Source organism: Centroberyx gerrardi, chromosome 7 (assembly GCF_048128805.1).
Source record: "Centroberyx gerrardi isolate f3 chromosome 7, fCenGer3.hap1.cur.20231027, whole genome shotgun sequence".
NCBI classification, from domain to species: Eukaryota; Metazoa; Chordata; class Actinopteri; order Beryciformes; family Berycidae; genus Centroberyx; species Centroberyx gerrardi.
The window spans coordinates 28,114,464-28,402,821 of NC_136003.1; the positions used below are offsets into that span (position 1 = coordinate 28,114,464).

The window sequence follows — 288,358 nt, forward strand, 5'->3', positions numbered from 1 at the left end:
CGACACAGCCGGACCAGCTGAAGGAGGCATATCACCTGGGCCATATATTGTATAATATCGTGATGATATCGTGATATGAGGCTAGATATTGTCTGGGATTTTGATTATCGTAATATGGTGAAATAACTTAAAGGCGTTACAGTAAAGTGATACAATTCTCTGAACTTATGAGCCTGTTCTGACTGAGTAAAATGAACAATGATTGGCTATACCTGCTCATCATATCCACATTACTTATTACTGATTACATATGATCATTACTTATTTTCAAAATTTTATTGTGTTTAAATATCTTATGAAAGCACGAATACTCATCCCCTAATTATCATCACATTATCGATATCAAGGTATATTGTGATATTTGATTTTGCCAATACGGCCCAGCCCCACTTGCCCTCCCTATGGGTTTCAGGTGCAGTATAGTGAGCATGTTTAAGTATCTGTCCAAGTAACCGAAAGTAGATTAGAGAAGCCTGTTTTGTGCTCGCCGGCTCCCTAACACCCACAAAAGATTGTTTCAGCGCATATTCATGAATAAAGAGCGAGTTTAAGGAGATTTGGCATCAGGGCGCTTATTGACCTGCCTTCTGTATATGCTTTTTGCGGGGCTATCTGGGAGCCCAGGGGAAGGATTTAGCCTGCCCAGGAAAAATCTAATATTTCTCCACATAAAAGTCAAATAAAAGCCACCTGGCGACCCCTGTGTGTCTGCGGTGGGGAGATGATACAGTGCTGACCTACAGCCATTCAATGGGTCCGGAGTTAAACACTCTGGATCGGCCTCCCGCTATCTGCTCCGGGTGGCACAAGAGGTGACACATTCTCATAAGCAGGCGGGAGGCCACACTGTCTGTTGATATGTCGTCGATTGATGTGTGTGTGTGTGTGTGTGTGTGTGTGTGCCTCACAGGCGTCTCTAAGTGTACTGGCTGTGTGTGTGTGGGGAGGCTAGGTGAGGTGTTCCTGCGGTTACATGTAATATTCAGGACACACATTCTGCTCATCTATAAAAAAAAATAAAACACATATCTTAGAGAGTGTTTTCCTCCTCATGTTGGTTTTTCATCATGTCTTGGAAGTAAGGAAATAGTAAAAGCATACAAGTAAATAATATAATTATGTCATTTTGTTTTATGTGTATTTCAAGCGATGTTCTATTTGCACATCTGCATTTAGTTTCTGGAGCATGTCCCCTAAGTCTTTTGATGAGTTGCTTAATTTTAAGGGTTTTATCTACCAACTGTTACGTAAACCAAACTTCTAGCCAGTGAAATGTAAAGGGAACCATTAGGCCCGATCGAAAAAAACCATAAAGAGGACTCTAAGTGTGTTTAAGAATGAGGTGGAGGAATTAAGTGTATGATCTTGTCTGATAGTGGTAGGGTTAATAAAATGGACTGTATTGTGTTAGAATGATGTATTTATTAGGTATTTAGATTATTTAAGTTATGATTTAGCAGTATCAGTCTTCTTTAGCTGCTTTATGTATGTCATGCATGTCAGTGTCAGGATATTTCATCATGTCCTATGTGGCTGCTCATTTGGGAAAATACAGCAAGTTGTCACAGAAAATAAACAAAAAAATATGTAAATGATCCACCACCCTGGCCCCCTTTTTAGAAAAACAAAAGTTGACACTCTAGGGTTGATAACTGAGATTTTGCAGCCACATTTTGGGCGGTGGATTCATCTCAGAAATGGCTGGGTCTTTATCTCGGCGTGCGATGCCACGCGCGGCGCGTTTTGTTTCGCGTCTCTGTGTAACGCTTCTCCTGCACGCCTCTGTCTGCCGTCACATGTCCCTCTGAAGCCCCTGTACTGTATGTTCCCCGCCGCCCGCGGCCATGCTGGATGAAAGCAGTGTCGGTAGTGCGTGAGGCTCAGATGCAGGCAGCCCGCGGTGAATCGGTGAGCGGCGGCTTGTCTTTGCAGGGGCCAGGTCACCGGGAGGTCTGCTTTCATGAAGGTGACAGATGTACAGGGAGATGCACATCGCTGTAAGTGTGTGTGTGTGTGTGTGTGTGTGTGTGTGTGTGTGTGTGTGGGGGTGGTGGGGGCGGGGGCAATCTGCGTTTTACATTGATCAAATTAGACCTTCCCATAGATGAGAATGTTCATTTAAATGTCAACACTCATATCGGCAGGCCCCCCGTGAAATATGGAGGATTCTGCGGAATCATTTAGATGTCAGGCTTCGTTTTTATATCTTCACTTTTGTGATGAATGGCGCCAGTCTGTATCTAGTGAGCGGATTCGGGAGGTAGGTCTCATCGTGTCGAGTCAATATTCAAATCGGGAGATACTGTAGACGCCGTTCTGCTCCGGGAAGGAAGTACGGTTGGACCGATACGCGATTTTGAAGAATCAACCGATGTCGATGTGTTGATGTTCAAATGTAACTATTTTCATGCCAAAACAATAAATCAATAAATAGAAAATGACAAGTATTCAGTGTTTATCCTCAGGATTTGATTCTTGTCAGGTGGAAAAGTCTTTGAAACAGCATTTAGACCATCATGTGACACTAAAGCTCTCCACTGAAACCCAGACTAATTCAATCTTTTATTTGTTAGCAGCTCTTTAAGGCAGAGTGACACATCACACCTATTCAATGGCAACAGAAACTCTGGGATACATTAAGCCTTTAAATGAATGAATTGATATGAATAAATTAAACGTTCAAAGAAAATGTAATTTCACTGCAGGTTTTCCAGATAGTTTTCTCTCTGTAGCTCCATCATATTGGCAGCGGATGACGTAACCGGGCCAATATCTCATATTTAATGAATCAGCAAAGCGATCGGTCTCGCCCCGGCAGGACGGGGTACACGTGAGAACGATGTACAAAGCGTTTTTGTGTTGAGCCGCTTCCACACTCCCTTTGTCCGAATCTCCACCTACAGATGAAGCTGTACCAAGCCCTAAAGCCAATGTACAGCACGTTGCTGATATTACAGCTGCATTCCAGCGAGAGCTAACACAGTGAATAATTCACTATGCTCTATCAACTCGTTCTGAAAAAAGAGAGAGAGAGAGAGAATCAAGCATAGAGTCCTTGCTGTCTCTCTCACTCTTCCTTTCTCTTTTTGTTTCATTATGAATCACATCACTTTTTTTTCTTCTTTTTTTTGCGCCGGGGTTTGATGTGCAGAGCCGCATTCAGAGCCGTGTGAGCCTAACAAAGCTACTGTAGCCGGAATATACCGGTGGCGTTTCACGCCGAGCACCTCAGAGAGACAGTCAGCCAGACAGGCACCTGTGTGCTTGTCAGCCTCCTTTTGTGTCACCCACCTAATTGGGAACAATTAGCCCAAAGGTTGTTTTACATGGCAGTACATGATAGACTTCAATTATTCCATTGTTCCTGTTTTCTGAATGGCGCTATCTGAATGAAGCCCTGATTGGAATTGTCTTTCACGAGGCACAGCGCGGCGTCGGCCTGTCAAAACGAGACTTCCCGAAAGCCCGCTGAAAACAGGCGGCGAAGTCGGGGAGGTCGTCGACGTCGAACGAGCGGGCGTGCGGTCTCTCCCGCGCGCGTCTCACGATGGGGCCGAGGTTGGGGGTCGGGGGGGTTGGGGGTGGGACGGCGCCCCTCATCTCCGTCAGCGTTTGCGCCGAGGAAATGAGAGGCTGTCATCCTCCGCGCGGGATCAGCAGAACTCCATGTGTGTGTGTGATCAGTCGTGGCGATAATAAGTCATGATGGATCTGGTAACGACTCCACTGGCTTCGCCGCCGTGCACACATCATCACCTTTTTCCTTCCGCGCTCATTTGTGAACGCGGCGAGTCCAGCTAAGCCCGCCGGTTGCCAAATGGAGCTAACCCGTAGCCAGCCAGCGCTGAGTCTCCTGTCTCCTGTGGCTCTGGAGGGGAAGCCATCTTCTAAGGCCAAGGCAACGTCTCCCCGACAGATCCCTCTCCTCTGTCACTCCGCAGGCGCGTGTGTGTGTGTGTGTGTGTGTGAGAGAGAGAGAGAGTGTGTGTGTGGGTGAGTCAGAGTGTGTGTGTGTGTGTCTACCTCTGTGTGGGCATGTCGATATATTGGGCCGATGTTGGCCTTTTACTAAAAATCGGATACGGTCCATTCACTGTTGTCCACCTCTGCTGTGATGGATATGATGCAGTTTGATTATATATTTATTGTAGAATTGATCGATGGGACACTGCTTGTCTGTGAGAAGCCTTTAACCTGAACTGGTTGTAATGCAACGTTTTGAGCTGATTCCACACAAGTATGCATGAATAGGTATTATTATTTTTTACTATTAATATTATTATTATACTTATCCTTGGTTTCAATAAAGACTTTTAGTGTCCCATGGTCGAAATGCTGTTTCAGAGGCTTTTCGAATAAAACTCACTGGGTGAAACACTGAATTCTTGTATTTTGTTATCAAATTTAAAGATATTGAATATCATCAGAAAATGTCAGTTATTCCAAAAATATCAGCTCAGTATCGGCCTTCAAAAGCCAATATCGGTCGAACCCTAGTGCATGCATGCATTCCTGTATCTGCATCGTCTTTCTCCCTGTATCTCCGTTTATGGACTTTTATTTTTACTTTTTCCTCTGTGCTGCATTAATATGAGTGGAATATTTGTCATGTATGGGAGTCCACTCGATTTTAGGACAACTGCCACAGTCTTCCCACATCCTTTTGTGCTCTGCTGCTGGAGCTGAGTGGGTTTATGCGAGGGGCAGTATGGTCCTGGAGGGTGGGGGTGGTGGTGGTGTGTGTTGGCAGGCAGGCAGGCCTGATCCCTGGCTCCACTCTTCCTCTAGAGCTGGGGGCTGCGGGGCCTTGGCTGTCGTTACCGGAAGTAGCAGCAGGAGTATGGCAGTATGCTGTAATACCCAACAGTGTGTCGGTGCTGTATTTGTGATATAAATACACAAAATACATACCCGTGCAGCAACACCTGGGCCCCTTATTTTATTTTCAGACTTGAGTGCTTTGCTCAAGTCTACAGTCGTATTTTGTTTGTTTGCATACAGCCTTTTTTCTGAATATGATTTGTGTGTGTGCGCACGTCCGAGCGAGCCTTCGTCCGCGTGTGCGTGCGCGCCGGTGTGTGTTTGTCCTGACTCCGCGAGTGTGTATGTGCCAGCAGGTGCAGCTTGCGGCTCAGTGTGTTTGTATATTCCTGCTCTCAGTGTGTGTCCGGGCACTGCGGCACCGCGCCCGCTTTCACCTGAGGCCAAGGAATGTCCTCTGCTCCTCCTCCCAGCGTCCCTCACACTCCTCGCCCACGCCCTCGACGGGGCAGCGGGCGCCTCCACGCAGCCCAGGCCAAGCGGACCGCCGGGCGTCTGGGGCGGCCGAACCACGGCCACATTCACCTGGACAAGGTCAGGAAGTTAGCGAAGAATACATAACCGCAAGATGCTCAGCCCCGGGGCAAGGTAGAGTACAGGCAGAGTGAACCTAGCGGACCTTCTGTTCCTCTCACAACGATCTGAAAAGGGATTCGACAATGCAGTTAGAGTGGGTTGAGAAAAGTCTGTACTTTTTCCAATAATTCAATGATCAGGAGGTTACGGCGGAAAACAAAACGAAAGCAAAAAAAAAAAAAAAAAAAAAAGAAACGGGGAGACGACTCAGCCAAGGTCAGAAAAGTGAGATGAGCTACGTGTTCCAATACGTGTTTCCTTCGCCTAAAACATGGCGAGTCTTCCCGCCGTTCAGGCTGCTGTGGGAATGAGCGAACCGGGGGGTTATTCGGGGGGATTTTCATGCCGCGCTGCACACCAAATAGGCAGAACCCGCAGTCAGTCAGAGCAGGCAGAGAAATTCAGAACTAACCCCGGGATCACTCGGTGTCTATAGCGAAAGCCCGATCTCTCCTCCGCCGCCCCGTGTTCTCACGCAGCAGACGGCGTAGCTTTTGTCTCCTCAATCCCACTCTCCCAGAATTCAAACTAATACGAGCCCGGCCCACGAGGCGTCTGACTCCTGCAGGATGCGAGCTACAAGAGATTTGCTTCACTTCAGTGCCTCTGAAACAGGTTTTTCCCTCATCGCCATTGTCTGTTTGACTTTTAAAGACTATACTCCCGAGGAATATGGGCACGGCGTATTCCGGAGCTTTGCCGGTAGAGGAAGGAGCGGAGGATCGTGGGTACACAGTAGACCCCGGCCCTCCGACTGGGAGCCATTCAGCTAGTCTAATGCCAATAGAGTTTACGCTCGCCGGTGAAATCCGAGACGGGCATGAACTACTTTCATGCAGCGTTATTCCCTGGATGGTTTTTTTTTTTTTTTTTTTTTTTTGCGCCGAGGCCTCGATTCCTTTTCGCGAGCCTATTCTCTTACTGTCACCGCTTCCCCCCCCCCCCCCCCCCCCCCCCGACTCCGTCTCCCCCTCCCCTCCCTCTTACCCTCATTTTTATCACCGTCGTTAAACTGGACCTCCTCGCCCCCCGACAGCGGTTTTTATAGTCCTTGAAGTTATTAAACATGTATAATTACTTTTAGTCAGTTCTGCCGTGGGGAGATGAAGAGAGAGTGCAGAGGGAAAGGATGGTGGGGGTTTAGGGGGAGTGGGGGGGGGGGGGGGGGTGGTAGAGACAAATAGAGTTGGATTTTGTGTGCCTGTATATCCTCATTTCTCAGAGAGAGAGGGAGTAGTGTGTGTGTGTGTGTGTGTGTGTGTGGCGTGTGTGTGTTTGCCCTCCCGCTACATCCTGCTCATATTTCTTTTATTGGCTGTGTGGCGTTGCTGTCGGAGGGCCCAGGGCAGCGAGGGGGACAGCAGGTGCGGCCTGTGTGTGTGTTACTGTATTAGAGGGTATAAAGGCACAGACTGCCCAGGAGTGAACTGCATGCTGGGAGCCATCGGAACAGCTGCAGAATGGCCACCGGGGCCCCTATTGTTTAGAACGGTGTTCATCTCCTATTCATTATTCACTGGCCGGCTGTGTTTGCGAGCGGTCTAATTTAATCTTTTTTTTTTTTTTTTTTTTTTTGTGCCGGGGCCTTTTGAACAGGAGGCAGAGTGTTAAGGTCAAGCTCCAGTAGGGGGCACTCACCCCGTTGTGTGGGCTGACAATTGATTTAGGTCATCCGGTGAAGGACATAGGAGCTAGTGTGGGTTTGTGTGACATTTTGGACATGGCTTCTCACTGAGTCCGCCTCGGTGTCTGCCGGGCGCCGGGCTATATATAAACCAGGAGACGGTTTGCTGTGGGTCTCAGCCGGAAAATTCCTCCCAGCAAAGACGTAACTTCTGGTTCCACTCGCCGACAAGCTGCAGGTTGTGGCTGAATCCGCTTTCCTCGGCAGGGTTTAGCGAGGTGACACGTTGACTTTGAGCGTTTCTCCATTGAGAGCGGCGGGGCTGGTGGGTATAGGCAGGCGGGGGGGGGGGGGGGGGGGGGGTGGGATGGGGGGGGGTAGGTGGGTTTCGGGTGGAGGGGTTGGTGGAGGGGGGGCACGCTGGGTATTGCTGCAGCTTTGCCTGGGGTCGGCTGAGGACAGAGGAACGGAGCGGGGCCGCAGCATTTCTGTCTACATAGAGACATCTGGTGGACAAATGCTGGATTGCAGCGTGTGTGTGTGTGTGTGTGTGTGTGTTGAGACAAATACCATGAGTTCTGCTGTCTGAGAGCATCCAATTAGCAGCAAATGTTCAAGGCAACAGGATTAGTCTGAAGAGTCATAAACTCTCCGAGAGATAGATAATATCGATCGGCTATATGCTCCGGTGAATAACACATTCGAATACGGGGCTGCTTTGTGAAACAGTTCAGCATATTTGATAAGCAGGTCTCAGCAATCCGGCGGTGAGATGTCGGCTAATGCGGCTCTGGAGGTGGATCATATAAATTTGCCTGGCGGTCCCATGCTGCTGTGTGACAGTATGTTGGTCTGACTAACCGTCCTTCCCCACACCATGCTGTTATATTGTCCACACAGGCCAGTAGATGGCAGCAGTGCTCTGGATTTGCTTGGCATGGATTAAAACAACAAATCCCATGCATGCCTTTGTATGTGAGAGAATGCAGTAGGCTTATGTATTCATCTGATTTAGTTATTTATATATGTATGAAAACGCATGTGTTTGATTTTTTTCATTTTTATTGAGAATAATATACTCTTTTGTGTAATTTCATATGGCAAATGATAAATGCGCCTAATGAGATGAACCACATTGTCTCATATTCTCCCTCATTTATCCGAATGGGAAACAATAAGCTATAATGGAAGATGGTCGCCGTCCGTTCAAGACATCACTCAGACTGATAGGTTTCGTGAGAATACGCCGTGTTAATGTTGGGTCAGCTGCAACATCAGTATTCTTTCAGAAGATAATTTTATCCGGTGCACAGAAATTGCCTTCATAATGGCATACTGGCCTTCATTTAACCCAGAATAATTGCCGGGCTACTGAATGCGTTGAAACGGCTGATGTACATTATACACAACACAATAGATTCTGCTTTATCTGCGTTATTATCAATGGTTTGCTGATCTCAGGTGCACCGTCCTGCCATGCGGCCGGGACTTCGGGCCGCGGCAAACCGCAGATTGAGAATGAACTGTGAGCGGCTTCCCATGAATGTATCAGCAACACTCAGCCGCCTGTCTGGAATAAACAAACAGAGGCTTATTTGTTGCAGGGCGGAAATAGGCAGAATCAAACTCTATGCTGCTTATTAAAAAGCTCTCCTAATCTTTAGAAGAGCACACATTGCTCTGAGATAAAGACCGCCAAATTAATTACCGGTTAATTATCACTTCTCACACTGCTCGTTGGAAAGAGGACAATGGAGTCTTTTTCCCTCCTTTTTTTGTCCCGCTCCTCCCCCTTACATAAGTTCCCTCTCTTCCGTGCACTGATAAAGTGTTTATTTATTCCTACAGTATATTTGGCACACAACCTTTTTCCCAGCTACCTCTGGAGCATCTGCACTTCAACATGCTGGGAGAGAAGGCGGCAAAGGAGGAAATATGATTTGAATGCAAATCAGTGATGTAAACACAGACGAGCAGCAACATGTTGTGTTGATTACGGAATAATATTCAGATGGAGGAAAAAAAACAAATCCTCAACAGTGGTGAATAATAACTTCAATGAAACTGTTTCCGTGCAAGTCGGTGACTCGAGAGAGAGGCGGGACATTTTTACAGTAAGTTATTAGCGGCGTACAGCAACGGGATTACTGCGCTTATGCCTTTGTCCTTTCACAAGATGAGATGGCGTTTATGTCATGACTTCAACACTGAGCTGTTTTCACTGATAAATTACCAATGGAAATCATTGATCATGCATTGTACATTTGTTTTCTGGCCTGTGACTACAAACGGCTGGTTTGAATCCTTGGGAAAAATCTGGGCAGGGAATACGAGTGAATGAGTAACGCTCCTCCCCTCCCTCGATAGCTACTGCTGAGATGCTTTTGAGCAAGGCACCGACCACAACAAAGGCCAGTGGATTTTGGGGCTGTAAGAGAAAGCCAACAAGCCATCAGTTGAAGGGGGTAAATGCTAGTTACAACTGCTCTTTCCTCACAGGATTTTACACACACTCTGGTTTGTACAGAGTGTTGTTCTTGGGAAAAATCATGAAGGGACATTTTGAAAAGCTGAGATATTCGATGATGGCACTTGGCCTTTCTAGTGCTAAATTCCAGCTGCTCACTTGCCAGCTGCAGAAGACTGTGGTTGTGTTGAGAAGCTGCTAGTGGCCATCAGTAGACGACTGTAGGGTTGTACTGGGCGGCTCCAGCGTGGACCTGCATGAGTGTGAAGGCGGGTGTTGCTGAAAAACAGCATATGTGCTCAGCAGTGCTTTCCCTGGATAAATAAAAAAGAAAACAAAAAAAAAAAGAAAATCTAGGACCCACTGCTTTTGTGTGCTGGTTGCTCTCCGCGGTGAGGAGGCGGTATGTAGAGGTAGAGGTAGAGGTAGAGGTCGAGGCGGCGGAGGTGTTTTGGGGCCGCTCAGTGCAGCGCAGGTACAGGCCTGCGATGATCAGAGCGGGGACGCCGAGGAGACCCGGCACAAATGAAAGGCTAAGTAACGGAGGCAGGCGAGCTTGTCATCACATTAGCCTGGCCTCATTGTAATTGTGAGGCGGCTGCTGTCAGCCCTGTTGCAGCGCAGAGCTCCGAGTCAGAGCCGGAGCCAGCGCCCCGGATAAAGTGCTCCGCCGACTGGAGATAATTGAAAATCCAAAAAGACTTGGGCTAATTTGATTACGCCAGGCAATCGCTGAATTGTTCCCATTATTAAAGGGATTTGATTATGACATGAAGTCAAGTAATTATTGGTGCCGAAACTGCAGGAGCTGTCCCTTCTGATGAGGGCCACTGCTAGAGGGAACGAATGGTCCCTGTGTGCGTGCAAGGGGTTTGTGACGAGCGCGCGTGTGTGTTTCAGCGGGTGTGTGTTTGTGCGTGTGCAGACACATCAACACGTGTGCAGAGAAACGGAGAGGCCGAGACGGAAAAAAAATCACCAAATGTCAGCTGAAATAGTTCTTTCGTTCTATAATCAGTAATAATCCAGTTGTTTTTTTACCAAAGTGATCGGTCTCGGATTATGATGACGGCAAATATTTTTGATCCACCGAGTGTTAATGTGTAAATTCAGTGTTAGCAGCTTCACACATTGGTGGCTCCAAATGGCAGTGAGAGGCAGCCGTTTTTTGAAAAATATGAACTCCGATACCCAGAAATCCTGCGAGGCGACATCAGTAAACCGCACACCGCTCGCTCATGTTTACCAACCCGGCCGGTCCGTGACGCTTTATACCAAAGACACCAAAGACGAGAGAGGAAAAGATCTAATGTTCGCTCTCGTTTTCGATTCATCAGAAGAGACCAGACCTGACACCAGAATTTCATTTGGACAAATAGAACAAAACTATGATGTCTCAGTTAGTGGGAATGGGACGCTCCTCTGTGTTGCAGCTCCACTTTGTGATTTAGCCTGGTAAGACTGGTATGTTTTGATATAAGAACCTTGTCTAGTGCAGCTTTAAGCTCGACGGGAACTCATCTGCTGTTCGTTTACTCGCAGAAGCCCTCGACGTCTCTACCCAGAGAGAGGTGAATAAGGACAGTTCAACAGTTCGACGCGCTCATCATTCACGTCGTTTCCTCCCCTCTGCCTGCTGATTTAAATATCAGCTGAATTCACTGAACACTCCCATTAAGGCCAGATACGAGTCATGTGTAATATATGCCCCCTCATGCAGCTCTCTCATATCCGCCACACACACACCCCGCGTCTCCTCTGCCTTTGGGCGCCAAATTCATATGAGGGATTAAGAATCCTTCGTCACTGGACCCCATTGACATTTGAGTGAGCATTAGTGAAATTATAACTGCATCTGGACAATATCCAGCCGCACTCGCTGTCGATGTGACGAGCGTCGAGGAGGCAATGTAGCCGCACGGTGCGACCAGAAGGGAGCAGTCTTGTGCCTGTAAGTGTGTGTGGTGTGTGTGTGTGTGTGTGTGTGCGTGCGTGTGTTATCTCTCTGTCTGTACTGTACTGTACGCTCATGCATACGTACAGGCTATGCAGAGATGGGAGTGTGGAAGTGTGAAAGAGTGATTTTGTCCCTTTTGTATCTTGGTGAGCAGCACCCTTAGTTCTGCTTGGATGGAGGTATGAAGAGTCACGGTGGGAGAAAAAGGCGCCGCTCTCTTTAAGGCAGGCTTTACCCACTGGAGTGTCCCCATTTGAGACAGGGCACCCGGCTTATCCCCCCCAAAGCACCTTTGACTAGGCCAGCTCCGCTCCGCTCCCCCCCCCCCCCCCCCCGCCACCCCCCCCCCCCCCCCCAGCCTCCCGCCCACCCCCCCCCCCCACCCTGTCCTGTTGGCCCCAGCACAAGGAGTGGGCATCCAGACCGGCAGAGATGACTCATCCGCAGCCTCCGTTCCCTCGCCTCTTCTTCTTCTTCTTCTTCCTCTTCCTCAGTCTCTCTGTGTCTCACTCTCTCTCCTTTAACCAAATTGTAAAGTGACTGTGTTTGTAATTCGCCTCCGCGCTTGGATAGAGCCGCGCCTCTATCTGAGATGAGCTTTATGTACTGTAGATGTGTGATGGGTGTTTGTGCTCCCCATCCTTAGTGGCAGCAATAAAATACAAGTGGTTTGAGGTTTATTTATTTATGCCTTTCAGGCTCCGTTTTCCTCTTCATTTTGGGGCTAAGAAATGGCAAGCAAGTGCCGCTGAGGCTGGAGAGATTAGGTTAGCATTGATTGCTTTATTGGTGTGGTTGGATTGTTTCGTATCTGGGAACATTTGATGTAAGCACAGACATTTGTCTTGTCTCGTCCTGTCTCTATTTTGTCGAAAGATCATTCATTTCTCCTGGTGCGTGGGATTTATTGGTAATACAAAAAAGAGAGCAAATGCTTTTGTTATGTACCTTCTACTTTTTAAAGTAATGGATGTAGATATAAGTGCAATCATTGGCCGAGCTATTATCACTCTCATTGGAGCTGTTGCAAGTAATGTTCCAATTTTAATCAACACCTAATTACATCCAATAATGCACATGTAGCTAATCGGCAATTGTAATTACTATGTAGTCCAGCCCAAGAAGTATGGATTTGACTTGCTTATTGGGAACGGGGGGGCTGCATACTTTTGGATCTAGCATTGATCATAAAAGTCAATCATGACACACATTACAGTAACTTTTTTATGAGTGCTCTGCAACATTATGCAATTTCTCCTTTTCAGTTTGATGCCCCTTCCTTTATTTATTGTGCTGAGCTGGTGCTATCCCCTCTAGACCTCATTGTGGATGCGTTTGAGCACGTCAATACCATACTCTTTTGGCATCAACCATCAATAGTCCGCCCATTAAAATGTGGAATTGCTTAACGCAACACAGTAAGATGCATTTCGCTGTATGGAGACGGGTATTTGCAAATAGCCCCTCAGATCAATGGCCTTTTACTGCCTTCTGAAACCATTGTCTGCAAAACAATTGGAAATCTTTGGAAGAGTATAGTGGGGGCAGCGCAAGAAACGCTGGAAGAGCCAAAGCACCCCAGCACAGCGGCGAATTAATTACCCTTGTGAAGAATGAAGGTCTGTGAGATTTGCTTTTTGGGCCATTATCAAGTGACACTGCGAACGATTGTTTGTCCCTCTCTGGGTAATGTAGCCCAAACAATGGCTGGCCCGGGCCATCATATGGATCATTAGCAGCTCGCCACGGGACCCGGTCCTGTGAAGCTGCCCTCCTGGGGGGGGGGGGCGGGGGCGGGGGTAGGGGGGGCTGCTGGGTGCCCTCCCTCCTTTAGTCTACCGGGGGACAGACAGCTGACAGCCCTGCAGAAAACATGGGCGCTGGCTGCCGCTCATTAGGAATGGACGCACTGGAGTTGGGTCATCAGAGCAACCCCCAACGGGCAGAAACACAGCTATTACTGTAACTGCTGTACTGCCGAGGGACACCAAAGCTCATGAAGACGCAAGAGAGACGAGACGGTGCCCAACAGTCCAAATAATAAATGCCGACAGTATGTTTATGTGGACTGACTCCTGTGCTGTCGGGGTTATACTGTAGAGTTTAGAGTAATGAGTTAGTTTTAAAGGGAAACTCCACTCTCTGATACACAGTTACATATCATCTATCATTCCAGGAGTTATTTTGTGAGGAAGCCTTGTAATTTAGTTTTTTGTTGTCTCATCTAACTTCTCATTCAGTTGGTGATGTCCTACATTTCCCAGAATGCCTTGTAACAAGCCTTAGAGAAGGGGCGTGAACTTGTTGCTTTCAATCAAAGGGGGTGTATGGGTATATACGTTTCGCTGGATAGCCAACTATGTCATGAACATTTGGACAAGTCTATGATCACTCCCACACCCCTACTTCCCAGAATGCAACATGTCTTGTGGCTGCATTGCATTCTGGTCTATTGAGGCTACTGTCGCCGGAGAAATTGGTCTCTCTGCCTCTTCTACGATGGATTTCTCCTTGTTTGATTGTTGAACGTCGGTGTAAATTGTTGAGTCTAGAAAGAAGCCCTTAGCTCTTTGATTCTGAAGGACTGATGTTTACTGTCAGGTTTCTGCTATCAAACTCCATTGTAACAGTGCTGGAAATGTCATGTCGTCTTCGTTTGGCCTGTCATCCACCGGAATAAGAAACATGCACCACCAAACAACAAAATGGACCCAGAACTGCAAGGTTAGGTGTTTAAGGATGGATTTTCCCTTTAATATCCCTACTGTTAGTGTCTAAAATGTAATCTTATTTTGACTTCTTTTTTGCGAGGTAAATGATCTGAGCGCAGTATTTTTTTACCTGCACCAGTCCAAAAACAAGCAGAGATAACAAATGTCACAATTTAAGGCTTTCTACCTATGAGGTTATATCAACAGTAAAACAAACAAGCAAACAAAATAAATAAATAAACAAGTAAAATGGTTTACCTTGAACCCGTGGTCCAATTTGTTTGTCCAAACAGACATATAATTTAATTCCAGTGCATGTTTTGAATGTAGTATGCATTGCAAGAGAAACACATTTCCCCAGTGAAATGGGAAAAGCACAAACAAAATTGGCAAGGTGCTGATGGATTTTATGTACAGAGGATGCATAATGCCCCGTGTCAAAAAAGCAAAGTGAAATTTCCTGTTAAATATGCAAAATCCCGGCTGTCTATTGAATGATAATGGCTCGGCACCTTGTCGCTGGGTTGCTGACTCCGTTGGCTGGGCTTCAAAGGCCTGTTGACTAACTTTGAAAAGACCTTGTGTTTCCTGACTCTGGGCTTTCTAAGATTGGACAAATGCAGCAGAAAGAGGGCTGTGCGAGCGCCAGTCACGGCTTCCCCGAGCCGCCGTAGGGATGTCAGCCTTTGAAGTGATAAAGACCCGCTGTTTTCGCAAGACAGCCGTCTCAGTGCGGCCTGGCCCTGTGATGCGCTCATGTTTTTAAAAAAAAAAAATGACCATGTTGTTTTTGCGCACCACGCCTTTCCTCGGGGGTCGCGCCGCACGCCGCGTTTAAACTCTTTAAAGTTTCCGTGAAGTCTGAACATCCGGATGCTAGCGCGCGCGCGGCGTTTCCGTCTCGCTGCGCGCGGCGCCGCGGAGCAACTCGGTGTCATTCGTCATCCTCATCATCATCCTCGGTCCCCCAGGGCCTCACCGCTGCATCCTGATTCCGCCGCGCGGCGCGTAATGTGTCAGACAGCTGTTATGTCACATGTGTAAAGGCTTAATAAATGGTGTGTGGAGCTCCACTTCGTGAAAAATGGGCTGCTCTTTGTAATCAATGCGGGAGCAATGTGAATCCGGCTGGCCATTATTCCGTTGGCCTAATCATTTGAAGAACCAGAGACAAACTACCACCTGTACCCTGAGCATTGATCATGTGTAGGTATTCTATTAAATCTAATAATACACTTTCTTTTGGCTAAATCACCCTGCACATTTCAATACCAAATGACTTCTGTTCATTCTATTAAAGTGGAACTACTCTCAATTATGTTTCATAGTCCTATTGTCTGATACTAATGAAGATGAAACACTTTCATTTTTCCACTTAATTAGTTCATATTTAACAAAGGTGCTGTGCCATCAGACTCCCAGGAAGGAGCTCTCTCTCTATTTTTTTTTTTCTCTCTCTCTCTCTCCCCCTCCCTCTCTTTCTCCCTTGCCTTCCTCGCCTCCTATGGCATTGAAAGTAATCCTTTTGCTTTCATCCTGCGATAGAAATTGTGCAGGGTTTTTTTAAAAAAAAATTTTTATGTCGACAGTTTTAATTGAATTCCTCAAAAGAATCCACCTGATCCTCGGCACAGTTTTTGTTGAATGAGTTTATGCGTTGTGAATGTACTGATACTCCAGGTCCCGTTGGCAGGCGGTGCCAAGGACAGCTAATTGAAGGTGAATTGATAATGCCCCAGCTGTCTGTGTGTTGCAGCCTTATAGCCTGTCTGCTATGCGTGTCTTTGATAAGTAATTCATCTGTTTGGCCTGGCAGCACTGCCTTGTTGCTTTCATGTCACTCTCTCTCTCTCTCTCTCTCTCTCTCGGTGTGTGTGTGTGTGTGTGTGTGCGCGTTCATATGTGAGGCCTTGGATGCTCCCTCCCCCAGGCTATGTGTCTGTAGTCATGGTCAACAGGGGGTGGATCCTCTGCTCTCTCTGCTCTCTCTCTCTCTCTCTCTCTCTGCTCTCTCTCTCTCTCACTCTCTCTCTCTCTCTCTCTCTCTCTGGGTCTGGGTGTCGTTACTGTACTTCATCTCTCTCTCCCTGGCTTCATTCTAATTGGATCCACTCCTAACTTGCGAAAAAAAAAATCTCAGCGAGTCAGCCACCTATCCCCAGCAAAACTTCAGCGTCGAAAAGGAAAAAAAAAAATACAATCCACAGCTGGTACAGAAACCTCTTCTACTGAAATGACACCCAGAGGTCCGGCTTACCGGGGGTGCCACTAGGGCTGGGCGATATATCGTATAATATCGATATCGTGAAATGAGACTAGATATCGTCCGGGATATTGGTTATCGTAATATTAATAATAACTTAAATGTTACTTCTTCGTGGTCTTAAAGGCTGCGTTACAGTAAAGTGACACAATTCTCTGAACTTATGAGCCTGTTCTGGCTGAGTAAAATGAACAATGATTGGCTTTACCTGCTCATCATATCCATATTACTTATTACTGATTACACATTACTGATTACTAATGATCATTATGAATTGTGTGTAAATATCTTATGAAAGCATGAATACTCATCCCCAAAATATCGTCACATTATCAATATCGAGGTATTCGGTGTAAAATATTGTGATAGTTGATTTTGTCAATATCGCCCAGCCCTAGGCGCCGCTGAACTGTACCCGACCCCCACCCCCCCACCCCCCAACTCCCTCCTGTTGCTTTGAACCCACCTCTCTCCCCTCTCATGACCCCCCAGCACCCCCCTCCCCCCGCCCCCCCCCCTCCCCACCCCAGCCCTGTTTTTGCGGTGCGATTCATTAACATGTCCGAGGCGGACATGGCGGGCCACGGAGCGGCATCTGAATCAATGCCCCTCGCCTCCCAATCTGCCCTTTATCATGTTAATATGATTTCCATTGATGGAACGCTTTTTCAAAATGGCATCCCTCTATGGTTTTACATATTGACTTTTTAATTCATGGCCCTCAGTGCCGCATCACTCTTGTTGTGCCGCCGCTGCAAGAACGCTCCCAGATCAGAGACGGATGTTGCTTGAGTGTGGAATTGACTTCAGGGCAGTGTTTTTTTTTTTTTTTTTTTTTTCTGTGTGTGTGTGTGTGTGTGTGTGCCCCACCCCATTCTCTCTCTGAACCGCTGTCTCTCTGATGGTGTGTGTGTGTATTCTCTCGTTAGGCCTGAGTCAAAAAAAACAAAAAACAAAACAGAGCTCCGCTTCAGCTTCATATCGCTGGGGCAATGAGTAAGATGCCTCTCTCACTTTGCTAATGTTCTCACCAAAATACCGCCCGGCCTCAACAGTAATAATGTTTACAACTCCTCCCGATAGCCGGTGGAGAACTGCTTGAACTTGTAACATGGCTATAATAGGAAATAGAGAATTTAATGCCTTGTAGATTTATGACGCAGTAACAGTAAAACATAGGTTTTATTGTATATCTCGAAGACTGAAGGGTGTCTTTCTTACCCTCGCTCTTTTCCGAAGTTCACTCGAGTTCACGGACCTGTTTATGAGAGGATGAGAGGCTATTCCTGCATGTTTGAGTCAAACATATCCAGGGTTCCCATTGGTCATTGCATTTATGGAATATCACGGAATTTAGAGAGGTGTATTCCAGACAGGGGAAGTCAGGGAATATCAGGGCGTTTTTGCAAATGGGAATATAACAGAATGTATTTTCCAACTTGTTTCACACATTCTTTGCATTAGATTGTTTTCAACCCAACTGTATTTGAAGCTAGACTTTTCACTCCTTTAAAAAAAAACAACATTAACAAACCAAGAAGGAACAACATGCTGGCACCTGGACTTAGTTATGGAAAGTCATGGAAAATTTTGAAATTTCACATCAGCTGCATGTAAAATCAGTATTGTTCCATAGATTGTATTGGCCTGAATGCACATTATAGCTAGGGAAAGAGAGTGTGATTTCTCTCTGTCTCATTATGCGGATGTTGTTTGGATTACTGCTACAGTTTTAGGTAAAAACAGAACTGCAGCTGAATTGAACGGCGGCCACATCATCATCAGCAGCAGCAGCATGTGCCAGTCTTGCGCGGCCTCAGACAGACATGGAATACCATATGAAAGCCGCTGTGAAGTTCATCGCCACCAACTGTGTTCAACAGTTGCGCGCTCACACGTTATCGGCGAGACGAGAAATCCCTTAATCGGCGTGCCACCGCTTGGCGCGCGTGGATTCAATCATCCAATCACATGCATCCGTAGCTTCATAAAAGGTTGCAATTACAGCAGCCAGCCAATCACTTTGTCTTTGCTTTGGCTGTTGACACTGAGCTTCCTCCATGTACGTCTGGGGTTCCTTGGTGGAGAGCCTCGCAGATCTATGTTGAGCTCACTGATTAAGCAATGGCTCTTCTCTCCGTTTCAAACGACAAGCTGCCAGGGACTTTGGTTTTAAATTGTGCAATTAGTGATCTGGCATGCTTTGCTTGGCTTCAGTCAGACTCAAATCCCAGTCCAGGGCCTCGCCGAAGCGCAGTCGACAACACATACTCCAGGAGCATTTGTCAGACAAATTCATCCGAGCCTCCACTTCCCACTTTGCTCTCTGAGCACACTAACCTCGCTCAAATGTCAGCCAGAGTATTTACCGTTTTACAGTTGGGTAAACAGCGGCGATCCAGGTTAGGCGTTAGGTGCCGCCGGATTGCAATGATTCTTCAAAATCAAAGCAACAGGATTCAGTGTTTTAGTTTTAGAGGTGAGAGAAATCTTTATGTTGACTGTGCAGCAGCCTCTGCCAGGGATTGAACCACTCCTTACATTCTGTGTATTGAAAATGATATATTTCACTCCAGTTATAAATGATAGATATACCAGTCATTTACAATATCCAGTAAAATTAAGAAATACTATAATAACTCTACATAATCTTGTTGGGTTTACTGCAGCAAATATATGGATTTGGTTACTCGTTTTCGGTTGCAAAACTACAAACCGGCTACCTCTTGATCATTATATTGGTGCGAAAAATGAAATGGGGTTACATAACATAATTATAACTGTACTATATAAATAACCTAAGCTTGGATAATATTGGGAGCAGCTTAGATAATAGCCTTAATATTTAATTTTCTCTTTGAAGTCACAGCCGGGTACATTGGAAGTTCAAGAAGAATTTGGTAAAACTTGTCGTCACCACCAAGATTCATCCGAACATGTATTTTTAATAACTTCTTGTAAAAGTGGAATATCCGCAGCCCTCTGAACTGCTTTCATTTCAGCAGTGGTTTGTTTCATGTCTAAAGCTGAGCATCAGGAGTCTAGCATCTGACCAGCTGGGATTTAATGTGCCTTGCTGATAGATGAAAAACTTGCTAAGTTGCAGAAAAAAAATATTCAGAATTCCAAGTACCTTTTTCCCTCTTGTATCCAGAAGTACAGCTGGATACTAAATATCATTTTTCTGGTTGGCGGCAGCGACAGTATAGTCTGCAGAAACGGTGTTATCTAGTGTTTACCAGTGCCGTATTTGCGGTGGTAATTAACATTTTTATGCCTGAAATTTTGATAACTATTACAAATTAGCAGTAGTTTGTGTGCCTCTCATTAGGGACACAACAAATACTAGACATTTTACACATCAGAATGCAATTTTCCCTCCACTTGTTTTCTTCTGCAATCTTTATACGATAACTGTCGGATTGTGACAGCATTCATTCGTTAACGGTGAAAAAAAAATGAAATGTAAAAATCATGACCTGTATCTTGAGAATGATTTTATTAAGTAGTAGTAGTAGTAAATCTCACCAACATAGGGAGGTGTTAAGGATCATTTGTTCCACAATGTCAATTACTGTTATTGGTACTGTTTTTCACTGCTGCATGATGCAAACCGTGTGAATATCAGTTAAACACTACCAGTCAAAAGTTTGGACACACCTGTTTTTCATTCTCTTAAAGCCATTTTGATCTAAAAGCTTCTGCTTAAATGCTTGAAATTTGTTTCTTAGACAAATATAAATAGTGAAGTTGATCCTATGTATGAATTTCTTTCCAAAGCCTTTTGTCTTTCCATCAAGGCAAAGGGCGGCTACTTTAAAGAATTTAAAATATAAGATGGTTTTGATTTGTTTATTACTTTTTTAGTCACTGCATAATTCTGTTTGTGTTATTTCATAGTTTTGATGTCTTTACTGTTATTCTAAAATGTGTGAAAATATTACAAATAAAGAAAATTGCATGTGTCCAAACTTTTGACTGGTAGTATCTTGTGTTTGGTACCTTGGGTATTGGAATTGGTACTTTTAGTGAATTCTTTCCTAGGGCCCTAAGCCCATCCTTTAATCATAAAGGATAGCTGACAACATCTAGGCAGTGTATAATGCCTTGACCCCCAACCACCGTGCACTATATGATGTAACGTCCAGGGTCGGACTCCTGGGTGTTTTAGCTCAGTATCGTATTGAGAAAATCCTGCATGTTTGAACCGGACGGCCTTACCGTGTCCGTCTGCTCTACTCCCAAAGCAAACATAGCAATTACAGGCGCTGTCAGTCATTGTCAGACATGGCATCGGTGATCAATCCTGACCATTGGACTCGGGATATTAGACGTGTACCTACATGCAGGAGAGGTAAATCCTCCCCCAACTCCCCAGCCTGCTGTTCATTCAGCTTCTCCCACCGCCGGGATCGAAGGGGAATCCATTTTGTGTTGTGAGCTGCTGTTTCCCGAGCAGCTTCTCAGGCGAGATCTGGCCATTTCGCCGCGTAAAAGAGCAGTAATGGAAAAAAATCCACCTTAAAAACACTTTAGCACAGTTAAAAACAGCTATTAGTGATGCACATTGCATTTCAGGGCCCATTTTCTTGTTTGGTGGTGCATTTTCCTCATTCCTGGCCAAACGCAGACGTCACGTCCAGATATTTCCAGCAGCTACAATGGAGTTTGATAGTGGAAACATTTTCAGCGATCTACAACATCAATGATAAACAGGTTTTGGCGTCAGTCCCTCAGAATCAAAGAGCGAGGGCTTCTTTCTAGACTCACCGTTTTACACCAAAGTTTCAACAATCATACGGGGAGAAATCCACTGCAGAAGATGCAGAGACACCAATTCCTCCACCCACAGCAGCCTCAATAGACCAGAATGCACTGCGGCCGCAAGACATATTGCGTTTTGAGGCTAGCTAGCTATATTTATATGACCATACCCCCCACCTTTGATTGAGAGCAGCCCCCTTCTCTGGGGGTTGTTGAACGGCATTCTGGGAAATGCAGGAAATCGCTAACTGAAGTAGAAGTAGACGAGGCAGGTTGAGGGAAAGTGGGTGCAACAAAAAAGTAAATTACAACACTTCATCACAAAATTACTCCAGACTGATGTGAGAAAGAGAATCCGAGGGTGGATTTTTCCTTTAACTGTATAGTTTCCATGGTGTAAAAACCTCTGAGGAAAACCACATAATAGCTCCACGTTCTTAGCTTTATTCCCCTATACCTTCTGTACAAATATATTATTCTAATCCACTCTAGCGTGCCCCTGTCACCCTTGCACTGCACAGCAGATAGAGATCTATAACTACTATTGCCAGTCTGCAGGGAGCCCGGGAGGAAAGGGCTTTGTTAGGCTGCGGTCCCTGCCTGTATGGCTGTGCCGCTACACTCCTGCCTGGGTAAGGAAACAGCCATACACACTGACCTCAGAGCTGTTGTTTAATCACCAGGGCATTTTAATGGCTTGTCAGAGTAATGAAATATGGTTGGAGGCTACCTGGTGCAAACATTACTATAAATCCCTCTCACACAAGCCTACGCGGGGCTTAATGGTTATAAATCATCACTTTGGGGAGAGAAAAATGACAGCTATTAAAATAATGAATGGGATGATTAATTTTTCACATTAAAGATTAAAAGCTATGAGAGGTATCATCAGATATTTGAGCCGCCGTAAACGTTTGAAAGTGAGAGCTTATTTTCCGCACTTTACGACGCCCTCCGTTTCTTCACTGTCATCCAAGTTTCTGCCCTTTCTCGGCGCGGCGGGCCGGCCCGGGCCCGCGCCGACACGGGCGTTCCTCACACCTAATTTGTGCTCTTGTAAAAGTGCTCAGAGGAAAAAGCCTTGAAGAACACTCGTGGCTTGAGGCGGTACAGGACCCTCTCAGCCTCTCTGCAGGGGCTCCTCAAGGCTCTCGCCGACATTATTTCACACCTCTAAAGCTGTCACACCTATAGCCTTTCATAAGAAGAACGGGAGGAACCGGCGTGGGGTAGTTTGCTTTTTTGGGGTTTTTTGTTGTTTTTTTTGGTGTGTGTTCTTGTCAGCATCCCAGGAACAATCAGCTACATCTGCTCGGTAGCTATTTTGTCAGCGGTGATGTTTTTTTTTTTCTCCACCGGCCGATTAGTCAACTTTCCGCATGAAACGCACGTCATACAAAGACAGTATATTTCAACACGCGTGCTCCGTGAGCTCCCATAAATCCCCCTGTATAGACAAACTATGACAAGCTCTCTCTCTCCGTCAGATGGCTCCCAGGAGAAGGTGTGTTATTGCACATAGATTCCTAATTCAGCTTTCACTTCCAGGGGACTCGCCGCGTTGTACAGACATATATCACCCAAATTGCAAGGCAAAAGATTAGAGGGAGAAGCATAATTAGAACATTAATAACCATACATGTTAGGGAACATAAGTAATTGAGTTTTTCATGATGAATGGGAATGTAAACAAAAGGCAGGAGAGTGAGAGGTTCAATTAGATATTCCAAGCAGGGCTCTGTCTCAGTAGAGCCGTGAATATAAGACTCTTCCCACTGTTGCCCAATTATTTCTGTGTTCCCAGGCAATGATAGTATTGCTTGTCCATCTGCAGTCTTCAAAGGGATATTCAAATCGTCTCATTGAAGCAACGGCTCCATTTGTTGGCAGTGGGGGAAAAAAAACAAAAAAATGTTGGCTGGAAATTTGATCCGCTCAGAGCAAAGCCAGGTATTTGTGCAGCTAAAGTTATTTACAAAGCGGTGGGAAATTTAAACGACTCCTCTGGCGTTCTGCGTGGCTCTTTTTTTTTTTCTTTGATTTATTTTTTTTTGAGTGTTTTTTTTTTTCCCCACTGTTTTCATTTCACATGCTGTCACCGGAGACGCGCGTGATGGTTGCCCACACCTCCTTCATGTTCTTCCAGCTCTCCTCCGCTGTCTGCTAATGATCCAGAGACACCAAATAAAGGGGGCCGCTGAAACAAAATGGCCACCTTAGCTGCCCGCTTATATCTCAACCCTCCCCTCTCAAATCAATTCTGACATTTCATTCTGCCCTTATAGAAGGTAATGGTGCATTCAGAGGTTGTTACCGATAATGTTGAAATGGTATTGCTCGGTTTCATTGGATAGACGTACTATAACCTCTGCTGTTGGATGGCTTTTGGTGTTCAACTCTCCTCCCTGCCTCCCTCACTGTACCTGCTCTCTTCTTGTTTTTCTCTCAGACTGAGATGTTGCTATTTACCGGCTCAAATATCTCTTTTGGCACAAGTGGGAAACGTTTTCTGTTAACAAGTAACCAACGGTATTTGTATTTTCCACCCACTCTTGTTTTCACGCAATATGAAGTGAAAACACCCTTTTAAGTCAGCTAGTCAATATGCTGTTTCTAATATATTATTTACTGCCTATGGGCGGTATATCAGAATGCACTAAACAACTGTTTCGGTTTTGCAGTCATAATCATGTAGAGAGAAATCACAGAGCCAGATGTCTGGCCCCTCGTTTTACAGCATTTATGTTTTCCTCCGAGTTTATGTAAAATTCATCCTTCCCTGTTTTATTTATTCCCCGTTTTCACAGTCTCAACAATTAGTCAATTCCCAATCAACAAGAGAAAAGAAATTGCTTTTAATTACTTTTGATAAATGACAAATTGTGTTGGCATGGCTCCCCGCAAATGCTTAATCAGGAGCGGGGCGGGGTAGGGAGGCGGGTTCTGGGAGAAGGGATTTCTGTGGGGATGAAATCAATGCGCTCTCGCCGTGGTTCACCGGCTGGGCTTCTGGGCTACAGCCAACCTGAGGCCCGCGAAGACACTCCAGTCAGCAGAAAACCACTTGCAGTATGAGAATACTCACACACTAAGGCATAAACATACTGTATATATGCAGGCTGTAACACTCACCCACAAACATACATATATATATATATATATATATACAGGTTGGAACACTCACACACAAACATATACAGGTTGTAATATTCACATTCAAACATGTATGCAGGTTGTAACACGCACACTCAAGCACACATGCAAATACAAACATGCATCTATGCACTCACTCACTCATTCACACACTCGCTCAGTCATTCACTCGCTCACTAACACACACTCACACTCATTCTCTCCCTCAGATAACATAACTGTCAGACAACGTAATAACTTGTCAAAATGTAATAAAATGTCTCTCTAAATGGGTCGAAAGTGTATTAAAACCTATTTATGTAATAAATTGCCAAATACTGAAATGTACTAGGATCCTCAGACTGATATTGTGAAACTTGAAAAAAGTTTCACAGCTTATAACATCATAATTGCCGGCTAATGTCTTACATTATCAGGAAAAGTTATTACACTATCAGGTTTTATTACATTTTTGATTATTAAATTTAGAGGGACTCTTTATTATGTTTTGACAAATTATGTCATTATCTGGCAGTTATTACATTATCAGCTGCTGCACTCACTCATTCACACACTTACACACACACACACACACACACACACACACACACACACACACACACACTGTTCCCATTCATATCAGGAGACTCTTCTTCTCTTGCCACTGCAGTCGGTGTGTTTTAACAAAAGCTCTGTTTCATTCCTGCAGGGTTCATCAGCACCTGTGGCAGCAGTGAGTTGAGTGATCCAGCTTCAGCCCGACCGGCTTTACCTGTACATGGAGACCCCCAGCTGGGCAGGTCAGTCCCTCAAAAAAAAACAAAAAAAAAAAAACCTCTGCATATCCTGAACGATGTGATACCTTCTGCATGTGTCTTACACTACGATCACACCCACACTTGGTTTTCTTTGATCCGAACCATTGTGAAAAAGCTTCCTTTGTTAAGTGTTTGTATTTGGCTCTTTATTAGGTCAACACTACTCAATTACAAGCCAACCAGGGCTTGTAAACAAAAGTCACATTGACTCACAAGTAGCGCTTTTATTGGACAGTTTGGTTAATCTGTCCCATCCCACCAGGTCAGAGATCTGGGCAGTGGGGGAGTCTGAACAAATCTGATTGCAGTCCATGGTGGACTTGTCTTACCTTCTCTTGTGTTCATACCAGAGAAGAACACATGAAGAAGTAGCTGAATATGAGCATCAGTCACATGTCGGCATCCGTCTCCTTGTACCCATAAACCTTTGTGTTTTGGGGTTGTTTCTTGTGGTTGGTTCAGATTGCGTTCTCACTCCAACAAACCGCACCCATGATTCTCTTTTTCAAGCGTCCTGGTTTGGTTTTTTTGTGTCACCCGAGTTCGAATGGCATCGTCCTCACCTGGCCAAACAAACCAAACTAAAGTTCTAAATGCTCCAGAGTCTGAATAAAGCTCTCCGAACATGCTCGGTGTGAACGTGGCCCTTACTGTAATAAAGGCTATGTATGCGGTCCTTACTCTCCCCTATCCAGCCATATTGCGCTAATGTGAGGTGGTCAAGTAGCGGAAGACTAGAGCGAGGCTCTTATCCATATGCCTGAGAGCCCAGGAGCCGGTGTGATCTCTCCCCAGATGGAGCCCTCTGTCTCCCTGCCCGTCCTCTGAGGAGCCATATAGCAGGTGGCAGCGAGGATCAATGGGCCTCCGCCATTACCTCCTCTCCACTTCACAACTCCAGCCTGGTCTCCGGTGGGGGGGGGGGGGGCCCACGGGGCGCGCGGCGTGTCTCGCCGCGGCATACCGGGAGAAATAGGGACGTTTTCCATTAGTCTAATTGCTTGGTTATAGTTCTATATTATTGCCGTGATCACCACTGTGGTTTGGTAATGATGGACCTCCCGTGCCCCCACGTATAGCTGGTGGGTGTTATGTCTCCCCCGTCACCCCCCATTGAAAGCCAACTCCGCTGACAGCGGGTGTAGGAGGCGAGAGTGAACTTAACGCTCGTAAGGAAAAAGGAGGATAAACAGCTCCCCCCAAAAAAACAGATCTTCAAATGTTTTGATGTAAGAGTTTAATCAAATAGCCTCATCTATTTACATTCTCAACAGGTGCAACATTTGGTTGATTTATGGAATAAACAGTGGAGTTCTAGTGCTTGTTCATTTGCCTCTGCTAAAAACTGGCAATATGGGGCTAATTTGCAATAATTTGCTGCCGCTGTGGCCACTGGTTAAGAATGTTTATATAATCATGATATAATAAGAAAAATGAAAATGAGTTTTTCATGCAGTTCAGGCCCTGTCGAACGCAGCTCATGGACTCACTAAATGATAATTACATTCCTCAAGCACAATATTACATTCTCACCCTCTCGCGTGGACCTTGTGCACGGCGAGTGGGGGGGGGGGGGGGGGGGGACGGGACGTTATTTTCCGACATTTATGACCCGGTATTATTCCCCACATCTGAGCTCTCTCAGTACAGTAGAAGGTTCTCCCCCTATCAGCGATTACACAAGATGTCTTCCATCAGTCAGCAGATGAGATGAGGATTATAATGAGTTCATTTACCCTCAAAGACTCTGCCTTTTTTTCTTTGTATTTAGAATATCTCATTTGCATAGTCTCACATGATCTAGACAATGGGAGGCTTAGCGAGGCCTCTTTTAAGCTGGTGGTGGGCTAACCGGTGCTGAATATTTCACTCCGGCTGACCTGTAGGACTCCCTCGCAAATAAGCCTGTTTCCTGCTCCGGCTTCCCTCACATAGGATTGTTACGGCCATGCTGATTATCTCAGCTCGCATTCCTCTATAGAAGGGAGAAAATCCTTGGCCGTGATTTTTTTCTTTTCTTTTCTTTTCTTTTTTTTACACAGGTGTGGGTATTGATCTTTGCCTTTGCTGCAGGGGAGTCCGTTCACTTAAAAGGCCCACTGATGTAGCAGAGCTTATTAAACAAATAGGCCAAAAGAACAAGGCCACAATCGCTTTGAATCATAGAGGAGGTTGCCCGTCTCAAAGCACCACCGTATCAAATATGAAACGCTCTGCTAACAAGGTGTGTAATCTATTTTAATCAGATCATATTTTATGAAACAAGGAGAAGGTTGAACTTAAGTAAGAGAGAAAGATGGGGATTCTGGGGTGCATTGTATTTTGAAATTGAATGTGACGGCCGGGGACCATGACTTGATTTTACATGCATGGCTTTATAATGAAGCCATGCCAAATGGTCAGTTATGGTTAACTTTAGGGGAGCTGGAGACCGGCTGTAATGGGAGGCTAATTCAGGGCCCATAATGCCTCGAGAGCCTATAGAGCGGAGCTGGAATATGTCGAGAGATCTGCATTACAGGCTTTGGGGCTGAAGTAAAGGTCTGTATTTGTCTACAAATTGCTGGGTTACCTGAGGATATTATAGGGTCAATAGCAGCGCACCGTATATTCACAGTGTACACAGACGCTGTCACAGACATAAATACAATACGGGACCTTACACACACACACACACACACACACGAAGACATGCTAACACGCGCAAATCAAGTGTCGTGACGGTCGGCAGGAGTGGGAAGGGAATGACTTCATGTTGTCATCGCAATTCAGGCCATGATCCTTTTTATATATCTTACACTGGCTGGGCTCATAGGCTAGTGTTTTCAATCACTGTTTTTTTTTTTTTTTTTTTTTTTTTTTTTGTTCCGCTCGAGCCATAAATTGTTTCTGATCCTGTGACACTAGACTTGGTTATGAATATATGAATATATATACACTCCGAAGACCCCAGGAAGCTCCACTAGTCAGACAAGGTAATGGATAGAGAGAGATTATATACTACTGTAGGAGTTGCCACTTAGAACTGCTGGGTAGAGACTAGCAGAAAAAGCCTCCTATTGACACGGCCGTGAGGGTAGCAAACAAAGTAATTCCCCTGATTTCAGCCGTCGTAATGAAACAAAAAAAAGACATCTATCACCAAATGTCTGTCAGCGGCACTACAAGTCCGTTAAGGGCTGTATTTCAAAACCGAAATGACAGCATTATATCTTTCCCTCCTCTTCTTTTTCCTCTTTTCTCTGCAGCCTTTCCCTCCCTCTGCTCAAAAAAAAAAAAAAAAGAAAAAGAAAAGCCTCTTGTGTTATGGTAACTACTCCAGATTTTTACATTTTTGCAGCCGTTCGGGGGCCCCTGTGTGTTGCCAGGGACACTTCGGCTCCTCCACCTCCACCTCCACCTCCACCTCAGTGGGGAACGGGAGGCAGGAGGAGGAGGAGGAGGAGCAGAAGGAGGAAGAGGAGGGGGTGCCTGCGTCTTTAAAAGCTAGATGGAGTGAGGGAGCGGGGCGGACGGGTGGCTGGCAGGATTGTGCTGACGGCAGGGCTTTGGTTCAGAGCATGCCCATTAGAGGGAGCCATAAATCCTGGGCTCTCCGGGCCGGGCTGTGTCAGCAGTCCACTGAATGAATTGATTTTAAACGCCACCGGAAAAAAAAAAGAGAAAGTGCAGGAGAGAGAGAGGGAAAGAGAGAGAGAGAGAGAGAGAGAGACTATTTAATTCACCCTCCGCCTCCCCCCCCCCCACCCACACACACACCCCCACCCACCACCCCTCTCTCAATTCAAGACTGTCGTTGAAAAGGGGAGGAGTGAAGTCTAGAAACACTGAAGCTGTCACCGGCAACGAGCCCGGGGCTACGCGGCCCCCACGCGTTTGATTTAAACGGGGAGGGGGGGGAAAACACACAAACCAAATACATAATCTCAAATTCCATACAGCATTTGTTCTCTCCCACCCCTCTAATTTTTCCTCTCAGCCTTCGCCTTTTATATCTCTCCGCAAGAGAAATGAGACATATCGTAAAAAAAAAAAAAAAAAAAAAAAAAAAAAACGCCGCCGCATTTGAAATTCAAATGTGTTGGATTTTGAAATTGATGTATGTGTTTATTCATTTACGAGCAGCATCCATGTGTGCATGCATTTATATATTATCAGCAGCAATGAAACGCTGCATAGAAGGCTGGGAGCCCGTCTCTGTTCCTGCCTTCTGCTGCGGGGGGCCATGGCATGTTCAGCATCACATAAAATATGTCCTCAAACAGACACGCGCTAAATTGTGCATGAGGACCAGTTTGATACCGTCATACTTTCTCATGTATAGACATATTTGCACTTACTTTCTGCTACACGCGCTTCTTTTTACACATGTACACATATTCCTGCATATTGTGAATTCACACTTGCCCACACAAATTCCTCCCCGCCATGCTCTTTGTTGCTGTGTGTCACTTTTCCAAGGGAGGTCATCCCCCTGCTGTGATGACCTGGGCGCCCCGCTGCGTGGTTACCTGTTGTCTTTTCTGTAGCTGTGGTGGTAGAGCGTGGGTGTGCTGCCCCCCCCCCCCCCCCCGCATGGCAGAGCGCTCCATGGAGAGCAGGCCAGCACCGACCCCCCACCCCATGTGAAACCCAACCGGCCAACTGGAATGGAAGGAGAGAGGTTCTGTTGGGGGAGGAAAAAGGAAAATGGGGGGGTGGGGGTGGGGGGTGGCGCTAGGCAGCGTCCTCTCTGGCTCATTACGCTGTTTAAAGAGCCGGCGCCTCCGAATCACCTGCCCAGCTCCACGCTTCAAATAAGCCCAGCCACGAGGGATCATACATCAACTTCTCCATCAGTCCCCCGGCTTCACTTTTTCACTATTCCCCTCCCGGACGCACCGCTCTCGCACACGCAACCCACATAGCGAGCGCGGAAAATGGACGGCGTCGCTTGTTGAATACCGATATCAACGCTTGGTACAAAAAGAATAATAAATGAGTTACAAAAGGCCCTTACGTTGTTACGTATGCGACCATGGATTTAATCGAATGCTTCCTATGGACTCGCAGCATCCGCGGCCCAGTTTTATGGCTTCATCCTTAACGCACGGCTTTTTCCTCATGTAAAAAGTACACTTTCTCATGCCTAATTACCCACGGGCCAAGGCATGAGGAGGACTCGCTACGTATTACTATACAGATTGCTAGGATATTTCACTTTGAAAAATGTCAAAGCACACAGGAGTAAGGGCTTGATTACAAGGAGTGGGGCACACAGCCTCTACATCTTCCTCCCCTCGTTTCAATTATGGCTGACTGGAGGCACGGCGCTGCCACCGTCCTCAAATAAAACTAAAATATGATAAAGCTGGAATATCAGGCCCGGGACTGATTGAAGCCTCGAGCCATGTAAGGCGCAGATACTTGGCACGTAATTACAACATTTGCCAATATTTTTTGACGGGGGGTTCAACGTGGATACGAGCGAGGGGGGGGGGAGGGAACAGTGGCATGAAGGCATGAACAGTGTTCATGACACATGATAAAAAGCACATTTCATTCTGCCTTCCCTGCGGATAACAGGAGACATGCCTGCACAGAGCCGCCGCAGCCCTCCTCTCTGTGAAAGTGTAGGATAGCAGTGTTATTTTTAAGTTGCAAGATCATTACTCATGTGTAAGATGCATGAGCTAAGAGGGGATCTGCTGTCATAACAGAGGACGGTGAGCACAGAGAGAGCAGAACAGAGCACGTCGTTTCCAGTTATATGTATCCTGAAAAAAAGCCATTCCTGTGTTTGAAATAAAGCCCCATGTTACGGCATCTCAACAATCCAGGCAGCCTTAAGCGAAATCCTAGGGACTTTTTTTTTTAAAATGGAGGACAGAGAGCTGTGCAATATGCCATATTCTTTATTCAGTGCATGTTTGCCCTTTTAAGCGTTGCCCTCCCCGACCCCCTACAGATGGAGGTGGTGTGTGATGCGGCCGCCTTCTCGCCATGACGCCCGGACAAGGTGGATCTCCTCTGGTGCCCGTGTCCCTCGGTGGCCTCCCCGCCCCGGGCGGCCGCGGCCCTGCCTCCTTTATGTCAGTGTTAATAACAGTCCAGCATGCTCACCACACTGTCAGTGCCATGCGGGGTCAACGCTCCGCAGATCTGGGCTTTCCAAGGAAATCCCAGCCAGCATGGTGCATGGTACACTGGGAGCATGGTAATGAATTTGAATTGGCAGAGGATTTCCTTAGCATGTTTTGATATTAGCCAATAATAGTCTGTGACTGGTCCAAGTGTTAAAGGCTTGACAAGCTACAGCTTATCAGAGAAGCAATTAAAAAACACATGTTTATGAGATATCCTTGTATTCATGTCAACTCTCATGTCAACAGAATCTCTTTATATTTCCTTTCATTATACAGTATAGCTGTGGGCTGCTACAAATTATTAAGTACTGGCTTGGCCATTGAAACAAAAATATTGTTAGTGTTCAGTGGTTTAAAAAAAAAAGAGATAATCTTCTACAAGAGTGCTGGGAAATATCTATTTAAAAAAACTTTGGAAGCTGTATCCTAACATTTTAGATTTTAGGTTAGGCAGCATTCAAAGAAGCATAGCTGCCTCATTTTTCCTGAAGTATATAATGCATTATTGAAGTACACGATACATTATTTTGTGGATTGAAGAACATAACACATCATTTTGTAGATCTGCTCTTGCTCATTATATGTGAAAAACCACTAAAACCTTCTACAGTTCACATGAGGCATGATACACTGGACACAGTCACTTGTGCTCTTCAGAGAACAACCTCCCGGTCCTTGATGCGTTTTATTATTATTATTTTTTTTTTCTCGGGACAGTTAAGGCAGCTCCAGTGCCTTCCTTTTGTGAAAGTGAAGGAGGAAATGTTTTGCAGAGGGGAGGGAAGAGCCTCCACAGCAGAATCAAGCTGGAAAAATGCCGCCCCCCCCCCCTTCGCTCGTCACACTGTGGGGGATTCAATCAAAAGTCTGCCCCTGTGACCTGTTCTCCGAGAAACAAACAGCCAGCGTAGTCTCCCAAGACCAAAGCCATCAGAGGAGGGCGGCTTGTGTACGAGCTAAACCGTGGCACCTTTCTGAAAGCCTCCATCATAGAAAAATTGCGAGTTGTCGCAGTGGAGAGTGACTAGCATGGCGGTACATTGATACATTGATGCGGTGAACGCCTCGGACAGTGCAGTGAAAGTGCTGAGGTCGAAATTAAGCTGTTATCTCTGGCATGTATCACTAGGGAGGCAAGAACCAGTGGTGCAAAGGCAGCAGCCTGTTTGCTTTACTGTTATTGCCTCTGCATGTCCGTCCCCCTTCGAACACCCCTTCATGTTAGAGCGGTTTTTTAAACGCAACACTCACTTAGTTCGTCTTTGTTTTGTTCGATATTTTCCCAATGTTTTGATAGGCAGACATCCCCTTTTTGTACGTTTTCTTAAAGGTGCTACATGCAGTATTTTAAGAAAAGATCGTTACCATGTAAATTTTAAAGAGGGGGTATCCTAGGATGTGGCAGTTCTTAGTATTTCTGGTGATTTTGGTACTTGGAGGTGTGAAGTAATCACAGTAAAAAAATTGAATCATGTTACTATGCCGTTTCCCCACAGTCACTAACTATAAAACACGCCCCCTTGTACAAGCCAGTCAGATTCTGCTCCAGTGTCTATGTAGACACTGGACTGTCTGAAATCGACCAATCAGCGCTAAGAGGAGGGTGGGCCTTCCAGAATGGCCAGCCAATCAGAGCAGGTGCTTATTAGCATAAGAAGCTGCTTATGTAAAACAACCTATTGTCTTGTAGGTGGGAAACAAGCACTGGGAAGTTGGATTGGGAACGATTTTTACTGAAAAAAACTTAACAGATGTATTTTGGTAATTATATAAAATTGCTGAAAAAGCAAATGATACCCCTCCTTTAAGACATTAGTATAATTACTGTAAATACATAACACCTTCACCGAGAAGATTGGCAGCCTCTACCGGCCTCTCTACTACATTTTAAATCGTGTGCCACCAGGCCGGATTTGGCAGGAAATCTGCTGGATCGCTTTACGGCACAAAACAGGAAGAGGGCGCTGTTCTTCCAGAGCAAACGGAGCTAAAGCTTTCAGAGTTTCTCACAACGGCAGACGGTGGAAGCAGTGAAAGGTAGATGGAAAAATCACTTCCAGCATGTTTATCCTCTTCAGTAAAGCGGAAAAGAAAACCTTTGACCAAAGAAGCAAAGAGCCTCTTTGCATCAGGAAGCAACAGGTTTTATGGAAAATGTGGTCGTAATTTAGAGGAACAGTTCCACTAACACTACAACTGGCTGCCATGGTCTCATTTGTTTACAGTAATTATACCAGGATCTCACAATTAATTTGACAATGATACATTGATGTTGCAAATGCTAGACTTGGCACCTTTAAAAAAACAATTCAAAGCATATTATTATAGTAATACAGGCAGTGAATAATATCCCAAAGACATGATATGATAATGCATGATAATGACAAAAATCAACAGATCAGCCTTTAAAGACGGAACATGGAAACCATTCTTCAAACTCGACTTCACTCGTATTTCCGAATGTTCTCAGTCTCCCTCGAAACATGAAGGGCATTATGTTTCCCTGATCCCGAGATAAGTTTGCTCATTAGAAGTTCAGGACGCTCATACGTCATTTTTGTCTTCCTCCGGAGCGGTGAGCGAGGGGAACATGGGTGGAGATGCTAGCTCTGTCACGGAGTGTTGACACCCCATGAGTAATCTGGCGCATGATAAACAGAGGGTCGAGGTGTCACAGGAACACCTCAGCGACTGGCACAAGGGTAATTACTCTTCCTTCGTGGGTGCAACTCAAAATTTTTGAACCTTTTCTTTCTCCAATCATAGTTGATGGATTGAGTGGAAGAGGGCGATCATCTGGTTCTTAGCAGGCTCACTGAGCGTGGTAGGCCTCCGTTGATTAATGGTATCTGCTGCAAGTCACCAAAAGCGGAAATTAAGTATTTCTGTTTAAATGTAACATTTGTCTCCTTTGCTGGTGTTGAGAAAGGCATTTGTCAAAATCCCCCGGCTTTGGCGAAAGGTGGATTTCCTCTGGGAGCACGCCGGGAATTACTCCCTACTTTCACATTAATGGCATTCAGTGTTCCTTTTTTATATCTTGAATCTACTTTCACCCTTTCACCTTTACAATGTATTTTGAATATTGAATCGTTATTTGACACGGGGTTCACGTTTAAAACCCTTACCCCTGTTCTCTGTGACAGTTTGGGATTAAGCACGTTGTGGATTTTTTCCGGAAAGAGAGGAGGAATGACCTTGGCCGTTTGAATGGAAGTGATTCCTGATGGCATCTCTCCCTGGCAGGCACAGGGGAGGGGTTCTGGTGGTTACCCTGGTTGAGTTGGGTTACCGTTTGTGCCGATGGTGAGCCTGCCATGCCGGAACAGAACAGACTCCAGCTCCTGAGGAGACTAATGGTTACAGGGCCTGGCCATCGTCCAGTGCTGCCCCAGCCATTGCCTCTCCCGTCGCTGGGATATCATTACCTCCAATGTGTTACATCAGACTCGCTTGGTCAGGCTCTGAAACAGTCAATACTCCACAATTTAGAAAATCAGCCAAGTTTGCAGAAACAAAGAGGCAATATCGGAAATAAAGACGGATATATAATCTGACGCCAGGCATTTTTTCATGCTGGGTGAATTATTTGTTGTCCGGAAGGAGGGGACGTGGAGGGGGTGGAGGAGGGGGAGGGGGGGGGGGGGGGGGGGAGCCAGAGATCCGTCAGGGGTTAGAGGAGGTGGTCAAACGGCTTGAATAAACGTGCAAATCACAGCGCCCAACTACTGACCCTCCCCGTCTCATACAAGCAGCCTCTACTTTTTCCATCAATGGAAATCTAATTGCTTGAAAAGCGATCAATGGAAACTAAATTGGTTTTGTGTGGAAGCGCGCATGGAATAAGCTCTGAGCTGTTTTAATGTGTGTTGGTTTTGCATCCTAAATCATGGTAATTTTTGGAGCGGGGCCCCGCTCTCTGGAGGGGGTAAACTTCGGTAGTGTCGAGAGACCCGGGGAGGAGGCACTCAATCAAGCCCCTAATAAAAATCGCAGGCGTAATTGTTTCTCCCAACTCATAGATCGCGTAACTGCACGGGTTAATATTTAGACCGGGTCGCTCGCTTCGGAGGGGCCCGGGAACTCCTCCCTCGCGGAGCTGTGACCACTGATAACCCTCTAGTGATCTGATATGACTAATCCCCTCTAATCCTTAATACACTCCTTAACATGCTCCTAACTGACAGCAGTCGATATGGGTGCACTTCTCTGTCTTATCGCTGATCTCTTTGTCTTTGTACACTCTCTGCAGCGAAATTCGCTCTCCCGCTCTTCCCTCTGACCACGGATCACTGGCACATCTGCATCAATGTCACACATTTTAGTCCTCGCTCTCAGTGGCTCTTGATAAGCTAAGGCTTGATCAGAGTTTTGAAATTGCACCGGCTAATAGGGTTACCGCAGGTCTTGAAGGGCCCCGCAGAATGTCAAGTGCTCCGAGACAATAAGGGGGGGGGAAACGGCTTAAAAGCGAGGGGCCTTCTCTACCGCAGTATCCGAAACCGTTACTACTTTTTACCACTTGTCTCTCCCTGCGGACGGCTGGATGGACTGCGAGGGAGGTCGGGATGCGGCCGGTGCCCGCCGATCGTGTAGCCTTACCCGGGAAAGAACGGTCCCAACAGAGTAATTTATTGACAGCATTGAGATGCGTTTCTGGCCAGGTGCTTCTCTCAGCCATCCCTCAGGTGCTTATCTATCAGTTATCAGTGCAGACAGAGCATCGGCTCAGGTTGTATTTCTGTCTGCTATTGTAATTACATTGTAATTGATCCGAGGGCTTGCAGGGCAGAGCGCGTGCCGCAACTTCGCAAGGGCTTTCCTTTCTTTTGTTATCTGTAGCGCCGCTATCATTGTAAACAAACTGTTTGTGCCTCGCGATGCCTGTCACAGGTCTCAACCTGCTGCTGTTGGACCAACATGTTCACATAGAAATAATAAGGGAAAAAAAGTGAAAAATGAAATGCATGGCAATCAGATTCTGGCAAAATGAAATGTAAAAAGATATTTAGCCAGGCACGCATTTTTATAGAAGGTCATAACGCGTTGGCTCGCGAAAACATACAAAAACAAATGCTGATTCGCTTCTATATGCACATAGTCATTTGTAATCATTTAAAAAAAACCTCAGACAGACAGAAATGCCTACATGTCAATAACCGTTGTATTGGAATTAATGTTGATCTTGTGAAGCCGAGAGCTCGTCTTCTCAGTATGTGCGCCGGCCCTCTCCTCGCAACAAACAGCGCCGTTTGTATCATTCCAATCACGCATATTAACCAGCCCTCGCCACCCATCAATCTTCCCGCCGCCATTTTATAACTGATGCCGAAATGATGTTATAAATGATGTTTGAAAATATCCCACGCCGCCCTGCATCAGCAGTCTGAAGGCCTATCAGATGTTCTCCGCGCACATCTGTGAGCCGTATTCACCTCCGGGAAATTAGCAATCAACCTTTCACCAGCGAACACCTGTACAAGGAACACAACATTTCCCCTATCTAGCCGCTTGTAATGTCAGGTCACACGTCCTGTACGCCGCTCTGTCGAAAATGTTATTGTTGTGTTGATCGTAATTTCACGCGGCTAATCACCGGCGTGCCATGTAATGTGCGCGTTAGCTCCTGCTGTATTGTACAACAGCCTTAAAGCGGTGCTGGAGCCGAGCCTCCGAAAGCAGCATTTGTCCACGGCGTTGCAGCTCTTGAAGCTCTTGTGCAGTCTAATGTAAGTATGCACGCTCTCCCTCATGATCCCTCATTTATCATTTTGACACTGGCTACTTTTTTGAAGTGGAGAAAAATGTTGCAGTCAGCTCTTCCTTTGGTCTCGGAAAATATGTGCGAATGAGTGTGTGTGTGTGTGTGTTGCTGTATGTGTGTGTGTGTGTGAGCGAGCGCACACGCCGGGGTGTGTTTTTGCGTGCATGTGTGCAACTGTGAAAGATAGAGAAGAGGAGTGTGTGTGTGTGTGTATGTGTGTGTGTGTGCGTGGTACATTACTGTTTCTGTGTGTACATGCATCAGTATGATTAAGGAGCATGGGAACATGGCACTGGCTATTTACTGCTGATAAACCAGTGTGCATATATTGTTGTGAGCACCACTATTTCTTGGTTGCTTGTTATTCCGATTCTGATGCTCCATCTATCCTGCTTTTAGCAAGACAGATTGCATCCTATTTTAAGACGCTCGTTGACCTGATACAGAATAAAACTGTTTCAAAACCGTTTGATTTTTTTGAACATATAGCAGCATTTTAACACGTTTAAGTTAACTTTATCGAACTGTCAATGTCATTTAGACACCTTTCAGTCCAGATGTGACCTAGAAACACTGTTTAGCAGAACTCCTGACATTTACTTGAGCTCGGACTAATGTCCCTGTTAAATTGCATCAATAGATATCTGAATAGGTATCTATATTGATTGCCATGGAATCGATTGCTGACAATATGATCCTTCTTACAGTGTGCTGGTGGAGAGCCTCTGATAAACAGTCTGATCCATCTAGCTGCTCACAGGGATAATGTTACTTGGCTTTTCTGGTGTGTGTGTGTGTGTGTGTGTGTGTGTGTGAGAGAGAGAGAGAGAGAGAGCGAGTGTGTGTGTGTGTGTTGGAGTGTGTCATGGCAGGTTACAAATGAGTTTGTTTGTGTTCTGGCCGCAGAAACCTTTTATGCCCCGGGCTGTGTGTGTTGTGTGGGTGGGTCTTGGTGAATGTGATAGAGAGTAAGGATCTGTGTTTGTGTGTGTGTGTGTGTGTGTGTGTGTATGTTTGTGTGTGCGCGCCCAAATGGATAGCTTTATATGAGTGGGATGGTTATGAGTTTGAGAAGCCTTTTTAGTATTTTGCCTGTTGTTACCACCCTAAGCCATATAGTTTCCTGTCCACTTGGTTTCGATCCCCATGCTTGCGCCGAGGTCAAGCAGGTGACCTATTGGTAAAAGTGCCTTGCGTGCCAATAAATGCCTAGCAGTATTAATCACATTGGAGCCCTCACTCTCCGAAGAGGTCAATGCTTTAAAGGGCACCCAGAGAGCTGCCTAAGACTGAAATACAGCCTGGGCATCTTTCCGGTTGAATGTACCAAAAGTTTTATTAGTTCCCCCAATGAGGTCAGTCTGCCCTGCATAAATGAAATCTGTCGATATCCCATTATAGGCTTTTGGAACTTGATTGTGGGGCATCTGTCAGATGCATATTTCATTCTAAATTTAGTTAGCTGGCTGTAAGTAATGCATACATTACCACCAGCTTATTTCCCAGTGTACACGGCTGCAGAACATCTGTTTTTCTATTAAGTGAGAGATGAAATATTAATCTGATAGCAGATCTGGTGTAAGTCAATCATTCCCAGACAGCAGTGACAGCTGCTGTGAAAGTAATACCAGCATGTCAGGTGTCTGCCTTGATACATCTGATCACCACATCAACACACACTGTAGCTTAGAGCCAAAACAAGCGCAGGATCACAGGATCAAATGGACTGACTTTATTAACTAGGGCAATCTGAACTGGAAATTGGAGAGCAGTTACAATTAGAGCAAAATGCAGTGTTGAACCTTAGTTAAGAGTAAGAGATGTGCATTCATACAGTACATTCTGAAATACTCTCTTCAGTCTACAGTCTATCAGTTACAAGTATAAACTGGAAAACGGGCCGTGATTTGCTGGTAAAAATTTTTGCTGCATTGTAGATGGGCAACATTGGTTTCAGAAAAAAATGGGACCAAAATCAACATGGATTACACGGTTGGGTCTAAGGAATAAATGGGAATGGAAAAAAAACCCCACTGATGGCCATAATTTTCAGCAAAATTGCCCATCTGCATTGGCTCAAAATCATTCCCATGTATCATTGCCTTAACAGATGTGCACAATCAATATGATGTATCCTCGACATTTTTTTCTCATTCTGCCCGTTGAGTAGGCTGGTTGGTTTGGAAATCAGAGATTTGGATAATGGGGCTTCTAATGAACTGTACGTAATCTCTTGTTGCAATAGAAAGAAAAATAGTAAACGTATGAGCAGATGCCCCATTAAATGAAACCAAAGCATATTTTTAGTTCTCTAAATGGGCGGGGATGGTTCAGTGCTCACTGCAAAAAAAAAAAGGATTTTGCATTAATCAGTAATTATACCATACATCTATCTAATGCATCAGTCCACTCAACAAATTCATTGAACAAACAGAGATCCATACTATGCAATTATTGCTCTCTAAATAGCCCCTGTGAATACTTGAAAAGCTAACTGTATGTCAATACTGCTCAAAGGTGGATTCCATTGATGCACAGCATTTGAAGAATTTAGTGTTTGCCATGGTTGCCAGGTGACGAGAACTAGACCTTGGCTGGAGGCGGCTATATTGTGTATTACTCATCTGTGAGGCCGTCAAGACTAGAACAATGCATGGAGATTTCAGCATTGTCTTGTCTATTTTAAGATGATGTAAAGTAGTGTGATCTTAGTTTGCTTTCAAATGAATTGCAAAACAGATATCCACATGAACAGCATGCGTGCAGCACATTTTAAAGGTGCTTTATGTATTTGTACATCAATAAATCATTACCACATTCATTTTGAAACATTAGTATGAGACCATCACAGAGAAGATTGCACTGTATTTTACTTTAGGTGACACTGGGGGTCACATTTTGCAGGAAATCTGCTGGATTACTTTACAGCACAACAGGAAATTGCTTTACAGCACAAAACAGTAAATTTCAAGTAATGCAAAACTTCCAGTTCCACTATTCTAACTGCATAAATTCATCCTCACTTGGCTTACCTGGTCTGAATGCATATTGGCTGTTATCAAGGGCTGTCGTCAGCTCTCTTCTTCTTGCTCTTCAAAACAAGTAGAGTGACGCCAGGCGGGGGGGAGGCAATCCTCTTTCTGACAGAAAGCAACGGAGTTTATGGGAAATGTGGTCTTAATTTTGAGAAACATAAAATGCTACACACAGCAGCTTTAATTTCCACCACACATCCAGTTCTTTCATCTCACTTGTGATCTAGCGAGTGATTACACATGTAAATATGTAAAAACCAAGAGCAGAAGTGACGTTTGGTAATGCGACATGCGTTAGCTGTGTGACCCGTATGCTGCATCGGGTCCCTCCGTTGTTAACGGGCAGATAGCTCGGCTGCACTGTATGTCCCTGCAGAGTTCCCTTCAGGCCTGACTGTGCCGACACCAGCAGAACCGTCCCCCCGTTTGAGCTAAAGATGCTTGGACATTAGCATACACAGGTTGTCACTGGTAAATGAATGACAAGACTTTCATCTCCCAATGTGTCAGCCTCGCTTAGCGGTGACACGGTTCAATGTGCCCGCAAAGTGCCACTTTGGTAGCTTATGGAACCGGCATGCGATTGAAATCCTGCCTTGCAAAGATTACTTAATAAATAGAATAATTTCGCCATCAATATTATCCCAGCACTGTGACAATGTCAAAAGAGAGCAAGAAAACAACCAATCTACGTTTGTTATGAAACTTTGCCTTCCTCCCAGTGTTGTGCACAGCCATTTTACCATAATGAAAAATGGAGGTATGCTTTGTATACACAAAGGAGGAGCAGCTGCAGATTTCACATGCTTCCATTGCTTGCCCTTCTACTGTATTTTGCAGTAAACCTCCTTTCCCCTGTATTTCACCCACATTTGACTTATGATGGTGAGGTTAAGGTGAGCTTTTATGTTTATTTAGCACACAGATGCATTTATACAGGTTTCTACTGACTCAAGACCGACATGATTAGTGAACTCAATTACTGAACATGATCTTAACCGTGTTAGTTAAAGGGGTGTCAGTTCGTTTTTGTTGGGGATATTTAATGCTCATTAAAGATTAAATGAGTGGAGGCTCACTTTGCAGAAAGAAAATTTAAAACATGAATATTTTATGAGACCTGTCTTGTCTATGATGACTGTGACTAGTTCTGCTAGCAGCTGCTCCAAAATTGCAAAGCCACCCGTGATCCAGACCCAAAAGTTCTGACGTCCTGTCCCCAAAATGGATGACATCTTGATTCCCCGGTAATGAAATCATCACTGGGATATTGCAGACGGTTTTAATTCTGATTAAAAGTCATTTTTTAAAGAGATGACCTCAAACATCTCACTTCTCTCATCTCCGCTCTAATTCTTCATTTCCCATTGCTCGGAGCCGAAGTCCTGAGTAGGCAAGATTCAGCTGCGAATAGGGGACGTTTATCAAATTTCTCCATTAATCTGATGTGCGGGCCTTGATTAAAACGCTACCCCAGACAGACAACGCAGATGCTCAAAGTGCAGACTTATAGAAATACACAGATTGATACAGATGTGCTGCACACTTCTACCTTGTTTGGCCCCAGAGGGGGGGTTGGGGTGGGAATCGATACCGCTGAATGCTTGGGGATCGTGGGGGTTTGGCTTTTGTCTTGATGTGTTTGTCCTGACTCAGCACAAAGTCAAAAAGGCAGCATGTGACTGAAGGGAAGACTGATGTGCTGAACGCCCCCCCCCCCTCCTCTTCGTATCTGACCGTCAGGGATTCCATAGAGCGAGCAGAGATTGATTCTCTCCCCACCCAGAGATAGGGCTTGTTTTTCACATAGGGTGATATGAGAGTTTCATAGAGGGTCTGCGGGGTGGGGTGGGGCGGGGTGGGGTGGTATTGGTATTGGTAGAGATGACAGGGAGGCGATGTGGGGATAGCCAGGACAGATTGGAGTTGAGAAAGAAGTGAAAGACGGAGACAGAGATGGAAAAGCGGCGGCCTCTTCCATCAGGCTGGAGGGATTGGCTCGGTGCCCCATTTCAGCCGTCCTGAGCGGAGAGACTCCACTCTGGCCAATGTTGCTGCTGGACAAGTTGTCCTCCTGCTTATAGATCCACTGTCTTCTAATGCTGATTGATATTAATCAAATTGTGTCTGACTGACACAGCAGCCCAGAGGCACGGTTTTTAACCCAAAAAGCAATTTTCTGAAATGGGCCATAGTTGAAGACTGCAGGCGCTCTCTCCGCCTGGCCCTGCCAGGGCCACTGACCCCTGGATAGCACATGTAATGGATGAGTACATATGCCTTGTGCTGTCTCCCTCTCTCTGAGCGGAGGAGACATGAACTAATTAATTACGGGGGATGTTGGCCAGGCTGGACGCTGACACGATCGTTGTGGCTGTGTGGTTATTGACTACTCCGCAGAGGAAAGTTGCTCATTTAGCACTGTGTTGCAAGCCTGGGAGGTCACTGATCATTGTGGAAGGAGCATATGCTCTGTGTTTGTCTGTCTCTTGGCTTGTGTTTGTGTCTGTCACGCACACGTGTGTGCACGTGTGTGTGTGTGTGCGCGCACGTGTGTATATGCTTTTGTGCAAGCGTGTATGTTTTTCTCTCACAAGTGAGAGCGATTAATTGCATGAACTGGCTGACATATTAGCACCTGTGTCACGTTTGTGTTCGCCTATTTTGGTGTCTATTTTGAATTCTACCGCATTTCGATTATTTCCCTGATATGCCGTCAAGCGTTGAAGTAAATTGAAGCCAGTTATAATGGGCAGCATTTATTTCTTCAAGCTCAGAGTGGTTGTGGACATTCCAAGTACATGGCAAGTAGAGTAGATTAGAGGGTTATGCCCTTGAACATCTCTGGTTCTCTGTATTATTCTGAAAATATAGATTACAGACTCGGGGTCAGGGAGAGCGCCACAGGAGACTATAGAAAACCACTGCAATCATCTCAGCCAGTCTCCGGCCCTGATTCACAGATGCTTTTGAAATTCTAATGCGCGCCAAGATGGATGTGGAAAACTACTCAAGTGCAGCTTAAAAACACATATATTATGATCGCCATCCTTTTACAAAACAGATTGCCTTAATGGCACGGCCCTAATTGTGTCAGAGCTTATGGTGTTTCAGCTTTAAATGGCGCACCTCAGGGACCCGCCGGGGTGCTCCAGCACAACCTTGCTCTTTAGGAGTCAGCGGACGGGGATGAGATGCTTTTCTAATTGCTTTGGCTTTTGCTCCTCAGGCATGCAAACCAGGGGCCAATGAGAGGCTGAGGCAGTAAGGCCCTCTGGGAGATGAGGTGGGGAAGTGTTACTAATATTGTCGCTGGGAGAGGCTGAGGAAGAGTCTCTGATTGTGCCGTTGTTTTATTTATGGGGGTTAAAACTAGGCTGAGATTCACGGTGGGAATATTGTATGTGCTCACAGTCGACGAGCTTTATTTCAACTTTTGCTGATAGGAAACCGTATCGACATATGAAGAGTCTCCGATACATCAGTCAGATTGATTCTCTCTCCCATCATTTTAAAGGTCTGTAGCGTTTGTTTCCGTTAGTTGAGATCCCCATCAGAATGGCTCTCCTTGCCTCTCAACAGAGATAAGAAACCTCCAGGAGGAGGCGGCTATACAACTCAATTAAAAAAAAAAAAAAAAAACAACTGTTAATAAATTATACCTTTAGTATCTTTTCTCTGTGCTGTCATAAATCCAATAAAGCTAAGGTCCTGTGGGTCTCTTCATAATAGATGAAGACAAAACTCCCCCTGGGACCAATTAGACCATCAGGAAATTACTATCTATTGGATTGTGTACCATTAGAAAAATCATATTGAAGATCTATTCAACAAACACTTGTCTGGAACATGATCTAGGTGAGAAACATGAGGCCAAGAGACTTTACTTGTGGATATCATCTTCATTTCTTTGTGTGTCCTTCGTTAAAATGGTTGTTAGTCATCCGCGGTCTTTGCTGTGAACATTGGCGTCGCCGTAGCGACCCGGCAGTGTCGGGACGCAACAGCCGGTGGTGAAGGAGTGACAATAGGCTTGTTTCATTCCCTGCTGATGGAGGTGACAGTGATGCGGCCCAGACAGGTGACAGGACTGAATTGGCAGGTGTATCGTGTCGGGGGGGGGGGCAGGAGCTCCTGTAGTGGGTGGCGGGATGATACTCCGTCTGGCCAGAGGGAGATGGCAACTCGTACATTTTTAATGGGTGTCCGGGGGTGCTTACGCAGCTCCTCGTTACTGCCCATCCAACCTGTCATGGCACGGGGCCCACCAGCCCGAGCAACAGGCCCTCCTTTAGACACCTCAATAATTTAGTGCATGTGTTTACAGAACGTTGACAAAGTCAAGTGCACTGGCCCCTGTATACATCCCGGGATGAATAATACATGTGGCCGGCTCAGAATGTGCCTAGCGGTATGGAAGTTCAGATCTACCACACATAAGCAGAGTAAATGTCCTGACATTTCAAATATCCACTGTGCTGAAATGTGCTGAACGCACAGAACTGCTCAGACTCCCCGTGAAGAGGGAGAGTTGGTTAGGAGTGGGTGGGGGGTGGGGGGGGTGGGGGTGGTGATGGGGGCGATCGGAGGGGGGATGGAGGGTGGGGTGTGTGTGTGTGTGTGTGGGGGGGGGGTATCTTACTCCAGAAATAAAGAGTTCCTGAAACAAACCCTGCATGGCCACAGGCTCTTGATGGGATGTTACTTGTTTGATGCCTCTGTGCTTTTTATCTGTTGTTTGAGATGCTTAGGAGAATTACACAGAGGGAGAACATGTGGGTGTTATGTTAAGCCAGAATGACTTTTTTTTTTTCCCCCTCTATTGAAGACTGGGACTCTCAGTCCAAACTATTGTCCAAGGGGGGGAAAAAAAAGAGGAGCTCTGGGGATGGGAGGCAGGAATCCACATCGCTTCTGTTTTTATTCCACTTTTTTTATTTTTTTTCATCAAGTGAAGTGCTGGAATCTCATCAGGACTAAAACGATGACTAATCAATTTTTTACAATCCCCCTGGTGCAACAGTCTAGGACAAGGAAAAGCCTCTAATTTTTAGTTGTACATAACAAATGCATGAGTTTGTGTGCTGTTGAAAGTGGCACAAATAAATCACTGTTACGAGCGATGCTTTTGTAAATAATGCAGCGTTATGCAGGGAGCGTTGAATCAATGGAAACTTAGTGAGCAGTGTCATCCTGTTGCTGTTCATCTCTCTTCTCTTAAAAAAAGAGAAAACAAAAGAAGAAGTTGTGGGCCATTGCACCATCCTACAGTGGACAGAGCCTGATCTAAAATACCTCACTTGGAACACTCCAAATCAGTGTAATTTTTTATGCCCGGCGGGACATGTGTACCGCAGTATATCACATTTCAAATGGAGTTATTTGCAAGGAAAGCATTATGCAATATTGTGTTAGACCTGTGTACAGTACATGAGCAAATACAAACAGACATTGCTTGCATTGTGTTTTCCCCAGGCAGCATCGGCGTCTTTGGAATGAAGGAGCCTGCAAACACTTCCTGTTTGTTACACTGTAGGTATGATGTCGTCTCTACTGCAAATTGAAGGTTTTGAAGTAGATAGCTGAACGACTGTTTAAGGCTGCGCTCACACTGCAGCCGAAAGTGTCCCGATTCTCATTTTGTGAGACGGATCTGATGTTTTCTAATCAGTGTAAACAGCAAAGAGTCCCGTTTTTTTTCAATTCCGATCCGGTCAACATGGAGATGTGCCACAAAATCGGAATCCCGAGGCATGCGACCTACATGTGACTTTTATTTAAACGCTCAAATCGGAATTTGTCCGCATTGGCATGGAAATAAGTAAACCTTAGATCATTCACCACAGATGGAGGTGGCAGCAAGTAGAGCGGATAATAAAAGGGCTATTTCTTTTGCCATTTTTCTCTTTCTTGCTTGCACCATCGTCTGCTGATAAAGCTGTCATTGATTTTGCTCAAAAATTTAGCAGCATCCAAAGAGCAAAAGGCCCATATTGGAGTCCCTTCCATATTAGCTAGAAAACTCGAAGCGTAGGTCCAAAAACAGATGTGATGTCTTCTGTTATTGTTACTCTGCCCACACATGTCTTTTCAACTGTCAGTTTATACTGGTATCAGATATGGCTTACATCCTAGGATAAACATGAACATTCATCCCAAAAAAAAAAAAAAATCAGATATGAGCTGCAATTCAGAACTGAGCGTGAAGGCCTGTGGTGTGAACGTAGCCTTAAAGCCTGAATTTAAAAGGAATGATGGGTCATATCAACAAACTACCAACACACACGTTTCCTCAGCAAAGTGGATCACAGTGGATCAACCTGCCGGGGCTAGTGATTGAGGGGTAATACTTGGAGGGGGTGGGGGGGGGTGGGGGTGGGGGGGTATTATGGAGGCACATACTCGCAGCGTTCACTCGGGGCGACGTGTTGACGGGAGTTGAATCTTGATTGAGGGGCCGTCCCTCTCTCCCCTTGCAGATTTATGACGGAGAGGATTTGTGTCCAGTTGGGGTACAGGCAGCTCAAACTTATCTTGCTGATAGACAGCCTTGTAGATTTCCTCAGAGTGGATTTATGCGCTCTCGTCTGCGCCGGGGAAGCTCTCCGCGCCTCAAATCCCCGTTTTACACTGGATTTGAACTTTACATTTCCACACGGCCGTATCGCCTCGCTCCGAGTGGCCCCCCGCCACCAGTCATTTACTGGAAATGTAATTATTTATGCTCCAGTGTAGAGAAAAGATTTTATAAGGAGTCTCACATTTTATCTAATTTTCCCTCGTCTCTGAAGATGGGTGATAATGGCGTTGAGTTGCCAGCGACGCCATATATGGAATATTATTTTACTACATTATTTTAAAGTCAGTGTGATTTATGAGGCCCGGCCTCGAGACGTGATGATCATAATTAATCTGAACCGTCATGAGTGGAAAAGGCCAACTACTGATCTATACACGGCATATGGCTGTGGGATCTTATTCTCCCTGCACCAAATCTCACTTCTTTCACCTGAATCAGCACATTCGGCTTCCCGGGACATGCTGTGTAAGGGTGCTCTGCCGGATCCCGCTCACCCCGCTATCACTCTTTACCATATACATGCCCTTTCATCCATTTGTTGCAGAGTGGCGCCCCTCCTCTCACCCTCGCCCCCCCCCCCCCCCCCCCACCCTCCACCCTCCAAACACCCCGCTACCCATTCCCTCTCTCTGTTGCAGTAGATCAGCAGCCAAACGAGAAGGAAGTGCGCGTGTTTAGGGAGGGAGTGGATCAAATTTGAAAGAGGAACACAAAGCGCTCCTCCCCCAGGACTTGCTCGGTGACGGTGTTGCCCCCGCGGCTCCAAACAAGCGCATCAGGTTGAAAGCCTTGGTGGCGTTTGCCTATGTTTGCGTGGGAGAGCGATTCGCTGCGGCAGGGAGCGAGAAAAGAACTTTTCTTTTTTTTCTTTTTTTTCCAAACATCTGTTTCATTTTATCTGCTTATTGACTGGATGGGGTGAGTTTCGTCACCGCAGTTCGGATTTAATGTGGGCATGCCGCGGAGGAAAATGAGCAGGGCCGTATTCGGAGCCCGGGGGGGGGCCAGAGGGAGGGCCCGGCTCGTCTGTTGACCTCCTCAGACAGAGCACATTCACAGAAATGAAATTCATCTGCGCCTCAGACAGGGAGGCAAAGGAGACACTAGAAGCCAGAGAGCTGGAGAGACAGAGAGAAATTTCAGAGTAATATTGATCTTAGTTAATTAGATTCCTATCTAGTCTCTAGGGACTGGTGTTCCGGCAACACATTTTAGAGTGAAGAAAGTGGCTGAGAGATATACCAGTATATGAACTAAGTTAATTTAATTTCAAAGCCCCGAGTACAAAATGTGATTTGATTATTGGGAATATTTTTCATGTCTAATTACAATTTCTCTTTTCTCCCCTAAAGTTTATTTAAACTTTTTTTTTTTCTGTGAATCCTAATGAATCTCGGTCCTTGTTTAGAACTAATGACCAAGTGTTTATCCCCCCCTCCTCCCCCTCCCCCCTCCCCCCTCTGCAGTTCAGTAACTCAATGTGCAGCGCAGCAAAATTAGATTTGAAATTGAACACTGATATTGTTAGTTTCTCCACTCATTGAAACTAAATTAATTTGCACGTTGAATCACTAATTAGAAGGTATTTCATTTCACTTTACCTCACTCTCACGCCTGTGCAATTACGATGATATTATTAAAGGAACTCCAATTATCACCCATTTATTTATTTTTTGTAATTGCATACAGTAGTATACAAACAGGCTCTGTCTAAATAAGAAAATCATCAGACAGTATTTCAACTTTACTCGTCAGCTATTTTGTGACTACATCGCAGTGTGGTTGGTTTCTCTGGGAGTTCCTGGCTGTTATAGGGAGTGTGAGGGAGGGTGTGTGTGTGTGTGTGTGTGTGTGTGTTATGGGTAGGGCGGGTCACGTTGGGAAGGCAGTGGCCTGACGTCCCGGGGCCACACACCGGGTCACTGGCTTTCATGGCTGATCTGTTTGTCATAATGGGTTTTAAAAGGTCACATGTGTTGATTAAAATGACTGATCGTTAAAAGCGTCCGTGGTAAGTCAGCACACACACACACACACACACACGCGCATGGACGCTCGCTTGTGCGTGCACACACGCAATCTCACGCACACACACACACACACACAAACATCTCCTCGGGTCATGTCCAACGGTGTGTAGTGCCATTTGTTATGGGCGGATGCAGAGAGGGCCACGGATACATGGATTAGTGGAGTAGGTCAGGCAAATGTACGAATAGATTTGCGCTCAGTTCAAATATCGGTAGATTGTTCTTGTGTCTCTTCACCATGGTACAGTGTGTGTGTGCATGAGAGGGAAGAGCAGCTTACAGTATTTGACTCTTAATATGGACAAAACCAGAGATACAGAGAGAGAGAGAGAGAGAGAGAGAGAGAGAGAGAGAGAAGGCTAGTATTAGCAGCGCTGAATAGGATTATCCATGTATTCTCCTCACACTTGTCATCGTTTATCTCTTACACGTTTTTTTTTTTTTTTTTTTGCACCGCTCCGGCCCTCTCTACCGGATCCCTCCCCGGCTTTTGCTGCAAGGCAATTGCTCTCTGGCATCGCTGGGGAATTCATCGCGCTGCTCTGCTCGAGATCCAAATGTATTACTATGAAGCTGTGGCTGTGTGAGCGGCTGGCTCTGTAGGGACGTACCTGTGTCTCACTCCAGCCTTCCACCCTCCACCCCCCCCCCCACCACCACCACCACCTTCCTGCAGCAGCTCCCCGCCCCCAGGCATCTCGCTGTATGGGGGGCTATAATTGTTGCTGTAAATTCTGCCGCTCCCCTACGCCCCTGTCTTAACCGCCCATTACGCATGGTTCACTACGGCCCTTGTTGATTGCAACTGTCAGGAAGGGTAGATTTATGCACTCTGGCTGGGAGATGGAGGGACGGAAGGGAGGGGGGGGGAGAGAGAAGGGTGATCAGGGGTGGGCGGGTTTATTGGGTGAGCCCCACGCTTGACCCCCTCCTCCGTCCCGCTTTACCCTCCCCGGCGTAGGTGGAGACGAGCGAGGTCGATCAGCCGCCGGCGGCCCGGCGCGGGGCGGCTCGGCCCTGGAAGACGGGGAGGGAGGAGCGAGCGCTCCGATGTGGGCCGGCGATGAGATCTGGGCCTTATCCGTTGAGCTTTGGTGTATGTGTGTGTTCTTTTTTCTGCTGTTCACACACACACACACACACACACACACACACACACACTCTCTCTCTCCTCGCTGCCAGCCTCTCAGACGCCCCCTCCCCTCTCTTAGAAAGCACCACTCGCGACAAGAAGTGTGTAACAAAGGCCACTAATCTGTTGAGTACAGCAGTGAGCCCAGTGTGAGGGAAAGCACTTCCTCAGCCCATCACAGAGTCCGCTGTGGTCGCACTCTAATCCACTGAGCCATCACAGCACTAAAATAAACCATTATGCTCTGCTCTGCTCTGTTCTGCTCTGCTCTGTTCTGCTGCGCTCTGTTCTGCTCTGCTCTGTTCTGCTCTGTTCTGCTCTGCTCTGTTCTGCTGCGCTCTGCTCTGTTCTGTTCGGTTCTGCTCTGTTCTTTATGTTTATGTTCTGTTCTGCTCTGCTCTCTCCTGTTCTGTGCTGCTCTGTGCTGCTCTGTTCTGTTCTTTATATATGTTCTGTTCTGTTCTGCTCTGTTCTTTATGTTTGTTATGTTCGGTTCTGCTCTCTCCTGTTCTGTCCGGTTCTGCTCTGTTCTTTATGTTTGTTATGTTCGGTTCTGCTCTCTCCTGTTCTGTCCGGTTCTGCTCTGTTCTTTATGTTTGTTATGTTCTGTTCTGCTCTCTCCTGTTCTGTGCTGCTCTGTTCTGTTCTGTTCTGTTCTTTATAGTATATGTTCTGTTCTGTTCTTTATGTATGTTCTGTTCTGTTCTTTATAGTATATGTTCTGTTCTGTTCTTTATAGTATATGTTCTGTTCTGTTCTTTATGTATGTTCTGTTCTGTTCTTTATAGTATATGTTCTGTTCTGTTCTTTATAGTATATGTTCTGTTCTGTTCTTTATGTATGTTCTGTTCTTTATAGTATATGTTCTGTTCTGTTCTTTATAGTATATGTTCTGTTCTGTTCTTTATAGTATATGTTCTGTTCTGTTCTTTATGTATGTTCTGTTCTTTATAGTATATGTTCTGTTCTGTTCTTTATAGTATATGTTCTGTTCTGTTCTTTATGTATGTTCTGTTCTTTATAGTATATGTTCTGTTCTGTTCTTTATAGTATATGTTCTGTTCTGTTCTGTTCTTTATATATGTTCTGTTCTGTTCTTTATGTTTGTTATGTTCTGTTCTGCTCTTCTCTGTTCTGTTCTGCTCTTCTCTGTTCTGTTCTGCTCTTCTCTGTTCTGTTCTGCTCTTCTCTGTTCTGTTCTGCTCTGTTCTTTATGTATGTTCTGTTTTGTTCTGCTCTGTTCTTTATGTATGTTCTGTTTTGTTCTGTTCTGCTCTTTATATATGTTCTGTTCTGTTCTTTATGTTTGTTATGTTCTGTTCTGTTCTGCTCTGTTCTGTTCTGTTCTTTATATATGTTCTGTTCTGTTCTGTTCTGTTCTGCTCTGTTCTGTTCTGTTCTTTATATATGTTCTGTTCTGTTCTGTTCTGTTCTGCTCTGTTCTGTTCTGTTCTTTATATATGTTCTGTTCTGCTCTGTTGTTTATGTATGTTCTGTTTTGTTCTGTTCTGTTCTGTTTTGCTCTGTTCTTTATGTATGTTCTGTTATGTTCTGTTCTGCTCTGTTCTGCTCTGTTCTTTATATATGTTCTGCTCTGCTCTATTCTGTTCTGCTGTGTTCTTTATGTATGTTCTGTTCTGTTCTGTTCTGTTTTGCTCTGTTCTGCTCTGCTCTGCTCTTTATGTATGTTCTGTTTTTTAGAATTTTACATTCTTTGCTATGTCATGTTATGTGTCGTAATGTTATGCTATGTTATATTGTTATGTGTCATTATGTTACGTTATATGCCATTGTATTGTCATTATGTGTCATTGTGTTATGTTATGTGTCATGTTATGTCGTTATATGTCATCATGTCATGTTATGTTGTCATGTTATGTTGTTACGTGTCACAATGCTACGTCGTGTTATGTGTCAGTAAGTGTCATTATATTACATGTCATGTGTCATTATGTTTTGTGTTGTTATGTGTCATTATGTTATGTGTCATTATGTGCCATTATGTTCTTTGTCATTATGTGTCATTGTTATGTTATTTGTCATTATGTATCATTATATAATGTGTCATGTGTCATTATGCTGTGTCATTATGTGTCATTATGTTAGGTGTCATTATTTGTCATTATGTTTTTGTGTCATTATGTGTCAATGTGTTATATCACTATGTTGTGTTGTGTGTCATTCTGTCCTGGGCTGTTCCTTTCTGCTCAGTTCTTTTCTATTCTATTCTATTCTATTCTATTCTATTCTGTTCTGTTCTGTATTATTCTATTCTGTCCCATTGGTGTCTTCCTAACTGAACCATCCCCACACTGTCCGGAGCCGCTGTTTGTTAGATAGTGATAGATAGTGTTTGTTGCCCAGTTGGCAGCATTACTGTAACGCAGCTAAACGTGCACAAGTGTCTAAGTGGTCCCTAAGTTCTCCTGCGGGATGATGGGATGCCATAGTAGCAGCCGTAATGGAATTACAGGAAAGACCCTGCCCTGGTCATACTGGGGAAAGGCACAAATGGAGGATGAGATGGAGCGAGGAGGAGAGGGAGAACGAGAGCTAACAGACCAATCTACACTATGGCACTTATGGAATTACCCAGTTCACCTTCTTTAGGCCAAACAATCAATGGCGCTCATTAATAATTCACACAGTCATAGGAGGGAACCATAACTGTCATAAATGGTAATTTTGTTTGATCATTACAGTCATTTTCATTGGGATAAACAGACAACATTATTCATCAGCAAAAAGTATAAATATTCATGGCACACACACATTCTGTATGCACAATAAGAAAGGACCTGCAATCCAGGCAGAAAAATATATATATATATATCTAGGTTATATTGATGTGATTTTCCGTGAATGATGAAATAATTTACAGAATTGATTAAGATGAAGGCTAATCTTTACGAGGCATATATGGCTGAATATGAATGCGCGTGAGGCCCTGCTCTGTCATTTGGCAGACGGATGATATGTCGGTGTTCGCGTTTTGTCTCCCAGCATGGAATCACGGAAACATCAGAGGAAGTCGGGAATGCCGGAGCGCTGTCCATGAATGCCGTTCCCTCTCATGCAGTTCACAATGTGTCACCTTCATTTCATTAGCGGCCGCGAGTATAAACCCCGAAACACTTTGAATTTTTATTTATAGCCCCATTGCCTTCCTTAGAATCATGGAAAATACAATCACAGTTACTGCTGCAATCCATATCTATCCGTCGTGTCTAAAATAACTGCTATGATATTAGATTGCGACGACGGCGGTTTGCTTATGAGTGGGAAGAAACAGATGGGCTATTACAGATACAGAGACTGAAGCAAATTGAGGTCACCGAGCAGGTCTTGTGAATCGCGCGCTCGTCGGGCTTCGGCGTGAAGCGGGAAGGAAGGAGGAAGTTTTGTTTAAAGAGGTGTCTTCGGCGCAAATGTATTCAGCGCATATGGGAGAGGACGGGCCTCTGGGCACAGACAGCCGTCAATGGGCAGGGATAATTTGATGAATGCGTTTGCTCCCGCTCCCCCCCCCCCCCCCCCCATAACCAGATTTCTTGTTCTCTGGCTTTATTTTTGTCTCTCAGATGAAGTGAGCGCGGTGGAATTTGCCGCATTTTGTATTCACGCTGGCAAGTCTGTGTGACCGCAGGGCCGAGTGACTACGGAAAACCGGAATCTCTCTCCTCAACCGCCCTCCAGCGCCGTTCCTCCTCCCTGAGCCTCTGTTGCTCTCCATGTGAGGGTGTTCAGCAGGGGGAAGAGGGGAGAGTGTGTGTAATGTATGTGCATATGTGTGTGTGTGTGTGTGTGGCTGTGTCTAAAATGTAAATGATGAGCCGTCATTACAGGACGCAGCATATAGATGAGGCAGCTTTTTATGCATTCCTTGTCCTTTTTAACTGTTTGTAGCCTCAGCCGGAGGATCTGCTCTGAGTCTGTGCGCGCTTTGCTGTGTTCTTTTCCTCACAAGTGTGTCGGTGCGTGTACAGTACGTGTGGGAACAGCAGTCGAATGCAAGCTAGTCACCACCGGGGAGCGATTTAAGGGCCTTTTATAGAGATGGATCCGTCCGGTTTACTGGACTGGAGCTGGCTACTGAGAATTGTGACAGACATGTGCCTGCTAGGCCTCATACATAAACCACTGGGGTGTGTGTATGCGTGTGTGTGTGTGTGTGTGTGTGTGTGTGTGTGTGGGGGGGGGTGTTTGCATGTGTGTGTGTGTTTTGGGAGATAGCGATAGCTGTTGTATCTCCGCTCACGTGCCTTGCTTTCAATTGCCCAATCAGTCAGTGGAACCCTTCAGACAGTCTCCTCTTAATAAGGAAGCTTCCAGCCCAATTCCCACAGATAGCCTAAGTAAATCAAACCGGTGAGGAGGAGAGGAGAGCCTCTTCAATCAGGCTCTAGAGAATGGAGCCCGGGCAACTCTGGCACTCCAGACAATAAGAGAGAGAGAGGAGGAGGAGGAGGAGGAGGAGGAGGAGGAGGAGGAGGAGGAGGAGGAGGAGGAGGAGGAGGAGATACAGTGAAAGAGGGAGAGATATTCCCGTATGGTGATGACTACTCTCAGAGTGAGGTATACCATTCATCTGGCCCCAGCCGTCTTCTCAGAGCTGCATCTCCACACCCTCAGGTCCTCTAGACGCCGCATCCCGCCATAAAAACATCCCCCATTGTAATTCATGTTATGCCGCGAGAGCCCGGGCTTCTTCCGTACAGGTTGGCGAGTCCCCCCCCCCCGCCCCCCCGCCCTTCTCGCAGCCTTATAATACGGTCCTCATGGCGACCCGAGTGAGCCGTAATACCGCGTTTTGTATTCAATCCCGGTAGCGGCCATTTCAGCGAGGCCTCCGCGCACCCGGGGCCCCCCAGCTTGTGCGCCGCGCGGTCAGGGCTCAGGTCGGCAATTTGGGCCGAGAGCGCCTCCAGGCCACATGCGCCCTGTCCGTCCATCAGAGGTGAAGGGGAGGAGGGGGTCGGGGCAGGCCGAGGTTGAGGGGCGAGGCCCTGGCATCTGCGGCGGGGGGCCAGGCCAGCAGATGTGGCGATCCTGGTCTATTTGAGCTAAAGTGATGATTAAGGGATCATGGCCCTTAAATAGACAATCCTGTTTACCCAGTTTAGGGCTGCAATCAATCCGCCACTCGCCAGATTAATTGAGACGCTTCCGATTGATTTTCTTTTTCTTTTTTTTTTTTTTCCCTCCTCTTCTTCTCCTGCCCTGCCTTCCTCTCAATGACTTCTCAAACTGCAAGGCCATAATTCATGAGATAGGGCTGCAGGGGCGGGGTGAGGGCTGGGCTGAGAACAAATGCATAGGTAATATGTGGAAATGCATGACATCACGCTGCTATTGTCCGTCTGTGTGTGACTTAACATCGATGTTGACATTCAATTGTTGATATTCAGACTGGAAGACATGATAATCATCCTTTGCTTCCCTGGGTTAAAGGGAAGACTGGATACATTCCTGGAAAGACATTCAAGCAACCCTTTACGCATATCTCACATTGACATTCGAAGATAATTTGCTGTAAATTGTACATCGGGCCTATTTCAAGTAAGTATTTGGCTCTTTGTGTGTTTATAATGTTTCCTTTCATTCCCTAATAGATATTTCTTATTGCCTCTTCCATTCCAATGCCGGAATGTCTGTTGGAAAAGGAAATGTCATGCTGCATGTCAGGGTTAAGAAAGCTCTCTATTGTCTTACCTGTAAAGATCCTCATTAGTGGCCATGCTGCTGCAGGCTGACAGAGGAGGCATCAGTTAATTAGGCCAAGAGGATGAACTTTACGCACACATCCCTGGCACCGGATGATAAGCACATCAAGATGTGAGAGTTCCCCCTCTTGTGGAAAAAGGATCAACCCAAGCAGAGAGGAGAAAGGCCATTTAAAGCCCCCCCCCAACCCCATCCCCCATCTTTCCCGCCTCCGCAGCCACAGCTACTGTGTTCATTTATATGGGAAATACTGTGCATTGAAACCCACGAGTGGATATGTGTGCTTGTGTGCTGTTGATTGGCTGAGAATGAACATTTTTTTTTTTTTTTGTTTTGTCTTTTTTTCTGTGTTGGAGAACGCTGGAGAGGAAGGTGATCAGGAGTGAAGTCATCTCCAACAGATCTCCTTCATGTGAATGAGACAGTGTCTGTCAGCCGTCACTAGCATCTGTCAGCTCGGTGAATCTTTAAAGCCCCTTCTCCGCACTTTGCCTTCAGGGCAAACACATTTCTCATGTTGCCCCCCCCCCCCCCCCCCCCCCTCCGCCTCCACACCCCCCCCTCCACCAACCCCCAACTTCCAATAAGCAAAAGAAAAAACAAAAGCTGGAAAACAAGGCAATGAGGGTATCACTTTTGGCAGCGCCTTCTGAGTGCTCACTCTCATGGAGGCAGATTTGTCAGGCTTTGCGAGGCTGCTCCTTGACAGCTTAAGCACAGCTACCTCGCCGTGAATTTCCTACAATGGTGTGTGTAAAATAGCCATATATCATCATGGAATCCTTTCCTTTGGTCAACGCCATGAAGCAACATAGATGATTGTATGAGTATATTATGTTAATCGAGCCGGTAATGCAGTTTGCCTGTGGGTGATACTGTATTAAATCTGACAGTGTATATCCACAGGGACGAGATGACACGTAGTTAGCCACACACAGCCTGGGAAAACAAAGGAAACGTAAATGTGAGAGCCAAAGAAACTTCCGTCAATTCCTCTTTGCTCATGTTGCTAGAACAATGACAAATTGGTCATATGGAGCCAGCTTGGTCCGGGCTCTGCAGTGCAACCCATTTTTCAGTGGCAGGTTGGCTAAAGCACATGTTTGCACTGTGGCTGGCGGACAGGGAAGGGTGCGCTTACCAGATTGTGGCTCTTACGCTCCACGGTGTCAGAGTTTATGCATACATGTTTCATGATGGTGCATGCTACATATGTATAAAACGCATATAGATTTCTCAGATGAGACCTGCAGGTGCGCAAGCAAGGTGCTTTGTGGAAGTGCGGCACTTCCTCCTTCTGTCTTGTGCTCTAATTTGATTACAGACTGATTAAACCCTCCCTAATGCAGTCAGAGCTACGGCATGCTAATGTAATAAAATCACTTACAGCTAAAACGGGTTAGCTTAATTGGCAGGAGGCACGATGCTGGGATTTGCATTAAATTATTTATTTGCTTAGCAGACGCCCTTATGCAGGGCAACTCTCAATTCCATTATACACATTAGCCATTTGCGCAGCCAATTTAGCTTGAGCACCTCGTTCAAGGATAGAACAACAACAAGTGTCGACCCCCCCCCACACACACACACACACACACACACACAAACACCGACCACCCCACCTTCCCTCCATTTTGTGCGGTTCTACTTCCTGAGGAACCCCGGGGGAACAGGAAGTGCTCCCTGCAGCGGAGGCCGCCGAGTCGCTCCGGGTCAGCGCCCCTTTCACTTGACCGGAGGCGACGATGATCGCTGCGTGTTTTTACCTCCCGGCCGTCCAGCGTGTCCACTCGGTGGCTGGAGTTAAGCGTAAACAGCACACGCCAACATTAGTGCGCCGTCCCGGTCAGTCCGCTGAAAGTCAAAGCGTAATTGAGCTGCTCCATTAGCACAGGGATCAACCAGATGGTGCCCCCGCGTTCCTTTATTCACCCATTTATGTGGGCATGTCAGTCTTCCAAGAAAAAAAAAATGCAATGTGTGTTTGTGTGTGTGTGAGTGCGTGCATGTGTGTTGAGAGGGGTGTGTGTGTGCGTTGGGGGATCGGGGGGGCTTCATGGATAACTGTGTTGGCCACTAGTCTCCCACCTGTTAACTAATCCAGCGGCTCGGTCTGTGAGCACGATCATCTCTTACTCCGGCAGCCTAATGGCTAACCTAGTTATCAGGATGGAATGACACATCGTGCACAGCGCTGACGGCTGTCTGTCAGCCTACACTTAAATGAATGAATTTCATGGGCGTCAATTGGGTATTGGGCAAGGTGTGGCCCTCACCACACCTTAGCCTAAGTGAGGCCAAATTAGATGCTGTATTAGATGCTGCTGTTTTTAACATGATAATGGGGAGCAAAGATCAAGCAAAAATCCCACAAAAATCAGAACCAATGTTCCCCTAAAGCTTGCTGACATGCATCTAATAATTGATCATATTGACCGAATAATAATATATTGTCAGACATCAATCATTGCTCCACTTTGTCTCAAAAATTAGTCTTTTTTTTATATAAGTAAGTTTGGAGGTTTTGGTGGCAAATAATATTATATGCAGGGACTTTTCCAACGCTTTGATTTTTTTTTAATCGGCACTTCCCAGCTAAGGCCATTGTCAGAGACGCAGAGTGATTTGTATTTAAAAAACATTTCAGAGGTGTGATTGATAATATAAACAAAACATTGTATCTATATCATCTCTTTTTGTTACGACTTATCCCACTTAGTAACCGTGTTGATAAGAATCCATTTCTGATTAAGCAACGCTTGCCAAGGTTTATATTTGGCTTTGCGCATTCAATTTGCTTTACATTTAATACAGTGTCTTTCACCCAGTAACAGAACTGGCTGCCTGCCACAGAGGCTTTTGATTAGAATTGAATCCACAGTCATTTTCTCTAATATAAATCAATACTCTCCAAAACTGCCACAACACATTTTTGATACTCACTATTGCTCAAGTGAGGTTTGGAGCACTAGTGAAACGGTCAAATATTGACACATTTGGTACAGCAAGATTAGTCCGTTTGTGAAATCTTGGACAACAAATCACTTAAGAACCACTCAGACTTAATCGTATTACCTTGCTAAGTAAGAAGTTTTAGATACCCCCCCCACCCACCCACCCACCCACACACCCACCCACACACACACACACACACACAACTTTGTCTCCCCCAGTTGAATGCATACAGGCTTATGGGTATTGATGGCACCGGCTTTCCTACTGTTACCATTGTTCAGTGTCATTATGCGGCTCTTTCCATTCTCTAAATTCAAAGGCCTATTTGGAATTTGGTGAGGGTTAAATGGCTGTATTGGTTTAAAGATTTTGAAAAAGAGTGGATTACGGAGTGAAACAGTTGACCAAATTATCACATATTGGATCCCTAGCCACTCCACGTGTTTTTCTCTCCATTTTTTTCCTCTCGTTTTTTCTTTCTTTTTTTTCCCCGCTGCAACAACAGTATTGTTTGCATTAAGGGCCCGGCTGGAGTAAATGGAGCTGTTTTCAATTAGTTTTCAAAGTGCTTATCCCATTAAAGGTAATGACTTATTGATTTAACGACAGTGGCGCTTTTGGTGTGAAACGTGGTGCTATTATGACTCTCTCCTCTGTTGTTTGAGAGGGGCCGGCGACGCCGAGCGCCGGGTGAAAACCTCCAGCCTCAGCCTTCCCGCGGCCGCGGCGCTTGTTGTTTTTGCGGCAGTCTCCGGGTCATTATTGACTGGCATAAGTAACTCTGCGCTTGTGGGGCGGAGCAGGTGATTTTTTTCTCCTGCTGGCCTTTTGCCAGCGGTGTCAGCTGGGATCCGGGAGCCATCGCGGAGGTGGGAGCGCCTGATGTCATTGTCAATGTTCCTGTGCGTCCCACAAACCGCAGTGCAGAGGAAGCGATGGAGGGCCCCATGCAAGCTAATGTGCCCGCTGCCTCCCCGTGGGTTCCACTTTGCCATGCAGCCATATGGCCACGCTCCTCCCCTCAGTAATCCCTCACCGGTGTCAGCATCCAACCCAGGAGGGCCGCACTTTTGTGTTTTTTCCTTCTCACTCTCTGACTCGGTCTGTCTTGCTCTCTCATCTCTCTCTTCCTCTCCCTCTGATTTTTTATTTTTTATTTTTTTATTCCCACATTTTTTCCCCCCCTTCTTTGGCATTCTGCGCGCGTCTCCCTATTGAACTCCTTTTGTTTTCTATCTCACTCTTTCAGCATGCTAAAGGTTGAAACATTGTTTTTTAACCTTGACAGAACTTTCAGAGGCCGAATAGCTCATCGGTACAGTAATATGCTCCCCACTGAGATAATTGGCTCTCACTTATAACTCATCATTGCCGCTTGCTACTCGCTAATGTAGTGCATGTCCTCAATATCATCAACAACACGGCGTTAAGAGTTAGAGGCTGACAACACAGCTTCATAGCTATTATGAGACCTGTAAAAGTTCTCTGCCACCCCCCTGTGCTTACACTGCGTAGATCGGGTCGTCCAGAAGAAGCTTCTCCCCGGAACGAATCCTCAATTCTTATCGCTAATTGAGCTCAACAGAAGACAAATCACAGCAGTCCTGAAACGCAGTAGCAAGAAATAACCAGGAGCTGTCTTGAGTTCTGCCTGTTCCACTGAGTTCCTCTCTGCTGGTGGGGATATGGATATATACTGGACCAAGAGGTAGAAGCTCAGTCGCTGGCTGTTGCTGTTTCAAGTAATGAGACAATGTGATAAGTCAGCCAGCAACCTATTCTAGTCTTTTTTCCCCCTTTTTTTCCTCTTCCACACTCTGTCATTACCAGTCAAAACCACATTTTTCTTTATTTTTTACTATTTTCCACATTTTGGAATAATAGTAAAGACATCAAAACTATGAAACAACACAAATTGAATAATGCAGTGACCAAAAAAGTGTGAAACAAATCCAAACTATCTTTAGATTCTTTAAAGTAGCCGCCCTTTGCCTTGATGGAAAGGAAAAGGCTTTGGAAAGAAATTCATACATAGGATCAACTTCACTATTTATATTTGTCTAAAAAACTAATTTCAAGCATTTAAGCAGAAGCCTTTAGATCAAAATGGCTTTAAGAGAATGAAAAACATAGTACATTCAATCAGGTGTGTCCAAACTTTTGACTGGTACTGTACTTGTAGCATGTGCACAACTGGATTGGAGGGAGCCCCAAGTCTGTGGAAACATGCATCACTTATGTTTAGACTCCTCTCTTTATCTTCACCTACAGCAGAGTACGCTCTACCAACCTGTAGGCTGCCTTGATATGAAAATGAGATCCATAGAAATATTTCTAATCAAACTAAAATCCTACTATAAAATGAGGAAAACTCTGTCCTTCTCTCTGTCTGTCTGCATCCATTTTGCTCCTCAACGGGTTTGCCAATCAATCTGAAACTGCACATGGACATTGAGCATTGAAATAGGCAGGGACTGACGAAGCTGATTTTTCCATTTTCCCAATGATTTTGCTAATTTTTGGCAAGTCTGCACGTAGTTGTGGCGCGCGCATCCCCGGGTATGGACTAGTGACTATTAAAGTAATAATCCCTCAAAATTTTCATATAAATAATTTGCTGATTTAACACAGTAGTGATTCAACCTATATCCAATTCATGAAAGTTTTTACATCTGCTGTTCTAAACAGCCGGTGCCTGGTAGCTTTCTTTCCTGGGAAAAAAAACTTTGGAGCACAGGAATTGATGTGCTTTACGTTTCTGGCAACAGCGGTTTGTTTGCAATAAATAGAAGAAGAACCGGGTAGTTAGCATGAGCAGCAGTAGCCACCATGGCTGAAAAGTGAAACTCCCACTTCAACAGAAAATCCAAGGAAAAAGACGTCACAGTGCTGGACACACTGTTTGATTGACAAGTGATCTCTTATACCAAAACATAAAAGGTAGCCAAAGCAAAATAAAGGCTTTTTTTTTTTACACTTTTTCACACAAAAGAAGAGCACCAGCGGCTCCTTGACTCCACAGAAGTCACTGTGAAAGCCGTGCAGCTTGCCGAGCCTGTACGCAGTTATTGAACAGCTTGAGTCACTGCTCACTGTCAGCGAGCAACTTGATTTCTGTTTCCCAGAGGAATTAAAATTAAATTATTTCCGCGCTCAGTAGGATGCGTGATTGACACGATGTGAGCGCTCGACTTTTCATGTTTTCGAGCTTTAAAATAACCAAAAGAAGCCATAGCTAATGCTCATTCCTCCTCGTCTTGTTGGTAGGAGGAGAATGCCCACACATGAAGTTCACACTTTGCCCTGTATGTGAAATAAAATATAGATATACGTGAACAATGGGGTGCTGTAGAAATTAATGCCTGCACAATTGATAAAATCGCAACCTATTCTTTAGCATCAGTGTTAAAGTCCCCATGAAATGAACTCCCATTACTTTTACCTCCTGGAAAACAGAGTATCTTTCATGGTGACCTCATGCTGCACCAGTAGGCATAAATATACATTTCTAACCAATGAAACCATCAGATTTTTGAACAGCCCCGCCCCTCCACACCCCTCCCATCAAATAAAATTGCCTTTCTCTCTCTGACTCATATTCCATTGATTTAGACTCTTGAATGATCCCTCACTGCATTATGCCCCGCCCCCACATCCTGTTTTAACGGTAAATGCATCTAATCCAGGAAGTAAAAATGCCATCATGGGGTCTTTAATAATAGTAATAATAAGAAGAAGATGATCCAATTTTGTCATATTGTTCAAGGCAGCACTCAGGCCTACAGTAGGTAATAAACAGAGTGGAGGGGGGGATTGAAGAGATTTTGACAACAGCCACAGTGCTCAGTGTGTGTGTGTGTGTGTGTGTGTGTGTGTGGGTTGGGGGGGGGGGGGGGGGGGGGGGGGGATTACACAAACACGTTGGCATTGTGTATTCTGCTGCAGAGCGTGCATGCACGGTAGACTGAAGCTGTTTTTTTTTTTTTTCGGAGAGGAGACATCTCATCTGTTTCAGCGCCTCACATCCTTCAGCACAAAGCCCGGTCCCGGTCGCTCGGGCCAGAGGCCGGGAGAGGAGGGAAGACGCTCTCATGTGTGCGAGCGGTGGGCTTCCTGTATCCACGCCGCCCCGAGCCGCCCGTGTGAGAGGTCGGTGGACCCGCAGACCGCCGAGCTCGATCAGCAACAGGGCAGAAGAGCTGTACGGTGTAGCTGAAGATCACGAGGTCATCTGAGAGGAGGTTACGGGCTCCGCGCCATCCTCCCCCGTATGACTCCTATGAATAGGCAGTAGCTGGGTTTCCATCCACGTGTTTTTATGCAAATGATGACAGGTTGAATTAGAAAAGCTGAATGGAAATGTCAAAGTTCTTTTTTCTCAATACCAAATTTTCTCAACACGGCAAAAACAAGTTTCTGCGCTCATTTGAGGTGATTTTTGGGGGTAATAAAGGAGTTATGTGCTACATTGTTATGGAAATGCATTTGTTGAATAAATAACAGGCTTGGCATGATCGACCCATAAATGATTCAATCTCACTGCAGTTAAAAAAGTGGCTTTGGACTTCTGTCTGCCACAACCTCCAAAAAAATGTGACTCACACTGTTGTATACTCCAATATAAAAACCCAGTCGTGGTTGTATGGCAATTTGTTGGTTAATATTGCATAAGTGCATTTCTTTGTTTTCGTTTATGGACAGCATGAAAGAACAGTAACAATTTGCAGAATAATATTCAATTCTTTAAAGACTTGTTCTGTTTTTCTCATTGATGTTTCTTCTAATGTGGAGGAAGCCTGTTTATTCGCTTCATCTCAGCTGATGGAAACGCACCTAATTTGCATTTTATGTTTTGCGACATTTCAAACATTTGCTTAAAATTCTCTTCACAGTTGGATGGAAAAACATAGATACTGATTATGATCAGGGTGGGAAATCAAGGCCAAATTCTAGTTAATTTTTACTATGGCTGGTAAGTTTGTCTACTCTACCAGCCACTTTGGCAGGTACTCAACTGTCATTTGGCGGTCTTGTTCGGTCCTAAATGTTTAGTGGAATAATGCATTTTACATACTAGCCACTGGGGCTAAAGACAACAAAAGAAAAAAGTAGTTTCCTGCCCCGATTATGAAGACGACTCCCCCAGGCTGGAGAACAACAGGGCCGAAGTAACTAACTCAATCACCAAACTAATACACTACACATGACCTTTACTTTTAATCCTATTAGAGGACAATCTTCGAAGAAGTTTTGATGGATAGATCAAGTTGCTCGCGAGAGTCTAAATTAGTCTTACCTCTGCTGAATTTAATGAAGGTGGTCAAATGCAAATGTGGGACTGTGGGCTGTGTGAGGGTGTGCTCTGTTGTCTGTCTGGCTTGGCGCGATGATGGATAGGGCTGCCAGTAGACTGGGGTTTCACTAATACTGGGGCCTCTGTAGAAATAAGGGGAGGGATGCATTAATGGATGTGTGTGTTAGTGTGTGTGTGTGTGTGTGTACTTGTGCGTGTTCAAGTTGGATGTGTGTGTACGTGCACTAGCATTTCAACAGGAGTGTGTACCGTGCGCTCGGCCGTATGTGTGTGTATTTACAAGTGTAAACAGAGCACCTTTACTATCCTCTGCAGCCTCCTGGTTGCTGGTTGGACGGGGGCTCCGCTGTTTAATATCACTTGAGTGGCAGCAGGCAAGAGGAGGGGAGAGAGCGAATCGATGGAGTTAATGAAAGTGCTTAATCAGTTCTGAATTTTAACTACGCGCTAACTAGGGTTAGACGGATATATTGGTCCGATACGGTCCAGTCAGTGTGGTTTACCTCCGATATGATGGATAAGATGCAGTTTGGTTGATTACATACTTATTGTAGAATTGATCAATACTACACCGGTTGTCTATGGGAAGACTTGAACCTGAACTGATTCTAATGCAATATTTTGACTGTATTCCACACAAGTATCAATACAATACGGGTCAATACAACACACACAATGGGTGTAGATGTGATCGACAAAACTGTGGGGGGGGAAAGGGGGACAATCCACTGACATAGAATCACTGGACTGGTGAGAACTTTTTGTTCGCTGGACGACATGCAGACGGTTCGGTGCCCGTATTAAACTTCTGTCGGGTGTTACTCTAACCTGGCCTGGCATGAGAGATGTGCGCAAAAAGCTAGCCACTGTCAAATGCAAGTGGCCTCTTTTTTCGAGATAAAAGGTACTATTGTACTGGCCCTTGCCTCCGCTGCTGGGCTGTTGGTCAGGTGTTGCTCCAGTGATGCTATGCCAGCGGAGGGGTCATGTTAAAACGGGACACGTAGACCCTCAGGACTAAAAGGTTGGCCCAACCTTCACTCCTGGCTGATCACACTTCTAATTGTATTTTTGACGGGATGGCTTTTCCATCCCATCAAAAATACAATTCTGGATAGTAGATATTGAATATTTGCACAAAATATTGCCTTGAAAATCCCATTGCCTGCAGTCTCCAACATATGCAGTTTTGTTACGGATACACTTTGGTTAAATCCACTACAAAACAGATCCAGCTTCATATTCTGAAACGGCGAGAACATATTAGCCAACCAAAGCAGGCGATGCTAATGGGAGTACATTAACAGGCACACATGTAGGATAAAGCTTTGATCGGCATCTTTAAAACAAAAACCTCGGTATCGGCCTTCAAAAAAAATGAATGTCAGTCAAACCTCGGTGCAAACAAATTGCAGCAACCCGACCGCCACCCTTTCCTTCTCCGGCGATGTCTCTCTCGTACGGTCAAAGTCGTAAAACTTTGATTTTACTAACTGAAAATTGCCTAACAATGTAAGTACGCAGCGTCCCGGGCTCGAGATGGCCAATCTGGACAGCTGCTGCCGCGTTAGGAGGAGTTGTTGCTTTACGACTCTGCGGAGTGTAAACAGCGATATATGTGTGTGTGCGCGCGTGTGTGATTGAAAGCTTCAGCGGCGCACCTGCTCGGCTTGGACCGCCGGTGTCTCCGGACCTCATATCCCATTCAGTCGAGCTCCTGCGCGGAACAGGAGCATATGGTCCAAAAAAAAAAAGAGCTCCTCCTTCCTTTGTGCCGCTGTTTTACAGAAGGCCCATATACCTTCGCCGCTCCCAGGAAAGCTGTTCCTTCCTCTTTCCCTCAGCACTTTGCCCGTGTCTATCTCCGCCGCCTCGTCCGTAATGGGCTCGGCGATGTACATCATCTGACACATGAATATGGACACTGTGGGAGGCGAGCAGAACGGGATGAACGCTCTTCACTCAGCTAAAATATCCGTGTGCTTAGACTTTCCCTGCCTTGAATATATAATTTATTGTTAACACGGGTGCGCTCCGGCGTTGATGCTGTCTTTTCTTTTTTTTTTCTGTGAGATTATTCTCAAAAACGAGGAGGGAAGAAACATAATGTGGCTGAATTAGATGATATCATATTCCCATTTAGACGGAAAGAGCATCTCTCTCCGTATTATTTCAGTAGGAGTGCGTGTTTAAGATGATGCAGCGGAGGGATTATCTCCGCCTATGAGATTTTAGGATTGTTGAACTCCTCTGTGCTTTTCGCTATTGATGTGTTTCCTCATCGATGCGGAGATTTGGGTTGAGGGAGCGCCTCCACTCTGGAGGAACACCTGTTTCACCCTGCCTCCAGATGGTTAGCAAATCTAAATGCATTTTATATGATGTCACACTAATCTGAATATAGCATGGGGTGCACATCAAACCCCGTGCCTCAGGTGGAGACGGTGGGATCCATATGCCATCATGCATAGAACATGTTTACAGTAATGTCGTTTCATTGCATTAGTCGGCCGGTACAGCTCACGTCACTGAAAGGAGGAAAAGTTTAATATGCAACAAAATTCACTTTGACACAGTGTCCTTCATCGCTGGAGACACGCTTGGCATTCTGTTATGATTAACATTTAAAAAAAAAAGAGATTTGCCTTTCATTCAAAATCAAATTTAATATAGAATTGATCAACACTACACTGGTCGTCTATGGGAAGCCCTTAACCTGATTTGATTCTAATGATCGGATTCCATACAAATATGTATGAATATATTTTTTATCAATATTACTATTATTTCACTGGAGAGTTTGTGCCCCATGATTTAAATGCTGAGGCTTCCAGAGGTTTTTCCTCCCTGACGAGAACAAACACTGCATACCTGGGAAATACTGAATCATTTTTGGAATATCTTGACATGAACATGGTCAAATTTCTAAAGATATAATTTTTGTATTCTTGCCATGCATTAGCCACATTATTAAAGGCTTTTTGATTTTTGTACGTAAGGGAGTGTGCCTTGGATTTTTTTCTTTCGGGATAATCCTGCATGTGTACCTCGTTTTCTAACGAGCGCCTCTCCATTGTTACGTCTACAAGTCAAAGCGGCGTTCCTCTCTTTTTAGATTCTGTAGCTTGACATGAGCATGGTCAAATGTAAAGAATGTAAAACATCGGCCTTCAAAAGCTAATTTCCATCGAACCCTATAGCCTCCGGTCTCTGACAGATGCACTTTTCGTTGCAGCACAACGGCAATCCACTTCAAAACAGATCTTGCCTCATATTCTAAAATTGCTAGAACATGCTAGCCGACCAACAAAGCAGGCGATGCTAATGGGAGTACATTAACATGCGTACATATAGGCTGCAGCTTTGATCAGTGTGCCTCCCTCCTTGTCTGCAGCCTTGCGTGACATCCCCCGTGTGATATCTTACTAAGAGGCTGATGCCCCGGCTCCGTGGGTTCACATGTATATTTAACAGCCTCCCTGGTGCATTAGAGAAGGAGCATAATATAGCTGAGCCACCGCGTTCTCAACGGTTCACGAATGTCCGTGTGTGTTAGCAAAGATTTCTGTGCATTAGCTTGTGAACAGCTACATGGTACATCCACGTGACTATGGCCGCGCATTTGCCTATCAATATTTAAAGACGTGTAACATATTCTATAAAGCATGTTTATTTTTAGGTCTTCGTTCTCTGCTTTTCCGTGTTTGGTCATGCTTGTGTGTGTGTCTGTCGATGTGTCTGCTTGTGTTTCTCTGTGTGTGTGTGTGTGTGTGTGTGTGTGTGTGTGTGTGTGTGTGTGTGTGTGTGTGTGTGTGTGTGTGTGTGTATATATGCGTAGCCCCAGCCCCTGTGATCCATCCTCCTCTGCACTGGGGTTAAAGCCGCACACTCAGGGCACAGGGGCTGCAGGAGGGAAAGCGCGGGTGGGCGGCTCATTAGATTGCGCTCCCCGCGGAGTGTGAAGGAGAAAAACACCCATTAGCAAAACAAACGACGTGCCCATCGCTCACACAAACACGCCGATTGTTTACCGAGAGCCGGGCGGACAAGCCCGTCGGCAGCCGCTGCCTGCTGAGGGCTTCCTGTCAAAGCACTTCCGGGGTCACGGATCAGGGAAGGGGAGCAGGCGGTTATCCGGGTTTATATTAACCGTTTGTGTGTGTGTGTGTGTGTGTGTGCAGGGGTGGAAATATTGCTTATGTAGAGGTACATTTTCTACCTATGTAAAAGTAAAAATAAGCTCCTTTAAAATGTATCCAGAGAAAAAGTTACTTGTAAAGCAATGTAAATGTGATCTTTTCCATGCAATGCAAAAATTAAGAGTCCAAATTAGGTTCTTTAATTAAAAATACTTAGCAAAATAAGCATGAAGCAACACAACAGTTTCTGGATGTTAGTGGTGGTTTCTGTGCAGACCATTCATATTTTCTTCTAGCTGGAAGGATTGCCTTTTGGTTAACAGTAACCAAGCTACTATCATGGATAAATTTAAAGCTGCACTAGGCAATTTCACATGTTGGCACTGCCAAATGGCCGCGAGAGGATTGAAGTGAAATTTGAAGACTTCAATACACAGAAATGAAATCTTTTGCAGCAGCTCCAGCCGTCGCTGCTGAGTGCAGACTATTGCCTGCTCCCTGCTTTTTAGGAGACAGTTTTGTATGTTGGTGTTAAGTTTTGATTCGCCACTTCATTGTGCGCAGAGAAGATTCCCCACCAGCGGCCGTACCCAAAACCAAAATCTCATTCGGACAAATAGGTTGGATCTCAGTCAGTGGGGACGGGACGCTCTTCTCTGCTGCGGCCCCACTTTGTGACTCAGGCTGGTAAGACAGGTGTACTTTTATATAAAAACCTTGCCTGGTGCAGCTTTAATGTTACAGTTAGTTAACTTAATGTTTCCACATGCTTGCACAGGCTTGATGCAGATACAATTTACGACTGGCCAGTTTCTGATGTAACGCTTATGGAGAGCCTACTAAATCTGTACTCTTTAATGGATGCGATTTTAAAATGTAGCAAAACATACTTAAAAGTAAAAGTACAATCACTGGCTTCAAAAAATAGACCAAAAAGCTACTCGGTCACAGCAGGGACAGTAAAGGTAGTATGTTGCTTCCACCCTTGCGGACGTGTGTGTGTCATGTGTGCAGCGGAGCTCATCCCCGTTGTGTGAGCAGCAGGCAGGGCGTAGCCTCCTGGGTAATTAGTGGATCTGAGGCAGGTCCGTCTTCCTGACCTCTGACCTCGCCGGTTGTCCCCCAACACTCCTCTCCTGCCCCTCCTCCCCCCCCCCCCCCCCCCCACGTCAACGCTGACATCTCCTCACGAGTCTCTGCCAAACAAAAGACCGAACAGCATTTGATCCCTGGGAGTAGCACCAGTGGCTAATTTGACCATTACGCACGTTCCTCCAGTCATTTGTTTGGCTGAGTGGCTACACAGTGTGTGTTACGGTCTGCTGGCTCTGACTGCCGGGTTCTCCCACTGTCAGGTGAATGATGGAAATAATTCTCATCAGATAAACACCGGCCCGATCATCGCACTGGCTGCTGCTGCCGCTTGAGTCTTCCGGAGTCTGCATTCGGCCTCATTTAGCTCCGTCTCTCTGTAGGAGTCCACTTCTGATCTTAAGTGGAAGCAGCCAACCTGATCTCCATCCTCACTGTGGTCTCTATCGTCCTGCAGATGACCAGCTTGTGAGAGGTGGTGGGAGATTATTGTTTTTCTCCCCCCCCCCTCCCCTCTCTCTCTCTCTCACACACACTCACTCCCTCTCTCTCTCTCTCTCGCTCGCTACAGCCGGATAATTAGCTGCCGACTGTCAGATAATTAGCCAGGCTGCATCTAATTTTGGTCACAACCTCGGACGATAATGGTCAAATGAAATCAATGGCGTACAGAAATGTGTGGGATTAGCTAAGCAGCATGTGCTCAATTGGCTCATTCCAAATGGTCTGTCCCGATTAATGGGTTAGTTGCTTTGTGCTAATGGCTGTAGGAATGTCGCGCAACCTCATCAGAGCGGTCACATGTTTTTATCTCGTTTATAACCCGGGTAGGAATATGTGCGTTTCGATGCATCGTCTCTCTGTTTCAAGAAGATGCCATCCCCTGGAAGAAGCCATTTAACATGGCCTAGTTATTATTATATATTTCAAATTGTGTCACCTACTGCCACTAGCTGAGGCGCTGAGTGAGAGGAAATAGATAATAATGAGAACCATTGTGTAGACTCCTTTTGCTCTCACCAGTTTCTCAACCAAACATACACGGGTTTTCGGAAAATATTGCAGAATAGCTTCCCGAGTTGAGCATTTTGTCAAGAAAATGATCCTCGCCAAGACGTTCTCGATGCCTGCGAGTGCCATTGAGTTGAGTAGCAGGCGTAATAGGCAGGTGTGACTGAGGAAATACCCCACCTTCAGCCCCCCGATGACACCTCCCAGTGCCAGCCGGGGATTTGGCTTAATGCAGAGTTATAAAGACATTCAGTGGAAACGGAGGATTGGAGGCATAGATCATATTGATGCACCTCCATGTGATGACAGCCATATATGACAGTAAATCCTTGATACTTATGCATCATTTCCTATTTCCCGCTCGCTGACGACTGAGGGAGAAGTCTCTCTGCAGTAATACAACAATTTCTGCCGGGGCATCACTCTCTATGATAGCTAAAACGCTGCCGCTCTTCGGTGTTTAGCTGCGGATACGGCCGGCTGCACGGCACGCTACCTCCGCCATTGATTTTGGTCGCGACGAGGCCGCAGCGGGAGCGGTGTTTGCATCATGTCAACTAAGTTGTGGTCACTGGCTCGGGGCGAGGCGCTTTTAAAGAGCGATTATAGAGTGTGTTTGGCTAAACTGGATGGAACTGGACCGGGCCTCTCATCCAAATTCCTGTCATCTTGAAGGTGCCCAAAGGGGCTCATTTGGTGGACATCTTCCCCTTTGGGCTTCCTGAGGTTTTGCTGTTTTCTCTGCGTGTAGCCGATGTGTTTGGGGAGGGGATGGCGTGTGTGTGTGTGCGTGTGTGTGTGTGTCTGTGCACGGTGTGTGTGTGTGTGTGCGCGCATGTGTGTTTTTCTACCACACTCCCATATGCACTTTGTTCCTTCATATCTTTCGCCGGGGAACTTTGTGTGACATTAGTATTCTGGCAACATCGCAGGGGTCATGCGATCTACGCCCTGCTCCCTCCCAGCAGTACGTCTCGTTGCGCCCCCCCTACCCCCACCCACCCTCCTCCACCCTCCCCTCCCCTCCCCTCCCCTCTCTCCATTTTGTGGGCTGCAGCACTGCTTTAACTAGAAGCACGGGGAACAAATAAAAATAGATGGGCAAAGTTGTGGGATGTGAGACCTGAGGGACACACTGTACGGATATACATTTTCTGTGCGCATTTGGAGCGGCCCTTCTCGTCAAAGAATATTATCCCCCCCTCCACCCACCCACCCCCCCACCTCCACCCCCTCCTCAGATCACGGCGGTAATTCAATTGGGGATAGACAAGAGCAGGATTTCCTTGATGCTTTTTTTCCTTTCCCTATAAACGGGTTGTCTGCCTGTCAGCATTGATAACACTAGCTGGTGCACACTGCGGCTAACTCTCCCCAACCCGGGCTGCCATTCTCCATAGTGCTCCAGCATTGAGTAGCTTCTCCATGATTTACTCTATGCCTGTCTGCCCATCTGCCTTTTTTCATTGGCTCTCTCCGGAGGACCGGCTGCCCGTCTCTCATTCTCTCCCGCTGATCTGTTTTTCTGTTTGACAATCTAAGCATTGTCCATCTGATATGTCTGTGTGTCTACAGCTATCTTTCCATCTGTGGAGATGGGGATGAAATGTGAGCTGACAGGAGGTTGGATTTACTGTATGCTACCTTACAACTTGCTCTCTCTCTGTTTCTCTCTCTCTCTCTCTCTCTCTGAGACACTCACTCACTCACTCACTCCTGATCTCTGTGCTCAGCTTGAGTATTTGAGTTGATCCGTCTAACAGCGAGGCCCTGATGTGTGGTCAGTGAGGCTGGGTGAAGTTATGGTCAGAAATATGCCGGAAACCGCCACCCTGTCCAGAGCAGCAGGCAGTCCGAAGCTATTCAGATCATCAGTCGACTAACAAGGAACCATATAGGTTACTGATGTATAGGCTGACAGGTTTGATCGACCAAAAACCTCAACGCCAAGTGCAGTCTGTTTCCCTCGGAGAACCTCATCTTTGAGATTTTTGCACTGACAGTTTCCTGACAGTGTTCACTCCTACCACTGTGAGAAACGCTGCTAGCATTTTCAGCAATGTTCAGCATCACATTCACGGGCGTCGATTGGGTATGGCAAGGCGTGGTACTCGCCATGCCTTAGCTGAAGTGAGTCCAGCTTGTAGTTTTTTTATCATTGTAATGGCAAATATTAAGCACAAATCCCCCAGAAATGCATTTGGAAGCTAAAACAATCACATCAGGGCAGCACTCAGGACCAAAGTTCCCTCTCAGCTGATCGTTCGGTGACTTGTGTCTAATAGTTTATCACATTGACCAAATAACAATATATTCTCAGTCATCAGTCGCTGTTCCACTTTGTCCCCAGAAATGTACAGTAGTACATGCCTGTAGTCTATAAGCAGGTTTGGAAGTTTTGGCTGCAAAGGATATCAGATAGGATACTTCGCCATAGCTTAGGGTTTAATGAGTTGATACCTGTGATCAGGCTTTTAACCCTGTTAAAGTCAACGTTTCCTTGGTTTCAAGCATTCAAATATGTTTAAAATCATTACATCATTTATCTAAGAGTTTCTGTAACCGATGCTCATCTGTGAAGCCATTTTAAATCATTGCTTTGCACTGCTACATTGCTTTCAAACTTTTGCATCTAAGGTTGGACACCAAGAACAGTTGCTGCTTAAAGCTTGTAAATGTCAGAGGGATAACTGTGATTGCACAGCCTGTATGAAGGTATGTTGTTGAATGAGATGACCATCGGTTGGGGAACTAGTGACAATGCTACTCAATGCAGCAAACCAGAACATTTGTTGCACCAGCCTGATTTTGACCATCTCCTTTTGGCTGTCAAGGGCCTTTTAAAGACTCGGCAACACTCATCCTCCCAGATAGACGGAGGGAAGGAAAATACAGAGGTAGAGACTGATCAATGTGAAGCGGCTATTCAGGATATTTCCACCATTCGTGAATGGCATGAAATCATATTTTGGAGTATTATTTTATTCATGTTTAAATGATGAGTGATAAAGAAACTGTAGAAAGCAAAAGTACTGACATTGAAACTGAAATAGTGGCTGTTCTGACAATCGCACACCCAGAGAACAATAGTGTTATATCCCCATAAGCACAATTAGCCAACTTGAGTAAAGTTATACAATCTGATGTTTATGCTTTTGTGATGCTGATGGTTTTTTATATTCAGCTATTCAGATCATACTTGCCAGACTGTAATTTAAAACTGAAGGACAAGCCAAATCCCAACTCATTTTATTATTATTATTATGTATCATTATTTGATACAAATTTAACAAAATAAACAGCATGGGGCAATTCAACTTGTGTAGCAGTATTAACGGCTAACATTTTTCTTATACAGTAGTTTCTGCAGTTCTTAATGCATATTTACCACAGAACTACATCAAGGGGGTCTGAAAAAACTTGCAAAACTTTGTCACAGCATAGCAACATTCAACAAACAATTGTGCCCGCATATTATCGCTCCAATCAATGCACAATTTTGTGGATCTGATCATATCCAAACAAACGTGCCTCCCTGAAAACTTCAAACCCATCGTGCCCTCTGAAAGCGGTTGGCTGATAATACCACATGACAAAAAAAAAAAAAAAAAATCAACTGGACATCATCTGGTAGAGTGAAGGAGTAAGAGACGAACCAAAAACAACATGGTTAAATGGAGAACAAGATGGAGAGAGAGCAGGAAAGAGAGAGAGAGAGAGAGAGAGAGGGAGAGAGAGAGAGAGAGGGAGAGAGAGAGAGAGAGAGCGATAGCCTGCATCAGCGTGGCGAGGAAGCTAATGCCTCATGAGAGTGTTGGTAAGTAAGGGGTGTCTTTGGATTGCGAGCCGACTTCAGTGTGTGCATTACTCAGCCACATAAATCTGGGAGCCCCCGCCTTGCCTGCCTGCTTTGGTTTGGCTTTAATTACCTGAGCTATCCCGCACTCACCACCAGCACTTCCCTAATGGGGCTGCCTCACTCGGGCATCACTCACACTCAGTCCGGCCAGCTGGCAGGATGGCCTGGGGGGGGTAGCCTGGCCCTCCTATTATAACTCCAAGTCTCTGCCCTAACTCACACCTGAGTGTGCTTGTGTATGGGTTTGTCTGTTTGTGTGTGTGTGTGTGTGTGTGTGTGTGTGGCTGTCCATCTGCTTAGCCATCACACAGACTTAAGGTTTGCGAGACAATTTGAGATTCTGTTCTACAAAATATATTGCGTGTAAACAGTCCTAAGATATTAACTGGTGTTTTCAGAAGTGTTTTGTTATGCTCACGCTGGCCAGTGATCCGCCCGCCCATTACACCATTAACTGCAGGGTTAGCTGTGGCGTCCTTGGGGAGGTTTTGCTGTCAGCGAATGACACTGCATGACAGCTTCACCCGTTGTCAGGTTTGTGCGCTTCCCTTCTCCTTGTGCACGGCCCGCCTAACAATGTGCCAAAGAGCATCCGCCGCTCGCTAAAATGCATCGGACCCTTTTTGTTTTCGGCGTGGCAGCGCGGCGCGGAGACTTCCTACGAGCTCCCGGCGTCCCGACCGTCTTGAATGACTCACGGTGACCTTGGAGATTATTGCTACACTAGACAGAAAAAAAATGCTATATGTTTGTCAAGAGCTGTCTGTCATCAATGAGCTTTTGTGTTGGCTATCGATCGGCTCCTGGGCAGGACACAGGGGTTGATGGATGCACAACAAACAGACTCTGCATCGCCAGCAAGCCGCCCAGCCAGCGGGCCCTCATGATGGGATGTCAAGGCGGGGGAAGGCTACCGCCTGCCCCTCAAACTCGCACATCCCCGCCTCGGATCTGAATTTACCCCAGCCTCGGCCCGATGCGGCATCAAGCCGGGTCTCTAAATGGCCATTCATTAGTAAACATGGAGTGGATTACTGTAGTTTAGCACCACTACCCTTGCGTCGATAACAGGCCCTGATTGCTTTGTAAAATGTTGGGAGCTGCTAACAAGAGCTCTGCCACTGTATCTGCAGCATGCACATATAAAGATAACAACACAATTCCCCTATCAGTTGACCTGGTTTCTCTTCAGTTAGCAAGCTCCAGCCTCCAGGGTGCAATTGAGAGTGCCTCGGTCCGATACTGGATACAACACAAACGCCAAGCGCGATGCAACAATCATCATCCCCTGCGATTTTGGTGATTTTTCAGGAAGTGAGCTACCACCGCAACATAATTCAGCGTCTGTCTCTCACGCAAGAGGGAATGGCATTAAAGTTAATTTCGGCACGACGCCAGCTGGTACTGTTGCACGCACAAAGAGGCCACGTTGTTATGTATTTTACTGTTGGGGGCAAAAAAGAAGCCAAATGCGCCCTGTCTAAAATCAGCAAAATGCCATTGTGAAGTGTTTGTTTTCCTCTTGTGACTGGTTTTAAGCCCGCACGCCCCCCTCTCTCTCCCCCCCCCCTCCCCTCCCGGCTGCTGAGCGTGGATACGGTATGAGGTCAGGCTGATCGATCTGCTTTGATATTTTATAGACCCCACTCAGCCCTCCCCAGTATGAGGCCCAGTATTTCCCCAGTGCAGGATTACTAATGCAATCCACCTGTGGGAACCAGAGCTCTTAAACAGACACTTGTCATCAGCCCCCATCCAAGGACACAAATAGGCACAAACACACACGCATTAACACACTCACTCACACGCACACACATATGCCACTAACACAAACAGATCAGGAAGCAGCAATTGACCCGCACAGTTAAATACCTTACAAAATAGAAAACATCGCAAAATATAAACTGTGAAATTTTTACTGCCTTTAACCATCTTTCTTTGTAGTTTTACTGTCGCATTATTCCGAACATCTGGGCTAAGAGTGTATGGCACTAAAGCTTGTGTAATTCAACAAAAAAATAAAAAATAAAAATAAAAAAGGGCCATACTGTGCATTTCAGAGGTGCTGGGCTGGATCCAAATTGATAACAATTTTTCAGCATTTGCAGACTCAATAGCAGTTAGAAGGATATAGGAAAACAACAGCGCCGGACATGGAAGAAAGGTCTGGCAGATTACAGGAGATTTGCCGGCCCCTGGGAGTTCTCACTCAACTGATGTTGACAAAGCAGAGCCGATGTAGGTTAGTGGGAAAAAAAAAAAAAAAAAAAAAAACCTCCTGGAAGAGAAACCATTCAAGTATGCAGGCGTGTATATGATAGCATTTGAAATGTCTTTTAGCGTTTCCCTTTTCACACCCCCGCCCGCCCCCTCCTCCCCTCTCCGTTCTCGTGCCAAGGGTAGCGCACCCATGAATAATTCATCAGTCAAATCCAAAAATCTATGAAATAAAATCATTTGTTGCCCTATAGTGTACTTGACAGAGAGATTGTTTATAAGGGTGGTAAAGCAGGACTCGAGTGTTGGTAACAATCAATAGTCTGATGGGATCCTGAGGCCCTCGGTGCGCCTGGTGCAGACCGACATCCAGACTGAGACATCTAAGCAGCTTTTGGTTTCTATCCCTTTGGTGGGCCTGTTGTTCCCTGGAACGTATCAGAAAATGAGACGCTTGGAGAGAAGAAGAACAAGAAGAAGAAGAAGAAAGAGAGAGAGAGAGAGTGAGAGAGTTCAGACAGATTCCATCGGTCATTTTTGTTTTCGAATCGCTTTCTTCCACAACCTCTTGATATCGTCATTACATGGCTAAGAAGACATAATGATGATGATGGTGGTGGTGGTGGTGGTGGTGATGATGATGATGGTGAGAACAATTATAATGGTAACGCCGCTACCGATCGCGATGAGGATAATGACGAAGATAACGATGAGAAGGAATGAAAATGACTGGAGCAAATAGAAGGGTTGCTGTTTGTGTAATCGCATCCGTTTCCACGGCAGCAACAACATGCCTCCCTACACCAGTCATAATAATAATAATAATAACAATAATGATAATAATAACGAGTCCTCCCAGCTCCAGAATCTGCCCCCCGCTCCCCCCCTTCCCATCATCCTCCCTTTCCCTTCATCCTCACTTCTCCTCATCAGACAGGAGGGGTCTCAGCGGCACCAGATTCAGTCTTGTTCCCAGTCCCAGTCCCAGTACACCCCCCCCCGCACCCCACCTCTTCCCACCCCCGCCCCTCCCTCCCTCCTGCAGCCGGAGCCAGGGCCTGGTGAATGGTGCCCAGTGCCAGCGCCTTATTAATTTCTATACTGTAAGTGAACAGGCCTCTGCACTAATGGGGGATGATTAAAGGGAGCTTGAAGAGACTGAGAGTCAAATGAAGGGAGAGGCGGATGGGATGGGATGGGATGGAGTGGGGTGGGGGGGGTGGAGGGTGAGAGAGACAGAGAGAGAGAGGGAGAGAGAGAGAGGGAGAAAAGCCACAACTGAAGGGCTGTATTCATAATGCAGTGGAAGAGGATGAATGGCAGAATAACCAAAGATCAAAGTTCATCGCTGCTATCGGACAACGCTCGTCTATTTGCTTTTTTTCTCCCTTTCCTTTCTTTCTCTGCCCTCCCTCCCCCCCCCTTTTCTTTCTTTAATATTGTTACAGCATAGAAATGTATATCATTTTCACTTTAAAATTCAACGACTAATCTATTAAAGCGGGGTCGTGTTATGAGAAAGAGGAAAAGCTGCGAGAATCCCCCCCCCCCGAGGGAGTAATGCAGCCCACCGCTCCTACTGTATGTAGGTGTTTATATATTCTGTAGATCGAAATCGGCCCTGTGGCACCACACCGAAAAAAAAAAGAAGAAGAATCCACTTAGCAACGTGGCTAATTTGCATAGCTTTGAAGAAAATGGGGGTCTGTGTTTAGTCAGCTTAGATGGCAGGAGCAGGGAGAGCTTACAGCCCGACGCTAACCGACCGGCTGACTGGCTTGTTGTCTGACGTTGAGGCCGGCTGGATGACTGTCTGGCCGCTCCGCCGGCTGCACTGATATCGCTTTGATTTACAAGCCCCCCCCCCCCATCAAGCTCTGCCTCTACCAGGGTTTCGAGCGATGTGAGACTTTGAAGGCCGATATCGATATTTTTTTGGACCGAAACTTGCCGATAGCTGATATTTTTCGTGCCGGGGCGTCTTAGAAATTGACCAATTTAATGCCAGAATTCAGTATTCAGTGTATTCTCGTCAGGGTTGGAGAAGCCTCCGAAACGGCGTTGTAGATCATCGTCGCTCTCCACCGAAACCCAGGACGATAATAATAAAGGTAGTAAAGTATAATAATGCTGCTACTCGTAACGAGCGTTATCATGTTGTGTGGAAAGCGATCCAAATGTTGCATTAGAATCAATTCAGGTTAACAACCGGTGTAGTGTTGATCAAATTCCACAATAAATATGTAATCAAACAAACTGCATCACATCCATTATATCAGAGGTGGACGACACTGACTGGACCAGATCCCGTTTTTAATTAAAGGCCAATATATCAGTCCTGCCATAAGCTTCCTGACTCCAACGATCTTCTCCTCACTCCTGACCTCCTGTGTTCTGCCTCAGTATCTGTTGCTCTGTTATAGCACAGTGCGTTTTGATTTAAGACCTCTGCAGCACTTTATGTTGTGTATATCCTAAATGGACATTTTAATAGGCTTTTACTTTTTTTTTCATTGTATTGTGCAATGTAAGCAGTAATTATAAAGCAACAATTCATCGTTGTCGGGTGAAAACCTCGCACTGTATCTCCAAAACGTCAAGCACAAACTATTCCGGTTTCAGATTGACCACCGCTGCGTTTTTGAGGGTTTCATAAGCCCAAAGGGTGCAGAATTTTCCCCCAAAATGTTCACATGGCAACAGCAAAATTTGTCGTTAATCTTAAATTTAAAGCCATTTTGGGCAGGAAGGAAACAAGAGGGCGGCGATGCAGGCTAGACTGACCTGCTGTGTGCGATGATTTCAACACCTTGTCTTGTTCTTTCCCATATTATAACAGAAAACAAGCACATGCACATTTTAGCAGGTTCGTATTTTTTTTCTGCCTTTGTTTTATTTATCGGTATTAGCTCCCTTTGCCCTGGAAACGGCCATCAGGCTCAGAGGCAATTTACGGTACCTTTGAACACGTCCTTAACAGTACCATCATACGTCCGTCAGTGCCACAGTGAACACGGTTTTATTACTCAATTTGATTCCGTGCAAGGTTCATTCCCCACATTTTTTATGCATCGCGGGCTTATAGCTCAGGCAGAAAATAATCTGGACGGCGAAAGGCTCCGTATTACGGTTCAAACGGGATAAAGCGCTGACAAATTTTGGACCGGAGGACTAGCGAGCGGTGGGGGGGGGGGGGGGACAGGGAGAAAGAGAGATTAAGAGCTACACCATTGTTTACCTCCTCTAAGGTGCAGGATACTTTGTCGTTTATAAATGTTGGTAGCTGTTATTGGTTACCTCGCAGGCTTTTGGGGGAAAGAGGAAGGGAAAATGGAAGGAGAGAAAAAAAAACAAAAAACTTTGGGAAAGACCCAGGAGGGGGGTTCGATACAACTTTAATAATGCGTGGCAGGAGCTAAATGAGCCATTCTGCGGTACTTTAAGACGTCTTCCCTCCACCATCCACCCACCCCCCCCCCCCCCCACACACACACACACACACCCCGCTCCTCCCCCCCTCCCCCTCTCCCCCGCCCCCCCTCACGGTCTCAGGGCCTGAATTATTAAAAGTGTTGTTTTCCCTTATTGCATTGCAGCAATGTGCCTCGTTGCTAGAAATGAGCTGCACACTCTGGAGTTCTAATGCTAAAGCGACCCACCTCCATCGGCAGAGTCAGGGGAGGAGGCTGGAGAGCGGTCGGCCGGGGCACACACACACACACACACACACACACACGCGCACACAGCCAAATAGCATCACCTATATTGTCAAGAAATGCTCAGATCTTTTTCTTTTCTTAGATATTGACCAGGTTCTGTGCACAATGCTTTGTGTCCTGCAATCATTTCCAGTTTTGTGAACCTTGTATTGTACTATAACTGTGTATTATAACACAAACCATGGCTCATTTATATTGCTTTATGTGTGCTGTATCACTCATGTAGATTGTTTTTGTTTGTAGACTGACACCAACTTAATTGGCTCTTTAAAAAAAACAGCTCCTGATCCCTCAGTGTTTTGCATTAGTTAGACTGAAATATCAATTTGCCGATATATCAGGCCGATATTGGCCTTTTATTAAAAATCAGATACATTAGCGGTCAGTGTCATCCAACTCTGATATATAACGCTATATGATGCAGTATGTTTGATTACATAGTTATTGTAGAATTGATCAATACTACACTAATTGTCCATGAGAAGCTGTTAACCAGAGCTGATTCAAATGTGACAATTTTGTCAGATTCCACACAAGTATTGATGGATTTGATTATAATTAGTAGCAGCAGTAATATCCTGGCTTTCAATAGAGAGTTTTAGTTTCCCATGATGGTCTAAATGCAGTTTCAGAGGCTTTTCCACCCTGAATGAATTTCTGAAACACTGAATACTAGTAATTTGTTGGTATGGAAAAAGTCAAAATTTAAAGATATTGAAAATCGGAGCAAAACATCGTCTATCAGCAGATTCAATCAGAAAGTATCGGTATCAGTATCAGCCTTTAAAAACCACCCACATCCGTCAGACCTCACCGCTGCATGTATGTCTGTACTGAGATAAAAGAACGGCTCTGACTCACAGCCAAAGGAAGATTGAGCCAGACTCCGCCGGAGAGATGGCATCACTCACTTAATAAAACAATACCTCCCCCCTTCACTGTTGCAGGTACATGCCTGGTGATTTGGCTACTAAATAATTTTGATGCCTCCCGTTAAATGCCCTGTTTTAAAATGCAAGATAAAAAAAAAAAAAGATCTCAATGAAGCAATAAGTTCTGGGTAATGCTGTTTTTTTTGTGCAGCAGATTGTCAGACAGAGCATATAGAGAATGCAGCCTGCATCCGCCCGCTCCTCCCTGCACCCCCAGCCTCCTCTAAACCCCCCCCCCCCCCCCGCCTCCCCCTTCCTCTACATTTTAATCGCACAATTAATAATTAATCAGAGGTTGGGCTCAATGCTGTTGAGTCTGCAGATGAGAGAGCACCCAACTGCTGAGAAGGGGCCCTAAAAAACATAGGATTAACAGCCAAAAAAAGGAATATCAACAGTTCATCATCAACCAATAAGCAAAATGTCACCAGTTTAGGGTATGCTTAAATTTTATTAAATGGAAGAAATGCACAGATGCTCCAGTGGTCCAAAAATGCAGAGTTGAATCCATTTTTTTTTTTTTTTTTTTGTAGTGGGGGGAAAAAAACATTGGCTCTACAGTACATCAGAGTTTGTGATGGGGAAAATTGAGCTGCCTCTTCTATGTGACATTTTCTTACATACAAATATAGAAAATTTGATTATGTGCTCTATTCACAATACGCAGCCACCGTTAATAATGCCATAGCTGTCTGCAGTGTTGTAACAGATCGGTTATAGACGAACAGAGCAGTGTGTTATCTAACTTTAAAAAAAAATAAACGCTCTAGGTCTGCTGATTTCAATTTACTACACTGCTCTGAAATTAGTTGTGATCATACTTGTCATAACAAACAGTCGCTCCGGCGATCTGCTTTTTTTCTTCTTCTTCTCTTTTTTTTTTTTTTCACTATCATTTGGTCCAATTTCAGCAGGATTTATTCCTTGTGATGTATGAAATCCCTTCCAGTGGACTGGTACCAAGCATATCAAAAGCAACGGGGAGAGAAAATAATGAAATGGTCCAGCAGAAGGCAGCTCACAAGGGTTATATGAGGCTCCAGCGATGATTCCTTTGACAATAACATACAGTAGATATATATATATATATATATCAGCGAATCCGACACGTGTTTCCTTTAAGTTACGCCATCGGTTTATTTCCCCCTTTTCCTCCTTTTAAATCATGCATCACGTCTCTGTGTTTCCAGCACTGAGCCATGCTTTAGGAGAGTGTTCACCGTGCTGTAATTACAACATGCACAATGACCTCATTCTGCTGTGTCAGTAGCTGGTAATGTATAGCCCCTTGATCTTAAACTGCAAAGAAAAAACGGTGTGCACTTATTTTCAATATGCTGACTACATTCCCGGCATTTTTTAGACATGGCCGTGACGGCGGATCAGAATTTGATATAAGCACCGGTGCTCCTATTCGTCTGACAAAGTCCCTCTCTCTCTTAATATGCATTCAATAATGTGAAATGATATTAGCTGTAGGAGCTCATTGACTGTGCACTCGGGGTCTTGCGGTGTCTCTCCGTCTCTGTCTGTATCATGCTCTTTATCTGTTCCTCTTCCTCTTATGCACACACACACACACACGCGCGGGCACGCACACACACACACACAGAGGAAACGAGGGAAAAAAAAAATAGAAATAAAGAGGAGGCTTGAACCGCGGATAGCAACAGCAGCAGAGCAATCACACCGTAGCAATGCCCCCCACGCCTGGCCCATTAATAACAGTAATACGCACACCGCGCCCAAGCCAGCACTGCCGAAAGCACCACTGACACTTTAATGGGCATTTTTTACTTTTGTTTTTAAATAATGCATGTGCTGCTTGTCAGCACTGCTTCACTCCACCCCTGGTGTGCCTTTGCGGCGTTCCTTTGTGCAGAAATTACAATGGGGACCTGTGTTTTCAGTGCTGCCTGCTCCATAAGCTGCATTCATCACATACATGGGGACGTCAGTGTGCAGTACATCACACTCTTGGGGACATCTGTGTGTGTGTGTGTGTGTGTGTGCGCATCTGTGTGTGTGTATGTGTGTGTTTTTGTTTGTAAAGGCCCCTCATTGGCACCGAGCTAATTAAGAGTGTCTTTTGGAGGGTGTGCTGCGTGCTGAGGCGCAGTGGCAGTGGCCAGCACTTGGCATGGAGCGGGAGCTAGAAGACGGCTGATGCTACATGTTTCATACAGCCTTGACAACGTGCCAATGTTGTGGTCTGGCCGTCGAGCGCGCCGCTGCCCGACGCGGCGGTGTCACCCTCCAGGGCTAGACGGGAACTGTGTTTAAGTGCTGCGATGATTCGGAGGTGACGGCGAAGCGTTTGCGGGGTCGGGACTTTGGGGTTTGCCACGCTGGCGGGGTCAAGCGACGGACTGAAGATCCCTGCCTCTTTGCAGGTTGCAGGTTTTTTGCACTCTGTGTTTTCTCTGACACTTGCCATGTTCATACTGTAACTAAGAATCTCATTTGGTTGCACAGACGGCCTATCATGTGGAGTTAGAGCGGTTGGGCAACCTTATTGATTTTAGAGGAGCTACCTATCTCTATTCGTCATTACCTGTAAGGTCAATAAACCTCTGAGATCGATATTTATAACAATCAATGCCGCATTCTCTATTATTTCTCCTTCCTGTGCAATGATTTCCTTTGATTTAATTTGCCTTTTTTTTTTCATAACAAAGAGTCTTGCTGCCGCTGGACTGCATGGACTCGCCCCTCGCCGGTTCCTGTCCGTTTCAATGACGACTGCTTGTGTTTCTCTTGTGTCCCCGCAGGAAACACGTTGTGTAAGTCAGGAAGCATTGCTGTCTTCGGGAACGTGGTGTACAGCGGACTGCTGAACGATCACCTCTGGCATTTAGGAGTGCCCCTCTTCACAAGACTGGTAAGAGCAGCAGGCCCCCTCTGCGCACACTTACCTCCATTTTGTAGTGAGAGTTTCATGCGGCTCTGTTGGACCCAAAGAGGCTTCAGGTGCATAATTCCCACAAGTCTCTAATGGGCTGGTTTTGATGCCCCCTCTGTTGACACGTGTTATTTGAAGTTGTACTCAGCATTCATGATATGACAGTCCTCTGCTGCGGGTTTAAGACTAGGGAACCCCGCCACTTCTTAGCATCTTGTTTCATTTCAGCCTTTTAAAAAAAAAAAGATCTTTGCTCTCTCTGAAGGCTTGAGCTCCAGGTAAGAAACTCCCATGTGAGGCACAACAAAGATGTCAGGCAGACTCCTCCAGTGTCTTCTCTGGCCCTAGATTCAGAGGTGAAGGCATGTGTGGGTCTCTTCTTCCCTTCCCATTTGAGGCTGGTAGAGTAAGTCTAGTCTGCTACTGAAGAAAAGGACCCCAACTAAATAATTCATGGAATTTAGTTTTATGGCGACAGCCTAAGCAAAAATTACAAGGTTATAATTAAGGGCTGGAGTAGTTGAAGCCCGTGTTAAGAATTAATGATAAGTCTATCCATCCCTACTTGTCAGAGGGAAATTGAATGTTTGTTTTACACTTAACTCTCACTGGTGCCGGCGAATGTGAGCCGCTGTACAAAAGAGATTCTTGTGCATGCGCGTCAGCCGTGAGGATCACAGAGTAATTTACCAAAGAAAAAAAGAAATTCAGAAGAGCACTATTTCTTCCTGTTAATTACCCTCCTTCTAAGCGGTTCGCAAGTTTTCATCAATGTTTATTATTGATTAAATCTGTCGTCGTAGCTGTCATTTATGAGTTGGGAATTGCCGTTGATTGGTGCACAAGGGTTGCATATAATTGGGTTACATTAAATAGATAATTCAGCTGATCTCATAAATGTCTAATGTGAAGGCTTGTTTGATTATCAATTAATGTCAAACGGAGATGCAAGAGGCAGTTAGGCTTCCAGTTGGGTTTGCCTGCTTCCCAGACCAAGTGGCAAAGCTGTTGCTCCAGTTGGATCCTTCTCTGCACGGCTCTACAAGCCTCACTCATTGCAATGCTGTGGATATAAATGATCAATTACCCATAGTTTGTTTCTGCCATGAGATAAGTTGTTTAAGTTGTTTATGCCCTATGAGAAATGTCACTCATATTCATTAATACACCTGATAAGCACGATTCATGCCTGAGGTCTCCCAAATATCTCACCAAAAGCTTCATTGATTAAAGCTGTGGGTTTCTTTTTTTTATTTGCCACTTATATATATATAACAAGGAGGAAAACAAAATATCTGAACACAAACTCAAACACACACACACACACACAAGCATACACACACTGACACATACACACCCAAGCTAATAAACGATTCAAAGAAGTCTTTGAAAGATGTGAAAAATGATAAAGACATCAAACAACATAGCTGTCAGGTATTTGGCTTTCAATTAAATAGAAAGGCTTATTATTCTCCAAAAATGTGCCTGTTGTTCTTGGCCATGAAAAGGATGAAGGGGAAAACAGAAAATTTGGGATATTTTCATGGTTCACAAGTCAGACAGGCTTTTTTTTTTTTTTTTTTATAGAATAGAATGATCTCAAGAGTTACAAGCATTTGAATAGTTTCTGCAACAAATACTTTTGAATGTGAACACACACACACACACACTGCTCATACGCACACACACACACACACACACAGAGCTAATGAAGACAGCTAATGACTGCTTTCGTGGCGCTGACATCCTCCCTGTCCCTTCCCTCCCCTTCTTGGAGCTAAAGCCGAGCTCAAAGGCTGCAGGAACACTTGTTCGAGCGAAAGGTGCGAGTTCCCGCTGCGACGGCGAGGCGCGGCCGCGTACGGCACTCGGCGCGCCTGCCGCCGACACACCGGGCCCGCCCGGCAGTGGTATCAGCATGGCATGCAGCAAGCCTCCCCCCATCCCCGGCACACAGCCCCTAATTACTGCACAACACTGCCAGTTTGCAGCCCTGGGCCAGTACTGCCTGCTCTATGCCAAGATGTAAACACTGCATTATTAACACTACATACAGTCTGCGCACACGGCTATGTTTGATGTGCTCGACGTATGTGTACACAGAGGCGTTAGTTTAGCGGGGATTCTTTACGTGAAGCCGTACAATAGATTTATTGTTTCCTAGAGAGTGAGCTCAGAAATCAGCAGATGGGCGATTTGCCGTGTATACTGTGATGTATGCTCACAAATTATGTTTAATGATATCTTCCAGGGCTAGGAAACAAAGCCGTCCCTTTTCCAAGGCTAAATATACAGGGTGTGTGAGAAGGGCTGGAGTCACAGGGATAAATGACGCCATATTGTTGCACTTGTTTTCCCCACACACACACACTCACTAGTTGTCAGGGTGGCTAATGTCTGAGGTGTTTAGGGTTTCTGATGTAGGTGTGGGTTCAAATCCCACTTTTGACAGGCAGTTTTTGCAGTCGTTTAATTGGCAGCTTCCCTATGATTCCAGACTTTTCGAACACCCTGTAGTCAAGTTAAGTCAAAGTAAAGGTACATTTATTTATAGAGCACATTTCATGCAGTGAAGCAGCTCAAAGTGCTCTAATAACATGCTACAAAAATAAAAACAAATACATCAAGAGACATAAAAAAAACAGCAGATGTGAGTCCAGGGTCTGGTGGATGCTAATGTTTTTAGCCGAGTGGCTACCTGGCTAGCAGCTAGCTAGCAGCAGCAAGTAGCAACTGTCACTAAAAACAACTGGAATACAGAACTCAAGACACCGCATATATAAAAACGGGTTATGAGCTTGATTATTGCATGTAAAAACTAGTTCAAAAATGGTCAAACTTCACCACAGCAAACACGCAGCAATCTTGGTGCGCAGGAAGGACCGAAAAAGCTCACAACACCCGTCATATCGCTCTCGTTGCAGTTTAGTATTTCACAACACCGAAACCCTCTCAGAATCCCTCCGCTCAGCCTTACCTTAGCGACGAGCCATATTTTCTATTGAAATGTCAATACCTACCTGTGGTGCTGATGAAGACGCATAAAAAACGAGCGTAGCCGCGGCTCAGCGAGTTATAAAAAGTGCCACTCCATAAAGCGAAGTGTGCGATTATGAGAAAACTAGTCTCGCAGACTCAGGATGGGAGTTGCGCGTCTCTTCCCGTCTTCGGGGCCAACCGGGGGCTCAGGCCGTTACAGGAACCAGCTGAGACCGGACAGCGCAGGGTCAGGTATTTGACGAATGGGGACGATTGGGCCGAGCGAGCCGTACACATGGGGAGCCTTCGGGTTGAGAGCGAGGACTCCGGGGACCGCGGCTCATCGTCTCCTCTAGAGTCTTCCTAATGAGACGATGACAAGATCCGAGCGCGGTCCGACAGAAGACGCTCCGCAAGCAGCGTGCTGCAGAGCGGAGGCGAGATCGGCATAAAATATTAAGACGAAAAGAACTCTTGAGTCGGCGAGGGTCGGAGTCAGACGGACATTTTAGGGCGGTGTGCGCTCCGTGTGAGGCCTTCCACTTCCTCTTCCCTTTGAAAGCCCTCTCTTATCTTTATAATGGATGGCAGAGTCTCTGGGGAGTGTCTAGACTACGGTGGGAAATCTAAATGGTCGGGAAAGCCACTCGCATCCTTGGTAAGCACTGTAGAGCGTGTAAAAAATAAAAAAAATAAAAGAGGAAAAAATGGAGGTTGGGAGAGAGACAGGAAGGAGAGGGGAGGACCAGGCCTGAGCCCACAACAACACCATCTTCTCCCGAATTCCATTTTCATCGGTAATTGAAGGCTGGAGATCCCTAGAAAGGAGACATGGGGATTATATGATGCTAAAATGCCTTGAGATTCTCAACTTATTTTCTCCATTCTACCTTTTTTTTTCTAATCCCACAAACCCCAAGTGCCCCGCACATTAGCTTCAGACCATGATGCTTTCTCTCTGCCCCCCCCCCCTCCACCCTCCACCCCCACCTCTGCCCCCCCCAACCCCTCCACCCACCCCGACTGTTTCTCTCTCTCTCTTTCGCCCCCACCCTTTTTCTGTTCTCCCTCTCTCTCCCCTCAGTTATTTATGAGGAGGACTTGAAATAGACTTCAGTATTTGATAAAAGCGTGATCCTTAATCCGAGTTGCCTGAGAAGTGCATTTCATTTTTATTTCCCATCAGAGATTGATGGAAGAGTGGGGCGGTTACCCACTCTGTGATTGCTAATGTAAATCCATTGGGTCTGGTGGACATGTAAAAAGATATGGACGAGTTGTATGTGCATGGTAATGCCAGCAATAAGAGATTGTGTGTGTGCAAAGTAATGAGAAGTCTGGCCTGCGATGTGATGGAGAGGTAACAAAAGAGGAGAGGCCAAAGAAATATATGATTTATGTCTTGATTTATCACATGTGCATAACACAATTCATACACCGTACACACATCCATCTAAAACAAACCATTCTTCTAAAACGCCACGCGTCGTAAAGACACACACGTTTTGCACGATATTTGCAAAATCACCAATTGAGATTCCTGGAATACCGGTCTGGTGTTTCATATTTCAACGTTCACTTGTGCTTTCTTGGAGGAGGGGAAAAAATAAAATGGGTGATAAATTTAAGATGACAGTTACGCCATATGAATGAGGCCCCTTGTGTATCAATTCGCTCAAAGCCAGCTGCAAATTTAACTCAGCCTCCTTATGTGGCAATTACTGATGGGTAACATAACCTGAATATATCTTGCTCTGTTCATTACGGCAGTGTTCTCTATGGCTGGCAAATGTTCTTTAGGATCCTACAACAAATTAGCTCATCCCCCAGGACATCTTTTATTGGATGATCCAGCACTAGAGGATGCCGCAAAACCACTCGAGCTCTCCGCAGCCTGCCCCGGTTGCCACAGGGTTAATATTTAAAAGCGTGAGCTCCCAGTCGTGTATTGATGATATGTTTTGAAAATTGCTGAGGCAGGCTCATTGTTACAATGCTGTCTAAAAGATAGCCAAGCCCCCTCCCTTTTTTTTTCCCCCTTTACAGCCGCCAGATGGAAAACACACTAAAGCATGTAATGTAATATAGCTTGGCACACAAAGGCGTTTCACACCCTAACCAAATTCATCTGGCCTCTGATCTGCCGTATAACGCCACCTACTACTTCCCTCACACCAAAAGGGGTTTTTTACCTAACACACTCCTGGTCACCAACCAGGGAAAAAAACCCAAAACAAAACAGGAAATGCATGTTATACATCGCACACGCAGGCGAACCACAGGCATACACGCATTCAAGACAGTCAACCTCAGCAGCTGAAAGTAGAAAAAAGTGGAAATTAGGCTGTGCCTCCCAATTGCCTGTGGCATACTTTCAGGTTTTCTCTGAGATCCCCTATTTTTTTTTTTTTTTTTTTTTTTTTTTTTTTTTTCCCTTTTCCTTCAGCATTGTCTCTTCTCCTCATTGAACTGAAACTGCCACAACTTCTGTGCGACGTCTCAGTCACAGACAGTGAAAAGAAGAGAGACAGAGAGAGAGAGACAGAGAGAGAGAGAGAGAGAGAGAGAGAGAGAGACAGAGAGAGAGAGAGAGAGACAGAGAGAGAGAGAGAGAGAGAGAGAGAGAGACAGAGAGAGAGAGAGAGAGAGAGAGAGTGATGCGTTAGTCCTCCACTATCAACAGCATCATCATCAACAGAAGCCTCTTCCCTCCCTCCCTCCCTCCCTCCCTCCCCCCCCCCCCTGCAGAGCTCTCCAGTCCCCCCACCACCACCACCGCCAACACTAACCACCACCACCCTCCTCCTCCTCCTCCTCCTCCTGCATTCACCCCCCCCCCCCCCCCCCCCCCCCACCCCCGAGCTCACCCCCCTCCACCCCGGGACGCTGAATTTTACAGTACCGTCTGCAGGATCCCGGTTTGTTCGGCGCACTCCTCTATGCAGAGCAACACGGCTCCAGTGGAGGAACGCTGGAGGCAGCTGTCAAGCGCAGGCTGCTGCTGCTCTAGTTGAGCCTCGGCGCCGTACCGACTGATTTCACATTCACCAATAAGAGACAGCACAAAAGCCAAGACAAGAGTGAGAGAAACCGAGTGGGAGAGAGAGAGAGGGAGAGAGAGAGAGAGAGAGGGGGAAGCAGATAGAGAGCAGAGAGAGAGAGAGAGAGAGAGAGAGAGAGTCTCGAAGTGAGTGGTGTGGAGAGGCAAGTGGAGTCGAAGAGTGTCAAAAGAAAAAAGAGGTTACAACACCTCCCCAGCTCTCTTTCCTTTCTCCCGGCTGCTTTTTTCCCCCCCCCTCCTTGTGTTGGCTTAGAAGAAGAAGAAGAAGAAGGAGAGAGAGAGAGAGAGAGAGGAAAAAAAAGGAGGCTTTTAAAAAATTAAGGAGGAGGAGAGAAGAGAAGGGGAAAACCTCAAGTCAAGCCCCATTGAACAATTGAGAGGGAGGGCTGCCTCAGCGGAAGAGGGGACCAGTAAAGCCGCTCTTTCCAAACGGTCGGACTCGCTTCCTCCTGACGCCCACACGCTGGACTGGACTGGTCCCAGTGCTCAGCCCCGCTCTCCTCCGCTCGCTCGCTCGCTCGCCCGCCCTCACCTGTCCCGCTTCCGAAATGATGATGTACTTTTGGGTGAGTACCGGACCACAAACAGTGGAATCTCTTTTGTTTTGTTTGAGGGTTTTTTTTTTTTTCCCATAGAGCTGAGTCTTAACACTGCTCCGGCACCGAGAGCAGAGAGAGTTGATGTGTGTATCGTATGCGTCAGAGTGTATTTGTACACAGTCGTACCATGCGCCTATAGTATGTCGGTGTGTGTGTGTGTGTGTGTGTGCGTGTGTGTGTGTGTGTGGCGTAGCGCCCTCCCACATGCATGAACAGAGCTGATGGTTATTCCACTTCCATGTGTTGTTTTATTGATGCTGGAGCGCCGGATCCTGTAGCCGTATGCTATAGAGGCCTGCGTCTACATGTCGTATTTATTCAGCCTTTAAACGAACTATTGTTATTCACACTTATTTTACAGTCGGTCTGCCCCGGCATACAGTACGCCTGCCATTTGAAACCATATCTGCCCATTTCAACGGCTGGCTCCTCATAACGCCTGCTCAGGGTCTTTTGGGGACACATTTTGAATTCCCCCCCCCCCCCCCCCCCCCCGCCTGTAGCCGCGAACGCATTTCAAACGGCTTTTTACAGTGTTGTTTTGGGTTGTATCGAAGTCGTTTTCACCCAGAATTCCTCTTATTTTTTTTGTCTTTTCCTAAATTAAGCAGCATTAAGGGTAGAATGGGGATGATTACAGATCGTTAACCAGAGCTGCTGATTAATTCTGTATGAGATCATGTGTGATTAGTCAGATTGGTTTTGTCTCCTCTGTGGTTTGTATTCACACCACAACAATACCCGCCCAATGCTCACTGCTTTGCCTTTACACTCATTATTCTCACTAATGCAGATCGCAGGCCGTTTTAATCCACCACATTTGTCGCAACTTGCCTTCACAGAAATACGAAGTAAATGAAATTATTCTGTGATGCGGCACATATTTCTAGTATCGCCACTGTAAACTGTTCGAACTGTAATGAAATCACAGATGTGCCTGCTGCATTGAGGAAAAGCAGGTTGCGCGTGTGCTGTACTGTAGCTATTGATTTTGAGTTCAGATTTCTGGGGAGAGAGGATCTTTTCTGGGGGAAAGTTACTCTACGTGGACGACTCCATTATAAATGACCTCATATTCGAACCACAAGAAAAGTTTTGGGTTTTTTCCACGTGGAATGAAAGTGACAGCAAGGTATGTGAATAACAAAAGCATGTTATGAATGAAATACAAGTAGCTATTGATTCGGAGCTCAGATTTCTGCAGAGAGAGAATCTTTTAGGGCGAAAGTTACTCTAACTGGCCAACTCCATTAAATGACCTCATATTTGAACCACAGGGAAAGTTTGGGGGGTTTTGTTCCAAGTGGAAGTGAAGTGATAGAAAAGTGTAGCAAAGTATATGAAAAACAAAAGCATGCTACTGTATGAATGAAACAGAAGTAGTTATTGATTTTGAGTTCAGATTTCTGTGGAGAGAGGATCCTTTCTGGCAAAAGTTGCTCTACCTGGACGATTCCATTAAATGAGCTCATATGTGAACCACGAGAAAAGTTTCCACGTGAAAGTGAAGTGTCACTGGGAAAAAACAGGATGTGAAGTGTAGCCCATTTTTCCAGGCCTCCCTCTGATTAAGCAGAGCGGTGCTGGACCAGCGCAGGCCTCCTCGATAGTCAAACCAGTTAAGTTTTGTAGAGAGGTGCTGCTTGCTAACAGGGTGTTGATGCTAATTGAAAGAGGCACCTCCCTGTCTTTCGCCTCTTTGAAGGTGTGCTGTGGGGTTGCAGCTCACCTCACACCCCCGCTTTCATCATCATGCACCCCGCCGGCCGGCCGGCGCGCCGACCACACACAGATGTAAACTCAAATGAAAGTGGCTGCGATGCCGGCGGTTTGGTAGTCCAGGCTCCCCGGCGGTACAGTGGGGCTCTGGCACTGTAATGGTCTTGATCTGGCCCAGCTAATGTGGTTGAGCAGCTACTGGTGGCTGCACACGTGTGTGTGTTTGTGTATGTGCATGTGTGGATCTATCAGTGTTGGGCTCATTATGCAAAAAACTTTTTTGTTACATCTCCAAAATGGCAAGTGCATCCATTCTTACTTCAAAAATCAAGATAACTCAGATAGATGTGAATGATCAGAGAAACGTAGAGGTGTTGATGTCCAATGTTGTTGTCATCTTTTTGCTTGATAAAACCAAAGTCGTAGGAAAACTTCCACACAAAGAAAGTCAACTTTTTGTAACCATTTTGTATCCAGTGTAGCTACAGCGGACTAATTATGAGGAAAACAAATCAGAGGATGGGGATAATCATAGTTTTTAGATAACAAAACTTCAATCTGATATTTAGAGGGGGTGATAACAAAAGTAATGGCTTATCTTTTTGATTGGTAACTGCAATATACCCGGCAAGCATTTAACGAATGGGACAAGCAGGAGGTGGCCAAGTTCAACGTCAATCCCAACAAGCACAAAATGTTCGCAATATGAGTACAATTTACCTTTAAACGGCTTTAGAAACTGTTTTGATCCGACATCAGAGATATTTAAGTCCTGATTTCACAAAACCATGCAGGTAGCAGCTATGGACGACTACGGACGTCGTCTCAACTTTGATTTTCTCGCTATATTTACACAGGTTTTCAACAGCGGTGCAGGCCGTCGTATCAACATCTATCCAAAGCCAAAATGTTTGTTAATTTCTGAAATGGAAAGGGTAATGCATTACACTCCTCGCTCCTGAGAAGAGTAACCTCACTGCAACACGTTACCGAGCAATGCATTAACCACCCAACACTGATATCTATACGTGCCATGTCTGTGTGTGTGTGTGTGTGTGTGTGCGTCGGTTGGCCAGCGTTTAGCTATGAGAGGAGGGTGGGACCGCCTCCTGTTTGAGCTGCAGGTGGTGAGCATTACCTGCGGTCCCTCCGGAGGCCTGTCAGCCGTGCATCAGTCTGGGGAACCTGCAAGCTCCCCTCATTAGAATATTTATTCACCAAGCAGATGTTCTTATCCGGGGCAATTACCTTTGGCTTACATTTCCCTGTTGCCCACTGATATAGATGAATGTGTATACAAAGACGTCCCGCGTTATGCATGGTGCCCCTGGGTGCCACCCACCTTATCCCCCATATGCATGGCGGGCGAGCCAGCGGCCGTCTGGTCCGCCGCAGCGTGCAACCCAAACCCAACCTCAACTCCGCCGTGGTAATTGGAGGAAGTGGAGGCGACATTTCCTGCGATGGCCGCGGAGTGATGGAGAGCCGGCCTGTGTATCATTCTCTCCACCCGGCTGTTCCTTTGCATTAGAGAGAGAGGGAGAGAGGGAGAGAGAGAGTGGCATGGAGTGGAGAAACCATGCATGTTTCTGTCCTCCCCTCAATGTGATGAATAATTTAGCAGTGCAGGGCCCTCGCTGTCGAGTAGAGATGGTGGTAATGGGGAGAGTGGATATATATGGCATGGCAAGGAGCAATGGTTTACGTTAGAGTTCCCCGACCAACGCACTCAAGTATGCCGGGGGCTGCTCACTTGGTATGTTTGGCCCGTATTAATGCTTTGTGTTTATCTCTCAAAAACAACTGAGACGTCCATAAGCTGTGGCTTAAAGAATCGGGAAGGAGCCGGTGTGAGTCATTGGAGCAAGTGGTCATTAGCAGGAGTGGCTTCCCTTTAGGGAGATGCTCCCTCAGATGTTTGTTGATATGGGACATTATGGCAAATTATTATCAGTAGGTTACATTTCCTGAGAAGACATTTTTTTTAAGATGAAATGGAATAGCTTGAGGCGCCGCCTTATATGCCCCTTTGAAATTGCTTTACTTACATACCGCATATACGTACGTGCAGCTTTCACATGTTGTCGAGATGCGCTGTGGTTAAAACGCATGCGTACGGCCCGCAGCCTCTGGTGAGACATTAAAAATCAACATGGAGGGTTTATCAGCCTAACCGGCAGAGGCTGTTGAAATTCACGGTGGATGGCCGAGAGGCTGAGCTGATCAGCCATTCTGGGCGGGAGGGCAGCGAGTCCAGGCCGCCGGTTTCATATTGCAAGATGAAGTGCTTGCGATCGTTTGTTAATGTATTAATTGATCTGTGTCCTCAGACAGGCGAATCAGGAGTAGTGTCACGTAGACTCTTTAGTACTCCCCGAGACGCTTTCATTAGCTGCTGCTAGCCGGCTCTCCACCCCCATTACAGGAGCGCGTTGCCACACACTTTACCTGACTGCTGTAATAACTTTAGACATTTCTATCTCGCCGGCAAGTCCTCCGACAGCCGGGACAGTTTGGGGCTTAGCATCAAATGAGAGGCGTTTCTTTGAAAGCTTATACCGCAGGTGATTCACTCCACGGCGTCACGTGGCATTGTTTTGTCTGCGAGTTGTTATGACTCTCGTTTTCTTGTAAGATTCAGTAATGGCTGTCGCAATCAGTCATTAACTTTCAACTTAATGTTTTATAATCTGCAAGGCGCACACGCTCGGTCTGATGTAACAGCTCTGCTACAAAGCCTTCTTAAAGAAGCAGTGTAGTGTGTGTATCCGGGAAACGTGTTATCTATGTTTAACACATGGTCAGCCTATGTTGAACGATGCGATAGCCGCACGGTACATTTTATGCGTTAATGCAGCAGTCATTTCCGAGAGTTCAGCATCATGGAAAACCGCTGAACAAAGAAAAAGAGGAGGAGTACAATTTAGGTTTTTTTGGGGGGGGAAATCCAAAATCAGACCCCACCCTTTGTGCTCCATGGGATCATTAGCAATCAGTAGCTTTAACAATAATTCTGTGTGCTTTTGCTCTCTTCCCCTTGGGGCTAATGGGTCTAGAGCCCAGCTAATTGTGATTAGACTCCGACAGCGGGTTTTACTTGCAGGATTTTCACACCACAGTCCTCTTTGATATTAGCTGCACAGCTGATAAAGAGATTAGATACAGGAGAAGGGGAAGGAGAGGGAGAGGGAGAGAGTGAGAGGAGAGGAGAGGAGAGGAGAGGAGAGGAGGGGGGGGGGGGGTGTTCTCCTTAAACTACAGAAAGACACCTACACGGGGGAAATCACTGGCGAGTTTAGCTGAGGAAAATAGATCCAGACGCAGTAAAAGCCTTGCGCTCGCTTATTGCACCTGCTATCATTAGCGCTTTTGTACACATGGTCAGCCTCCCAGGGAAAAGTCATTATCCAGCTGTGCCGTTATTTTTCTGCTGTTTTCTCCTAGTGGAGTGTGACTTCAGGGCTATAGCCAGCGCACCGTTTAATGCCTTCCAACACAATAAAGGACTCTAGCCTTAATGATGTGGGATTGGATGGCCATGCCTCAGGTTGTCCGGGGGCTTGTGAGCCGTTACTGCGAGCGGCCATTTTGCCTCGGCGGCGTAGAGGCTCCGCGTCGATTCAAACTCCAGCCATTCCAGAGGAGGCGCAAATAAAATCTGTTTCAATGATTAACGGCCGCGTTGTTCACCGGGTCTCTTCTGCTCAGGAGAACGAGAGAGTAAAGGACCGCAGCTCGAGCAACTGTCTGCAAAACAATGAGGAGCCGGCGGAGTAGTGGGATGGAAACTCGCCAGCGCAACGTGTTAGACACTCTTCCATGTTAAATCGCCAGGTGATATTGTGTGATATTGAGTCAGTCAACACACCCGGACGAGCGAATCACGAGCAGAGGGGGACGTGTTAGACTCCACATCTTAATTTCTAATGCAGAATAATGCATTAAAGCTCTGCCGCCTTTTCACCAGCAGCACAGGCCACCCGGCTCCCACTGTGCCTCGTCCAGGAGAATGAAATATTAAGTTTAAGGCTTATGGCACCACCGAGAAAAAAATGATCCATAAAGAAATTGGAGCAAAAGTTCAAAGATGCTGCCCCCCATTTTATGATGTCTTATAAGATTCACTTATAGGTAAAACGCTAATCAATAAGATAAGACATCACTGGAGATTGAACACTGATTGGAAGGATAACATATAAGCCCCAGGATCATAGCGTGTGTCATTTAGGCCTAGCAGAGGCAGAGAAATCTATTCCTGGCCAATTTAGACTAAAAAATGTCCCCCAACAGCTGATCCAGAAAAAAAAAAAAAAAAAAGAAAGAAAAAGAAAAGGCTTCTCTCAGCACAGGTTCATTTGTAAAAACCGCCTTTCCTCTACCTTTTCTCACAAAATGCGGTTGAGCTGTAATATTTTAAGTGAGCTTTTCCAAACCCATGTAGCGGTTATTCTGGGTTGGTTTTTTTTTTGCGGTCGGCCTGTTGCACCGCCAGTAATTCCAAAAGTCTCACATGGCAATCCTTCATTCTCTTCAGCAGTGTTGGAGCAGAAGGCGTGTGCATCGCTAACACGTCTGTGCCATAGATATGCCCTAAAGTGTCAGTTCTCACACACGGAAAAGATTGGAGGAGAGGCCCCAGTGAGAATGGCAGAAACATATCCACTGGCAACTCGCCACGCATGATAAGGAATCCACTTCTGCCCCTCTCCCAGCAACAAATGTAATTTGTGCGCTTTCCACTATTTTATACACAATTATTCAAATAGAATTATCAAGTCGTATACTCTTTAAATTTCAGAAAAAAAGGAAGAAGAAACAGTTGGCAGTAGCTTTCGTGGTTATCATCGTACCTCCCTGACAAACAGTTGACAATTTCCTGAGCACTGAAGCTCAAGGGAGTAAAGCGGGATATTAAATTTGGCAAATTACGACGACGACGCAATTTTCAACCGGCATTCTCCATATATGTTTTTTTATCTTTATAGTTGCAAAGGCTCTATTTAAAGCTTGTTATATACTCTTCTCAATCAATCCCAGGGAGTATAAAATCCCCTGTCACGTAAAAGGGGTTAAGAAACAGTGTGTCACACAGGCTGTAAAATTAATGGCAAGAGAGTGACATTAGTGTTATAGGTTATTGAGCGATTTCGGGGAATTTATGACCCTAATCGAGAAGCGGTGTCAAAGGGAATGAAGCAAATAAGAGTGGCTCTGACAGCAGGGCCGCGCCGTGGCCACCGGACACTACAATTTTAGCCTTCCCAGTAAATTGTGGCGGGGACTTTATACGTCTCCGCGGAGGCCCCCCTTCACTCCGGCTGCCTCGGTCCTCGGGCCGTGCCCCGGGCCTACCTCCCCCCCCTCCGGGTCAGACAGAGCCGGGCGCACCGGATGATGAGAAACGCTACTTCATCTCACCTCATGTCAGACTCGGCCTCTCTCTGTGTCACCGTGTGTGTGTGTTCATGCCTGTCATTGTGATTTTCTGTGTGTGTGTGTGTGTGTGTCTTTAGAGGTGGCGTTCATTCTCATGTTCTTTTCATGATCATTATATAACCCGCTGTATACGCGCCGTGGCCACCGGTGTGTGTGTGTGTTTCCATGCCCGGTGCGCGCCGGTCAAAGCTCCTGTTTAAGGTTGGACTAGAAACAGAAATATTCAGCAGTGGTCGAGGTGGCGCTCTTCATCTGTGCAAAGAGGCAGACCATAAAGATGACTGAACTCCTGCTGATAAATAATTCCCACTGAAATGCTGTATAATGTGACACGGGTTGACAGTGGCATTTTTACCCCCAAAATATATACACAAGTGCACACAGGTGAGGGAACGACACGATTGTGGCCTTATAGTCATTTTTCTGTTTTATTGTCCATCTGATAATCACAGAATCATCATTTAAATCACTTTTCCTGATTCTTTCGTTGCTTTCAGAGACGCTAGAAACGATGAATTACCCAGCGCTAAAGAGAGGCAGGGATTTCATATTTAAAACAGGCTTATTTCGCCCCGATAACCCTTCGATTCGTCCAAACGTAGGAGCGGACATCGCCTTGTTGTCACCGACTTGGCTCAGTCGGAGCTGCTTGTCTCCTCAGGTTGTGTGAGGACGGTTGAGGTTGTTGTAGTAGTAGTAGAGTAGTAGTGGCGCCAGTGCCTCCGCCGTTCTGCCCACGATGCTTTGTGGCTTTGTGCGGCGGCTTTGTGCGGCGCCCTAACCCGGTTTAAAAGCCCTTTAGTGCGGTTCTGACATGCTGTGCTATCGCGTCGCGGCCTCCGCAGAACGTATAGAGCCATTCAGACGTTCTGCAGAGCGAAATGAGTTTTATCCAGCGGTTGACGATTGAATGTAATGGCACTCTCTCCGGGGAGCGGAGTTTTCTACCCATTGATGTTCACACTGATACGATGTAGCGCTCGCTCTATACCGCAGAGGAACAGCTCGGTCTCGGCTCTTTTAAATTATGCATTTTCATGACTGGAATATGGGAAGAGAGCGTGGCACTTCTGGACGTTTACAGTAAACAAAACGGAAACTGTGTGTCGCATGTTGCATAATCCGCGGGCATATTGGTGCATTAGCGTCGCCTTTGTTGTCGCGTGTTTTTTCCGAGGATAACGTCTCGATGAAAGTCGCTCGGAATTATGCATTTCAGAAGAAGAAACATTCAGAAGGAAAATGATGGCGTGCGAGTTGCGAGCTGTTTGGAAATCGCTATAGATAATTTGAATAACTCATCGCCTCCCCACCTAGATCCTTGTAGAGCTGATAAATGATGTGTAAATATAGAATTAATATCTATATTGAAGGCCGCTGTTTGGGGTTTGAGGAGTTGCATGACAGCTTAGTCTCCAGAGATGATGGGGGGAAAAAAAAAACAGAGAGTAAATTTCATTGCTGCACTGATTGATAATGTGCTGACACATTGCCCAGTGTTTTTCATGTAGTGATGAACATATAACCAAGGACAGCCTCCTCCTCTTCCGAATCCATCATCAGTGATGCTGTGGTATTTGACAGAGAGCGCAGTAGTATGCTTTTTAATTAAAAAGAAAATTCAATAACCTTATCAAGACTTGCCATTTTAGTTTGAGACTTATCGATTGGCCGCTCAGTTATGCAGATCCGCCGCTTTCATCTTGTGGGCAATTTTGTGTGGCGGCCTCTGGTTACTGAAAAGATCTCATTTCAGAAAATCTATTTCATATATTATTCAAGTTTTGTTTAGTTTGGCTTACAATACAATGTACAAGTATGTTGTCATGTAATGTGCAATGCCTTTTAATATCAAGGGTGACGCGTTAAGGCTTAAAAACAGGCAGTCCATATGATGCAGCAGTTTCCCTTTATAGGAAATCATATTTAATCACAAAGAGGAGATATGAGTTTTAGTGCCAATGTGACTTTACTGCAACTCTCTGCATTGCCATGTTATTCTCTGTGTGCAAGGTGAGCGCTGTCACCAGAGAGTCAGGACAAGATGGACAAACTCCCGCTAGTGAGAGAAGGGAAACTGTGCCACTGATGATCTGTCGCAGCAGTAGGCTAATTGCCCACACACCTCTGTGTATCTCTCTCGCTCTCTTTTTTTTTTTTTTTTTTTTTTTTTTTTTTTTTTCAATATGTCGGCTAATGGAATTAAAAACATGTTGCCAGAGGTCTTTGCAATTTGGAAAATAAGTCCATTAAGTTCATTAATTTAATAATGGGCAATAATAATGAATAAAAAGTATTGCTCAATTAGAGGGGAGCGTACGGTTGGCTGTTTCACATTCATTTGAAATCACCTCGGTGTGCAATAGCTTAATGAGATTATAATGGAATTGATATCGCATAGGTAGTGAATTAAACCGTTACCAGAGAACCCATTAGGAATGAAATTCTAATCCTGAAACACTTGTCACAGCTAAAATAGGCTTCTACTTTTGTTATTAGCCTTCAGTAGAAGTGGTATTAGTTGGGAATCAGTCTCAACCAGAATGCTGACTAGAATACTGAAGGTGAAACTCTTACGAATATAATTAAACAAAGTCATATTTCCGGATATGTGTTAATAGCTGTAAATGTCAGTCGGCCCCTCAGTATTTGTTTTGTATTGTATCGTCGCTGTATTGGTGGCGTCATCCATTGATTCTATCAGCGGCGGCCTGCTCAGGTTTCATAGCCAGTGTTTCCAGACCTGCAAAGCTGCTGAGGACTTCAGTTAAAATTACACAGACAGCACATTCATAGTAATCTAAAAAGGTCAGTATAAATTACACTGCTTATTTCAGTGAAAAAGGCAGGTAATCTGATCTCCCGTGAGTAGTTTTTCATGCTGGCCCAGTACATTCCCACTGGGTTATGGCGCAGCTTTGACTCTTTGACTTTTACACACTGACACTTGATGTCAATTTACTGTCTCTTTTAAGACCGGCAGAACTGGAGATGAACTTTTAATTCACATCAAGAATGTTACAATAATTTGATGTGTTTTATATTCATAATGGCTTCTTTACAAGAACACTTAAAATAATGTGTGGATGGAGGATGTTGTTAAAATCAGGAAGAGATTGGTTCATAATTTAACTTTGCTGCGCTAATGCAGGCGCAGTAATACACCTTGCAAATCCACGTTATCAGCAGTTTGTTCAGCTTAGGTAAGGCAAAGAGTGTGTCAGAATGTATTATTGATGTCAGTCTTAATGTACAATATGATTATAGAAGAGTTTCATCCCAAAATGAGATGTCTACTGTTTGAAAAATGTAACATCGACACTTACAAAATGATTCAGAGCAGAAAATTCAAACAATCTGTGGGTTTTACTGTTTGAAAGAACACTGGCAAAGACCTTGGTTGAGAAAATGAAAACATTTTTACAGACTGGATTCTCTGTATGTTAGAGATAGAGATTTTTTTTTTTCTCCAACATGGAAATAGTGTTTTGGAATAGAACTCACATATAAATATTGTCGTTATCTAGTTGGGATGCTGCATTTAACATGCTGTCACAAATGCAATCTGTGCTGTAATTTCAATTTTGAACAGGGGGGAAAAAATCACATGAACAAGCCACAGACTACATCACACACACTGCCCCACACACACACTGTATAGGGTTTTATTTATTTTTTTCATTTTTTCATAGCCTAGCCATACGTTTTGCTGCAAACGCCTGTGACATTTCTAACACAGCATACTGTACTACTGTGTAACTTCCTCATCCAGAGAAGACTCAGTCTCCAAGTGAGGAATTCTGGGATGTGAGGAGAGAGAGAGGGGGGGGATGATGGTGGTGAGCATCCTAAAAAAGAATGAAAGGAATTAATCAGTAAGATATGGTTGTCTGCAATATGAAAATAGGCTTGTGTGTGTGTGTGTGTGTGTGTGTGTGTGTGTGTGTGTGTGTGTGTGTGTGTGTGTGTGTGAAGCTTTCTGGGTATGTATTTGTGACTAAGACAGAAGGTGGCTTAAAGAGAAAGGGGGGGGGGGCAGAGTTGCTAGAGAAAAAGGAGAAAGAGAGAGAACAAATGAGAGAGAGAAGTCCCTGATACACAAACTTAGTGTCTGAGCAAAGCAAGTATCTACTGTGCTGAGTGTGTGTGTGTGTGTGTGTGTGTGCGTGTGCATATGGGCGAACATGTGTGTGTGTGTGCTTAATTAATATTTAAGCCACCTTCAGCATACCCTGGAAAAGCAGTAAAGGGGATTGTGTTCTCATGGATCCTTTAATCCTCTGAATTAGCAGTTTAATAACAAGAAGCCATTTGTAGATTAGTAAGATCAAGCTTCCAAGACGTGCTTGTGTACAATCTACTTAAATGCTTTGATTTTTGATGTTGTAGGACTCCTGTTGCCCCCCCTCCAACCCCCGCCCTCTCCTCTATTATCTTTTAATGTATATTTTTTACACACCCTGCATATACTCTGCGATAGTGCAGCTGTGTGTGTGTGTGTTAGGATTTTGCCCGATATGGGGCTGATATTGTGTTTTTTTTTTTATTCAATATTGGATATCGACTAGTCAGTGTCGTCCACAGCCAATATGCTGGAGGTTTCTGGAAAAGAGTCTAGAAAACGTGACATGAAATGTGTTTTCTTTGCACATTTTATTTTTTCATTTCATTGTTCAGGTGTGGTTTTTTTTTATAGATGAATTCTTCATTTAAAGGCAGTAATGTATCCCAGAGTTTCCCTATACCATTGAACAGGTGTGGTGAGGAACCGCTAATCCTGAAAGAGCTTCATCAGTCTGGGTTTCAGTGGAGAGTTTTAGTGTCCCATGATGATCTAACTGCTGTTTCAGAGGCTTTTCCACCCTGATGAGAAGAAAATGACGGGGGGGAAACACTGAAACTTAGAAAAATAGCTGCGAAAAATGCAAAGGTATTAAATATCGGCACAAAATAGCAGCAGCTTCAGTGCGAAAATAGGAGAGGAAAACCAAAATCCAAGGCATTCTTCATAGAAAAAGGTTAATTAAAAAGCCTTTATTCCATTGGCTTATTCAAAGAACAGGTTAAAATAACATCAAACAACTCCGTGTTCTAAGAGCGGTGACATTTTGTTTTCCTTCTTTGATGCTGTTACCCCGCACCAAAGAACACCTTCTACTGCAGATTTTGACTTTACACACCCAAATTTAGCACTCTCTACTCTGTTTTTTCTGTTTCTTTTCTTTTTTGTTTACATAAAGATGGGTATCGGCCTTCAAAAAACCCAGTTGAACCCTAATGACTGTGTGCACTTACACGCACGCATTTGTTTTTGTGTGTGTGTGTGCAGACGTGCTTGTCTGCTTGATATAGTGTGTGTGGACTTGCAGAACTGGACGTGCGCCTGTACGCGTGAGTGCGTGTGCGTGTGTGTGTGTGTGTGTGTGTGTACAAAGCGCCGTCGCGTTTCAGCATCGACGCAGCCTCGCGACGAGCACCTCTGATCCGCACACCTAGATCCCATCTCCCCTATCGGCGCGCGGCGTCGTCGTTTGCCAGACGGTGACAGCCGCCTCTGTTTAACCGCCGCGGATCAGCGTGTCACGCCAGCCGCCGTGCTTTCTAATCACCCGCGCGCAGAAATCCCTCGTCTTTGTTGCCGTTCGCTGATAGCGTCGGTGTGTTATCCCCGCGATTCTCCCGCCCGGCGAATATCAGAGATTGATTGCTTTTGTCTCGTTATCGGGGCGGTTCAGGTGAGATCGACACGTGCTCGCGGGATAAAGAGCCTACGGGAGGATGCAAGCAGAGTTTGGGGGGGGCGGGGGGGCCAGGGGGAGGGGGGAGGGGGGGGTTTCCTCACTACAGTACACCGGCATGTCTTTAAACATGCATGGATGACCTGCATGAAATGTTGATGATGAATAATCAGCAGCATTAAGGAGGCTGTAAATGGGTCAAAGTGGCTTTTCTTTCTGGGAGACGTGCATATGGGAAAATTCATTTATTGGGCCTAAGTAAAAGAAATTCTAATATTTGGGGGGGGGAACTTGCTCAGACTTGTTTTTATGTCGGCATGGATGACATATAGGACGATATCCAGTATATATTCCTGGGTGTGCGCGCCGTATCTTCAGCCTCGGCGTCCCGGTCTCTCCCAGCCTGATGCCGAAGGAGGAGGAATAAAGATCTCAGACAGGCGAGCGCCGCGCGGCGAATTCTCTCGGCCACTTCTGCCTGCCGGTGCTGGGCGGGGTGGCTTTATGCTCTGCACACTAGCCACACATCCTAAATAATTCACACTCTACTTGAGAATTCTCCGACGGACTCACCGCCGCCATTAGACACTCTCTGGCTGCCAGTTTTTCTTTTCTTTTTGGGCTTGTTTTTCACATTCTGAGTCTGAACGCAAACATTACAGCCTCTCCGCCAAAAAATGGAAGGGAGGACGGCGGGTGGGGAGAGGGGGGGGGGGGTAGAAATGAAAAACGAGTAATATCTCGGGTCGATGAGAGTTCATGGGCAATCCAATATATAAAAGTGAGTTTACATGCATAACACTTCAACATTAAGATTTTTCACAGAGTTCAGCATATTTTCTGGAACTCTCCCTCCGCCCGATTTTTTTTTTTTTCTTTTTTTTTTTTTAATCTGAGATGCCTCTTTGACAATGTCTCCCTCATGCAAAATGCATGAGCGCTTGTGGATCGATACGGGCCCTTTAATCTCTCTACATAGACAGCTCCCGCGCTCAGCCGCTGAACCCACACCCACGGCTGCCGCTGCTGCTGCAGCCCGGATCAGAGGCGAGAGAGGGAGAGGGGAGATCAGGCCCCGGTGACAACGGTCGCCGACACGGGGGGTGTCCCGGGCACCGAGGAAGGGAGACGCCCCCCCTCCCATACCGCCAAAAAAACCCCCGCCAAACTGCACCAAACTCCGCCGAAATTCTTTTAAACGATGCTTTTGTTGAGAGGGGGATCCCAGAGTGCTTCGTGCTTCTCCAAACCATTAAAGTCTGTTTTGCAGGAAATAAAATAGAACTCTGTGTCCTTTCCCCTGGATATCATAGTGGAGTATTCAGTAAAGGATCTTCATGTGATGTCCTGAGCATATGAAGAAGAAGCCATGAGTGCATTTATGACTTCCACATGACGTAGAAGTTCAGCCCTCAGACTAGTGTTCGTTGTTAGAGACGATCATGAATAGACTTTATGTTAGCGTGTATTGTAGAACTGGTTTGGGCTAGTTTGAAGCGTGCATATTACATTAGCCATATTGATTTCTTAAGGATGAACAAAGCGACTATACATACTGAAGTGTATAAAGAAACTGACATTTCTACCCTTTGTCAGAGAATATCCCGCAGCCCACCTGAGTGTGTGTGCGTAAGGTTTTCTCTCCTTGCATGTTTGAATAAAGAATCCACGGAAGACTCTGCGAAACGCTCGTTCGAGTCAAGGCGTAAAAAAAAACCCACTCGGATAAAGTAAGTGAGTGCAGAAGTTTAAAAAAAAAAAGCCTTTATTTTTCTGTAACTACCCGACATGTTTCAGCGTCAGCGGTGTCTCAATTAAAGTGGCAATCTGCAAGATCCTTGTTGTTCTGTTTTGCTTTTTTTCTTGTTTTGTTTTGTTCTAAAACTCTAAAAGTCTTTGGTGCGAAGCGCTCATTTGCTGTGGTGTCTTTGCACTGCACTTCCCTTCCCACTTCCCACCTGTCAATCAAACAGTGTGGCTAGTGCTGTGGTGTCTTTTTCCTTGGATTTTCTGTTGATGGTGTTTTATCTGCTGGAAACAGGAAACGCATCACTTCCGGTTCACCAGAGGATTTTTCCCAGGAAAGAGTTGCATTGGCTGTTTGGAAAGCAAATGTAAAAGCTTTCATGCACTGGGTAGAGACTGAATCACTATTGTGTTATATCGATCATCAATACTAGTAATAGTAGTAGTAGTAGTAGTATAGTGTAGCAAAATGGACATTTTATTTATATGAAAATGTCATAAAACTTTAAAATGGAAAGACAGACAGTAAACAGTACGTAGTATACAATTAGAGACAGTTGGCTACAGGTGGAACTGGTGTTTTTTGAGTTCCACCTGTAGCTAATTGTATATTATGTATGTTATCTGTCTTTCCATTTGAATTGAGATACTCTTGATGAAGGCAACAATGTTGAAACATGTAGGGCGGCCATAGAAAAATAAAGGCTTTTTTTTAACTTTTGCACACAAAAGGAGAGTGCCTCGGCTTCCCTTTCTCAACACTTTTGTTTACTCAGGAAGTGGCGGATACAGGATTTAGTGTCATATTTGTCACATTTGAGTGTCTGGCACTTTCACTGAGGTTTCACTCTTATTATCAGCTATTTTGAAGCCGTTACTCATTTTGCCAGTCATTTAGTTATTTTTGAGGCGTCGTCGTCATTTTCATGTCGAGGTACGCTCTGTCTACGTTAAGCTTTGATCATGTTTTGTACAAACAGGTTTAGGGGGAAAAAAAAGAAGCACTGAAGGTTTCTTTAGAACCTCACTGTTTATAAAGATTAAACGGGAAAAGAAACATTACATTTTGTACTTAACAAAAGTAGATGTTCTTGCAGGAGAAAGGAAAAAAAAAAAAAAAGGCCAAACAGAATAAAACATGATCGTTGAAATCGCTGTTTCCGAGCCGGCGTAAACCGTCGGCAGCCTCTTTTGATTCGGCAAAGTTGTCCGGAAGTTGCTCAGCCCGGCTGCCGTTTTAATCTTCGACTTTAAACCTCGAATGGAAAGACGCAGTAAATTTTGACCCAAAAAAAAAAATAAAAACGTAAATAATGAACAGTAAGTTGCAAAAGTCTTTAGCGTGGAGACAGAGCGCGATCACTTAAGTGGAGTATATCGGGGGGCCACCTCGGTTTAGAAATGATCCACTGTGGCTCGTGCCTCGGCTCTGCCTCCCCATTGTCTTCCACTCTCTCCCCTCCCTCCTTCCCCCCCATAATGCAATGCAGCTTTTGTTCACTCATTCTTTTAACCGTTTCTTTGGCTGGGAGTTGTCACGGCAGGACAAATTAGGGAAGCGGTAATAGGGTTATGTCAAGTAGACGAAGGTGTTGGCTCTGTGCGGATGCCTCCCTCCCTCTGTCTCCATGAAAGGTTACTGCGCTCGGTGGGTTTTGTCTCCCCCGCTGTAATGAGAAAGGCAACAGACAAGCCTCCATCAGTCCCGCAACACCTACTGACAGATAGCATTTAGAGACTCGAGAAAAAGAAGCATTAGGAAAAGAGTGAATACGCGTCACCGTAAGTAATACGGCGACACGAGCGTGACTGATCGCGACGGACGCGCGTGACCGGGGAGAGCAATCCCTCTCGCCGAAGGGTGCCGTGTTTTAACGTTCACCTGTACGAGGCGTTCACGTGTGTGTGTCGTTTTCTTCCCCCCGCAGCTCTCCGCCTCCCAGAGTTTGACACTTTAACATTCTCCTTTGGAACTATTGATATTACGCCCTCAACGGGGCGGCGCGGAAACCAGACATCTTTTAAAATATTGAACAGGGATCGCAGCATTTGGGTCGAGTGGGAGAGAAGCGTGATATTACATTCATGACACCGACTCCCACACAGAGATATTACGCTCACATTTCTTCCACCTCCTTTGGGCAGAATTTTCTGAAGCCCGTCGCCCTTTCTCTTCGCCGCGCCGTCGGTCCTGGGGGCGGATGTCCGTGGAAAATCCGTGTCTGTGCGAACGTCCCCAAAAGGTACGTTTCGATGGCGGTGAAGTGGAAAGAATGCGAGAGGTGGCCGGGCCGGTGTTGTGCGCTGCCGGTAATGCGGGCGCAGGGCAAGGGTGGATCTGAGCTAACAACAGCAGATGCTCTGGGCACTTCCAGATAGACAGAAGGGCTTATAGCCCGGCAGGTACGCTGTATCTACACACTGAAATACTCAGACACACAGGCAAAGACACGGTAGACAGAGAAGACACACACTCATACACTTACAGACACACACACACACACACACAGGGACAGGCAGCTTAGAAACACACATACACAACTTACACCCACACAGGTAGACACACGGGGACTGGAACAGATGCAACAGACAGAGATATAGACACACACACACACACACACACACACACGCTAAGCTTTACATTTATAATCACTTCTCAAAACAGAAGTTACAAAGTGCTTACCAAACAGGCAATAAAAAGAATCATAACAGGTTTAAGGTAAACATAAAAAATACAGTATAAAACATGCCAAATAAAACATGATACAGATTTCTGAAAAGGCGTTTTGGGGATTTTGAGAAGAGATTTAAATATGACACTGATTTCTCCTCCTCTGATGGAAAACCCCAGTAGCCTTTAGTCTGGTGGACAGTCATTGCTTCCAAAAAAACAAAAAATGCTCCAGCTCAGAAGGGGTTAAAAGGTCAGAGAAGCAGCTAGAGGCAAAGCCTCGACGAGCCTTGAAAGTTATCAATAAAATCTTGAAATCAACCCTAAAACTGACAGGCAACCAATGTAAGGATGCCAAAACAGGCGGAATGCGGTTCCTTCTTTGAGTCCTGGTCCAAGCGAGCGTCTGTAGGATTTCGCCCCATCTGGAGCTGTGCCGTGGCTTGATGGTTAAAGGTGCGATGTGTAGCATTTTAACATCAATAAATCATCACCACATTCATTCTGAGACATTAGTATAGTGGCCGTGAACGAACACGACCATCACCGAGATGACGGGCAGCCTCTACCGGACTCTCTCTCTCTGTGCCGCCGGATCGGATCCCGCGTGGAAATCTGCCGGATCGCTTTACGGCACGAAGCAGGAAGAGGGCGCCGTTCTTCCAGAGCGAACGCGGCTAAAGCTTTCGGAGCTTCTTGGCGACGGGGAAATGGTGGAAGGAGCGAAAGCCTGATGGAAAAATCCCCTCCGACGTGTTCATCCTCCTCCTCACATCGTCTTTGTGACAGGAAGCAACAGGGTTTATGGAAATGCGGTCTTAATTTTGATTAACAGTAGCACAATACCACCGCCATGAGATCGAGGCGACCAATCGTCTCCACCGTCCTCTCATTTGTTTATAATTATACCAAAGGTGTCACAATTAATTTGACAGTGATATATCGGCGTAAAATCGCTAAGTAAGTAAGTTGCACCTTTAAGGCGAGTAAATAAGGCGTTACAGTTAGAGTTGCATTGCAGTTCCTGAAGACACACACACACACACACACACACACACATACAGTATTCACTCAACCACACATCTCCTCACACCTCTGGCCTGGCTGCGGTTTCCTGCGATACGTTCTGATATGATATGTGTGTGTTTGAGGCCGCTGCGTCCCTGTGCGGCTGGCGGTATCGATGTACCATTTCTCACCCGCAGCTCCTAAATATGAGAACATGGCAGCCGCGGCGTGAACCCCTGACCCCTCCGGGAGACACACCGGCACTCAGAGATGAGGGAAATAGGTCTCCGGTTCCCCAACCGCCTGTTTAGAGTAATGGTTAAAGGTATGCCTGCTGGAAGGGAACATTACTGGGCATGACCAATCTGCTCCCAAATGGAATACACTTTATGTCACCGCACCAATCTATGTAATTGACTTCGCTTTGGACCTCGGCCATTATGGTTAAGGTTGCTTGTGTTTTTTTGGGGGTTTTTTTTTTCTTTAAATTCACTAGGATGGTAGATTTTGAGAATGATTGCTTTGAATAGTTGTGTAGTACATTTCCTCCGAGATTTATACAGAATAACTGATATGTATGCTTGGCAAGTAGCGTGGCGTAGCTCAGTGGTCCTCAAATCCTGGTCCTGGGGGGGTCCAGGGTACTGCCCGTTTTCCTTTCTGCCGGGTCGTTTTCATTCTAGCTGTCTAATCAGGGGCTGATTTAGGCCCGGGACGACAGGTGACTGCAATTAACTACCTGACAGAATAGAAAACCACAGTACTCTGCACCCCGAGGACCGGATTTGAGGACCATTGGCCTAGCTTATTGATCGACACTAAACTTGGCAATAGCATGATTACGATGATGTGTGTGTGTGTGTGTGTTCTTGCACTTCAGAAGAAAGAAAAAAATCCTCCAAAGTGAGGCCATTTTGCCAGTCCTCAGTTAGGATCTGGGTTTAGGTTTAGGGTTAGGGTTAGAATTGGGATTAGGTTTAAATTAGGGTAACGAGTCAATGTAGTTTATCTTAGCTTAGTTTAGTGTCATTTAGTGTAGTGTAGTTTAGTTTTATTGGACAATTTTAAAATATGAGTCCTAGAACACGCATTGAAAATTGTCATGGATAGCACAATAAAGTCTTCCACTTGTTTCCATCGTGGACCTTGATGTTAAAAAACGATCAATGGCAAGATGGTGGCAGTCATCAATGTAGCGTTGCAGTGATAAATTATAATATAAAGTGCTACCGCAAGATGATGAAATGATGAATTGATACACAAAGCAGTAAACATTTCAATAACCCAAACAAAACTGTAGACTTGGCTGCAGAGTCTCCTACCAGCTGCTAACTCAGAGACTTTGTTCAGCCTGGGTTTGGTGCCAGATCAAATCAGTTGGGTTAGGCATGTAGTGGTGAGAGTTAAAGGAATACAGATTGGCCCATTGCTCAACTTATCTGTTAAGTGTTGAGAACATAAAGACACCAAATTCATCCATGTGTTTGCAGGAGATCCTTTGGTCTGGTGCTCCATGCTAACACTTTAGCATAAACCATGTTGAGTGATAGTAGGCCACTAGCATTATAAATTGCAGGACTGTTAGACATGTTGACCAAAGGGCCAATCTCCCAAAACTTGATCTGTTCCTTTTAAAGTTAGCGTTAGGGCTTGTAGTCAATTGTAGTCAAATTCCTCTGATGGATTTTAATACAAATACTGTATGTGTTTTTATCTGGCGCTGTGTATTCATTGCCTATCTATAAGCTCATATCTAAATCAATACTCCACCAACCCTGGAAGACAAAATGGGGGAAATGCATATTTGCTACCCAACATATCAGCCTCTACATGTATTTACAGTAGTCACACGCTTACATGTGCTATGTGACAACATCCCCAAGAGCGGCTCTTGCTGCCAATACATTTTTCATCATCGATCTGATGTGATTTCCATGCTTGGCCGTCCCTCTGCCCTGTCAGCTCTCTCTCTCTCTCTCTCTCTCTCTCTCTCCCTCCTGGACTCTATAGGCCTGTAGGGCTAACGGGGCGTGACCCCTCATCCCCGTTTTGCCGTCTCCTACCGTGCCTCAACAGAACCCTCCCCCGTGTTCCGCCCACCTCCCGTCCGGCCGTCACCCTCTTGGCTATAGGACTATATCGCCCGCTCTGAGCCGTGCCGCTCCGTAGCCGCAGGCAAGCCGGAGCTTAGAACGAGAGAATGGTAAAGCGCTCAAGGTATTGACGTTGACTGTCCACCGCCGTAAAAGCTCCATCTCCCCTTCCTTCCTTCCTTCCTTGTCAGAGCAGCAGGAGGAGGAGTAGCTGTGGGCGGTGGAGGGGTGGGGGGAGAGGGGGGGGGGGGGGTTGATATATGGCATAGTGTGGGAGGCATGGTCAGTACCCCTAGGCTTCTGCTCTGCCTCCTCGGATAGAAGGCTTGAAATGTCCTAATATCTGGCCTGTGCTCGGTGAGCGATGGCCGGAGCCGACCTGCTGATCTTAGCACCGGGTGCATTAGTTTGCCATAAAGAAGCAGTGATTGTGAGACGCGGCAGGCGAAAACATATGAGGATGAATGACACCACATAAAAGCCAAGCTCTGTTTCAAAATCCATTAGAGGAGCGAGCGGTCCGAGCTCCGAGCGCGGCAAAGTCGAGGGCCCCACAGCATATCCTAGTGTCCGAGCGCGGCGCGGGTCGCGGATCACTCTTCCGATTCCTCCGGTAACCGTCCTTTTAATCAAATCTTTTAATCAGTGTATTTGTGCGTGACAGCTTTGAGGGGAGAAAAGGCATACTTCACCTGGTGCCAGATATTGGCATTCAAAGCTAGGTGGGAGATAAATGCAGCTCATTTGGTGCTGAGAGAGAACAAGTGCTGCCCCTTTGTGTGTGTGTGTGTGTGTACAGGCGCACTTTCCTCTGGTAATGCAAGCATGTGTGTGTGTGCAGATGCGTATGTCTGTGTCTGTGCGTGCGTCCATGATGGCACCAGCCCCCCCTGTGGCACTGCCTCCTAATTACTCAGATCTGCGCTCAAAGTGAAGAAATAATGAACGGGAGCTTTAATTACGCCTCCAGACAAAGGATCCCTGATGCCTCCGCAACGCCGCTGGCACGCCGAGATGGGTGAGGGCAGGTTAAACAGGAACCCTGTCCTCCGGGTGCAGAAAGCTGGACAGCCCTCGCATACAGACCGAGCCTGGGATCTGACGTGGCGCTGGAGAACACAGAGATCGGTGGGGGGGGGGGGGGGGGGAGGGGGGAGAAGGGAAGTCTGTAAAATGGAGTCCCTGATCTGAAGAGAAAAAAAAAAAGGGCTGCACTCTTCTGGAGGAAAAAAAAAAAAGGAAAAAAGACGAGCTGCATAAGTTTGTTATCTGTAGCAGATATGACACAACCTTTAATTAGTGGGGATCCCTGAAGCTCTGGGCCCGAGATATAATCAGTGGACCTTTAGCGAGAGCACAACCCTCCCCTCTCCGGCTGCCCCCGGGGCGGGCTGATCGAGGCGTCCTCGTGCCCCCTCTTCTGCAGCGGGGTTGGCTGGCACTCTGGAGATGCCAGATAATGAGGAAGCCTGTCAGAGGGGCACTTCAAGGGTGCCCCTCCGAAGGCCCCGCTGCTTCTTAACGAAATCTGCCAGCGCAAAACACTGCTGCTTTGTTTTCATTTGAGTACATCTCCAGAGGTCTCTGCTGCGGGCGGGTGGGGCGGGTGGGGGGATGGGGGGGATGGGGGGTGTAGTCGGGGAGGGACTGGACTGCTCCACTTGCTCGGACTCCACCAGCTCTCTATCACGGTCTGATCTCTCCCGCAACTCGACTGCGGTCACATCAGCGGCTCGGACGGGCTAATTACACTCCGGCGCGGTGACTAATGGAGAGTACGACAGAGCGGAAGTTTGTGCGCTCGTGCCGCACAGCTCCATATTTACATTCATACATATTTACAGAGTTATGACCGGGGTGACGCGCGTAACGTTACATAATGCCTATGTCTTCACGCTCGCGTTACGCAAACTCTGATGCCGCCCGTCCTCCTGATGGGGGAGCTGTGTCCACGCAGAGTGACAGGAGCAAAAGGATATAAACAGTCATCGCTTATGATGATTAGTGCTAGTGCAGCGTATTGATCAGCGGGTCATACGGTAAACAGAGGAAAACAGGAATGTGCCGCGAATCGTTTGGGCCCCATTAGCCGCCGCCTGTATTGCCTTTGATTATTGCTGACTGTGCTCCCAGCGCATGTGATGGCTTTTTACTGCTGGAACTGCTGCTTTCACCTCTTTTTTTTTTTTTTTTTTTTTTTTTTTTTAAGGAGCGCATTAAAATAACACCGGCTCAAAAGACAACCACTCCATATCTTCTGTCGCGCCGGCGCTGTGTCTCGTACACGAAGATGGATGTGTCACTGGATGTTTTTGAGAGGAGATTAAAACCGGCTTTAAAGCCTGTAATGTCTCAAATCAGTTGACTGAATCTCAGAGTGGGGAGCGAACGCACACACACACACACACACACACACACACACACACAGAAACATGTACAAACACCACATGTATCCATGCATTCGCGCAGACTGACAAATATGCACTCAAACACACACGATTCCACATATATGCATGCATGCGAGCTCATTGGCATCCAGACTCACACACACACACACACACACACACACACACACGATTCCACATATATGCATGCACGCGAGCTCATTGGCATCCAGACTCACACACACACACACACACACACACACACACACACGATTCCACATATATGCATGCACGCGAGCTCATTGGCATCCAGACTCACACACACACACACACACACACACACACACACACGATTCCACATATATGCATGCACGCGAGCTCATTGGCAACCAGACTCTCTCACACACACACACACACACACACACACACACACACGATTGTACACTCATTCATTTAGGTCCTGCCTCAGTTGGTGAATCCCATTCTGTAGCCGGCCGGCAACGCAGGGCGCAGAAGACAGACGTGACAGAGTCGACAGTGACAGTGATGATGATGGTGATTGTGGTAATAATGATTATGCTGATTATTACAGGGCTGCCACAGTGATGTGGTGATTACGCCGCAAGGAGGAAATAGAGGAAGACAAAGGGTGACAGCGATAAAAGTGACGATGAGGATGAGGAGGAGGATGATGATGACGATGATGATGATTATTATTAAGATCACTGTTGGATGGGGGGGGGGGTTGTTGGATGTCTCTCAGCCATCCACAGCAGTTGTTGATCTTTTTTTAATTGGCAGAATAGCAGTGTGCATCAAGCGGGGAGTTAACTGAGGATATCTCCGCCACATTTGAGAGCTTTGATTTCACATGACAAAAAGAAAGGCACCGTTGAGAACGTTCCAGCAACTCCCTTTGAAGGGAGTGATCTGGCAGAGCTCATTTGAATTATTAACTGGGAGAGAGAGAGAGGACGGGGGAAAAAAAGAGAGAGAGAGAGAGCGGTAGAGCGAGAGACAGAAAGATACACAGAGAGAGGTAGAGATGGAGAGAGTGAGAGAGAGAGACGGTTTCCCATCTTTAGCAGCAATGCCAAATCATTCTACCCAAACCATATAAGCCATATATGATGACCGATCTGGAACAATTAGGCCGCTCATATAGTGACCAACCATGACATGAGAGTCTACACTGAAAATACAGAAGGCTATCAGTGGAAGCGAGCTCTTTATGTGCATTGATTTTGATTTTTTGACTATTTTGTAATATCCAGTTGTAGTAGTAGTATTTTGTGTTGTACAGTTCATGAATTCCAAGTTGGGATGTGGAGTAATTACTGGTCAGTTTCCCCCCCCTGCTGTCTGCTTGGCGTTGTTTAATCTGTGAAGAGAGCGTCCCAGAGAGAGTTAATTCCTCTCTCTGGTCGTGTTGTGTCTCCCACAGCAGGAGCCCGTTATGACTGTCAGTATGGCCAACGCACCAAAAACTAAAACGTGAGACTCCACGTTCTGCAGCTGCAGAAAGAGTCTGTTTGAAGGTATGCTAGGGAAAAAATACATAAAAAACCCACTTATATGGACTAATTCGGCGACTAGAGGAGCAATGGCTGATGACATGATGACATGATACAGTGTTGTTGTTGTTTGGTCGCTGTGATAAATTAGGTTGTTAAACTATCAGCTTAGAGGAAATATCAGTCGTGATATTGTATATATATATTGTATATATATATATTGTATATGTGGCTTCCAAATAGATTTCTGGCAATGTTTCCTTTATTTTTGTTGTCTATTATAATAATATAAACTACTAAATCTAATTTTGACTCACATAGGCTAACGTACAGTAAGTGCCACACCTTGCTATATCCAATTGACACCCATGTTCTCGGTCCCAGGTGCCAAATTGTGGGAAAGGACACTGTGTTTTTTGGTTTGTTTACTTACTCCCAAATAGATTTCCGGTGATTTCCCCTTGACTTTACTCATCGTTATAACGATAAAAAGTACAAAATCAAATTCGGATTCGCTTAACGTTAAGTCAGTGGAGTTTCCGTACCCAGCTGACGCCCATCGTGTGAAGAATCCAGTATAGTGCATTCCCTTTTTTGTGTCTTTAAAAGTCATATCAAACAGAATAAAAAATAAAAAAATAAAAAACATTAAAAGGAAGCTCAGCTCGGAGTTGTTTTGCATCTACAGTTTAGCGTGCGCCACACTACATGCTTGGCTAGATGCATATTTACAGCTCAGCAAACGCAGCCGCGGATGAAGAGCGATGTCACGACCGGCCTAATAACAGCCTCTTTTTTTTTTTTTTTTTTTCCTTTCTTTTTGAATACATTTTCCCTTTATTGATATGTGCTATACATGTTGTATGTGTCCTTGAGCACATGCATATACAGACAGAGGAGGGGGAGGCGGCATCGGGCACCGAGGGGTGTGGTGGGGGTGGGGGTGGGGGTGTGGGTGGGCAGTTTTGGGTGGGGGGGGGGGTGGGGGGGCTGCAATTAAAAGGCAGCATGCAGTGTCCCGCGAGGTGCTAATGCCCAGGATCAGCTGTTCTAATGTCATTCGCATCCCCTCTGTTATTCAGCCAGCCCCGTTTGATGTATGAATTCACCGGGGACTTCATCAGCAACCCCCCCCCCCCCCCCAATGCTACCCCCACCTCTCTTATACCCCCCACCCTAACCTACCCAACCCAAACCCAACCCCCTGTCGACTCTACAACCCCCCACTCCCACTCTCACTAGCCCTCCTCACTCCTCCTCCTCCTCCTCCTCCTCCTCCTCCTCCTCGGCTTGCACAGAACCTCCCCTTCTGTGTCTGAATGCTTATGTTGGCTTTTATCGCGCTCAAAGTAAACAGAGTCGCGCCAGGGACAGTGAGAGAGAGGGAGAAAGACATAGACAGAGAGAGAGACATTGAAAGAGAGAGAGAGAGAGAGGGAGGCACAGAGAGAGAGAGAGAGAGAGAGAGAGAGAGAGCAGTAGTGATAAAGGTGGAACATGCACATTGTCTGCGTGCTGCTTGCTGCCGTGCTACATCTACTTCAATAGAGACACAAAAGCCAGCAATAGGGAAATTCTAATTTAAAAGGCAAGAGGAGGAGGACCGAGAGACAATAACAACAACAAGAGAGAGAGAGAGAGAGAGAGAGAGAGAGAGAGAGAGGGACGGACCAGGGCTGGAGAGAGAAAGAGAGAATAAAGGAAGTGATACGCTGTGCCAGAAGGAGGAAGAGAGAGAGAGAGAGAGCGAGAGAGTGAGTGAGTGAGTGAGTGGGAGTGAGCGAGCCAGAGCCAGAGAGAGAGAGAAAGAGTGAGAGAGAAAGAGAGAGAGAGGAAGAAAGAGAGTAGAGCGAAAGGATCTCCCTGCTAAATGCGCAAAGCATCCCGTTACCCCACGCTGAGCTCCATGGCCAACTCAGGCTGCCTGCTGCTCTCCGGCTCTGGGATGCTACCTCACTCCCTCCAGTGTCCCCCTGCCTTCCTCTACCTACCCGAGGTAAGACTGAAGCTCGCTTTGTCACCCTCTCTCTCTCTCTCTCTCTCTCTCTCATGCTCTCTCTCGCTCGCTCGCTCTCCATCCTTACCCCCGTTTCATTCCTCCGTACGCTCGGCAGCACGTGATAGCATTGCGCTCGCATTGTGCCGTTTTCCCTGAGTACTTTCACCCCTCGTAACCCCTGACCCTCACCCATCCTCCGGGTCGCCTCTTTTCTCTTAACCCCCCCGCCCCCCACCCCCCACCCCCCCCTCTCCACCGTCACCCCTTCCCTTTATTCCCTCTTTCCTCCCCGCCTGCAGACTTGAGTGAAATGAAAGCGGTGAATTAGCGGTGAGAGTGACGTAGGGCCACGCAGTGTTTATCTCCATCGCTCGCTTCATGACTCACTGTGCCGGGAAATGTTCTCTCCATAGTTTTGTTGTGTTCATACCTGCTGCTTTTTCCACTGGATGTGAGGATACCCCTGCTGGAAAAAAAAAAAAAGTACAATTTGGGGTGTTGTGTTTAAAAAAAATCTGACATTTTCTTCCTCGTCTTGACGTTTGTTTAACGGAGGAGGAAGATGATCACATTTCAACTTTTCCCTCAGTCGTTCTTGCATGGGATACAATGCAATTGTCCAGAAAATGCCTGCTGTATCTATCCATGATTTTTGCACAAATGTGACGTCTTAATTCTCTGCTGCATCATATTCAAATGCGTTACCTAATCTGACCTTAACCTGGATCTGAACGACGCACTGTAAACACCAAATTTCAACCCCTAAATTACGGAAGGGAGAGCTGTGAGGCCCCCCCTGGAAAAACACTTAAGTAGTCATTACATAGGATTACATTACTGCACATTAAATTACGTGGAAGAAAGCTATCTGAGGCCATACTCTAATTTGAGTGCATTTTAACTTGGTGAGGTGAAAGCAAATACGTGTGCGACTGTGCCTGTGAAATATGGAGTGAATCCGAACGATGATAATTTCGACGTCTTATAGTTTTTAGCTGCTGTGTGTTTTTCATGCTCCTCACTCTCGTGACGTTCCTTTGATTTTCAGCGGGGCTTTTTTTCACTTTTATTTTATTACAGACGAATGGAAAAAAAAAAAAGATTCAAGTTATCTATTCCTTGAAATGCATAATTCCTTCACACTTTGAAATTACGCTAACTGAGAAGTTTTTAATTTATTGTGGAAATAGCCAACTGCACCTTTCTCACAGAAGTGGACTTTTACTAAATGGATCAACTTCCACTGATATTCAGCAACTCTTCACTCATGCAACTTCATTTCTCTAATGGTGATCACCGCCGCTGACAACACATTCTAATTATATGTACACTGTAAATTAACATTGATTTTCCTTTTTTTTTTTTGGTCTTTTTTTTTTGTATATTGATTCTGTCACTGATCCCCTTGCTTTGTGAAACCTGAAGACTGCAATTTTCTGAAGGGGGGGGAGGGGAGGGGAGGGGGGGGGGGGGGCAACAACAAGGTGACTCTTAAGAGCTCATGTCCCATCTATCCCCTGAATTATTTACACGTTTTAATTCGGCGAGTTGGTGTGTGTGTGTGTGTGTGTGTGTGTGTAGGGGGGGGAGTCGACTCTCCAATTCTGTTTTTTTTACTACTGTTAGCATGTGTTGCAGTAAACAGTGTGTTACCGCAGTGATTGAGGTGAAATAACGGTGAGGTTCGGGATGAAGCCTCCTGCTTCTTCCTTTTAAATCCTGCTAACCAACATCCCACCCACCACCCCCCCCACCCACCACCATCACGGTAATGGCTCTCTCCCCTCCCACCCATCTGTCCAGAGTGGGCCCACTCCGCCGGCCGGCCCCACCGCGGGGCTGGGGGGGGGGGGAATGAGGTGTTGTGTGTGTGTGTGTGTGTGTGTGTGGGGGGGGGGGGGGGGTGGATGGGGGGGCGACATGTGGACGGCCAGGTGCCACAAACACACACCGACTGTGGAGGAGCCATGGCTAGCTTCCCAAAGGAACCACTGCTTTTATTCATGACCTCAGGAATGTGTGTGTGTGTGTGTGTGTGTGTGTGTGTGTGATTGTTCCCTCTCCCTCATACGCACACGTTCTAAAAGTGTATTTTATGTGTATGTATGCTACTGTAAAAACATTTCAGCATATTCTGTAGTATAAAGTATGCTACATTTTATTCATTTTAAAGCAAGTTTTAACTTTAGCTTCTGTGCAGAAAGGAGGGTCGAGCTCCTGTTGGCCATCATCATAAAGCAAACACACACAAATGTATATTTTCATAAAAGCATTCATTTATGCTTTTTTTTTCCCATTAAAAGACCCAACCTTTATATAACTTACAACAGTTTCACACTACTTACATCGATGTATACTGTGAATTTCATGTCATAAAGATTCATGTCAGCCTAAAAAAAGCCGAGTAAACTCTTTCCCACAAATAAAAATGTGGGTGAACGGAGTTTAGGTGGGTTTACCCTCCACTACATCCCTGGTTACATCCAAATCTTCAGGGTGCACAGTAAGCCTCATGTTGTGTGTGTGTGTGTGTGTGTGTGTAGGTGTGTGTGTGTGTGTGTGTGGATGTGTATGTCCAAAGCAAATTTCTTTTTTAAGTCCAAGACGGACCGAAACAGACCTGAATTGGAAACTTCTAATATGCTGCTTTCTTTTCTGCCTTATGTCTTCTTTTCTTCTTTATTGTATCTGGAGCTTTTTTTTTTTTCTTTTTTTTTTTCTCTCTCTGGCAGATCCTCGCCCTGCAGCGTTGTAAAGGGAAACAATCCACTGAATCACACTTTGGCCGCTTTTCTTTTTCTCTCTTTCTCTCCTCTCCTTTTTTTCCCCTCCCGGATCCCCCCGTCTTTTGTAGCTTGTCCGTGTTCCCCGCATCCCCCCGCACCTCTGCTCGCCCCCCGTCCCACCCCCCCCCACCCCCTCCTCGCCACAGTGCGGGGATGCAGCGCCGGCCTGTGTGAGATGACAGCCAGAGAACAGAAGGGGAATAGATTGAGGTGATAGCCTCTGCCTCGCAGTTTGTTTGCATTTCAAATAAGACACTGTATTAAGTTGGGCTCTGAACAGCTTTGCTTATTATGTGTGAACATGGCGCCGCATGATATCACAGGAAGACAGGAGTTTATTACATAAAAGATTACCGAAGCATACCTTGCCTTTATTTGTGTGCAGCAGTGTTTGGGTGTGCGTTCCCAGGCAGTTTGCTTTGATGCTCTTTGTAGTTGGCTGCGGCGTGGATAAATCCCGGCTAAATGTTTGTTTTCATTAACACAAGGAGAGACTCCCTGTGGTGTGGTGGAAGAACTGTGGGCTTCTGATTACAAAAAAAAATGGCAGTATCATACCAGCGCTGCCTTTTTTTTTGTCAGGCTGAAGGGCTGCTCCTCTCCCCGACAGGGAGAGTTTCGGGGGGCCTCTCTCTCTCTCTCCCCGTACCACATGGGGTGCCGGCTTCATCCGCAGGATGATGTCACTTTTCTTCTACCGTCAATTTGTATTGTAGTGCCTCATTTCATGAGTTATGGCGCTGGATATTGAGAGAGTTATGAATTACAGTATGGTGAGGCTTTTACAGGATGCAATGCTCACTGCTGTAGGCCGGTATTAAGGTATAAATATATTTATGGTACCAGCTGACGGGGTAGCTCAGGTTTGCTCATGGTAGTTAGTAGCTGTCTTTATAGCCATAAAAGCATGGCATCTCATGGATTTTCTATTTACCAGGCACTGGGTGGGCATATGGCAATGCTCGTAAATGTAACTCTATTATCTAAGACGATGCTGTTCAGTGAAAAGCAGGGCATTACTTATGTCTAAAGAGGAAAAGCAGCGGTGGTTATTGTCTTCATGTCTCACATCTCGCTCTCCCTCTCTCTCCCTCTTTTTGCCTCGGACTTATCTCGAGATCTCTCGTTTTCTAAAATTGCTTCCTTTGATTTGTAATTGGATTTTCTATCACGACATTCCGCCGCGCTGATGTCTATTGTTATTGTTATATCTATTGATTTCTTTTTTGTGGCTTCTTCGGTCGGGGCTGTTTTGAATTTCCCCCCTCCACTGTACACGGTTTGGATATCGTCCCGGACGGTCTGTCCACCTATAAAAGGCGATCCCTTTATGCCGGTGAGTCCTGTGAGGAGCCTGGGAGGAATTGCCCGGGCTCTCTGGTTTCAGCGGCCTCCTCCTCCTCCTCCTCCTCCTCCTCCTCCTCACACTGATCTCTTTTCTTTTGACTGTACTGGAACCGACTCCTATGTGTGTCGTCGGTGCGACCCCCCCACCCCCCACCCCCACCCCCCTCCGTTCCCTCTGTGCGCACATCTGGGCAAAGGGGAGGGATGCGGGGAGGACTGGGAATATTCGCGACACACTTCCCCCCTCGCTTCGGGCCTTGATCCCGCCTCCCCAGAGCGCCCGCTATTCGCGGGGACTTTAGATATCGAAGGATTCAGGTTGGCGGTCTCCCGGGGACGAGCTAATGCTAACCATGCAGAGACGGCTCCTTCCTAGGGGATAATTATTGTAGGCCAAGCTGTACTATTGACAGCTGTAAATGGAGATGCTGTCTGTAACTGGGGAGGCCTAATAGGTTTTTGTCCCTACATGGGCTCTCGTTAGGCCTGTGTGGGTGCATTGGAGATGAGTTTGAGAAATGAGCCGCGGCCTCCCTGGGCTTCAAATGGGACTCAAAAGGGAGCGAGACCCCCCCCCCCCCCCGACCCCTCCACCCTCCCACACACACACACTCCTCCCACTCCTCTGCTGACCTCCAGGGAAAAAGGTTAACATCCAATAGTTGGCTCAGTTTCTCTGTGGCTCAGTGAGACGCTTGCTGTACATATGTTGTCGTCATCTTCAACCGTTTGCAAGTGAAACCCAAAATCCTCCACGGTTTTGTACGACAGAAAGCCTGCGTTTGTGTTTGGCTGTTGTTGTATCTGTTAGATCCATTTACACAAGTTATCAGATTTTTCTCCGTTGTGTTATTTTATCTAAATGCTGTATTTGAAATATTTGCATCGTATTGCAAAGCAAACGCCGGGCTTTGTTCTTTTCCTTTTGTTGCGGCCAATTTAGTCGAGCGCAATTCACTCAGATTCAATCAAGCACAAATCAAAAACTTCAAACCCAATTTCATGGGCTCTGGAATATACCTTTCAATATGTTCTATGTTTTGGTGTGAAATCATTCCGAGTCTCTCTCTCTCTCGCTGCTGTTCAGCTGTTTTGTCCCTTAAACAGCTGATTCATAGCAGCATAACAAAGGCGGAGGGACTGATTGAAATGTTTTCTCACTTTTCTCTGCCCCGGAGGAGAATTGTAAATCACAGCTCAGTCGTTTATTTTGAAATTTCATTTGGTGTGTGAGCGAGTGCTGCCTTGTTCTTCAGAGAGACTTCACAGTCAGGCTGACTTGTGTTTTTTCTTAAGGCTACCCACCGTCTTACTCTGCTAGACCTTTGTAAATGGAACGAAATTAAATTTGTTCCCTGTATAGAAGAATAGCACAAACGGTGCAATAGATTTACTCTCGAACAAAGGTTTTCCGTTGGGGTTTGAGTGGTTTTTTTTATTATAAAAATATACATATTTGAGTTTATATATGTATACTTTTAGTTTGGTCTGTGAGGAACTCTTGTCATTTGCAAGAGGTTGCACGCAGGGCTTTGCATGTGGAATGCTGTGCAGTGCATCAATAAATGTGTATTTACATTTTGCCAATAATGCTAAATATCCTCCACTCATTAATGGTGAGCGTTAGCCTGGAGTGCCCCTGACTATATGCAAGACCTATAGTGTCAGTGAATTAGCATTCATAGTGCTCCTGATGCTAATATACTCCACTTCTGGAAAACAAAGCGCCAGTTGTAGATGTCTTCACCTCACCATAATTACCAACCGTTTTTATAAGCTGCCAAATTTCTAATCAAGCTTTTAATTAACATTCATGTAAAATATTTACTGCTGCACATCACGCATCTGCATCCATACTGGGAACGTAAAAAAAGACAGAAAATATCCAGACTCCATTCCAGACATTATCTGTGTTGTCTGCCTAACTGTGATATGGTGGATTAATGCAGAAATAGGCAGAGGTTCAGAAAGGGTGCAGAGAATCACAGAGGTTCTGGGGAAGTTGAGCGTTGTCATTTCTGCATTGCAGTGGCCTTATTTTCCCATACAGGGATTTTAATACAGCTCAAGAATGTCCGCTTGGTTTTGCAATCACCGCTGCTATGTTCGCTTGAGCGCTCCTTTGGGCCGAATGGAGACCGCGAGCGAGTTGAGGGGCCGGCGAGGGGGGAGAGAGAGAGACAAGAGACACGACACAACACCTCCCTGTCTTTACACTGCGGGAGCGCTCGCTACATCACACACTCTCTCTCTCTCTCTCTCTCTCTCGCACACACACACACACACACACGCACGTACAGTTACGGGAGGAAAAAAGAAAGGAAGGATAACCTCACAGTAGAAGCCGTTTGTATTCTCCTTTTTTTTTCCCTCCTTTTCCCCGAGAACATAATCTGTCCTGAGGTTTTCTATTTCTGCAAATGGCACGCTAAAATGCTTAAGCAGCCAGACCAGCTTGAGTCCAATTATTTCTTTACTGCAGTATCTTAGCCAGCTGTGATTATTATGTTTATAATGTAGTGTCACTCTCATACTGTCCTTCAAGCATTCTCCTCTCGGCGGGATCCTCTCAAATGAGACGTATTACCCTGTGTGCTGAGTTAACAGAGTGGCCGTACAAGTAAGAAAAAAAAAAAAAAAAACCTATCACAAGCCATTAAAAGCACTGCACCTTTTTATCACCAGCGGCTTAATGGCAGTGGTGAACAGCAAAGCATTATTACCGCTTCTCCTTGTGCTCCTGCGAGGCTGTTTTCCCCCACCGCCACGAGACAGGCTGCTGCTGCTGCTGCTGCTGAGGAATAGATCTCCAGGCAAACACTGAAATTTTGTTTTTCAAAAGGTCATTATCTGTCTTCGGTGGCGCACCAGGCGTGTTCTGTGGGAACCAGGCTGGAGGAAATCATTTCTCATATCGAGGCCACTTACTCAGCTACTCTAAGTTCTTAATTTTCTTTTTCTTTTTTTCTTCTTTAGTTCCATTTTACCGTTGTTCTTCTTCTTCACGATTCCATTTTAAAGTATGCAACTATACGTCTGACTATTAAGCGGCTCCCCGGGTCATCCGCTAAAGAAGATCAATATTTGAACTACACTGTTGTGGGTCAGCATGTACTGGTGTATAAAATTAAATGGGGCTTGAAATTGATTTTAAGTTCTCCTTGAAAAAGTCCACAGGTATTTTGAAATGAAACCAAGAGGAGAAGTGCTGCCCGGCGCTTAACAGCAGGTACATGACCTCTACCAAGGCAGATTCATAATTGTTTTTGTTTCTCCAAATTAAATGAGCCCTTTTATTATTATTATTTCTATATTGCGGAGGTGGGGGTCTGAATTGCCAGTTACGGCACGTTCATTTTTAGAGACCTAAAGTAATATAAAGTAATGACTGTGATTCCCAGCACATCTCCGCCGCCCGCTCCCGTCACCGCTATGGGACAAATGGCTATGGGATGGACTTCCGAATAACAAATGGGGCCTTCATCTTAGATATAGTTAATCTCAGCTGTGTGTTGCACGAGCAGCAGGGGGAAAAATAGAATAAAAAGCAGCAAAAAAGCTCAGAGTTTATTTTTCCTTTTTCCTTGCGGGCAACCAAACAGGTATCCCATTGATTACTCTGCTTCTCGTCGGGTAATCGCTAAGAAAGGAGAGAAGCTCGTGTAATTTAGCCCAAATCAGAGCCTCCCCCCCCTTCCTCCTCCTCCTCCTCCTCCTCCTCCTCCTCCTCCTCCCGCTCCTCTTCCTCCGTTTTCCTCTCCGCAGACAGCGAGTCTAAATATCAGCGCTTTCTCTCGCAGCACTTTGTTAGTGGAGCACGCCTCTGTGTTTCTCTAAAATCATCTATCAAGGTGAGATCTGTGGGAAAGAGCAGCGCCTCGGGCTTCCTCTCCGTGTGCTTATGAGGTTTTATTAGGTCCCACAGGACCGCTGCTTTGGTGTGTGTTAAAAACAAATGGAACTTACAAATTACAGCCTCCACGGGCTCGCGTGTGTGTGTGTGTTGGTGTGTGTGCAGACAGACGCTAGTGTGGCCAGTTGATATATGCAGAAATGTGAATGTGTTCGAGAGCAAGAGAGACGGTGCAAGCATCCGGTATTGTTGTTGTTGTTTTTTTTTACTTCTGTGTTTATACCTGCCACTACTACTACTACTACTACTACTACTACTGCTGTGTGTGTGTGTGTGTGAGTGCTGTATTAGTGCAGCGTGTCCTTGTGGAAGTGTAGAAGTGATGATGGGGGGGATCCGGGAGGAGGGGTCAGCAGCAGCTGTCAGCCCCCTCAAGGCTTCTCTCCAGTTGACGCCATTCAACGCCAGGGACCGCAACACACTGTAGAGGCTCAACAGGGGCGAGGATTTTCCATTTTTCACTCCTATTCATCCCCTTTCCTTCTAATTTAATGACTCGGAATTGTAACTCCAACATTGTTATCATTCAGCAATAGCGAGTAATGAATAGCAATTAACGTTTTCAAAGGAGGGAGTAAAGCTTGAGAGACGTCGCTTTTCACCCAGAAATGTTGAAACAGCGCAGTCGGGGGAGATACTGTCATGTAGAGAAAGGGCCTAATTTATCCGTCCAGCTGTTTTGGTAAATAACTTTTTTTTTTTTTTCTTTCTTCTCGTCACACAGACCGCTATCAGCGCGAACACGAGTAATCATTCTAATATCCAGCGCATTCTGGCTTCCTCAATGAACTGTAATAAACTGTAATAAATTACTCCGCACATTTTGTCCAATGATTGCTCTTTCTGGTGCTGGGCGAGGAAGCGCTAATTAACTGGATGTGAATGAAATTCTGGGGCAGCGCGGTATCAATGCGAGGGAGACAAATGCGATTTAGCTCTGTCGCGAGCGAGTGGAAAATTGCTGTGTAAATTGGAGGTTGTTGCTGCCGAGCGTTTTCCTGTGTGCTTACATTTCACGGGTGAGAATCCAATCTCACAGGGCAGCATGTGCGGACTGCCCTCTCTGATACACTCCACCGTCCTCCACCTACTCTATGATAGCGCTCTAAAAGCTCCCCAAATCTCTTCACACACACTCTCTCTCTCTCTCACACACACACACACTGACACAGAGAAACACAAACACATATTTCAAAGGTAAAAAAAAAAAGCTATTGTCGAGCCGAGGAGGCGCGCCGGCGGAGGTAAAGATGTAAGCAGCATACGCCGAGCAATTTGACTCATCTTCCAATTCACCAAATTCACCGACACTTGATTTCACGCAAAATAAACAGAGCAAACTCCACTTCTCTCACTTGTCCTCTTGTTAACTCCTGCTTTTTTTTTTTTTTTTTTTTGGGCATATTTCCCGCCGTTTTTTTTTTTTTTTTTTTACCCCGGACACAGCGGGTACTTCAGACCACTACCTCCCTCGTCCAAACTCACTTATTTCACTTACTCTCTCTCTCTTTTTTCCCCCTCTCTCTCTCTCACTCTCTCTTTTTCATCTTTAACTGCAGTGGCCATTTTTATCTATGGGTTTGGGCAGTTTTGGAGAGAATTACGGCGACAGTGCCATGGAAATGATAGGCCAGCGGTGAGATATCTCTGCCTCATAAATTCCACATCGCTCAAGATAATTTACGAGGGGGGTTTGTGTGCGTAAGACAGACAGCGTGCCGTGGTATCCATCTCTACCGGCCCCCGCCACTCCAACAGCCTCCGTTCACGTTAACGCCGCGGCTACCGTCGATTTATGGCGGCCCGCGCTCATTTAAGAATTTATTTTCACATCCATTTCTTTCATTCCCGAAAACATCACTTTGACTGATTCTGATGACTTTTTTTTTTTTCCGGAATATGCCTCGGTATTATTTGTTCAGTCAGGATTATTACGGATAAAGAGCGAACTAATAGATCTCGTCTGATACTTTACGGCTGAGAGGCCTCGCGGTGAGGTCATCGGTTCCTCAGATCGCGCCGTACGGTGTGAGGACGGGGCCAAAAGGCTTGCCTTCTCCGGCATCGGTAATCATTCTTCATTTATATTTCTGTTTGAGGGAGGTTTTCCCCCCCCTTAAGCGCTCTGCATGTACTAACCGCAGGAAATTCACAACGGCACTTAAGAAATGAAGAAAACCGCCTTTGGTCCAGGTGTTGAGGTCAATTTCTCACACGCGTTATTCTGCGCCTAAAGTTTTTTTGGAGTTCTTTCTCAGAGAGAGTTTCAAAGGCATTGATATTGCTCCTGAGAGGAGAATCGGATTTTCGTACTTATTTTTCTTATTTAGTTTGCGCTGTCGGTGTTCCCCTTCTGTATGCCTCTCTGTTTTTTTTTTATTTTTTTTGTTTTCTTGACAAGGTCTGAATTCACTTCCCTACGTTACGGGCTGATTCGATGAGCGGAGTATGACTGCGGCCCTGGGGCAATAGAACTTCCCAACTCAGTTAGCGCCGGACTCCGTTCCTCTATTCGGTTAAGTTTCAGGGCCTTTATTTGGGTTGCGGTCGCGCCTCTACTCGGCTCCGTCGCGAGACCCTCTTCAATAACGCCTTCACACTATCTTCTCGCCAGTCTGTTTATAAAGCGGACGTCTTTGCTGGGGGGGAAAAACGCGCCTTAAGGGGCCGAGTGCGCACACTTGATCTTCATGTAAGGCTGTTGCTCCGGCGGGGGGGAGGGGGGGCCCGCGAGAAAAGCCGCGCGTCAGCAGTGTTTGCGTTTGAAGAATACTCTATAGGTTTTCCAATCAGCGCCGGTATTCCCAACACGACTCTGATGTCAGCACACCTGCTTATTGCCGCGGCGTACCTGTGTCTTTTTAACTAGACAGGATGCACGATGGAAGCAGACAAGGCTCTTTCACAGGGGAGTTAATCTAATCTACTCCCGCTCAACTTGGACATTCGCTGTCACCGACACGCCGGCGTCATCTCCAATAAAAGCGCTGAAGGCAGAACGCGTCGACTCCGGCTCTCCGGGTAACCGGCGCTGGCACTCTGTTGGGCTTTCATGTTAGCCCTCCCCGGCTCTTTCTGCGTGTTCGTCCCCTCGTGATTAGACGCCGGCGTTCGCTCTCGATTTGGCCCCGCTCTCTCCGATTGGGTTTTCATTTCTGTCGGCTTCCTCCTCCTCTCTCCTCTCCCCTCTCTCCTCTCTGTCTCTCAGTGAGTTCATCACGCTGCTGATGCTGTCAGGGTTAAGGGTTTGATTCCTGCTGGGGGCGCCCATGCTAAAAAAATATGTATACACTCATAGTATAGCATGGTAAAAAAAAAACATCCACCACATGACAGTTAACTTACCTTCCCTTCCTTCTTCTTTCACTTTCTCTCTTTGTGTAGGTGTGTTTATATATATATTTATACGTGTGTGTGTGTGTGTGTGTGTGTGTGTGTGTGTGTGTGTTCATGCGTTGTGTGTGCACAGGTGACGAGTCGGTGATTCAAGTGCTCACCAGCAGGTTATTTCCTGTGAACCGGGGCCCCTTATTTAATGCTAATTGTAGCAATTAGCATGTGAATGAGGTAGAAATTAGATAATAGAACTAAGATAAATATTGATGTTAATTCACATTTGAGGAGTAAAGGAGGGTGTGGGGGGTGAGGGGGGGGCAGTGTACAGGTTCCTGTAAATTTATCCTGAACTGTCATTTGCATACATTAACGTGGGGGCAATTAGAACGGAAAAACATTGCTGTTGAGGTTAGAAATAAATCAGTTACTCTTCAAAGGCGACCATGTCATATCAGGAGAAAATGGATCTGGGCCTGGAGGGTTATTTTCCAACTTTCCTCCCTCGGCCTTATTTACTTTGGTGTCTAAACCAGTAACCAGCTGCTGGGAAGGTTAAATGACATCCATCAACTGTCAGACAGCTGACCTGGGGATGAGCCTTTTCATTTTGACTTTGTAATAACTGCGGCTCCACTCACAAAATGAGACGGATGACCTTGCGTGGTCCCGTTTCGTAGGGTCTCCCGAAGCTCTCATCGAAGGTATATAACAGGTGACGCGCCTATGTCATTTTCCTCGCCGAGATATGGCAGCGGCTCTCCGTCTGGAGGGGTAGGGGAGGAAGAGTATAGCGCGGGGAGGAGGAGGAGGAGGGCGGTACGGGACGAGGGCGCGGAGGGAGACGACGGCCTGTTTTTTTTTGACGACCGGTGGCTCGGCGAGGGCAGTGACCCGGGACAGCTCGATGCCCGGGGGGGTAGCCGGGGTCTCTGTAGGCTGCCGTGACTGAGCGGTTGTCGGGGTGGAAGTAAAAACCCTCCCTCGGAAGGCGCCCGCCATCTGGACATCGGCCCACGTCTGCAAATCAGCAATGTGCAGCCGATGGGCCATCTCTCTCCCCCCTCATACACACTCTCGCTCCCGTACAAAACACCGCGCTCGTACGCCCACTCGGAAATATACGCCGACATTCACATCAGCCGCCCCCCCGCCCCCATCGCCATCCCCCCCCCCACATCCCCCTGTCTGCTGTTTTTTGAAAGAAAAATGCGAGAGAAGAAAAAAGCGAGGGAAAGAGTGCAGTGCCAGGGGCGGGCGGTGGAGAAAACCTCATTTCTTCCGGCGTGCTGCAGCGAGTGGGTTATTGAGGTGGCTGTAATTTGATAAGGAGAGGAAACTCAATGGACTGTGAGCAAGTCAGCAGTTTGAGGCCAGTCACATTTCTGATGTGATGTGGAGGTGGCGGCGGTGATAGTGGAAGGAGGGAGGGACGGAGGGGGGAGGTAGAGAGGAAGTGAGGGAGACGGCTGGAGGGGTGGGGGGGCAGAACAGAAAAGGGGGAGTCGGAGATTGGGGAAGAGAGAGGAGCGGGGTTCCCTGACTCCATGGGAACAGAGAGGAGGGGAGGAGCAGCGCTGATCCTCTCCGGGTCCGGTTGTCTGTCGGACGGAGCCGGAGGCACATTCCCAGGCGGACCGGCCCGTATACATCGGCCTGATCACTTCTAATCCGGGGATCTCCCCACAGAGCCCCCCGTTTCAAACCCTCACGCCTTTATCCCCTACCTTTCTCGGCGCGCTCTGTATTCCGCCCTCCTCGCAAAGTCACTTTTTGTTGTTGTGGCTGTTTCTCGCTCGCTAGATAAGAGACACAAGTGTGATCAACGGAGCCTTTGAAGTTCCCATAAATAATCGGGCGGCGTGGCCCACTCCGGAGCCCTCAGCTTCCAGTTCAGATCAAAGATTAGCCTCACGTCGGCCCCGGCCCTGGAATAAAGCACTTTATTGGATTCCAAGAGCCGGGGCGAGCGGGCCCTCCCTCTCACCGCGGTCCCTCGTCAGACACAAGGCCCGAAGACTTTCACACGCAGCCTATCGAGCTGTTTGTACTCCCAGGATCCACAAGAAAGAGAAAACAAGAAAGCCTGAACAATGCTGACTTTTTAATCAACACCACGTTCAGAGGCAATCAGCAACCGTAGCCAGACGTTTGAGAAATCTCTTTGTGGAAAAAAACAAAAAAATGGGACGGGGGGGGGGGATTTTTGAAGTTACTGTTAAACAGGCTGTAAAATGCTCCCTCGGACCTGCGGGGCATTTGGATCTGGCGAGCCGATGCGGGAAGTAAGGGTTGTTCACACATGAGCAGGCACTCTTATCTGGCTGAGGGCGTATTCAATCTGGGGCCTGGTGTTTCAGAATGGCAGCCCACCATTCAAAAGGTCGGCGCCGGGCATCTCTGGCTCATGGTCACACATCTAACCGGGCGCGCTTGTGTTGCTGGACTAGACTCGGGTTAGAAAATTGGCCCATAGCTCTGTCTGATTCTCCGGTGCCCTGACTAAAAGCGACACCGCCAGCATTTAGATGTGTGGAGAACTAAAGGGTAGGCCGGTCTATTGTTAGCTGGTTAAAGACAGCACTCACTGAGCCTTTTGTGAGGGATAAAAAAAAACCCGCTGTCCCTCTCCATGCTAGACCGCTCCGAGTAAGAAATGGCGGGGGGGAGGGAGGGATGGATGGTGGAGAAGGAGAGAGAGTGGCAGCTCCTCCAAACCCTACGATGAATAGAATTATCTTGCTTTATGTAACCCACACACACCCCCCACCGCACCCCTTTTCCCATCCGTCTACTGTACCGCTCAACGCCGGCACGCCATGCACAAGTTATTGTCAAGAGTTTACAGGTAGGGAGCATCAACAACACTGTGTAAAACATTAATAGGCCCGCTTAATATCCCCCATCCTCCGCCGCTGCAGCTCTCCTAACATTGCACATTTTTGACAATAGGTCTCATACTCAAATCTCTCTTCCAGAACCTAAATCCCCATAAAAACACATCTCATCATGGCAGTTGTATTCTCTGGGGATTTGATGTTCGTGTCATGAATAGCCATACTGTGCAAGCGCACTGTAGCGCCCACGCACAGATTAGGCCGGTCATACCAGCTCTCCCTCTCAATTTTTTACTTTTTTTTTTTTTTTTCTTTTGAATTATACTTGGTAAACAGCTGAGGATTGTACCAAGAGGGGGGGATTTTCTGAGCAGGAGAAAACGTAATAAAAGAAAAAAAAACAAAAAAGAAACATCATCACTGCGAGATGAAAATTGTTTCAACCCGAGAGCCGTTGTTAAAGGTGTGTTAGAGGGAGGACAACCGAGCCGAAGACGTGATGAAAAATAATTCTGTCGGCACACACTTTCCCCTACATCACCCCACTGCACTCCTAATTGATAAATGATATCCATTCATTTCGTCAAGGTCAGGGTACAATTAAAACATTCATGATTTATCAACCATTGAACAGAAACCAAAATCAGCAGGGATTGCAGGCAACAAACCTTGATGTTTGATGACTTGCACACTCTCACACACACACACACACACACACTGTAAGGGAGTGTGACCCGAGCAGCTCAGTGGGGATATCAAATACTCTCGGTCCAGAGTGACACTCCAGCTCCTGCTGCTCCCGAGTGTGTGTACTCCATTTTCTGGAGGTGATGAGGGATTAGACACACAGAGGATACATCTCTATCTTGCATCTCTGACAGCCAATCTATACTTCGATATATGCTAATGTTTGTGTTTGCACTATTGAAATACGCTACTGTTTATTTCTCTAATCAGCAAGAGGACAAGTGAAACTAGTGCCTGTACAATATGCAAACTAAATATGCAATTTGTTAATTGACTTTTTTTTTTTCTTACTTCATAATCCAGAGCTGTTTATGCTCTTGAGCAAATGTAACTTTCGAATTTCCGCAGCAAGAAAACATAATTTTCAAACGTGTCTGTATTGAATTACATTAGCATAGCAAGAAAGTGGTTTTTTTTTTGTTTTGCACATTAAGGAACAATTTCAGTTCAAACTTTTATCAACATGTTACCAAACCTTCCCACATTAGTTCTTCTTCCTATCCATCAAATCTCTCACTCTGTAGCTGCATTTTTAGAGGAATTGATAGAGGCGTCTGTGTTTCATGGTAGTCTATGAGTTAAGGCACTACTATATCCAGTGTGATATTGAATTAAACATACAACTAGCTGCAAAATGGAGGACTGTGCCATGGCAGGTCTCATGTACAGTACTGTAATGCTGCTCTGCTATACTTTTGGGTGGATTTGCAGTTTCTGAATCTGCATTACCTTTGCATATGAATTAAAAAAAAGGTCATTACAAAGTCTCCTTTTTGATGTCTGAGTGATAAATAATATATATAAGCTTTTGCAAGATATGCTCTTTCAAGTCCTATCTGCGGATCTTTTCTTAATATATGCGCTACATTACTGTGCATGCACACCCTTTGGTGCACATCCCCCCATGCATACTCTAGATATATGTTAATGACTTTAATGGGCTGTTCTGTTTCCATTTAATCAGAATCTAAGTTCTGGGATACAGCTGCGTGCTCGGTGGTGTCGAGGCGTCGTGTTCAGGCCCAGCTGAACGCCACTGCCTCCCATCAAACCCGTGCTGCCGGCTTCCCCCCCCCCCCGATCGGCCGAGACGCCTCCTTGATTGCGGCGGGTGAGGGTGGGGGGTAGGGGGGTAGGGGGGTGGCAGGTGAAGTTTAATATTCTTAAGAGAGAAAGCTCAGTGTGAGAGAATGAAATATGAGAAGCATGCTTGATGTGCGGCGGCTGCAGTCTTGCAGTGCTCACCTCAGATGCGGCGGTTCCTCACTGGTTTTAGTGAAGACTAGCTAATGGAGCTTGCAGGGCCTCTCCAACCCTCTGCAACACTATCGCTTTATAGGCTGAAAAAGACAAAGGAGAAGCAGGAACGCATTTGGTCGATTTCCTTATCAACTATAATGAGCGGCCTCGCGTTTCAGCGTTTACTTCTTTCTCTCTCTCTCTCTCTCTCTCTCTCTCTCTGCATCCCTCCCTTCCTCCTCCTCCTCCTCTCTCTCCTCCCTGTGGTGTTTCTCCGGCATTCCCTCCCCACTCCAGAGGAGCCCATCTAACCGAACCTGATCCTGAGATTTGTGCAGCTAATTCCCTGCACTCACACGGCTCAGTGTGGTGTCATAATTGGCACACCATTGATTTATGTCTCCTCTTACAGTGCCCTGAATGGCTGATGAGTGGAGCTTCCTGTCATAATAGGCCTTGTCCAGGCCTCTTGCCGCTCCGCTGCTCACCACACTCCTTCCTGTCCTCCGCCATTTGTTGTGGCTGAAAACCAACTGAGACTATGTTAATTTCCCTTTTACACGAGGGCGACACGGAGCAGGCGGTCATATTTTACCTTGCAGCTAATGACATCTGCACTTTTCAAATCATTAATGCCTCGGAAACCGCACTTAACATGTCTCCTCGACGTCCAGATGTTGGTAGCCGGGTTATCACGTTGCAGTTGTCCAGTAATGCGATTCAAGACTATGGCAGGGGTTAATGGCTCGAGCGTATCGCTGTGTTCCTTTAAAAGCGCGACACACTCTTTATCAGAGTGGCCCATGCTTGGACCGGAGAGGGATTTTGAAGTGCGCTCTCATAGAGGCGAACAGCAGGGGACCCCGACGCCTGCCGGGAGCCGGGCTCTCCCCGGGGGCTGCTGTAATCTCGTTGTCCCACAGTAGGGAGGGGAGAGAGGGGGTGGAGATGAGGGCTGCAGCCCCGGGGAGTCCCAGGCTCCGTGGAGAGCACTTGCTCCATCTCCCCACCTTACTCTGCTCAGTCAGAATGCTAAAAGTAAGCAGTAAAGATGCCCTAGTCATCACAACCATTCCCTCACGAGCTCTTCCCTCGAATTGATTTGTTGTTTATTAGTGTGGATGAGGGTGTAGGCTTGTACAGGCTTGTGCTTGATGAAAAGGGGAAGAGGGAGAACGGGGGGTTGTATACATGATTTCAGTAGGTATTGGGACCTATTGATAGAGTTTGAACATGTTTATACTGCCTCATTTGCTAGTGCTGCCTCTTTCTCCTTTCCCAGCAAGACCTCTTTATAACTTGCACGCACAAGCACATAATATATCAGGCACACATGCACACACCCACAAACACACAATCCATATTAAGTGTCTGCGAATTGACAGTTCTATGAAAAATGTATTGAAATCTGTAAGCTACGTGTATTGTAAGAATAGCACAATACTATATTCTGCCTTGATGTTATGGGGTTTCTTTTTTTTTTCTCCATGCTTGCATTTCATTAAAGTTTCAGTTGGCTGGCTTTGAGAAATCAGATACCATCACAAAGGCAGTAGATGCGTCGAGATCAGACTGAGGGAGACAGGGCATCGCTAGTGATGGAGCCGAGTAGAGGGTCGGGCTGGGTTAGAAGTGGTGAGCCGGAGAGCGAGCGAGAGCCAAGATCAGTGGAAGGCTGCAGCCCCGGGCGCGGCCCTGCCTCTTCAAGCTCCCTGCATCCAAGGAGCCGCCGATCGGACAGGCGGGGCTCAGCCCGGACGAGCTGTCAGGGAAGAGCCGGGGCATCCGTGGGAGGCTGTGTGCGAGCGGCAGCACGTGGCTAGGAAGGGGAGAAAAACGGCAAGGAAGGAGAGGAGGTAAGGGAGGAGTGGCAGGCAAGCAGGCAGAGAAAAACCCCAGACCTTGTGTTTCTAAAGCCCAGCTCATACATTGCTAATGCCCGGAGTAATATGGGTCTCATTCATAATGGATAAACCCTTGGCCCCCGCTTGCAAAGTATATCATGCGCACTGTAAAGAGGTTAAAGATTGGGTTGTGTTTGCCGGGAATGTGGCGACCACTCCTGGCCCAAGCATTAGCGTATGCTATTGTTGAGAATGTGGGAGGCAGGGAGGGGCCGCCGCATTACAGCGAAGGACCGGGGGCCGGGGGGGGGGGGGGGGGGGGGGTCCGACCAGAAATTACCCAGTCAAAGTGCATGTCACCTCAACCACCGTCTCCTGTGGAATGCCTTGGGAACCGAGTCAGCTCTAGCCAGTCTTCTGCCATGGTCCGATTCCAGCTTGGGTTTGTCTTGCGACATTTAGCCCACGACATTAGCATTTTTTTTTTTTTCGTTACTTACGGCTATCACTAGAACGTTGGTGTAAATGAGCCAGACGTTATTTTAGTTTAATTAGTTTAATACCCATTATTTGCGTGGGTGGCGAAAATGCAAATGCTTTAATTTCACATGACTGTGTTAGGAGTATCAGTGGGTTTTCATTGTGTTGTGCAGCAGACAGGGAGACCGCTTGGCTCTTTTTGGCTGTCAGCGGCACACGCCACAGATCAGTCAACGCTACTGGGTGGTACTCTGTGACTCACCATCTGCTGCTGCTTCACCAAAAAAGAGGAGTCCCAGAAGTGGCTTTTAACTTAGACTTAATCGACAGTTGAGAACACGCGTAATGAAAAATTTAGCAAAAGGATTTAGCGAAAGTTTAAGCGAGGCATCGCCGGGCTCCGCAGCATCTCGTCAAGTCAGGCTTCACCGGCGGACATCGATAGCCAGGACGCGGGTAGCGCGGCGCAGAGGAGGTGAACTGGTTCGAAGGTAGAGCACTGGTGACACACTTCCCCTTTCCTTCTCTGTCCCTCTTTTTCCTGCGACTACGTGACTGTGCGCATAAATCAACACTCCTGTTTGGCCCCATTACGGAGCACTTCCTCCGCCACCATCCGGCCTCCTTCTCCTCCTCCTCCTCCTCTGCTCTAAGGCCTAAACAATGCATGAACCTCTCAAAGGGCAAAATGCTGTACCACTTAGCAAATGAATATTTTATAGTGTGTAAAACTATGCACAGCCCGGCTTTTGACTGGCCCCCTTTTTTTCCTCCTCCTCCCCTTCCTGCCGGATGCGTCGATACCGATTGGCTCCCCTGCGCGGTTTCCAGCGGGGTCAGAGATCACCCCAAGTCTTCCGCTGCATAACATCTGCCGCTTCCTTAAATAGCGTTCCAATTGGTCCTTTCGATAAGGGAGAGTGCCTTGGCACGTCCGACGCGTGGTAATTCCATTTCGTGTATCCTCGTCAAATTGAAGCCCCTTGTCAAATTACATACAGTATAGTGGAGTCCAAATAGGGGCCAAGACTGTAAAGAGTCCAATAAAAGCTGAGGGAACTTAAAAGAGTAATGTATCATAGAGTTGCGGCCCTGGATTCATTTACGCCCACAGGCCCGGCTGCCCATGTTCTGTGGTCCCATAATTCTGAAGCAATCATCCAGAAGCCTCCTTAATGCTCCGCGTTTCAGTGCGGGATCAGTGAGCATTCTCCCTAGGTCAATGGTCTTTGGGTTAATGATCTGATTACAGCGCCGTGGCTTTCGGTATCAAGTGTCTGTTGCAAGGGATTGAGACACAGCATGGTCTCTCGGTCTTTCTCGCCCTCTTTATTTTTTCGCTTTCTTCTGCGGCGCCCTCCCCGCCCTAACCGTGTTTGCAGCCGCTCGTTCACTCGCGTCACACGGTTGCGTGTGTGCGGAATACACGAAAAAACTCCTGCCTCTCTGCAACTTACCCACATATCTCACCTCTTTGGCCTCCATTTCCGCCTCTCCTCCCTCTCCCTATACTCTCGCTCTCTCTCTCTAATTCCCTCTCTCTCTCTCTCTCTCTCTCTCTCTGCATTTCTCTCCTCATCTCTCTCTTTCAATTTCTCTCTCTCTCTCTCTCTCCCTCTCTCCGCTGGTCGATATTTGGGGCTGAATTGGCTGAAAGGGGAAAAGAGGCCTGTAAAATTGAGGAGACAGGCTGTTGGAGGGCAGCCAGCCTATCTCCCTGGCTTGTTTATGCTTCAGGAATGATTCCCAATACCAGATAACCTGCAGAAACGTCAGCATGTGTCTGTCCTGAGGGATGGCCATGGATCCGCCAATTTCTAATTATCAGCCCGCTGACCACTTATCAGAACACTATTTATTGTTATTAAAAATCTTAATTGGATTCCGAATTGCAGTCTTTTCATGTGTATCTTACGCAATACTGAGAGACAAATAGGTTGGTCGCTTTTCTTCTCAGGTTTTAGACTAAAAGTAAGATGAAGGCGGCTGTTCGGGTCAGTTGCTGGAATGTTCTGTCCAGTCTTTCCACTGTGTGTGTGTGTGTGCGTGTGTGTGTGTGCGTGCGCGAGGAGCCCCTCGGGGAGTTTGCCTTTCTCTATTTGTGTTTGTCAGGGGATTTTTTGAGGCAAACACGCACTTCATCACTTTGACATTGATTAAAAATACATGGCCCTATTCTCAGGGACAGTCAGTGCACAAATCAGCACAGTGTTCAGTTCAGCACTTCGCCGTCCGAAGCTCTCCTGCCCCAGTCCGGTCTCCGGTCCTCGGGATCCGGGCCTTCTCTCATTAAATCGCAGCGCCGCTCTGGGCGGCGTGGCGGCGGCTCGAAGGGCTGCGGGCGCAGACCCATCCGTCACCGCGCTCCGCCACGGTCCACCGCTCACACCGCTCACGCCGCGCTCCATGTAATCAACTGTAAGGCAACGCTCAATGTGATCGTCATCTTAAGAGGAGACGGAGAAACCTGCCGGGCCGCGCGCATCATCCCCCTTCGCTTCTTCTCACCTTCCTCCACCTGCCGTTTCACCTCAAGCCCGACAACACCGCCACCCGCACGCTCCTTTGTCTCCCTGCCGCTTTGTTGCTTTGTCGCTTTGCCGCTTTGTCTCTCTCCCTTCCCTACCTATTCTTTGTCCCCTCCTGTATCTCCACTCCTCTCTGCGTTCAATCCCTGAGTGGCTCTCTTGTTTCCTTTGGCTCATCTGTTAAGTGGGAGATAAACCTCAGTTAGCTCGTGTGGAAGTCACTTCAGTGGGGACAATGTTATCTGAGATGACGGCGGGACTCTGAGAAGCAGGGAGAGGTATATGCTTGGGTGTGTCTGTGTGTATTTGTGTCTATGTACGTCTGCGTGCGTGCATACGAGCAGGCGTACGCTCTCAGGTGTGCGTTAAACTCCGGTGCCCTGGTGGTTTGTTCGGTGTTGCGGTTACGGGACCGAGCGCGCCCGCTTCCTCCCTCGGCTAACGCGGCCCTTCCCAGCCGTACCGCCCTCCGCTCTCTGATGGCCCGGTGTGGTCATCCGTGCCTAATGGGTTTAAATCAGGGCCCATTTTCAAGCTATGCCGGCAGAATTGTTGCTCCGTCAATTGGTGTGGGGGCCATTTTTGCTGGGACAGCTTGGGGGGTGGTAGCCAAGGCAGGGCAATTAGAGGGTATACGGAGGGGTATCACATCCACCTCTCCCCCCTGCACCTCATCACGGCGCTGGGGTGGCAGCGCTGCCGATCGATTGCTGGACCTGGAGGGGGAGTGGGATTGCTGATTAGGGAGGGATCGGTTAGAGAGCCCTAGAGAAGCCACAGCCACTTCTCCCTGTTCCTTTTCCTCTTTCGTTCTCACTTCACTATCTCCACTGTGGACACTCTTGCCCCCCTTTGAATGCGTGTGTGTGTGTGTGTGTGTGTGTGTGTGTGTGTGTGTGTGCGCGTGCTACCTTTACCCTGACATCAATGTGACATGGCACTTAATGGACTCTGCCATGTGAAACAAGCACCCTCGGTTAATTACCTTGCCAAGGCCCTGGCCTTTCTGGAGCAGTTCATTCCCACTTGGGCAAGGACTGCTCCTGTGTGTGTGTGTGTCTGTGTGTGTGTGTAAGGTAGAGTGTGTCTGAATGCACGTGTGAGTGCACGAGATCCCCATTGTTACTCTAATCCCCTCTGAAGTTGAATCAGATTCAGGCTCTTCCCCCCCAAAAAACAAGTGTTTTGTTGTCGCTTTTGCAAAAATACAGCAGGCTAAGGCTAGAGGCGAAGCACTGACAAAGAGCCAAAGATAAAGCTGGGGGCTATTCTGGGAGTCGAGGGCTGCAGAAAGAGTGGTACACTTCCTGAATAAGCTTGCCTCCCTGGCTTCATTCACACGTCGATTAGCACCGACTTCGCTCTGTTAATCTTACGTTTGAATGGAACTGATAAGCACTTTGTCAGAACAATTGCACAAATGTCCTTCTGTTTAATCTAGCCGTGTACTCGGGTGAGTTTTTGGTGAGGTGTTCAGCAAAATGACAGTCGAGATGCTCCGGCGTGGATGCATGCGTTTGATTCAGTTCTGTTTAAATATGTAAGGTATAGAAGGGCTCTGCAAGTTTGTTATAGAACAAATCCTTTCTCTATCTTCTCTTCCTTCCTTCCATAGACAAAACACCATCTTTTTTATGATAGTAATTAAGTGTATATGCATGTAGATTGTAGAGTACAGTAGCACTTGAGGATAGGAATTCAGCTTTTTGCAACTTTCTCATTCCTTCATACCTATATTTTATTCCACTGTTGGCCCTACTGACAATGCAAACAAACCTATCTTAAACATCTATATTCAAAATACGGATTTATAAGTCCAGAGTGACCAGCGCTCACATACTGTCACACCTTGTAGTTCTGGTTTTTGTCACCAAGATCTTTGACATTCAGCCTCAGAATGATAGCCCTCTGTCCCGTGATTTAGATTTTGGTGAGGCTACCCTTTGTTTATCTTTGAATTACAGGTTGGGCCTGTAAATACAGTTTATATGTTGTTGTCATCTGCTTGCTGAGATTTCACAGAAGTGGCAATTTTCAGCTGAAATCAAAGAGAAGTATTGATTCCACCAGCAAAGAGTTCAACTCCCAGACTGAAGTATGGATGTGATTTGAAGGCTTGGAAGTGAACTAAGGCACTTTGATCAGGAAATCTGAGGAGGCAACAATTGTGACATGGTTGTCTTCACTGTAGATGAAAGGGGAGTAGAGGTAGTTTTTTTTTTTTTTTTCTCTCTCTCCATTGTGCATTTTACAGTAAACAGCCTCTCACAGAGCCTCCATCTCTCTTTGAGATGCAAGTTATCCGGGATTCAATCAAACCTGAATTTGGAAAAGGCGTCTTTTAATTAGTTTATTGTTCTTCACTCTTCACTTGAGATTACAGTTGATGAATAAACAGCCGCTTTTATGTTCAGCCCCAGTTGTGATGGTATTATCTTTGAATGTGCATTCTCTATTACTCATGAACTTTACACTGGAGTCCACTGTGTGCCAGCCCAAAGTTAGCAGGCGTCTCCATCTCCCGAGTTCTTCTATTCGTCATGGCTGATTATACAGCATGGACAGCCAAAGCAGAGGGAGGCCTGGCTTCACCTCCGTCATTACCATACTGTGGATATACAGTACATCAGCTCTCTTGCAAACTTCCAGGCTGGTGGCAGGCAGGAGAGACTTTGGCTGCCGGGCACTGCTGTACGGGGCGTCAACCGCCTTCATTAATGATTCAGCAGACACTACCTTTCCTCTTGCCAAGACAGAGAGAGAGAGGAGAAGGGCCCCTGAACTGAACAGCCCCATGGGTTAGCCTCTAACAATGCCCCCCCCCCCCCCCCCCCCCCCCCCCCCCTCCCCTCACCCCGACTCCCCGCCTCCCGCCTGCCTGCAGACTCAGTCCAACTCCCCCTCTCTCTACTCCATCCTGTCCCTCTCAGACCGCAGCCAGGTTGTAACTGAGCCGGTCCCACAGCAGCGAAGGGGAGGCGAGGGGGGGGGGGGGGGGGGGGGAGGGAGGAGGCAGAGCGACAGATAGCGGTTAAGGATGCTGACCGGAGCCTCAACCGCACTTTACCAATGAGAGAGATAAGCGACATCCTGCTGGATTGGCGCTCGAGAGAGAGAGAGAGAGAGAGAGAGAGGAATCGGCCTTAGCTCTCCTTTTCTACACGGCCATTCAGCTCTTTTTTTTTCCACGCATCATAGCTCTACTTCTGCAGCATGGACTTGTGCATGTGTCGTTGTTTTACCTGCCTGTAGGATAACGCAGCATGTCCACCAGCTTGACTCAAGGTGCAAAGAAAAAAACTACAACAGCTTAATCCAGGGAAAAGGTGCAACTTTTGATCAAAGCACAAAAAATTGTTAGTTGTTTTTTTGTGATAACAGTTGCCATGACTGCCCTCTGGCCTTGTTTTATCAAAGGCAGTTGAATGTACCAATTTGTAGCTCTGTAATGATTAGATAACAGCGTGATGGTTTAGCTGTTATTCAGAGGATGCAATAGTCTTATGCAACCATGCGTAACCCAGTACCCAACTGTGAATACCTGTAAGGGTTCTGTCTGCTTTAACTACATGTTGGAACTCCTCAAACAGTTTTCATGTTCCCTCTGAAACACGTAGTGCGGTCAGTTTTTTTTTTTTCTGTTTGCAGGAAATCGAGCTGCAGTCCCAATTGAACCAGCAAGTCTTTCAAATTGATCTAATATGTCCATGCCAGGCGCTTTTAAAGGACTGTGGTTTGTGAAAATGTAAGCAGAGACCATTTAAATTTTCAGCAGCAGCGAGGCAGCTATGCGACTGTGGGGGATGTAAGAGAAGAGGCGTGGTGTGTGCCATCCAGAGGCTGGAGAACAAGATCCCAGCCACATCACCATAATTATTTGGACAGGCTGAAAACGATAACCCACTTTAGCTGAGTTTTGTTGCACTCAGCACAAAGACTATAATGGCTTGTAAGATACATGCGGACATGATTGAAAGGTGTACCGTCCTTATGAGATGGTGTCTTGCCATGCAAACTATTCCTCACGCGCTCCTCTTCATCTCCTCCCCACCCACTCCAAGCAAAGTGGCATTTCCATTTTAAGATTGCCTCCCCGGCCCCTTTGTGAATAGAATCGAATTACGCTGAAAAGCACTGATTGATTCTTTCTGAGCACAATAGTTTTCATCATTTAAGCCAATCCCGGCAGGTTTCCTTTTCTCGAAGTACCTATTGAATCCAGTCCAAGAAGTCATTGTGGCCATTATATTGTTTCAAAATGGGTGAATGGCTCTGGGATGAGGACATGCAGCTCTGAGGAACCGTGTCAGAGGGGGCCAATGTAAGATGTAGATGGGATGGGGGTCAAGAGTTCAGACGGTGCACGCTTGAGATCTGGAGTATGCATTTCATCGCTTTTACTCACACACACACACACACACACACACACACACACACACACACACACACGCAGTCTTATGGTCCTCCTGTCACATAGTCCACCCAGGACCCAAGGGCCCTTTTTAATGGTGGTGTTGAGGAGTGGATTCCAGCTCATTACGTGCGCTAATTTGCCACGAGTACGGTGCACCAGAACCCGCTGGTTCAGGCTCAAAGAGGGTGCCGGTTAGGAGGCAGGAGAAGTTCTTCATGCACGGCAGCTTTTAGATGGGAGAGAGAGAGAGAGAGAGAGAGAGGGGGGGGGGGGGGGGGGGGTTTATCCTGGAGGGGTTTGATAAATGAGAACCCACCAACCAGCTCTTTCCAGCCACCCACACCCAGCCCACCCTATCCCCACCCACCCTGAGCTTCTGATTACCCTTTGAGGGCGCCGTAATGTAGCCTCCCATCGTCGTAATCTCGGTGCATCCACAGCAGGGCGGGAGGGCGGGGTGGGGGGGGGGTCACCCATCACCTCCTCACCCCAACAATGATGAAAGGCAGAGCAGGTGAGGGGTTCACATCTGTGCCTGGGCTTTAATCAACTTTACTGCGCGCATGCAGTAATGTAAAACAGAGGATGAGAGGCCGATCCGGTCGCTGACACCATCACAATGCTGCTTTTCCCCCGCGGCCGCCGCCTCTCTTGCTCCCCGCTCACCTGCCGAGGGAGGATGGGGGGTGGGGAGGGGGGAAAGGGAGGATGGGGGGGGGGTGGACGTCGCTTGTCTGACCCCACTCGAAGGCCACTGGAAACAGCTGCCAAGTTTACAGCGGCGGGGGCCTCGGCGGAAAGCCTCTGGAACCGACCGAGGCCGCGTCTGTCTGCGCTTTGACTAGTTACCTGTGGTGACGGACCAAGAGAGCGGCGCCGCTCTGGGTAGTCAACAAAGGGTTCGAGTTGGATGCGATTTCACTAGCCGGCGCAAGTGATGTTCGGCCAACGCTACATGGACGGGATCCATGTGCACTGTCACACCGGCGCTGGTGCCGTATATCAGTGGGACACTCCAGTTCTCATCTGGAGGCGCGCCAGTCCGATGAGCTTTTTTTTTCTCGTTGCTGGTGTGGTAAAAAAAAACACAAAAAAAACCTGCACGCTCTTTAAGGTTTTCCTTTTAAACCAGATATGAAACAGGGACTGAGGAGGCCTTTTTTTGTCGCATTAAAAAGTGTGAAATGCGGATCGTTTGCAAATGTCACCGACAGTCACGGTCACGTCTCCCCTCCTGCTTCTGAGCACAGACCTGAATTTCATCCTCGACTAAAGGCAACTTCCTCCGGCTGCAGCGTAGGAAATTAGACTGTGACTGTTAACCAAAGGCAACAGAATAGTGAGAGTTTTGTGTGTGTGTGTGTGTGTGTGTGTGAGTGTGTTTGTGTGTGTTTGACGGCGTGAAAATGCTTGTGAGCAGCTCGGCCTATGTGTGTGTTTGCGCGGGATGTTTTATTAAAGGTGTCTGTCTATTGTGTTTTAGAAGGGAGCGTGCTTGCCCTCCACCGCACGACCTAGCGCTGCTGAAATATTTACCAGCCACAGAAATTGTCACTTTGCCCGACGTCCTCCGATCAGTCATCTGGCCCGCGTGACCCTCGATTACTTCCACCCCCTGCCTCCCTGTCAGGCCTACATGATCAGGCCCTGGTGGCTGCTTTTGTCCTTTTCCCTCTGTAATGTAGTATTTCATGCTTTCTTGCCTGATCTGCTCGATCAGCAGTATTCCCTCTGTCCCTCTGCACCTCCCCCTAGTTCGCCCTGTCCATTTCCTCCCTCCATTGGTTTGACATATACAGCGGGAGAGAGAAGAGAACTTGCTTTTTTCGTCGAGGTGGATTCGACGGAAGTTAAGATCATGATGCGCTTATTGACTTTCCTTCGCCTCCCGTCTTCGGAGCTTGTCTTAGAATAATGGGGAATAAAGAGAAATGTCAGAACGATCACAAAATGATATTAGCGCCTACATCCGATTCTCCTATTCTTATTAGATTTTTTTCGCTGATAATATCTCGGTAGTTAGTCGTCACGGCGTAGCTGCGAATGTTACAGTCGCCTCTGTCGCTGAATACTTATCTGTCACAAAGTAATTATAAAATAGTGTTATTACCCGGGAAAATGATGACTTAAAGTTTTACTAAAACAATCAAGAGTAGAAGTTAATATGTAGCGTGAGGTTCCCGAATGAGCTCAGAAATAATCCTTTTGCTCTTTCCCTCCGTCGTTGGATAAACAGAGACAATCTCCAAGCTCTCTTTATTTATATCCTTAAGACCAAACCCAAACCTTGACTGTATATTTTTCTTTTGAAGATCCCTTCCGCGGATTAAGGTGCTCCTAATTGACTCAATTATCCCGTCCAGTCAAAGTTTGAAAAGTAAAGTGTGGGTTGCGAGGATTTTTCCGGCATTAAGTCGTCATGGAGGGGGCACACAGGCCCGGTGTATTTACTGCCAGAGCCCGCGTTTATCCGACCTGATGCCTCTAATGCGGGTATCAATCTCCACAATGCATTCTCCCTCCAATATGGGTCGTGTCATCTCTGGTTAGTGGAGTCTCCTGATGAAATTGTCCAAAACTCCACCGATCAATCAAGCTTGCCGGGGGATTGATTTTCTTTCATCTTTCTCGTCTTCTCTTTCTCTTCCTGCCCCTCTTGATTCCGAGGCCTCTGATGTTTCTCAATGTAAGACGAATGTCGTGCAGAGGGTAAAAAAAATGGCTCGCTCTGACCTGTTCCGACAAACCATTTCTTTCTCTCTTACTTTCTCTCTTTCTCTTTCCTCTTCCCCCCCCCCACCTCCCCTCCAAATCCCCACTTTTTTTTTCTCGGGCTTATGTCACTTTGGTAAATGAAGAACCTTTCTCATCCAGATGCACTCCACCTATACCTACATTAGCTCTCACCACGGTCTATTGAAAAACATTTCTCTTGAACTGTAACTAAGGCCTCATATTTCATCTCGGTAAATGTAATTCCCTATCTCTGCGCTAAAATATGCATTGTAGGAGTAATGAAAAGACTACAAGGCAAGGCAAGGCAGGGGAGAGGAAGAGGCAGGCCGGCTCCCAGGTTCCCTCTCCGGCGGGGGCCCTCAGCCGCGGGACGGCAGGGCTCGGCGGATCAACGCCCCACCCCCCCACCCCCCCCCTCCCCATTTGTATGGGCCTCACGACTTTCCCCATAATGAAATATTCACAGGTCACTGGTTCCCTGAGAAATGATGGGGGTCAGTCAATTGCTTTTCAGCGAGTAATTTTCTCCCCCTTCAGACGGCCCTGCTTGTCGTGTTGACAGTCATTAGCGCAGGAGGAAGGCTGGATCGAAGCGCAAGTGTGACACTTGTCAGACAGCAGCAGTCTTTAGCTCCTCTCTGCCTCTCTTTTATTTCTCTATCTTTTCTTCCTCCATTTTATCTAGCTTTTACTCTCTCTTTTTTTTTCCGCGCCCTGCTGTTTTTCAACTTGAAGTCGGTCGGATAAATCATGCCACTGCAGGGTTTTCTGGTTTCTTCCAGTCTGTATTTCCTTTTTTTTCTTTGTGTTTTTTTTTTTTGTTTTGATTTTGTTGGCTCTGGTTGAATTCATCCACAGCACTTCCCTTCCCTTCCATGTTCCTGTGTGAAAATGAGCCGGCGACTGGTATTCTAAACGGGATGCGGCGAAACTGGGAGGAGAATGTAATCTTTTTTCAGGTAATCAATCACTTTGAAAGAAGGCCATCAAAAGCCAATCAAAAGAGACACTTCAGATTTGGTGATTGGTGATTAGACCTCTGGAAATCCCTGGGAAAGTTTAGCCAAGGCTCTTTTTTCTTTATGACTCGGCCTGACCTTTAAAGATATTACCATTTGACATGATGAATGGCACACCGAGGAGACAGAGACTTTTCCTATTAACCAGCTGTGGTGGAGGGAGATCGCACTCCTAATCCACCGCCCACCCCCACCGCCCACCCCCCACCCCCCACACCCCAGCCTTGAAGGAGGAGAGAGGGACGTCAAGGGGTGACATAGTGTTAGAAATGATGCGGAGGGGGGTTTTGGGGGTGGGGGGGTGGGGGGGTCCTCCATGGTAGAGGCACCACAGACGGCCGGCCTGACCCCGAGGAAAACTCCAATTAGCAGGCAGTAATGGTTGGGCCCTGCGCCTGGCGTCCGCGGGGCGGCTGCAGCGCTGACCCCCGGGCCTCGCTTCCCCTCTGTCTGCTACTGTGTGATGGAGACTTGGAGAGCAACCATGGCAATCTGTTTCCATCGTGTCAGTAACGCACTGTACTCACACACACACACACACACACACACACACACATGCATACTATGTGAATTAGGGTTAGACTGGTAGAGAGATGGATATTAGCCGGTCGGTGTCGTCGTCCACCTCCGATACGATGGAGCTTTGTGTCAGGACCGTCCTTTCTGACTTGTTGAAGTAAATAAAGGCCCAGATCATTATGGGATGTTTTACAGGAGTGACCCGCCTGTGGCTGCAGGCGGCGACGACTTCTGTTATTTAAACGCACGCGGAACGGAGCGGGCGCAACTGACCCGATCATAAGTTCCCACTATGAAAATGAGTCTTGTTGCTGCAGTCTCTTTGATTACATATTTATGGTGTAGTTGATCAATACTACACTGGTTGTCTCTGGGAAGCCCTTAAGCTGAAATTGATTCTAATGCGACATTTTGATCGGATTTCACACAAATATGCTTGAATATTATGTTCTTTTTTTTATGGTTTATTTTGTTATTATTTTTTTTAATTTCAGCTCACTGACTAAAGAAATCATTCCAGTGTGGTGTGGGAGTAGCCGTCTGTAAAATATGCAGTGCAATTTTATTTTCTTTGTGCGTTTTATTTATTCATTTAACTGTGTTTTTTTAATGTTGTTAATAAAACAGCGGTGAGATCAGTCGCTTCGCCGGATGAGACTTCCAGCCCACCTCAAACCTTTAATTTCTGTGGGTTTCATTAGAGAGTTTTAGTGTCACACGATGGTCTAAATGCCGCTTCAGAGGCTTTTCCACACTAACAAGAATAACATTTGGTGGAAAAAACACAATCCTGTCATTTCTTTTAAAGATATTGAATATTGGCACAAAATATCGGCTATACTGGCAGCTTCAATCTGAAAATATCACCGTTGAAAAAGCAACTAGGAGAAATCAAAGCTCGCTGTTGCTCTCAAGTGTATTAAACTTTGTCCATCCCTTCTTATAGATCCTAACAGGCTGACACAAACACGTCTATTTCATACGTGTCCATCCTCAGGTCCGTGCCAGTCAGCCTCAGCCATGCTGTAGCAGAAGAATAGACTCGGTACATGTAGGTCCGTGCCGAGAGACGGGCCCGTTGAATCCGTCTGACGAGCCTCTTCTGTAGCAGCAGGCACAAGAGGAGTGGGATCACAGCATGAGATGGAATAAGAGATCCCTCTTTTACAAGCAAATAAAACATCTGGATGTGGCTCAGAGGTGACAAATTACAAACAGCACATTTCACACTCATCACTCCGACTTGTATAGAGGCGCGCGCTGCCTCTCTCCGACCACTCAAAGAAGGCTGCATTAGCTTCTTTTAATTTCATTTTCATTGCCCTTCTCTTCGGTTGCCACGTGATGTCACTTCCCTTTTTTTATATGTGAGATGTTCACATTGTCGCGCCGCATCCTTACATCCCTTTACGCCGCTGCCGAATTGGATATAAGCCGTCTTTGTGTCTTCGACAGCATTAGTTTCATCTGGAGCTGATTCCACGAGGAACTTACGCCGGCTTTCCTGATTTTGCAGCATCTCTAAAAGTCTCAAATCCTTGATTAGGAGCCTGAATAAAGACAAATGCAGCTGCTTTTTTTTCCCCCCGTAATGTAAATCAATTCGAATCGTAATCCACTAGTTTTAGAAACAAATTCCTCATACTCAAGCCCCAACTGTAGTAATTTTCCCCTGAATAAAAACACGGCAATTGTATTTATTTGTTTGTTTGGTTGCTTGTTTATTCGTTCATATCTTTTTCTTTTTTTTTTTAATTCAAGGAGTGTTTGCTGAGTATGCAGCCTCTCTTTCAGCGATGCCCTGCAATGCACTCACTCACACATTTGTGCACATAAACCCTGTGCAATCTCACTCCTCTGCTGTTGGCCACTGAGCAACTCAATTGGGGATAGGTGTTTTGCTCAAGGGCACATGGGTTGGAGGTGTTAACTTAGGGGAAAGTTAATTTACCCCCCCCGCTCACACACACACACACACACACACACACACCCCATAAGTTCTTGGCCGGTGTGACGAATTGAGCCGGTCGGAAGCGATCTCTCTCAACCTTCAGGCTGCCGCTGCTCCAGATGACCGCAAACAAGAGAAACAAACCGAGTGAATATTAGGAATTGAGTTACATACCGTACTTTCAAGAGACGTCTTCTGCAGCGTGAGACCGTGCGGAAGAATTTTGTCTCCCCCCCCATAATAAAAAGGACGCGTTCTTTCCCTTTACCTTCCTGAGCCGCCGCCTGCTCGTTCCACATGTATTCACAACGATAACGCCGCCTGTTGCTGTGACCGCGGCCACATTCTGCACTTCGTCTCGGGCGTGTTGGACACAGGGAGAAAATGCCCTGTGATTCGTGTCCGATTGGAGATGCTCCATTATCCTCCTCTGGCCACGTAATGCACAGTTTACCCACAATGCCTCTGCTGCTGCTGGGGAAAGAGAAGCTTGAAGGCGGCGTTTGCTACTAACTTTCCACTTAAAACTGAGCGCTGATTAATTAAAAAAGATAGATCTCCACCTCTCTATTTCTATATCTCTCATTTTTTTCTGCTTGCCACCAGGGGGGCAGATGTTTATATAGAGTAGACATTGCAATGCAGCAAAAAGCAAAATGCAGCCTCCATGTTATTTCAAAGGCAGTTTGATCTTGTTTAGATGGATTTTGATAAACACGGCTGGAATCCAAGCAGTTTTTCGCTTAGCAGTATATGTTTTTTGTTGTTGTTGTTGTTGTTGTTGTTGTGTTTTTTTTTTGTGTCCTGATTATTTCACACGTAAACACGCGGCCCGCTGTGTATCACCATTACAGCTTGTGTCAACATGTGTGCATTGCGTGGCATCAATCTTGCACTCAGCACAAGCGGACAGAGCTATTATGTTAAAAGCCCATTTGCCTGACATATTCTTACCAAAGATGGCCTCTCGCAGGGGGGGGAGGAGCCCGATCCGGTGAATATTGATAGCTTCATTGATTGATTGATGGTCTCGGGTGATTTATCGATTCGACTCGGTTCCAAATGAGCTGCGAGCGGATTCCTGCCCGGAGGAAAACAACCACATTCTCACACAAGCCTGCCTTCTGTAATGAGAAATTCACTGACTTATTTTGAGCTCTACGGCGCCACGTACGTTCCCTTTCGAATTTGATCTTTTTTTTTGGGGAAGGGGGGGAGGGAGAGAGATGCGGTAGGTGTACGTGAAATTGAAAAGGAAAATTGTTGTATGGTGTTGTGCTATGAGATTTAGAGAAAGATGCACTCAGGCAAGCACTTTACCCCATCACTGTACAAAGTCAATCTCTTCCTCCTGAGGTTTTAGGAAGAGTTTCGGGGCGTCCTTAGGTAGTTAAAAGTGCATCGACTGTGGATGGGCTAGTGGGATGTGTAGATTAATGCAGTGGAAAGCCATCCCTCAAAGTGCTTAGAATAATTAGAGTCAGGCTTCCAACAGAATGGGCATGTCACTGGAGGAAATTGTATTTTTATTTACTGTGTCGGGTCTCCCTTGGCCTCTCTCCCTCCCTCCCTTTCCCTCTCCCTCTCTCTCTCCCTCCCTCTCTCCCTCTCTTTCTCTGCCTCTCTCCATTTGTATGGTTGTAGAGTTTGGTATTCAGGAACGGGGTGTTTCTCAAAGTGTCTTAAAGGTGCTGTCAGCGCACCGTGATGCATTTCTCGGATTTGTATCTCTGTACATTTCCATGTGTGGGCGCGCACCATTTGTATTCTGCGCAGGCATTTGTATTCAGGAGTGGATCCAAGTTTTGTAGGTGTGCATATTCACACGTGTACAAGCCTGCGTCAGAGCTCGCAACTATATATGTAAATGCACCGCATTAGCATATATGTGTTTGAACTTTTCTGTGCGAGCGCGTACATATATGCGAGTGTTTCCTTGCGCTCGTGCGTACGTGTGTTTGTGTCCACATGCGTGTGCGTGTGTATGTGTGGCTGCATGTTAGCATGCCCACCAAAGTGTGAAGGCATTTCCCATCTAAGCGGTGTGGACCCTGGCGGAGAGGGAGGCGGGCCATTGATAAATTGATCACAGTGAAATTGTGGAGTAGTGAGACATGCTCTAAATCCCTCCCCCATCGCCAGGCTTCCCACACACACACACCATGGCTCTGGCATCAATTATTGTGGATTGCGTGGTTGACAGAGTGTAAACCAGGTGCCAGCCCTCAATCCAATTAAAGAGATTTAATTGGAGAAAATAAATGGAGTGTGTCCAGGAAGTGCTGGCTTGCCCACACTAAGTAGATTTTTTTCTCCCTTTTTTGAAAAGTAAGGTTTTGTTTATGAAAGACCGATTGAATCTAATAAAGCCTCAAGGCTGTTGCTTTTCCCAGACTGCCTTGCTCCACAGGTCAGTAATGCAAACAATCCAATTTCTGCCGTCTGAAAGGTGTACTGGCATGTTGAAATAGGATTATTATCTAAAATGGGCCCATCAGGTGTTTCTGCGATACACTGCAATTTTAAGGGGGTGATAGTAATACGTGCGGCATAGGCTTAAATTCCTAGAGACGCTTTTTAAAGGGACATCTACGGAGCAAGCGGGCAAATCTGCCACTCAACCTGTTAGCGTTATTACCGCAGAACGGGCTTCATGAGCGGCCGAGCAGCCAGCGGGCCATTTCATGAATGGACATGCATTACCTGCACATTAACAAGTGGATCCTCAGCGGTCGTCCGTGTGAGGCGGGAGCGGCCGCAGCTCCGAACCGGTCAGGTAGCGCTCGCGACGGTGGCATCGCCTCTCTCCCACGCCTCGCTCCCTTCCATCCAAATCTGTCCCCCGGGGGATGAGAGAGAGCGGGAGTGCAGCTCGTCCCCGTCCTCACCCCCCCCCACCCCCTCCCCACCTCTGACTCCTCACAAGGGACAGACATGCATAATTCAGGATTGTTATCTGTCTGCTGCTAACCCCCCTTCCCCACACATCTACAATGAAACAGTCTTACTGCACATCAATGATTCACCAGACAGATCGCCCCCCCACCCCCCTCACCAAACCACCCCACCCCCACCCCCACCCTCCTTCCCGGCCGACTTTAGAGGGAATCATATGGAGCTGACAGGGACTCCACAAGCGTGCAACTTCCTATAATTGGAACGAAAGAAGGGTGGGTGGGTTGGTGGTTGGGGGGGGGGGGGGGTGGAAATGCTGTATCAGGGATCTGGCAAGAGCGGCATAGGCGTTTAAACAGCCATTCAGCAATGTCAACCAGCAGATGGGCGACTGGGTGTGTATGTGCGCCCACTCGTTAGCCGCCGAGAGAGAAATCAGGGGGACGGGAGGAGCGACGGAACGCCGAGGGTTTGAGTCGGGAGAGAGGCTTCAGAGTTTGGCTCCGTCTCTTGGAAGAACGCAGATTTTAAGCGTCTGAAGTGCTGCTGTGGGACCGGAGACGGTTGCCTCAGCTGAAGCACCCCCCCCCCCCACCACCCAACCCCCACCCCACCCAAAAAAAAAAAATCCCTCCCAGCCTCCCGCTGTGAGCATCTCCGTCTCCCCAGGTTCCCCCTGCCTCTTTATCCTCCAGGCTTTCCCTTACTCTCTCTCTATCCATCTCTATCTGTCTTTCCCTTCCTCTCTCTCTCTCTCTCTCTCTCTTTCTCTCTCTCTCTCTCTCGCTCTCTCTTTCTCACCGCACTCACCTTTTTCCTTCTTAAACATCAGAGGAGCAAATCAGCAGACAAGCGATTGTACAAGTTTTCCCAAGCTTTCAAGAATTACCACCATTTCATCACGGATAATCACAGTTAATAACCCTTCTCATTAAGGAGACGAGAATCACGGGTCATTAATATTGTTAATATCTCTCTCTCTCTCTCTCTCCCTCTCTCTCTCTCTCTTATTCCCCTTCTCTGAGTGCCAGAGGGAGTGGAAACAAAAGGATGACTAAAAAAGAGCTTAGCGCGACAGTGATTAACCGATCGGGGTAGATGGACTGTGATGAATCAAAGTTATCTCTCAAATCTTAATAACTGGAATTAGCCCCTGATTAGATGAGCTTTGGCTACAGCGGGGAGTAGTCGGCATTTTCACTTCAAAGAATCCCGCCCATGTAAACCTGTCCCCTCCCTCCACTGCAGAGCAAAGCCAAGAAGAAAAAAAAAAAAAGAGAGAGAGAGAGAGCATCAGCGAGGCAAAGGGAAACCAGAGAGATGGATTACAAAGGGAGTCATAAGAGAGCAGAGAGGAGGAAGAAAAGAAGAGACAACGTAAATGGCGCCGTTTCACCTGTTCGCCCCCCCCCCCCCCCCCCCCTAGAATGAGATCGTTGTCTTTCTTCTCCTTGCGTCTCTCTCTTACAGTTTCTCTCGCTCTGTCTCCCTCTGGGGTCCGGTGGGAGGCGTCAGAGTCTGTGTGACAGGGTCATAACGAGAGTGGCACTCTCCTTCATTTACATATGTTTGCCATTGTCACAGCGGTCAAGGAATGTCATGTCGAGATTCCTGCATGCTTAAGTAATGGCATTTTGTCCCCACGAGGAACTCTGGCCCCCTCATCATAACCCACACACACAAAAAAAAGATCAAATTAACATGACAATCAGCTGATTCTAAAACAAATGTTGGCATTTTCAACCCCTATTGAATTTCAAAAGACTAATTTGTAGTCTGAAGATCGGTACGTCGGCATGGCGGCGTGTGTGTATATGGCCAGAATAAAAGAGCATCCCTGATCAACTGTTCAATTATCAGTTTTCATTTTAGACAGGTCTTTATCTCGGTGATCAATAGCAATCTCAGGAATGAAAAGTCTTTCAGTTTAGCTGCATTTTTAATGGAATATGCCAATATCACTTTGGTTTGTCACACGGGGGAACTTTACAGGAGAATAGAAAAGGAAAAGGGAGCGGGATGAAAAAGTTTTGCGGCGTGTTTTTGATGAGGTCAAAGCAACACTGTATCTGTTCCCTTACCGCTGAATGCATCTGAACATAAAACTAGATGCATCCCACAATTTAATCTAAATTTTGACACCCAGTCTGGAGTAATTAGTCCCAGATGCAAATATCTGTTATGCAATAAAAAAAGGCAACAACATAGAAACAGACAATTATCTCCTCTTATGGTTTTGGCAAAATGTTAGAGTCTGACCATGTGTAACTGATGGCTTTTTTAAAGTGCCTGTAGGCTTATTTGGATGTGTTCTTTCTCCTTTTTTTGTTTTTTTTCCACTGTGCAGAGCCTGAGCCCAGACAGAGCTATGGCTGGCTGTGGCGGAGACAGACAGGTTCATTACATGTCACAGGAGTTCAAAGTGATCCTCTGTCTGCTCTGTTTATTAAGTGGCGCTCCAGCATCTCTGAGGTATAGTAACACTTGCAGTCGCGCTGCTAAGAGCAGTCCCATTTCGGCACAAGGCTCCGTGTGCGGTGCCGCTGCGATGTAATGAAGAAATCAGCAAGGGATTGAGGAAAATGAACTCTCTTTCTAATACCGCCGTCCAAGGCCGTGTAGCAAATAAGTGCTCCCAATAACGAGGAAAAATCACGTTAGAGGGGATGAAACATATGTGACGTGAAAACGATTAAGCCTCTCGGAAAAGAGGGGGGAAAAAACATGCACAAAGTCTAAATTGACTTGGACGGGGAGCGAAGACACCGAGTGTTTATTTTCATGAATTGATTTTTCCACAAATGAGGTGGAAAAATGGAAAGATGGAGTTTGCAAGGGAGGACATGTGAGAGAAAACAATAACCCTCTCCCCAGCCTATTTGAAATCATAAACCCACTGTAGTGTGTGTGGAAGACCAGCGCTGAGTGGGAGGGGAGGGGGGGTACGAGCCGTTTCCCAGGCATTGTGAATCTGCATTAAATTGGGCTGCTTCTCTACCTCTCCCTGCTCTCTATCCCGAAGTCGTGCTGTAATTGGCTGACTGGGGGGGAGGGGAATAGCCGCTGCACCGGATATGTGCCTCATCATGAGAAACTCAACTGAAGGTGTTTTGCTGTTGTTGTTGTTGTTGTTGTTGTTGTTGTTTCCCCCCGTCTGAATTTCTCTTTTCTGACTCACCTTGGATTCGCTGTATGGCATGTGGTCGTAATTAACACATGCCGCAGCCTCTGGTGAGCGCTAACGCGGAGAGTTGGAGTAAGATCATGTGGCTCGCCTAATTAAAATGGACCCGGCTAGACAGCCTTTATTTATGTGCGCCTTAAAGACAAAATGAATGCCAGTTGCCTGTGGAAATCATCTCGGGCCGTCTTTTTCGCCTGCCTGCTCGCCTGCCTGCCTGCCTGGCTGTCTGTGTGCGGGGCTACAATTAACTGAGCATCAGCAGCAGGCTGGAGAACAACAAGAGGCTTTTATGCAGCTGGCTGAAACCACTCAGTGTTTCGTTTGTGTTGCATCAACTGATTGCCTTACGTTGGCCTCCGCTGAGCCGTGTTACGCTCTCCGCTACTCTCTTCTTGGGTTTGCGCTGTGACGGCCCAGCGGGATTTGTCACAAGTTTGCCATTGTCACCGTCAGACAGTCATTAAATCCAAATGAGCATTACTTCTTTGTTCAAGCCTCGCTAGAGAGGGAACGCTCAGCGCATGATCCTTTGGACGAGACGGGAACAATTTTCAGTACGCTGAAAAAAGCTTACGGTTCGCTTAAAGACGTTATGTCATCTCTAATCTGACAAAGCAACTTCCTGGTATACATATTCCATGGATGAATGTGACAGCAATGTTTTACATGAAGGCAACATTAAACAATAGAGCTGTAGTAGAGCAGTAGAGCTGCCTCAGAAATCTTGTTTGTGCCGTTATAAAAGAGCGAATCGCTCAGTGAATAGAATCTACAGGAAGAGCGTTTCTACCTGCAGTCTATTAGTGCCGTACAGTAAGAACCTGCATGCTAGGAGCCTTTTAGGGCCCACCACAGCTGACAAATGATCCGAGCTCCCTGTGACTGAGCAGAAGCCATAAAGCTGCCCACTCCATCACGGCTCCTATCACTGAGATTGATCAGCCGCTCCCATTTGAGTGATTTCCCTCCGGATTCAATGCAACGCAATTAGTCGCCTACAGTATTTTGCCTTAGCGTTGCTCTTTGACCCCCCCCCCCCCCTCACATGTATGACTCGGGCCGGCACTCTGCCGATATGAGTTCCACCTAACAGCTCCTGTATTTGCGCAGCCCATCTCCTCGTGGCCTCTCAACACAGTCTCCTCCCGCCGCTGCTAAAGAGGATCACGGATCACTGGCAGGCGGCCAAACCGCTCTGCCTGCCGAGATGGAGTATAGCCTTGACCAGCTACAGCAGGGTTAGCACCAGCCAACGTCTCTCTCTCTCTCTCTCTCTCTCTCTCTCTCTCTCTCTCTCTCTCCCTCCCTCTCTCCATCTATGTTACAGCGCTCTACTGAACGCTCCAGAGTTTTCTAGAGTCGCCACTAGGCCTCCCTAACCTCTTTTGCCTCCCCGATGCTGACTGTAAAAACAAAAAACTCTGCTCCAAAAGTGATCTCCTTAAGTAAGGGTTTCCAATCCAATTTTACAGTGGGAGAGTGCTTAAGATTAGAGAGAGTGTTTTTTATTGTGCTCTCCGGTAATAGGGGTAGAGGGGGTGAAAGGAGAGAAGGAGGGAAGGAGGGAGGGAGGAAGGTAAGAAAGGGAAGGGAGAGCAAGGGATGGGAGATCGATAAAGGCTGACTGTTCTCTCTAGTTGCCTTTATTCCTTGTAGTCCCGTCCGTGGAGACGGGGTTTAGGCGGCTCATGGCAGCGGGCCATGTAGGGAGGCGGGGGGGGAGTGTGGAGGGGGGTGGGGGGGGGGGGCGTTAAAGCGCCGCAGAGGGACCTGCTCTCTTCCCATAAACAGGCCTGCAGGTGGAGAAACACTCACCGGGACCCCAATATAACAACGACTTGTGGCACTTCTCCGCCGCCATAATGAACAGCAATCTCTTTCGGCGGAATGAGATGTGCTGTGCGCCCGACTGGTTTGTCATGGAGGGCTTTTCATTAGGCGCCGTGGATTATCTTGATGACGGCGAGTCGGCCCCAGCGAAAAGGGCGTGCGGTCGCAGTGGGACAGCCACAACTCCCCTGATTTGCATGGGCCTTTTTTCTCTTCCCAGTTCATTTCCAGTTGAATAACTCGTTTGTCAAATACATCAGAGGAAGGCGAAGATCATACGAGAGCCAGTGTTACTTTGTGTTTCGCTAATGAGGCCTGTGCTCGCCGCCTCCTTGCTTTTGCCTTGCTGCCCTTTGAAAACAGCAGCGGCGTGGCGCTACAACACTTTGGTAGTTTTTGTATCTCCCAACGCCAAGCTCCAGGCTGTTATCCTGTTTGTGTGTCACATGGCTCCGTCTCGATCCTCTGCCCTTGTTTAATGCTCAAATAACAATAGGCCTGACACAAATATACAGGCCTGTGTGCCCTGTGACATATTAAAAGGCATAACGCAAGCTTTGATCTCCTTAATGGCATGAACAGTGTTTCATGTACAGTTGCGGCACAGCGGTTTTTTTTTTTGCAGCCAGGCTGTTGAGCTTTCTGTCTCAGCTGGACCGCTGAACGGCGACGTGTTGACGGCAGATCGTTCGGACGGGATGGTTATAAGTTATGAGGAGGCTACGAGGTCTGGTAGTCTTCTCAGCTGTCCTGCCGGGAGGTGCGCCTTTTTTTTTTTTTAGGTAACCAACCCCATTCTCCTCAAAATGGGTGCTTAAAAGTTTAAAATTGCCGACATCAAGAGCTTCCTTGAATTAGGATGCCCCGCAATGCAAGTGTGTTATATAATGCCATGACTGGAGGGAGAGGAAAAGTAGAGCACAGGGGTAGAGATTAAAAAAGTTTCGGCATAAGGAGAGAGGAGGGGGGGTGGGGGGAGAAAAAGAGATGAGCATGAAAGGGAAAGCGAGAGGGTGAAGGGGGGAGGGATTGAGAGAGAGAGAGATGGAAATACAGTATGAAGAGAATGAGAAAGAGAGAGGGAGTTTAGGTCAGGAAGGAGCGAGGGCCCGTTCCTCCGCCAGCAGGAGCCCGGAGACCCGGCAGGCTCCCAGCGGCCGGTCAGTCCTCCTCTCCTCTCGAGGCTGAAGGCCCTCCTCTTTTTTCATTTAGATAATGGAGCATTTCCTTAATTGGCAGAGCACGGTTTGGACCGCGGTTTGTTTGCCAACACGTCAGAGGAGCATTATTTCCACTACATTTACAGCGCCGTGCCGCTCGGCTCTCTCATTAAAACCGCGGCCTCCCCCCCCCCCCCCCCCTTGCCCAAATAGAGCTTTCTGTGGAAGTCTGCAGAAGGAGGCCAAACACTACAGCAGCAAGCGAGTGGGGGGGGGGGGGGGAAAAGAATAAAACACATTTATCTCCTCTCTCACCATCCCCAGCCAGCTTGTAAAGGAAGAGACAGAAACTTCTCTATCTGTTTACTGTTATTGTTTTTCTCAAACCATAAACCCTTACTTCTGCCGCTGTTGTGTGTGCTTTTTTTTTCTCCCCTCTCTCTCTCTCTCTCTCTCTTTTATCGGAAGAGTTATGCGTCGAGCTCGCATGATCTGTATCTTTAAATTTGATTGAGGGTATTTGCAGGGTGTGTTATTGGATTTTGGTGTTATTGTCTCACCTTTTCCTCTGCGTTTTTTAATGTTAGGGCGGATATCTGTTCCAGCGGCACTGATCTCACTGTTCTGCTCATTAGTCTGGATTCGCAGAGCCTAGTGCTTCGGAACAATAAGACATGCACTCCTGTAGTCCAGCCATTACCGGGTTTAACAATGTGCACAATGTGAGAAAAGTCCATTATTTCTGCAGCTCATCATCTCAAGCGTCCACACCAGAGAGAGGGTTTGCAAAAAATGCCACACTGCAAAGAGCCATCTATCACTTAAGTCAGAAGCAGGGAGAAAAACAACAGTGCATATGGAAGTGTATGGGAGAATTAGCCACATGAATGAGAGGGAGGAACAAAGACGGAGATAGAGGGCGATAGATGGGAAAGCATATAAAGTGAGACTCTGGTTGGTGTTAAAAGCAGAAAAGTGGAGTGTGGAGAGGAAGCAGCTGTTAGTTTAACAGACCTGTCACTGGAATCAAAGGCCCTAATCAAAATTTTATCAATTAATTGATCTTTCCTCTTGTGCTTTGCCATGAGTGCAATTGAGATTCCCCCTGACTCTTGCCCCTCCAACAGAGAGCCATGCTCTACAACATAAACTGTGTTCATTAGCCATGATCAAGGAATCCTCTAATCTGCGCTGAAATGTGATATGATAGCTGTTTCCCTGACTTAGTTGGTTTGCAGGACAACTCGCCCCAGTTGCCTTCCAAACCTCACCGGGAAACGCGCGCCTCTTTCATGCCCGGTCGTACCGGCACTCGCCCGCCAATGTTTAACTTTAATCTCACCGGCGGATCTGACGATGCTTGCCGCCTGCTGTGTGTTTCTCACAGGGTAACCAAGAGGCCACCAACCCGCCGGAAGCGATGGCCCAGCCGTACACCCCAGCCCAGTACCCGCCTCCCCCACAGAATGGCATCCCCGCCGAGTTCGCGGCGCCCCACCCGCTTCCCACGCAGGACTACAGCGGGCAGAGCAGGGTCCCCGAGCACGCCATGACCCTCTACACGCCCACACAGACGCACAGCGAGCCGGCCGGCACCGACAACAGCACGCCCGCCATCACCGCCACCACGACCGCACCGGTCAGTGTCCTGCAGCACCAGCAACACTGCTCACAACTGGCTGTGTGTACAGTATTATCCGTTTTACCACTACATTTACATTATGTCTGTGCATGTCTGTGGCTGTGCTGTGCTCCAACAACTTTTTTAAAGGTGCTGTGTGTAGCATTTTTATTACACAGTCAAATTAATAGTGATGTCTTGGTGTAATTAACATAAATGAATGACCTCATGGTTGAGACCACTTGCAGCCTCTATCTCATGCCAGTTTTTCTCAAAATTAACACCACATTTCCCCTAAATCTCATCGCTTTATGTTACAAAGAGGATGTTGTCTGACCTCCCTGATTATTGCTTTACTGAAGAGGACAAACATTTTGGAAGTGATTTTCAGCCATTGCCAGAAACTCTAAAAGCTTTCGCCCAGTTTGCTCTGGAAGAACAGCTCCACTTCCTGTTTTGTGCCGTAAAGCGATCCAGCAGATTGTAGAGGCCAGTAGAAGCTGCCAGTCTTCTCATCGATGGTCTTATTTGTTATTATACTATTATACTTAAGTCTCAAAATGAATGTGGTAATGATTTATTGATGTTAAAATGCTACACAATGCACCTTTAATTATGAATTACATATTCCCTAATATTGTCTCATATTATGCTACCAGGTTAAATGTTTGTTAAATAATTGTGATGGGAAGGTTAACTTGTATATCTTGTTGAATGTTGGTGTTTAATCCAGTTATTTGACTGTCAGCGTATAGATTACCTCAAGCGGTTTTAAGAAAGAATTTGATCTTTTTTAGTCTTTTTAATTCACAAATACGGTCTCTCTGTATTATTCAGTTGTAGTGTATATTTAACTTAATTAATAAGTTAATTTATAAGCTTTAATCTTCTTCATAAACTGTTTTTTACTGACTCCTTAAGGGTTATCCAGAGGTGCATTTGGTAACATTGCGGTTATGCAACTACACATTAGTGAGCAACAGCAGACTTTGATGCCAGAGGATGTAATGGCAAAGCCCAGCGCTTGGAGTTGGAGGTGATTGGATTTAATTGAAAACATTCTCATAAAATGAAAGTGCGTTTTGGAAGAGCCATTTGGGGCTTCCTAGAAAACATGTAAACCTGAGGTGTTTTATTTATTTGCGTGGCTGAGATTCGACATGCTGTAGACATGAATGATTTAGGCGCTCTGAAAGGGGGACAAGCCCTCCCCCTGATCCATTTGGTCTCAGAGTTAGAGGAGCGAAAGAGAGATGTCTTCCGGGGCTGTTCCTGTCCTAGACCAGCCAAAAACAAACGCCAACATTTTTTTTTTTTGTCAAATTAGCTAATTAGCCGCAGCCGTATCCAAGACGTCTGAGACTTTCCTTCAAACGTAATGCGGTAACCTCCTGCGAAACTGCTGCCAGGACCCGATTTTACCCGTTATTTCACTGTATGCATCCGGTGAACACTTTTACTCCAAAGTACCTCACAGTACAAAGAGTGCATTGCTTTTAAAGTATGGGGTTGTCCTAGCGGGGAAACAAACCCCTGGCAGTGCTCTACACATTGAGCTATACATCTTGGAAGTGAGCGAAATTATGAATTATATATTATACATTTCATACTTGTATATTTATACTCTTCTATGGAATACCTTGACCTGAGATTTACCTTTTAGAAGAGGCAGCTGTAGATAAAAGGGAGGAGGGCTTAACTCAAAACTTTCCAAACGCCTCTAGAAAGACTGATAATGCTGGCCGGGATGGAGGAGAAAAAAAAAGAAAAAAAAAAAAGGCGACTTCAGACCGTCTTTTCTCCTATACCATGAAAACACCTGCTGGGAGAGGTCATGAGGAGGCCACCGCCCTCCAGAGAGGGATCTGGGTCACTCATAAAGAACACTGTTAATAACTCCCATTTTCCCAGCCTCACAATTACCGCGCCGCCGCGAACATTTGGCGGGAGAGGAAATGCCTGCGCGGCGGCCGCGGCGGCAGGCAGGCGGGGCAATGGCGCCGCGCAGCATATTATCATTGCTCAGTAATGTGTTAATGTTTGATTTGAAGATTTGTGTGACACTCTCCCGCTGCTCCGTGGTCACGCCTCGCACTTACAGTAATGGCCGACACACGAGAGAGTTTAAAGTGAGGAGAGACTTGGCAGGAGGTTCCACTCCCCTGCTCTGTGCTACCCCCCTCCACCCCCCACCCTCGACACATACACCACCACTCCTCCGCTTTTTCTCTCGCTCTCTTTCTCTCTCTCTCTCCATTTTGCATTTGATTTCATTTCATCTGTTCACCCGCTGTGAAGAAAGCCTAGAGATGGTGGCCATGGAGAGATGAGAGCTCGCCTTGCTCTCCTTCATGCTCCCTCCCTCTTGTGCCGTCCCTCCCCTCATCTCTACTTCCCTCCATCTTCAATCTCAGTCCCTCTCTCTCTTCTCAACCTCTCTCTCTCTCCTCTCCTCTCCTCTCCTGTTCCCTGCGTCGTCTCTCTCTCTCTCTCTCTCTCTCTCCCCTTCCACCCATCCTTCTCGGCGAGGAGAGAGGGATGAGATTAGTGGGCTGTAAACAGAGAGTCTAATCCCTGGGGCCGCTGGTGTAGTGTCGCCCACCGCTGTGTTCCCCAGCTTTAATGACAGACCCAGCCTGTTTGCTCTGGGTGCCACAGACGGGCCCGGGTGCCTTTGATTAGGGCACCCTGCAGAAACACAGATTGGGGGAGCAGATCAGCGCTCACTGCGACTCCCCACCCCCACCACCACCACCAGCGCCACCACCGCTACGCTCGGCTCCTCTACCCCGCGACGACGCTTTACTCTGCCCATCTTCTCGACTTAAAGACTTAAAACGAGTCGAGAGAGAATGAAAATTCAGTGAAATGTATGGATTCTGTGTGAATTCCCCGCAGAGAACGGAGACTGTGTGTGTTTTAATGAGGCGCAGGGGCCTCTCACTTCTCCCTCTGTGTCTCTGTCTGTGTCTACCAGTTCTTCTATACTGGGAAGGTGCTGTTGTCCAGAGCCAGACCTCTGGGACCTCGCTCTCTGCCATGTTCAAACAAGCTGACTTGAAAGCGGGCGACTTGAGCAGAGAGGCGCCCCCAACTTTTCTCCAAATCCTCAGAGATGAGGGTAGCAGAGGGCTGCCAGTGAGCTCTGCTCAAAAAAAAAAAAAAAAAAACTGAGCTCGTTATCTGGCCCCGTTCAAATAGTCTGAGGTTTGGTTGAATTTCATGAGTAATCATTCTCTTTTCAGATAACAAATTAAGGCAGTGGCGTTAGGGCAGCACTCAATTCCAGATTTTTCACAGCCCGTGTCAGCCGCATGAAGACTTTCCAAAGGGTATTCTGGGGGACTGTGATAACATAGACACACACACACACACACACACACACACACGCACGCACGCACACAAAGGCACGTGGCAGGCACGCACGCGCACATGCACATATGCACACATGCAAACATCCATGCGCAGACAAGTACACACCCACACACATTTACACACACAAACACACACACACACACACACTCGGCACACATATATGCCCTCTCTCATCTCTCATGAGCTGTGTTTAAGGGATTGAGACTCTACCAGGGTGTAGCTTTCAGAGGCGGTGCTGGGCTGATGGCGGTATGTAGGCCACCGTTAAAGGGGATGTCTGTGTTATCTCCTCTATATGAATAGCAGGAGGGGGGGGGGGCTCTACTCCTCACACTCCCTTCTCACCTCCTGCTCTTTCAGGTGACAGAAGGGATGCGTTTGCAGCTTCTTTAGAAAGGGAAAACAAACAATGGAGGACCAGGAGGGGAAAAAAACCGAATTAAAGCGAAGGCATTATAATTCTTGTGAGCGAAGACTCGGTATCCCCCCCTATTTAATCGGATGTAATCTACCTGCTTGGCGGCATTCCAATCAGATAGTTTCAATTATGCTCTTGTAATGCCACTCCGCGAGGAGGGGGAAAGTGCTGAGCAGAGCACTTTGCAGGCGATTTGCAAATAACAGCGAGGGAGTCTTTTAGAGAAATGACTGAACAGGAAGCCGGAGAGTCGCCGGAGTTGACAGCTCTCTCACTCGCCGGTTTGCTGGCTTTGCCGGTGACGGCGTGGTTTGCATCACACGCCCCCGCCCCCCCAAGCCTCGTGACAGCAGCTGTCGGGACAGTAAAGTGCCACTGAAGGTGGCCTCCTATGGTAATACGGAGGTAATTATTTTCCACTGCAACACCACCGTCTCGCAGCCAGGCAGGCAGGTTGGAGCCTCGGGAGCGGCGCGGAGAGGCAGGCATCCCGGATCTCCGTGACACCATAAGTTATTGAGTTAGTAGGATGGAGTCTAGGGGGGCTGGGAGTCGGCAGTTCAGTATTTGTGTTCTCTGTATGTGTATTTGCCCCCTGTGTCAGCGTGCTGCCGGCCTGTCTGAGCGCCGAGTGAAAGTTAATCTGGATGTTTGCAAACACGCGACTGTGCCTCCCATGATAAAAAGCCAGACAGACAGGGCTGGAGGACAGTGGTGCTCAGTAGTCTGGTAACATACGCTAAAGGTCGATAGTGTCATGTGTGACCGATGAAACAGATTGACCCGCGGGGCTCCGGTACCTTGTCACCCTCCGCGGTCCCGGCATCTGTCTGCGATGTGTCACCCCCGGGGCCCAACATGGCTACTCAGGCTATTAACCTCCAGCGCACGAGGACATGGCAGAGTTAAGACCCCCTCTGCCCCTCCGCCCGTCTCTCCCCCTCTGTCACAAATCCACTCCGCGCTAGCCGGCCGGCCGGCTCAGTCCGTTTGCCGGCTCCGGTGTCCTTCGCCACGTGTTAACCTCCGGTCGGGACGGCGGCGGGGCCCGGGCGGGGGGCGCGGGGGGCGGCCGGGGAAGCTGCCACCGCGCTGGCCTACCTGGACGGCTGCAGGGGAGACAAAGTGGGACCTTGAATCAAACAACTGTCACTGTTAACAATGTATGTCACCATCTCGGAATGGGCCATAAAAACCAAATAAATGACGGCCATTACAGTGGAGATTGTGATTATGATAATGAGAATAATAAAGGCGATCATCATTACGATCATGATGATAATGATAATACTGTGATGATGAATTATAATGAATAAATCCCTACCCCATTTCCTAAATGGTGGGAGATGTATCACTCAGAGAGGCCTGCAGCCATCCGACAGCCTCGGAGCAGGGCGAGGGTTATCAGCGCGTGCGTGTGCGCGTGTGTGTGTGTGTGTGTGTGTGTGTGTGTGTGTCATTCGAACCGTTTGTACTCTAGCAACAACCTACTCCCTTTTCACTTCTGTATCTGAGTACAAGACGGTGTCTGTGTATGTGACTTCCCAGCCAGTGTATAGTGTGTTTGCCATGCTCAGAGCACTTCCCAGGAGACCCAGGAGTTTACATATCACATTCAAACAGCTTTTGTACTCAATATCTGCCACTTCCACTCTCTCTCTCTCTCTCTCTCTCTCTCTCTGTATCTCTCTTTTCTATCTTGTCCTCCCCTTCTCTCTGCGTTTCCTCATTTAATCTCTTTTCAGCGTCACCAGCACATTTTTGTAAATATGTTTTAATAATTCGCTGCCGTGCGGACAGACTCATCATCACCATAATGATGTTTTCATTGAGAGGATAAACTGCACTGTCGACCGGTGAAGTTTTGGCCCGAGACAAAACGCCAGGGGAAAAAAAAAAAACCCTCTCGCCAAAACAAGGTTCGTCTGAACAGACAAGCCGCAAGCACCCACGGTGAAATCCATCAGCGGTGTCAGAGAGGGAAACAAGTGGAATTTGTCATTGACATCAGACACGTCATTTATATAGAAATGTCAGCATAGCATTCGCATAATGATGGAAACAACAACGCAGAGGGCTCTGGGCCTCGCACTCTGATGGCTGTGTGCAAACGTCACCAATAATGTGTCTTTAGTCTAGACGTGTCAGGGCTCTGTGGGATCTATATCCACGCCTTTTTGTCAGCGCCTTCAATCTTCCCTGTTGCTCAAGAGCTAAGTGCAAGAGATTAATAAGTGGATTTGTAATGCACGACCTCAGGTTTGAAACTATAAGTCATCGGCTGTTTATCGCCTCGGCTTTCTCGCTAGATTGAAAAATGGCAGACGCTGAGTAAGTTAGTCAGGTGGTCCCCCCCACCCCGCACCCCGCACCCCGCCGCCCTCCTATTTCACCCTCCTCCACCTCGGGGGCCCGGGAGGTACAGTACACTGTAGGAGCTAACGAGCAGCTTGTGTCTTCTCTCTGTTTGTTTCCCTCTGGCAGACAGATGACGTGACGCAAACAGAGGGCTCTCAGCAGCTCCAGCTCCAGCACTCAGACTCTTCAGAGAAGCAGCAGCCCAAGAGGTTACACGTCTCCAACATCCCCTTCCGCTTCCGGGACCCCGACCTAAGGCAAATGTTTGGGGTGAGTCCCTTTCTTCAGTCTTGGTGGCAGGACATTGGTACACAACACACACACACACACACAGACACAAACACACAAGCGTTTCCCCCCAGACTTTGATTCTCGTCAGGGTGGAAAAGCCTCAGAAACGGCATTTAGACCATCATGGGACACTAAAACTCTCCGAAACCCAGACTAGTAAAATTCTTTCAGGTGGGTTAGCAGCTCCTTAAGGCAGGGAGACCACACCTATTCAATGGTAGGGGAAACTTGGACACACACTCACACACACATGCATAGAGTGGACAGCAGCAGGCACTGTTTAAACAAAAAAAACATTGCATATTGGTATACTGTAGCTCCTAATCAGATGTGCTCTCTCTCTCTCTCTCTCTTTGCCCAATTAAAGCACCGGCTAACAGTCCAACAGCTCACCCGGGTGTCTCACAAAAACCTCAATAAGAATTGAACCAAACATCCTCAATTCAATAATGATAATGGATCTGAATCAAGAGGACTGCCAAAAATGTACTTTAAATGTTACGCACTAATTGGACCATTAGAAACCAGAGGCGTTAATTCTAATTGTTATGAAGACAACATCGAAACTGATGATATTAATTACAGGAGAGCCCTAGCCGTGGCTTTATAAATTGCGGACAACATGGCTCCTCTCTCTCCGTTTCCCTCTATTTCTCTCTGATTGTTGGGTTTATTGTTCCCAGCTCTGGTGCGGGTCGTGTGGAATCCAAATCGCCTCAGTAATTAGCTCGGAGGCTTTGTGTGCCTGGCCGGCGCGTGCAGATATACGGTGCAAATTGATCGCGGCCTACCCAGTCCCCCTCAATCACACCCCCCCCTCCTCTTTCACCCACCATGTTGCCCATTCCTTCCTGCTACATGCCCCCTCCCGGTGGTTGGCACGGGACAGGATTGCGGGATTGATTGTCTTGGGCAGAGCTTGGCGAGGAGATAGCCAGGACGCTCCACCCCTTGACATGGCCTCCACAATGGGCCTTTTGTGTGATCAGTGTGTGCAAAGCCTCATCCCTCCGGCTCTAATGGCTTCTGGAGCGCCACCGGCTCAATACGCCATTACTGTTACGCATGAGCGAAACCACACAGACATGCGGGCAAGGAAGGCAAGGGGAGGCCGGGCGGAGGAGAAGGAGAGGCGCGGCGGTGTGGAGGTGGTGCACGGCCCGGTAGAGGAGGCCCCTGCAGCAGAGCCAAGCCCGCCCCCCAAGGAGCTCCATCTGCTCCCACGCGGCATGGAGGGCCCCTCTCTCTCTCCGGCGACCGGGACACATACGGTTAGCGTGGGCTTGACCACCGGCAGAAAGCGGTGAGCCAGCGCCCTAAAATGAGGGAGGGAGGGCCTGAGATTCGCCCCGCCCCGCCGCCGGGTTAAGGGTGCGGAGAAGCCCGTGAGCCTTTAACGAGGCTCTGAATGAAGGGCTCATTAGGACGACCACAGCGGACCTTAATCAGTAATTAGAAACTGTGATCTCTGAGAGCGAGCGAGTGGGGGGGGGAAATGAAAACACTCTCTGCGCAGTGCCCATGCTGCGCTGCTTGAGGGTGCCCTCGTTTCTGCGACCGGGTTCTTCATCGGCACTTCTCTCCCACTACAGCGCATGTAAGGGCTCTCACAGCGTTCCCCAGAGCAATCAAGACCTCTGCCCCCGCCCCCCCCCCCCCACCCCACCCCCACCACCCATCCGCCCCGACCCCGCTGTCACACCGAGCGCCGCGGCTGGAGCTGCGCTACGCCGGCCCTCTGCTGTTTCAATGGATCATGCCGCTGTAGCATGGTAATTATAGGTGCGTGAAGAGCTTAAAGGTGTTTAAACTAATCAAAGACAGGGACACGCGGCGTCCTCACCCCTGTTTGGTGCTTTCACATCAGGATGATTGGAGTGGAAGAAATGCAGTTGTATCTTTAATTCGGAGCCAAGTGTCTCAGGAAAAGAGGAAAGAAGGAGAAAGACAATGTGTTGACTGGAGATTCATACGGTATTAACTAGCGCTTATGAGTTCCCCCGCTCCAGTGGATGCTTTCGTTTCTTTCCATATTGATATTTTAATTTTTTTTTTACACTCTGCGATGCATGGATATAGCTGCAGCCTCTCAGATGACGTCAGTCCCTCCCTTGTCCTCTCTCCGGAGACCCCTCCCATTGATGCTATTGTTTATCGGTGCTGCTGATGCAGCTGTTTCTGTGTGTGTGTGTGTGTGTGTGTGTGTGTGTGTGTGTGGGTGGGGATGGAAGTGTCTGAGATCACTCGTGAGCAGCGAGCAGTCCCCAGTGCCATGTGGAAATCCACAAAGACGACTTCCTCTGAAACTAATTAATCGACGCCACAAGCCCATTACGCTCGGTTAAAACAATTAGCATCTGCACATTGCGTGGGGGAAGCATTGTCATCTCAGGCGAAGAAGGGGCATCACGCTGGGATATAAATGCCTGTGTGTGTGATCGAGCCTCACACTTAAAGCGCTTCCCATTCGAATCAATGGAGCCGAGCGCCATACGAGGCAGATGTGTAGATGGGCCTATGGAATCTCTTTTTAAGAAGAGCGGGGAGTACCGGAGCATACAGGAGAGGCGATACAGCCTGCTGGAATGGAGAAGGTCATAAATAGCGTCGCCTTTTTTTTTAACTTGGTGCGGCGAGGTCGCTGCGTGACCCTTTCGAGTGCGAGGGGCCATATGTTTTTTGCCATCCCATAAACCCTCTCCTCCTCAAGCCCACTCCACTCCTCACTCCACTGCAGCCAGCGCAGTCAGATAATAGCCACCTCCTCCTAACCCCTATTAGTGGCTCAGTCAAACGATCCATCCATTCCCATTGAGCGTCGACCACATGGAAGGCCCATTTCTTCCCTGTTGTGCCGAAATGAAGGCGACGCGGACCGCTTGACAGGGTAATTACTTTTAATGAAATAATACGGCCATTGTAGACAGCAATTAAAAGTCGCTCTCACTCCACTCATTAGGGGAACTTACGGTTTGCTTTCATTCCTCTGTTTTCTAATGATCCGAAGGCAAGCCTGTTAAATCGAAAGGCTTGAGCGTGTTAACCCCTTGGGACCGCCCCTTAAGTCCTGTTGACTGTGGAAGCGCACAAACAGAGAGAGGAAGAGGGGGTAAGAGAATGGGCGAGAGACCCAGAGAGAGAGAGAGAGAGAGAGAGAGAGAGGCAGGTAAATGGATAGATGGTTAGATAGAGAGAGCTGATCCACCTGTTCGGTAGAAACCCTGCCAGCCTCTCCACAAGCCAGAGCCCAGTTATCTGGTAGGGGGGGATTTAAAGAAGTGAGTTTTCCCCGGGAGCTTAAGAGGGGGAGGGGGAGTGGGTTGGGGGGGGGGGGGAATCCACATCACAACACAACCTCAAAACATCATCTGATACTGTTTCCTTTTTCCTTGTTTAAAAAAAAAAAACCCTGCCGTGTGTACACAGATATTTTTAGAGATATTGTGATCTCATTTCATATAGTATTGATGAAATGGAAAATTACAAAATAGCCTAAAAACAGTTGCTGTGGATTCTCTTTTTAAAGCAGCCGAGCTTCAGAAACTGTTTGCCGAGCTAACAAATGCAAATTGACCACCATTTCCTCACAAAAGTAACATTTCCATATTGCCTTAATGGTTTTTCTTTCTCCCCGCTCGTCGTCCTTCTCATGAATTCACAGTCAGTGAGGCTTTCTAACTTTATCTCTGCCCCTCTCTCTTTTTTTTTTCCTTTTCTTTTCTCTCTGCAGCAATTTGGAAAGATTTTAGATGTGGAGATTATCTTTAATGAGCGAGGATCCAAGGTAAGTGAACTAGAACGCCAGCTGCTTCATTACCATGTACTTCTTCTGTTTCCTAATGATGGCATTAGTGTAGTGTGTACATTGGCTGGGAGTAGTGGTCTCTAAGCCCGGTCCTGGAGAGCCGCATCCACCACGCCTCGCTCTCTCTCTCTCTCTATTGTTGTTGTTGTTATTGTAGCTCTAACCCGAGTTGTGAATCATTAGCCCTGTCAATCAATTCATGATTGAGCTGTTTCACAATTCACTTAATCCGGCAGCGGCTGCAGGTCCTCAAGCTTATGGAATTGAAACCGCTCGTTTAGGGACCCGGCCCACTTTGAAGCCCGGGCGTTGATTAAAAAGCTCCTATATTATTCAGTTTTTATGATTTTGTTTTCAAATATACTATGGTTCAGGGGAAGAATAATGTTCCCCATGATGTTTTGCAAATAAATGTAGTTTAGTTAAAAGGGTATTTATTGAATGAATTTGAAGGCTAATGCCGCATTTACGTCACATGGGAAGAAACGGACAAATGGGACGAACGCTTCCACAACATGGAAGCGCTCACGTGTTTAACTAGTTGGAATGCCCACATCCAGACTTATTTTTAATTATGACTTTAAAAACAACCTTAAACAAACTGTAACTGTTTAGCAGCACAACTTTAGCATTTCTTAGTGAGGGGAAGTCCAGTTGTGATGCATTTACTGGAGTCATTACACAGCAAAGAATGGATTTAAATTTAATCATTCAAAACAATCTCTTCATTACAACAAGACATTACAACAATGTGTTTGATCGTACACATGTATAAATCAAGGAAAAACTTGAATTCCTAAACGAATAATACCAAGAAAGCAGCAGAAAAATATCCACAGCACTGCGTTAACTGCAGCATCTATCTCCAAACCGCTTCCTGTATACAGTGGAAGCCTTTCGGTGATGTGAACAGCAGAGTGCTACCCATCCAGCTGTTCATTTAATAGAGTGTACCAAGCTCCACAGCTTTCCATTCATAAAGGAGACAGGCTCCCTGGCTGGGTGTTGAGGCATGAATACTATTGATTCCCATTCCTACCTGGGAGTAGTTTGGGATCTTATATAGGTATGCAGGGAGCCTGGAAGCAGGCGACGCTGCTGCGCTCAGCCCCCTCAGCCCCCTCAGCCCCCTCAGCCAGACAAGATTGAGCACCGGATAAACCTGCCTCCTCCGCCGTAACAAGCATTTATTGTTTGTGCCCTACAAAGCCATTACCCATGATGCCTCTCTCTCCCGCACCCTGCGTGCTATATAATGAACCTACCAGGCCATTAATAAACAATCTATTTTCTATGAAGCTTTGGCAATTTGCATTCAATATGTTTGTCTCCTTTGAAAAATGGTGTCTCCACTCTCCCCCCATGTAAGCTAATTATTTGTGCATGATAAAAAAAGATAGAGGGGGCAACCATAGTCGGGTGAAATGTCCAAAGGATTAATTTTGCCCTCAATTCCTTTTTTGAATTTATTTCTTTATCTCTCTTTCCCCAAGGACAGCTCCCGTGTTATTTATGCTGGGAATAGAAGCCCGGAGATCCTGTGTATGCATACAAGATCACACTGCATGCCATCTCTCACATGTATTACATCCTCAAGCAATTATCAGGCAGTGCCGGCCATGCTCCCTCTCCCCCTGCCTATACCTCCATAAGTATATATAGAAACCAAAGGAATGGGACTTGTTTGGCCAGCATATGTTAAGGCTTTTCGCTCCAGCTCAGGTCCAGTATCCCAGTCCACATAACTCAAGCAAGTGACAAACCCCCCTGGGGAGGGACGGAGACTGAGAGTTAGCGAAGGGGGGGGGATGGGAATGAGAATGGAAATGAGAGGTGGATGTATTTAGGTTGGGGTTTAAAGTCGATATCCTCACTTTTATTTCTGTCTCCCATTCTCTATCAGAGAGGATTTTTTTTCATTACCTGCGAAGCTGCTGTGGGGGAGGATACTGTATCTGCTATGACACCATTCACTTCTTATGTAAAGGTTCATCAAATGGGACCGTGCATCAAAGACCCAGAGCAATTTTGCCCCCGTGTAAATGCCCCCCTTGCTAGTACAACGAATTAGAAATAGTCAACGGTCAAGTTAATCACTCCTTTTTTTGAGAATTCACACACACACACACCCTTCTTCCCCCTTTTGCATATCGTCCACATCTTCAAAGGAGGACTGTGTTGTTTGGGCGAGGGTGCCGCCGAAGAAATGTGGATAATTATGCGACTATTATGCCGGCTAACACAGTGTTATGCATCCATTGCTTCCTGACATTCACCCATGGCGCTGGTGTTATGCTGTTTAATTGGGTAAAGCAGGCAGGTTTGTTAGTGTTGTTGTGTGAGGTCATGTCACCATTATCCTCTTCTCCTTGGATCTCTCTGTTTGCTGTTTCCTGACGCCTCACTAACTGCCTCTAATTAATCTGGCTGCTTACAACTAGACTCTGCCGCCGCTACTGCTCACCTACTCCTGTCTTCTCACTTCTCTTTCCCTTCTCTCCTCCCTTCCCCTTTCTCTTTTGTGTGTGTGTGTGTGTGTGTGTGTGTGTCCATCCTTACCTACTTCTTCCTCTCTACCGGTGGCTAACGTGGCTCTCTCAGGGCTTTGGGTTTGTAACTTTCGAAACAAGCACAGATGCCGATCGTGCACGGGAGAAACTAAACGGTACAATCGTAGAGGGACGCAAAATAGAGGTGCTTTCCTTTTTTCCCTCTTTTTCCTCCTTTTTCTTGCCTGCTGCCGAACTCCTTCTCAACACCCCCGCTCTCACCTATAGACCCACGCATTAGCATGTGGCTGCAAGTGTGTGTGTGTGTGCAGATCTGCGTGTGTGTGTATGTGTGCGCCTGGATGCATGCATGCATAATGGTGCGTATAACATGTACTCAGTAGAACGTGGGATCCATACATGTCAACCTGGACGTGCCAGTTGTCCATCATTACCTGACAATGGAGAATGAATGCATGCTATCATCCCCTAGGAGCCTGTCAAATCTGAGAAGACCTGCATTCCCCTGTCACCATCGTTTAGTGTTGCCTGCTCTAATCCCGCTCTTGTTTACAATGAGCCAAGCCCCTACTCAGTCATTCTCATCAGGTCAATAGAAGAAAATCAAAGCACTGTCTGTGTTTTTCTTTTCGAATCCATTTGTTTATCCAACCAATTACTGGTTTTGGAGGTTGCTGGTTTTTTTTTGTTGTTTTTTTTCTTTCATATCCGTAGGTAATTGGTGCATGCTTTCCCCCACTTTACAGTAATTGAATCATCTGAAAGAAAATTGAAATGATGAATAAATTCATGTAAAGGTGATTCAAGGCCATTGTTTCCTCAATCTCGCCAAACGTGCTACAAACCTATTTACATAATCTCCGCTTTTTTTTTTTTTTTTTTTTTGTCTTTTCATTTCTTGCTGGTCTTTTGGCCCGACCAGGACAGTGCGTTCCGTGTGAAGTTCAGTAAACATCGGCTCTGTGTTTTGTTGGTTCGAACAGGTGAACAACGCGACAGCACGAGTGATGACAAACAAAAAAGTGGCCAACCCTTACACGAATGGCAAGTCCCTAAAAAAAAATATATCATAAAACCAATTTTGTCTGTTTTTTCAATTAATTCTAGTCTAAAACGTGTTGTGTTCTCTCTCCTTTACCAGGCTGGAAGCTGAATCCGGTGGTAGGAGCTGTCTATGGTCCTGAACTGTATGCCGGTAAGAGACCCAGCAGTATATATACAGTATATACTATAGCAGTACTCCAACAGTAGAAACTCTAAAGCTGCTCCCCTCTCCACCTGCCACCACATCCCACTCCTCCACACACACAACCACTATCAGACGGACCCAATCCGAATCTGACCCCCTGAATTCTACAATCAGGTTCATCCTGAACCCGCCGAACATGAAATTCCCCTCAAATCAAAGTGAATCTAACGGCGGGGCCCAGATAAGCAGTGGATGATCCAAGCCTCTCTGAGTGGCTGAGGGAGCCTGAGCCATTGTTTGTGCGGTGTGCAACTGTAAAGCTGAAAAAAAAAATGATTTCAAGAGCAGGCGCCCCTGCAACTGTTATCAGATTGTGGAGGCTGCTGCCGTGGATGGATTTGCCAAGTGCGCCAGATTGACTTTTACAGAGCTAACCGAATAAGGGAGATTGAGTGAGCGATATTGTTGGCACCTACCCTGTCGAAGGCCGCTATTCCTTCTGGTCTCAGTAATGGAGGAATGAGATGAGCTCAGTGGGGTTTTCCCTATCTCTCTCTGCCTCGACATGCCAGCTTTATTGCTGTATGTTATATGAACCCTTTGCATTTTAATGAGGGGGAAATGGTACTATTTCATTTGGAAGAAGTGCTGAGCACATCGCGCCACTTTAACGGCTTTCCTTTCTGCTCATTAGACTAAAATCTGTTCATTCCCCGGACAGCTTTACGGCGAACCTCTAAATAACTGTCCATGACAGAAAGCAGTCATCTATCATTTTTATTTCATCTCCAACCCCTCACCCCCCCCCTCCCTCCCTCCCTCCCTCCCTCCCACCTCCCCCCTCCCCCCACAGCTCCCTCGGTTCCGACATCTTCCCCTGATAATTATATACACACACACACACACACACACTTCCCTATGCACATACACACAAACATACACATTATGCCATGGTCAGACACATTTCGTGACAAATTAAAAATCTTGAAATCTTAAAATTCTCATCCAAATTAGCATACATTTCACAGACTTTCATACATATAAAACGCTAGCGCTTTTCCCCGTTTTAATTCGGACCAATGCATTCCAGCACACAGAAATAGATAACCTATGTAGAACACAGATACTAATAGATGTCCCCTCTTTCTTGCACACTTTCTCTCTCTGTTTCACACACACGCATACACACACACACACATACGCACGCACGCACACACACTTCCCAAATCATCTCATAAATCAGAGGGAGTGTGGTCCACCACTCCAGGCAGGGGAAGCAGGAGGGGTTGGGTGATTTATTGGCTGCTAATTTTTCAAGTCGTCTTGACATGGCGCTGGAGTTTGCCAAGCCTAAACGACAACATATGCTTGCCAGCTGGGAAGATGGGAAACATAAATAAGAGATACATTTTTGAAACAAAACCGCCCTAACGAGGAGCCAAAAGGGCGTTTTAGCTTGAAAAAAAAAACCAAACAAAAAAAATGCTGGACCACGCCTCTGACTGTGATATTTTTATGTTCCTCTCCTCCCAGAGAAAAAAAAAAAAAAATCAAGAATCAGGTGCGCGGGGTTCACGGATGTATTCTGAAATCATCATAGCTACAGTTAATATACTTTAGGTGGGAGTAAAATGGGATGTAAAGGCGATTAATCACTGTTTATCAGTCCTCATTTCTGTGCGGGAGATCAGTGAAATTGGGAGCCATAAATCCTGGCTCGGTGACAGCACACTCCGTCTCCATTCGTCCTGGCGCTACAGGTTTATTGTCCTCAAAACCCATTCAGGAGAATGACGGATGAGAGCCTCATGCCGGCTCCCCGCTCTTAACCTCTCGCAGGGTAGACTGGCTCCTCCTACTGATGGGGGGGGGTGAGGGGGTGAGGGGGGGGGGGGTTGTTAGGGTACAGGCGGGCGGCGCCAACCCCGGGCCCATGTCCTCTGCTGCCACCTGCAACCCAAACCTCCCCCGGAGCCCCGCTGGAGGGGGGCGGGGGGGCCGAGGAGGGGGGGTCGCGGTCCGGGGGAACGGGAGCAAGGTGATTGGGTTCCCAGTCAAATGGACGGATTGGCAGAAAAACATAGCAGTGGCAGAGATGATGGTTATGGTAGCTGGTAGCCTTCCACTAGCCGCGCTCACCTTTTTCACTCCGCTCCGGTTTCACATGAACATTTTGGTGGAACAAAACTCCATCAGAATCTATTCTGCACTACCTGACTTCATGTGAGCTCAGACTCTTTACACAGCACCAGACAGCCTGAGTGTCCTTTGAATGGTTTTATTTGCTATTTTCACATGAATAAACGCATGGCTATGTGTGTATGAATGAATCTGCGCATATATATATATATTTGCTCATATGTACAGTAGGTGGGTGTGTAGCTATGGGTATGAGTATATGCACTATATATATATGTGAGTATATGCACTATATATATGTGTGTGTGTGTATGTGTATGTTTGCATATATGCATATAAGTACATACACAACTTTTGATTAGTTTCAGTTTTTATTTTTTTCCCATGCATGTACGCATGTATGTGTATGTCTAAATGCCCATATGTAAATGGGTGTGTAACTATGAATATCTGCATACACATGTGTGTGCATGTATATGTGCATATATGCATATAAGTACATACACAACTTTTTTCAAATTAATTGAGTTTATTTTTTATTATTTTATGTTGCACATTTGTCCTGTTAATGAGTATTTGTTTTTTTCTCTTTAATTTTGTTTTTACTGCTTAATTTAAAAAAGAAAATGGCAACATATAGCAAATAAAAAAGAAAAAAAGTGTCTCAGTATGGAAATAAAAACTACATTGCAACATTATAAAAGAATGACGCAGTAAAGTATGAAAAAATTTGGGGGCAGATCTATATGTCATCTACTCAAGAACAGAATAAATATTGTATTGTTTAGTTCATCTTACCATAACTGAATTATTGCATTTCTAAATCTCACTGGCAAACTTATCTGGATCATCCCTTACAGTGGATGTTTTCAGCACCATGGAGAGCTACAATTTTGAAATCCTTTCATTTGGACAAGCTCATTTAGGCTAACAGAGAGAGAGAGAGACAGAGAGAGAGAGAGAGAGAGAGACAGACAGACAGAGAGAGAGAGACAGGGAGAGAGAGAGAGACCCCCTTCTCTCCTGCTAATTCCTAAGGAGACAGGAGATGAGTAGCTCTTCATTCACCAGTTCATATTTTCAGCGACTGAGGTGGGTTTTCTTGAGGACTGGTGAAAAGCTACCAGCTGTGTAAATGACAGAAAAGAAAGGCTAATTGCCATCTTAATATATGTAGACAGATCCTCTCATTGTTGGAGTGTACGTTAAGGGGATAATTAAGCTCCAGACTCTTGATTAGATTAAGCTGTTTTTGGTCCCCAGTGCTTGGATTAAGTGCTCATTGCCCGATGTATTTGAGCAGGAAGTATTAGAGAGATCAACCTTGTGGAAAATCAGGTCTTTCTTTATGGGGGCCGGTTACGACCCCATCATTGGCACAGAGCTGGATTACCTCGGGTCCAACCGGCTCTGCAGGTATTGAGCTTCTCTCAAGTTGACACATATGACATATGAGGTGCAGCGTGACCCCGCCGCCCTCCAGCGCATAACTCATATTTTCTCCAGCCCTCCTCCCGGAAAAGGTGTTTGACTTTGGTGGCTAGACCGGGTTTGTGCTCCCGTACACCGTGGCTGTTGTTGCTTTTCATGGGCTTACCAAGGTGTGACAGTGCCTTTGATTTATGGGTTATTATTGAAGCAGTGTAGCCTATCGCCAACTCATTACGAGTTTACGTTCACATACATCACCGCGTGCATATTGCATACAAATTCCCCCCCCCCCCAAAAAAAAAAAAAAATGGAAGGAACAGTGGACTTTCAGGGCCCAGAAATAGTAGCGATTTGTTAAGGAGGGAGGGGGGGAAAAACACCTCGGAAACTATCAAAGAGGATTGTTTTTGCCCTTTAGCAACTGAGCTCAGATGTCCACTGCTCCAAAAAAAGAGACTAATTTAAATGTCAAGGTCAGCATTATAAATCACTTGGGGGAAAGGGGGCACCCTGCGAGTCCAGGCAGTCTATTGCTACGTTGGCAGCAAACAAAGTGTCCTGCACCTCGGTGGGGGGGGGGTGGAGGGTGGGTGGTGGTGGTGGTGGGGGGGTGGGGGGATGTGGGCGTTACCTGGCCAAATGAGACGCAGAGTTTGAATATGTGTGCGGACCCACTAATGGAGCGTGCTGTTAATGGCAGAAGACATTAAACCTGGCTCTCTGTGTTTTTAAAAGCACCACTAATCTGTCTCCCTGTCAGCTTTATTGAAGCAGCGGGGCTAGGGTGTGCATCGTTCATTAGGGTGCTCACTGGTCTAGTCCACCTGCAGGGTTAACGCTACACACCACATACACAAGTAATGCCTGGCAGAAGCCCATACACCACTGAGTATATATACGAGCTACCATGGATCTTCATTGTAGTCTAGTTTAGCTGCGATTGCAAGGGACTGCCTGCCGGCTTCTTCGCGGCAGCGGGTTCATCTGAAACGCATTGGATACATGTTATTAACCTGTGTAAGGTCCCCCAGCCCCCCCCCAACCCCCTTTCCACACACACACACACACACACCCAAATACAGGACAGGAGCTTCACTGCACCCCGTCACACAGTGATCCCAGAGTGGAGAAATTGAAGTGGTCTGTGATGAATTCACCCAAAACATGTCATGGTAATGAATAAATCAAGAACTGGAGAGAAGAGAACATTTTTTTTATTTTGGGGAGGGTGGGGGGGGGTCGCTTTTTTGCTGGGGATGAAGAATAATAGGAGTGATGGGGGTAGCTGTGTTGTGATGGAGTGGGCGTCGGGGGGGGAGGGGGAGAGGGTAAAGAGCAGCGGGTGTAGGAGGTGTGGGGGAATTTCGATAGCTGGAGGAGAGGAGGCCGGTTTAATCATGACCAGAGAGAGACAGAGAGAGAGAAAGAGAGAGAGAAAGAGAGAGAGAAAGAGAGAGAGAAAGAGAGATCAGCGTGTTTGTATGCAGCGCCGCAACTCGTAATCAGACGGCGACTGGACTGATTGAAGGTTAAGTAGAGAGCTGAGGATCACATCGCCCGTCCTCTAATCGGCGACCGCGGACTTTTTTCGTCGCGCTGCCACACACCGACCCTTGCCACCCGCCCCGACCCCCGCTCCCCCTCCTCCCCTCCACCCCATCCTCCCCTCCACCCCATCCTCCCCCCCCGCCCATCCTCATTCACCGGTAGGAGGACGTGCGATTGGCTAAAGGTGGTCCCAGATGGGTTTTGAGACGGGGGGTCACGCCGGGGTTCGGGCCTCGGTTGTCCGGCCCATCTGCTCCGCTTCCCCCCTCGGGGAGGCGGTGAACATCCAGAAAGGCTGTTCGACCACCTTCACCTCCCACCTGTCTCCCGCCGACACCTAGAAACGCCCTCTACCTCTCTCCCGCTTCCTCTCCCCCCGCCGTCCCTCCCCCGTCGCTGCTAGCCCATTGTGTCTAAACTATGCAAAAGCCGTGGTGCGAAACTAGTGGTATTGCATCCATTACCTGCCTGTGCTTCAAGGCTGCCCCTCGCCAGGCATCAGGAAAGGATGCGTACAGCAAATGTGGATCCTTGCTGAGTACGGCACAAAGCAGCGAGCTGGGAAAGGGGAGAGTGCTCGATGAGGCGCACCTAGAAAAGATTAAATCTATTGTTTCCTTGTCTTCCCCATAATGCATTCTGTCATAGGGAAAGCAGTGCCACACGTCTCTCTCTAATGTATTCTGTCATAAGGTAAGCAATGCCAAGTCGAGGATGTTCTCTGAAAGTCATTTTCCTTTCTCTCGTGTGTTTCCTTCCATAGTAACAGGGTTTCCCTACCCTGCCACAGGGGCTACGGTGGCCTATAGGGGCGCCCACTTGCGAGGCCGGGGGCGGGCTGTGTACAACACGTTCCGCACAGCACCCCCCCCACCACCCATCCCAGCTTACGGAGCGTGAGTATCCGAGTCTAATCTCTACCCTGAATGGACGGCGACAATGAGCGATTCTCGCAGTGCCAGACATTTTAGTTCTGTGTTTATGTTGGCATATGTCGGTATCTGTGTGTGTGTGTGTGTGTGTGTTTGTGTGTCTGTGTCTATATGTATGAGGCACTCACTCCGCTGTGTGCACACGTGTGGGCGTGCACGCTTGAGTTTGTGCACACATATTTGTATTTGTGTCTCCATCTGTGTGCGTACGCTTAACTGTGTCTGCCTATCCTTACATTTGTGCGTTGTGCTGTTGACAAAGGAGGACCTAACAAAGCCGCAGGGAGAGCTACAGAGAGCTGAGATAGCGTATTACTGGGCAGATCTCACTGGACTGTGACCAGGGCCTATGCTGATCTCCTGGCTTTGTGCAGCCCTGCCTCACACTCGTCTCTTATCAGCAGTGGTCTGTGTGGCCGTGGGAGAGGTCTGACGGAGGCAGGCCAAGGGCCCGGTATAGCTGTCTATCTGTGATTAGATCGGGATCCGTCTCACTGCGGAGAGACTCGGTGCCGAAGCTGGGACTGGAAATCCCACGTCCCCTTCCTCCCCTCCCTCCCACTCTGGGGCCCTTTGCTACTGATGGCAGCTGGTTGATTTATATAGCGGAGTCACGTGACGGAGCTCCTTCGCTGCCTTCCTTTGTCCGCCCCTCCTCCCTCCCTTACCCCCCCCCCCACACACACACACACACACACACACACACACACACACACGCACACACACACACACACCACCACCACCACCACCGTCCCTCCTGACAACACTGCAGCAACTGGAAAGACAAACAATTTTACCAGAGCAGAAAATTGGACGGGGATTGTGAAATGGTTGCGCTTTTCCCCTTAATATGTCATTCATTATTTGTGGTGCGCCGAAGCCGCTAAGAGCTGACCCCATAGACTCACCCCGGCCCGCTTCCATCACTCCTCGTTTCCGCCATGCAAATATCCGCTTGACTTGGTCCCGGCTGAAATGGGGGGGGAAATATCGAAAACGTCAGGGGCCGAGACTCAATTCAAGAGACGGTGCGTACGCCAAATCGGCTAACACTTTTCTCCCGTTTCTCCCTCTCATTTCGCAGGGTGGTGTACCAAGATGGCTTCTATGGTGCAGAGATCTATGTAAGTACAGTTGGCTTTTCTCCTTGCGTGCTTAGATGAAACAGAAGTAAAGCAGACAAAAGCCCAGCCCTGGAGACGAAAACGTGATCTCTTCAGCCCCCAACGTTCTCCCAGCCTCGCTGCCAAGCCGGCGTCGATTAGGCCTCTGTCTGCCGTGCCAAGAAACCCGACAACAAAATTTAAAACCCCCTCAGCTCCTCCCTCCTCTCTCTCTCTCTCTCTCCTCTCCCCTACTCTCTCTCCCTTCCTATGATCTCAGACTTTGGCAAAGAGGCAGACCCCGGCTCAGTGTCCCGTGTCAAGTTAGGTCGTCTCTTCCTTTAAATTTGTCTGGGTTTTTGAGGTGGCTCGTCTCACACGGCCCTCCCCCTCCCGCTACCCCTTTCCTCCTCTTTCCTGTGTGTGTGTGTGTGTGTGTGTGTACACTCAAAAGGGTTTGGCTGGGATAGCCCTGCCTGCCCCAGGGGGCTTGTGCGGGGCCTGAGTGGGGCCGGTTCCTCCCAGCCATCACCGTGCGGGAGATAAGAGGAGCGGCAGCAGATAAAGGGATTAGCCATCCCTCTGGAGCTGTCCATGCAGACAGGGTCACATCAGGGGCTGGCCCCGCTGCACGCTGCCCTTGACAGAGAAAAGCATGGCCGCTGTGGAGATAATGCTGAAATTACCACACTGCCCCACTTTGACATCAGTCCAAACGTTAGGGGGGGGGGATGTAATTTGTCCCTTTGAATCTGCCGGGGCTTTTTTTTCTTTTTCCTCCACCGCCGTCTGCTGAGATAGCGAGATGACAGTGGGCACAGCAGCGATGGCAGTTGCCTCTCACTTTCACCCCGTCTGCATACAAACAGACGGCCGGCGTCTGGGAACAAAACGCTGAACCCCGGTGATATATGACTTATACACCGGCCCTTATGATAGGACTGTATTTCACTGGCTTTTACTGTAGCGACACCCACTGCCACAGAGGAGACCGAGGCCGGGCTGTAAGTGATATTGTTTGTCTCCCACGCTCGTCCAGCCACCTCCAGCTTCGCCCCGCGTCCCGGCGTCCCTTGACCGAGGCTCGGCCGGGTTGGCCCATCGCTCAACCCGTCAGGCCGTCCCCTGGTGCTTTACTGCCATTAGTTTTGGCACTGGTCACTGCACTGCTTCAGACTGGCTGAGTGCGCCTGAAGGTCTCCGGTGACCAGGAGGAAGCAGTCCCTCAGCCCTCTCTGTCCTCCACAATCATTCAGTGGACGCCGGCGTGCTGTCAAAGCCGCGGCCGGCTCATGTCCCGCACTCTGCTGCTGGAGCGTCTGTTTGGAGGAGCGGACGACATGCTAACACACTGTAAGAGAGGGGGAGAAGGCGTTCATATACATGCACATATACAGCAGAGGAGGTTCACACAGATGTACACTGCATACATTGCATGTGCTGATGCATATGCATGCATGCACATACATGTAGAAGCACACACGAGCGCGCGCACACATGCACAAACACACACACTCGGCACGACAAAATAACAAATGTGCTGTACTGTTGTGTGCAGGATTTGACAATGTGGGAGAGTGATTTATTGGTCCATGTTTGTTCAGGCTGTTGCTGTAATCAGCACAGTCCCAAGGCATGGCCATCCCACAGGAAGTCATCTGCCTCGTGCGCTGTGACTTCCTGTCCCCGTGGAAAACGACGAGGGGAAAGGAGGGGGGGGGGGGGGGAGGGGGGGGTTCAAACGCTGCGGCCCCTGACCTGATTTACGTGCAGCCGCGGCCGCGGACGTCGACGTCGCTTCTCCGCACTGTTCTCCGTTGGACATCTTCCCCCTTTTGAGTTTAAAAATAAATGAAAACATGCATTATTAAAAGCCACCTATCTACCGTATGGACGCAGATGGGCACACACTCCACTGGCACTAATAGAAAAACAGTAGGAGAACAGCTTCATTTTTCAAAGAGAGTAATAGCAGCACTCCGCAATGAGGTCTTTAATTCCTTTCCCACTCTGGCAAATGAATACAGCGGTCCTGACTCCCCAATGGTCCAACCGTCTTCTGCCTTCTTACTTCATTTGCGAGCCAGGGGGGTCGTGTAAAGAAAAAAAACGGCTCTTCAATAATGTAGCAGGAGAGCGTTCTCAATCTGAAAATGGGCTGAATTTGGGCAGTTGGCTCACGTGGCTCCCGTGTGGCGCTGCTGGGATGAGCCTCCAGCTTGACAATGACCAGCTCCCCCCAATATCCAGTCTCTCAGCACATCATTCATTCCCCCGCTGCCACTACCTGCCTCCAATACTCCATATATCAAACAGCGCCCTCTGGCTGTCTGCAAGGCATCCTGCAGCTGGGGAATCCGTGGGGATGGTCACAATATTGTGCGTTGACATTTAAGTAGTAAGGGAATAGTCTGTATTGTTGTTTCCTTGTTCCTCTAATACCTAACCTTTCTCAATGAAGCACGGGACAAGTTGTGCTTGATCATTGATTAACACTGTGATATTTTCCACAGGGTGGCTATGCAGCATACAGATATGCCCAGCCCACCACCACCGCTGCCTACAGTGACAGGTGAGAATCCTCCTCATGCAAACTTAATCAGTTTAATAAGTGGGCTGCTGCTGACAGACTGAAATTAATCTTATTGTACGCTTGTAAGGCCATTGAATGAATATAGTGTAGCATAGCTCAATAATAGCTGGTCTTAAAGGTCATTAATTACAAATAAGTATCACAAATCAATATGGAAATCATTATGTAATCACATCTAAACTCAGTGGTCTTCAAGAAAAAATCCACCCTAAAACACTTAGACACTGTTAAAATAACAGCTATTGATAATGTATCTTGCATTTCTGGGTCCCTCGTATTTTTCCCATGGAAAAGTGGCCAAATGTAAACAATGTGATGTCATGTTGAGATATGTCCAGCATCTACATTGGAGTTTGATAGCAGAAACTGTTTTAGCTGTTCACTATTTTGCACCAATGTTCAACAATCATACAGGGAGAAATCCATTGTGGAAGAGGCAGAGAGACCAATTTCTCCACTGACAGTAGCCTCAATAGACCAGAATGCAATGCAGTAAGGGGCGTGGCCACAATCATAGACACGCCCCAAATGTTCTAGTTGGCTAGCTGTATTTATATCCCCATACACACACCTTTAATTGAAAGCAACAATTTGACGCCCTTCTCTGGGGGTTGTTGAAAGGCATTCTGGGAAATGTAGGAAATCAACTAACTGAAGTAGAAGCAGACGAGGCAGGTTGAGGGAAAGTGTTTACACCAAAAAAGTAAATTACAACACTTCATCACAAAATAACTGCTAGATTGCACTGAAGATCAGACTGATGATACACAACAGTGGAAGAGAATCAGAGGGTGTTTTCCTTTAAATAATCGCAGTGTATTCTTAAAAAAAAAAAAAAAAAAGCAACAGATCCACGGTCCAAACATAGATGGGGCCTGGATTTGATAAATGAAGTTCACCTCACCAACATTTTCAAAATATATAGAGTCTCTTTCTCAGGTTTCTGCCCCCCCCCCTCTCCAATTATCTTGTCCATTAGCCACCGCCTGGCTCCAAGCTAAAGAACACAAAAAACTAACCTTGTTGGACAAGATGAAAAAAGAAGAAGCGATATATCCCATGACTCTGTGCCTGTGATGGGAGAGTGGGTATATCAGTGGTATTTATGAATGGCCCCGGGTCTGTGGAAGGGAGGCAGGGGGAATGAGAGAGAGGGAGAGAGAGAGAGAGAGAGAGAGATGGACAGGCAGGGACTCTATCACTTCTGAGTGATGCCATTCTGGTTCAGGTGTGCTCCGTTTGAGGAGGCTTCGCTGATTCATTCGGCCCCTGAAAGCCGTTGTCAGCCGGGATGTGGGCTGGTTTGGGAATCTAATCTGGGAAGGATTGAGCATGTCACTTGTGATAACGTACACCCTGCCTGAGAGCCTGAAGATCATATCGATAATGTAAGATTTATCAGGCCTCGCCGCGGCTCGAATTATGAGCAGCCGTGCTCGGCGAGAGCAGAAATTGGACAGGAGCTTTTTCCTCTGGGAGTGATTTAATTCCTGTTTCTCTTGCCTATATTTTTCCCTGAGATTTAATGTAATTCGCTCCCGAGTTGTTTGTTTTGCTTTTGTTTTGCCTCCCTTGTCTGTTTGTTTCCTTTTTGAATAAGCGGTCATGCCCATTGGATCAATAGGGGTTTGTTGGTATTGTCTCAGCAATACCTTATCAGACTTAACCGTCGAGCAATCAGCCAATCATGAAAAGAGGTCACCGGGATCGTCGAAGGCTTGTGAAACCCCTGTAAAATATGAAACATTCATTATCTGAAAAGCCCACAGCGCTCACTGGCCTGCATCACAAAGCCGTGTGAGTGGCCAAACACATCGCACCATTCGTACCAGTAGAGTCTGATTTATCCTGTGAGGAACCAGTCGCGTCGTAGCGGCCCTGCCAGCTTCCAATCAGCTCTGCCGAGGCGCTGTGACATTGCACAGGGTGGTTTGACCTGGCGGTTGTCAGCAGTGCCACTCTGGTGAGAGCCATTTTGTAGATATATTAGCCTTAGAGGGCCTGTGGGGTTCGGTGCTCACTGAAGATAAGAGGACCATGGAGAGTTTCCCTGACCATCTCGTGGCACTGGCCTCCTCCCCAAGGAGCCGAGACAGCCTTTCTGATTTCACGTCCTGCGCACTGACCTTGGGTGCTGCCGGACTTAAATGGGACGAGCCATATTTAGATCTTATATAACTCAGTGTAGCTCATGCGAAAGGCATGCATGCTGTACATCTTGTTGTCTCCTTTAGGAAAATTTCTCCCTCTCTCCACTTGGTTTTTATTCCTGGTTGATTTGGTGCCCTCAGTCCTTGGCTGGGTGTGCCTTATCTGCTCCGTGCAGACCCTCATTTGCAAGCGAGCATTGAAAAAAAAAAGAAAAAAAGAAAGTAAATAGAGGAATATGTGAAGTCGAATAAATAAATAAATAAGGCAGACACATCTTGTCCTGTCTCAGAAGGAAATTGGAAGGATTAGTTCCAAACCAGCAACAATGAAAAGACAGGGGCGTGAGCCCACTGTGCAGCTTGGGTAAACAAGAACAGGGTGAGAGACCAAGACCGAGCCCTCCAGCTCCCACTCTCTCTCCGTCGCTCTCTCTGTCTTTCTTCCTCTCCGTCTCTGTCTTTCTCTCTCATTCTCTCTCCGTGCTCATTACCTATTCCTTCCACCTAATCAAGATGACAATGAAAAGACAAGTATAATTCACCAACCTTTGAACTCCCCTTTTTGAACCACCTTGTATAATGTAGAAAGCCCAGGAGGGAGAGGAGGGAAATAATTGATTGTGTTAGAGACTTGAAAGAGTTGACTTCAGGGGTTGAGCATTAAACAAGCATGCATAAATGTTTCTTCTCTCCTCGTCAATGATAGATCAATGACCGTGTTCTCTGTGCCTCCTCTTGTGCAGCTATGGCAGAGTCTATGCAACAGCAGACCCCTACCACCACACAATTGGCCCCGCCGCCACGTACAGTGTGGGTACTATGGTAAGTCCCTGAGGCTGTCACCTGTTGTATCCGCACCCTGTCTGCAACATTAAGACACGAGCCGGCAGACGCACAACTCGCACTCCAAAATAAAGACCAGAGATTCCCGTGGTCACTGGTTTTTATTTTATCTTTGTCATGCTATCTGGCACAACCTAGTGGAGCTGAGCAGTACTGTTTACCCCGGCATGTGGAAATTGGCTCAGACATTCAGTGCAACAAACTTATGTTGTGTTTTGCCACGCGAGCTCACCTCATGCAGTATTGATTGGACACAGGTTCCTCCTGAAGTGAGAGTGAGCGATCACTGCAACGTGTTTTACACAAACTTTGCATCTTACGTAACGACTACATTTCCAAGCTTTCTGTTCATTCTGCATCTCTCAACTCGCTACGGAGTTGGCTCATTTTTTTTCATTCAGCCAAACTTGAAGGGATGAAGTTGAATCGTTAATGTCTGTTTTTAGCTAGCTTTTGCAGCTACTGTAACATCAAAGATGAAAAAAATTATAATAAATAAAAGAGCATCTTTTTGAAACAGAGAGAGAGTTTCTCTTTGGTTTGTTTTATGTTGAGGGAATGGGACTGGGCTCACAGACTTAATCTAAAGATTAAGGACCATTAAACGCATGCAGCAGTGTGCCGTGGGACATAAATGAGAGCGAGACGGAGGGAGGAAGTTGTCTCACCCTCCCCTCCTGCCCACAAGGTTGATCGGTGGAGTGCTCTCTGCCTGAGAAATGACTCAAATTTACCATTCCGGCATGCATGCGATTTTTCAACAACATAAAAAAAAAAGCGTACAGTTCCCCGGTGCAGCTGCTAGCTAAAAGCTTTCATTAATTAAGACATTTCTTTTTTTTCCTCTTCATTTACTTAATTAAAAAAAAAATTGTGCTTGAACGTTTTTTATTCTTTCTTCTTTTTCCTCCGAATTTCCTTCCATTTCTCTGACGCTACAGCCGCCCCCCTTTTATGAACATAAGACAGGATTCGGCCCCTAAAAATGTTCAGAGCTCATGCGGTGTGTGTTGGGAGCTGAGGGGGGGCTGACGGAGGCTCCAGAGGGTGCAGAGGGTGTGTGTGCTGGTGCGGCGGGAGAGTCTGGTGGTGAACAAACGGTGTGGAGATCTGCTGTGCCGAGGCCCACATCAAATAGACTCATGAGCTAAGGAGAAAGACCGGTTTGGTTCCTAATTCTTTAATCATATTTGATCAATAGTTCCGCAGCAGAGAGGAGCCATTTTTACATTTAAAAGCCATACAATAATTAGTTCCTCAGAGGTTGTATGAAATTCTCTTTGCTCACTTCCAGCATACAGATATGATTCATATGGATTAAAGTTTTGTTCAAGCAAGAGGGTTCCCCCAAATTAGGAGGAATTAGCCTTTGAAGACATACAGCGGGAGTTTGTCCGAATTGCTAATAGCAGCAGAGCCGCTGCAACATCAGATGAGGGAGTTCATGTGTGCGTGTGTGTGTGCATGTGCAGGTGTGCATGCATAGGCCTACATGCATGCTTTATGTGTGTGTTTGCCCCAGATATCCTGAGCATGGTGCTGAATCTAGGGACTAATATCCCGTGGTGGCTCGCCCCTCCAGAAAGGTGCGGCACCTCCGTTGGACTTGAAAAGAAATTATGATTAAACCCCTTTGAACTTATTTTGCTTTGGTTGAATCTCTGCCATTGTTACAGCCTGAAAAGCCTTTTCCTCGAGGAATGTTTTTCCACAGTGAAAAGCATGAACCGAGCGCAATATTTTCCAATTTATTGCTTAATGTAATTAATTCAAGAAAATGCATAAGGGCAGGTCCCACGTTTCTGTGCTTTTGTCAAGGCAAAGCGAGAATACTGATATCTTGGAACTACTTTTTTTTTTTTTGCTGCTATGGTTAAAAGAAAAAGCTAAATTTACTTTCCATCAGCTTCACTGATTCCTGCTTTCACTACCAAGCTCCAAATCCACCAGTCCCTCCACAGCTCTTGCTGACCCTGTTCCTGACACACACTCACGGTGTATGCAAGTAGCGGATCGATTGAACAAAACAAATTATCGGCTTAAATATCCCTACCTAATTATTATTTTCACTATCATTCCCTCGTGAATACCCTTATAAACGACCATATGGAAAAAGGAAGGAAATTTGTGGAGAAAAAGAAACCAACTAAGCTGTCACCTGAATACTGATTGGTACTTTTTCATCTTTGATGTTGCAGGCTAGCCTATACAGAGGAGGGTACAGTCGCTTCACTCCCTACTAAAAGAAAGAAAAAAAGAGAGAAAGACAGAGACATTACCCCAACAAACAAACAAACAAACAAAAAAAAAAAAAACAATCTAAAAAAACACAAAACAAGCGAACACCCGGTCCTTGGTGGAGAGCTAAATCAAACTAAAAGCTTCCAGGTCCCATGCTGAGCCCCCGCCCCCCCCTCCACCCCCCCATCCCCCCCGACTCCCTCTCAAGCCGATATTTCTACAACAACCTTTTTGATGTCATCATTGGTCTGCTCTTGTTTTGTATTCATTTTGTGCTTTCGGTTTTCTTTTGGAAAGTTTTTATGCACATGTGCATTATCTCGACTGCTGTATATGGGTGCTGTGTCACCATAACCAATGTGAGCCTACTGCAGCACGCATGATGCATGCTCAGAGGTGTGTGTATGCAGCCGCTGTCATCTGACTAAGAATATACTGGGGCATTCCACTATATACATATACATACCTGACAGACTGGAGGTGTGCCGGGTATTATCAGGTTCACACTGACCACAGAGCAGATGCCGCTAACTCGCATATTTTTTTACCTCCAGCTTCCACTTCCACACACAAACCTCGAGAGCCCAATTCAAACTTTGACCAACATGCCCCGGTGATTCTTAGCTCACAAGACGGCACTGCTCTGATTGCTTTTATTTTATGTTTTTTTTTTTTTTTATATATAAACGTTGGAGTGTCCTACTGTTGTGCACTGGCAGTGGAGCCTTACGAGCTACAGTATGTGGTGTGACAGCATGCAGAGTAAAGGGCCACGGAGGTCAGATTTCTGTTTTTGGACTCACACTACTCACATCCTCACTAATACAACATGGCAGGTATACTGTAGTAAACGGCGCCCTGTAATAACTCGCTGACTCACACACAGTAACGACACATCAGTGAGGTGATAGGTGGGTGAGCGTCACTGGTCTCCTTTTTTTCTTTTTTTTTTCTTTTTAGGATTGCACAAAATGTCTTACCTCAGGATAAGCTAACTGAAACTTAGAGCAAATCTACAGACTACAATACACTGCTGTTCACTTTCAGCAGGCAGGATGTTTTATTTCCAACACGACCAGCAGGTTTACAACACCGCTTTCTAGCAGAGTTGATTTTGTCTAAGCAGAAACCCCAAGAGCAGATGAGAAAACAGGACTGTACTGTTGTTCTTTATTAAAGCTACTGTATTAAATATATATATATATACATACAAATACTGTATAACACATTTTACACTATATACACACACACAAAACATACGACAAGTACAGTAACATATTATATAAAAACCACCCAGGAGTTACTGTATGAGACACATTGTAAATGTGTACAGAGCGCAGCAGTACTCGCCTCTTAGTTGACACACAGTCGTTGCATTGGCTTACAATACAACCTTGTGCTAAGAGAGGTGGAGTGAAAAGAAAATCTCTGTCCAGCTACTGTAAGCTGTCAAGATTTCAATGCAATTATGGAAATACAACTCAAGCGACATAGCTATTGCCAATATTTAATTTCTATATATTCACAAAAAGTGTTTGTGCTCTCGAAATCTGTTTGTTGCACTTTATTTTTGTTTTGTTTTTTTTAAATCATTTCCAAGATGTAACATATTTATAAAAGTAACATATACAACTAGCTATGTTTAGTCAAGATGGTGAAATGATAAAGAGTAATGGTGTATATATATATAAAAAAAAAAAAAGAATAACCCATTATCACTTGAGTCCAAGAAAATCTTTATGTGGGTAAACAAACGTTGTTCTTCCTTTTATATGCTAGTATGTAGAGACCATTGGGGGTTTTTATATGAGTAAAAACAAACTTTGAATATTATTTTTACCGTTTTCAAAGGGGAGAACCGGTGTGTGCATTTGTAGGAGTTCCTTGTACGAACTCTGCAGCAGAGTACGTGTGTGGGTGTTCAGCTAGTGACCACAAATAGTAAGCTACAATGGAATGAAATAGATGATTTTTTTGTTGTTTTTTGAATGTGTGTGCCTATGTATATGCATCTAGTGTGTGTGTGTGTGTCAGTGTGTCTGAGGGAGGAGAGAGAGAGAGAGAGAGAGAGAGAGAAAGAGGGAGTGAATGCAGTTTGCTAATATGCTGTAGTTTGCAGTAAGCCGACAGTTTTAGATGACTTCACTCCCTGTCCGATGTAATAACATCACCGTAGCTTAACTCTATAGGGCGCTCTGAGCTCAGATAGCACTCGAACAAGGCAGTGGAAATGAAAAATGAACAAGGACACATTATGGAGATGTACCCCTTTTCTTTCCTCATTTCAATTAATGCAAGTATTAAAGGATTACACCGGCTTTTTTGGGGAGTTTGGCCCATTGGTCTCCTTACCCAGGATCTGATGAGAGGATTGGCACTAAAATCATCTCTGCGTCTCCAGCTCTGTCCGGTGCGCATGCTAACGCTTTAGCATACTGTCTGGTAAGTAATCGTAGGCAGCTAGCATTATCCTGAAAGTGAGAAAATGAGAACTTGAAGCAGCTCTAAGGGTTTAGGGGATTGGTAAAACAGACAAAAATCAGACAAAAAGAATGTACTTTCAATGGCGGAAGATCTCTCTTCCAACACGATTTTCTTGTTGTGTTTACACTGGAAATTAGTGGGAGTTGTTTGCGCTGTTGATTAGTAATGGACTTAATGATAAAAACAGAGATTTTGTTTTCAGAAGTTATGAGTCTACAGGCTATAGAGTAAAAACCAATACAAACATTGGGTTTCTAAAAGGTTTCTTCATACTTTGGATAATGCTAATCACCAACAACTACTTAACATGCAGTACTGTATGCTAAAGCGTTAGCATGCGCACCGGACAGAGCTAACTACCAGAGACACACACAGATGATTTTGGTACCAATCCTCTCATCAGATATTGGGTAAGGAGACCAATGGGCCAAACTCCCCAAAAAAGTCGGTGCAGTCCTTTAAAGTCCGAGTGTCTTCACAGGCACTTGCCATCTCCTTTATTGTCCTTCTAAATCCCAAGTCCTTCCCAAAAATAGCAGGCAGATACAGTTTTTTTTGTGTATATCGAAAGACTTGATCAACTGTTCAACTTAAATGGTGACAGAAACTGGATCGGAACCAAACGGAGAGGAAGAAATGGAGATTAAGAGGAGATGGAGATTGTTTTAGTGACAGCACCTTTTGACTTTGGGTGTTTCTTTATGAGAGTAGTAAATTGAAATAGTAAACTATTCCAATAAATATGTCCAAGGAGAAGATCCAGCTCTACCATGAGGCTCCATAGTGGATTTAAAGAATCATGCATTTAACGTGTAGTGTCCTCCTATGTAAAGTAGTGTAAACCATGTTATTACAGGGATGGGTTTGAGTATTGTCATCTAGAATTGTTCCTATGAATCTGCACGGGTTTGTCCACCGTTTACAAAAAAAAAAAAGAGTTAAAGTTAGCATTGTTAAACTGTTTCTGTGTCAGCTTATCAAGGCTTAAATGTTATAGACATGACGTGTAAATAGCTACAGTAGTCAATATTGTAGAGGTCTGAAACGTTTTATTATGCTTACAGTAAGTCAAAAGTAATGAAAATGTGAATTTATAATACAAACGCTTTGATATTTTTTTGGTTTGTTTAGTTTTGTTATATTTCATATCCAGCTTAATATGCAACCAGACCTCTATTTGATCAACAAATTTGCTAGTACTTATTATTAGCAGTATTTAGGGATATTTACATATCAGCGGAAAATACTCTTTATCCATCATTTATATTTACTACTGTATTCACTAAGCCCTGATAAGCTGGCGGGTGCATTTATTAATCCATCCAAAAAGATTTGTACAAAAAGAGAACCAAGCAAAAAAGTTACAGTTCCTGTAAATACATTTAAATGTATATACACACTATATCGCAATTCTCTGAGTAACTGTTTTATATGTATTCCTATATGAAGTGGGGTTATCTGTGTATTTTCAATTCAGCTGAACTTGTTCTTGAATTGTATGTAATTTCTATAATGAGAATATATTGTCTGAAAGGTGTAAAGTAATTTGCTTTCTGATTAATTTCATAGGTAAAGTATACTATTATGGCTTTTTTTTCTTCCTTTTATTCATGAATTACTTTTGTTGTCAGTATATGTGACATATCTAAGTAACCTCTGATTGTTTTGAGTGTCAGAATAAAGCAGTTATAAGAACATTATGTCTGCCTTCAGAGATGGATGCATGGCGTTGCTGTTGACAAATTCAGTCTTTGTCAAATCTGATCATGTCCTTAGATTTTTGAAGAGGATGAATGGTATTAATAGGTAAAAAAATTAGACGTATTTTTGCAAAGTACCACAGAAAGAGGCAGTGAAATGTGAGTCTATACTCTGAGCACAGACAGTAACACTTAAACTAAGCCTCTCCTGGATCCTTCATGTCCGTGGGTGATTAATATATTTGTGTCTACAGCCCCTCCGATTCTAGGGCCGCCTGTCAGTGAGGACTATATGTAGCTGCGGCGCTATTGTGCTCCCTCCCTGCTGAGCTATAAGACTGCATGGGGATATTTTGGTATGGAGGGTCCCCAGCGAGCGCTCAGTAAATCTGAGCTAGTGATAGATAGGATGGATCGAGGTGGTGGTTGGTGCTCGGGCCGGTTCCTCCATTGATGGGAGACAGAGAGGGAGAGGGAGAGGGAGAGGGAGAGGGGGGGGATGGAGGCTGATATTAGCATGCCACTCGTTCATCTGTTTGTCTCTCTGGAGGGGGAGGGGGAGGAGGGGGAGGGGGGGGGGAGGAGTGGTAACGCACTACAAAGCCGTTTCGAAATTAAAGCCTCGTCTTTTTTTTTTCTTTTTTTTTTTGGTCTGAAGCTCGGCGGAGCTGCCGGAGATCTCTCTGAATTAGCGAGCGACTGTCATGACGAGGGTCCCGGGACGCTCGCTTCTCTCCTCCCTTCTCTCCAGTGGCTGCCCTCGACACCGCCCACCCCACCCCCTCCCGCCCGCACCCCCCCACTTCCTCTATCCATTCCCATTACAGTTGGCCTCAGTTGGAGAGACTTTTCACTTTGCACTGCCAAACTGACAATCTCCACTTGTATGATTACAGCACACTCTGATCTTTTTTCTTTTTCTTTTTTTTCTTTTTTTTTTTTTCCAGCGGAGAGAAGTAGCGCTAGTTTTGGCGAGCGTTAAGGTCTTTGCTCCCGCTTCTTTAATGCTACATGATAAGAATGGCATGAAAAGTGAATGAAGCCGTTTTCTTTTTCCTCTCAAAGCTTCCCTTTCCGTTGAGCTCTTGAAGCATGGTTTCCAATCGGCTGTTTTGACTCCGTCGGTGTGTCTTAACCTCACATTGTGTACTTTTCTTGCTCTTATGGGAAGAGATTTCGGGGCGGGAGGACTTTGATGAAAAGCGCCGTGTTGTATATTCTTCCATACATTATCTCATATGTTTACTTGTATTTTCTTTCAAAGAATAATTTCCTAGCCTATACTTTTTGTAACAAGATCCTCCTACTCCTAAAAACTTGTTCAGAGAGAAATAAACAAAACTAGCTGCACGGAGCTCCAGCACCTGCTCCATACTGACTGTTCATAGCCTCTCTCATTATGTATGCCTATCAGAAACATGACATTCTGCATATTTACCCGTCTCCCCACTTTTCTCCCCTGTTTCCAGTAAATACAAAAGGAAGAGCTGTACTCAGTATTGATGGACATCACAGATGAAAACAACGAGGAGAGGAGAACTAGCTTTAAGAAAATAACATAAGAAGAAGACGAGAAGGAGTCCCTCTACTGAGGCTGGCGAGGGAAGACGGGAGGCGTACAAAGTGGCGCCGCGGCGGCGGTGTCAAACCAGCCACAAGCTTGACAGACGGAGTGAGTCAGTTTCCACCAGGGACCACCTTTTTGCCGGGTAGAAAAAGAGCGAGAGAGAATGAAAAGTGTCCCGTTATTATAAAACATTTTATTTTTCTATACTTTTGTGATTTACAATGGTAAAAAGTGTGTATAAAACAGTATATATGTACAAATATGTTTTTATGTTTTTTGGTAAGGGAGATGAACAGTTGGCCCTCGATGCTGATTCTGTGGTATGCAGGAAGGAGAGGGAGGAAAAATCCCCCTCCTCTCTCTATGGCACACTGCTCCTGTCAGTGACAGACTATAGGAGGTCGTAAAAACAATAGGCCTGCGTATACATATACAGTGCAGTATGTAGAACGGTGGCAGGGAGAGGCGCTCGCTGTGCTGTACCTCCTGCGGGTGGAGTCAAAGGTCTCTAAGGTTCACTTCCTGGTCTCACTGGTCCGCCTTCTTCCTTCCGACCTTCCTACCCTCCTACCTTGGGCTGGTGACGTCGCTCCTCCTTCCTTGCTGCAGTGCCGCTGGCCAGCTTCCTATTGGCAGTCGCCACTGTTAGCAGCGTCCCCCGTGGATACTGTCATGATGTCACTTCCTCCTGACAGCGCCGTTGGGCGTCCCCACCCTCCCCCGATGGGCAGCGTCACCGGTTTACAACGTTGGGGAGCGGGGGGGTGAGCCACGGTGGGACGGTGAGACGGTACAAACCGACCCTCCCCGGTCTGCCCCTCTCCACGCCCCAGCAGAGGTCAATGACTGAGGACAAGATAGAGAAAATGGCGCAGAAGTCCCTGACTTTACTCACCTGCCAGGCTCCAAGCCCAAGCCTTTGTGTCACTCTGCACCGACGGACAAACTATCCCACCCAGTGCGCAGACCAACATGACACGGTGCATATAACTACCAAGGATGCACGTTTCCACCGAAGAGAATAACTCATCAACGTCCATGTAACAAATTGAATTATAATCGAATAATCCCATTGTAATACATCAGCAGGTGCATAACCAAAACACAAGCCTGAGGCATATAGACTATGTCGCTAGATAAAACATTATAGAAATACAGTAGTGCCCATCCAATGGTAATAAGGAACGAGGGCTGAAATATGTCAACTACAATGTTTTTTTTTGTCAATGTATTCTGAGAATATTTATTTGTGTGATTTTTCGCAGCACTGAAAACTTTTAAAGAGGAAAAAACTTTTTAATTTGGTGAAGCAAAACCTTAATTTATATCAGGAGAGTCACTGTAAACATGTGTTTAAAACAAGAATGTTGGTTCAGTTCTTTGAATGTACTTTAATGTCTAGGGTGTCCAATAAGTATGTATTCTTTTTCTGTATATAAATATATATACATATCTATTATATGGGCTGTGGTGATGTCAGGGAGTAGAGGGGGTGGGCAAGAAAGCCTTGTCTTTGGCCCCCAAACATAGATATCAGACCCCCTCCAACTAAATATATCCCTGATATATACTGTAACATGTGATCATGTGTTATATGATTGAAAGTGTGATGGTGATAGTGTGAACTGATCTCCCCCAACCCCTTACCACACAAACACAAACACACCCTGTTCAGAGAATCACAGATAAATGCACACACACAGACACACACACACACACACACACACACACACACAATACACACAAACACCGTTTCCCAACCAACATATTTTTTGCCCCATCAAATGCAATACATCATATCCTACTGTTTGCCAACAGATAGAGAGTACTTCAGAAAAAGAATCACAACTGCATTGGCCCTGCAGTGATCTTGGCTCTTCATTGGAGTTGGGAAGGCTTGCTAATTAGAGCAAGGTGTTCTGGATGTCAGATAAAAAGTTTATGAATATTGATTTTTCTTACTTGAACCAAAGTATGATTTGAACACAGTCTCTGTGCTCTTTGATCAGGAGACAGCGGGACTCAGTGATGGCGGCGGAGCCCGGATGTGTATTGACGTGACCTAGATTTCATTCGCTCGTCATTGCCGAGGAAGAGCTCGCTCTTCTGCTAATATAATCAGCCCCGCTGATGAAGCCCCGCTCATAGCTTCTGCACAGCTACAGTTTGCAAACCGGTGTTCCAGCAGCTCTCGTACTGACCCTGGTGGGCGTTTTATTGCATATTGGAAATAACCTGCTGGCCCTGAGAAGAAACTTTTATCAGAGGCCAGCAGGTTTGGGTGAAGCACAACTTTGTCTGAGAGTTCAGGGTACGCTACTTAGTCGGTAGTTGTTTACTGTGAATAGTTCCATCAGGGTAACACTAGGTTGACCAAGGTTAGGTGAAACAGTGGAAAGCTCCTCCGACAAACACACTGAGTATGTTTACATGCACACCAGCGCCCCGATTACTGGGAGGAATCAGCTTAAGGCGATATTTTGATAACAACGTTTACATGGGTTGAAGTAACGCGATTTCTCTCATAACCCGGTTCACGTGGATTCACTGTCACTGCTCTACAGAAGCCGAGAGCGGCCTTGGTTGCTCATAAAATTCATTATCATTAAATAACAAAAAAAAAAAGGTTTTCTCAAGATCACGACTTAAGTAGATTAAATGAACGCATTGATCAACTGTGATCTCTCCTCCTGACATTGCCAGTTCTACTTCAGACTTTCTACACATCGGCAACACGATCAGGCTCACTAGGCTCAGCAAAACCATTCATTTTGTTATCTCAAGACAACGAGATAATTAAGTTGCGATCCCGAGGTAACGGAATGGGAAACCGCGGCCGCTGTCGGCTCCCGTACTGAAGTACAACACACTGAAGAAGCCGAAAGAAATCTGACGAAGGTGTTTACAAGCCCCGATAAATTGAAAGAGTAGAAATCTTAAGTGTGAACCGGGTTATGCTTCTGATTCCTGACCATACCGTGATGAAGGTTATCAGATAAATGCATTTACGTGGTAATTTCAATAGTCAAAGTATTGCCTTAATCGGATTTAATCTAAACCTTAATCAAATTATTAGCGTGCATGTAAAGCTACTCACTGACTTCTTCTACAAACTACAGTGTGTACTGTTTATATTCTGTACAGTATTCTCACTTTACAGCTCTTGATTAACTTCGTCTTATTTCAGGTTTAATGACTTGTTCTGAATCAGGGCTCATACCCAGCGACCTCTGTTCATCTGCAGACAGCTGCTCCTGTGTTACAGACGATATCTATATCATGCCAGCTTACTGTTGTGAAGTCTAACTGGGTGAAGTCGGTCATGTGCTCTCTCCCATGCAGCCGATCATAAGCGGGCTTAGCGTATGCGTAGTGTTGTTTATGAGAGCAACACGATGCATCTGGCTTACTTACAGCACTACAGACTTACAGTAGGTCAGAAAAGAGAGACTTAATAGCAGATTGGGGTTTTAGTCCTGCAAACGTTTCTCGAAAGGCGGAGCTGCTGTGGAGGCAGGAATGATCTCGTCGGTTGAGTGCCGGTTAGCTCCGCACCCCTTGCCTCTTTGGCTCCGCCCACTGAGGTTTTACCCAACCAATGAGATTGTCTCTGCCTCCGGAGCAGCTCTGCACTCTGAGTGATGTTTGTAGAGCTAAAACTCCAATCTGCACCTGGACAGCGGGGAGGAGGCGGGGTTTCAAGTGAACCCCGCCCCCCCTCCAACCCCCCATGTTGGCCTTCAGTGTATTGAACTGGTCCTGATCTTCCTGAGTCCTGAGCACAACTGCTTGATCTGTGACACTAGCAGGATGTCCCTTTGAGAGAGTCCCCCTCCCCCCGACCCCTCCCCGACCCCAACATACCCCAACCCCACCCCACCCATCCACCCTCCCAACTTCCATCCCCTTCTACTGTGTGAGTCGACCGGCCCCTTTTGTATTCCTGGTGTACTGTACATAATGACCCGGACCCCCCCTCCCCCCGCCACTCCTTCGGGAAAAAAAACACCCTCTAACTCCCCCAAAATCTTGTATTTTGTTCTAATAATGACAAAATTTATTTATAAGGATTTTTTAAAATCTATCTCTTTCTCCTTTTGTAAATGTTCCAGTTAAATAAAGTTTAAAAATGTTAAAAAATTAAATGGATATATTGAAAGGTTAAAAAAAAAAAAGTCTCTAGAAGTCCCCCCCTCTCCTCTGGCTCTGTACTCTGAACTTTGTGTTTTTGTTTTTTCTCTTTCTGTATGCTTCTCTTTACGTGCTTCAGATGAAGAGTTCTATTTATTATGACATTAACGTTATTATAATTATGACTAATTATTAATATTATCATCATCCTCATCATCCTCATTATTATCATTAATAAACTTGTCTACTTCAGCCTGCGGGTGTCAGTGCTGTTTTGTGGTGAGTGATGAGCTGCTGAGCCCGTGCGTCTGGCGCGGCGGCGGCGGGACTCCTGGTAAGACTACAGATCCCACGACACGTCGCCGCGGCGACACCGAGTGAGCTGAGCCAGGTGGAAGGGGGCGGGGCCGCGCTCCCAAACCCATTTGTCTTACCAAACCCCCTCCGGGCTTACAAGATGGAGAGCACCTGTCTGTCGCCGAGGCCGCCATTTACCTAACCGGAGCAAAGACAAACTCGCAAACTGAACCCTGCAAGAGGAAAAATATAGAAGCGTGCCTTCAGGGGGGAAAAAGGAAAAGAAGTTTTAAAAAAAGCCCTGCTGTAAATACTTCAAAAGATCAGTGCCTCTCCATCATTGTTGGCTTTGTTTAATCCTTTGAGCCTCTACAAACAATGGGAGATGGGATTTTTTTTTTCCGCAGCCCCAAAAAAAATTGAAAATCCAGAAAACACTGGTTTTTATGTGTCATTGCTTTGTCACATCAAACTGTGCAAGATGTGGCATGTGCGCTAGCAATCAGGAGGTGAATGTGCAGTGGATAACAACAGTCTACACCTTTTCAAATGTTCTACTTTTTATTAGCCTGAGCTCTGAAATGAAGAGCCATTAAATCTGACTTTTTTTCACTTTAATTTAAATACAGAAACCAGCAAATTTAGGGTCAAAACAAAAACTTACTCTTTTCTGACAATGCATTAAAAATGGAAAAATGAAATATATATCCTTCAGTTAATACTTAGTAGAAGCAACTTTCTGTTTTGATAGCAGCAGTAAGTCTGTTTGGAAAAGTCTCTATACCAATTTAGCACATCTGGATTCGGGATTTTTCTCCCGTTTGTTTATGTAGAAGATGTCAGGCTCACTCAAATTTATTTGCAAGGGAATCTCCAATGCACACTGTTCTTTAGGTCAGTCCACAGATCTTCTAGACTGAAGTCCGAGCTCTGACTCTAGACGTTTGATATCCACTGTATATCACAGTAATGAGTTGGCTGGTTTAGGCTTGGTGCATAAGAATGGTACAGCATGCATCTGTGTTAACAAACCTGTATTGTGACGGCAGCTAGTTGAAGGATTGATCAGTCATTATCTTTCCACGAGAGGGCAGCCAACCCACTGCTAGAAAATGACTTAACTCCTGCTTTGTGAGTGTCAGAGAGAGTGGCTGAGGCTCTTTAAACATGAACCATGTAACTGTTAGATCATTTAATAACATTTGTATGGCATCATGTGGCCAAACAATAGCATTAGTCTTCAGTATTGAATGCACAATAAGCAGTAATGATTTAGTAATCATGATAAAATTCACCTTTCTTGGCAACCTTTTGAATGTATCCATCTATAAGAGCCACTTGCCATTTATTATTTTCCCACAGGTCCCCATACTGTAGCTGTAATGTCATCATAATCCCACTTGGTGGCACCATATATCTGTCTTGTGTATTGAAGGATTCAGTAGACGTATAATTCATTCAATACTGCTAATTTGCTGCTTTGAGTACTGCTGGTTTATTTTAAAGCAAGTATTTCAGCTAATCTCACAGCCACAGTCCCCCTCTTCTGTCATATATGCTTAACATGGACACCTGGTCCACCTCATAAGTGAAATATTATCTCTGGGTTTTATTCATACATGTAACGGCTGATTAAGGTCAAATGGGGACCTAAAATATGACAAAAGCATCTGTTGGACTAGAATAGTATCTGTCACCCCAACCACAGGAAATGACCATAATCACACAATTATGAAGCGATGAGACACTTTGGCTTTATGGGGAGGGTGCTTTGCTAAAATGGCCCACGTAAAAGCCCATCTGTACAAATGGGCCTTGGATTTCAGCCAAAGCAGGGGCTAAAAGACCCTATATATCAAATCTAGCAGAGAGGGCCAGCGAGTGCCTGACAAAACGGCAAGTCTGTTGGTGTCAAAGAGAAAGGCAGTGCAAATATTTGACGGCGCTATCAATTTTTGCAGGTCGAGGCTTCCCTAATATCATTTTAGCAACATTTAAAATTAACAGGGATAATTCGTTAGCCAAATAATTACTGGATCCAAACCGGTTTGTTTCATGAACACATTTAGTTGCGATTTGCTCATCAATTCAGAACAGTATTTATGTTCCACTAATTAATCTCAGCTGTCATAAGAGGCTGCTCTTTGACTTTCACTCATATTCCTCAATATAATTATGTCAATGGGGAAGAATATAAAAATTAATCTGCCTCTAACAAATCAATTTCTCTATCCTTATTAGTTGCTTAACACTAGAAAGGCAACAAGCAGTCAGCTCTAGGCGCTAAATGCATGATGTAATGTAATGTAATGACTTGTATGTCCTTGCATGATATTGAAAATCTTACAACATTAGTTTGTAGGGTTACACTAAGGCAGAAAGTGGGTCTTGTAAAAGTCATGGAGGGACATTTTGAAAGCTGAGATATTTCAATTCCAAAATTCAAAAGAGCCATCAGCTGACCATGGCTTGGCTTTTCTAGTGTCGATCCACTATAACCATCCTACGAGCAGATACAGCCAAGCTTCCAGTGTAGTGGGAGGTGAGAGAGGTGCAGTGGTGTGTCCCGCTCCCTCCATGAGGTCTTCAGACAGAGGGGACCAGCAGGTTTCTAGACACTGCATCCATCAGCCCAGCACTCCACCATCTGCTAACACTACAGCGCACTGCCTATGTAACCGCCATCTGCAGCCTGCTTCACTTACACTGCTCCGAGAAGTTTGACTCACAAACTGACGCCAGACAGGTACGGAGTGGGTTTTTACCGAGTGTTGTGTCGCGGTGAACGGTTAAATAGATGCTTTATTCACATAATTGCATGCTGGGTAACAGTGAATTACTGCTTTCCATCTGATTTGATGTGCTGTACATGCTCTTTGTATGCTTAATAATTGCTTTACAGTCTGTAATGGGACTGCTTATCCAGAAGAGGGAGACATATGCCTAGAAACCATTCAAAGAGGTTTGGACCCTGCAGAAAGGTTGCATACTGTGTCTGGTAAGTAAGCAGGGAGAACATACAGACACAAATCAATCATACACATAAATTATATTCACATTCTTGATTCTTGACTCTTACTCCAAGCTTACTGTATACCAGGGTTCTTCAATTCTGGTTCTTGTGGACCGTGGGCCGGTGTCCTGCAGACTTTTGGTCCTACATGGAGGTTAATGAGGCACACCTGGGTCTACCTGAGGCCAGGTGTGCCTCATTAACTGCCAGAAAAGAACAAAAACCTGCCAGACACCGAGGCCCAGAACTGAAGAGCCCTGCTGTATACAAGGCTCAATGTCTTATCCTCAACTGGTATTCAACACACCACACACACACCTTCTAAAAAGGCAGAAAGGAGTTTTAGTTCCACAAACATTTCTTGGAGGTGGAGCTGCTCTGGAGGCAGAAATAATCTCATTGGTTGAGTTAAACCTCAGTGGGCGGAGCCAAAGAACCACAGTTAAAGTTAGACAGATTAGACTGAAGCCCAGTGAAAAGGACGATAAATCTAATATTCTGAAGATTAGAGCTCTTGTTAAGTGAAAAAATGCAATCTAGCCATACTAAGTTATCTAAGTTGGCTAGTTAGCCTAGCTGAAGTTCAAACTAGCCATACTAGCCTATAGCTAGTTAGCTAGTCTGCTGACCTTCCAAGATCACAAATTCCATGATTATGAATGAATGAATAAAAAAATTATTTCCATTTCCGTTGTCGTTCTTTGCCATTCAAGTTAGCTAACTCCAAAAAATACTGTGGTTCTTTGGCCATTTCCACCCACTGAGGTTTAACTCAATCAATAAGACTATTTGGGCCTCAGAGTCAGAGAAACCTTTTTATATCTAACACTCCAGTCTGCTTTTAGCAAACCATTCACCATACATTTTATGTGTACCAAAGCACACACACATACAAAGTGCCATTACACTGAGAGCATACCTTCAAGCCGACACCAGAATAACACTCCAGCAACAAAAATCACATCTGACGGGCGTTTTAAAAGGCTCTCTGGGGGAAGCTGTTTGTCATTGTATAAGGCCGACACAAGAAAAAAAAATAATAATAAAAAGCTAGGCCCATTGCCATTAAATTACACACAGTAGGCCTATTTAACTGCATGCATGTTACTTCCAACAAGACGTACAGCGGCGGCTAAAGATAAGGACGGCTCTTATGCTTCGCAGATTAAATTTGACCCGGAGTGTGCATACAAATGGCGTGATTGAATGTCCCGCAGCCTTTAGCATACAGTCCGCCCCAGCAGGCTGAGACACTGGCCGCCCTTTTATTGTGTCTCTGTTCCAGCCTCGTCAGCAGGGCGCTCATACCCTTAAACATGAACTACAAAGGCAAGAAGAAATAGTGGCCTGCGTGACACTCACTCCAGCCTGGACAGCTTAATACGATTTTGGTTTAATACCCATTACAACGCGGCAGAGGTGCTGCCGTTAGGAATCCAGCTTGGGTGAAACTCGCCCTCCCTCCTTCAACCTATTAGGGAAAATAATGATAAGAATCCTGAAAAGAGTCACGCTATAAATGGCAACAAAAGTGCTTGGCTGGACAGAAAAGGAGCTCCGGTGCCATGCAATTTGTGAGATTAGGTGAGCACACAGCTGATGACCCGTGGCTTTGTGGGTAATGGCAAGGTCAGGCGGGGGAATTGGGTGATCTGAGAGCCATGCATTAGAAAACTCACTTTCTTGGCATGGGGCAGTGCCTCATCAACAGCAGAGACAGAGGGAGAGAGAGTGAGAAAACGAGGGTGAGAGGGCGAGAATAGGAGGAGGAGGGGGCGGGGGGGGGGTGAAGAGTAAAGAATGTGTGGCAAAATAAAATAGTGGGAAGAAGGGAGGGCATGCGATGTGAAAGTTTGCGAGGGAGAAAAACTTAACTTTATGGAACCATGTAAGTCACTTGAGGACAACTTCTCATTTCAAGTGACTGCCTGGCCAAGAGGCATAACTAAGAGCGAGCTGTAAATGACAAATAAAACCAGATATACCAGTTGCAAGCACATCATAAAATTATCCAAGCATATACAACCAATTACACAACCATGCAAATGTATAAAAAAGTAAAACAAGGGCTACAAGCTTGAGAAATGACAGGGAGTGCAAACATCAGAAAGTGTTTTGAATAGACGTTTAAGGTTGTACTTTGGCCAAGTGGCAGCAAGAGGTAATTGTTTGGTAAAGGTCAAGTTTGAAGGACTTCATTACCCAGAAATGATGTAGCGTGACATCAGTAAACTGTGTATTCCTCTGGCTCACTGCTGTTTAGGAGACAGTTTGGTATTTCTCTCCTAAGTTTTGATTCATCACTTCCCGTGTGGAGAAGATTTCGCACCAGTGACCATCAGAGGTGGGATGTAACAAAGTAAAAATACTTCATTACTGTACTTAAGTAAGATTTTCAGGTATTTACTCAAGTTTTTCTTTCACTGAACACTTTTTACTTTTACTCACTACATTTCAAAAGAAAAATCTGTACTTTCTACTCACTACATTTTCAAAACAGACTCGTTACTCTCGGGAAATCATCAACTGATTTTATAAAAAAAAAATATTTTCAGCATCCTGGAAGCAGCTGATCAAGAGCCAGATGTGATTGGCTGCTTGTTCAGTAAAGCAACACCAACAATTAGGGAAAGGGACAGAGAGAGAAGCAACAAGAGAGAGAATTAACGTTGCGAATTCAGCTGCTTGGGTTTGGGTCAGTGATTTGAGCTGCAGACTCTTTTCTCATCTGGGATTCAGAGGAACGCTCAACAGAAAACCAGTTTAGAACATTAGAAACTTTTTTAGAGAACGACTTTTACTTTTATACTTTAAGTAAATTTAAGTCCACGTACTTTTATACTTTGACTTGAGTAAAGGATTTGAAACGGTACTTCAACTTCTACCAGAGCATATTTTTAAATGAGTATTTGCACTTTTACTTTAATTGTGTACTTCTACCACCTCTGGTGACCATACAACACACCTGAAAATAGTCTCAATTAGTGGGGATGCATGGGACGCTCTTCTCCGCTGCAGCCCCTATTTGTGATTTAGGCTGAAAATATTTTTACATAAAAATCTTGCCTACTGCAGCTTTAAAGGATACAGATTGGATGAAAACATCAATTTTCAGGGTTTTTTTTCGTTACCCATTCTAGCAATCGGCAGCAGCTGGAATGGAACGAGTTACGGCCAAAAGAAGTGTGAGCTTTGGGGAAGAGTCAAGTGATTGCTAGATGCCGTATTTCAGCAGAGATGTGCAGTGGTGAGATTCGTTAGAGAGGAGTACCAGCAGAATTGGTACCACAGAGTTAGATGTCTAGTGTGTGTGAAGAGACACGGCCGAACAAGCTAACAGCTCTCCAATCTGGCACATGCACATCAGCAGAGTAGAGGTCAGTCTTTTGAGAAGATGGGACAGAGAATGCTTAAGATTTTTAGGTGAAGCGAAGGAAGATTTAAGCCAGCGTGAAGCGATCTGGACGAATATCCGGGAGTGGAAATGGTCAAACGGAAACAAGCGGCTTGTGGCAGTCTGGATCTCCTGAGCTTTTTGCAAAAAAAACGTGGATCCGCTTTTACGCGAACAGAGATTGAACTCGTTCAATTTGCATTTCCGAATTAAATGTCCAATGCTGTTCTGCTTTTCCTTCCAAACTCCTGCTGTTTGTCTGTCCCTCTCTGGGTCGCTGTCACCTCTCTGGATTTTACAAGCTCTGGCTTTTACTGTACCGTGTCTCTGTCTCCCTCCCTCTCTTTCCCTCTCCCTCTCCTTCCCTCTGCCTCTCCTTCCCTCTGCCTCTCTCTCCCTCTCTGTCTCCCTCCCTCTCTTTCCCTCTGCCTCTCCTTCCCTCTGCCTCTCTTTCCCTCTCCCTCTCTTTCCCTCTCCACTAGTGTTTGACCGAGATGTATATTTCAAGGCCAATACTGATACTGATATTTTTGTATTGAAGCTACTCATAGCATGATACTGTATTTTGTGCCGATATCCACAATTGTTTTGCCCAGAATAAAAAAAAAAAAAATACAATTATTGAGTGTTCTTGTCAGGGTGGAAAACCCTCTGAAACAGCATTTAGAAACATCATGGGACACTAAAACTCTCCACTGAAACCCAAACTAATGAAACTCTTTCAGGTGGGATCGTAGCTCCTTAAGGCAGCATGACCCACCTCACCTATTCAATGTTAGGGGAAACTTTGGGATACAGTATTACCTTTGAATAAAAAAGAATTTACGTAAGTAAACATAGGTATTTAAGTAAAAGTTATAAAAAAGTAAATAAAGTAAATAAATAAATGCAAAGATAATAAAGTGCATTAGGTTTTACAATACGGCCCTCTGAAGTCACCAAAGCGATCTGATTTCTCTCATTTTTAGCCATTTGATTATTAGCATTATTGTTGTTGTTTTTGATGTTGTTATAACCCACATAAAACAATTTCATTTCTATTGGTTGTATTGTTTCAATGGAGAGTATTCAGTATTGTATGATGGTCTTAATGCTGTTTCAGAGGATTTTCCACCCTGTCAAGAATTTAATAATAATAACAACAATAACAACGTTTTCACCAGCTGTGTCATATCAGAGGTGGACCGCACTGTTCCGACTGACCGACGTCTGATCTTTAATGAAAGGCCCGTATCGACCTGATACGTTAGCAGCCTGATATATCGGTCTCCCCCCGCGCTCCTCTCTCTCCTCTCTGCCCAGTGCCAAGTAGCTCAGGATTAGAGCCGCTACTGGTGTCCATCTGCACACCGGATTTGAAATGTGGCTTCGCTGTGACCCGTCTGTTGTCCGAGGCCTCTGGAGACGGAGGGAGGAGAGAGCCAGGAAATATTCACTCACTCGACATATACTGTACCACTATTCTGGTCCCATGCAGTGCAATCATCATCCAAAGGTATCCAGTGTTCGGTCGGTGATCACGTGACTCTGCTGCACATGCACAGAGCTGTTTCTCCCTGTTACCGCTCACCTGGATAAGTCTTGGCCGGAGGCTGCAGTGACGTCCATAAATCGAGAAGAAAGCCTCTGCACACTAAGTTTTTATTATTTAATGCTGAACCTTTGGCCTTTAGCAGCCTTTATCAGTTCATAAACATACTGCACTAGTTAAGCAGGTACATGTTTGATGTGGTCTGCCACTGTAAATTATATCCACTATTCTCCTTTGTCTGCTCTGATAAATATCTGTTATGGTCACAATTTGGGGATTAAAAAGTGAAAATTTCATGGCTCTGAGCATGCAGAAGTTGTCTCCTTGTTGATGGACCCGCCACCATCAGAGAAACTAATCTGTGATCACACGATACTGTGGGTCAGGATTACCAGCGGCTACAGTATCTAGCCTGTGGTAGATGAGTAGTAAATGAGAGAGAGGTCGTGTCCTGTATGATTCTGTCCTTTGGTTTAAGGCAGCTTACTGGGCTTCTGTTCCAGCCAAATCCATTTTTATTCACCCTGTGGATTATAGGCCTGGTTTGGCAGGGGGCTGCTCCTGTGGCCGCAAAGCCAAGAAAAGGTCAGGTGGATCCTCTGGACGTGGACTTGGGAAAATCATGGTTTCTGACACCCTGCATACCTCATAATATGCATTACTTATTTTGATGTTTTCATTAAGTCATTTTTTGGCAGCTGGAGAGCCAAGCTTAAAATGCTCGGTTAAAACGGCACACGTTTGTGAAGTGGTGCCGGTGATGTCAGGTTGTCGCTCTCTCAGCAGCCTTTAGAGGGCGCTGGCACACCGGCGTTGGGACCAGCTGCCCGGACTGCTGCTGAGGACACACTTCTCAGCCGCGGCATGTGTGTGAAGTCTCAGGGCCGGTGCTAACAAGTAACACTCCCCTACTGAGACTGTCCTCAATGAGACCTCTGGGTCTGACGCACCACACACAAAAACATGGTTCGGGATGGATGCTGTGGACCGGGCTGCAGGGGCGTCTGTCGGGTATGGTGATCTCATCGTTTTTATTGTTATAATGGAGTGGAAGATTTGTTTTTTTAAATGAAGGGAAAGGAAACTGAGCACCATCCTCTTTTCCAGCAACACCCTGCTTCAAATTCATACACTTCTACACATCCACACACTGGGATCTGCCCAGTAAAACCACAGTCTTCCACTGTTGGACACTGACCAGTTAAGTGTCTTGCTGAAAATCAACTCAACAGTAGTTCTTGGGGAAAAGTTTAGGGACACCTTGCCTTTTCTAAATTTTCAAAGTACTATTTGATTTTCTCTGTTATTTTTCAATTAAAAAGTAAGGGAAAAAATGCCTGCAATGCTTTTGTTAACATAAAATAGCTATTTCCTAATACTTTGGATGTATTTCTTCAACACTCTTCTCTTTGTCACTCTAGTCGTCTCTTTGGTGTGAAGAGAAGGTTTTTCATGGCAGAGCATCTGACTGTTGGCATGAAGAAAGTGTGAGCAGCAGATCAGCTGCTAAGGAGGGTTTTTTTTTGGATGAACGTATAGTTTGTTTCAGTGTTATCGTCACAAATATTTGCATGTTTGATCGTTTTTTCTTAAAATCTAGTTCCTCAAACTTTTGATGGACAGTGTAACACATTTTTCCAGCCCGTCTCGGGGATTCGAACCAGCAGGCCTCTCTGCTCTAGGCCAGTGGTTTTCAATCCTGTGCCGTTGTGACCGAAGAGTCTGCAGGTTTTTTATTCCAGCCAAAGTCAATTTCACTGATCAGCTCAACTTCAACCAGAGAGGAGGATCCCAGTGAAAGAAGCTGCTGTAGTGTTTGGTTGAAATGTAAACCTGCAGACTCTTCAGTCACGATGGCACATGATTTAAAAATCACTGGTCTAGGCTTCCGCTGCCCCAGTGTTTCCCCTGAACTGATGGTTTGCTCACCTATGTCTAATAATTTATGACAATGACAAATCAAGTATTTGCTCCACTTTTTTCCCCAGAAATGTAGTCGATATTAGCGGGTTTGGACGTTTTGGTGGAAAACGATATTAGATGCTTGTACTTTGCGATGTAGTGATTTAACTCCTTTGCATGCTCTGCAGTGCTTTTTGTATGTATGGGCTGTAATAATTGTCAGCCCAGAAATGCAGAGGCTGACTAGCGGTTAGTGATAGCTCAGATAATGGGTTTGTACTTTTCTGAGTTATGAGAAGTTATGCGTGTGTCTGGCATTAGGATTCCATGTGTGTTTGACACTCAGGGAAATTGATCAGATAGGTCGGTTGGAAGGCGCTGATACACACTGATACACCGGCTCTATCTGAACTCATTTGTGCATATGGAGCTGTGCTAACTGGGGAGCAGTGCCTGATAAATCCCGGTATGGGAAATAAGATTTTGCTGTTTACTATGTGCCGCTAACTATGCAAAATTGCAGCCGTTTTATTATTATTATTAAACCTTTATTTAGACAGGTAATCTCATTGAGACACGGGGTCTCATTCTCAAGAGAGACCTGCAGCAGTACAACACAAAGTTACAGACAGACAGGACATTCAATACAGAGGCAAGATAGATCACAAATCATAAAAGTGATAAGTGCCAAAGTGCTTAAAGTGGTAACCAGCCATTCATCATGTGACGTGTGTGAACATGTCAAGCTCCACATTTTCATCAGGAGTCAAGTCACAGATCGCCTCCATTAGGATGATTGTGATACAAATAGGCATTCTGAAAATATAGCATAGCCTCATTTTCTTTATGTCAGGATCATTATCGGTTTTTCTCATTTTTACCAACATGAGGTGGCACGGCAAATTGAGAAAACGGAGCGCTGGCCTGTGTGGTAATGTTCGGTTGTTTACAGTGACGGCATCATCCATCAGGCAACAGGTCTCGGCTTGGCATGAGTTCCCAGAGTGCACAGATGCTTAATGGCTTGACAGGTTGTGTCCAGGCTCTTAGGCCCCCACCAAAATGCTGCTGGCTGCTGGATGGAGATGCCAGCGCTGCCAGACAGCCCCGGGACACCCGCTGGACAACAGCACTGAAAGTGGATCCTCATGCCAGCTGAGGCTGCAGCTTAAGACGCCGCTGCCTGCTAGAAAGAGGGTTGGAGAGCTGAATGGCAGCACATAGCCTCGGGATGCGTCGCGGCTCAGTGCCATAGTATGACTAAAAGGCGTAAAAATGACCCGGAGACAGGAAGATTAACACGAAAGATGAGCCGAATACAGCGCTTGGCTGTGAGTAAGGCCTCATCTTAGAGGAATATCTATGAGTCAAGAGACGTTTGGATGGGACGTTGCATTGAAATGAGAGGAATTCAGCTTCACAGCATCACAGCCCACTCACATCGGCATCATCCATGGAAAGAGGACAAAAGATTCGAATGTGCGATTATAATTCATCTATAAAACGTTTTTGAGAGATTTGTTTGTGAGGATTTGTGCTGTTTTCATAAGAAGCAGGAGTGAGGGAGAGAAAGAGGGAGAGGTGCATAGGTTAAAAGCTGTGAGAGCCTCAGCGCGCAGGAGAGTAACCCAGGTATCAGGATGTAAGGCGAGATGCCGCTGGTCAATGCTCGGAGACGACGGGGATATATTCGGCCTCCCTCCTGGGAGCTGCAACGGCCAAGTTTGGCCTTTTACCCCCCCCCTGTTTCCCCCCGCTGCAGTCGCAGGAAAAACCTCTCAAAATAGCTCCGAACAAACCCAGATTGAAAAGGAGTGACCGTGTTTCTAAATGCCAGGAGTTTGAGCCACGGCGACGGCTGCGATGACGCTTGGTCCGCCGTCTGTGAGGATATTATTTTGGGTCAGATGTGCTTCTCTGCCATATTGCCCGGCGAAGCGGTAAAGCCAGGCCATGGAGAGACAGCATATGCCTGCCTTTCCCTCTGCTTACTGCCCCTGACATGTGTTACTTCCTCCCACCTCAGCCCCACCTGCTCCTCCGAAGCTCTACAGTTCACTATATGCTGATTCTCCCGAGTGCAAAGCGCAAAGCCGGGGATGAGCGCCCGCCTACAGCTACAGTGTGCAGCCTCTGTCGCTCCGCTGAGATTAGCCTTATCAGGGTTTGTCAGGGGGACTTTTGTCAGAGTGGAGGTTGACTCGGGTTCAAACGCAGGGACATCTAGAGATCACAGTTGCTTTGAAATAACGTCGAACGCGCAGGGATTCCTCTGTAGAGATACTTCTTACAGAATCTTATTGTATTTACCGCATAGCATTTTAGCTTCTGTGCAGCCTCCTAACTCAATATCAACCCACAGAGGAAAATTGATTACAAAATGAAGACCCTGTCAATCAAGCATATCCCCAATCACGGTAGGCACCCATAGCGGATATGATGGGTAAATGAGAAATTGCGGTATCGGCCTTAACGAAGCGCAATCTGTCGAGGCATCGAGGGTCTGGCAGCGTCCGATACCAAGCCGACTGCGGAGGGAAGATGTTCCCGCTGCCCTCCCTCCTAACCCCAGAACCCACCCGACGGCAGACATTCGCCCAACACGTAATTATCTCTTGCTTTACAGTCCCATCTGTTTGCCTTATCGATCACGTATTGATCGAGGAAGGCCAACTCTATAAGCTGTTGATCAAGAGCGGGGGGATTCGCGGACATTTATTAGGGCGCGGCGATCGATCGGGGTCACGCGGCGCGGCCCTTCTCAGCCTCCGCCGCCGGCTGCAGAGGAACATATATCGCCATGCTGACACATCTCTCAGCGCAGCGGTGACAGGCTCGTAAAATCCCACTGATGTCCTCCTGCCCGGGAGAAGGGATTCATTTTTGGTGGGATTCGCTCTCAGGAGAGGGGGGGGAAAAAATGGAGATTAATGGGTTTTTGCGTTCCGCTAGAGTTTGCAACCGTCGTTTTATGAGAGATTGCACATAGCTTGGCGATGTAATATATGTGACCTGGAACAACAGCGCCCACTGGGTGCTCCCGACATGGTTTTGTGCAGAATGAGAGCTTAAAAGGCCCAAATTTCAAGAAAGGGGGCAAAGTGCAGCGTCCAATATTGGTAAAGGGACCTCTGAAGCGTTTTTTTTTTTTTTTTTTGTATTTGTCATGACACATATTGAGTCTCTCGTTGTGTGTGCCAAGCAGCAGGGGCATTTCTACTCTTTGAACTCTAGGGGGGGCTCATCCCCTTACCCATGGAGGAGAGCCGTGCTGAAATAGCCTCAAGCTGCTTATTTTTAGTGAGCTTTGAGAAAAGAATATAGGCAGACATCAGTCACCTGCAGACAGCCTGCACTCTAACTCTGTCTTAGTGCTATTTCATGTCCTGAATATTGGTGTCACCTTTAAAAAAAAAAAAGCAACTCTACATATCCAGTGGAATCAGGACAGTTGACATTGACATGAGACAAAAGACAGTGAGTTACTATACTGATAAGAGGTCAGTTCAAACCAGTATAAGGAGGGTAAACTGTGACCTCCAGTCAGTGATCATCGCACACAAATCATATTTTCAGATAAGGTTTGTATTGGTTACATAGGATTGTTTGTTTATTTATTTTCATTAAAAGACCTCATGCTCATATAACTGAATTTACATCATACAGATTCATGTCAGCTTAAAAAGTTGGGTAAACTGAGTGAAAGTGGGGTTTATCTTCCTCTACTTCCTGTATGTAACGACCTCTGTGCCCAATTAAAAAGCACGGTGGGACGCCAGACAAACAGCTGATACCTGGAAACAGGCATGTGACCGCTAACGAGAGAATGGATGTGATTGGAGGATGAGAGAATGAGAGTTGAGAGTTTGAGAGTTCAATACTTTATTGCCATCTCAACTTGGCTGATTGGGATTTGCTTTGGCAAGCTCACTTAAAACAGACAGAGAGGGAGAAGAACGGTTAAAAATGAACCACAAGACATAAAACACAGAACACAAAGTAAGACACAAGGTAGAAGCAATAAAATACCATAAAACTAAATAAAATACCACAACTAAAATACCATAAACTAAGAAATAACGGAGTGAGCAACGCCAAGTCGCCATAGCACGGCGCCATCTCAATGAAGCAGATAGCGATTGGCTGAATCAATAAACATTGGTTTATCTTTTCAAGTACTGTATGCAGTGTTATGGATTGTCATTTGAATCCCTGACTATCAAAATATATACAGTAAACCAACGTATTCTACAGCACTGCATGTACTCTCATAGCATAACATGTTCCACCCCATTATATACTGTAGGCTTCATTTACTCTGCGTATTTAAACATTAAGTACTGACAAATAGGAAAACCTTCACCTTATTATGACAACTGGAAAAGCTTGCACTCGCCTTGCCTCTGTGTTGGAAGTTGATTTATGCTAAGTGAAGACATCAAATATGTAAAATCAATAAAATTTCCCCCCCAAAAATCCTTAAATCTATCCAAATATAATACATTGCAATCTGGTTGAGTGAACATATCTTAAAAAGAGAGAGATTCATTGGAGTCTACATGAAGTTCAAACCCCTCCAACAGCCTATTAAAAATAATATTAATAATATTAAAAATATGGTGCAGCAAGTGAACAAAAAGAACTCACACATACTGAAGTACAATAAGACTTCATAATATCGCTGTGCTGTTAAATACTTTAGTTTCATCTCATGAAGTCCATCTGAAGTTCATCTCATGAAGTTCATCTGGTCCATGTAATTGCCGCAATTAAATCTCAAATGGATTTGATGGAAAATATAATAGGGCTGCTGCACCCATAGAGATTGAACTGTTCTATCTCAGTGGCTGCACCCCTGTTAAGTTGTGTTTAATCACTACTACTCTGGTGATGCGTCTACAGATTGATAAGTGAACTGGATCTGAATATTCAAATGGTCTTGTTACCACGTATTTTGAAACGAAGTCTACCAGCGAACTCACCAGCACTGGAAGAAAAACCTATTTTTTTTTTTGGGGGGGGGGGGACAGTAAATCTCCTCTTCAGTGATCAGTCTCCCCAAACTGAGATCTCCCACGCAGAATTAATGGCAAACTGCAGCTGGAAGTCCACCAAATTCAGGTATTTGGCTCCCATCCTGCAGTTTTGGAGCCAAGCAGCTTATTGACTCTTAGTGAACCGAATGAATCATTACACTCCATAAACAAGACAAGAAGGGGGGGAATCAGTCACTTTTAAAAAGCATGTTGAACGCTAAACAAGCAGTGGGATTCACTATTGACAGTCACCTGTGGTTGTATTTTATTTTTGTATGAGGTTTTTTTTTTATTATTTGCTTTTGACGTAGCGCAGGTATGAATGTCAAAGTCAAAATCAATTTCTTTTTAACTCGGTCTCTCCTAAAAGGCTCAAGGTGTACCACAGCAGTCTCAGATTACAGACAAACAGGAGACAGAGAGGGAGAGAGAGACGGAGAGAGAGAGAGAGAGAGGGAGGGAGAGAGAGAGAGAGAGAGAGAGAGAGGGAGAGAGAGATAGGGATAGGGATGATAACAGAGAGAAGTAATGGAGGCAGGAGAAATGAGGGCAGGCAGGCAGACAGAGATACATGAATACATGTTGTATACATAAATGCGTACATGCATACACACATACATCAACGTATACATGCATATATACATACATAAATACATACATTGTATAAATACATACATACACGTATACATAAATACATACATATATTGTGTAAATACATACATGTATACATAAATATATACATACAGACAATACATACATAAATACACACATACATATAGCATAGATACATGGATACATGCATACATACCCAGACAGATGAGCACAAAGATAGGGAGAAAAACAGCGAGCACTGACTCTGTTTGTCCCAGAGAACATTTCAAGGGCATACCTGTTGATGTGACAAGGGATGAGCTATGGAAAAGACAGACAGGGGGGCGGCGGCAACAGCAGCAGAGAAAAAAAAAAAAAGAAAGAATGAATGAATGAACGAGTGTCAGGGAGAGTGACGAGAGATGCGTTATACCATGATGGGTGAAAGAGAGGCTACAGTGTGTTGAGAGAGTTGCAGAGCGGCCGGAGCTCCAACAGCAGAGGGAGGGAAACAAAAGGGAGGGGTGGAGGGAGAGAGAGAGAGGGAGAGAGAGAGAGAGAGAGAGAGAGAGAGAGAATCGCAGGATAAATCCTTACTACATAATGATTAGGGCTCACAAGCCCTTCCTGTGACATGGAGTGTAGGAGTCAGGATTACAGCCGGCCAGAGTGAAGCCAGAGTGAAGGCTCTGCTGCGGGGGGAAGGAGGGGCACAGGTAGAAAAAAAAAACAAAACAGGACAACAAGTGCGGGCAACTCAGATGCCAAGAGGGGAACAAGCCAAAAGCTGTGTTTTTCTGGGGGGGGGGGACTGGGGTGTTGGATCCACTCAAGAACCTGCATTAAAGAAGACGTTTCCACCCTGCCTGCACCTCTAGCGGCCGCCTGGCTCGCCTCTGTCCCGCTGTCCTCCGGCCATCTGTCGCTGGGCGTTTTTTTTTTTTGACAGCCTCGTCCCGGGCGTCTGGAGCGTCTCTCTCTCCCTGTGCCCTGTGTTTTGATGGAGGGGCAGCCACCGGAGGAGAGCAAGGGGAGCCGGAGCAACCGAGACACGGGCCACCCTGCAGACTTCTTCTTGTGAGTCGCTGCGATACACGGGACATACAGCGCTGATGGGTGTCGTCGCCCCCCAAACGATGGAGTACATCCGTGTCTTTTCTGGACCGGGCAGTGAGAGAGGAGGGGAGCGAATGGAGAGCGAGTCATGACCGGAGAGAAGAGTGAAGAGCTGCATACTGAAGCTGCTTTCTTTGTGGGGGTTTTTTTTTTTGTGTGTGTGTGTGTTGACATAGAAAACGGCGTAAGTTTCGGGCAACTTTTGGAGCTCTTCTGAGGTCTCGTTATTTCCGGACAAGAGAGGAATAATGGGATTAGATTTAGTTTTACCAGAGGTGAGGAGCCGCTGAAGACCTTACGCTAGCACACGCACACACACCTACGCACAACACATTGGACAACATATGGGACATCTTACCTGAATGCACTCTTCTGAGGTAGCTGTCCCATCTCACCTGGGAAATTAGCCAAGAGTGCGGACAGCGACTGCTTGTTCATTTGTTTTCTTGTTTTTTTTGTTATTTTCTCTTTTTTCCTCTGGCACTTGCTCACTTCGATCTCCCTCTATCACTCCGTCCAAACACTTTCACTCCCTCTCTTACCCCTCACCCCACTCCTCCTCCTCCTCCTCCTTATCCCCCTCCTCCTCTTCTCCCCCCCCCCCCCCCCCCCCCACTCCCCCCTTACCAGCGAGTGATAATGTGACCTTCTGCCAAAGTGCTGGAAACCATGCCGCCGTCGCAGCGGGCTCCTCTGTTGCTGCTACTGAAATAGACTCAAACAAGTGCAGAGAGGAAAGGGAAACGAAGGAGGGAGAGGAAGAGAGCGAGAGAGAGACAGAGAGAGAGAGAGAGAGAGAGAAAGGGCCAAAGGGAGGTGAAGGGGGGGGAAAAAAAGAAGAAGAAGGAAGAAAAAAAGAAGAGAAAAGACAAACAGAAACAGGACAGCTGAAGCCGCAGACACGGGATGAGTGGTCGCGAGCCAGGGCTGGATGTGGATTGCCAACACAGGTAATGGATCACACACACACACACACACACACACACACACACACATACACACGTAGTGCTGTGCTCACTTCACTGATTTAACTGTCTATATGTGGAGAAGGTGGAATGATGACAGCTTTGCTCTCAAACTGCATGTTGTTTACTTTCAATACTGCCTCGCTGTCTGTGAGTCAGAGTAGAAATACCCTCCAGTTCCTTTGTGCTTGAGCCTAACTTTGCATTGTATGTGTTTTGGTGCTTTTGAGAGGTGTGTGTGGTAGTTGTTCAAGTAGCACCCCCCCACCCCCACCCCCCTCCTCCCTCCTCCCTCCCTCCTCCTCTCCCTCCTCCTCCTCCTCTCTGCTACCTGTAAATGGAGGAGTAATCAAAGGCAGGAGCGGGCGCTGAGGATCCGTCCTTGTCCGGATCAAAAGCAAGGACTTGACGGAGGGGGGGTTGGGAGGGGGGGTCTTGTCGAAGGATCAGACAGGCTCGCTGCGTTGGGCTTTTGTGGCTCTTACAGGCTGCGGTGGCCGTGTAGCCGGTTGCTTTAACTCACTGTGTCACCGAGGATTAAGCAGAGCCGGATCGATGCATCGCTGTAAACAGTTGGAGCAGCTGAGAGGGGCTGTGATACCTGCCGGCCGACCTGGGACGCCGCCGCCGCCGCCGCTGCTGCTGCTGCTGCAGGGGAAATTGAACTGCCACCGAAGAGTGACTTTTGGCGGGCAGGAAGGGAGAGAATAAGGGGCTCCTGTAATTATTCCAGCATCCGTTCCGGCACTTTAGTTTCATGAATACAGAGCAGTTTTCTTGGCGTGGGAATCGGACCTGAATTGGTAAAATTGGTGGCTCAGTTCCTTCTGAGGAGGGTTGTAGTGGGAATACTGTAAGTGAAGGAATTGCCATCACTGACATGTAGAAAGCCAGAAAAAAAAAAGAGAGAGAGATGAACAAAAATCACATGAAAGATGAAAATGAAAGATGAACAAAATCGTGTTTATATCGATGGCTTGGCAAAAGCAGTGGACCTTTTTAGTCGGATTGGCATACAGACAAAAAAAACTTTGCACAAAGACAGAGTTAACCGCAGAAACAATTCACAGATAAGGCAAGAAATAAGAAAACACCAGAAAACAGGAGCAGCAGGATGGAGCAATACATGACAAGTATACCAACAAGGACAGGCACAGCTCACATTAGGCGGCTTGACACTGTAAGATCAACATCATCAGCACAGATAAACTGAAATTTAACAACCTGGAGGGACGGAGGCTTGTCAGCAATGTTTCCAGGCAATAAAACAACCACAGTGTCAGAGAAGTAATTGCTCTCCATCGATAACAAATGATCAGATTCAATATGATAACTAAATTATGTCTCTGCAGCTCATGTCACCAATTAGAATATCCTGTCATGTTCTAGAAAAACCTGTCAAACTGCATTTATTGCATGTAGATAAAGTGATTTGATACTGATTGAGCGTATTACAGAAGGCCTTGGTGCAACACAGTGAGAGTCAAGGTCAAACGCCAGAGGAAGACTGTCAGCGGAGGGAAATGGTTTTCATATTTGTCCAGTTTATATCAGAGGGAACGCAGAGAGAGGAGGAATCCACTGGGATGCCCCTGACATCAGCTCGCCACGTAGCAAGTGACAATTTGCGTTGGAGTTTGGCTCATGATGTACAGTATGACACAACTCACTCCCTCCCTTTCCCACCTTGCTGCCGTCACCCTCCAATATATGTGTGTGTGTGTGCAAAAAATGTAAAATGAAGCAGAAACTTTAAAACAATCCCAGCAGTGATTTATCGATTTTTTCCCCATTAGTTTGATAGTAAAATAAGTCAGACATCAGCACCCGGGATCATTAAAAATCTCTTAGTGATGATGGATTACGCGGTGTCACCGATCCCACAGGTGGAACAGTTTAATTCCTATAAATTTTAGAGGATAAAATATGGTATCAGCCGTTTCTCCGTGGGATTCACCTGGGAATAAATGGGAATATGGGATGGAATGGTGTAAACAGCGTGGCACCAGTTAGGCAGGTGAAAAATGGCTGTTCATTATGTTATGCCAACCATATCCTAGTTTCAGTAATTGGATGTGCAAGGATGTATGTGCAATGCATGTGTGGCATATGTGTGTGTGTGTGTGTGTGTGTGTGTGTGTGTGTGTGTGTGTGTGTGTGGCAAGACGACGTGTGACGGGGGGAACAGATTGAACCAAGGGTATGCTGGCTCTACCCTGCTAACACCGGTCCATCACACAGCATGATGCACGCGTGCACACACACACTGACAACACACACGTGCATGCATACTCACACACACACACACACACACACACACACACACACAACACAAACTGCCATGATGGTAGAATCCACTACTACTGGACACAAGACTGGAGGAGTGGAGGAGGAGCCTGGCTCACTAAGAATAGATATATTCAGCAATCAAGCAGAGGTTTTTTTTTTTTTAAACAGATGCTCTACTAATCCCCCACACCCCCCACTGCCATCACACGCACACACACACACACACACACACACACACACACGCACACATATATTCACACATTCACGCCCCCTGTCATATAGACCGGACAGATACACAGAGGGTTAGCTTGTGTTTGCACTCACTTAGCTGTCCCTTTAGTTGTGCAGTTAAGTCTCTGTGGAGCACAAACACTGTGATTACATCTCTATTCTTCTCTCTCTGTTTGCCTCTCTCTCTCTCTCTCTCTCTCTCTCTCTCTCTCTCTCTCTCTCTCTCTCTCTCTCTCTCTCTCTCCTCTCTCTCTCTCTGTCTCTTGCATTCTCTCCCTCTCCCTTTCACTGTCTCTGCTCTGTCTGTGTGTGTGCCCAAATGAGCCAATGAGACATGCATCATTAATGGATTTGTGTAACAGTGTCAGTACAGTAGTACTGTAATGTATTATTGTAAGCAGTGTGTAACAAGTGGTTTATAACCTACTGCACAAAAACTTGCTCCCTGGCCCAAGAATGACACTTTAAAGCAATAACCTGTGACATTTTTATATAAATAAATGTCCGTTTTGCTATACACATTAATGATTTCAACCTATATCCAGTTCATACAGCTTTTCTATTTGCTCTTCTAAACACTTCAGTGTCTGGTAGCTCTTTCCTGGGAAAAATCCTCTGCCACACAGGAAGTGATGCGTTTCATGTTTCTGGTTTGTTTGGAATAAACAGAAGAACTGGGTAGTTAGCATGAGCAGAGATAGCCACAGCCACAGTCACAGTCACAGTACTGAACAGACTGTTTGATTGACAGGTGATCTGTGGGAAGTGCAGAGCAGAAACACCTTCACCTTATCAAGATGGAGACAAAATGTAAAAAAAAAAAATGCGAAGGATTACCACTTTAAGGTTTTTTATTCTTGAAGCAACACCCAAGAACAAAAGGGTTCATCTGGTACTTTCAGAAGTCCCAGCTTGGCCCAGCCCACACTGTTGAAACACATCTTTCATATTGTGTTACTGGCCGGAGCGTGTCGGTGTGTGTTTGTAGCCTGCAGGCGGGCTGGAACGACCTCTGGGTCTGTATCTCGGGGTTAGCGGCTGCTTCGTCAGCTGTCCAGCGCCTCCACGCACACTTAGAGCTGATCTGCTTAATGAAATGTTAAAGATACCAGACCTCACGCCATCTTCCCTCTATCTCTGCAGGCAGGGAGGAGAGGGAAGAGAGGAGGAGGAGGAGGAGGAGGAGGAGGAGGAGGAGGGCAGGATGCAGGGATGAGGAGGAAAGAGGGGTTGGGGAAATGGCAAGGGGCCATAGAGATAAAAAAAAGAACAAGTAGGCACGCTTGCATAGACAACAGATTCAAATGGGATAACGCGCTGATTGACAGACACACACACACACATGCAGGGCAGTAAAACATTTACTGCGGGGTGGAGGGGTGGGAGGGGGGAGGGGGGGAAGCAGGGGGGGTTGTTGGTTGGATACCAAAGCAATCCAGCCAAGGTCATGAGAGAGAAGTAGTAAATTTCACCCAGAATGCACCACACACTCCTTTCCCCCTATGATTTATGGAGGGCCACCTTTCACGTTCAAGCACACATCTATGTTGCGATGTAGCACAGCATATTATACTGTAGTATTGTGTTGATATGGCTCCCCTGGGGGTTGGGGGGGCTGGTGAGGGGGTGGAGGAGGGGGTGGAGGGGGGTGGGGGGGTTGTTATACCATGGAGGCTATCTGATGAGATCTTAAACTCCGGGCAGAGGAAGTGTGGCAGGCTGTGTTGCTCTCCTTCCGTAAGTTTATGGCTGCGCTCACGGGCGCAGCAGAGACTCCGCTCCCATTTATATTCATGGCGCGGCTCTGCCTGCACCTCGCCTAACGTCCTGTCCCTGTTGAAAAGGAAAACTGACACGCCGTAGGCTGAGAGAGCAGACACCTCCTCTCTCTCCTCGCCATCCCTCTGCCCCTCGTGGATACCGACACCAACCTGTGCGTGTGTGTGTGTGTGGGTGGGTGGGTATTCCTGCGTATGTCATTTGTAACACAGGGAAATTGATTAGCCTAATTGCTTTCTATTCACGGCTGTTTGTGCGCCACTTAATTTTTCACAATTAGCCGTGAGCGGTGACATGGCGGGGGAGCGTCTCCACGAGGGATGCTGGCAAGCGATAACCTCAGAAGCCGCGAGACCGCAGAGTGGCGGGCCGACGACACGGCTCTCTGCGTCTAAACAGAAAGAGCGTTTTGACTTTGCCTGATGAATTTTAAGAAATCAGGCTGGCTGCTCTGCGCTACAGACTCATAAAAAGTGTCCCGGTGGCTCAGTTGGCTGAGGGACCCACCATGTGACTGTGACGTCCCGTGGTTTATTCTGGCTTACTTTGTCACATGTCTTCCTCTCTCTCTCTCTCTCTCTCTCTCTCTCTCTCTCTCCCATCCGTCCTGTCGCTCTCCACTGTCCACTACCACATACAGCCTAAATGCAGAAAAAAATAATCTTTACCAAAAAAGTGAGACAACTACGGCGCTAGGCTTTGCTCTACATGTTGCGAAAACATCCCTCCCCGCACGGTTCCCCCCTTAAAGATGAAGAATTGGTTCCTTCAGTTTGCCGGTGACTGTTTATTGCGGAGAGAAGCGAGGAATCAATACTTCATCTCCAGAGAAAAAAACTATAAAAGCCGGCGTTATTTATGACACGCTCTGATTGTTTTCCATAGGACAGTTTTACATGCTTTAGCTACGATCAGATGGACTGAGCTTGTCATTTAGCTTTTACAGTATCTGAGCCATTGATGTGGTAGTAAATAAAAAGGTGGGTCAACTATGACCTCCAATCGGTGATCATCAGGAGGCAAACAACCACCGATATTATATTTTTAAGTGTGTTTTTGGCTTGTTTTTCCTTCTCTTTGACTTTTTTATGCTCTCTGATTCTGTATACTATAAATATAAAGATTTATGTTGGGAGATAAACAGATTTTAGCTGGGTTTGCCCTCCACTACATTCCTGCTTTTAAGACATTAGCAGTAGCAGGTAAAAGGGGAGAAAGTGCTGTAGCTTTAGTGGCAAACAAAATTTAAAGAGTGGCTGGGATGGTGCACACACACACACACACACACACACACACACACACAAAGCATAGATTAAAAAACAAAGTGGTATGTTCATACGTGGATTAGGGTGTGTGTGTGTGTGTGTGTGTGTGTGTGTGTGTGTGAGGGGGTCAGCCATATGTGTGGGCAGCCACCGAGTCAACTGTGAGAGCAGGCTGGTGACAGCTGGACGGGTGAGGGTTTGTGTGTGTGTGCGCATGTGTGTGTGTGCGTGTGTGTGTGTGTGTGTGGGGGGGGGGGGGGCTGGTTCTGCACGGGCAGCCATGGTCTCGGCTTAACCAGGGTCTTACACTGATCCCTGCTCCACATACGGACACACATGAGGCAGAGCGCAGGAGCGGTCAAAGGCTGGCCGAGGAGTCTTCCGCCGCCGGCCGCTCTTCACCTGCCTGTTCTTCCTGCTCCGACCCCGGCAGGGTCAGAGTAGGAATATTAATATCACGGCGCCGTGACGAGGCCCCGTAAGCCTCAGGTAAACATCCACCAAATGTGTTATGGCAAAATGGATTACATTCGCAATGCCATTGTAATCTGCAGCCTCGCAAAGATTATTACCCTCCAAACACTTCCACGTACAATCTGTTCAATCTCGCTACACGGCGTTGCTGACAAAGCGAACGCCGTCCGATGGAGTGTCACGCTAGCAGTAAGTGTGATAAGGCGAAGAGGAGAGATATATATCAAACGTTTGTTCAATGACAGGCAAACACATGTTACTGTGTCCTTGGAAGAAATCCTTTTAGCATTAATAGTCTGAATAGTTATATAATGAAGATGTGCAGGATCAACACAAATCAAATAGGATCATCAGTGCCAAAGACAAAATGGCGCTCATAATAGTCACTTTTGGGATCATTTTTATGTAAAACAACACAAAAAAAACGACCTCATGCTGTGTGATATGAATCAATGTGCGAGGTTATATTACATATGCTGGCGAGGGAGCTTTGCTCCTGCGCTAGATGGGATTTCAAAGACAGAACAGTAATAAAGCAGAGCTACATGGCTTCCCATCTGCTGTGGCATTTAAAAACCTGCTGATCACGGCCCCTCTGATGCTATAGAGAACAGAGTCAGAAAATCCAAATGCTCTGTTCAGCTACACTTGCCTCCTGAATACTTAAATCCTTTAATGCACAGAGGCATTAGCCGAAGCCTAGTGACCCTTAAATTGATTTATCTTTCCGTATCTGGAGATGCACAGCACATGTTAGGAACCCCTTTAAACCCCAACCCGCATGCAGAGAGAGCAGGAGATATCACCCCCGTCAGAGTTATCGGGATTTCAGAGGGACGGGTTTTCATTCCACGGCAGATCAATCACCTGTCATGTACACTTAATGCAGAGGCACGTCTGAAATATATATCTGCTGCTCCAGTGGCAGAGGAGAAGTCGGGGGAATCCTGATTGGGCCTGTGACAGAAACTAATATCACTGAGTGTATCTGTTTGACGCGCTTCTCTCCCCGGGGGGTCAGCAGGGGGCAGAGGGATAAATCAGCGGCGGCTCGGATTGAAAAGCATCCAGCGTGGGTTTCACTTTGGGGACGCCTCGCTAAAGGCCACGCTGCTTTACAGAATACCGGACAGTGGCCTCACACGTTTTATATGACGGCCCGTGGCTCCTGTTTATCGCGCGGCCATGATACAGAGAATAATTCCAGCAACAATCGGGCGGTAAATCAGCGCAGGGTGGCTGGATGGCTGACGGGCTGACATGGGCCTGTCCGTTCGTGTTGCAGGGTGATCAGATCAGCCAGGACACAGAGAGTCCCGGCTGAGGAAGCTTCCCCCATGCTGCGTCCCGGTACCTGGTGTCACCTGCTGCTGGAATTCAGAACTGAGCTGAATCCTGACCTGGATAACAATGAAAGCGATTATGTCTCAGTGAGCCAAAAAAGCAGGTGCAAGTGTCTGGTTTGAGGTACAGCCGATGTGTCAATATCTCAGTCCCCAGATTAGGCAGCAAGCCTTTGACTAATCTTTTTCTTTTAAAGATGATTTTTGGTTGTTTTTTTTGCGTTTATTGTTATAGTTTTACAGTAGAGATAGACAGGAAAGATTAGGAGAGAGAGGGAGATGACATGCAACGGTGGTCCTGGACTAGATTCAAACCCAGGATGGGGCATTTACATGGTACACACCTTAGACCACTGATCCACCAGGACACTCCAGCCTTTGGCTAATCTCAAGATGTGAAACTCATGTCTTTCGTTAGCTGAACACAAGTGTATCAGCCAGGTCACATATGGCTCAGAAGCTGGGTTTCCATATAAGTATTTTTTTTAGCGATGTGTGAATGAAAAAAGCCGAGTGAAAATTGAATAATTCCATAAAATTTCCTCAATATCTCCAGTAAATCCAAGGAAAAAGACGTCACAGTACTGGACACACTGTTTGATTGACAGGTGATCTCTGGGAAGTGCAGAGCAGGAACACCACAGCAATGAGCGCAAAGATTTCACCAAAATAAAAAAAAAAACAAGGATCTTGTGGAAAACCACTTAAATACATACAAATATTGTGAGTGCCCGGAATCGAAAGCAGACACATAAGTGCGCTTCACTGCAACATTTGTCTGCATTAATGTTTAATTAGATATTCACATGCAAAGATAATGATATGTATGCAGCAGTTGTTTGTGCGCTCTGCCGTCCCACAGAGGCTCGCTAAATCCAGCGCTGCCAACAGTATTTGTTTCCGATACACTCTGTGTCAGAAGTGCTGAATGGGTAGTTAACATGCCACTTTATTTCCTTGGAGATATGGGATCAAGCATGCAAGCCTCACACACTTCTGTCTGTAAGAAGTGTGTGTTGGCTCCGTCGACTGAGGCATCATACAGTGTATATACAGTATGATACAGTGTGCTCCCAGTGTTGTGGGTTGCTACCTGATCACATTTTCCCCTCTTTCTCCCCCGTCTTTCTTGTCTGTCTCCTCTATACTGACTGAAGTCGAAATATTAAAGGCAGTCTATGTAAAATTGTCACTTTAATCTAGCCAACAATCTTCTCAGTATAGGTCAAAAGATATGTTGGATGGATGAACTTCCAATCCATTAATTCCCACATTTGGTTTGTTGTTGCTGCCTGTATTCAGCTCAATGTAATTTTTTCGGCCCGTAAAAAAGCTCCAAAATTCAACAGCTGGAGCCCCTCCCACCTGTTAGAACCATCCAGGCTCAACCAGCTCCGCCTCCCCCAATGACAGGTGTGTAGTGTAAAATATGGTGGAACAGCACAGTTGTAACACCGAAAACCTCCAGTATGCCTCCCAAATTGTCTTTGATAGAGCAAGGTCAGAAACAAGAAGAAACATTGGTATTAGTATTGAAAGGAGGAGGAACCAGAGACAGACCAAAGACATTAAAACTGATGCTGAGTTGGTTGTTTTTCTCCTAGACAGGGAAGCACAGTTTATATTATCTGATGTTTGACATCTATTGCTATGGAGGAAACTATAGCCCTACTAAGTAGATCTAACAACTAATTTCCATTGGTCAGAACCAGGTGTGGAGCTGTGCAGGACTGAGCCTGATAAAGGCAAAACCCAGTTGTTTTGTTATTTGTTTCCATTACATGCAGAGCTAACCAGGCTAACATTATATCTGTTGCTATGCTGCAGCGCTATAGTGGCAGGATGCTACTAACATTATCTGTTATGCTAACCGTGGCTGCGCTTAGCCAACCAATTCAGTGAGAAATTATGAATGAGTCACCTAACACTCTGCGTAAGGGAGAGATTACATCGCCCATCAGCTCTATTCATGATGATCACCTTGTCTTTTGGTCAACATGGTCTGTTTTGATATTCGAAAATGATTAGCCTTGATGGTAATAATCTATAGCTCACTAATCCTGCAGTCTAACCCACACTGATCCACACCTTTAGCTGGGTTGCACTTTGCATCATGTTTCTAATAATATTATTATAGGGGGTTGAGTCCTATAGTCTAAATGCAGTTTCAGAGGCATAAAAGAAAAGAATAAGAAGAATAAAACAGAATAATTCAAAAATGTTGGCATTGAAATGGTCATACTTACAGACATTGAATATCAGTACAAATACCAGATATCAGCAGCTGCAATCCAAAGATATTGGTATTGCCCTATAAAAAATCAATATCCGTCAAACCCTAATTGTAACTCTCATAATACAGTAGATGTTTGAGTAGCTCAACTACTTGGGCAATGCAGCCATTTTTAATATTTTCTAATCCAAGTAAAGAAAGTGGCCAATATTTGAAGTGTTATTTTTTTGTTTTTGCTTCTTTTTTTTTAATAGATCCAGCTTGATATATCCAATATTGAGTTTTTCATTCCTCCACATTATGGATCTGTTTCACTGAGACGCCCTGGTTCAGTCGTCCCCAGATGGCAGGTCAGGACCTGCTGGTGGGTCACAGCTAGATCCTCCCGGGTCGCGGCTAAATCTGCGGTTCTGGCTCCAAATATTGTTTTGTTTATCTGAGATGGGTCACAGGATCGCAGCTAGACCCCCAGAGAGGAGCAGTGGATGTGCTGTTGTTTATAGGGCAACTGTGAATACACAGAATAGATAGGCAGAAACCTGTGGCCACATGTCAACTATGTCAAATTCAAGGTATTTTTAGAGGCAGATTTTCAAAGGGATATTTTTAATGAGCACATTTTTAATCTGATATGATTTTTTTCTATTCCTGGCCACCTCTTTTTGCACTCACTACTTACAATGTTGATGAATCACCAGATTAGTTAAATGGCTAGGAATTTAAGAGGATTAGCATGGCTGTATTTTTTGTCACGGCTTAGTTAAACACATATTCACACAGGTGAATGTGAAGAGAACCGTGACCTTTGTAATGATCTGGTGATGAATGACTTTCCATTCTTCATATTAGTGAAGGTCAAATTGTCAATTGCGTTGTCTGAGCTACTCTCCTACATATCACGCACTAGCAACCCTAAATATATTGCCTTGATGCCTCTCAAGCTCAGAAAGCATTGATCCTGATTAAGGGATACTTACCAAATGTATGAATAATAAAATTAAAGCTGCAGTAAGTAAGATTTTTACTGTCCCACAGCACAAAATGGCCATAATATATCTGCAGGGGGTTGATAGGGTTGTTGATCAATACCAATGACTGGTGCTGAGATTTCTGGTGTCTAAACTCACTTTCCAGCCCATACTCTGATTTGAAAGTCCCCACTGGGACATTGGATTTTTTGAAGACACTCCCATATGGAAGTTTTAATTGGACATTAATAACTGTAACCCACAGAAGACAATCTGCACGTGTGTACCATGTTTCACAAATATTTCACAAATATTTCACCATCCACAAACATGGATTTTCACTTGTGTTTTGTAAACTCATGCCCACAAAAATATTGAATGATTTGCAAACATGCATAACTTATTATAAATAAATGTATTTTAATTTCAAATAAAAATAGTATAGGTTTTATAAATGTGTACAAATTCACACATTTTCAGAGCAAAAAAATGCACGTAAAATGATCTCTACGCAGTGTGGATCAAAAAATGTGCATGTGAACTGGTCTTGGATGGTGTGAGCCGTTTCACGTTTTTTTGCGGAACACGTGACATTTGTGACTTCCCTCTATTTGTTTGCGGATTTTTGTCCAATTCGTCCCGCAGCTATGCTGCCAAACATGGTGGATGGTGCCGTGAGTGTCACAAAACATTTTTAAAAAGCCTCGTTCTCAAGCAAAGAAGCAAATGACAAAGCAGTATTATTATTCCAGTATTCAGCATGGTGATATATTATGTCTTCATTAGATGTTTCTGTCGGATCTCTGCTCTAATTAGCTAGCTTACCCGTCTCTATTGTAAAAATGTGACTTTTTTGTGTCAATTAAAGGCTGCCATAGCTCAAGGGGACTGAAGTTCTTTCAATGTTGTTGCAATTCCTACCGGTCACCAATAGAGGTCAATAATATAGATTAGGCTACTTAATGCCCCTTTAAGCATGCTGCAGGATCAGAAAATAGCTCTTAAAAGGTGAAGCTGCAGACTGAGACTGTTTGGGTGGTCAGCAGCTCTTCCACTGATAAGGAGACAGAGGAGGAGGATAAGTTTACCACTATGTGAGCCACAGAGGCACCAGGCTGCAGAGCCAGGGATGAGTATATTGATCACACTGTACTAGAGGACGGGACAGGTGCACATGTTAAACTGCTACAGCAGAGGCATCGCGCTCAGAATATAAAAGGAGTCATTAAACACTGCGCCGACGAGACCTCGCTCCTCAGCCAGGTGTATTTATCACTACCGTCTCGCGTTAATGAGCTGGATCGGGAATCAGTTTGAAGTCCTGACACCCCGGCAGCAACTCCTCAATAAATGCCAATGCTTTATCTGACTTCTACACCTTCGGGAATGGCAATATCAGAAGCTGAAGTGCCGGAACACTTGAATTTCGAGGATAAGATAAGATGAAACGTTAACAATCCCTGTGGGAGAATTGGGCCGCTGCAGCTGCAATTCATAATAGGATACAGCAAAGAAAAATGGGATATGAATAAGAATATAGCAAAAATCGTTATATAAACATATGAAACTGACAATTTCAACACTAAAACATTTTAGAGAATAGAAATGTATGAATGAAAAGTATGAAAATAATATGGATTTGAGCATTAGGAGGTGTGCAAAATAGCCACAGGAGCAGCAGTAGAAGTTAGAGACAAAGAACAAACAAATGAAAAATATGTATATTAGTATGAAATGAAACATATTTATAGATTATATAAAAAAGGAAATATGTGCATAAGTAAACAAATGAGAGGGAAATAAGAATATGAACAAACAAGCAATACGTGACATAATTATTATGTATATATATATATATATACCAGATATGCAAAAATGTGCTCATATTCACATCGCTGGGTCTTCAGAAGGCCATACATATGTAGAGAACATTTCTGGGCGTGCAGACACGCATTGTTAAAAAAAACTATTCACTTTATCAAATATATTCAAATTACAGAAGTAGATAACATGGACAGAATGTGCTGATTTGCATATGTGCATTACTGGCTGTTTACTTTATCAAAAAAAGCCCAGATGGAGGCATTATGGACTATGGCACCACAGACTGAAGCACAAAGGAGAAACGCCAATAGATGGTTGCCATGGGTCAATGGCTAAATTTCACCAGCTATTTTGACTGCTGCTTTTTTTTCCTAACCCCTCTAAATAGTGGAATGCCAGTAGAGAAGCAGCTGATACTGTAAGGAAACTGCTTCCACCATGTCACCCACTAGAGGGGGATAAGCACATCCTCAATGCTTGTTAAAGTCCTGCTGCTCTAAAGGCTTGGAGCAGGAAGATTGTCAGTGTGGGACGTGCACAAAGTAAAACAGGATGTCATACTCCCACATTAGATCTAATCTCTCTGTCTGCCACCTCTCTGCCTGCTTCTTTTATTGGTTGCCAGTTTACAAAAGTGCTGCAGTTGTGTGGCTCCCACCTGGGATTTCCTCAGTAATGGAGCGGCGCACGGGGAAAAGTGCACGGCCGGGGCGGTTTCAAAGTGCAATTGCTTCGATCAAATCTTCCTCTCTTCTCTGTTTTCCTCGTACTAAGTGTCGACTTCGGGGAGAGCCGAGCGAGAGAGGTTGTCTTTAAGCTGTGAGGAAAACGTCAGCAGTGATCGGCGGCTGGGAGATGGGGCTGTGCAGTGTGTGTGTGTGTGTGTGTGTGTGGTGGTCAGAAGGGGAGGTGTGCGTTCATGTGTGTTCATGTAAGGTGGGGGGTTATATGTGATGTGAATGTGTGCATGTTAAAGCCTGTATATCAAAATGTCCATATATATATATATATTGAAATGGAAAAGTACCTAAGAAACATTCAGTTAATATGTAACCTTTGACCCATATTTCCACCTTAAGTGCCTAAAACTCAAGAAATCTGCTTCACCATTATAATCATTATAAGATTAAACTCTAAAACTAACATGTTGTGTGTTTCTCACAGAACTGTGAGCTTGGCAAATCTCATAGATAACATTGACCAAGTGACCTTGGCAAGATAACTTCTTGTCTTCTAAAAGAAGGTGCTCACCTCTTATTACGCATCTCCTTAAAGTGCTAGTACTATAATTATCATTGGTTGTTCAGTCTTGTTCATATGACCTTGTACGTTTTGACCAATATTTTATCTGTATTAACAAAATCATGAATATTCAACACAATAAAACTCCAGATTTTGAGTTTCTTGGCTCCCAAACTACAGATTGAATAAACCCTTCAAACCACCACTCTCTCTTTTCTTTTCTCCCACAATATATTAACCTTTATCTAGAGAAAGTGGACAGAGCGTGCACGCTGTTTTCCAGCACCGTCCTGCTTCACATTCACACAGTTCCACACACTCACACTGGGAGTTGCCCAGTGCAACCACTGTCTTCTGCTGGTGGCCACTGAGCAGCTAAACAGGAGCAGGTGGGGGTTCAGTGCCTTGCTCAAGAGCAGCTCAACAGCTCAACAGCATTACTCAAATTCAGTTTTCACTCCCACATTTTCCCAGCCAGTCTGGGGTTTCGAACCGACGACCTTCTGGCCACAAGCCCGCTTATCTAACCTCTACAGAGTGGATTAGATTTCTAGAGAGCAAAGAATCTGAGATTATAGAGGTTGCAGCTATGCTATGTGGCTGTAGGGGATTGATGGCATTTAGGAAAGATGGGCCTTGCCTATCTTATACAGACAGCAGTGTTGTCCAGCGTTGTTATGCACATTTCATAAACTGGGATTGTTTCCTGGTGTTGTTCAGCCCGCAGTTCACTCAAACAATCACTCTCTGTGCCATTGGTATGTTATTATGTAATGGATCAATAGCTACTTTTTGTTTCTATAATATGGTTTAGCAGCTCATGGTAAAACAAAAATGTTCACAGTTGTAATTTGTGAATCTGCCCTAATGTAACACAGTAGGGAAGTCAATAATGCAATTCATGATTTTGTAACTACATATAATACTTATAAAGTGTTATCTTATTGATTTAATAGAGGTAGGACGGGTTCACAAGGAGTTCATTTCAAATGTGTCATGCTAGCATTTCCATAATACAGCATAGTGGGGTTTTGATGATATTTGTTTCCACTCACTCAGTCAGCAAGTACAGTATGACTCAGAGTCCAGTCTGTGGCAGCGTCATGACGCAAGCAGCAACCTGTCTCTTGTTCACGGCCCAAACCTCAGTACAGTATTTACCATTCATCTGTTGCAACCAGGCTTAAGAGCCAAATAGACTATGTCCTGGAAAAGAATGAAAGATAATTCAGCATGATTGTACCTAGTCATGCATTTCAATATTTCTGAGTCCGATGGATGTCCACAGTGACTTTTGATCCCCGACATCGGAGTAAAGCCCTCAGCCCTTGTACACACAGTAAGGGTTTTTGGAGGATTTAGCCCAAGCACACATGAAAAGCCTCTTTCCTTTATGTATTGCTGCAGTTTCCAGATTCAGCTGACTTTTGGTGTTTAAGGGGTCATTTGCCCAGCAAATCCACAATGACAATCTGCAATGCAACTGCGTCACAAAGTTTTTGATGACTGCATTGTCCAGAATTTGAACATTAGATGGGGCAGAAACTGCAGCCAGTGTGTCCCTCCCTGTGGTTTCATCATGCCAAAAAAGGCGCTATGAGCCTTAGAGGGCATATCGACAATACAAAGCCTTTTAATGAAGTTGATGATGACTCATTCCCTGTTTGGTTTAATTCTACATCCACCATCCAGTTCAGTAATTCTCCACGTATTCAACCTTCAGACATCCGCCTCAGCTGTTTCACTGTCTTGATTAAACATGTGGAAGGTCAAAGCTTTTAAACATTTGGACCACGTACATTACTCCCCCTCAAAGACATTAACCCTAAAGTATTCCACTGCTGTCGCAGCTGAAACATGGCTAATGTCATTGAAAGGAATGGGGCAGATGCCCTCTCACAGTGGGGACTAATCAATTTATAAAATGATTTATGAGGCAAGGTGGCAGAGGCAGCGCTTACCTGGAGAATCACATGTAGGACATATCGTGTACAGCTTCCCACGCATATGTGATGTCTTTTATTTGGATTTCAGCATGTGATATGACTGGAAAAAACAATCCCATCATAAGTATTCCAGTGCACCATGCATGCACTCCCGGTCCTCCTAGAGTCGTTCAACAACCCGTCTTTTTTATCTACCTGGTCCTCCTACAATATTTTTACAACAGTTTCTAAGGGAACCTAACAGGGATTCGGTTTATCTTGGGTTAACTTGTGTTATACAGTTTCCCTTTGCACCCAAGCACTGACTGGAATGACTTCAAGCATTTTGATGTGTCTCACACTCCATCAACAACACCTTCCCCGTCCCTGCCAGGCAGGAAGTGGAGAAAAAGCAGAACTGCGCCACACGGCTACAGTGAGCCTCGTGCCTTCTCCAAATCTCTTGATAAGTTGATACACTACAATCAAGCCGTAGGCCATGACGCCTGGCAGGGATTACCGAGGGATTACAATATATTCACCCCACTGGGATCCCATGGCATGGTGGATCAGATCTCTCTGACAGGGGACCAGTGTGCGGCGCTCCCTCAGGCCCACAGACACTACTGTGACAGATTTGACATAGAGCCTGAGTGTGTCTGACAGCTCAACACAAACCACTGTTTGGATACACTGCCAATGTGAATGTTAAACTAATGCTGCGGGGTCTGACTTCATTGAGCACTACTGTGGCATTTCTCCTCCATTACCTTCCTCAGGGAAGAAAGCAAAGCAATTAGGTTTTTGGAAGAAAATTAAGATAGTTTGGCAAAGAGTTACTGGTTGTGATCCAGTCTATTAGTGATGCAGTGCTGCACAAAGAACTGAGATTTGTTCAAAGGCCAATTGTAGGGAATTGTAAAAACAGACTCTGCTAAGTAACTGCTTCACTGTCTGAATAACTGAAGAAATCAGTTTTAAAACTAATATTTAAGTTAAAACTTCTCCAAACAGTATCACAGTAATGCGACTATGGTTGTCATTTCATCGGCATGGCCAAAACCATGCATGCAGATTAAGTTTGAACGCTGTGGACCACTGTAAAATTCAGCAACAGCTACAAAAAACGATGTCACGAGAGAAAAATTATAAATCCTCTTGTTCTCCATTTGTTGCATTAAACATTGACCACCATCTGTTAGGTTGGACTGCAGAATACAACAGCAGCAGGGTGGCAGCTGCCATCCTAAGACGCAACAACCTGGCCACAGCCTCATGTTGCACGCTGACACACTCTAAAAATACTACTGTGGGCTCGGTTAATGGGCTCTTACAGTGTCTTAGTTATAGCAGCACAGAGGCAGAGCGGCACACTGAGCAGAGATGAAGCAAAAAGGTCATTAATCAAAATAAGCCGACTCTAAACAAAAGTCAGTTTGGTTGGCTGGCCAGTTGGGATTACTGAGTATTATCACAACATTTCAGAGAATGACAGCAACTGGTCTCGTGTATCTAATATGTCAATCCCCACTTTCTCCCCCTCCTCATCCCACTTTCTCCCCCTCCTCCATCCCCTCCTCCAGGCAGTAGGCGACTGAGATGGGCGTTCGTCTAGGCCGCTTGAGCGACTCCCCGTGGTGGCCGCCGCCGCTGCTGCTGCTACTGCTGCTGTTGCTGCTCTGCGTCGCCCCCTGCTGCCGGGGCCGGCCCTTCGGGATACCCACGCCGGCGGTTAACGTGGCGGTGGTGTTCAGCGGCTCGGCCTACCAGACGGAGATCAAGGGGCGGTTGAGCCGGGAGAACTTCATGGACCTGCCGCTGGAGGTGAACCCCATTACCGTGCTGGTCAACAACACCAACCCCCGGGCGCTGCTCACCCGCATCTGTGACACGCTCACCGCCAACCGCGTGCATGGCGTGGTGTTCGAGGACAACATTGGCTCGGAGGCCGTGGCACAGATCCTGGACTTCATCTCCACACAGACAGCTGTGCCCATCGTGGGCATCAGTGGAGGCTCTGCGGTCGTGCTGCCGTACAAGGTCAGTGTGCAGTGTGTGTGTGTGTGTGTGTGGGGGGGGGGGGGTCATTATGCCAGTGTCATGGCAGAGGAACACACTATCCAGGGCAAACTACAGTGGCCCTGCTTTGCTTTTGAGATCTCTCTCTCACACACATCATTTTCAAGGCCACATTTTGGTATTTGTGCCCATTTGTTGTCAGGCGTCAAGACCGATGTGTGCTTTAGTGCGAACACAAATAGTTTTCAGAGATTTGTGGAGTGTGCCTGGACAAATCTAAGTCATAGTTTATGTCCATGTTTTGTTTTGTTTTTCCATAAAATTGAAATTATTGGTTGGTTGCGTTAGTCTTTGATAGTCTATTAATCACTTCAGTCAGAGGCTGGGACCTTTGGAGAAACCTGAATCCAAAAATAAAAACATTTTGAACAGAAATGCAACCAAGGTGAGGAATCATTCCTGAGAGTAGTGACGCACAAACCAATACATGGTTTGTGTGTCAGAACTTCAGTTGAGTGCTAATTATAAGCCATAATGAGCACTATATCATTAGATAGTCAGACAGCCACAGTCTGTCATTTCAAAATGACTTAATGAGCAATAAACATGAAACATACCAATTTGCTCAGAAATGCATGAAAGTTACACCAGGCTTTAAACTTTCTTCAGGGGACCTTGTCAAGGTCAAACATAAAACTTGCAAAAATCAAAGGTGAATCTCAATTTACTAATTTGGTCCATTTGATACAATCAGATCACCATATATTTTAAAAGACCAGAGGCATTTTGCAAAGTCTCCAAAGCCTGTATTATAAGATTATAATTACTTTACTGAGCTACACAGCCTGCCCTAAACTCTCGGGTGAGGTAAACGGTGAGAGAGATGTGTGTGAGACACACTGCCATTAAATTGCTTTTAGAGTTCAGGCTCATAGGTTTAGCAGCAATGATCCATTTCTAGAAGCATCCACCACAAAGAGCTCAACCATGGGGCCCAACTGTAATTCCTTCAAAATGGCTATTCTCTGATGACATTACAGTCAGAGCTGGGCATCATGAAGAGCCACAGAACAACGACACACGTTGACATACAAAGTTTATATTGTAAGCCTTGTAGCTTGATTGCTTCAATGCAAACTGCGGATCACTGAGGAAACTGGGCAAAGTTCCCCTATCCACAGATGTAAAATGCAGTGCAGAGGCTGGTAGAAGCTGGCAAGCCTAGACTCATGTCTCAAAATCAGTGTGGTCATGACTTAATAAATGGTACATGTCGTACTTTTAATAAAGGACACAGCAGGAGAGGAGAGAGCCTGGCCCCTATTACACATTCATATGAATTCCCAGTGAAGTTCAATATGAAACGGTTTAACACATATGCCGCAAGCTATATTGAATTAGAATATAGTTTTGCAGAAGGTAAACTTTTGTGCCGTTTTCTTTTATGAGAAATAAGTAGAAGCTAGCCAACCTCTGGTGCATGGTTAAACTCTGGAATTTCCTCTCTTCATACATTTCCAGACGGCTCCCTCGTCAGCTGCGTCCATTTCAGAAAACATGTTGGCCGATCTTGGCATCAGCATGACTTCTCCAGGGTAATAAAAGAGATGTCACTCAGTGGCTAATGCCTCCCACTGGTCATTTACACTCTAACTATTCTAACTTCAGGAACAACAGCAACTCATTCATAATAAATTACACAATAAATTCATGTAATAAAAAAGAAATGCCGTGACAAAGGCTGGCAGCTGTTAAATTGAATGACAACTTTTCATCTATAATAAGCCGGTAAAAGAAGTTTAAACCATTAATATATGCCACTTATGTATTCAAAATGTCTTACAATACAGAGAGTACATACATTATTAATATGGAGGGTCGCTGTTGGAATCCAGCCCTAATCCTCTGCTTCCCACTGAGGTACCGGGCTTCTGATTGACACATAACGCCTCCTTGCCTCACTTAGTAATTTGATGTGTGTAGTAAATAACCACAGCCTATGATCTTGCAATCTGTGCCATGCATGCTAATCTCTCTCAGTGGTAAAAAAAAAACAAAAAAAAACTTTGACCTTTGAACTCTCCCGGCAAACCTTTCGACATTGAATAGATGTTGATACGCGGCCTGTGCCAACGTTGACAACCTGTGTAAATATAGCGCCAAAATTAAAGTTGAGAGAATATGTCTCTGATATCAGTTTTAAACAGTTTTCAAAGCTGTTTAAATATGAATCTTTACTGTGCCATAATATCATATTGTGAAAACATTGCGCTCATTAGGGTTGATGTTGAACTAAGCCAAACAACATGACCGAAACCAATGACATTTTGACCCCTTACTGATTTCAGCCATTGCAGATGAGGGAAAGGAGACAGTTTAAAAAAAGCCTTGTGACAATAGATACATGGATTGTGTAAAAGTGACATTAGGTAGCTGTTCCTAATACTTTGTACACTCTGTATTTCCAAGATTGCTGAGCCGTCTTTGCAGCCTGGCAGTGAGCTGCTGCCTCAGTTCAATAAAGGTTGCCAACAACAAACTCAAGAGGCTGTGAGGAAAGACGAAGGGACGTCCGTCAACATATCTGCTTATTGTCCAAAGGACTGCTACATCACACCAAGAGAGTTGGAGCAGTGACATTTTACTACTGGGATCTAATCCAATTGTTCTACCCAAAGCAATTACTGTTGCATATCATAATATGCAGGATCCAGATGGAGGTAGTCCAGGTTTTTGTAAGTGGAAAACAATGGACTACCTAATGAGACTATAAGAGTATCATCATAGTTACTTTTTCAAATGGAGTTTGGCCCATTGGTCTCCTCACGGCCCTGCTCCACTACAGCCATCGGGCGTCAGGCATCGAGGGAATGATTCCTTAACCAGCAGTGAAAGATGCTCCACTGCTCGCGTTGCGTCCGCGTTGCGTCTGATGGCTGCGTCCAAGCAAAAGAAATCGCAGAGGTTCAATTCTCGATGGCTGACGCACGCGTTTTCCCTCACTGAAATAAAGTTGAATTGATTATTTTCTGGTGTATCCATTCAAAAGTCAACGCGGTCTGTGGAGCAGGGAGAACGTCATGTTGGTGCAATGCTGACGCTGGTAGTGGAGCTCTAACGTTACCCAGTATCTGACGAGAGGATTGGCACCAAAATCCTCTCTGTGTCTCTGGTAGTTAGCTCTGTCTGGTGCGCATGCTAACACCTTAGCATACAGTATGTTAAGTAGCTAGTTGTTGCCGATTAGCAATTTCCAAAGTATGAAAATATACTTTTTAATAATCAAAAGATTGTATTGGTTTTTTACTTATGTAGATTCATAACTTCTGAAAACAAAATCACAGTCTTTATCATTGGTGAGGTCCATTAAGAATCAACAGCACAAAACTTTTAGCTGTGTGGCTAACTTCGCTCACTTGCTGTGTACACAAAACAAGCTTCAGAGGAAGAGAGATGTTCTGCCATTGAAGGGTCATTCTTTTTGTCTTATTTTACCAATCCCCTAAAAGAGCCCGGCAGGTTTAGACGCTTGTCATTAAAATCAACTAACCATCCAGCTTTAGAGCTGCTACAAGTTCTCATTTTCAGGATAATGCTAGTTATACAATTAGTTAACATACTGTATGCTAAAGTGTTAGCGTACATATCGGACAGAACTATCTACCGGAGACACAGAGATGATTTTGGTGCCAATCCTCTGAAAATTGGGTAAGGTTACCAATGGGCCAAAAAACGTCGGAGTAGTCCTTTAAGTTGACTTGAAATGACCTGATTGGTGAGTCGCTTGTATTACAGCTGTCTGATCAAGCCTTCAGTGGGTCTTCTTCTCAATAATCAGGTACATTGCCCGTTGTTGGTTGTTGATTTATTTATGGGATGCTGTCAAAGGTAGTCAACAAGGCAATGCAATTCATTCATTTTTCATACATTAAATCGAAAGCTGTGAGTTTGATTTTTCTGAAAGTGACAGCATCAAATTAACTGATGCACTGATTCCTGTCCTCAGGACATTTTAGTGTGTTGATTGGCAACAAGATCTATGATCTATGTGAAAGTGAAGTCTGGAGGCATTAAACAAGAAGATTTGGACAAAGCAGATATGTTCAGCCCAGTGAGGATATACAGTACTTGATTGTTTCATGCAGCCAAACAGCTAGCCTCCTTATCCCACGGCTCTAATCTCGCTGTGAAGTGTGTAGCCATATGTCAGCTTGAGATGGAAATGAAATCAAAGCTGCTTCACTATTGCCAATCAATCACAGAACAATCATTTCTCACAGGCCCGCTCATTGTGCAAACAGCGCATCAATCAATAACAGTAATAACGGCTATAACACAAAAGCCTGAAATGTTAAGAAGCCCAAGGAACCTGGACTCTGATGATTTAGAAGCCATTTAAACTAATGTTAAAGCTGCGCCAGGCAACTCTGCACGCTGGTGGCTCTAGATGGCAGTGAGAGGAAACTGTTTGAGAAAAATTGAACTTCAGTACCCAGAAATCGTGCAGCGTGATGTCATCTGGCCGGTTGGACACCAAAAAGGGATGAGAGAGTCAAAATATCTAATATTGATGAGTCCTGCTCTCTCTGGACCGGAGCGCTCGCTCAATGCTGTTTAGGAGACAGCTTGTACTTCACTCTTAAGTTGCGATTCATCACTTCCTCTGCAGAGAAGTGTCCATACCGACACCAGAATTTTGGCAAATCTGTGGTGTTTCAATTAAACGGGGTGAAACACTCTTCTCTGCTGCAACCCCACTTTATGATCTAGACTGATTAGATAGGTGTATTTTTACATACAAATCTTGCCGAGTGCAGCTTTACAATACAGTAATTCTGCTACAATATGGTTTTTAAGTATCTTTGAGCGCTCACTGAATAATAAAAAGCACCCAAAGAATTCATGTAGAGCTAATTACACAGCCAAAGGGTTGTTTTAGCCACATGAATAGCAGTAGCATGAATTCTAGGTTTTTCACAATATGCATTTAGTTCAATATTCCAGTAACATAAATTTGCATCCCCCGACACACATTCTGAGGTCAGATACACCACATCCTCCAAGCCAGAAAGGAGTAAGTGAACAAAATGTAACCCTGACAAGAGCCAAGGCCTGATTTTCTAAACCAGAACAAGAGCCTGAGGCTTGTCCCAAAACTGCAGCAGTTCCTGTCTTCTCCCTCTCTCCCTCCGCTGCGTCCTAAACCCACTTCTCCACCTCCCTTTGCATTTTGAGACCAGTGGCACAGATACAGTGTGACCTGTCTAGACAGAGGGAAAGAGAATACAGTACAGCAAGCAGTCAGAGTGGAAGGTGGAAGTCTCAGTGTGAGTGAATTCGTATGCATATAATGATAACACATTCGTTTCCCAGACTTTATTATTCAGATTGACTACCATGCATTTTTGGGTTTATCCAATGGGCTTTGTAAGGGTTTCTTCAGTCCAAGGGTCATAGAATTTCCTAAACCCATAGAAGACCATGTAATCCTTCAACTGAAGCTACTCTGAAAATCACCAAAATATATGAAAAAGCACATATTACATAATCAAATTGACATATCACATTGGAATGCATGGTAATAAAAAAGTATGATAAAATTGTAATTTTCAAATAATATTCCCTAATTTGTTTCATATCTCATTTTGTGAGAGACTTTAATTTGTATTTGTTTTTTAGCATTAATTTAGACAACAGAATTTTGTACCACAATAACTCAACAGCACTATTTCATCCCAATGTGATTCTATTGAAAGACAGTAAATGATATCAGTTGAATTATCGTCCAGCCCTACCCACATGTGCATATCGCATAACACCTTGAGAGTGTAAAATTTCCCACAAAATACAATTTCTTATTTCTGGAAACGAACCGATTTCTCTCCAGTCTCATATTGTTTGATTCTTCTCCCACACCGTCTCTGTAGTATCTCGATCTGGATTCCCTCCAGCGTTGTGAGAAAGGGCAAATGACTGGAGAGTGCTGCGTCTGTTCCACGGTGGCCGTGCAGGATCCGTGTGACGTCAGCACACGGATAGAGCGCACGCCGGCCCGTGCCAGGGCGCTTCATGCTGGGTGGTGCAGGCGGACATATGCCGCAGCAAACAGCCATGTCCAGAAGTCACTCCTCGTAGAGGGAGAGAGAGAGAGAGCTGGCTGCAATTCAGTCAGACTGTATGTGGACGAGCAAGGACACTATGTCATCTTTCTCCTGCTACTTGCTGATTTCACTCATTACCGAACGTAATCGAAATAAAGGGAATGGAAGCACTTTACTTGTGCAACGTCAAAAATTTATTGAACGAATACTGCCTGAGGAAGAGCACTGAGCTCGGAACGTGTTGCATATTCTGCATGTTTATAGCCTATATACTATATGTTCACCTGCTCATTATGTGCTGTTGTTGATTTATGCGCTTTTGAAGCTTTAATACATTTTTGACGTTGCACAAGTAAGGTGCTTCCAATCCCTTTATTTTTTATTTGTGTGCTATTTTGGAAGCCCTTTACATCCCACTGTTTTTTGACGTGGATACTCGTTACCGTCCCACATTTACCTCTATACATCATTCACAAGTGGCTTCAGCCCCTTTGAGCCAAAAGACCTCAGTCACTAGGCTGCACTACCGACTGAATCTCTTGTTTCTCCCAGATCTTTGGATGGGTTCCATGTCTATCGATAGGTTCCACCAATCTGCGTCCTTCAAATAACCCTCACCTCTCTAGATGACTTTGTTTTGGAGTGGGCAAAGGCCGTTGTGTTCTTATTGGGGCTGCTAATCAGGCAAAAATGTATTGATTAGAGTTTCTGCTAACCACCTCTCCCATATACACAGCTGTGGTTTAGAGATAACCGGACCCGTTTCAAGACTTCTCTCAGCGCCATTGATTCTCAATTTCGCTTGACAAAAGTTAAAGGTTTAAAAAGTTGCATTCGTGTGTGGACCCCTACGGCAGCATCTCCACATCTGTGTTTGTAAACAGATTATGAGTTATTCAGTATATTTTACCCTTGCGAATGTGATCTCGGCCTTGAGAAGCTAAGCTGTCGACTCAATGGCTGTAATCTCCTTTGGGATTGTACGCTATTACTGTGAGCTTCTGCATACTGTAGAAACACTACTTACCGACTGAATGGCATGTCATGGTCGATACCCATTTACTAATGTCCAAGTTATCATCTGACACAGATACAGCAAGCTCCACTAGCTTTTATAATGATAAAAAAAAAAAAAAAAAACCTCACTGGTGGACAACATCTGCCAACTGGAAAGGTAATTCAATGCTGGGAAAGAATTCCTCTTTCATTTCTTGTAATGGATTGCAGATGATAGTTTCAGTTCATTCCCTAAAGCCATATGCCTTGGACAGTATAACCAAGTTACGCATGCTCTGCACACGGGCATGCCGGCCGTGACTTCAGGCTTTGAGCTGTAGTGCCTGTGGTAATGCCCCAGGCTCATTTGGAATGCACTATCAGTCTGTACTCTGCTAATTGAGCTGTTGAGATCACACTTTGCAGGGAGCTTTGCTCTGATAGACCCTTGGGCTGCTGTTGGCGGAGAGGCAAAGTGCAAGAATGAGCATATACAAGGCATACTGACACACAGGCACATACGTGAACATCATAGCACTCACTATAGGATGAACAGGCAAATACCTAGGGCCTCACGCATCCTTTAATTGATTTTTTCTCTGTTACTGTTCTCATTGGATACATTACATGCCAGTGCTCGAAAAATCAATCAAAAGCTCTGATCCCCTGCGAGAGATAGATCTCATTGGCTGAGACCCCCTTGAAAGTCTTCATTTTAAGCTCATGTCCACACAAGACTCGAGAGCCACATTCACCTTTGTTTTTATTACATTTTATTTTGATATTCATGTGATGTAGCCTATCTTATAGCAGGTGACAAAAATACAATGCGTTAAACACTACATTTTTTACTTTATTTCACTTTATTTCTTTTGCCTAGGGCCTCCAGCAGTTTAGATCCGGCCCTGGTGAGCACACACGCACGCACACAGGCACGCAGGCACACACACACACACACACACACACACACGCACATCTGCACCTGCCCAGGACCAAATAGATTCTGCACTGTCGCAGTCGTAGGAACAGGCAGCACGCGCAGAAATAAGGCAATAACTTTGACAGATTTGCTGTGGGACAGTGAGGGGAAGGGGAAAATGAATAGATTTATACCGTCTTCTCTAGCTCCTCCGTGACCAACCTGCATAAGATCCCTGCTCCCACTGTGGATCTACGCAGCAAGCTGGCCTCGAGTGCCGTCTAATTCATCTTAGTCCAGCGCACGGCGGGGCCTTTGTACCGAGAACTGAACAGTGACTATGCCCTGTTGGAGAAGAATTACCTAAAAAAAATACAATACAATACTGATTCAAAGTAAAGAAGATGATTACTGAATGACAATGATGTGGATATTAAGCAATAACACACGAGAGGAGGCGTTATATCGTGGTTATTAGCACACTGGTGACCATGACCTTGAGTATGTCATTGCTTTTGTAAAACATTCACAACATTTTTACAATAGTATCCAGTGACGGGGAAAGTTGATTTTGAACTAGTTACTTCACGAAGCTCCTGCTCCTAAATAGTAACCAGTTACTTTACTTAGTTACTCTTTTTTAAAAGTACTTTCAAATTACTTTCTTTTCTCCTCAAGTGTCCTTGTATCGTGCTTGTAATGCAAAGGCCTTTTTAAATTTTAAGTGCTATTCATCGCAGGCGACAGGCGTTTGTCCCCAATGCATAACTTGCAGGATGTCGTGATGTTTTTACCCTTTTCTTCGAGCAGTTCAAAATAATGCGAGTATTTCCAATTACTGAAGTTTATATGCAGGTCCATTTTCTGGCCAGCTAACCTCTATCAGGATCGGGAACCTGCCAACAACACCGCCTACATCATGTAGTGTGAGACTTTCATTTTAACTTGATGGAAGGAAATAAAAAGGCAACGAAAGAAACGTTTTAAAAAGCAACGAATAACTGATTGCTTAATTAAAAAACTTCCGCATGATGTTAAAAATATTCTGTTTACTATAAAGCGTTAGATACAAGCTTTGGGTTTTAATGTAATGATTATAATGAATTTACTTTGGCCCTATGCCAACCAAAAATTTGTACCCTGGGGGGCGTTCTGGTGGCTCAGTGGTCTCAGGCTCGTACCATGTGAACGCGATGTCCCGGGTTCGAATCCGGCACAGGACACAGGTAACGGCCGCCTGCATCTGCCTGACTGAGGCAGGGAGTTTCGAGTACAACTCTTACATGATCACACCAGAGTCCAAGCACAAATATTTCCACTTTAGGAGGGCTAGAGGCAAAAAAAACAGCACATAAAAATCGCCCTTTTGAGATTCATTTTGTGAATAAAATAACACACTTTCATGGATTATAAAGTCTCGCCATTAAGAAACTGCAAGAATGATCCACCCCATGTGCCCAATAAAATCTCATAAATTTACACACTTTACAACTCACACTAATCTCGTGGTACTACAAATGACTAATGGTGTTTGTTTTCTACACCAAAGTGGCACAATAAAGAGGAGGCTGTGTTATTTAAATCAGCTAAAGAATCTATAATTCCTCTTACACGTAATGGTGCTACATGTAACACTTTGAAACATCAATACATCATTGTCAAATTAATTGTAATGCCTTGATACAGTTATCGTAAACCAATGAGACAATGGCTGAGGTGGTAGCCTCTTTCTCTTTTTTAGGATGAGTATTATATTGAACATTTTATAAAATGGAAAAAATATAAGACTTACAATAAATTGACCGAAATATAAACAGAAACTCACTAAACAAATCACTTAAAAACAAAGTACAAAAAAGAAAAGTAGCCTCTTTCTCACCCCTAGTGCTAGTGTTTCTCAAAATTAAGACCACAAAGAGGATTTTTGCTTCTTCAGTCAAAGCTTTTCTCTTTGTTTTTACCGAGGAGGATAAACATGTTGGAAGTGATTTTTCCAGTGATTTTTCCTCGTTCCACCATCTGCCGTTTAGCTCCGTTTGCTCTGGAAGAACAGCGCACTCTTCCTGTTTTGTGCCATAAAGCGATCTCCATTCGTGCCGTAAAGTAATCCGACCGGGTGGAACATAATCTAGAATGCAGTGTAGAGGCTGCTAATCTTCTCGGCAATAGTCTCATTTGTTTACATCAATTATACTAATGTCTCAAAATGAATGCAGCAATCATTTACTATTGTTCAAATTCTGCACAAAGCACCTTTATGAAACTCCAATGCCATCCACATAGATCCACAGTCCTACTGCATCTTAAATAGGCTTCTGTGTTATTAGGCTGGACCACATACTTTAAATGAAAATCTAAGGGGAAAGAACCTTATCAGTCATGGCACACCACGAGCCGATATATTTTTCCTTCTCTCCTTCCTTCCTTGTTCTTCTTCGGTGATATAATGCAGTCGACAGAAACGCCACCCTCATATTCCTCTCTCAAGGTCATTGCATTTGGGGAAAAGAGAGATGAAACGGCGCAGGCGCTGGCCGCAGTGATAGTGCCATCCCTCTGTATTTGCAAGACAAAAGTATGGATGACGGCCAGTGTTTGCGTGGCACGAGCAAGACACACGGGTGTAAAGTGATGAATGGGTCTGCAGCTCCTGGTAGAGCAAAACAAAGCAGAATCACTTAGCTCCTGTCAATGCTGTACTACAGAACCTACTGGTTGGGCAATTGAGTTCTGTGTGTGTGATTTGTCTGTGTGTGTGTGTGTGTGTGTGTGTGTGTGTGTGTTTGTGTACTCAGGAAAACCCTCATAGAGAAAGAACGGCTCCTTCAGAAATCTCACCGCACATTATCTAAATTGAATTATAACGTGTTGATTTTGTTCGTTAGCCTGTGAGCAAATTGATTGCAGTGGGTTAACTAACCATAAAGGTCTTCATCCATCTTCCCTCCTCTCCTCATCCCGATGCCATGTGCTCCTCCATCTCCAGGGTGAAGGCTCCACCTTCCTCCAGCTGGGCTCCTCCATCGAGCAGCAGATCAATGGCATGTTCAAGGTGATGGAGGAGTACAACTGGGACAGCTTCGTGGTCGTCACCAGCCTCTACCCGGGCTACGAAACCTACGTGGATTACATCAAGTCCTTCACCGGCACCAGCTACTTCTTGTGGGAACTGCAGGACGTGCTGACCTTCGACATGTCCGCCGACGGCATGAACGACATCCGGGCGCGGCGGCTGCTGCAGCAGATCGACGCCCAGGTGCTGCTGGTGTACTGCTCCCACGAGGAGGCCCAGTACCTGTTCACCATGGCGGCCGAGGCCGGACTGGTGGGGCCCGGCTACATCTGGATCGTCCCCAGCCTGGCTGTGGGGAACCCGGACATGACCCCGCCGGACAGCTTCCCGGTGGGGCTCATCAGCATCATCACGGACCGGTGGAGGATGAGCCTGAGGAAGAGGGTGAGGGACGGGGTGGCCATCGTGGTGAAGGGCGCGCAGAGCTTTCGGAAACAGAGAGGCTACATCCCAGAGGGCCACAGCGACTGCCATAACCCCGTCAGGCCAACCACCAATGACACGCTATACAGGTGAGCTAATGTCGGACAGAGAGAAAGTTAGAACCAGGGGTATTAACGTTTGGGATTTTTCATTCGTTGTTACTTTTTATATAATTTTCAATTTTTATTTCAGTTTTGCTTCGTTTTTAGTGTGGGTTTGGTAGTTTTGGTTTTTTACACATGAGTATTTTCAACAAACAAATTATAAATTCTTTGAAAATTGTATTTACTTTCATTTTTCAATACATCCTATCCTAACTTAAAGTTGAGACCACTTGGTTTCATGCTGCACAGATGAAACAAACTCAACCATAATCGGATTACAGCCCATTTAGCTCGAAATAATCCCAAATAGGACTCTGCTGTTTTCTCCCAAGAGTTTTCGACATGAGTTGTGCAAACGGTGACGGCGACGCTGGCACTTCCTCTGAGAGCAGGAGGTTCTCATGACAGTTCTCAGCCTGACAAGTAGATCTATGGCGCAGGACAAGACAGCACCAGCTGGTGGTGTAGGTAGTGTTCAGCAAATATAGGCAAAAAATATTTTTTTCCTCCGATTCCTTGGCTCATGTTGAATCCATTTGCAAATACGTGTTTTCATTTCTGCCATGATAGTTTTTCCACCATTTTGAATTGTATACAAAACCTAGTTTTCGCTATTTCTACCGCAAAGTTGATTCAATCTCAACAAAATTTTGCACACAGCATATATGGATTTGCTAGATCACAGCCATCACCCAGAGTTTTGAAAATCCAAATCATTTGGCCGTGGTGAACAATGAAGCTGGTGGCAAAGATGTACAAACAGCAAGTGAAGCATAATTCCTAAATGCTTGATGCTAAACAATCCAAACTTGCAAGTTGCCCAAAGTGTGTCAGAGCACATTTGCTCATGCTGAATAGCATCACCATCGTGACAAATTGGCAATTTTTCAAATGGCCATATGTCAGGCACCATTACACCTGCAGTTGCAGGACTGTCACCAAAATGTCTTTGAGATGTAGAACTTTTCCATTGAATTAAGTTTATATTCTCAGGACTTGAACCCCACTAATGGCCATTTGTAACTTTTATTTGTTTTAGTTTTTAGTTTTGTTTCACAACAATGTTTTTAACACCTACTTTTAGTCTTAGTTTTAGTTTACGATAATAACGGGTTAAGTCATGCAGTAGAATGGTGTTGGAAGGACTGGGGTCAGCAATTGAGGAGATTATGTGGCAACCAGTCAAAAGTGGGCTTGAACTGGCTTACATCTGTGGGAGCTGGCGAAAAAAAGAGGTCAACAGTTGCTCACCAGTCATTTATTCATGACTTTCCATCTGTTTGGTGTTGTGGAGCACATTTTTATGGTGATTGTCACTCTCCCAAACCGTGTCCTCTGCCCTCTTGTCATCTATCTCCTCTCCACTGAGCGCTCCCCTACCTCTTGGAGACTGTAAGTTAATTGAGTGGGAGGGTAGGGAGTGGGGGGGGTTGGTGAGATCCATAAGGGTGTGGCCTCTCTTCATATCAACTAGGCCCAAAAGAGCAATCTGGTGCCATCTGTGCCAGGGAACACGGAGCAAATCCTATTTTGTCAGAGAAATGTTTTAATCAGCCAAAGGGAAGCTCAGGGAAAAAAAAAAAACAGCTCTAGCATCAGCATTTGGTTCATACTGGCCAAGGTCATTCGGGGAAATTGGGGTGGAAATTCAAGCAAGGCAAAAAAAAAAAAAAAAGGAGAAGCTGGACAGGATGGGAAGGGCGAGGGGTGTGTGCTGTGTGTAAATGTGTGCATGTGTAGGTGGTCGCGGCGGGGTTGCCAAGTCGTTCAGAAGGGGCACAAGCATCATACGGCGTGGAATCAGACACAGTTCACTTACATTATAAAACATCACTCTCCCCCCCCCCTCTGATCTCAGATGTAATTTTCTTTCCTGAGCCCGGCTAGCCTTAGGGGAGATAACTTTCCTCCTTTTGTAACCAAAACCCTTCATGAAAAAAGTGGAAATCGCAAGTATTATCTCAGACTTTGATACAAACCCTCTTTTTTTTTCTCACTATGTAGACCCAGCAGACATGATTTGAATAGCAATGGCCGTCGTCAGAAACATGAGGTTCTGGGAGATAATACAAAGCACTTTATATTCCCCGTACAGTCAGTCATCACCCAGCAGACATCATTTTTCTCTTCTCTGTCAGATCTGCGGTTCAAAGAAAAACATTTGAGGACAAGCTTCCCTCTCGGTCCTCAGCGGTCAACAGATTCGTCCTCATTTCATTAGGGTTTTTTTAAATTTTTTTTTTATGAGCTTTTGATAATGAGTCAGCTCACCTGTTAATGGGATTATCACAGATTACCAGATTAAATAGGCTTTTCACACAGACAGGGCTGAAGGCTATTCTCCTCCCAGCGGGCTTTCATCACCTCTGCTGGAGTGATGGGAGAGGTGAGAGAGCAGCGCCATAGGTCTAATATAACAGAGGATGGGAGCGAATAAACAGCTGAATCAAAGGAGCCAGATAATATTGTCGCTGTCAGGTGAAAACCTTGTATCTTAAAAATTTCAGATTTTCAGGAACGGCCTTGTTTTAAGCTTATTGACAATGCATTTTTTCACATTATCCAATTGGTTTTGAAAGGGTTTCATAAACCAAAGAAGTTTGCAAACCATGAAGGAGCCTGTAACTGTTCAAAAAATGGAAATCAACAAAATTGGAGTTACAAGGTTTTCACACAACAACAGCGATGCATTACAGAGCAGTTTGATTATTGGAAACAAATAGGTTGGGATTTCTTAGCTGTGAATGATGGTGGTGTTTTTTTTTTTTTTTGTTTTGGCTGTAATTGATTTTAAGAACTGATTATCATATTTCCTCTCTGGTTATTGTTGCTTTCCTGTCTTTCCAGGCACATGTTGAATGTAAGCTGGGAGCACAATGACTTCTCCTTCAACAGTAACGGCTACCTGGTGAACCCGGCCATGATAATTATCACACTGGACAGGGAGAAACAGTGGGACAAGGTAAGTGTTTCACAAGTTGGTTACAAAATATGAGTTAAAGGCAGACTGAGCAGGATTTTCCCTCTTAAAATAGCATAATCCAAAAATGATCCTAGTTAATCATTACTTATGGTCCTTTGGTAGTCTGTGAGCAGAGAGCCTGCCTTCTGCCTGGATTTTCTGGGCATCAACCTTTTGGCAGTGGGTGTGTTCACCTGCAACCAAAACCACTGCTGAATGGTTTTATATCTAAAAGCCACGCTGCCTGTGGTAGCGATCCTGAACTCTAATACAGAGTAACTGGAGTCCTGGTCAGAGCCAGTGTGTGTCGTGAGCTGGCAGATAGCTGTCGTTGTTAGCGTAGCTTTGTTGAAGTAGAAAAGCTGATACCTAGCTAGTTCGCTAGGCTAACCACCACCTACCTGTCAGAAAACACAAAACTGGCCAACTCTGCATCGCTCTTCATCCCCATCCTCTCCTTCAATACTCGCCAGCAGGTGAAAGCCAACCTCAGATTCCCGTTCTGGCAACCGTGTTCAGGGGGGCGTTCGCTTCTCGTCTTGTTGAGCTAGGGAGGAGGGGTCAACTCTGAGTGGTTTACAAGCCAGAACCAGCAAAATGCTACTCAGTATGCCTTTAACTTGGAATTTTCTTTCCAGTATTGGGTTTTGTTTATGCACACAATCAACACTTTTGCAATCATTACCAAATACGCACAGCCGTAACCTAACTTAACTCTGAGTATAAAGTTGATGGAAAAGCTGCTGCTCTTCAGTTACATCGTGTTTCACTCTCCTCGTTCTCTGCATGCAAAAAGCAGAGTGATTTCATGGGTCATCGGTCTCTCTGTAAAGACTAGTCAAAGGAATCAGACTGAGCTCTGCTGATACCACTAAACTACTAAAGGACCCCTCTTCTCTCTCTCTCTCTCTCTCTCCCTGTCTCTCCTTCGCTCTGACAGACACAAAACCCATACATACACACACATTTGCCCATCGGTACCTTTGAAAAATGCTGCAACACACTGCCTCATTAACCTGACTGCAGATTGAGGAATTAATATAACCAGGGGGACGTGGTGGCTGGAGGGGGCTGACTACTTCCACTGGTTGAATGGAGGCTGTTTAGTTAAACTTCACACTGAAAGTAAACAGCCACGGGCGTTTCAGAGCTAATTATGTTGTATTGATGTTTTCCGAGCGTCGGTTCTTATTAATTTCCAATATGTTATCGAGGCCCTGGGCTGTGGCTCTGTAATTGGAAGCTCTGATAGTAAAGGGTCCCATATGATTTGGCTGTCAGGGCAGAGAGGGAACATTTTGTATATGGATCACTACAGCAGCCTGGTCCAGTGATAGATAGATGCGTTAGAACAAAATTCACTTTGTAGCCTACTTTGTACTGTATGTGTATTTATATGCAACCAATAATATGCAACAATAATTAGTGACATGCATAGGTCTATTCGAAGTAGCTTAATACACTTTCATTACTGCTGTATTTAAAAATGTAGGACCTGATAAACCTTAAAGTATTAACCCGCGACATTTTCATATTTCAGTCAGACATATCCTGTTCTAAACACCCGGTGTCTGGTCGGTCTTTCCCTGGTTAAATCCTGGTTAAAAACGTGTTTTACGTTTCCGGTTTGTTTGGAATAAAGAAAAAGAAGAAGAAGAACTGAGTAGTTAGCATGAGCAGTGATAGCCGCCATGGCTGAACAGACAAAGAAAAGAGAAACTCAAACTTCATCAATAGAAAATCGAAGGAAAAAGACGTCACAGTACCGCCAACACTGTTTGATTGACAGGTGATCTGTGGGAAGTGCAGTGCAGAAACACCACAGCAATGAGCGCTGAGCAACAAAGATGGAGACAAAATAATGAAAAAAATAAACAATGAATTTGCAGATTACCATTTAAATGAATAAAAGTGTGAACTATTGATGAATCAACTGCTGTATTCTCTTTATGTAAAGGAACAGATTGCAGAGCACAAGCAACAAAGGCTAACAGGACAATCACTTTATTTTCTAGTCACCTTGATATCAGTGCCAAACCACAGCTTCCCTTTCTCTTTTCTTCAGTCTAGTTTTCAATCTTCTTCTCTTTTGTCTTCCTGTTCAGGTGTTTCTCCTTCTTATCTCTAGAGGAAAAAAAGAGCTGTGCTCCTCACTTTCCTTTGGGACTCCTGTCTTGCCGTTGAACAATAATGATGAAGGGTATTGTTCACCCCTGGCTGGAATACGCTCAGTAGATTAGGTGGTTTTGAACTATCTTAATACCCTCGTCACCTGCTTTACAAAGAGGAAAGTTGGTTCTTTGACATTAACAAAGGGGTTTGACCCTGGAAAACCCAAAAGTGAGCCGCAGTCTCAGAAAAGTTTGTGAAATGTGCACAAACTCTGAAGCACAGATTAGCTGTTGTGGACACGGACTGTGTGAACATTATGTTCCTCCTTCACAAATTGTATTACAGTATGTAACAATAGCATGAATTAGACACGCCATTTTCACGTGTTCGCCAGGTGAGAAGGTTCGCTAACGGTTAAGTTTAGGCAAATACAACAACTTTGATTAAAGCTGCTGTAGGTACGTTTGGGAGGACAGAGATCAAATCTCTGGAAATTCAGACCAACACAAGGAATGACACGCCTCCCATTCCTAGTGATTGACAAGATCAAGTCACATCTTCAAATGTGGCAATTTATTTTTATTACTTGTAAATAAATGTTAATCCATAAAAATTACCTACTGCAGCTTTAAGGTTTGGGTCAGGCAACTAAAACTTTGGTTAACATTAGATATCTAAAACAATTTGGTTAAGGTAAGTGGTCAAGGTTAAATAAGAAACACTTTACTAAACATTAGGGTTAGGGTTAGGTTTAGCTTTCAGTCACAGTACAAAAGTTATAAGCTTATGTTAGAGTCATCAAGTCATCCCAAGTCATCAGAGTTGAAGGTAAATGTTTCCGCCCATCCACCACCCTGACCTCCACACTCTTATTTCCATCATGCTACTTCAATGGCAAACCGCCTGTTCCTAGTCGTATCTCTGTCACTTAATCCTTTCGTGGTGGAAAAATTTATTTCTCTCACTTTTTGTGCACTGAGCACATTATCACAGTTGAAGCCATCATGCTCATTTCACAAAATTTCAGGAGACCAGGCTCAAAATGTGTGAGGTGATACTTCTCCGGTGCTTACTGTCTTCTGCTTCTGGCTTCTGGCACGACTACAAACAGGAAGTAGTGTCACATTGAAGTAGCACAGTGGAAAGTAAAGGTGTTATGGTCGGGGTGGCGGATGGGCGGATACATTTGCCTTCAATGCTGGCGACCAGGATTCAATTGCCAGCTTGTATGAAGGAAATTTCTAGTTTGGGTGAAATTAAAATTTTTAGCAAAGGTTTTTCTTATTTAACCATGACCAAAGCCTTTCCCTAACCTTAACCAAAGTTGTTTTAGTTGCCTAAACTTCACCGTTAGCCAACCGTTAGCTGAAAACAGCGGGTCCAATTTATGTTATTGTATCTATTGATTCATGGTGGACGAATGTAATTTTCACATAATTTGTGTCCACAGCACATAAATTGCGTTTCAGAGTTCTTGCTCATTTTACAACTTTTTATGAGATCATGTTGTTCTGGCCTCATGTCTCTGAAAGCTGAAAATCAATCTGCCCTTTTGATCGCCGTTCCCATTCTACTTATTGCACAGCCACTCCGGTATGTTCACACATCACCTATATACAGTATCACCATTCTCAGCCTGGCACCCTATGGACTGATGGCCTGCATTACACACCTCACACACTACCCTGCTTTATTATTTATGAGCCACTTAAATCACTACAGTGCTCTTATCAAATATGGTTGTGTTGACAGCCGCCGCCGCCGCCGCTCGCCACGCTTTGCACCGCTCTGCCCGAGACTCATCGTTCAGCTACTAATACCTCCTCCGACTTCCTCCCCAATCTAAAAAGTCAAGGTAACTCGGAAGACGGAGGGAGAGCGTGAAAAAAAAAAAAGAAAAGAGAACAGAGGTGATATAGTGGTGACAGATAGAAGAAGCCCCGGAGGAGGGAAGTGTTCCTGTCATTGCTGCTATCTGGCAGGTTGATATACCGGCCTGAAAAGCTGCCGTTCCCCGGCTGTATATCTTCAGCACCCAGAACCCCGGAAATTACAGTCACAGCAGCTGGAAATGTGTTCGTAAAACTGAAAACAAACACACACACAAAAAAAAAAAAAACACACTCTGATCGAAATATTTGCTCGATAGCCTTTCTGTAATACCGGAGTGACAGTTTTATTTCTCTTTTCCCAATAGCTGGATGTTGTTTTTCCTATCGTCGCTTTCGGGTGAAAACCTTGTATCTCGACTTTTGTCTTGTTTTCAGATTGACCACCAGGCATTTATTGTAGAATTTTCTCAACCTATATAACCTTTTTCATATCAAGGACCCCTAATTTAATACGCATTTGGGCCACGGACCCCCATTTGATGAGATTTTGTCTCTGAGGCCAATTTGAAAATACTTTTATTGTGACTATCTGTATTGTAGGCAGAGAGATAACAGTGAAACTATGATCAAAACAGTCATTCTTCTGCATTCTCTAATTGTGTTAACTTCTAAATGAAATAATACTGACGTTTAACAATTAATTTTGCTGGGGACCCCCTGAAAGTGTCTAAAGGACTCCTGGTGGTCCCCGGACCTCACGTTGAGAACCACTTCTATAGAAGACCATCTTCAACTGAAGTTAAATTAGAGTTACGAGGTTTTTACACAACAGCGGCGTCTTCAGCATCTTCATCCGCCGTCCTTCGAGTGTTCTCCTCTTCCAGGCAGGGCAAAAGACTAACGCAGCACTGACCAGTGCCCATGAATTATGAATCTAACCCCTGCAATTATGCTCTTCCTCCTCCTGTCAGTCACAGAAAAGCAGACCACACAACAATTTGATGTGTTTGTGAAATGTGGAATCGGCGAGCATTTTCAGAGCGGTAGCAACCCGAAGAGCTCGGCGGTCTTGAGCAGCCGCGGGCGCCAACAAGCCACAGGGACGCAATGCATTTCATTACAGTGTATTTTCCTGCGATTTGAAATTCTGATCGGCTCGACGAGGCCCATGAGCGGAGTGATAGGAAAACAGCAGCACTGATCAATAGGCCGGGAGGGGAGTGGAATAACTAAAACGTCCTGAGAGAATGAAGATATTTGAACAATTTTTTTTTTTTCCTCACATTTTTCATTCCATTTTGACAAGCTGTACTGACTTGTGTGATCAGACAGGATTGTCCCCATTCTTGTATAAACACCGGAGATTATGTTGGGGGGGGGGAGAAACATTTTGTCCAGAGTGACACCTTTTTATCTCCCCAGACAGCTAATGACATTTACAGTAGCACCGTCAATTGTTTGTGAAATGAACAGAAATACATATGAGATTTCTAGTAATTAAACGGCGCACTGCAGAAGGTGGCACTGTCTGTGTCTGTTGTTTCAGGAAAATGATTTGTATGCATTTTTGTATTTGGCAAAAAATGAAATGGAGCATGAAATGATGAGGAACTATTAAGAATTGTTTCTAGTATATTTACATTTTGAGTGACTGTAAAACACGCTCATCAACCGTTTAAAAAAACCTCTTAATTGCTTTGGAAAGCTTCATTGCAGTGAACAACAAAACAAAAACACATCTTTAGATAAACTGAAACCCAACACTTCCCCCACTGGACTGACAGACACTGAGAATAGTTATGAATTGAAATTGAAAGTTCAACATCCAGATATCCTCTTTCTTTGCGGCAATAATTCAGTTGTAAAAAAAACAACAACAATATCTTAAAACACAACACTGCGCAGGGGAGGAGCTGAATTCCTAAGTAAATTCTTAAAGAACCACTCCACCACAAATAAAGTTGACTTGGGCTATTATGCCCACAGTCACACATCCCAAAACTGTAAACCAATTCATTTGGTATGAGAGTGATTGTGTGAAATAGTATAATAATAATAATGTCATTATGTCTCATATCACAGGAAATATTAAACGATCTAATGACCTAAAGCCTCATGACACTCTTGGGGAAATAGGCTACTGAGCCTTTGCTCAGTGTTATCAATTATCATGAGTGGATTAGCATGACCTTGGGTGATTGCCTTGATAACCTTCCTTTCATCTTAGTAAGAGTTGCATAGACCCACTGTGGCAAATCTATCTAATGATCTTCCTTCATGACACAAACTGAGTTTAGAAACCACCCTCCGCCTGAAGAAGTGAAGAAATTTTAACACTTCAAACAGTAAATAGTGTCATCAGCAACATTGCTGGAGCTAATGGTGCTGATTTGCAATGTAGTCACGAGAGTTTTTGGGGAAACTTACTAGGTTGGTAGTTTCTCTAACGATCAGTTGCACCCCTGATATGTTATATGTCTTCAATCCTGATCCTCAGGACTCAGACCCCTGCTGGTTTTTTATTGTAGCTATCTAATCAGGGACTAGTTTACACCTGGGGTGCCAGGTGAAGGCAATTATGTAACTGTAATTAACTACCAGGTGGGATAGAAAACCAGCACTGACCCATCTACAGTAAATAAGATAGAGAGTTCTTCCGCTCTCTTATTCTTCCCTGTACTGTGACTCATGCATCCAGCGCTCTCCCTCATCAGAGTTAAACCTTGCAGATCAAAGATGACAGTTTTCTATCAAGCTATATGGATTATTTTAGTGGAGTGACTGGGCTGACATGGGGCTATTGCTTTATGAAAAATGTACAGATGACATTTGTACAGATATATTATTTGTTACAAATCCATTTAGATTTACTGTCCATGTCTGAATTTGGAATTTGGACATTTGGATTTAGACCTGTCTTATTCCTGCAGCAGGAATAAGAAAAAGAATGGAATTGTACACTTCAATTATCTTTTACTTCTTAAAGTAATTAAGTCCTGCAAGTTTAGTGTATAATACAATATTCTAATCCACTCAACACCATTCGAGTTCAAATTTTTGTACTGAGGTACATGAGTAGAACTAATAGATATCCAAAACTGGCTTAGTGCTAGTTTCAAGCTCGCCACATTGGTTGGTGGCCAGCGCTAATTTCAAGCCTTGCAAATTTGTGCACACACACACACTCACACACACACACATTTATCCCTCCTCCCCACATACCAAAGACCAGAACATACTATCAATTTTAAACTGGGCTATTGACTTGTGGTTTCTGACACTGGGGAGGTAACCGATTGGTTTGTGTTGAGATCAGATACTCGCTTAATGAGCAGTCAGTCTATTGACGGAAACAAAAGTTTATCAATAAAACTGACTATGTTCCTGTTAATGGAGTTAAAATACTGCATAATGGACTATGTAAAGATTTATGTTCACTTTTTTCCTTGTAATTAGGAATGCTTAAATCATTTTGTGAGGGTGATTGACCGTAGTAATTTCATTTTAGCCTCAAGGGTGCTGACTTTTGCAAAGTAAGTGATATAAACATTTAATTCATTGCAACAAAGTCATCCTCCTTAAATTAATCATAAAACAACAGAACCGTGAGTTGGGCTGTTCTGAGTAGCAAAGCACCTACTAATCACTCTGTGTAATTAGACTTCAGTAGTCAGAGACTGCAGGTGGTGCAGTGGTTACAGTCACTGTCCCGTAACAGAGAGGTCACAGGTTCGATCCCTGCAACAGCCGTGTGTCCTGAGCAAAACACCGAAACCCTCGTTGCTGTGGAGTGCAGTCTGCTAAAAATGTAAAAAATCTGTGCGGTAATTGGTTTGTGAGTCACTGCTGTGAAAGGAGCATTTAGTACAGACATCTTATTCAGCATAAACTTCTTAATAATCAATGGGACGGGTCTATGTTTTGGGTAATTGGGGTCCACTTGGTCCACATTCTCATTTTCACAGCTGGAAAGCAAATGGTGCGAGTTAGACTGGGCAAATTTGTGTAACTTGGAATAAAACAGGTCACAGCTGCTTCAAGTAAGTGAGCTTGTAATGGCTTATTCCAGATCTTGATAATGTATTCAGCTTGCTTGAATGCTCATTTCCCTACAACACCCAATTAAAATTAGCAAACTGGTAATATAGCAGGGGGTGGAATTGCCTTCATTGCGTTAGATGTATAATTGCACTCTCTACATCCCCAGTGACCCAAAAATCAATTTCCTTCAAATTGTCTACAACCTAAAAGTCTCCCCAACTGCTGCACCGGGTCCAGACGCACAAACCACAAAGAAATAGAATAACGCATACGTAATCTGAACGTCAGAAAGGACATCAGTATTAAGATCAGTGGTTGTGATATACTATGCAGCACAGTATATTTCTGTGTCCTCACCGGTTTCATCTGAGGTATATGAGAGGCAAAGGGGCTTGCTTTGCTTCTCCATTATTTCTCTCCATTATATGTCTTTTGGGGCCGAGTTAAAGAGACTTTGATTTCTAGCATCCTGTAGCTGTTTATTGCAGCTTCGATCTATGTGATCCTTTCATAAGGCGGAGCAGAAACATTGTTTTCTTGTGCGTTGCTATTAGAACACATAAATGTCCACTTGATTGAGAACTAGTCATATCCTCTCTAAGGTAACCGTCTGAAGTTTGGTGCATGAATGTTTTACAAGTAATACTTCTTTCTCTCTCTCTCTCTCTCTCTCTCTCTCTCTTTCAGGTGGGAACCTATGAGATGGGGATCCTGCAGATGAGATACCCCGTGTGGCCGCGGTATGGGTCCTACCTGGAGCCGGTGTCAGATTATAGGCATCTGACGGTGGCCACCCTGGAGGAACGCCCCTTTGTTATTGTGGAGGCGGTGGACCCCGTGACTGGAACATGTGTCAGCAACACCGTACCCTGCCGCCGACAGTCCAACAAGACAGAGGCGTAAGTGATAGACATCTACTTTTTTTTTTTTTGGCGATCAAATTGCTTTGGATACAGAGCAACGAAGGATCATTCAAAATCAAAACAGGTCTGGCCACTGGTGCTGTTTCTGAAATAAGATTTGTCTTCCTGCCAGAATTGGGCAACAGGCGGGCATTCCCAAATCATGTGAAGAAATGTGCCAGGAGTCTTTAAAGAGGGTGCAAGATTCATAAGATAAAGTTTTCGAGGGGTCAAGTCGGTTCTGTGTACAAAATTAAAATGGATGTCATGTTCTAATTCTGGAACATCTCTTCTCCACACTCTATCTAATGGGAGTATTTCATATGAAGCCTCTATTAAATACTGGTATATTATGGACACCATATACCTTTTAGATTCTCTTTTTGTAGTAATTATTTTATTAAATGGATGTATGGGTAAAGTGATAGAGTGCTGCCATGGCACACCATGTGACTTGAGAGCTGCACTCAGATGTAACTAGAAAAAGAAAGATGTGCCTGGCAGGCTGAAGCTGTTCTTAATGTCCTGGAAGGGACGTCACCCATCCTAAGTGACAGACATCTATGCCATGGCCAAGAACACTGAAGAGTCTCATTCCAACATAAGATATCCACCATTAGAACAAAAGTGACACCAACCCTTTCAGCTTCATAGCCTAAAAATAAAAAATTTGTAATCATCTAACATGATGCCAGTAAACCACATACAGCACACTCATGTCTACCAACCTGTGATGCTTTATACCAAAGGAAACCAAAGGGACAGGAGAGGTAAAAGATCTAATATTGGTGAGTCCAGCTTTCTCTGGATGGAGCGCTGCTCACTGCTGTTTCGGAGACAGTTTGTATTTCGCTCTTCAGTTTCAATCTGTCACTTCCTGTGAAGGGACCAGACCCGACACCAGAATTTCATTTGGGCAAATAGAGAGAATCTATGGGGTTTCACTTAGGTGGGATGGGACGGCCTTCTCTGTTGCAGCCCCACTTTGTGATTTAAGATGATAAGACAGGCGTATTTTTACATAAAGATCTTGCCGAGTGCAACTTTAAGTTCTTGGTTGACAAAACATATTTTCAGAATGGATCAATTTAGAGATATTGAATGAGGAACCTCAGGTGAACCTCAGGAACCCAACAGTGAACGTACACTGCACAGTTCCACATGCGCTCTCACATGTTAACATGCCCTGCTTGATTGATTTTGGATCCAACTTGAGAGTGCCATTAGGTTTGAGATTAAGTGGCTCTTCCCCTGCCATTAGCCCAGGCATGGCTTCTTATCACTCAATGAGGTGAGATACTCATTAGGCCGGCCACTCACGGCCAGAGTGGAATATCCCTGCGATCGCACTGTGACCCAATAAGGGAAATATATGTGCTGCATGGTGGGGTATCAATTAGACGGGACGATTAGGCCATGTCATCAATCCTGACCACCTAGAGACTGATATTGGTGTTCATTAGTGGAGAAAGAAGCGTTGGCCATTATCCATTACTGACAATGGTGTTAACGAGACGAGGGGAATGGAAGATGAAGATCACATCCCTCCAGTGCAATATACCACTGTAGCGCTTTATCGCCCGTGCTGACCAAATCATTCCATCAGTATAAATAGTGCATAATTCCCCTTGTCGAACAATGGAGCGTTTTCCTGGAGTTGCAAAAAAGGTGAAAGTAGATAAAGTCAATGAGAAGGTCAGCGAAGCAGTCAGCAGGGTGGCCGACTGAAGGAGGCACTTTGAGCGATTGAGGTTGAAGCGCTGAAAGCTTCCCGATCGCTAACAATCAACCCCTGGGCAGTTGGGCCGTACTGAAGATGGACCCCTCGTGCAAAGTCAGACGTTTTTAAAGCCCAAGCCGAGGCATGCGTTTCCTCACCCTCAAGGCAGGTGGAGTGAGGCGGCCTGGCGCTCGCATCCATTAACTGTCCGGCCAGACACCTTTTGAATCCCCCCCCCTTTTGAATCGCCTCCATGCCCCAAGATTCCCGCAGAACCCCTCTGAGCCCTATAACTCACGCCCACACTGTTGCCATGCAAGTGGGGAGTCATCAGTCAGGCGGGTTCTCCATTTCCATCCCTCAAGCCCTCAGCCATACAGTCGGCCTGCCTAGCAGACCATCTGTGCGGTTCACTCATTCCTCCTCGGAGAGACCCGGCAAACGGCCGCCGACGCCCGGGCCAATCCTGGCTCAAGCAGCCAAAAGCAGTGAATAGTAGCCTAACTCTTGTGTCGGGCATGTTCTCCGGCGGGACCGGTCCTGTGATCGTATAAATCTCCAGCTCTCTTCCTCGCCGGCTTTGTACCGCAGATAGACTGTTCCCCCCCCGCAGCACACTGGCGGAGATTAATTCGGAGGTAATGCCCTGGTGAAGGGTGGTATTGACCTGGGAAGATAATGTCATCATACATTAGCCGTGTTCAATGGGAGTTAGATCATAAGTTGATTTGATTAAAGCTGGGACTGAGCGCAGCAGTAGATGAGCTCCCCAGAGCCGCGGAGTAGCAGGACCGACACACGGCGCCATTCAAATTAAAGCTGCACTAAGCAACTTTGCGCATTGGTGGCTCCAGATGACAGTGAGAGGCAAATGTCTGAAAACTGTTTGAATTTTAATAGCCAGAAATCCTGTAAGGTGACATCAGTACGCTCAACCTGGTAGGACGCTCTTCTCTGTTGCAGCTCCACTTTGTCATTTAGGCTGATAAGACGGGTGCATTTGTACATAAAAACCTTGTCTAGTGCAGCTTTAAACTTTGTTCCAGATGTGAATGTTTCAAGGGCTTTGATGTTGCGGACAGTGACCGAACCAAAGCGCTGTCTTTGGATTTCCTTGAGACGGGATGCAGACATCCTCAGCTATACACAGATGGCTAAGGACCACCTACAGCTGACTGTGGCACGCGCAGACACACACACACACACACACACACACACACACACATAGTGATATGACTAGCTGGTACACTCACCATCCATATAGCAGCTTCATAACATTATTCTAAGAATGTCTACACTTTGAATAAATTACCTTCACACACACGCACAACTATTCCCAAAGAGCCATTCCAATGCAATTGGCAGCCCACTTAAAACCCAAGCCCTGAACCCTGGCAGCTGGTGAGACGGGGGATGTTGGGACCGCTGTGTTTACTCTGGGTCTGGTGTGGCAGCCGGGAGAGACGCTCGTTTTCCTCCAAAGTGTTCATTTGTTTCCTTTTTGCCGCGGCTCGGCTCTGCCCGCTCGCCGCCTCGGCTGTTCGTCTCATTGCCTCCCAGCCTCCTCCCGATCCCCATGTGTGGGTGCCTCGTCCATTAGACTGAAGGTCTGGGGGAGGTTAGGGGTGACGTGTCATTAGTGCTCTCTGCATCCCGCCCGTGGCTCACTAGTTCCACGCCGCATCACCTCACACCGCCCACCTTATGAGCTATAATGGAGCTATGTCTGTTTTGTTTTGGACCTTCACTCCAGAGAAGTTTCTCTCAAAGCAAAAACATGTTTAGCGGTACACTAAAATCTCTTAGATAAGTAAGATAAAGTAAAATAGGCAAAAATGATGCCTCCAAGTTGATATTAAGATTTGGAAAGAGGTGGAAAAGAAAGACACTTTACCTGAAAGAGTGCGCACCAAGGCTGAGCTTCTCCAGAAATCAAGGCAGCCTTGTATTGGAAAGATGAGACAGGTCTATTAGCGTCTTAAGCCGTGTTCATGTCATGTCGGATTTACCGTAAATATGAGCTGCCAAATGGGAAAAAACCATTAATGTCAGCCTCCTTGTGGTGATTACAAGTGGGATTTTTTGTAGGCTCCGATGTCTGCAGGGAACACACTCTGTTGGCAGTCCAAAATAATAAAAATCATTTTATATTAACAGTAATACAATAAACTCTACTTAAGAGAAGTGAGTAATGTCTGCTGCACTTTGTTTTTGGTTGATTTTAAATTCATAAATAAAAATTATTTTGGGTGTCGGCGTTCCAGCAAGTTATATAGGCCTATATGAACGCTTCCAAGTTGTAGCAATGAAGTGTCATCCCGTCCTTTTGCTTCTTCCAATATGACGTGAATGCGGCACTATGTCAAAGTGAAGTCAAAACAAGTCATGTGACATGCCCTGATGAAGGCCAAGATGGCTGACATGCATCGGCGATCTGCCATTTTAATTTCCGCACACTTGTCTTGACTTCACTTTGACATACAGAGCTTTGATTTCTGGAAAAGCTCATCCTCATCATAACACACTCTTTCAGGCACAGTGGCTTTCTTTTGCACATTTTCTAACTGTACTGTAGATACCCTTTGTGTTTACATTCCTCCGTACACACATTCACTACACACACACAGAACACACCAGCGTCTTTCGCCTTCTCGACCGTCCTCATCTGAATCACGTACAGTACAACATGTGATGCATGGCACTAGAGAGTGCTTTTCCTCTCTTATCCCTGACTCAACTCACTACCATCATCCCGTTAGTGTGAAACTGAAGGACATTTCCATCCCCACGTTCCAGGTAATCCCGCTGATAAGTAAGCGGAATTGATTTTTACCCCTACGTCAGCCTCTTTTACTTGGTATGCAAAGCCGGTACGGTCCGTTTAGCTTCCGCTGCATTCTCTCTCTCTGAAGATCGGTGCTGTAGGTCTGTGGGCAGGCACAGCGAACAAGTATCTGTTTTGTCAGGGTCACTCGGGCGGCTTGGTATGTGGTGGGTATCATGCAGGGGTACGTCCTCATTAAAATGGTTTAGCGTACTGAAGTCCGCTCCGCATCCAAGTTTGGGTCAAACTGTTTGGTCTTTGGAAGAGAGGGAGGTGTAAGGGAAGCAAAGAGAGGGCAGGGAGAAAGAGGAGAAGTTAGAGACTAAAGAAGAAACAGTTAAAGGGGCTCCGTGTAGCATTTTAACAGCAATAAATCATTAACATATTAACTTTGCGACATATGTACTTTGTAATTTATTGTATTGTTTGTGCTGTATTTTACGTCGACCTGCCCTGGGACTGCAGATGGAAATTAGCAAATAGCTATAATCTGGTGCAAAGCATCTTTTCTCTTTGAGATCAATGTTCTCTTTTGCACATGGTCCCTGACAAATAAACTTAATAAACTAACTAAATTAGTAAAACTATCATAAAAAAAATGAGACCATCACCGAGAAGATTAGCAGCCTCCACCAGCCTCTACATTACATTTTACACTGTGCAGGCTACCAATCGTCTCCACTATGGTCTCATTTGTTTATAGTATTATACCAATTAATTTGACAATGATATATTGATGTTTAAAAAGCTACAGGTAGCACCTTCAAGCCCTGAAGGACAATGATGACAGAGCAATGATGAGGTCTGCAGGAATGATTTGAAAGGCTGCTGATCTGCCGCGGCTGCATTGCCATTAGCCAGTCAAATAATCCAGCATTGTGTTTCACTCCTGTCTGCCATTGTTTGTTTGTGATTAATTTGTGTCGGATTTGTTTTGGTCCGCCCAGCTGTCCGTCCATCTGTCGTGGCCATGACATAATGTGCAAGCCTGTGGTGTCTTGTGGTCCGCCGGTCTCTCAAGCCCCCCCACCCCTCCTTCCCCCTGTCCTGACGTCAGAGCCTCAGCCTCGGTGTCGATTGAGAAGGCTGGTCCTCTCCTTTCTTTCAGTGGTTCCTTTACCTTCTTTACTTTTCTTTTCTTCCTGTCTGCTTCAAGTAGGGATCGACCAATAGGGGTTTTTTGAAAGCCAGTAGCTGATATTTTGTGCCCATATAACATATTATAAGTATTCAGTATTTCCTCAAGAATTGTATTCTCGGCAGGGTGGAAAAGCCTCTGAAGCAGCATTTAGACCACAGGACACTTTTGATAGAAGAAGAAGAAAAAGAAGGCATCATTATTCATGCGTACTTATCTGGAATCTGGTCAAAATGTTGCATTTGAATCAATTCAGGTTAGGCGCTTCCCATAGACAACCAGCGTAGCACAATATCACACAATAAATATGTAAACAATAAAAATGCATCATATTCAACATATTGGCGAGGTGGTACGACACGACCCAATCATTTCTCCATAATGTGCTGCACGTCGGATATGGAAATGTAATGTTTTTATGTATGATATTACATTGCCTCATTGTTGAAGGTTACCCATTCTCTTTCTGATTATATCATGCACCTATCAATCCTATACATCTAAACATTATGACTTTGGTAAATCAATAGGTTCTGTGTACAATGCATTTACCTACTCAAGCTCATGCTGTTTTATCTATTTCAAATAGTATTGTTGTTATTATCCCAAAAAAAAATGCATCTGAGACAATAATTGGAGATTTCCCCCTCAATTGATAACTCATAATGAGAGTTTAATGGCATCATTTATAACAATCAGAACTGAGCTGTCTAGATCAATAAGAGGCTGCAATGATAAAGAAACCAATATTCAAAGTCAACTCATGCACTGACCTCCAAACCAAACCTTGAGAAACATGCAAATTTGGAAGAGACAGTCGGCACTTCACCTACATTTTTATGCTCTCGTTAATGATAATCACAATATCTCTCTCTCTCTCTCTCTCTCTCTCTCTCTCTCTCTCTCTCTCTCTCTCTCTCTCTCTCTCTCTCTCTCTCTCTCTCTCTCTCTCTCTCTCTAGTATCGTGGGTCACACTGAGCCCTACACCAAGTTGTGCTGTAAAGGCTTCTGCATAGACATCCTGAAGAAGTTGTCCCGCACCATAAAGTTCTCCTACGACCTCTACCTGGTCACCAACGGCAAGCATGGCAAGCTGGTCCGGGGGATTTGGAACGGGATGATTGGAGAGGTAAGAACAAAATTCCCTCAACATTATGCCCTGCAGTAGTTCCCAGCATGGCAGCAGTCCCGCTTCATTCAGGAAGACCATGTTGACATTGCCAGGTTTCTGAATGAGGTCAATTCTCTATTAGCTACTTCTCAACAGCAGGTCCAAGGTGAAGACTCCAAATGTTATGGAGAGAAAAGCACTTGTTTATTTCAAAGTATAGTTGGCAACTCATCTTTACTGGTAGCACGTTATGAAAGAAACACACATAAAGTTGTACGTCTATTTGCACGTGCAGAGCCAAAAGATTCAGAGTAAAGCTCACAACCCATTTCATGAATACTCGAAAAGTATTTTGATCCTTTGTCAGGTCAAAACAAGTGCACGCTGACAGGTATATAAATGATCAATCTTCCCCACTCCTATGTGTAATCAGAGCATATCGATCATAATCACAATATCAAAAAATAAAAAAGTCAATGCGTTCATGTGTACAAACTTTTCCTTTTTTTTTACTTTGAATTTTTTGATTTTTTGACATTGTGATTATGATACTGTGATCACACCTAGAGGCGGGGAAGATTGATGACATTCATAAAGACACCTGACAGTGTGGACTTGCCTGACAAATATCCATTGTGGGATCAAAACGTTGTTATTAAATTTGGGAAGACTCAAGAAACAAGTTGAATCTTTCAAATCCTGAGTAAACCACGGCCTGTCCGACCATGGCTAGTCCCTATATAACCTTGGATGGCATTATAGGGAAATACGGGTGAAAAAAAAAAAAAAAAAGGAACTTGAGTCCTAATTAAAAACAAAAAAGACCTAATTAAAAAAAAATTGAAAGGAAAAGCAATTTGAAGTAGCGATTAATGATTAAATGAATAGGTACCACAGTCGACTGAGAGGGGTGCAGGGAGGGAGTATGGTGTAAAAAAAAAAAAAAAAAAAAAAAGGGAGTGGGGCGGGTAAATGTCCTTGTGAATAATCTCTGCCGTCAAATGAATCAATTCCTCTGGCTGGCCTTCTTCTAGCGGAGTCGGAGGGTACAACATTAGCTGTGGCGATATGTGTTTTTTTTTTTTTTTTTTTTTTTTTCTGCAGGAGCAGGGAGGCTATTGTGCTCAATGGGGCATCAACCTCCATAGGAGAGCTAATGGCTTGCATGAGGCGGAGTGACTGGACTGTAAATCTACCAGCTCTCCATCAGCATGATAAACAGTGGCGCTGTATAGTATGAAAGGCCGTCAGTGGGGTTATTAATAGTGTAGCAGCTATACTGGTGGGGGTCCAAATAGCGTGACTTCGTATTTTGGCTAGACAACCGCCGACCTTTGCTCTGAGGTGATTAGCATCACCCCCCCCACCCCACCCCCCACCCCTTCTCGCTCTTGCTCGCTTTGTCAGCAGAGGCCTTACGTAACAGGTATTACGCTATATGCTGCGATACCTAGTAATGGATTAGGGATTAGGATTGATGACGGCCCGTGCTTTACAGCGCAGCGGCGAAAAAGGCCGGATAACATTGGGATAGGCTTTTTGAGTTGTGCCAGTGCCTGTCTGTCTGGCGGGCTGAGTGGGCGGCGTCCTGTCAGCTGTGAGCATGAGACAGTATTTCACCCTCAGGGACGGGGGACGGGGCCGCTGATAGATGAGATTTATCTCAAAGGTCAGCGGTGGCCGTCCCTTATTATGCCTCTGCTACACACTGTCCGATTTATGACAGAGCAAGACACACATGCACTCTCCATTCACTCTTTCACCCCCCCACCCCACCAAAAAAAATATATATCTCTATTGACTTCTCCTCCCTCCACAGGTGTTCTACAAGCGCGCGGACATGGCCATTGGCTCGCTGACCATAAACGAAGAGCGCTCAGAGATTATTGACTTCTCGGTGCCCTTTGTGGAGACGGGGATCAGTGTGATGGTGGCCAGGAGTAACGGGACGGTCTCACCCTCTGCCTTCCTAGGTGAGATCTTCCCTGAGGATTTATTTGGCTTGTCTTGGGGAGAAAAAAATGTGTACAACATTACTTACTCAAAAGAGAAATATGGCGAATATCAAGCCACGGTGTAAATCAATGCTAGAGGATCTCATAGTTTACCCACCTTTTCATTTGCGGAATAGAGTTTAGCCACCTTTTCATGCTAATTAAAATCTTTAGGATGTGAATTTATAGTATACATGTTAATAAGTAGTATCAGTTTTTCATTTTTAAGTTCTACTGCTACCACTGCTGCTGTATTGCAAACCCTCTTAATGATGTTGTTCATACTTTTTAATACTTTCATGAATACATTTCTGACTAATATTTCCTATTGTTTAAACTGTTGATTCTGTATCTTCATTTAACCCTTATTTAACTCCCATTATTAATATTCTATTTTTCTTTGCTGTATCTCTATTACTATTTTCTGCTGCAACAACCCATTTTCCCCACAGGGATCATTCAAGTTTCATCTGATCTTATCAAACTGATGCAAATTATTTGCCAATAGAGTCATTTGAGGAAGGAATAAAAGAATAAACTGACTGATTTTCTCAAAGTATTTTTGATTTTTGTTCATTTTGGAGGTTGTTTGCTTTTTGATGATCACCACCTGGAGCCCACAGTTTACCCACCTTTTATATTTACCACTACATCACTGATTACAATGTAATACTCAACTGTTACTCCATAATTTCCAGTTCTCTGAACATTTCCATTTCTACCCTTGTATTAATAGATGAAGGTTTGAATCATGAGTTTTTTGGCCAGCTATCGCCTTTCTTTTCCTTCAGTCCATTTTACCTCCTTGACTCTTGTCGTCTTCCCCTGCAGAACCGTACAGTCCGGCGGTGTGGGTGATGATGTTTGTGATGTGTCTGACCGTGGTGGCAGTCACAGTGTTCGTCTTTGAATACTGCAGTCCAGTGGGCTACAACCGCAGCCTGGTCAGCGCCAAAGGTGAGTACCCCCCCCCCACCCACCCACCCACCCCATCTGCTGAGGCTCCCTCCTCTTGGATCAAACACAACAAGAACAGCAGGCTAGAACCAGATAAGGCTATGGCAGCTTGACGGAAATGCAATAGTTGAATTTTCCCTGTCCCTTTTTTTTTGAGTGCAAGGTTTGTTGATTGATTTTCTATGTGCAATCAACATGTGACACGTCTTTATTCAGATTTATATCCTGTGTTACGACGAAGGCTGAGGCCTCCAGGGTCATGTCCGTGACTTTAGACAGCATAGGAAATATTTCTTGCCAGAAGCGTGAAAGCTTTGGGGCGGTCCCGGCACACATGAATTAAAGAAACCCGGGCCTGTTTGCAGTGGTCGCACATAGAGAGATACTGTAGTTTCACCTTGGTCCAGTGAAGTCTATAAACTTTCTTATAATGGATGACGAAATGCCACAGAGGCTACGTTCCCCCCTCAGGCCTTCGTGCAGCTTATATCAGATTTTTTTTGGATGACTGTTCACATCTATTCAAAGGTGTAACCCATATCCGATACCAATATGAACTGACAGCGATGTCAAAAAAGACACACGTGCGCAGAGTAACAATAACAAAAAGGCATCACATCCATTTTTGTACCTACGCTCTGCTATTTTCGAGTTTGAGTTTTGATTGAATTGAGACGTCTCCCCAAATACCAGTCAAGTCGGCTAATTCACTTTCTTTCCATCGCTGTGTCTCGTTGTCCTGCATGCTAACGCCGGCTCAGCCGAGCTGCCAAAATGATGACAGTTGTCTCAGGTGAATGACATAAGATGTACTTATTGTCATGGCAACGCTGGCAAATTCCGATTTGAGTGTTCAAATACAAGTCACGCGTAGGTGACATGCCTTGGGATCCGTTTTTATAGCACATATCCAGATTGGAATTGAAAAAATGAGACTCCATGCAGCTTTTTTGCTGTTACACTGATTAGAAAACTGAGTCGCACGTGAGGGAAAAAAATCTGAATTGGATCACTTTCAGCTGCAGTGTGAACGCAGCCTTCCAGATAGACGAGTATATTCTCTCCAACGTTTTCAACCACATGGAGTTTGTGATCTCGAGTCGTGTCTTTATACCCCCTCTGTAACACGCTCTCTCCACTTTCTCCTCCCTAGATCCCGGAGGTCCCACCTTCACCATAGGGAAGTCGGTGTGGCTGCTGTGGGGAATCGTCTTCAACAACTCGGTCCCCATTGAGAATCCTAAGGGCACCACCAGTAAGATCATGGTCCTGGTCTGGGCTTTCTTCGCTGTCATCTTCCTGGCCTCCTACACAGCCAACCTGGCAGCCTTCATGATCCAGGAGCAATACATCGACACTGTCTCCGGACTGAGTGACAAAAAGGTAGGAAGGCTGTGTCATTGACAGTCCTGTGTGTGTTCCTGTATGTTTGGGAGTGGGAGGGGGTGACGTTGGACATGCTGTCGTGTTTGATGTAAGGCTTAGGCAAAACACAAAGTGCTCTATTTTGGGTGTGCAAACAGTGTGTGGTGCGGCTACAAGAAAAGGCAAACAGCCGGCTGGTGGAGTGGCAATGTCATGCCTGTGACTTTTCTCTTTCCCACAACACGTCAACGGGTTCACAGTGCAAGTGGTGAAATTGAATTACGTCCCCGGTGTCTTTAGATGGGGATGTCTGTCAAAAGCCAGTGAAATGTGATACACAAGCGGATTTCCTGAGCAGAAAGTGATTATAATTTCCAGTATTATCTTATGCATATTTGTCTGCCCCGAGGATGTGCTTTATAAGAGTATTGACAAGGAAATCCATGTTAAACCGTCAGTGCAAGAAATGATTTGTAGACTCTTCGCTTGCAGGCACTAAGGGATTAAAGAGGCATTTGAGGAAAAGACCAAGATGTCCACTGCTCATTACGATTCCAGAAAAGTCATTTACAATTCTTGCCTCATTATCCATTAACTCTGGTATGTAGACAGAGACACAGAGAGAGGGAGAGAGAGAGAAACAGAGAGTCATTTTTGACAGCGAGTCCACAGATTAATATTTGAATAGCATTGAGCATGGCTCATGCAGGGAGAGGAGAAATGAGGTGCTGTTTGTCCAGCTGTGCCGGACCCCTCAGGTTAAGAGAATGTAAATGAGGTACAAGATGAACCCATACAAAGTGACCTTGTATCAAGTATTTCAGAGGAGAGTGTGATGGAGACAACCAGAGCTGTTCTGAGGACACCGCGCTTGTTGAGGCACTGACAGATTACATCATTCCCATGTAGCCTAATGGACACTTCACTTATAAGATATGACTTTATGCACGGACACCATGGGCAGGTCCTTGTGACATGGTAACTGTCACTCTGTCAAGTCTGACATCTGCCTCCCTCATTCAGCCCACTGTTTGTGTGAGCGATGCCACATTTCTGCCCTTGGCAGTATGCAGATTGCAGTTTTAGTTGTACAAATATTTCTTGGAGGCAGAGCTGCTCTAGAGGCAGAAATTATCTCATAAATCTCATAAATCTGGTTGAGATAAACCTCAGTGGACAGAGCCAAAGAAACAGTTTTTCAGAACACATGTCAGCTAACTGGCAAACTTGAATCGCAAACAAGGAATTCTGGTCAAAATATAAATGAAACTATAATGGCAATGACTTTTTCATTCATTCATGGCCATTGCATTCATGATCTTGGAAGGTCAGCAGCTAGATAACTAGCTTATCAACATAGCTGAAGGCTAGTAGTTTGAATTTGGAAGGTTAGCTAGGCTAACTAGCTAACATAGATAACTTAGTATGGCTAGATTGTATTTTTTCAGTTAGTAGCAAGAGCTCTAGGCGTCATAATATTAGCTTCCTCCTCTCTAACCTCTTGTCTTTTTCATTGGGCTTTAGTCTAACATAATTTAGCCAGAAATATTGTGGTTCTTTTGCTCCGCCCACTGAGGTTTAACTCAACCAATGAGATTATTTCTGCCTCTAGAGCAGTTGAGAAAATGTTTGTATAACTAAAACTCTAATCTGTGTACTGCATACCAATAAGTTGTATACAGAAAAGGCTTCAATAACATGTTGTCAAGTCATAGTGAGGGACCTTAAGCTCAGCAGCAGTGCCACTCATGTGCAGCATCTCTTGGTATTGGTGACACTTAGCACCTACAGTAATGGAGGGCGATACTACAGTGTAGAGGCCGTTCACTAAAGCTTGGTCTTGTAACCTTGGTTTGTGGTAGCAGAGCACGCAGATTGAGTATGCCGATGCAGTTTAACCAGCAAGGCAAAACACATTCACCTCTAGAGATTGTCCTAGGCTTGATTGGAGACTGCAGCAGAGGTCTTCATTTGCTTAGAATGGCCTGAGATGGCATTGCCCCATTTCTCAGAGACAAAGTGTAGCTCAAATTGCCCCTTTGCTGATATATTTGCATGAGGATAATGAAAAAAGTACAATTTTGTCAGTCGTATTCCAACCCCCTCCCGCTGCCCATACCCGCAGCTAATTAAATGCATATGGTGCTGCCAAAAGCAAAAAGGGAAAATGAGGAGTTCATTTTTTATTGCAGACAGGGGAAGGGTGAAGCAATTGCTGAACCCTCAGGAAACCACGGCCTGGCCACAGAGTTAATTTCTGGTCACTGTGTCCTCTAATCATAGAATTAGATGTGCAAATTAACAGAGCAAAAGGCGAGCAAGATAACTGACTAAACAACATTTGAGAGTTCAGGCAGAAATCACAAGAGTGATTAGGTGGTCAATGTCGTTGTATTACTTTCTCAGAGCTTTTGATCCGGGCCCTAGAGCTAGCTGGGTGCTTCTAAGTGACAGAAAATAGTAACTGGATCACAAAACAGCCATCAGGGTAATGGTGCAAAAAACAGAATATGATTATATGCTCATACGCCTCAGGTTAAAGAGTTTTGTAGAAAAAATGACACAATTCTAATCAATTGCAGTCTCTCATGACATATTTTGTGTAATAAATCAATAGCATAAATCAACAATTTCCCCTTTTTTTCCGCCTTTCTCAACAGTTTCAGAAGCCGCAGGAGCAGTACCCACCGTTCCGTTTTGGTACGGTCCCAAATGGCAGCACAGAGCGCAACATAAGGAGTAACTACCCCGAGATGCACTCCCACATGGTCAAATACAACCAGAAGGGAGTGGAGGATGCCCTTAACAGCCTCAAAACAGGGTAGGCTCCTGCCAAGGATTCGCATAAACTCCAAAACAGAAAGCAGCACAGGGGAGAGCAGAGCCAAATCATTATGTAATCACCATTCGAGTTAAAAAATCCTTTTCGTTTTCCCCTGCTAGGAAACTGGATGCCTTTATCTATGATGCTGCTGTGCTGAACTACATGGCTGGGAAAGATGAGGGTTGCAAGCTGGTGACCATTGGCAGCGGGAAAGTGTTCGCTACCACTGGTTACGGCATCGCCCTGCAGAAGGAGTCGCGCTGGAAACGGCCCATCGACCTGGCCCTCCTCCAGTTTCTTGCTGATGGTAAATTCTTCATATTGCAGCAGACGATGAATACAGAAAATAATACTAATAACACCAGCACTAATGATAAACTTTACTTGTACTTCTTCCTGTGACCCTGAATAGGAATAAGCAGGTAAAGACACTGAATGAATGCATGGATTTGAGTCAACAAAGTGGTTTTACAATCAAATAAAAGCAAACTTCATACTAATAAAATAATTTAAAACAAGTAAAATCAAGAAAGCACCACAAGATAAAGAGGTAAGAATAGAGGGTAACAACATAATAGCAACAAATAAGTAAGTGATTTAAAAGATGATACTGACTCTGCGAAATATGCAATAGATGTGAATATAGGTGCATAATAGGAATAATTGGTGCATGCAGCACAGTGCATCATATAACTGAGAGACCAGAGACACATGCACTGTGATGTTACACCATGGATTGACGGAGATAATCAGCAGCTAAGCCACATGATTAAGACTGAGACCCATGCAGTTTTAGGTGACAAAGGGTTAGACAAGGGCTGGCATAGACACAAAGAGAGTCACAACAACCAGAGCAGGAGAATATTAAGATAATACTCTCTAAAGCCCTATTCGAATGGGACTAATATCACCTGGGGACATCCAGTGATTTGTAACAATTGCGGAGATCATCAGTGATTTTGTGAGGTGGAAATTCCAGCGCAAATCACCTGCTATATTTTGGGGAAGACAGAGGTCGCCTGATAATACTAATCCTGTTCAAACTGATCTCTTGGTAATGTCAACCTTAATTTGCCTTTGGCCGTGCAATTTCATTCTCCTCTTCCTCTAGACAAGCGGTTTCTGTTTTTTCCCTGTCATGAAAAATAGAGGCAGTAGTGGAATCTATAGAGGAAGGTTTTGATTTGCAATTTTGGTGGAAACTTCAGGTTTTGCTTTGCTAAATCGGAAAGTGAAGGGAGTGGGGTAATTCATTAATTACATGAGATCCCCACGTAATTCCTGTCCCGCGCAAATAGGGCTTAAGCCTCTATTCTGCCCTCCCCACCCACAGGTGACACACAGAAGTTGCAGACCGTCTGGCTCACAGGCATCTGCCGCAATGAAAAGAAAGAGGTGATGAGCAGTAAGCTGGACATCGACAACATGGCGGGGGTCTTCTACATGCTGCTGGTGGCCATGGGCCTCAGCCTGCTGGTCTTTGCCTGGGAACATCTGCTCTACTGGAAACTGCGACATTCGGTCCGCAAGTCGGAGCGCCTGGACTTCCTGCTTGCCATCAGCAGAGTAAGTCATCCTTCTCTTGTCTGAAGTCAGGAAAAGTCTTGTAATTGAGATAAGAGACAAGATGCTTTGTGTCTTACCATTAATACAGGGTGATGTAAATACATAAAAGATAACAGGTTGTGCATCTTCGTACAATAATGAAAGTAGCATTGGTTAATATAAACGAGGTAATATCTCATAATGAAAAATACTATAATAATACTACTGCTTTGTCATTTGTTTTTTTGCTTGAGAATGAGGCTTTTTAGCCTTCGTAGCTGAAATATCTTGTGATATCAGTTGCTCGTCTTGAAACTGTAATGGGTGGGGAGTTTTTGTTCCAAAACAGAGCTGAAAAGTGAGTTTTGAAAGCCAGAAATCTCAGCAGCTGGCTAAGTAGTTGTTTAGTCATTGATAAACAACCCAATAAACCCCCCGCATATAAATTATGGTTATTTTGTGCTATGGGGCAGTAAAAATCGTACACACTGTAAATTTTTGTAATTGTCAAAAGTGCAGTGTGAGGACCAAGGCTGTTCTTGTGGCATCCACAAATTTGCGTGACTGAAGCTCTGTAAATATAATATTATTCAAGTATAATTTAATTCTAAGTGCAGCGCACTTAAGCAGCACAACACATTTTTTTGCCCTCAGAAGTTCTAATAGTGATGTCAGAGCCTTGCTACTTGAAATAATCTCCAGTTGTAAAAGTCTCCAGCTTCCTTTTGAAATATTCTTCAAAATATAGCTTCAGAAATCTTGGCAATGCAGTAAGTCAAATCGGTACACATCCAGAGTATTTCAAGGGCAGTGAAGATAAAAATGATAATAAAATAAAATGAGTAAAAAGCAATAAAAGGACTTTATGGATACTCAGTGAAATATTGTGATGGTCGTGATCCATGAGAAATTGAATTTAAATTGCCCCATTAACAAACCTTCATCTGAGAGTGTTGACAGTGGTGAGAGGTGAGATTACGCATTCCAAACTGATGCCTATTTGAAAGTAAAATAAAGCTGGTGGAATAAAAATGGAGAAACTAATACAGCATGTGCATGATCAGCAACTCATTCATTTACATGCCTGAGCTGTTTTGAAGACCAAGCTGCATGCAAACAACATTTCAACACACAGCAACCTGGAGATAACACCGTTTTGAACAATAGTGAATCTAATTCAGCAATGACAGTTTCCCGTGTAATTGTCTTCACTTCATTTGCCAGGCAAGTTAATAGATATTTAATTTGCTCAAAGTGAATAACACCACCAGAAATACCATGACCAAAGTCATTATCAGAGACTGCGGCAAAACATAATTGAAACCTTTGGGATTTTTATGTTCATTCTAGTATCCAGTAGGATTTTTTTTTTGGATCGTACTGTAATTTCCCCCTCCTGTCTCTCTGCAGGGCATCTACAGCTGCTTCAACGGAGTAGAAGAGACTGACCGCAACGGGAACATGCAGAATCCGGACGTCACCACCAACTACACACAAGCCAATATGCTGAAGATGCTGAAGACAGCCAAGGACATCGTGTCCTCAGCCAGAGTGGAGAACTCCCTGGACAACGCCACCAAGACCATAGAGAACTGGAGCAGGCGTGGGGCCGACAATGTGCGGGCTGGCCTGCCACCCACAGTGAGGACCACAGACCTGGGCCACGGCCGCCTGCCCTACATCTCCAGCATCACGGACAACCACTCTCCGTACCCTCAGAGGGCCCTCACACCCACCTTCCCCATTCATTATGCGGACCCCACCACCCAGCCCCTGCTGGATAAGTCCCGGGTGGTGACCCGGCCCACCCCGCTCCGCTACACCCTGCCCGCCCGCGGCAGTCAGCACATTTTAGAGAGGACTCTGCCCATCTCCAGCCTCAGCAGCCCTCACATTGCCATGAGGGACCCGGTAACCCCCAGCACCTCGAACCCCCACCACAGCAGCAGGCTGTATGTGGAGAACCAGGCCCGGCACCCCACCTCCTCCTTTGTCCCCTACAGGGAGTTCCAGGTGCCCGACATCTACGTGGAGCACAAAGGGCCGCTGAGGAGGAAGTTCAGCTACCCCCCTGATTGCGTGACCCGGAAGAAGAGGTCCCATAGCTATGTGTTCGACCCTGCAGACCCCAGAGTGAGGAACGACTATGATGAACCTACGGCCTGCCTTGCCGAGCTGAGGGCCAACCACCTCCTGAACAACCACGCCCCTGCTGCTGCAGCCATGGCCTGTGCTGCAGGCCACTACCCCAGCGGTAGCACCAGCTGCAACTCCTGTATGAAGTCCTACCTGGAGCCTGAAATGGATGACATACCGCTTCTGGGGAAAGACAAACTCAACCGCCGCGCCTCATTTCTCAAAGCTACGTGGGGCAACGACAGGATCCGGCAGGTGGACGAGACGAAGCCCTCCACTTCCGCATCTGCCTCCACCCGCATAGACATGCCCGACCTGTTCCCACGAGTGGTGGTGGCCAATCCAAAGCCCCACAAGCTCTACGGCAGCCTGGGGAACAACCTATCCTGCTACCCCCTGGCTGCTGAGCCTGCCTACTTGGACCCGGCCCACATGGGCTCCTACCCCTACAAGCAAAAGCTCAAGTACTCTGAGTCCACCCGGCTGCCCTCTTACAGGGAGGCCATCCTCCAGAACGCCGCCGCCCTGCGCCGCTCCTCCTCCACAGTGGTGCACAGACACTACTCCACCTACCTGAACTCTTACACAGACTTACCAGTGTATGTGGGGCCGCTGGCCCAAGGACCGGCCCAGTTCTACGACAGCTCCAAGGACATGTGCCACTTGTTCCCCTGTACCAGCCACTGCCCGGATAACGCGGCGCTGCTGCCTCGTATGGGCGACAGGCAGGTGGTTTATCAGAACAGCATGTTCGGCCCGTATGATGGTGCAGGGAAGCGGGAAGACCCAGGGTCCGGGAGCAGAGAGCGGAGGCAGGTTTTGGTGGCGCGCAGAGTCAACAGTCCCTATGTGCCAAAGCCCTGGGGCAGGGTATCCAGTCTGGAGTCTGAGGTTTGAGCCCCCCTTCCTTACTGGACCTCCACCAGGCTGTCAGACTGAACCCTCTGAGCAGGGAGACGCGCCTGGGGATGCTCCCCTCAGCCTTTGGTTAAAGCAAAAATTAAACTCTATACCAATAGTGGACTTGAGAGTGTTTACTCTCAATTATCAGTGCAATAATATCTTTGGCAGCGCAATGTAAAAGAGAGGACACTGACAAGCAAATTACTGCTGGGACTTTGTAAGCCAAACTTAATACACTAATAAAAGAAAAGGCAATGTTGAATAGTATTTAATACATTCAAATTTAACCTGTTGATTGTTATTTAAAGGATTTTTAAATGCTGTCTTGCTATGTGAGAGAGAAGTCTGGGAGACAATATACTGTAGCCTCTCTGATTACCAGTTACAACATTTTTTTTCTCTTTCTTTCAAAACCATTTCGGTACCTTCCATTTCAATTTAGAGATGAATTAATATGAGAATAATTTTGGGATCAAACCACAGAAATGTCTTCCATGGCTTTTGTAAATCCAGGACCTTGGGTGCGCCGTCTGTCTAAGGCTTTCTGCTCCAGTGGTCACTAATATAATTTGACTGGGATTTTAAAAAGGGAAAAAAGATAAAAGTATCATATGTATTTCCATTGTTACAATACCCTTTAATAAAGAACAAGGCCATCTCAAGGGCCTTTTGGAAACATCTTCTCTGTCCTTTAATCTCAGCATGTACGTAAAACAGATACTGTCAGTGATACAATGAAGGTGAATTTCTTCCGTAAACCTACATGGCTCGTGCTCTGTTGTACACACATTCAATCATTTCTTATAGGGAGTTTGATTTTCGGGCAAATACACTTTAACTCCCAGATTAGGAAAAAAAAAAGGCAGATGAAATGCATTAATCATTCGTCTAATCTTCACACTGTCACTGCCTCCGTAAGATAAATCTTTGTGCCAATCCGTGAGCTCATTTCTTACGTTTTGAGAATCAAAGTGGGGAATACAAAGGTACAAAGTCACAAATGCAAACAGAGAAGCCATGTTGTGTTTGCAGTATTATCTCCTTCTGCCATTCAGCTCACACACTCGACTTTTACGGAGAGCGTTCATCACCGGCCCGGTAAACACCTTGATTTACTCACACATGAATGAGAAAGGACGGCTGTAGCGCAGCCACAACCGCAATAATGTGAACCCATGATGCATGTAGCTGCAAACCTAACCTATCAGCCTCTAACTTACGCAGTCTCCGCTGCTGTTGCCTGAGGCGCTCGTGTGTGTGTGTGTGTGTGTGTGTGTGTGTGTGTGTGTGTGTTTCAGTTTGGCTGAGAGACAAACCAGGATATTATGGTGCGACGATGAGGCGTTTATGTATTCCTCACTCCGCCCCGAGAACAGCAGAATTGATGGGAGGGTTGGCTGATTGCAGTGTGGATGATAAATGATTCTACACATGCAGATAAAATATCGCCAGCAACTTGCCATTATGTCCAAAATATCCACAGCCACATGACATGTACACGTGATGCAGCGCGCACACACACACACGCACACACACACACGCACACACACACACACACGCCACCCTGTAGTGGTACTGGACTGCATGCTGCTGGAGAAATTAGGGCCATTTAAAAAGTTTTAGACATATTTGGTGCTCTCTGGGGCTCTTGGCACCACGATGGAAAATGGAAACTATTAAAGATTATTGCTTTTTCAGCATTCACAGCCAGGTTACGACTATTTCCACCAACGGCAAACAATATCTTGCTGTAAAATCCATAGCATTCGCAAAGCCCAGAAGTACGAAAGTAAGTGAAGTGCTAAACAGTTATTCCTAATTTAGTGAATTCTTTGAAGAAGAAACATGAAGACCGATTGGTTTAATTGGAGGTCTGGATCCCTACACAATTGATGAAAGACAGGTCAATATTACAGGTGTTGTGCCAAAATTTGCATCCCTTAAAAAATGGGTTTCCCTGTCGGTGTGTCCTCGTTTTGTCCTCAGTGTTTGTTGTTATTTTTCCACTGCACAAGGCAATAATGTTGGGGGAAAAGTGCTTAATACATGACAAGTAGACTAATGTATAGCCTGACAACTTCCTGGTTGAGTCAATGGACGTTTGTGGTTTGAGATAATAAGCAAACAAGCGTGATCGCTGTTCAAGCAAAGTTGGCACAACACCTGTTCTGGTTAGAGTTAGGGTTAATATCCAGCCAATATTTTATGTTATATACTGGGTGCTGTTCACACATGCTTAATTGTGTATTCAAAAAGGAAGGAAAAAGTTCAGTTTTGTCATTATAGTTGAAGGTTTTTCGAGGTTAAGTGTTATGTGTAGCTCTATCTTAGCTCTTGGTACTTGGAGCCTTTCACTGATATCACTGAGTGATGAGCGCTTTTCAGCAAGGCCAAATATCATTGAAACGTGATTCCTAATTGGACAAAGAGAGATTAATGCCCCAAGCAGTTAATAAGTGTGAGAACTGCCTCCCAGCTGAATAAACTAATTTCTAAAAACCCCTAAAATGACCCTTTGTAGATGAATATATGAACTCTTTCACTATGCTCACTGGCCAGACCAATCTTTTTTCATTTCACACAGTAATTAATGACTAATTCCCCGATCCGCGTGCTTTGTAACGTGACAAATTCATTCCCTTCGCGCTCCTCCTCGAAATGTTGGAATTCACAAGAGGAAGGCACACAAAGACGAGCCATGCTAGACAATTCACTTCCCAGTATTACCACATAAATACTGGAAAAGATTACATCTAACCTCAGGGAATATTTTATGACTATAATTTCACTCTTGATTCCTTCGGCCCAGTGAGACATATTTCACCACGCTCTCCACCTTGCATTGCAAAAAAATTAGATTACACCAGAAGTACTCCTGAACTCCTGATGTGCGACTGTAGTCGGGAGTCAAAGTCGTCGGCGAGCCTCCGGCAAGTCGCTTTCGAGGCCGTTCGGAAAGACGGCGTCTGCAGCGTCTCACGAATGAATAGCAATTCACTTTCACCGCTGCCACACACAGCAGCACACTGAAACTGGATGAATTCGTGTCTTTCTCATAAGCCAGGGCAAACATCAAACAAAATGCAGGCTGGGAAATGGCAAAACGCTGCAGGGGATTTCTCCAAGCCTACTGCAAACACTGTAGGATTGATTTTGCGGCGGACTCGCGAGTTCTCACTTGCAAAGAGTTTGAGTCTTTTTCGTCCCTCCGCCGCTCCAGGTTTCCTCCCTCTGTTTTCCTCTGCTTGCATCAGTTTGACCCTCCAGACTTTCCTCCAGCTCCGGACCCTTCGATGGACCGGTCCTTCTGACTAACCCGCAGACAGCGTGTTAGTGATGTGTTTAATCAAACCACCTGGATGGGCTGCAATTGGCGGCGAGCCAGACACACACACACACACACACACACACACACACACACACACACACACACTAGCTGACCTGTGGAGCCCTTTCTCATTAGCTCAGCCATGATATGTGGACCCGAGCTGACCAGCTGAGCGGGTTTCTACAGAGACCGGGCCCTGCTGTGTTTGTTTGATGAATCCTTGAACTCCCCTTCCACCGCCGGGCTGACAGCTCGGCGGACGGGAACAGAAAGCTACGGGGCGGTGGACAAAATAGGGGAAACACCGCACGAAAAAAAGGTTTTTAACTTTGAAGTAAGTAAAGCAGAATTACAAAGGCAGCAACACAGACGAGTTATGTTAAGTTGAACGCCGAGTAGTATGTGTCAGCTGTAACAGCGGTGTGCCAGTCACCACCTTTAAATGAGTTTTCAAAGCAACATGACGCAACGCACAGAGATCCAGAGAGGGCGAATATTGCAGATGCATCAGTCAAACACAAGAAAAACTGCATCACAAGTTAAAGTTTACTGACAGACGGACACTTAACAGGACAGCTGCTAAACACTAGAAAAACTACAACCTCAAAAAAATGACCGCATTGTGAGTTTTACAAGGCTGATGTTTATGGCTGGGCTGCCATTCAGAGACCAGAGACCAGACCTGGAGGCTTTCCTTCTTGAATAAAGGTCCAAAATCCACGACACACAGTTCAGGATGCAGGATGACATCAGGACAAGGAGGACTGAAGCTGTTCTGAAGGTAAAGTGTGGATCTACTCCCGATTAGGTACTGAATATTTATAAAATGTCAGGTTTATTTTATCTAGATCATGGGTCTCAAACTCGCGGCCCGCGGGCCAATTGCGGCCCGCGAGACGATATTTTGTGGCCCCCACCTTAATATGAAAGTTTAATGTTAGTGCGGCCCGCGAGTTTTATATGGATGGCACTTTACAGTATTGTGTGCGGAGCTGAACGAACCTACCAATCACGGTGGGGTATATGGCTCTCGGGGGTGGGACATCGACCGGGCTTGATGCAAGCAGAGAAACATTTCTCAATGAGTGAAAGTTACAGCAGCGTTGCCATGGAGAGTTTTCTTCCGTGCCTGGCTGGCTGCCTCGTTTCTATTGGGCACACGCGGACATTCGTCCCAGCGCGCTGCGTTCACAACACTTCCAAAAAAAAGTTTTTAAAGTTGCTGCCCAGCGGGACATTATACGTATATATGTCTCTCTCTGACAAAATAAATCAAAGTGATGCGTACGCGGCGGGATAAAAGAAAAGTAAGGAACTCAATGTAGCCTAATGTAGTCTGCAGTCACATAGCGACACCTGTCCGTCGGCGATAACAGTCCCCGGTAAACCGGACCAATTATAGGGTCGCACCGTTATTTGTGGGTCATTATTTTTTATTTGCATCGCGCTATTTGCATTGCCTCACACGATGAACACTACATATATTTCTATATGATGTCATTTGTTTTTTTTGTTTCTATGACTACTGCCAGGTCTCTAGCAGCAAGGAGTAGGCAAGAGAAGCCATGTTCAGAAGAACAGTTCATGTTCTTCAATGTTCCATTCATGTTCAGGACAATTCATATTCAGAAGAACCCATTGAGGTTATAGAACTGTTAATAAAGACGTTTAAATCTTATTTTGTGTTAAAAAATAAAAATAGAGACATTTGAGAAGATTGGAATTTTTTTAACAAAGCTTTTCTTGTGGAATACCTGATGCGGCCCAGCCTCACCCAGACTCTGCCTCCAGCGGCCCCCAGGTAAATTGAGTTTGAGACCCCTGATCTAGATCCTATAGATTGGGTTTCATATTTCATACAGTAAGGCAGCGACCAGACAGAAACGGATGAAACAGATGAAATTCGTATATAGATCTGTCACTCTCCAATCTTTGTCCGATAGGAATGCAAAACAGAGACGTGGCGTTTTTGAAAAAAGGCGAGTGGATAATCTGTAAACGTAGGAACAGAATTCACGATTTGGACATCGTGTTTCTATACAACCGACCTGGAAAACCAATCGCTGCACTGACATCATGCCAGGCCATACTCGTTCTTTTTCTGTCTTTCTAAATTGGTCGTCTGCAGTCATACAACTCTGGGAAGCTGAGTACGAGTGAAAGTAGTTGCTCTTCCGTTTTTAAAATGGAGAGAAACAGCAAGCTTCACCTTCGCCGTCTCTGATAGGCTAGTGAACAGTTAACAGATTATTACGTGTACTGCGGTCCGAAAAAAAAGTTCAGATTGGTTTCAACTTTCAACGTATGGAAAAATACAGACCAACGCTGCATAAAAAATACAGACAGGCCTTTGTTCTCTCTTTCATCCGTCAACATATCAGCCCCATAGAGAATACATTGGCTCAATCTGTTTTTGATGGATACAAAATCTCTGTCTGGCTGCATCCTAAAGGCCAAAACCACAGCAGTCTATATATTATGAAGGCAATGTGTCCTACCCATCCATGCACTATTATGTTAAGACCTGTACAAAACAGATACTACGCAAACTTCAATCAGGAATTCAGTTATGAAATTAACTCCCTTCCTTAAAGGGTAACTTCGGTATTTTTCAACCTGGACCCTATTTTCCCATCTTTTTGTATCTAAGTGACTAAAGGGGACAATTTTTGAAATTGGTCCAGTATTGAGCGAGATCGCTTCAACCAGCAGCCGCTAAACGAGCTGCAATGTAATCCGACGGGGCAAATCGCACCGTCAATGTACGTCCACTAAAAGTTCTTGTTTTTGCCACTGACAGGCTCAGATTGTTATTATAAGTGTCTGACAACATTATGGAAAGGACCCTACAGAGAAATGAAACGTTTTTCTTTACCTTTCGCTTGACCGCGTAACCAAGTCTCGCGAGAGTCTTGCAAGAGTTGAGTTGTTGCAGGAAGTTACACACAGACCGGATCAAGCAAAAGGTAAAGAAAAACGTTTCATTTCTCTGTAGGGTCCTTTCCATTCCGGTGCGATTTGCCCCGTCGGATTACATTGCAGCCCGTTTCGCGGCTGCCGGCTGAAGCGATCTCGCTCAATACCGGACCAGTTTCAAAAATTGTTGTCCCCTTTAGTCACTTAGACACAAAAAGATGGGAAAATAGGGTCCAGGTTGAAAAATACAGAAGTTACCCTTTAAGCGTTCCTTGATATTTCAACATGAGATTCCCGTCTGATTTATGTTGCCATCCCAAGCAGCAATATCCTCATGACAGGGAGGAAAAAAGCAATCTACAGCATGTGCCATGTGAAAGACTCCCATGCTATATTTTTTATTTTATTTCACATCAACATGTTTTTATTCTCCGTGATGGAATTTATCTTTCGAGGCGCCGTAAATAACGTGTGACTGACAGACTTGTGTTAGTGAAGGGATAAAGAGTTAAACATGTGTGTGTGTGTGTGTGTGTGTGTGTGTGTGTGTGTGGTATTAAAGCGTGTTGCGTCGATGTAGTGTTGATGGATGGACTGGATCCATTTCATCAGGCTGTGCGGCGGTTTAGAGACCGAGGGAGGAGGGGGGAGGGGGGAGGGGGGGGGGGAGGTGGAAGGACATGAGGGCAGATACAGACTTGGGGGGCGGAGGGGGGGGGCGGGGGGGTGTTGACATGAGGTCAGGAGGTACAGTAGGCTCAGGGGGGCGTAAGATACTGAGGAAGATTGGTATATGGATTTGGGCCAACAGTGTCGACCCAGAGCAAACACAGGAACAATTTTGATATGTAGCCAATTCCGATATGCAGAATTGCTCACCAGAGGAAAAAGATCAATACTTAAAATCTATATATGATCATTTTTCAAAACCATCCGACGCTTTGCAATGCATTTCCGACAAGTCAGCTCCAACCTCGCTTTTTTCAATATCAATTTTTCATCCGATAGTTGTAGCACACTAACATTTTCTAATAGCGTTGGATTTTTTTTTTTTTTTTTTTTTTTTTGGCTTCCAGTCCCTGAGGCTAATACTGACGGGTGTTTTTTATCGGGCTGAGTGGCAGAGGTTGGCCACAGCCAGAAGGGCATCAGGCATTATTGGGCATTACTAGGCTTTGGAGGGCATTAACAAGCTTTAGGGGTGGTGAGGTCTGAACTACAGCCAGGTTCTGGTCCCGTCTGACTGAGGAAAGGTGGCACAGACAAAACCTGTAGACACCTGCAGCGGATCCTCACCTCTCTGACAAACCTCTGAATTCACCAGAGCTTTGACATTCCTAAATACTTAAGAGTTGAGAAGTTTATTTACCATTTGTGGACAACATTGGAATTTAAAAAGTGCAGAGCTCATGATATGTAAGACACAAAAAATACACATAAGCAAACAAATAAAACAAATAAACAGAAACTATGATGGAAAAGCATTGTGAGTAGACCATAAAACATGCAAATAAGCAACCGCTCAAAAGTGAAAGTGTAGCTTTGCAAGGTAATAGGCGATACTGCATGTCAGTCTTTGGTAGGACAGATGAAAAAATGGCGATCTGAAAATGTTAAAAAGTGAATAAAAGGAAGCTGTTTCAGCCTGAAGCGGACTGATCCATAAGCCCCTCGTGGCTCCAGTCTGCGGGCGTTCAGCCGGTCCCTCTGGCACCAAAAGGCTTCAGCTCTACTTTATATTTGCCGGCAGATGCCCGGACATCTGGGCGGCGGGGTCAGCGAGGACCCGTCGGCGCTGAGCGAGCGGCGGGCTAGCGGGGCCGGCCGGCGCGCGGGGGCCAGGAGTCCTCGCTGGAGCAGATTGGTGGCCATGATGGAGCCTGATTTCCATCATCCATTATCCGAGGCCTTGCAGATAGGTCAGGGTCCCGCAGGGGCCGCTCTCCCGGAAAAGGACGGTGCAGGACGGGCGGACCACATGTGAGGAGGTGAGGTGCCAGTTCAGCGGGGGAATGAGATGGAATGCAAAGAGGAATAGAGGAGGTAATGGTGGGGGTGATAATGATGATGATGATTTTTTTTTAACCTTTATTTATCCAGGGAAAGTCGACTCGGCTCCATGCTCTTTTCCAGCAATTCACTCTTTTCTGCTTCACATTCAAACAGTTACACACATTCACACTGGGAGCAGCTCGACTGGAGCAGTCGAAGTTAAAGTACTTTGAGCATCCAGACTGTAGTTACAGAGGGACAAGAGAGCTTTATATAGTGAATGTCCACTGACAATGCTTTTGGGACGTCCAAAAGTTTTGGACGCATCATAGGTGTGGAAATGGGTTTGGAAAAATTCAGTGGTGTAGGGCCTAAATCAATTCTCAATTGAATCCTACTTAGTTTATAAATACACAGGGTTAGCATACAAGTTGCTTTTCAGGGTTTTTTTGTAATTAAAAAAGTTAATATGGGTCATGTTTTTTTTTTTTTTTATTGATGTGGTCGTGGACCGCTTGGTTTACCCTAGCTGCAAACCTAATTTCCCTTTTTATATTGTTGGTTTATATGGTCTGACTTTTTTTGCTCTCATTCAACCAAACATTCACCCTTACTCATTCACTTTCTCCAACCACATTTTCCCAGTGACCTTCTGTTCACAAGCCCACTTCTCTAACCTCTAGGCGACCAATGATGATGATGATGATGATGATGATGATGACGACACATCTACAAACAGCTTGACCATACAAAATGAAAGACTGTGACTCTTCCAGTTGGTGTGTTGTGTTGGAGTGACGGCTGAATGGAGAAGACAGGACAGATGTGATTTAAATGTTTTACAATTCAAGTTCCACCTCACTATCTCAGCAGTTTTGTCAGGTCAAACCTACACTCTTCATTTTAGAAAACATACTTTATGTTTATAAAATGCTTCCAAAAACATACTTCATGCTTACAAAATGCCATACAATCGTCCATGTTTCTGGCGGGTGAACTGGCGAGCAGACTCAGTGACCTTGTGTGACTGGATGAGTATTTATTCTCCATTGAAGTGGCATGCCATTAATTAAGCCACAGTTTGATCAATTAACCCAACAGGCAGCGGCTCGCGACCATTTTGAAACACAATTGATTTTATGACCTCCATCGGTTCTCCTCCCTCCTCCTTTACGCCGCGTTCATGTCATGTCACTTATCTGTGATGCGGAACACTGAGCATACATTAAAACTGATATACATGTCAGTGGTGTCCTGCAAAAACCTTCTATTTTTTCACTTTTATTTTCTATTTATTTGTGATAGACAGCTGGCATTGTTCTCTACCTGTGCGCTTCGTAGCTTGGGACCAAGCCGGGCCGCGGAAAATGTATTGTATAATACCGTATAAGTATGAAATACATCGGCAGCAGTGGGAAAAATAAACCAGCTTTTCTCAATTCCTGAAGAGAATTGAGACACACACACACACACACACACACACATCGACCGGCTGGTACCGTCCCACAGTCCTCCTGAGCCTTGCGTTCGTCCATAGAGCGGCTCCATAACTGAATTCTCGGGACATCCACGCTTTGAATAAATTGCCTCACACTCCATAAATTTTTCCAGATGCTAAGAGTCACTTTGAGGATATAGAGCTTGGGACGCTATCAGTTGGGCTGGTGAGGAGAGGAGGGGGAGGGGGAGGGGGAGGGGGGGCGGGGGGAAGTGAGGATGAGAATAAGAACAACATAGATTTCAACAGATACAGAAAAAAAAAAGAGAAAAACCCCTGAGCTGAAAAATAGATAGAGTTTAAGTGTCGACCCAGGAGAGACGTGTACTTTGCAAAACCACAAGACAATGTCAGTAAACCAGCAACTTCATTCACTTTAATAGACCAGGAAGAATAAATCAATTTTTGCTTTTGAATGTTGAATCATTGCAGTTGGAATACTGGGATGAAATATCTGTGTTACTATTGCAATCAGATTACAGACAGGGTTTTTGAAGGCCAATACCAATCAAGACTGCCAGTAGCCAATTTTGTACTAATATTCAATATCTCTAAATTTTACAATTTTCATGCCAAAAATATTTTTAAAAAAAAATTAAATAGCACTCAGTATTTCCCACTTGTCAGGATGGAAAAGCCTCTGAAATAGCATTTAGACCATCATGGGACACTAAAACTTAAATTTAAGTTCCGCTTTACTGTCATCTCAGCTGCATAAATCTACATATATATATATATATATATACACATATATATATATATATATATATATATATATATATATATATATATATATATATACATACTGTATATATACACAGACTGTACACAGAGACACAAAATATAGTTTCTCCAGGCTCAAGGTGCAACAGAGATGTAGTAACAATAACAAGACAAGTTAGTAATAAAACACGGATGATACCAAGGATGATAATGATAAAGCATCATACATACATTCATGCGTACTTGTGTGGAATCTGATCAGAATGTCTCATTAGAATCAGTTCAGGTTAAGGTCTTCCCATAGACAACCATGTGTAGTACTGATCAATTCTACAGTATGTAATCAATCAAACTGCATCATATCCATCATATCAGAAGTAGACGACACTGACTGGACCAGATCTGATGTTTAATAAATGGCCAATATCGACTCAATACATCAGTCTAAAACTAAATGCAGAGTATGCAGTATTTGTGTTAGTTTATGTATATTAAACACCTTTGAGATTGATGATTGCTAATGATATTGATTTGTACTGATTGATGTTGATTTTTTTTTACTGTCTCTAACCAGGCTGTTTTATCAAAGAGTCTTGGAAGCTACTTTGATGTAGAGTTTGGCTCAGAGTCAGTGATGAGGAGGTTCATCTGTTCTGCATGCAACGCCCACTTTTCCAATCAAGCAATCACAGTCCATGTTTGGTGACATCACTCCTCACTCCTCCGTATCACTCCTCCTGATGAGTGGACTGGACAGCAGCTGCCACTGTTTGCATTTGTTATCAGTTGCAAGTGACAGATCAAATCCCTCCTTGATACACCTCTCTGTAAGGACTAATGTCAGACCAATATATCAGAAGAATATTGATGTTTTATGAAATATCAGCCAGTCAGTGTCGTCCATTGCAGATAAAATAGAGGTTCCTCTCTGACCACAGCCATGAAATTTTATTTTCTTTGCACATTTTATTGTTTTATTTAATTGTTCTATAACATTTTTTGTCTTTATTTAAAGGCAGTAAGTAAGTTTCCCCTACCATTGAATTGATCTGGTGGGTCACCCTGCCTTAAAGAGCTGCTGACCCACCTGAAAGAATTTCATCAGTCTGGGTTTCAGTGGAGAGTTTTAGTGTCCCATGATGGTCTAAATTCTGTTTCAGAGGCTTTTCTACCGTGACAAGAAGAACATTCTGGGGAAAAACATTGAGTACATGTCATTTTTTAGGGTATAAAAATGGTCAGATTTAGAGATATTTAATATTGGCTCAAAATATCGGCAGCTGCAGAACTAAAATATTGTTATCTGCTTCCAAAAGCCTGTATGGGTGGAGCCCTAATAAGCACAGCAGTTTTCTAGGCGAGGTTGGATGTGCTTGAGTGGCCGAATTCAAGAAATTCAAGTTTAATCATAACTACATTTTAATAACTGACCAATTTATTACAGGCTAAACAAAGCCAAGAAAATAATGGAATTATATCCTGCCTTAGCCTTCAAAGCCAATGGCAGAACCACTCACTGGGCAGTGAAAAGGATCTTTGTTCTGGACCACTCTAGGTCGTTTTTTATGGCATCAGTAGATGGTAATGGAGTCTGCCCACCAGTCATATGGCACACACACACACACACACACATGCACTACTGTGTGCACACACTACACACTCACACCATGTCACCCACAACTGAAATTTTAGTGATTTTCATGTCACAGAGTCAGAATTAGTCGTTAATGTCACATAAATCTCTTGTAACCTCAAATTCTGTGTTCTTATTTGAAGTGAACATTAATGTGGACTTTTATAGGATGAGCAAGTTTCATAACCCTGCTGCCTGGTGCCATGAAACCCATTCAAAACCCATGATACATTTCCAAAATGTATCATCAATTTGATAACAAGGCTGTTTTTCAACATTCCTGAAAAGTTTACTTTTTGATGGTTTTCATCTGACAGCGGCGATATCTATCAGAGAGAGGAACGATTACTCTGATACAGTATCTGAGCCAAGCTTGGCCCACTTCTCAGGCTGTGCCTTTTAAAATGACATTTGAATGTCACTGTAAAAGTCTAGGGCCACTTTATGTATGGCATCTGCATCATAATTTGCACAGGTCACCCTAAGGTCTCGCCTGGATTTCCACAGATCTGCATGAGCTAATGATTTGCTCAGGTAACCAGGAGGCCTCAGTGCTCCAGGGAAATAATTTAAGTCCAGCTCACGACTGGGGCTGCTACTGAACCGGGTCCAAACCACTGAGATCCGCTCCGTGAACTTAAGAAATTCACAAGGAGGTATTACAATATTGATGCCATTGTGCATGAGAGCGTGGCACCATCAGCCTGTCAGGCCGGTTTAAGCCCGGTGCGTGAGTGTGTTCTGCAGCTCTAGAGGCTGCTGCACCAGATAATGTCCTTATGTGAACGCAGCGTCTGGACCCACCAACTGTTTAAGGACCTGAACCCTGCTGAGGGATGCCAGGATAATAAAGCCCCTACAACACTGTAGATATGCCTACAACTGTGACTGTTGTCGCTAGGGTTAGCTGTGGGTTTGCTGGTACATCAGGCGGATATTGGCCTTTTATTAAAAATCAGATATCATCCAGTCAGTGGCATCCAGCTCTGATATAATGAAGTTTATTTGATTACATATTTATGGTAGAATTGATCAATACTACACCGG

General features: G+C 45.6%; 2 protein-coding genes across 3 annotated transcripts; both read left to right on the forward strand.

Annotated features, from left to right (window-relative positions):
* Positions 1-83,540: 83,540 nt before the first annotated feature.
* LOC139908241 (RNA binding protein fox-1 homolog 3-like) lies at positions 83,541-187,921 on the forward strand. Of its 2 annotated transcripts, none has more exons than XM_078284496.1 (12): positions 83,541-83,642; positions 158,760-159,011; positions 165,271-165,414; positions 169,166-169,219; positions 171,842-171,934; positions 172,734-172,794; positions 172,892-172,945; positions 178,821-178,953; positions 180,074-180,113; positions 182,606-182,664; positions 185,579-185,657; positions 187,877-187,921. In XM_078284496.1, exons 2-12 carry the CDS (start codon positions 158,793-158,795, stop codon positions 187,919-187,921), a joined length of 981 nt encoding a protein of 326 aa, XP_078140622.1. In that variant the 5' UTR covers positions 83,541-83,642; positions 158,760-158,792. The 2 variants fall into 2 exon arrangements, with proteins under 2 accessions (XP_078140622.1, XP_078140621.1); XM_078284495.1 differs by lacking the exon at positions 83,541-83,642 and adding an exon at positions 116,518-116,607.
* Positions 187,922-232,818: 44,897 nt separating this feature from the next.
* Positions 232,819-275,215, forward strand: grin2ca (glutamate receptor, ionotropic, N-methyl D-aspartate 2Ca). The gene is made up of 12 exons (XM_071894293.2): positions 232,819-233,259; positions 244,241-244,839; positions 247,702-247,816; positions 256,489-256,700; positions 263,347-263,515; positions 265,317-265,470; positions 266,323-266,448; positions 267,602-267,831; positions 270,474-270,634; positions 270,757-270,944; positions 271,971-272,203; positions 273,593-275,215. Exons 1-12 carry the CDS (start codon positions 232,819-232,821, stop codon positions 275,213-275,215), a joined length of 4,251 nt encoding a protein of 1,416 aa, XP_071750394.1.
* The last annotated feature ends 13,143 nt before the right edge of the window (positions 275,216-288,358 follow it).

What these genes read in the sequence shown, in the direction of transcription:
- grin2ca (XM_071894293.2), top strand. Translation starts at nt 232,819, where the DNA reads ATGGGCGTTCGTCTAGGCCGCTTGAGCGACTCCCCGTGGTGGCCGCCG. An exon ending in CAGCCTGGTCAGCGCCAAAG is followed by an intron (nt 266,449 to 267,601) that starts GTGAGTACCCCC and finishes TCTCCTCCCTAG; the next exon opens with ATCCCGGAGGTCCCACCTTC. An exon ending in CCGGACTGAGTGACAAAAAG is followed by an intron (nt 267,832 to 270,473) that starts GTAGGAAGGCTG and finishes CTTTCTCAACAG; the next exon opens with TTTCAGAAGCCGCAGGAGCA.
- LOC139908241 (XM_078284495.1), top strand. Translation starts at nt 116,518, where the DNA reads ATGGCCAACTCAGGCTGCCTGCTGCTCTCCGGCTCTGGGATGCTACCT. An exon ending in TTAATGAGCGAGGATCCAAG is followed by an intron (nt 169,220 to 171,841) that starts GTAAGTGAACTA and finishes TGGCTCTCTCAG; the next exon opens with GGCTTTGGGTTTGTAACTTT. An exon ending in CCCATCCCAGCTTACGGAGC is followed by an intron (nt 178,954 to 180,073) that starts GTGAGTATCCGA and finishes CTCATTTCGCAG; the next exon opens with GGTGGTGTACCAAGATGGCT.